The following is a 288,358-nucleotide window of genomic DNA, read 5'->3' as shown; positions in this document are numbered from 1 at the left end:
ACATACCTAAATGCAACTGTATCATGTCAGTTATCTAATCTGACACGGCAACATGTTAAAAGCAAGATGTTACGTAACGAATTTGTAACTGTAATTGCATTTATGGCCAATAGAACACACTTGTGTTTCAATTACCGATACCAATTTAATTGAAAATTATGTTTTCTTGTTCACAGGTCTCAAAAATGTCGAAGAGCAAAGAGTCGATGGAGATAGACAATTTTAAGTCAACGTAAGTTTCATAAATACATATTCTTAATATATCACATCACCACATCACATCATCAACTAGAGCCTCTTCGCGCATGGAGAAGGTTTGAGCATTAATCACCACGCTTGGTCAATGCGGGCTTGGCGATTTCAAACTTTGATATACTTAGAAATTATAAACACACACACCATCACCACTCATATTGGTACTAGTCGTTGGTAGGTTTCGAACCCCCGCCCTCATACATGAGAAGCGGGAATCTTAAACCTCTAGACCACCACGACTATATTACAATACTAGGTTAGACTATTCTTAAGCTAATACTAGAGCTATAAACACTGTCACTGTGTTTGTGCACAAAAAATATTTTAACCTTTGCAACATTTTTAAAGTATCATGACGGGATGCGGTTATTTCTCTTACTAAAATATTGTCGCAAACTGTTTACATTCCATTATAAAACATAATATTAAGCTGAAAATATTATATAGGAAACTCAAAATAAACATTGAAGGTAAGCCTTTGAAAGGACATAATTCCTTAAATCAAGAAAAAGGTAAATTTTGTCCCGAGGTCAACAATAAAAAGTTTGAATTCGAAATGATAATCTGGGGGCCTACTCTAATTCGACGAACGAACGGAAAGACTTACATTTATTATGATATATTTATTGCAAACTTTCGTGAACAAAAATTAACAAATGAAACGAAGATAAATAAATAGGTTTTGATATGAAATTAATTAAATAAATAAAACGTTATTTTAAGTAATTCTATTATTGAATCAATAAAACCTACGGCCGAAGATTAAACGAAACTTCGCATTCGAGAACCGGAGTAGGCTCCCTGTTTTTAACTCTAGGTAATTTTGTTATAATTTTCGTGAGACATACTAAATTAAGTCTTATATTATCAGCTTACTCACGTAACTGTTTTTAACTTACACACTCAAATATCACAGAGTTACTTTTAGGTCAAATCGAGGTTTTAAATTACGTAAACTTTTATAAATAGCGACCTAATGAGGATTTGATTAATTAAAATTCCTTAGACACTTTTTTTGCCTGAAAATTTCTCACGATAGCGAAAACAATGACTTGGAAAACTATGTGAACAAGATCTGTGACGTCATTGGATCATCTTTGTTCTATAAATATTTGTTTTTTTACTGTTTTTTTTTTTTTATAAAACATTGCTATACACTAATATGAGTAATACGTTAGAAAGGTACCTATGTCTGATTTTTTGTTTGCTTTAGTACATCGAGACTTCATTTCCAACCAGACATTCAAAAAGATATCAGACAGACAGTTGGGGCCTAGGGCTGATGCCGACCTGGCGCTGCGGACAGCCTACTGCGTTACTGGGGCTCTGGCTCGAAAAATAGGAGTAGGAACGCAGTGGTTTTTAGTCAATAAGAGTTTGACACTCCCTTTTACCTCATCCAAAGCGGGAGAAATCATTGGACGATTTTCTCTCCTCAAAAAGTAAAATTAATTGATATCTTCTATACTACGTAATTCAAAGCTCAGGCTTTAAGAGTAACTAATGAAAATACGTCTTCATATAACTCTATGTAATAGAATTTGTCATGTTATGCCTATACAAATAAAGTCCCTTTTCTGTTTACCAATCGGCACAGCACGGTTACATCTATAGCGCCTTAATTTGATACATTTCCATGGTCCCATATCCCATGGGTCTATTTGCGAAAAACCTTCAATTTATTAGTGAGCAAACAAACCAATGACGCATATCAACAATAGAAATTAAGTCCGCTGAGGTTTCCATTGATTTGTGATGACAAAAACCCGTTCCGTACCATTGGGCTTCACATTGGAGCTCCAAGGTCGTTGATGAAAGAGATATTTTATTTTATTTCTGGCTCTTTTATACTTTGTATAGGTTGGTGTATGCGTTTAATCATCATCTAGGTAGACTAGAATTATTATTAATCCACTTCCTATTCATACCTATCTAAGTATCATAATCGCAAAATATTTTTTTGACTATCGGCCATTTCTAGAATTGATGTATGACGATTATGACTATCGTTGGTCGAGTGCTCGCAACTGCTTGCTTGCTTGTACTACCGGACAAGGGATGTCGGGTTCGATTCCCGGGTCGGGCAAAGTAGTAATGGGTTCTTTTCGGTTTTTCGAAAATTTCTCAGTAGTCACACGGAGTGTAAAATTGTGTCCAGTATGTGGCAATAGGCTCATCCCCTATTACATACACCCAGTTTGGATGTACATTGATTATAATTGTATAAGTTATGTATATTTATAACACCGTCACATATTAGCTGAATATAAACTGTGTTAGAGGATTTGAATAAATAATAATTAATAATTTGTGGTTTTTTTTTCAGAGCGGACCTGACAAGTAATCCTGGCTTCCAATCCTCGCTTAGCATAGCATCGAAGAATGTCGATGAGAAACCTTACAACCCATTCGAGCATCGGACTGTGGAACATCCTAATTCGTAAGTATTTGTCTGAATAATATCTTTTAATCTAAATCTAGTTTATCTTTTAGTCACACTAGCTGTTCGCCTGCGGCTTGGCACACACTTTTTTAAGGGCTTAGAGGTAAATTTTCAAAAAAATATGTACTATCTTGTTAGTCACAGTTACTTCTAATTTTTAGCTTTCTATCTTGAAAATTGCGAAATGTATCATACACACCTCTTATTCAATCCTCTTTTTAGAAAAGTAAGGGGGTTAGAAAGATACCAAAAGTAGCCTATATGATCCAGCCCATCAACTAACTTCACTTAAAACTTGTCATAATGTCGCGTCTATTGTGACGTGATGAAAGGACAAACAAACAAACCCACTTTCCTATTTATAATATTAAAATGGTTTCTAAAGAATTTAAGACATCCTTTTTATCTCAGAACTAGATTAAATTTCTCAAAGGTATGTCAGAAATGCCAGAACCAATTTCTATGCCTCACTTTAGAATTTCCTCTGTAATAACTTTTAAATAAATTAATAAGATTCCTTCCTCACTCAAGAAAAACTTTAGGCTAACCCTCTAAAGTATTATTTAGAAACTTGAAAGTCTAGAATTGTTTTAACTTAAATGAAATCGGTAGGTTTTGTAGGCATACCTCTTATACTAACTCTTTATCAATAGTAAAATCTCACATATAAAAATGTTTTAAGTGCGGAAGAGCCATGCTTAGGCACGAATGGGCCGGCTCGACCGTAGTTATACCACGGCCTCACAGAAAACTGACGTGAAATAACGCTTGCGTTGTGTTTCGTAGTGTGAGTGAGGGTACCAAAGGCCCAATTACCCCCTTTCCAATCCTTCCAATCCCAGATTCCCTAAAAACCCTTACATTCCTAACACCCAAAAGACCGCTTTGGGTGTCTATGGGCCGCGGTGATTGCGTACCGTCAGCTTGTTTACCGGCTTATACAATAAAAAAAATGTGTAGTAATCATTCTAAAATACGCTACACTTTTAATACCAACACCAACATGAAAAATTACTGTTTCTAACCTTTGCACAAAACAATGAAAAAATAAAGCAGCTGAAACAATGTTTAATTATTTCAAAAAGTGCGGAAGTTAAGAAATAAAATATGCTAAAAACTGGAGATTAATGAAAACATTAGCTGCGAAAAATCTTCGCCAACGGTTTCGCTAATGGTAGAGATTATTCAAACGACAACATAACTTTTGTTCTTACCGAAAATACGAAAGGATGAGAAATGTAAACTCCTGGGCCCTTGTATAATGTGACTCGGTACATCAAATAACTTGGAGCATTAATCCTAATTTTCCTTGAGAATGTCACAAAAGTTTACATTTTTAGGGGACAGAGTGTAAAGTTCCCTAAGAAAAGGAGGATCCTTCGACCAGGTGAGGTAATCTTACTTATTAGCGAGCTTTCTGCCCAACTGTTGTTTGTTGGGATTTTCTATCCATGTTTATTCGCATATGTGATATAGGATTTTTGACTCTTGTGAAAACTCCAATACTCAATCATCTAGAAATATTACACTCAGATTGTTGACACTTAAAGACCATTATAAAGACATAAAGGGGTACCTATATATATGTATGTTCAAGTAGAACAAAACCCCACATTATCCCTTTAAGACATGTTTCAAAGGACTAAAAATTAAAATGACAATAAATATTTACAATAGTACATGTTACAATTCTCAAGAAAACCTTGACGTATGAGTATTGACCGTCCAATCTGCAAATAAAAGATGTTTACAGCCTCCATAATTAGCATGCAATTAGCTGTTTAAAAATATCTGACAGGCGTAGAAAAATAAACCTTATTGTTGGCAAAAAATAAGCCGATACGCAAATTATTGCCTACTTCGTGTACGTATGTGTGTATATTAGCCATTGTGTAATTTTTTTCTAATTAACTGGTTAGCAGTGCTCCGTATCCCGAATTAAAGTATATAAATACTAAAGCAAATACCAAGCAAAGTTGATGTACCGTAAATAGAAGAAAACCATTAGATACTGAATAGGTCGGGTCAACATATTTAATTATCACGCTAACATCTACGAGGATGGAGCGGTGAATCGTTATATTTCAAAAATCCTAAATTATTCCAGGCGTCATAATTTTACGCGGATGAAAGCTAAGTAAGCTAATAAGTAAAATGTGTGATGCGCCTCTTTTGAGACGCATACTGTACGTAGAAGCGTACGTGTTTAGACAAAATTCATAATATAATTTTGGTAAAAGATACAATACAAACATATGTAATTCTTGAGACAAAACACAATTGGCCCAACAACATCATAATAATATAGTTTTGGTTTAAGCAAACCTTACAATACAAACTTTTAATACTTAAAACAAAACGCAATTCGACATCAAAACAATGTTTTCTCAAAGTTTTATCGTAGCCGTTGTAACTGTAGGGACTATCTTTCGGAATGGCTGAACCGACTTTAAATGTTTGTGAAACTTTGTAGACAGGTACAATTTAATTTATTGAGAAACTAGTGTAATGAAGTGAACGTAAACACCTTGAACAATTTGTTTTTCTTTTTTTGAGGGGTCAAATCATCCTATGCCATCTCTCGCCTTGAATGAGGCAGAGGGAGAGTGAGACTCTTACTGACTAAAAACCATCTCGTTACACATTTGCCTATACCTTTGATAATAAAGGGCATGATGATATTCATGTCATGTTTATATTCCTAATATTCATTCAACTGAGGACTCGGAGTATTAAGAGTTCAATGTCTGTATAAGTCAAGTTCAAAGCCATTACAGAAACGGATGAATTATGAAAATAATAGATTTACTAGCGGCGTTGCCTCTGTGAATTTTAAGTAAAAGGTAGTCTGTGTCTTTTTCAATACATCTAACTTACATATATGTATACTTCTATTATATTTTAATATAAAAAGCATAAATGATACGTTAAGAGGAACAAACAAAATCACTTATTTAATACCTGATGATGAAATACATTTTTCTCTATTAAAAAAGGACGGTGTCATTAAACCACAAAAACAAATGTATCCCATAAAGACTGCAATTAGCCAGAAATGTAAATACAAAATGAAAAGTCACGTGCACAAACATATTTTTATTTTAGACACGTTTTTGTGATAATTCTTTCTTGTTTTACATTTTTTTATGTTAGCGGAAAAATGGGTAATCAATGTTTGTATAGGTACTTTGTTGCAAAAAGAAAACATAAGTAATAAATTATAATAGCGTGCATTTTACTCTCCAAAGGGCTAGCAGAGGTGCACCATATTAATAGTAAAAGCTACTTTTCGCTAAATTTTCATATAATAAAGCATAACCTTATTGCCAAAAATAAAGAAACTTACCCAGCATTACTCCAGTCTCTATGCTATAAAAGTGATTTTGAAAATTCATAACTACAAACTACAATTTAACATTCTGATAACATATTTATAAAGACCATTCTCCACGTGGAAAAGCAAAAATACTTCCTCAAACGTATCCAATATACTTAATCTATGTATATAATCTACATGTAGGTATACATACATACTTTTAGTTATTTTTAGGCTTCTGTACTGTAATTATTGTAACACAAGATAATAAGGATACTTTTAATATAGTAATTATGATTCAGAGAGCTTAGATCGAGTTTGCTTAACGTTAAACGAAAATGAAATGAGAGCGCGTTCGGTGCTCTGATTGGCCGGTACGAATTAACCAACCAATCAGAGCGCCGAACGCGTAATCCATTCATTTAACGTAAACAAGCTCGTACCAATTCCTCTTTCTAAATCATAATCATCATTATTTTATCCTAAATTTCTTATAATAATAGTGCCTACATTTAACATGACTTCCTTAAATTATATTAAGAGTACGGTCTTCATTAAGTCTTATTTCCTTATAATTAAAGCAAATCTCCGAAATAATTCACACCCACTTCTACCAAACTATAGCGTTTTATTATTCTGCTTACAACAAATTCTAACTCCAGAAATAAGCATTAACATAACACTAGTTGTGGCCTGCTACTTTGTCCGTGTAAAATAATGACTGACAGAATTAAATTCTTTAATATTTTTATTAAAATATTTTTAGTACATCAGCTATCTGCCAATAATTTTCCCGTCAAAATAGGTCCAGCCATATCAGAGATTAGTCGGAACAAACAAACAGACAGACAGACAAAAATGTGATTCGGGATATACCATTATTACAAATAGACACCAATTTTATGTATTAGTCTAGATCTAGATAATCTTGGTATTCCACAAGTATACTTAGGTACCTAATACAATTTAACGCGGTAATGCCATGTCTCAACACTAAAGAGGCGGTTTCAACCGAGTGATATCACGGCTTCACAGAAAACCTCAAAACAACGCTTTCATTGTTTCACTGAGTCAGGTTACCGGAGTATTTAATTAAATATTGTTAAACGCTTTTAATAAATAATAGAAATAAACGTTACCCCCCTTCCTAATCTTCTCAATCCCCAATTCCCCAAGAACACTTAAATTCACTTAACGCATTTAGCGTTTCGGGTGTCCATGAGCGACGGCGATTGCTTACCATCAAGTGATCAAAATGCTCGTTTACCGGCTTATACGGCTTATGCTTAAAAAAACGTCACTAAAGATAATTTTCTTTTCTTTTCAGAACAATCGGATCGATAGTACATCTACTGAAATGTTGCCTTGGATCCGGAATATTGGCGATGCCTGCTGCCTTCAAGAATTCAGGACTGATTGCTGGAACGATTGGGACATTGATCGCTGGCTTCGTATGTACACACACTGTCCATATTCTGGTGAGTACCTAGTCTTTTTTATGTTCTAATAGACCGATCACCTTATGAAACACGCCGGGTAAACGAGCAGACGTATCACCTAATGGTAAGCAATCGCCGCCGCCCATGGACACCCAAAACATTAGAGGCGTTACAGGTTTAAGTGTTGTTAGCGAATCGGGGATTGTTGGGAAGATTGGGAAGGGGGGTAATTCTTACCAAACAATAAAAAATAGTTTCTGAAATGTCAAACCTGTTGATTTATGTGTGATAAAATGGGTTAGATAAACTCAATTTTCCATTGGTTATTTATTTTTTAATCCATTCATGTTTTAATATACTTAGGTTACTTTGTAATCCCGATGGTTAGCTATTTCGTAATAATCGGGTTTTGCGTCAAATTGTGGTTTAATTTCTCAGTTGTTTAGGGAACAATATCTCGTTACAGTATTTGAATTATGTATGAAGAGGTTTGGATATTATCACACTGATATTATAAACTAGCTACTTCCGCGCGGTTTCACCCGCTCTGCTTGGCTCCTATTGGTCATAGCTTGTAGTTCTGGAGATTAGCGCGTTCAAACAAACAAACAATCAGATAAACCAACTCTTCAGCTTTATAATATTAGTGTAGATGTGTTTGTTTATTTGGATGTTTGTCCGTCAATCACGCTGAAACTGCTGAACGGATTTTGATGAAATTTGAATTTACAGACACGGTATGAGCTGACTTGGGTGTTAGAATACTTTTTATTCCACAGAAACGAGACCAAAGACACTGGCAGAAGCTAGTGAATAATATCTGTATATTATGAATGACCTCTACAAATGCTGTGGGTGTTAAAGATGCTAAGCTAAAATTAATGTGAAGGCTTTTGCCCCCAGTTAGGCTCATTTAATTATATTAAATAGTACCTTATCTTTTAAAAGTAAGCTTTAAATTGCTCCCTCTATATTTATCAAAATTTGATTAATAACTTAGGCTTATACGTGTAGAATGTCACTCAGAAATCTGACTTTATAATATTTAAAAAGTTTCGAACAAGTAATACCTAGATAAAACATATTTTTTATATGTTAAACGGTTTTATTCTATTTCGATCGAGCCTATCGTTTGATAATCATAATAGGTACATAGTTGTGATTTTACTGTTGTATGGTCATCAACACTAAGACTGCGTACCAAAAATCAGATAGATTTGTCGTCAGGAAGGGGGCGAAATTTGATTCAAACAAACAAATAAACACGTTTAATAACAAAAAAGAAGATAAAATCTAAATAAGATTTTGCCTGACCCAAGAATCGAACCTGAGACGTCAATCTCATCTATCATGCCAAAGATTATTCGACGCAGTCAACAAAAATTAATCTACCTCAAATCGTCAACCGTAAGCAGAATATTGAAGCAATTCCTCATAAATTTAATTATTCTCCGTTTTCTCTCAGTATAAACGAATTACTGTCTAGATGTCTAGACGCCTTAGTAACAAGCTATAAGCCACTAACTACCACTCTCAGTGTATAAGGACATTAAATTAAAATACTTGAATGAGATATTGCTCACTAAAGATGGTATTAAATTAATGTAATCTCTTTTGTAGTAAAACTGATTGCTTCCTCGGATTAGGTGTAAATGGATCTTATAAGCATGGGAATAAAGTTACACTATTTCATTTTAAGGGTGCTTTTTCAACAGAGATGTGCTATGTGGCTGTGCCACGACGATGTAAAACTATGTAACCGTTTCCACTGATACTAAGTTTTGTAGCTATGCGAGGAAGATGCGCAGCTCGAGTAGCCAATGTATCGATGGTAGGGAAGCCATCCATCATAGCACGCATTTTTACATATATAAAACATAGCTTAGTAGGTTAGCTGAATTCGTTTCCACCAGTACTATGCTATGTGTACCAATAAATATAATTGATCGATCGGAAGTTGTTTGTCCTTTCTGGACTTGAGAACTAAAACTAAGTCATTTTTTATGAACACGCCGTAAACAACCTGACGTATCACTTGATAGTAAACAATCGGCGCCGCCCATGTACACTTGAAACACCAGACGCGTTACAAGTTCTTTGCAGGCATTTTGGGAGTTAGGAAATTGAGGGTTGTTGGGGAATCGGGGATCGGGAAGGGAGGAATTGGGCCTCCGGTAACCTCACTCACACAACGCAAGCGTTGTTTCACGTCGGTTTTCGGAGAGGCCGTGGTCTCACTCTGGCCGTGGTATTTCAATCGTTAGTCCTTATTTTATACCCAGAAATTTATTTATTGCTAAGAACAGGGTAAACGTTCTAACTCATACGAACTTAAATGGCTTGTTAATAACATACGTCACTAACCACCTACGCAATGTTATGATAGTTGAAGGATAACATTCACCGTCAGATAGTAAGTTGTAACATATTATAATTATAGCCGAAATGTTATTAATTAAAGCATTACAGTTCAATGAGCCGTTTGCACTATATTTATTGTGTTTACTTGTAAATTTTATGACAAGACTGCTAGTATGTGATGTTTAACATTTTCAGTTGACGTGATGCTATTATCTCTAGTGTTAATTTACTTTTATTTTTAGAAATTAAATTTGTTTGTATAATATACTCATGTAATTAAGTGTATATACAAACATAATGTCATATTGTGTAATTTTATTTGTATGTGTATAGATAGGTTATAAGCGTTCAGAAAGTGGCACATTAAAATGTAGACAATATGCCGCTAGACCGCTAGATGGAAAATAGAGGACGTGGTTTGTATCGTACCGCGCTTCCCGTAAAATGTCAGGCATTATGTTAAAGGGAAATCCAGTTATGACATTTCTTATTTGTATTTGCTTCATGTGTGAGACCGAAGTGATAACACTTGTGTTTTATTTCAGGAGAAATTCATACATACTGTTGCACATTTCATGTTTTAGAAGAAGTCATAAAGAGTTGGTGTCACGTAAATTCTAATTTTGTTCTGTCTACCACAATTAATTATAACTATATTATTATGTTTCCAGGTAAGAACATCCCAAGAAGTCTGTGTAGATGCGAAGAAACCATCGCTTAGTTTTGCCGAAACCTGTGGAGCTGCATTTACATATGGACCAAAAAGATTACAATCTTGGGGCAATTTTATAAAGTAAGTTAATTTTTTAATACTTAAACTTCATATTCGTTACTTTTAAGGATTATTGATAGTGTATAAAACCTTATTATGTTCTAGCGAGCTCGTGTTTGCTACAAAGATAGAACAACATCTCATAAATTTACAGTAGCTATGTTCTAATCTGTGATGTGTTCTCCTTTGTATAGTCGGTGTCTTGTTTATAAATAAATAAATATAAAAAAGAATAACTGCTAGTGACTACATTCTCGCTTCTTCCTTTATGTGTGGCGTCCTGTATACACTCTGCACTTATCAACGAGCTCGAAACCTGTCTACAAATGCAAATAATAATTATTATTTATAATCATTATTTAACACTTTATATGGCGTTTCTGTGTCATAGTAAAATGGTCGAAGCATAAAATAGTGCTATTTGATAACTAACTAACCGAACCTTTGTGGATTACATACAAACAATTCACATTTTGGCCCGTATATAGAAAAGGACACAAAATCTTACCTTCAATCTAGGTACTGAACTTACTTTGAATTCAAATAGGTCTTATGTAAAACAAACTTTAGGAGATAAAATTCTTGGCTTACCTTAAGAGCTACAAAATGTTGAACGAGTATTTGTCTAGAAATGTAGCTTAATTAAATCAATATATACCTAAATATAAATGTTTAGAATATGTTCAGACATCTAGAATTTAACAAGATCTTGTCTGTAGCAGTGTTTCAAAGTTAGACGAAGATTCTAGAGCCTTTGAGAAGTAGTTAGCCTAAACCAATTATTATTATTGAACAGTCAAAGCTTACTGGTACTTATACAATATTAGGTTCTGCCAGCGATTTCGTTTCTATAGGCAATACAATTTACAGCGACTATACCGGTCACCTATGGAACTAAAATGTGCCATACAAAAAATTTACGTCATCGCTAGCGAATATCGACAAATACTATTGGTTCAAACTCATGGTAGAGGTGCTGATATCTTTAAACATTTTGATTAAGTAACATACATACTCACAAACAATATTTGTAAAATTAGTGTATCTAAATAACCTTCATTATGTCTACGCAATAGCTAGGTGAAGTGACAATATAGTAACCTATGGCTGCCACAGTATACTACCTATATAGCTAGTAGTAACTGATAGTATTCGACCAGGCGAGAATTCGATCGAGTCACTTTAAAAGGTCAATGAAGCTTACAGAATAGCTTAGCTGTTGTGTTGACGATCTTATGATCGGTTTTATTGGTACTAAAATGGATGTCAACCTAGAATCCTAACGTTCGGCGGTACTCATTAAAAATATTATACTTATACTTTATTGATGGTTATCGATAAAATATTTACTGAATGTTTCCTATATATTATCATGTAAGTGGCTTATTATTGTCTTTATGAGAATAAATGATTTAAACCTAAGATTTCAATATGTCAAAAACTATTGCACTAATGTACCTTATGGACCTGTATACGATTCGAAACGGTTCCATTGATTGACAAGCAATATGGTTGTTATAATCCCACACACCAATAAATAATAGCAAATTTTCTGCTGCGTATTCGTCCAATCGACAAAGGTTAGATCTAGGGTTAATACTCGTATATTTTTTTCCTATTCCATAAATAACAGTTAATATTCGAAACCAAATTTATATGAATAAGGAAATCGACAAGAGGACGTTGAGCTAAACCCCGTGTAAGGCAATAAAAGTTCAAAAACTATGTTTTCCGAGAATATTTATGAAATAAACGTGTGTATTTTGTTTTTCAGAGAACTGGTGGATTACTCGATGTGTATCACATATTTCAGCGTGTTATGCGTCTACGTGGTATTCATTGGATCTTCAATGAAAGAAGTAAGTTCAACAAACTCTATTTTATTATTAAAAACTCTCTTGTTATGTTTATCTTGCTTTGTAAACTGTTATGAAGTCATTTTAAACGTGGCAATTTGTTAATCAAAGGTGTTGAATCAAAATTGCCCCACGTCCTATAACAACGCGATATATTTTAAGAAAAAAGATTTTATAAAAAAGATTGTATAAAAAATATGACATGATTCCTTACTTCATTGTTTACGCTAAAAGAAACTGCTATGAAAGTAGTTCAGGCGCTTTCCTTCGTATGTATGCAAACATTTATTATAATAGCGCCTACAACTTTTATAATACCAATGCACAATAAACCAACAGATTGCTAAATTTAACACTACCTGAAACTGAAATCGGATTTTGTATTTTATTTCGATACCATAAAATCTAATTTTGAATTAATATAATTACTATACCTTATATAATACTTCAAAGAAACCAATCTGGGTTCTGTCAGTGTCACATCGTTCGATTGGATTACTTCATTAAATCGTCAAACAGATTTTTTTACATCGTAGCCAATTTATTTATCCGTGTATAGAACGAAAATTCTTTGGTCGTACAATCATGATCTAATTTAAAAGTAATTTATTTATGAATGAAGGTATCTTCATGCATTGCTCATTGAAGCATTTGAGATTTTCCATTTAATACAAGTAATGTCTAGACTACATATAGCATTTAGAATGGAAGTGACCGAATCCAAAAACAGCAAGCTGTGAAAAATGAGCCAGAAAGTCTCAGAAAATTATAGTATTGAATACATTTTAGTTTCTCTCCGTATTCCATGACAAGATTAATTTTTACTAGATTTATGGATTAGTTCTTTGGTTAGAGAGTATATTTTATGAAAAAATCGAATGTTACATTAATTTTTAGTTAAGTCACATTGTAGCGCGGGGATTAAAAAAGTAACACACGTAGTCTATGGTGTGACTACTCTGTGGTTGCAACGTCACGATGTCGCCCAATGAGAGCGCGTGAACGACCACCTCTCCCGACCGCCGCAACCTCGCGCGCCAGCGCAGCCATTGCGAGCGGTGAGAGAGAGAGCGCCCCGACCACCGACGCGTACGGACGTGTCGAGAAATCCTCCGCGGCTCTATATCACGCCATCATTGATTCTAGAACTCCTTTCGATTCGACGCCATTTTGTGAATCAAGTTTTGTATTAAGTTTTTGTCTCGTGTTCGGAACATTATGTAAAATTAGTAATAAAAGTGATTGACTGTAAAGTGCCGCTTTATTTACACCACCACTGAGTTTGGAAGTTGCCTATTAAACTGGCTCCCAACTTAGTCTGTTATTACACTGGCGCCCAACTAGTAGGCCGAACCGTTACGACCGTTACATAAGCGTGAAGATGCCGACAACGAGGAGAGGGGAAGCCCTCCGTCAACAACAGGGAGATGAAGGGAACGTCACTCTCACTGAAGAGGAGATCGTCGCCGAGCGCGGCCACGCGGACGTAGCCGCGAGCGCCGGCTCGAGGCCGACAGAACCTGCTCCCCATTTCACCCAAGAGTTTCTATCCACGCTGATCGAAACGATTACGCGTGCGCAGGTGGAGGCTAACAGAAGTCTCGTTAACACGCTGATGGGATCCGGCGGCGACTTCAGAGCTTCCACCCCAGTCGGGCCTCCTCCATTTTCCAACGCGACCGGCGGTGGTACCGCCGTCGCAGCGCCGCCGTGCAGCGAGGCTAACTTCGTGAAGTGCACGGCGAGATTCGACGGGACCTCCCCGGACGCTGAGGTCCTGGAAGCATTCCTGGACGCCGTCGAGATCTACAAGGAGTGCGCAGCAGTGAGCGACGAACACGCCCTGCGTGGGCTACCCATGCTCCTGGAGGGCGAAGCCGCCGTGTGGTGGCGCGGCGTAAAAGCGTCGGTGACAACATGGGCGGACGCGACCGCGCGCCTCCGTGCGACCTATGGCGTCGCGCAGCCCGCGCACCTCATCCTGCGCGAGATCTTCGCGAGGGAACAGCAGGAAGAACGTGCGGAGACATTTATATGTGAAGTGCGCGCGTTAATCGCTAGGTTGCCTTACACTCTAGATCAGACGTTGCAAACAGACATTTGTTACGGCTTATTACATAGACGCGTAGTGAAACGTGTGCCGCGAGATAGTGTTCGTGGGTTAGACGACCTATTATATAAGGCTAGGATCGCGGAGGATACCTACAAAGCGTCTAAAGTAAATTCCGAAAATGTGCGTAATAATAATTCGACCGAAATATCGGTGGCACTTACTACCGACCGTGTCCTCATGCAATCGAGTTCCGCGACCACGGGCGCGACTTCGTCTCGTTGCAACAACAGAATTAGACCGCGTTGTAGTTTTTGTAGGCTTTTTGGGCATGTTAGCGACGAGTGTCGTAATCGCGAGAAGGCTAATAGCAAAAATAATAACACAACGAAGGAGGTACGTTGTTATGGGTGTGGCAAGCAGGGAGTCGTGAGGTCGAAATGTGACATTTGCGCAAAGCCGACGTCGAAGTCCGAAGGCAAAACATCTTTTAACAATGTTGATGTAGATTTTTGTCCGTATAATTCCGACGTTGAGGATAACAATCTTGATATTGATTCATGTGTAAGCATTACGAGTGCATATCTAAGTACGCGCGACGATCACCCGATGGTGAACATTAGTATCGCGGGCCGTAGGGGCGTGGCCGTTGTAGATACCGGCGCCACGCATAGCATAGCGAGCCCGCTCTTACACCGAATATTAGTTAACTCGGGAGTTCGATTTACCGAAACGAGACGTTTCGTGCGCCTAGCCGACGGCACACAAGGATGGAGGAACTTGCTCTCAGCCGAGACTGATGTTATAATTGTAGGCCGTCGAGTAAGATGCCAGTTCCTAGTGTTGCCTGGTAGGAATGTTAGGACTCTGTTAGGTGTAGATTTCTTGACTCGGGCCGGCATGGTTATAGACGTCGCCCGACGTACATGGTCGTTCTCGGACAGGCCGGAACGACGTTATAATTTCGTTTACACCTTAGGTTCGAGCAATAGTGTCGACGCCGGCCTATTGCACACCGCTTCTGCCGATGACCCAGCACCGCGACCGCGTGAAGGTAAGTTTACCCCCGCGCGGCGGCGTACACCTAGTGCGTGCATCGTAGATCGTTCGCCGCGAGCCGCGCGCGATGTACCTGTGTCGAAGGGCGCTGCGCCTGTGGCTGCGCGTCGTCGTAATAAGGTGAGTGCACGTCGAAAAGGAGGGATCAAGGTCGATGCAGACAAGGCTGCGAGGGTCGCCAACCTGGCTGCACCGCGGGACGTCAAACAACTAGAGTGTTTCTTGCGCATGTCAGGTAAGTATCGACGCTTTATCAGAAATTATGCAGGAATCGCGAGACCCCTCACGAACCTTTTGAAGAAAACGAATGCCTGGCAATGGGGCATCGAACAACAGGAGGCATATGAGCGCATTAAGTCTCTGCTCGTTTCCGCTCCTATTCTCCGCCAGGCGGACGCGTCAAAGCCATATATCCTTTGCATTGATAGCAGCGCCTATTGTCTAGGGGCTGTTCTCATGCAGGGGGAGGGCCATGACGAACAGCCAGTTGAGTACGCAAGTCGACTCCTCACTAGTACCGAGAGGAACTACTCTACGACTGAGCGAGAGGCTCTCGCCGTCGTATGGGCACTCGGTAAGTTCCGCGGGTATGTGAAAACCGCGAAGGTCACTGTTAGGACTGACTACCAGCCCTTAGGGTGGCTGATGGGTCAGAGGTCACCTAGCGGTAGACTGGCCAGATGGGCCCCAATGTTGCGAGAGTTCGATCTCAGCATTGAGTACACACCCCGTCGCTCACAGGTAGTTGCAGGTACCATTTCGCGACCCGTAAGTGCAGGCGACCAGGACGAGTGTGAATTACGCATGATCAGTATCGATAGGCCAGAGAGAAGCAGCAGTGTTCGCAGCAGTCAGCCGATGGACCCCAGAGGTACGTATTCGTATTGAGGACATGGAGTCCGACGAACCCTCTAGGGGGAGACCCCGGTCTGACCGCTGATACGAGTACACCTTCTCTGACAATACTAGGCAGATTACTCTCTTATAGGTATGTAGGTTAGGTAAAGTTCTTAGCTCAACAACTCACGGTCCGGAGAGCGTACGGACTCGGGCGAACGTAGGGCAGTATCACGTTTCGCACCTCACGCCTTCCGCAGGCCAAGTAGAGATTCTCGTTCGCGACGAACGCGATTGTGGCAGATTGCGCTATTAATCTAGACTAGCCCAACAGTGAGGGCACTTTGTTAGGCTAGAGGGGGAGGATGTAGCGCGGGGATTAAAAAAGTAACACACGTAGTCTATGGTGTGACTACTCTGTGGTTGCAACGTCACGATGTCGCCCAATGAGAGCGCGTGAACGACCACCTCTCCCGACCGCCGCAACCTCGCGCGCCAGCGCAGCCATTGCGAGCGGTGAGAGAGAGAGCGCCCCGACCACCGACGCGTACGGACGTGTCGAGAAATCCTCCGCGGCTCTATATCACGCCATCATTGATTCTAGAACTTCTTTCGATTCGACGCCATTTTGTGAATCAAGTTTTGTATTAAGTTTTTGTCTCGTGTTCGGAACATTATGTAAAATTAGTAATAAAAGTGATTGACTGTAAAGTGCCGCTTTATTTACACCACCACTGAGTTTGGAAGTTGCCTATTAAACTGGCTCCCAACTAAGTGTCTATTACAACATTCATTTTAAGGCTTCCATATTTAAATTACACATAAATCATTGACCGTTAATTTCCATGGCTAGCTAAATAAATCAGATGCCAATGAAATGTTTAAAAAAAGAATTTCAAACAACCAGTAACAATAATGAATAATTATTATTACCAAATGTCAACAGCGCTATTACAAAACAAAAGCGCGCCTGTTTAGCGGGTTTCCTTTACGATTAAACTCATAATACAAACCGACTGTTCCATTAACTTCACTAATTTGTTAATTACTTGCCTTACAATTATATCAAAACTTGTACAAGTTTCCTTTATTCACTCGACAAACATTGTTCAACAAACCACCGTGTACAAATTTAAACCTTCCATCCCATAACTTAAAGTTTAAAATCAATAGCTCAAAGTCCACGTGTGAGTTAATAAGGAAAATTCAGAGTTATATGAAAGTGCTGTAAACCACAAGAATCCTGTTTAAATGCTGTCAAAAGTAAGAAAGTTTTGTGTTAATGGAATTTGAACTCTGGAAGATGGTGTTAAGGTCTTTATTTTATGGTGATAGGAGACAGAAGGGATTTAATATTTAATGTTTAAGTATGTGGTGTGGCACATATTAACACTAGGCTTTGAACTTCTAATTAATTGTAAACGTGGGTGTTGTTTTACATAATTATTGTACTGGATAAAATGATTGCGTTCCAATTCTTGCCACAACGTTAATCTCACGGAAATATTATTAGGGTTCAATTACCTATACGTCTCTTGGTTTCTTTATTCCGCAATATTTTTTTAAATAACTTGTGGTGACATGTGACCTGTCACAGATGACAGAAGTAGCACAGACGATCAACGAAAAAATTAACGGATTACGTAATAAATCCTACATCGCACATAATAATTATGAAGTTTACATGTGAATAAACATAGATAGAAAATTCTAACAAACAACAGTTGGGCAAAAGATTGAAGAGATTGCATAGTTGTCGTTAGAACCAAATACTCTTAAAATAAAAACAAAAATCTATGAAATATAATAGATAGGAAAATAAGTTGTGCTGAAGCCTATACTTGTCTAAACCTAAATGAATATACTTTAATAGCTTTATGGGGACTTGGGTGCTCTTGTAATAAATTGCCGAATATGCGAGGTTATTTAATTAACACAATGCTATTGAGTACCTTTCCTCCGCGTACAAGAGCATCTACCTAAAATGAAGACTAGAATAATTAACATAAATTATTTTGACAAAACCCATAAATAAACCTTTTAGTGAAAATAGCATCTAAATTGGTAGTAAAATGTGAAGATAAATTAATCATTTATACAAGCAATAAACAGGAGCGGGAGTGAATAGAAAATATATCTCCGTCTCACTTGCACTCGTGGCTCTGTAGTTTATGACGTCATTATTATTTATTATTGTGCATTCATTCTCACAAACCTGATTTAATGTTCGAATAGGTTAAAATCTTTTGTAGAAGTTCATACTATATTTATGTAGTTGAAACAATTTAATCAGAAAGCTGATTGTACTGCAATAAAAAATATTACTATTACGTTAGTTATCCGATCCGATAGGACCTTCAAACTTTAAAAAAGAGGATTCTTATTTAAAATTCAGAAACGCACCCGCGACTCCTTTTGTGTTACCATCAGCAACTTCCCATCAGAAGACACGTCAGATCATTTGCCACCTATTCCATAAAAACATCTCATAATATTTAATGAATAGTGTAAGTGTTAGGTATAGTACTTTCAACAAATTACAAATTAACGAAAAGGGTCAGGTTCAATCTACTTACACCCAAACTTTTAGCCTATCACAGTAAGATTTGAAAATAGGTAAAGAACCCATCAATTATTCGTTTTACCCACTTTAGAAAATAGAACACGTGACGACTGACTAGCAATTAAATAGGGTAGTTTTCTAATTTTTGTTCCTAACTTAAAACATTGTAGACGTAAAATCTTTTCATACAGAATTACATACTTTTGACAATATATTGAGTTGAAATATCGTGTGATATCACGAATTACTATATTTTATAGCATGCAGTGTCGTAATGAGCTCCTTTCTCCTAAAGTTAACTCCGTTTTATCTAAGTATTGTAACCTTTTAATTATGACAAAATAAAAAATACGTGTCTAATGTTTTTTAATTATCTAACTGACGGACTCATTACATTTTGAATTTTCATACCCCTTCAACTACCCTATTATTGTCTCTAATCTATAATCTTATTTCCAGATCCTAGACGTCTACATGCCTGAAAATCCGCTCTCAATACAAGCAGCCTGTGCCCTCACGTTAGTGCCATTAGTGATAATCTGCCAAATAAGGAACTTGAAGTACCTGGTGCCATTCTCTGCCCTCGCCAACTTTCTCATCTTGGTCGTGTTCGTGATCACCATCTACTACGTGTTCTTGGACCTCCCCTCACCTAAGGAGAGGGAAATGGTTGCTAGTATCACCCAGTGGCCTTTGTTTTTGAGGTAAGTTTTATATTATTTTGACTTTTTTGGTGTCTTGGCCAAGTTGAGCATCTATAATTACGTGTATGCTATTTTGATGATCTGATAAAAATATATAGGATACATTGGATGGTAGTTACTTCCTACTGGTCGATTTAAAGTCATTAGGTGAGGTCTGCAAATGAAGGGAGACATGAAAATCATAACATACATCCACAGCCACTGTTGACCAAAGGCCTCTTCTCGCACGGAGAAGGTTTGTGGATTCATCACTACGCTTGCTCAATGCGGGTTGGCGATTTCGAACTTATAATTAGAAATAAAATTATAAGTCCTGGTTTTCTAACGATGTTTTCTTTTACCGTTAGTCAGTGATGTCTAAATATCAACTCGGAAAAGGTTATATTGGTACTTTGCCGTTTGCCGCGGGCGTGTTAAGCATTCGGACCACGGCGATATTAATCATATTATGTAACATACAGGAGTCTTTATGTTCTCAATTGGATGTTTGCCATTATTACTACTTGGCATACTCCTTGCACCCGCTAGTTATTTTCACTGTACAACCCAAGGGTCAGACAGGCAGAAAATGCCAACGGCATTATATCCACCCCATGTATTTATGTACATGAAGCGTTTAAGTAAATAAAATCACTATAGTATTAGCAGTAGTCACGTTTCAATATCCATGATTATACGTATTGTATACAAGGCTTGTCAAAAGCCTCAAAGAACTTCAATTCCTGATTAGTTCCTATCCCGTAGCCCGCATCATTCGATTTGCTTTGACATCAAGGAAGTGGTTGATTGAATCTGCGGGTAACCTACCCTTGCTCCCCAAAAAACTTCCACCTACTTATTATAACTTTCAAACCCAAACGAGAAGCAATTTTATGTTGAAGAGATAAAGTTTATTATGTCTTGTCGTAGAAACTTTAACGAAGTTATATGACTGCGGTGTGTTGCGTTATGTGATGAATGTATGTACATTTGAATTGGTAATATCTATATTGCACTTTCCGGGTTCAATGAATTTAACACATGATATTTTTTTATTCCATTTTTAATACGTTGTCCCTGACTAGAATTCTCTCCTATGTTGTGGGTGCCTACAAACATACAAGTTCATATACACATGACCCCCAGACCGGGAACAACAATTTGAGGATCACACAAATAGTTGCTTCGTGCGGGCATCGAACCCGCTGCACGTTGCTCGGCAGCCAGTTGCTCGGCCACCGCACCAACCGTGCAGTCCATATCACAATAGAAAAGAAATCTCAAATATTATTTTAAAAGTCAAATTTTATTAGAGAGATCGTCGCCCATAAGTACAGTGTGATGAAAAATTCTACGAATAATGTCTGGTTCACGAACGAAACATTTCCTTGAATCCCCGTCTGTACATATAATAATAAAATTTTATATAAAAGACATCTTTAAAACCACGTACTAAGATATACATTACTTTGTGACCTGGTATTCCCTCTTACCTGTTTATTTTCATTCGTTTATCTAGAACTGTCGTCTTTTTAAATTCAGTAGGTACACGCAATGTTAGAATGTGGTGCATTTTGCTCTTAAAGAGTTTCCTTACATGTATAAACCAACCATTTCCTGAGAACAACACTTAAATACATTAAAAAAATATTTGGATTAAGTTCGTGTTGTTTACCTAAAGGATTGGGTTAAGTAACTATGGTTACTTCACTTACTGTGTAAGTGAATTTACTTAGGCTCTTGTCAACACTTTTTTTTTTACTTACTATTTACCTACAATATTGTATAAGTTTTGCTGAATGTAGATTTTATTAATGTGGAATATTGAATGTTCTTTTTGTTGAACACCATTTTTACCCGATAATCTCATAATCTTTGAGGCGTTTAGCACATAATATCTATACATATAATAAAATCGTAGAAAAGTGCTGTCTGTACATTGAAAATAAAAATAAAAAAAATAGCAGGGGTTATTGTTATGTCGATGTCGAACCCAAAAATGTAATTAACTTTTTTTTTGTCTGTTTGTCTGTTTGTCTGTTTGTCTGTTTGTCTGTTTGTCTGTTCGTCTGTGCGCGCTAATCTCAGAAACGGCTGATCCGAGTTGGATGCGGTTTTCACGAATATATTGTGGGATGCTTAAATTTACATTTAGTGTTTGTTTCATGTCAATCGGTTCATAAATAAAAAAGTTATGTCAAATTAAAGAATCACGTCGAACATTCTATGCTTATACCATTAATCTCCGCAACTATTTGACGGATTTGGTTGAAATTTGGTACAGATATAGTTTAGAACCTTAGAAATGACATAGATATATTTTTATTTCAAAAATCAAAAAATAAAAATAAGAAATAAATTATTTATAAATAATTCTATGTCGATCGTTACACGACTTCGGTTCATGTTATTGTTTTAATTCATCGAAAAAAAGTAAATAAATAGTAAAAAGGTATGAAAAAAATAATATCAATATAATAAAACATTTAGTATTGCTCTAACGGAGTATAGATAATTCTATGTCGATCGTTACACGACTTCGGTTCATGTTATTGTTTTAATTCATCGAAAAAAGTAAATAAATAGTAAAAAGGTATGAAAAAAATAATATCAATATAATTAAACTTTTAGTACAAAGAAAATGCCCGAACGGAGTATAAATAAATAATCCAAGTTGTCTTTATCCTCGATAGATGGCGTTGGGATCGAAATAGATCGCGCTATGGTTTCGTTACATTCATTTGGTTGGGTATCGGCCGAGCGCTTCGGTACTATCGTAGAAAAAGTGTATTATCAGTCGTATGATTATTTGTCTGTAGTGGTCCTGCTGTTTCGTATATTCTAAATTGGTTTCGTTGTATTTGTCAATTAATAAGTTTATTTGTTGGGTTTTCCTGGTTTTTTGGTTAAACTATTTAACGTAGGTTTAGTTTGATATCGATTATTAGTAGTTACTGTAGTTAGTTTTTTTAATAAAATTGTAAGTCTAATTTATAAATTAATTAGATTAGATTTAAGTCGTTTCTTTTAAATTATTTAGTTTAAGCTTGGTTATTATAGCATAGAGGATAGGTTGTAATATAGTTTCTTTTTTAATTGTTATAAATTCGTAATTCGTAGCTTTCTTTAGTTTTAAGTTAGTTTAAGTCCGTTTTTAAACTATATTTTCAATGCCCTAAGTGAGTATACATCTATTAAATTCAAACGCAGAGCTCATTATGTTGATTTTTGAAGAGTTCCCTGGAATATCTTCCACATCTCATTTTTGAAGAGATCCCGCGAGATCGGGAACTATGTGGTTAAAACCAAAAATTTGCCGGAAGTCACTATTCCACGCGAACGAAGTCGCGGGCAAAAGCTAGTTATATTACTATACTTAATTACTTATTTTTTCATTTCTGCAAATATTATCACAGATGACAGACATTAAATTTGTGTTTTATATTTTTGTAATTAATTGGATGTAGAATGTTCTGTGATGTTTAAGTTGAAAGTTATTTATAATTATATGTACATCTGGATAAATATTCAAGTAACTATACATCTCCATGCCAACTGATTAAAATATTGTAGGAATAATTATTTTGGATTATTGCTTCTCATGCATGAGAGTGCAGATTTGAAACCTATCAACGGCAAATACCAATGTGGCTTTTCCAAGTTATATGTACTTTCGATTAAGACACCACTGACAAAGCGGTGAAAGAAAACATCGTGAGGAAACCTGAGCTTATAATTTCTACTTTTAAGTTTAAAATGACCAACCCATATTGAGCAAGCGAGGTGACGAATGCTCAAACCTTTTCTATGTGAAAAGAGACTAATAAGCTATTGATGTGATTATGTACAACGAAAGGCAGATAGAAAGCCAAGTCACGCCTTTTATCCCCGAAGGGGTGGGCAGAGGTGTACATTACGGCAAACTGTATACACTACATATACTGTACACCAATAGAAAGCTAATCGTCTAAAATTAAACACCATGTAGTTGAACTCTAAACGAATCGAAGTGAACTCAGCTATTTTGATTGAGCACTCTATTATAAGTCATCACGTGATTCAAAAACTCCTTTGACAAATTGGCACGTAAGTAATTTTAGTAATTTGAAGGCACACACGTTTCTATACAATGTGATAGGCGTGGGACTTCTAACCCGTTAAGGCTGAGTACTACATCTAATTTTATCGACAAAAAAAATAATATGGGGGGTTGAACCCCTAATTGAAAATATAGGAAAATAGTGCTTTTTTCGGTAAGAATAATTCACAAATTATTTTTTTTCTCACCAAAACATTATCAAACATATGAAAAAAGTAATGAATTAGTTAGCCAAGGTTATTAGCTACCGTTTGTCGTCTTTTTTTTTGTTTCTACGACGCATACAACCTTTGATATTAAAAAAAAGTCAAAAAAATATTAAAATGGCCATAATTTTTAGGGGGAGGGGATTCGACCCCTTCGACCCAGGACTTTTGTCGTTAAAATTAGATGTAGTATTCAGCCTTAACGGGTTAGAAGTCTCGCCCCTATCACATTGTATAAAGTTTTTGGTCATGTGTTTGATTTAAAGTCAAGTTCATTTACAAACACGTGTTGCTATATGAACACATAACCTCTGCCCCTGTGTCATAACTGTTGTTACACATAATTTCATTTAGTGTAGTAAAAGTTTTGCTCGCTTAACTTTTCGACGAAGCAACTCAACTTAAAGCAATTTTAAGTTACGCGAGAGACCTATAACAGCAGTCTTGAACAGAATTGCAGGATCTAGTACATTTTTAAATCGCTACTTAGTATAAAAAACAAAGACGCTTGATTCAAGAAGATGGTTTATATGTATATTACGTGCATAATTGGTACTGATTATTCAGTATGTCAAATATAGAAACATTTCTATTAAACAAACCAAACACAATAACACTTTTGGCAATACAAAATACACTCTCGCTCCGTCCTATCAAAGTTTAGTTTTACATGACCGATCAAATCCCACAAATGAACATCAAGAAAACCAAAATTCTCTCACTCAAGATAGAAAGCGAAATTGGATTCGCCATGTGCCAGGATCCATTTCTTTTGTTTCCTCACTTAAATCCTCATGTTTTATGCAGTATACAGGATATTCTTAGCAAAACATTTCTAGGGCGAATTGCATCGTTCACTCGAATCCCAATTTCATCCTTATCTAGTTTAGAATACAGTGTAGTATGCTTTACTTAGTTGCAATATGTTTAGAGATCGTAGATGACAGATTAAAGACTAATGTCTACCATCTGTAAGCTCATCGTTTCTAAGCATTACATTGTAACAACAAAATTGTTAAACACAAAGTTTGTTAGTTTGTACAATAAGTTGAATGTAATTTCACATTGTTCGTCAATTGTGAATTATAATTATTACCAAGGCAAATTAAGGCGTTGGAGGTGGTTCTGTAATCAGTCTCTAAGTTTAGTCTCTATGAAGATCCAACTATACTGTTAAATACTAAGTACTTCAAAAATATACACCCAATCCAGGAAAATCAAACTAATATTATAAATTCGAAAGTTTGTTTGGACGTTTGTCCGTCAATCACGCTAAAACTGGTAAGCTGGTTTTGATGACACTTGGTATATAGACAAGGTATGAGTTGACATGGGGGTAATAGGGTACTATTTATCCCAAGGCAATGCTTGCGAAGCCACTGGGAGAAGCTGGTAAAATATTTAATTTTTAAGATATTTTCAGCTGACGCTGAACCCAAAAACCAAAATTACCTCGTACTTCAATTGAATTATCGTTCCTGAATAACAAAACTATCTTCATCTCTTTCCAGCACAGTGATATTCGCGATGGAAGGTATCGGTGTGGTGATGCCAGTTGAGAACGAGATGGCGAAACCCCAACAGTTCCTTGGCTGTCCTGGAGTACTGAACGTGGCCATGGTCATCGTCATATCTTTGTATGGCTTCGTCGGATTCTTTGGCTACCTTCAGTATGGAGACAACGTCAAGGGTTCCATCACCTTGAACCTTCCTGAAGACGACATGTAAGTACATTTTGAAATATTCCTTGAGTACCTACACCACTAGAGTAAACATGTTCTTTTGTTGTTACTACGCTACCTTTGAAATATTTTTTTAAACGTGCCACACGAGTATTTTATTTTGTGTCGTTTGTGTGTTTAGAAAGTTACAAGTTCACATACACATGACACTCAGACCCGAAAACACAAAGTATCAAACCACTTACCAAGAACAAGTAAGTTAACTAATTAAAAATAAACTCACTTTTACTATTCATATTCAAATCAATATCTAAACGGAACCATTAAATTACTCTAATAAAAAATCATTTTTAAGAAAGTCACAAAGAAATAAGAAACCACAAGATTCTTTTAACAAACTTTTTTGGAAATTTACTCAACCAGAAATCTTCCTGATTGCTTTTTGAATTGGACTGTGTATTATTAAGTGGTAAATTTTATCGTTTCTATAAAAAACCCGGATTTGTGATCAGGGAACTGTGACAGGATCCTTTATTGGGTGCGACTTGACTAAGTGTGGGTGTACTGTGTAATTAAAATGGCAGACATTATTATTTGTTTTGGTCCCTAAAATAGAACCAATTCTATGCCAAACAGGAGCTATAATTGTCAACCCATCTTTGAAACAAATACGGCATTTGTTTAAAAAAAGCCGTAACTTTTCCACACAAAATAGGGTTGTCAACATTTGTTTCCATTGAATGTTTACATTTGGGTTAAGCGTCGACTCCTCAATATTTAGAGACCCCCAAAGTGCCGTTTCAATTCTGCGATAGCTTTACACGTCGGTCCATAAATAAAACTTGTTTTTACTGTTTGTGTGTGTGCTTGAAAAACATTTAGGTATAGAATTTATTTGGCACGTATTTAATGGCTAAATAATAAACTACTTATTAAGTAACCGAGGTGATATTTAAAGTAAACGTCGAAAAATATTTAAAGTAAAGCTAACGTTGAAAAAAAAACGTTATTTTTATATTATAGTCGATACAATTTAAGAGGCCAACTCTGACACCATGTAGTGTGAGGTAAATAAGATCGATTGCTGTTTATGATAGATTTCTAAGTAATATCGAGTAAAAATAATAATAGTTTGTAATCACTGGATTAGAAAATTTATGTTAGCATCCAATTTTGTCTCGCAACCTCTTTGATGCCATCTTTCCATCTCAACTGCAGTCTACCAAACGGTCGTTTATGTTCCCACAGCCACTTCAACAGATGCTTGCACTACGAGTATTGTTTTCGGAATACATGTCAGTGTTCAGCTCGGCTGTTCGTTTGACTATGTCTGACATTTTGCTTTGTGGCCTCAACCATTTACAAGTCTAGTGATCAATTAAAGTTACTCCTACCTACCAACCAGCCTATCTTCCATTGCACTTTGAGTGACAGTTAGTCTCTTGCAACAAGTATACAAAATCGATTAATCACGCCTAGAATAAAACCAAATAGTTTAGGTACGACAGTGCTGTAGAGCTTGCAATCTTTATGTCTACGTTTATTATCGTTAATTATAATTTGCATTTAAAACTTAAAATGACAGTGCAAATTGTTCATTTATTAGAAGGCAATACTTAGCATACCGTTCCATTAATAAATAGTCATTCAAAGTTGTCAAAGTCAAGTAAATGAAGGATTTAATTGAATAATGTTTAAATTTAATTTATTTTCATACGAATTTTGGTTCATTTCGTTTTACATTATCTTCTTATTAATTCTGCTTCAGCTGATTAATTCGAAGTGATATTTGTAAAGCATTTAGCTTAAGTAGATATTTTTATTTACGTTTTTAGTGGAAAAGTAAATGTAATTCAATGATTTTTCAGAACTCTCATTAACTAAATGAAGTAGAAGGATGCTTTCAGGTCACCTAATTTACCTTTTTATTAATTTCTTAGAAAAAGACTGGTAAGAGTAGCACAAAAATCATTCGTACAGGTACATAAGTGTAAATATATAAAAGTACTATAAAAGTACTTTCATATAGTACTTACCGTAATCACAACAAACATTTTGTATCGTCACGCATTTTACCCCCGACGAGGGAGGGGAAGGTACACATTACGGCACGTAATGCCACTAACATATACTCCCACTTTCGGCCATTTGTGTTATGTTAGGGGGTGAGCCTAGTGCCATATACTGGGCACAATTCCAGACTCCGCACTACTACTAAGAAATTTCTGACAAGCCGAAAAAAGCCCAACAATACTTTTCGCGATCCGGGAATCGAACCCGACACTCCTTACCTGACAGTCATACTTGCGACCACGTTACCAACGAGGTAGTCACAACAAACACAGCTTACTTAATTGACTTTGTGTTGTTACTGAAAATATTCTTAAAAAATTGTCCTTGACTGAGTACAACACCTCTTGTTCAACAAAAGCACTTAAAGGCCACTCAACCATCAAGGTAGTGAAAAGAAAGCTAACACAAATCAAAAGAACCACTCCGGCTCATTTCAAACATCAATGGTAAGTTTTTTCATTGTTTGAGGAACAGAGTAAATAAAGTATTCTTTTTGTATTTTTCCGACTTTACATAAAATATTGGGTTTTAATTCTCTAAGGAATAGGTAAGAAGTTAACGTAAGCACTGGTCTGTGGATGACGAGCAAAAGTCGCCGTTCGACTAGAGCAAGAACCGAGAAGGAGTTGGAACGGGATGTTTTTTTTTGTCAGTAATAGCCACTCGCATGAAGCGCTTCGCTTCAAGCTTTCTTGTGCGAAGTGCTAGGGAGTGGAACTCCTTGCCGGAGTCTGTGTTTCCTGATGGGTATTACCTGGGTGTCTTCAAAGCCCGAGTGAATAGGTTGCTTATGGGCAGACGTACTCTATCGTAGGCCGCATTATCACTTACCATCAGGTGAAATAGCGGCCAAACGTCGACCCATTCAATGTAAAAAAAGTCTGCCATTTACCTTCTCGCCCACCCAGTGTCGGAGGAGTAATTTTTGGTGATTTTATTCAGTATCCCCCAGGCATGTTTTTAGCACACACGTAATGCCTGGCTTTTCGCCACAAAGCTAAGCCATCGGCAGTGCAGTTGCGATCGCATAAATTTTCATACTCGTGGCCTAGTTCGGTTTAATCTGTAGGAGACATATGAATCCCGTGAAATAAGAGGTTCACTGACAATACAGACTCAAAGTCATGACTATAAAGCTCAAAATGTAAAAAAGTCGAATAAAGAAAAGAGCGTATTCCTTTTTAAAAGGTCGGCAACGCATCATTGCCTCCTCTGGTGTTGCGGGTGTTCAAGAGCGGCGCTGATTGCTTGCCATCAGGTGACCCGTCTGTTCGTTTGCGGTTGTGTTGTTTCGTATTTCATAAAAAAAGACTTTAGGTAGCCTAATCTTATGATTAAAATTCACATCAGGTTACATTGTAACCGGCGCTCTGGCTTAAATTATGTCTTTTATTTACATAATATGTCACTAAGAGTTTGACAATCCCTCTCGCCTCACCCAAGACTAGAACAGTCATGATTCTCCCTCCCCTCCAAAATATATTATTAGATCAATGAATCGGAACCGAAACTCTATAAGCCCAACTGTATAGAAGAAATAAAACCTTTCTTTATGTATTTTTCTTACCTGTCCGTACAATGTAATTATATGGAAATTTCTGAGGTAGTAAGAAACTTTGTTATTACTTCTCTAAGGGAATAGAGCTCCTTGATTAAGAAGTTGTGGAGTGAATATTTTCCTGATTCCGTATCTTCCTGTGCTTTGTTTATTGAGGAACAGAATCTACTTGTAGTCTCTACAAATAATATATTATAATGTACTGGATGGTGTTATTTTACTTTCATGATAGCTATAAAATACGTGGATGGAGTGGTCAAACGCATAAAGATTTGATTTTGACTGCACGATTGGCGCGGTGGCTGGGCAACTGGCTGCTGTGCAACATGGTAGCGGGTTCGATTCCAGCACGGAGCAACTCTTTGCGTGATCCACAAATTGTTATTTCGGGTTTGGTTTGTCATGTGTATGTGAACTTGTATGTTTGTAAACGCAACCACGACACAGGAGAAAATCCTAGTGTTTTTTTTTTTTTTTTTGAGGGGGGAAAATCATCCAATGACTTCTCCCACCTTGGGCGAGGCGAGAGGGAGTGTCAGACTCTTACTGACTAAAAACCATCCCGTTCCTTCTCCTGCTTTTCGAGCCGGAGCCCCGGTAAACCCGCTAGGTAGTCCGCAGCTCCGGATCAGGCATCAGCCCTACTGGGCCCCATCTGTGGTGGTCTGATGGCTCTTTGAGGCGCGCGCGGGACGCGACGCGCCGCACGCACGGGTCTGGTTCTGTTCGGGCGATGAGCTACCCTTGCTCGCCGACCGCAGGCCCGCACTTACGGTGGCCGGAGATCGTCCCGCGATCCCCGACGCCCAGAGTGTCTCTCGCGACGGCAGGGGCGTGAGGAGGTTTATTCCCTCACGCGCCCCGCCTCCTCCTTAGCTAGCATGACTGCTTCGCAGAAGGAGGAGACGGCATCCCAGTCCCTCTCGCTCCGCACCATGGCTTGAACCAGTGCCGGGCGCGAGAGGTCGCCGTCGCCGACCACATCCCTGAGGACTTGGCGGTGCTCAGCCCACGCAGGGCACACCGCCACTGTATGTTCTACAGTGTCCTCCGGGCGGTCCTCGCAGTGATGACACCCGGGCGTTTCCTCCCGCCCAATAAGGAACAGGAACCTACCGAAACTGAGAAAATCCTAGTGTGGGGCAACGTTTTAAAAAAATAAATAAAATAAAAACCTGCTACCGCGCAACGTGTAGCAAGTTCGAGTAACTCTCTTATGTTACAATTGTTTTTGGAATAAATGAAAAAAGAAACCATAATTACTTAAAGTGCTTTACTTATTTTCATCTTAAAGAAAACGGACACAGAATTTTGCCAATCACGAAGTAATGGAAAACAATTCTGAGAATTTTAACAAAGAATCCATGATTTGTAAAAAATAATCAAATAAAAACGAAATTCGTAAAGGTATTACTGGAAAAACAATACTTAAGTAAAACATGGTAAACGCATTTTAGAGTAAAGAAAGATTTTAGCAAATTAATTCTTTGATTCTCAATGTGAATTCCACGAAATGCTATACTAACTTTTTCCTAAAAACACGAATGAGAAATAAAAACACCTAGTCATTAAATAACCATATTCAATCAATTGTTATTTGAATAATGTAGAAAATTTAAGTTTAACGAGATCGAAATACGAGCACATTCCGCAGTAATGGTTGGTTTATTCGTGCCGGCCAATCAGAGCGCCGAACGAGCTCTTGTTTCGTTTTCGTTCAACGTAAAGCAAACTCATACTAACTACTAAGGGTATACCGCCGAACGCGCTCCAATTTCGATCTCGTTAAACGTGAAACAAACTCATACTAAGCCTTCTGAAATGTACATAAACACATTACTGAAGGTTTTCAGATTCACAGCTTACGTGACTAAAAAATCGAATTAGAGATCTCTTACTGTACTGAATCGGTTTCTTTACGTGCAAGACAAGACAATAACTAAACCTATATTTAACATAGTAATGGGGATGATCACGGGGTATGAAAATAAAAATCTATTTAGTCCGTTAGTTAGGTAAAACGTTTTTTTAGACACGTATTTACCTATTTTGTCATATAATATAACTGGAGAGATATACAACGTGTAACAAAATACCCATATACATCAAGAAGGGCTGATGAATACAGGTTGAATAGAGTCTCTACACGAAGTTTCAGCTTAAAATACGATTAAAAAAAAATTGTACCAAATACTTAGTATCGCATGGTTCTTGATTTTAAATCATACAAACATGTCACAACACTACAGGGGTCACTCGCTAATATTACGGAACATTTCTTATGTCAATCTGATCGCCTAGTACCTAATTTTGAATCACGCGGCGGCGCGATTTGAAAAATTCATAACTTGGTACCATGAAAACATGAGTTTCAAAAACCCTTACCGTATCGTTTGTTATGATATCTAGAAGCCGTGCAATTGATATGTATAACCCCTTTTTGTTACACGTTGTATAAGTATATTTAGATAAAAGGAATCAAAGTTGTTTCTACCTACGAAACGTTCCTAGAAGTCACGTCACGTACGCGATACGTTAAGTCAATATATCTTCGAAAGTACTAAAGTTTAAAAATATTTTGATAAACCCACAAGACGGACATTAAACCAAAAATTCATCATCAACGCTATTGTATACTTTCATAATCACTGTTCCGTTTGAATGTTACGTAATTGTCCCAAAATATTTCCACGTATAAAAATATCTTTATTATATTAACACATGTTCGTAACATTATCAAATATTTACAAAAGTATTCCTATTTTATTTGTTTCCAAAAACACTATTGATATAAGAGATATTATTTATATCACCTACAAAATAAAGATAAAGATTATACCTTAGCAGTAAATACACGTTTTCTTGAAAAGATCAAGGATTTTCCTGTATCCTATTGTATTTCTTTTATTGTTTCATCAAAAAGTAATACCTAATAATAGGCTATTACACTAGGCAACACTCAAAATTTCCCGGGGAAAATTCATACCGTATTTTATTGATAATCATACACCTAATACCAGAAAAATAATAATTTATTTCAGTCACGTATAGGAATGGAGATTTTAACATTTTTGTAAAAAATCACTTTTTTTATTAGTTTTGGAGGGTAGCTCTAAATTCTTCTTAGTAACGATCACAATAATATTTTGTAGTGTCAGTATACATTGATTTCTTTCGCCATGTCTCGCTTTTGTGTTAATTTTCCGGATTTATTTTGTTTTATTTTCACCGAAGAGTAAAAAAACCCATAACACCGTTAAGTAATTACGAAGTGTTATCGTGCATATTTTGGTTTAGACGTTCGCAACCAAGATAAATATTGGGTGCCACACATGTGTTGCTTCTCATGCCACAAGAATTTGACAAACTGGTTTAATGGAAAACCAACTAAGATGCCTTTTGGTCAACCTATGATTTGGCGAGAACCTAAGGATCATGTAAGTGACTGTTATTTTTGTCTCACAGATGTCAAAGGATTTTCTAAGAAATCTAAGCACACAGTAAAGTACGCAGAGGTGTCTTCCGTAACAAAACCAATACCACATTCAGAAGATCTTCCAGTACCTAACCCACCAAGTCACGTTGAATCCTCAAGTAACACTTCTAGTTCTGATGATGAATGTGAAGACTTTCAAGTGACAAGTACATCTAAAGCACCACATTTGATCAGCCAATCTGAGCTTGACGATCTTTTTAGAGACTTAGACTTACCTAAGGAAAAATGGATTTGTTCAAGTCACGGAAATTTTTTTGGGAAATAAACGATCGCCTCAATATGAAAGCCTTATAAACCAATTGTTACATGCTTATAAACAACTGGGGTGCAATATGTCATTAAAAATACATTTTCTGCATTCGCACCTTAATTTTTTTAAAGAAAATCTAGGCGCAGTGAGTGATGAGCACGGTGAGCGCTTTCACCAAGAAATTGCCTCAATGGAAAAGCGTTATCAGGGAAAATGGACCACTGCAATGCTTGCAGACTACTGCTGGTTTTTAATTAGAGAGACACCAACCTCTTCTTATAACAGGCAGGCCAAAAGAACAAAAACTAGTTTATTTTTCAAGTCTAAATAATATTTTACTTTAAAATAATAACAAAAAATGGTTAAAACTAAAAATAAATTTCTCTTAAAAGCTATACGTGACTGAGATGTTTTATTTACTGTTCTAAGTTCTCTATACCATGGCCTTTCCGAATCACACAATCAGATCTCTGGGATTTTTTTTTTTATTTTTTTTGTTGCCTAGTGTTATTTTCCTTTACACATTAAAAATCTTTTTGATCTGTGTATGATTCGCTTTACTTTATTAGTATAACAAATAGGTTTAAGTTTAGCACCCACACCGCGTGAGTGAATTACTATTATTTCTAAGAAACCATTTCAATATCTACATAAATCATCCTTAAACGAATAAATACTTTGGTATTATAACTACTTAAGTAAATATATTATATTATTAAATCATGTTAACTAAACAATGATCACTAAAACATTTCCAACCGAAAAATACTTTAAATAAATTCTACTAGTGATTTTAGTGTATAATATTTTTAATGTTGTTATGATTGGTTACATAAATGACAGGATTTTTCATTGATAATTCAAAATCTAATACATTTTTGAAGTGTGTACGTACTTGTGTCTAGGCTAAGTCCTAGGTGACCGAGTTTTCTCATTAACTCAGATTCTTTCATCGAACCAGTTATACTCGTAGATACGATAACTGCACGGTTGTAACGTGTAACGGGTTGGATTTCCGCACGGGGAAACTCTTTGTGTGGTCCACAAATTGTTATTTCGGGTCTGGGAGTCATGTTTATGTGAACTTGTATGTTTGTAAACGCACTAACGACACAGAAGAAAATCCTAGTGTGGGAGTACGCTTAAAAAAATAATCAGCTTGAGCCATTTACGAATCAAAATTGTGCTAACGACACAGGAGAAAATCCTAGTGTGGGACAACGCCTTAAAAGTAGAACATCAGCTTGAGCCATTTATGAATCAAAATTGTGAAAAGCTGTATGTATGTAATGGTACAAAGAGTAAATTGTCCCAATGGGAGGCAGTATTTCATTGGATTATGAGATTATCGACTGGCAAAAACTGGTGTTCGGTAAACTCACATTTATTTTGGAAAATACACAAGCATAGCTTAATGTGCGTTGAATATTTACGTTTAAAAGCATACCATACGGGTTTTAAATCATTGAAATGTAAATGTGCAAACAGTTTTGATATGGAATACCGGTATCAACGAGATTTTTGTTAAAATTTCAAAAATCATGTTCAATACGTATTTTTTTACATACACACACAACGTCACGCCTTTCATCCCCGAAGGGGTAGGCAGAGGTGCACATTACTGCACGTAATGCCGGTATACAATGTACACCCATTTTTCAACATTTATATTATAATTCCCAATAGTGAGCCCATTGACATACATTGGGCACAATTCCAGACTCAATGCTACTACTGAGAATATTTAGAAAATTCGAAGTCCAGTAATACCTTGCTCGACCCGGGAATCGAATATAAGACCCCTTATCCGGCAGTCGTACTTGTGAACACTCGACCAACGAGGCAGTCTTTTAGCCAGGTTTTTTTTTTACATTTTGTGTTAAATATATTGACACAATACAAAATCCACAGGGTGCTCTAGCTTACAAAAGTAATAAAATGGTGCTCAGTGCACCAAGTATCGAACAATGTGCCAACTGCAATGTAGCTTCCTTGCGAAAATCCTCGGGAGTATTAAGCGGTACACAAGCTCATTTGCACTTTTGGCTCGTCGCCAAAACCTGACGACAGGATTATACAGAATTAAATTATATCCAGGATAGTTGAACAAGAAATTAATTTATAATCCTTGAGGTTTTATTTCGGTTTTGGTTAGTTATGAGAAGCTTTAATTAGCTTTTCTTTTTTTTAACATCTAGGATGTTAATTTTCTGTTAGTCAATATTATCTTAAACAAACTTAAGTAACCAGACTTCTTAGTATAGACTGCCTCGCTGACCGAGTGGTCGCTAGTGTAACTACCGGTCAAGGGGTCTTGGGTTCAATTTCCGAGTTGGTCAAATTTGAAGAAAATTTCTTGATAGTAGCAGGTAGTCTTGAATGGTTCTGGCTCATCTCACACGTGACTTATAAGACAAATGGTAAAAAGTAGGTGTACATTGAAAAGTGGTATTACGTGCCGTAATGTGCTTTGGCTATATACCTTAAAATGCGTGACGATATATTATAATACTCCTTAGTGTACATACAGTGCAATAGATTCTCCCTAGATACTCGCATATAAAACAAAAACATCAAACAAAAATCTATCATCAATGACAAAGACACAAAAAATCTCTCCATATGATGCACGAGTTTTTAGCAGCATTAGACTGTTTGTAGATGATATATAGACTAGACATTGGCAAGCACGACCCTTCTATAAAGAACGTTGTTTTTTTTAACTTTGATAAGTCTGCGTTTGGCCACCAACCCGCTTACTGCCAGGACGGTGAAGCGAAGATGTGGCCGAAGACGGACCACAGATTTTTAATTTTCTTTATTTAATTTTAATTAACTCTGTGACAAAAATTTACCGTTTCTCTTCTTTGCAGTACCGCTCAAGTAGCAAAAGGACTGATGGCGTTCGTGATCTTCCTGTCCTTTGCCCTGCAGTTCTACGTGCCCATGGAAATGATCACTAGAAAGAGGAAAGGCAAGGAGTCCAAGTATGAGAACTTGGTCCAGGTCGTCATCAGAACTGTGATGGTTACCATTTCAGGTGAGCTGACCAACCATTTTATACTTACAATTGTGCCATATACATATTCCTTGAACAACTTAGAAGAACTGGTGTACTTCACTACATAGTATAATACAACAGTCGCTTTTTCTGTCCATATTTCCATTTGTATGTTTAAATCTTTAAAAGTATGAAACGGATTTTATTGCGGTTTTTTAATAGATAAAAAGAAAGATTTATATGTAAAATACATACATAAATTAATAATATAATATTATTAACATTGCACCCATGTGAAGCTGGGGCGGGTCGCTAGTTATATATATATTGTTACAGTCACTTTTCATGAGTACTAAAACCTGTTAAAAAGCTTTGACTTGTAACTGAACGTAGGCATCGGTTATTAATTTTTTTCTGGGTCCGAGAGTTAAGCTCTGTACTTCAACAATTTATACCACTTAACTGATAAACCAAAAAAGGTGAAATCAAGGGAAATTAAAGTGCCTCACATTTCATTTCAGCTAACATAATTATTATTACCTTTGTAGCGATCCAGTTTTCAGTGAATCTGTGAATTAAATGCTCTCATTAATATGTCATTAAAATATGATATAAATACAAAGGCAGCAGATAATTCCACTTAATCTGACCAACAGACAATTTCGCATCATCGAAATCGAAAATGTGACCGACTTTTTCCCTAATCAAATAAAGCTTCTTTTGACCATCCAATTTGTAGGCCAATTAGTCGTCCGGTAGTATACTCGTGTGTGTCGCAATTATTTGGTTTCAGACCCAATTTGAAATTGCTGTCTACATCGCCTTTTTTAGTCCCTTCAGTGTTGTTTGTTTTAATGGGCCTTCCCTAATGGGAGAATTTTGTAATACTTTAATTAAAATTCAAGGTTACCAGGGTTGCTCTTAATAGTCACACTGAAAACTTAACTGTAATTTGTAAAACATATGATTCAAAGTAAAATACTCATAATAATGAACGTGTGTATTTCTAACAATAATAATTGTTTATTCTACTGACCCAATTAATTTCAAGGTCATCGTATCATTCGTAGTCAAATTAGTTAAATTTATCTCTAGTTTTACTAAGAACTGCGAAATTCTTTGATTTACCTTGTAAACACATATTAAGGTAATTCGTTTTTAGACAAATCATTTAAGAGGTATTTGAAATGTAATTTGAGATAGCAGAGAGGATCCTCCGGCTAGGCGAGGTGATCGTGTCTGGCGGGCTTTGTGTCGAACTGTTGTTCGTTGGGATGTCTCATCCCATATGGGACTTCATATGTGGGATGTAGGATTTATGACGTAATCCGTTGGTTTGTTCGTCGATGGTTTACTCGTATGTGCGACTTCTGTCATCTGTCACTCGTTATTCCATTCATCGGCACAGATGATATAGTACTTTTTGAGAATTAAGTTATTTGAAAAGTAATTTATATAAAATCTAGAATTAAAATTCAGGTGTCCCTTTATAAATAAATTATATCAAAGTTCTGGTTTTACTAAATAAATAATAATAATTGTAATCTGAATAAAAACTAAAAAAACAACGATTTTTCTAAATTCATTCTTTTCATTTAAAAAAAAAAAAGATTTTTTGTGTAAAACTAGATTCAAAACAAATGTGTGGCAGATGTCAGCTCATAATATTTATGCGAGATGAGAGATAACGTTTTAAAAACAAATGAAATACCTTTACCACCCGTGGATTTGCCCACCTTCATTAATCTTTGGAATATGTACGCAAACAAAAATATTGGAAGAGCAGTTGAAATGTAACGAAGTAACAGAAAAAACAAACAATCTCACTTTTGCATTTATTATTATAATTTGGGATTATAGCTATTCTAAATTAAGACTATGTCTGTGATGCACATAAATAAAACTGTATTTTATGGATTAAGCTCTGTATTCTTGGTTATAAACCTCTCAACTTAAGATTAAATATTAAATTGCCTTTAATACTTAAAGAGGTCTCAAAACTATTATACTACGAGTATGATATTATTTAGCGAACTATGTTTCACTAAAATACGTTTTTAATCTTCGATATTAATAAAAATTGCTTGCAGAATCATTTTTAAGAAATGATTGCATTGTAGATTAATGTTTTATGAAGATTAGAATGATACATTATTTTGAAGCAAATGGTTTATTAATAGATTTAGGTTGCCTTTTCACCAGGGGCGTGCTATGGTACGTTACTGTGGATGCGTTTGGCTTCCACAAATCATATTCATCGGTATACATAGCATAGCACTGGTGGAGACGGACTCAGCTAAGCTATGTTTTTCGGAAAGATGCATGCTATGCATGTGTGCTATGGATGGCTTCGCTACTATCAATACGTCGCATACTCAGGTGTTTAGTATCAGTGGAAACGGTCCTATGTGACCGTTTTCACAGCTTAGTTATCCTCCACATGTAGGTATATTAATTTTCAATTAGATATTTATTTGTGTATTCTCTCCATCCACAGTTGCCATCGCCGCAGCATTCCCCAACTTGGAGCTGGTCATCAGTTTCGTGGGAGCAGTCTTCTTCTCAACTCTCGGTCTTCTGATCCCAGCAGTAGTGGACACGGTCTACCGGTGGGAGAACCGTCTAGGTCGCTTCAATTATATCCTCTGGAAAAATACACTGATTGGAATAGTCTCTATTATAGCTCTTTTCTCTGGAGCTTATGTGTCTATTCAAGGGATGATTGAAGATTTCGGTGGCCATAGTCTTGAGCATGAAGCGTTTGAAAACGCGACTTTGACGTGATTCTATATAATGAGAATCGATGGTTGGTATGTGGAATGTATGTAGTCATACATTGTTGCCTAATTATGTACATATGTAGAAGTACAATCGATGGAAGATTCCATACGTATGTTAGTACATAATGGAATTTTGTTTAGTGTTTTAAATAACATATAAGTAGATGGTTGTGATTTCATACAAGTCAAGTTACCATGTTGTATTTAAAAAGTAAATTAAATTCTTAGTAAGCTATTTTAAGTAAAATATAAATTTGACTAATGTATAACTATAAAATTTCAATTTCAAAGAGATTGAAGATCATAAACTTAGCCTTTTGGAACCTCAAATTGGCTTAAGATTTAAATGAATGATAATTATATCTAGATTCTGTAATTCTAGCCATGAATTCATTTTAAATGTCTAAGATGCTTAATTGCTGGTTACTTAACTACATTTTAAAATAGTCTTAACAAGGTTCAGTGTATTATAAATATAAAATAACCTAAAAAAGAGAAAATTCATTTAAATTGCGACCCTTTTGATGTAAATTTCGTAAGCAAAGGTTTGTTTTTGTAATTTATTTTAAGTCATTTAGTATGATTTTAAAATATTAAGTACAAACAGTAATTAGTAGGATATGTTTATTTTTATTAAGTGGCATCTCTGGATGTTTTGAATTATTTGATAGTTCGATATTTAAAGTTGTTTCATATAACTTTGATATATGTATGATTTCGTATTCGTAATTGTGTAATACTTAATCTAAAAATTTTTAAATTTCTATGTAAAATTATTTTTATTAGTTTAATGTTCTAAACATTTGTTGGTTTAAAGGCTTAATTGAAAACAGTGCAAGTCATATTTTAAGTAACTAATGCAACACATTGATTAGACTTCACAATTTTTAGATATTTTTTTTGTGAACGCTGTGAGATGAGTCCATATAAGTTGACATGTTTTAGTACGTATAAAACAGTGAAACAGAGATCAACTTATAATGGTCATGTGTCTTGTAATAATAAATGTGTCGTAAACTACGTGGCATTAATAATTGTGTAGAGATCCTTAATCCACTATTAATAAAACTATAAGTACAATGTATTATTTAATCTAAATGTGCGTGGTTTCGATTCGAAAAAGTTAATCTTGAAGATTCATTCAAAATATTTTTATTGACTGCCTCGTTGGTCGAGTTTCCGCAAGTGCGATGGCCGGACAAGGGACTCGGGTTTGATTCCCGGGTCGGGCAAAGTATTACTGGGCTTTTTTCGGTTTTTCGAAAATTTCTCAGTAATAGCACGGAGTCTGGACTTGTGTCCAGTAGGTACATGGCAATAGGCTCACCCCCTATTACATGAGACTTATAACACAAATGGTGAAAAGTGGGTGTACATTGTACAGTGGCATTACACGCCGTAATGTGCACTTCTGCCGATCCCTTCGGGCATAAAAGGTGTGACGTTGCGTTGCGTTTCGTATTTTTGTTGTTATTGTTGTGATATCATTATAATTTAGTTGAAGCCTAGTATTTTATCATGTTTCCATATTTTAGACGACTTTTTAAATCTTATTTTCTTACTATACAGATTTTTTGCATGAGCTTGTACCTGCAATAACCTACAACAAATGGCGTTGTTTCAATAAATATTTTATTTATCGGCAAACTGTAATCTTTACATTTCGACACCAGCAATTTATACTACGCTAACTCGAAATTTGGAAAAAACTTTTTTTATGCCAAGTTGCTTAAAATGTGGGTTTACATACGTCATAAAAAAATTGAGAAGAAATATGCAAAAATAAGAAAGTTACAAATCTTATAAAACGCTAAGTAAAGGTACTTTTTGAAATCACTCGATTTATATTACGCCAACTATTACGTCAAAGTCCGTGCAACACTGCACTAACTCATAGTTAGCGTAGTTTAGTGCGTTCGTGTGTATACTTGTTCGTTTGTAAAATGAACGACTTAGCGACTTTTACATAGTAAATACTTGTGTTAACGTATTAATTAGTTTATTATTGGTACGTTGACTATTCTTTTTGTAAGTAAGTACATGTTCTTTATAAAAATATTGAAATATGCATCAGATGATTGATCATGCACTACGACCTCCCGTACTACACTACGCTAACATAAGTTAGACGTGTATAAGATGTAACATTTTTTTGATGAATTACGTTTATATACGGCTAACTTGCGCTAAATCAGAAAATAGAAATAAGTAAGGAAATATAAATATGAGATATTACAATGAATAAATTAAATATTAAGCATACCAAATTTCAAAAAAGTATCTTAATTAATCTAAAAGTTACCACGATTTTCCCTTTAAACGCCTCTACTGTAAAGTACGCTTTTTGAGTTAGCGCAGTATAAATTGCTGGTGTCGATTTCTAAACTCTACACAAGGTGACAGCCGATAAATAAGTATTTTCTCTATGTACAAAAATGCTATTCGTTTGTCTTGTCAAAGTCTCGCTAGTGTTTAAAGGTGAGAAAAACATTTTTGAGGCAGTACGAAGTTTGCCGGGTCGGCTAGTTAAAAAAAATAAATAGTATATTCAACTTGTTCATACATATAAATATAAGTCCTCATAAATATGTTGTTATAAATAAATATCTTAGTTTAGTAATAGTTCAGTACTAAGTGTAACACAATCGTCACAACTATTTCTTAATGTGTATATAAATACTTATAGTATAGAATAGTTAATAGTTATTTTAGTATATGTTATGTAGTAAATTAACTTATTAATATTGAAAAAGTCTTACTTACTGTAATGAAAATAAACTGCTTTAACTTGTAATATGTGTATTTTTTAATTATAACAGAAAATCGTGTTATTTACACTATTTGTAACTCAATAACGGCAAAAATCTATTTGATTGAAAATCAGGATACTTTGTATCCTAGGATGTTCCAAAAATTCTAGGGGAATAGGAAAAACGCTAGTTAATACACGAATCTGGTTCTACATAATTTATAAACGTATCCATGAGACAGATAATCCATTAGGATCCACAGCGAAAAGCAAAAAAAATATCTGTAATAGTGACTAATAATAGATCTTGTAATTATGATGTCATCGAACTTTAATATAATTATGAGTAAATCTAATATAGTTTACATTTTAATACCTACTTACATTTTTGTCTAAAGTCTACAAGAGACGATATATAAGTAAATAAAACAACTAAAAAGTAATAAACACAAATAATTAAAAAGTTTAAAATTAAAACAAAAGAAGAAGAAATTAATATTTATTTTGAGAAAATAATCAAAAGCGTTGTCTTTTAAGTGATAAAGGATTGCTTTATTTATGTTTTTATTAATTTACAGTTTCGCTTTGCTCAAGTATCTAGGTATAAACTTCGTAAATAAATAACAAAAAATAAACTAAATAAATAACTCATTCGTTTTACGAAATCCGAAAATAATTCTGTTTTTTTTTATTTTATGAGCTGTTAACGAGCTGGAGTCAACTAATGGGAAGCAATCGTCGCCGCCCATCGACGCTTGAAACACCAGAGGTGTTACAAGTGCGTTGCCGGCCTTTTGTGGGTCAGGAATTTGAGGGTTAATGGGGGATGGGGTGATTGGGCTTCCAGTAACCTCATTCATACAACGAAACACAACGCAAGCATTGTTTCACGTCGGCTTTTTGTGAGGCCGTGGTATCAATCCGGTCGAGCCATTCGTGCCGAAGAATGACTCTCCTACACTAAATGACATAAAATAAATTGAAAAACAGTACAGTATCTCAATAAGCATCTAGAATTCATCATCCAAAAGTTAAGACGAAGTCAAATTTCTCATTGACTATGAGACGTTTAAACGACCTAATCCTAAATTACTGCTTATTTTTATAACTGAAGCCGTTAGAATAATTCATTTTATCATAGTAATCCTTCAAGTATTTGTTGATAATCTAAATTGGAAAAGAACCCACCTGGTGATCCATTTAAGATCTGCCCACGCTAAACGCTGAGAATTTTCTCGGTATAAAGTATTGAACGAAGAATAGAATTAATTAGAACGTCCCACACAACTTGTCTTTATGTTAATCTTTCTATGAAATTTCCTCTTACCCTGTAAAATACTCATAAAACAGGAACAAAACATAGGAAGCCTAATGTTTCTAATTATAAACAACAATAAGAAATCTTTAATAATGTAGCTCTTCGGTGACCGAAGCTGCGGACTACCGAGCAGATTTAGCGGGGATCCGGTTCGAAAAGCGGGTGTAGGAACAGGGTGGTTTTTAGTCAGTAAGAGTCTGACACTCCCTCTTGCCTCCCACAAGGCGGAAGAAATCATTGGTGATTTTCCTCCCTTTAAAAAAGCTCGACCAGTTTCAAGCTACTCCGGAGTCTCAAAACAAAGAGCAGCATGCGCGACAACCGATGTGGCAAGATTTATTATTTTTTTCAGAATATTTTAAGCAAGGACATGTCTACCATTATTTATGTAGTAACCACAAGTGCTCACGTAATTTTAATATAAGTTTGAAAATTGCCATCTGGTGAATATGTAAATAGCTGGAAGTCGACAGTCAATTCCATATTTCCTTAAACTACTCGTATGATTTCTAGAGCAACTCGTATGATTTCTGGAGCAACTCCTACTAGAAACTCTGAACTGTGATATTAAATTCAAAAAGTTTGCGGTGCAGTGTGAAGCGACGACTATTCTCAAAAACTAACATTAGTTCCCACTCTCGCCTAGAAGTTTCTAGCTTTTGTACTTTATTAAACTACCTATTATGTTGGTTCAAACTTACTTCAAAAGTAACCATTTATGTTTATTCAAAAGTACACAGTTTTATCTAATTGTAGAGAATCTCTGTAACTGCGGTAGAAACATTTAACGATTACTTAAACTATTCCTTTGTAATGATTTTGTCCTGAAAACAACTGTTGAGGTCTGGGTTAAGTAACCATTAAACAACTCTAAGTACAGCAGTAAGTATCTAATTGAAAGAAAACGTTAATGATTTGAGTTTCACAAATGAAATCAGAATATCTATTGAACCTTAATCTGATAAAGAATTAACCACATTCGTTTTAGTAAGACTGTTTAATACCACATTGCATTCAAATCTCTTTTATATTTATATACGTAGATATTTAAAATAGAGTGCATATTTGCACATCGTCTTATTTACATATAAATCAAAGACCAAACGACTATACACGTCGTGGTTAGCATTCAAAATGGCCGTAGAATCAGAGCAGTGAAGCGTTTAGCAAGCAGCGTAGCATGTAATGAATTTGTTGAGTAGCATCAACACTCAACACTCATCGCAAGACCGAATGTGTATTGAATTTACTCAATATCTACTAGAGTTCAAACCTTTGAGGTTTTAAAGAAGGGTTTTCGATCTACTCGATCCTATATCATATCGGTATTGGACACAGATGATCGATATGTGATTTGTTCAAAATCTTTCCAGTAACCTCGCTGGTATTAGTCTGATACCTTTAGTGCGGAAACAGGAAAAATTTAGAAATATATGTTCAAACTATCCGGTGTCGCTCAATCCGATAGTGCTGTCATGTCAATCGATACGCTGTCGTACATGACATGTTGCATACATTTTACTTGGCCCGATATCGGATTGAACACTGCAAAAACATTCTAAAAAGCTATGCACTGTACAACCCAACCTTTAATAGTAATATTGGCCTTTTAAAAGGACAAATGAAACATCACTGTTGACTGATCTCCTTACGCCAGTGTGGGACAAACAAAGTCGGCTAACTGACTGGAATCTGTGTTGTTGGGACAAATATAGACTGCACGGTTGGTGCGGTGGCTGGGCAACTGGCTGCCGCGCAACGGGTAGCGTGTTCGATTCCCGCACGGAGCAACTCTTTGTGTGATCCACAAATTGTTGTTTCGGGTCTGGGTGTCATGTGTATGTGAACTTGTATGTTTCTAAACGCACCCACGACACAGGAGAAAATCCTAATGTGGGGCAACGTTTAAAAAAAAAGAAAAGAAAAGATAGAAAGAAATATGGGTTCAAAAGTTTGGGATAGTATCCATACTAGTAGAATAAAATGTAACCATGATGAGAGACAAATGGTGAAGGAAAACTTAGTGAGGAAACTAAAGCTTTAAAATCACTAACCCGCATTGAGTAAGCGTGGTGATTAATGCTCAAACATTCTCCGTGCGAGAAGAGGACTAATTATTCAGCAGAGGCCACGTTTTTATCAACATTGTAACAATTTCTCTAAAAAATACACTTAAAGAAGTCTATTTCTTTTAACTTACTGGTTTATCTCAGGTATTTTTTTATATGAATGGAATTTTTTACGCGTTTTAGAATATTTAAATGTCTTGTGTGTGTCATTATAGATACCTACTGACGCACGAGAAAGTTCTATTTTTTTTTAGAATCTGTTACTCATATTCTTGTGACGTCATAAAAAAAAATGTAATCAAATTAATATAATTTAAATTTATTTGTTGATATCTCACTATATCCAAAGCAAAATTCATAAAACAATCATTACCGTTTTTAAACTTAGGTGAAAAATGTAATACATTTTAGGAGCCAAAGGTATATTAAGTCAAAATACCTACTGGGTGACATTTATAGTATAGGAGACTAACAAGCATACAGATCACCTATCAGTGCCGCTCATACTGCCCATCCACATACAAAAGATACTCAAAAAAATCTATTAACGTGAAATTTTATAAGCAAGCTTGGACGAACTTTAGTTAGGCCTCAATTCATAAAGATTTATGACACAGTTAGATAGCCTGTTGCCGTAACAAGTGGAGAGCAGTGATAGTGGACCGTTTTCTTTCTCCTGATTCGAGAAAAAGGTTATTCGTATCTAAATTGAGATATAATTTATTACTTTCATAGTAAAAGTAAATTGATTCTATGTAGTAAAAAAAAAACACTTAAATATTAGATTTAAAAATATTTGTGAAGTATTTTCAATGTTAGACGTTTCTAATTTTATATTTCGATTGATTTATTTATAGTCTAGGTTTTATTTTGAATGAAAATATAAATATCTTTAAAAATTATTTACTTAGGTACCTATTTTCATGTATAGTATGTGTCACGATAAGACTTATCTTATCCGTGACTATCCTACATTAATTGAAATTAACTGTTTACTCACGGATTGCTCGTAAATCACACATAAGAGTCCCGTTGTTACTTGGAAACTGGTGGAACTTTTCTCAATTTATGTACCTTTGAGCTCATGACTTTTTGCTTAAAATGTTTATGATCTTAATAGGCCTTTTATAAAATAAAGCAAAATGACCTAAAATAGCGACCCAAAAAGCAAATCAATTATGTATTACATTTTTTAGTTAATCTTTTAATTAATAGATACCATGGGATTATTAAGTAATTATTATCAAATTAAATTGTCATAGGTTAATGATAATAAATACTTTTTGCTGTCGTGACTGCAATAAATCATCTTCGTGCTTCTTACAATTATTGGCTGACTTTGTTGGTTACCCATTTTTGTTAATTACTTTGTACTTAGGAATTAAAAAATATTTTACAGTACAAAGTAAGGTCTTTCGTGTTTAAAGTATTCATTACATTTAGCCCTATTTTACCATTTATTACTTGCACGCAAATGTAATTAAAATAGGCCAGTAAACAATTAAATTTTTATAGTCATTTCTCAATCTGATCTGAAAAATCTGGAAATACCCTTTTATAAGTATAGACATATTCACACCCAGACCTTGAAAAATATAATAATTGCTGGAGACCTAACTATGTACTTGGCCAACCACCAACACTTTTTTTTGTCGAGATTTTACTGTTGTCAATGTCAGTACAATACAATGTAAAAGAAGAATATTTTTTGATTTTTTAAAGGGCGTTTCGTTACATGGACATGTTCTGTTGGATGGACGAGTACAGGTGAATTTACCCTAGTGCACGTTTTTACGCTCATTACACTACAAATGGAGTAGTGAAGACCTTCTTGGTAAATTAATGAATAATGGTTTCATCTTGTATTCACGTCATCAATTACCTATTTGTTTTATATCAAGTCACCTGTCCATATTATTTAATTTATACAGTTTTCCGCTCCTATTATTATTTCTAGATAATTTTGGAACACATTATTTATTATTATTGTAATTTTTACTTGTTTGGTCAATGTGAATAAAATTAAGTAAACCATGACTTGAAAATTAACATATTTACACAAGTGTTGGGGTAAAGACAGCAAACCAATTATATTTGTATTGTATACAGTTTATTTTTGGTATTTTTCCTCTGTTAATAATTTATCAATTACTCATTACACACAGCTCTATCCGTCTACATCTCTGGAAATGAAAAATTTTTGGGAATTTCATAAATGGCATTGTCGATGGCAATTAAAAAAAGAGATTAAACAAAAACGTATATTTTTTCACATTTTAGCAAAGCTTTGGTATAAATAGAACAAATTATTGTAGTTGCTTTAATTGACCACTTAGATGATAACGTAGGCCTTGGAATAGGTACCTAAAAGCAGCCATTAAAATAATTTGTTACTTTTCACAGTTCATTATCATCATGATTGCATGTCCGGTCATTTCAAACGATTTCCGTCATTTGTTTATCTTCATCTAAGCGTTATAAATCTTGAGACTCTGCCACTGTGCGACGCATTGCATATATGGTTAGATCATCAGCTACTGTGTCATCTGCTAACCTGATGGTCACATCGCTATAGGGGAAGTATCGACTGGAGAATGTAACTTCACCCTCTCCACAGAACAGTTCTATAGAACTAGCGTCTACAAGAATCTGCCACTGCAGTTGTCGATCAGGTCTCCATTTTGTCCTCCGAACTCCATCTTCACCACCACGGTCAAGAGTAACTGTACCTCTCTTGTGATCATAACTTATTGAAACAGACGCATTATCAGATTCTATGAATATTGTAAAATCCTTCAATCGATTTGCTCTCACTCGTATATCAGCTGCTTTATTTTGCAATTTAGTCGTATAGCCACCATCAGCCTTACCATTATGTAACTGAGTACCACGTGCTAGGAACAGTTCTTTAATTGGCTTCTGGACGAGTCTATAATTTTGGGTCAGTGTTAAAACCCTCGGTACTGTCATTTGGCCAGTAAACCCATCGTCACGTTCAGGATAATTTTGCTCCCACATGTCAAACCACGCTATTACAATCCTACGTCTATATTCATCCAAAATTGTTTGGGTGGCATAAAAATCATGTCCATGATCCAATTCTCTGAACTCTGTCAAAGGCGTAAATAAATGGGACTCGTAATCAAATCTGCCAACAATATATCCAGTTTGATATAAGTTCCTATATTTATCCCCTTGAGATTTAATTCCTTGTGGTGAAAATAATAGAACGAATTTACCATCTAACTCGAAGAAATCAGGACATTCCCACATGTAACCTAACGATCCATCAGATTCATCTAAAACTGACACCTGTTTCCATGTTATTAAATCGGGCGACGAATAAAGTAAAACTCGTCCGAGGCTATTATTATTGAAAGAATTTCCCAGAACCATGTAAAAAGTATTACCGTGCTTCCACACTTTCGGGTCTCTGATATTCGGCTGGTGTTCTTCTCCCATGATGACAGGATTCCCTGCATATTTTGTCACATTTAATCCATCGGTGCTTGAAGCCAAAGCTTGTCTTTGTATGTGATCAGGAGTGTTTCCAGGGTGGTTAACATTCCCGGTGTATAGAAGGTACATTGTATTATTCTCAATTATAGCACTGCCTGAAAATACTCCACTTTTATCGTAAGGTTGGTCTGGATACATTGCAATGGGTAGATTCATCCAGTGAATTAGGTCAGGACTCACTGCATGTCCCCAATGTGCGATTCCGGGCTCTTGACTGGTGACAGGGTTGTATTGGTAAAACAGATGATAGTTTTCTCCAAATTTGCAGAATCCATTGGGATCGTTCATCCACCCATGAGGCGGATAGAGATGAAACCGTGGCACAAATCGATCATTGAGTTTCTCAGCGGAACTTCTATAAAATAGAAGTGTTAAAAGTAAAAACTTAATCACAACTAGTAACATTGTGTCTGTGTAGTGTAACAGACATATGCGCTGAGCGCTTCTCTCTGAATAGATCATTTCCGCTCGGCGTGATCATTTATATAAGGTTCAAGTAACAAGTAATGTCGTGTCGCATTCAGTTGTAGTATTGAATAAAATTATTCTTATCATTGTCACAGAAATTTTCAATGGAAGGTACAAATAAATTGCTCTGAAGATGTTGTTCTAGTAGATTGTTTACTATAGCATAGAACGTATTTATATTCAGATAATGATCAATGCATGCTTTGCTTAGAATAATAAATGCTTCAGATTCTCAGAAAACACTTCTTATGATTATAATGCTATGGATAATTATAGTAAGGTTAGATTTATGTTGCAAATATTGTGTGAGTGAGGTGAGAGGGAGTGTCAGACTCTTACTGACTAAAAACCACCCTGTTCCTTCTCCTGCTTTGAGTCAGAGCCCCAGTAACCTGTAACGTTTTCGTTCCGGATTGGGCATCAGCCCTAGAGGGCCGATCTGCTAGCTGTCCGCAGACCCGCACTTACGGTGGTCGGGAGATTGTAACGCGATCCCCGATGCCCGGAGTGTCTCCTGCGGCGGCTGGGGCATGAGGAGAATCGTTTTGTCACGCACTCCGATAGTTAGCCGGCTGGAGAGTGATTTGGGTGATTTGGGCAAACGTGCGTAATAGCGTAATAGCTTATGTAGTCATGTTATTCATAGCCTTACTCTTAAACTTACAAGCAGCGCACCAATTCCCGCCGTCAAACTGTCTTAACGGTTTGGTGGGTTTATGTATGTATATTTTTGTGTAAAACCAATAAAGGATTTTATTATTATTAAGTTTATTCGGCATCTATATAGAATTATCAAAACTGTTAATGAAAAGCGAGAAATATTTTGTATATACCTTGGTCTTGTCGGAAAAAGGAACGAGATGTTAAGATGCATATCAAATTCAAAGGAATAAAAAGAAACGTGGAAAGTAAGTATGAATGATAAAAATAACAGAAGGAGAATTAGTGTAGGACATATAATTTTGTTCAACGGCTATTCCTTAATTTACTTTTTCAAAAAGAGTTGGAAAAATAATGTGTATTATTGTGTTTCCTCGTGATTGTACCTGACCATAAAAATAGTGTAATAAATTATTGGTATATAATAATAATAATTTAAACGACAAATTGCAATAATAATGATGTCATGCAAAAATTAAGTTTGCAATCCCACATCTGTGTAATTGTTATCTCATGTTGAATTCATCATATTTTCAGGCTACACTTAAGTATAATATACTTAAGTGTAGCCTGAAAATTATAATATATAAGCCGGTAAGCGACCAGACGAATCATCTGATGGTAAGCAAATGGCGCCGTCTATGAATACCGAAAACACCAGAGGTGTTACTAGTGAGTTGCCAACCTAGCCCCTAAGCTGGGGGAATTTAACGTCATTTTGGTTTTGACCAACTTATAAGTGACCCCTAACAGTGAGTAAGGGGTTAGTTTATGTGGTAAGTAGATTTCAGTTAAAATATGCTTTAGAGAAACTCAGTACTTATTTGAAATTAGTCAACCAAAGAGGCAGTCCAACTTCTCAATTCATTCATCGAATTCAATTAATAGAAATCTGACCAATTCATCGAAAATTTTCTTGAATTGTGAGAGCAAAAGAAAACCTCGAGAACAAACGCTTCACGAAAAATTGCTATCAAACTTTCTTTAGGAGTTTGTCAACTTGATGTTTGATTTTATTATTTGTATTGTTTCTTAACTTTGTTTTTAAAACTTTTATATTAATACTTACCATAGAATCATTATATTCCTTGTTTGCTAAAGCTAGTTGGCGAAACACGAGATACAATTATAAAATTCGATGCAAGATGTTACTGAGACATTTGACTCGCGACATGTTTGACAATTCGAAATTTGAAAGGCAGTAACCAAAATTCCATGTTTCTGTATAATTTGTTAGTTTAATTTAAAAGAATAAATTTAAAGAGAATAAAATAGATTTTGTTATAGTGGTACTAATACTGCAACGCCTAAATACCTACTGAAATGCTACTCAATTTTCAGTTGTACTTAATATCATTTCGTAAAGTATCATGTGTCAATCTGTAAAGTTTTTGTAGTGTAGTAATTTTTCAAAAAACTGAGTAAATCCCACACCCCACTTTGCTCGACCCAGAAATTGAACCCGAGACTTCTTACCCGGCAGTCACACTTACGAATACGCGACCAACGAAGCCGTCTAAATTGGATAAGGTTAAAGTGTTTCTAAAAACAGAAAATTTCAGTATAAGCATAAAATCTGACATTGTGACTGGCGAGTTTCCCCATAAGCTTAACACAATATATATTTTTTGGGACTCGTAATGTTACTAGTAAAATATGTGTTTTATCTACTAAGTACCTTTACATGGATTAAAACGAAAAACATTATTTTATCAGAGCGTCAACGGAATGGTTTACATAGACAAACATTTAGTATACGGTACCTACATTGTTTGTACGACCTTTAAATTTAGACAAATAAACATAGACATGTTTAGTGATTGTTTGTTTAGATAATTACAGGTCGTTGCTCTTTGACAACAACTGTCTAGATAGTTTAGATGAAATTAGAAAGACGTAGACTAAAAAATCAATGGAGGAAATTCACCATAGTTTCGAGTTACGTAATATAAATTATTTACCAGTAAACAAATATTGTACTACATTATTAATAACAATAATTCTGGAACAAAATAATAAGCGAACAACGTTTAGCTTAATTCGTAAACAAAATATCTAGTTTTTTCATTGTGAGCTATATTAATCATCTTTTTTTTGGAACGTGACAGATTTCTACATGGGCTGTCCACGTCGTGGGGATAACAGGGTGGGGGGAGGTGACTCTGACCGGCTAAAACCACCGCGGTATTCTTCCTCTGCCCTTGGCCGTGACCGAGGTTGCCCTTGCGGATTCACGTCTATCTGAACAATGATTAATTTTTGTGTTTTGTAAAGAAGGACTCCAAATGCCATGAAGTAAGTTTCCAGAAGATATTTTTTTAGACTAAAAAATATGTAGGTATAAGTAATAGGTTCCACAAGGGAGCCAACATTGGATGGACACGTAATCAAAATTATTCCACAGGCTAGTCCTTCGGAGAATTTTACAGAAATACTTTAGACCAAACCTTAAAAAGGTTTTTGTGTTGTTATTTTGGGCTCCTTAAAATGCTACGCGTGTACTGTCAAAAAAAGTATTTGTTTTACTTTGAAAGACAGACTGATGTAAAAAAACATGTCAGTTGACAAGTTCTATTTAGGTACCTACCTACAAGAAAAAAGTAGATTTAAAAATATTTTTTCCAGAAATCGTTATTTTGACGTCATGTCCATATTATTCTTTCCTCAAAAGGAATTTGCACGGTTCTCATACATATGTTTTTTTCTTTTTCAAATACTGTTTTACTTTTAAAAAGGAAAAACTTCTGAGTTTGTTTCGGCATTTCTTCTCAGAGTCTGTTAAGAAATGCTGATCTCGTGTAGATTTTTAAAATAATTTGACGTGAAAAGAAATGTACTCTTTTGTAGCCTATTTCAAAAAAATCTATTAATTGTTTCCTCGTTTCAATTGTTTCATCTTAAAAAACTTGATAAATTATTAATTGTTCCTCGTGGATCTTTACGATATTTTTAGACTTATTACTTACTCAAACAAATTATAATTCTTACGCTGATATCAAAAGACAACATAGAAGAAAGATTAGGAAATCAAACACGAACACGTCATTATTATTACTTTATATTTGTCCTTTACAAAGTTAGCCTTAAATACTAAAACAATAAATAAAATAATAAATAAACTTATCTAAACTTAGCTACAATCTCACTCACAGCCGCATAGCAACCAGATACTAACACAATGATGTAAAATAACAACAGTAATGCGTTTTTCCACAAAATGTGCGAACATTTGCCAAGCCCACGCTCCCACTTGTGGACTGTCTCCACGACTACTGGGATCAGAAGTCCAAGGGTTGAAAAGAAGATGGCTCCTACGAGACCGATCAGGAGTTCCAAGTCTGGGACTGCGATTGCGAGGATCACTGAAACCAACCAAAATAAATTTTATACAGGTAAAACGAAAAGATAATTAAGTATATACGGTATGTATTTAAATTAATCACTCATCTTTGCAAACAAAGGGAATCGTTTCTTTTTTTCAAAAGGACTAGTCATGTTTGGTGGTTTCTGATAATCGAACCCAATGTACCTACGGCAAACTCAAATTACGCCCACTTCATCAAAATCACTTCATTTTTCTTTATACTTAATCTAGAAGCATTAGTAGAATGTGACTGTCTTGCTCTCTTTTAAAACTGGACAGTAGCATAATATGAGAAAATTAGTATAAATGAGAAAATTATTTGGTTACCTGTAAGAGTAACTCCTAAGGTCCTCAGTACTATTTGACTGATATTGTGATAGTCTTTCCTAATCCTGATCTTGATCCTCGTCCAAATGATGTCCATTGGCGCGTACATTTGCAGGCAATACGTGAAGAATACAGCAACGGCCACCAAAATCTTCGCTGTTAGTGCCAAACTGTGAACGAAAACAAATAAATATATATAACAAAGTTATAAAAACAGATAAACCTTTATTTGATTTATAACCGACTTCAAAAAAAGGAAGAGGTATTATAAAAGTAGTCGCTTATTTATGACCGAACTATTAAACCCTCCTGTGGCAAAAGAAAGATAGTACAAAATTACTTAAAAATCGACCTTTAGGTTACCGACGAGTAATAAAACTAATTTGTGGTGAACATTAAACTTTTATTACCTCTATCATTTTTATCCCTAACCCCTCTTTAGTTTCAAATCTTTTCCAAAATTTTCTACAAAAGTTTAAAAGTTATAAATCGCCCTGTGGGTTATATTTACCAGGGATTCTTGATCAAACTCAAACTGAGATCCTATTTTGGTCTCTAAGGGCTTTGGTACAAGAGCCAACGAGTCTTTAATTTTAGCTGAACTTTGCAAAATTTAAACCAAGTTCAAAGTGAATAGAATAAAGTGCAAATCAAATCTATTTAGTCTTGTTTTTCAATGTCTTTTGAGAGACTTAAATATTCACAATTGAATAAGCACTGTTAAGTTTTCTTAGAACAGTGCAGCCAAATATTAAATTTATGTTTAGCTCATACGTTGAATGAAATCTTATTTTAAGTATTAAATAGATTCAAACGTAAACAGTTTTAGACTTGGGTTTTGGTTCATAAAACTCATGTTTTTGTCGTTTATTTGGCAGTTTTGGCAAGATGCCAGCGATTATTCTTCATTTTTGAACTTATGAAGCGTTTAGAAAGTACTCTAAGCTACTTCATGAATAAGTATGTAATAGGATGCTTTTCCACAAGAGATGGGCTATGCTTTATTTTTTAAGTGGGGAAAAATCATCTAATATTTTCTCTCGCTAGAGCGACGCGAAGGGGAGTGTCAGACTCTTACTTACTAAACACCACCCTCTTCCTACTCCTGCTTTTGGAGTCGGAGCCCCGGTAAACCCGCTAGGTAGTCCACACCTCCGGATTAGATATGTGCTATGCTACGTTGCTGTAGATACGTTTGGATTTCACCAACCATATTCATTGGTACACAGCTTAGCACTGGTGGAAACGGACTAAGCTAACCTATGTTTTTTATATGGAAAGATGCGTGCTATGGATCGCTTCCCAGCTATCGATACATTGCACAGTTGAACTACGCATCTTCCTCGGACAGTTACATAGCTTAGTATCAGTGGAAACGGTCACATAGTTTTACAGCTTAGCTATTACATCTTCGTAGCATAGCTACTTAGGACATCTCTATTGGAAAAGCAACCTAAAGTAGGAGTGACTAACTCTAATTAAATTTGTATTAAGTCCTGACTAATTACTCTAATCTGACGATCCAATAAAAAAGTTGAATCATTTTCTTAATTTTATGGTTCCAGTTAATAAAAACGTGTCAATTTTGATATCTACGTATTTACTACATTTATAGGAAAAATTCCCAACATTTTTGTTGACAAACATCGTGGCAAATCTTATGAAAAATAATATAAAGAAGGAAACGTGGTATTTTATTCGTTTGTGCTGGCTTACGTGGAACGACAACAATATGTTGATTTCATGTGTGCACGGAAATTTTATTTCTTAGGTGAAGAATGAGAACTGACTTATGGAATCATTTGTAAGCATAATATTTGTGAATATATGAGTATTATGGAACTGTTGTGTTGTGGTATTAGTATTGTGCAAGTAATAAGGGTGATGATATGGATATGAAACTTAAAATCTATTTAATCCTTCAGTTGGGTAAAGAAAAAATATTAGTCACGTATTTTTATTTTGTCGTTTAAGAAAACAATACTTAGATAACATGAATCAAAGTTTAGGAGTGGGAGCTAAAACGTCATTTCTGCATATAAAACGTACCTAGAAGTGACATCACGTGATATTTCAAATCAATACATATACATAATATAGTCAAAAGTATTTATTTCCTTAAGAAAAAAATAATAAAAAAATCGAGTCTAATGTTTTAAAATGTACAATTACGTGTCTAATCTACTGTGGATACACAGAGGATGTGAACATAAACATCAATATTTTCGCCAAAGATAAATATTATAGCGATACATACAATGTAATATTATGCCCATAATAATTTTCTCAAAAGTATAGAAGCTTATGTGTTGATGTATAATATATTTACAAAAAATCTCCAGCTTTCGACATAATACACCTATAGAAGTGAAATTCTTTAGAAAAACCTCTCAAGGAAGAACATTAATATACAAGGAACCATTAACTTGTATTATGTTAACATTTTTATATTAAAATATTCATTTTTCTAAGCGTCGGTTCATATTTGAAGGAATATTGCGTCGCGTATTATAGGTCACTTAACGCCAGAGCAGAAGAATTATTCATACTCAACTGACTTGTTAATGTGTCCGATGATATATTGAAGTATATTATGTCAAATATGATCCGACCCTCAGTGATGACCTGGAGCTGCAGACTGCCTAGCGGGTTACCGGGGCTCCAGCTCGAAAAGCAGAATCAGCAGTAGGAACGGGGTGGTTTTTAGTCAGTAAGAGTCTGACACTCCCTCTCACCTCGCCCAAGGTGGGAGAAATTACTAGATGATTTTCTTCCTCAAAAAAATTAATTAATTCTCTTCAGTCTTGTAGCAAGTTTACCTTGTTTTATGTCATTTCCAAGACCTTAAATGGCTACAGGTATTTTACCACGAAATATGAAGACTTTAATAAATACTTATTATGAGAAAAGGAAAAAAATGGTGTAGAAAGATTAAACGTTGGAATGAAATTAAAATTGTAGTATATAGGTATAGTATGCAATTTTATTTGACTATGCTTTATTAAAAATGCTGTGACATTTTGTGGTTACAACTTTTGACTGCTACTTCAGTTGAGTGATTTTAAGTGTGTTCTTTTATTTCTAAAATTCGGTATAGGTAGGTAATATATATTTGAACCTATTACCTGTAGTAATGTATTACTATCTAATTTATCATCATCATCAAAATCCTATTTTAAGAAAATAACCCGAAAATAACCCAGTAATACTTTGCCCGACCCGGGAATCGAACCTGAGATCACTTGCCCGGCAGACGCACTTGCGACCACTTGGTCAACGAAGCAGTCTAACAGTAGTGAATAACCAGTAAATTATATTATAATTTATCCTTTAGGTGGCTTTAAAGGAACATTAGCAAATACAATGCTATAAGATTTTCAAGTAAAACAAGGAAATCAAACTCAAATACAAAACAACTTCTGGAAATGGCCAACGAACTTTTGCTTAACATTTACATTCACTCATTAATGTTTTCAAACAACAATATTTTATTAAAATCCCATTAAAAGTAGCCACGGCCATGTTACAATTTAATGCGTTAATAGTACAAATTAAATTCCTATTAACAAGATATTAACTTGAAGTTGGTTTGGTTAAATGGTTGCACGATTTATGTTTCTCTTAATTGAGTTCGTGATGTTTGTTGTATTAGTTTATTAACCGACTACAAAAAATAATAATAATAAGGTTCTCTATTTGACCTGTATGTTTGTACGCGATTATCTTGCGTTTAGTATTTTTTATGTATTATGTTATGTATATATGTGGTTTTGTATTTTTTAGACTTTAAGAGATGGTTTTAGGGATGTTCCTTGGCTTAAAAAATGGAGGCGGTAAAGAAAATTTAAAAAGTTTTTATTTTATTTACTATCGCCAACAAACTGTTGCACAGCTTAACGAGGTTCAGTAATTAGATAGATGTATGTATTTTCTATGAATACACGTTATAAAAAAAAAATCAATTAATTTCTTGATCTAATAAATAAATTAATAACTATTATTTTATTTTTGAACGTTTATTGATGTGATACAAAAGGAAGACATTTTAGATAATGAAACGAATTAAAGTTACTATACCCGTGACACAAGAACATTTTGAAATAATAATTTCTTTTGTAAGAATTTTTGTAAAACAAAAGAGCAGTTTTACAGGTCAAAATTATAATAAAAAAGCAATTTAGATGAGGTCGGAAATCTAGATTTTAATATAGGACAATATTAAAGGTCTTAATTCTTAGGGAAAAAACCACACAATAGGGTGGTATTCTAATTTCATTTTTAATGTCCATCTGGTAAATTATTTTAAAACATTACACCTGATATTTTAGTCTCTTACTTAAACAAATACTTTTGAAGACACATTGAAATGTCGTGGGACGTCACGATTTACTACATATGGCAATGTGATATAACCACCTCCCGCTCCTATGTACTCTATATTATCTAAGTATTGTTTACTTATATGACAAAATAAAAATGCATGTATAAATATTTCTATTTATCTAACTGACAGACTATTTATATTGTTAATAGACTAATTACATTTTTCATACCCCGTCTACTACCCTATTAGTGATACTGCCGCACTCAGAGACATTAAACGATTACTTAAACTACTTCTTAGTAATGATTTTGTATCAGACCCAATTTCTAAAGACTGGGTTAAGTTATCATTACATGACACTGAAAACGGTGGTTATTGTAATTTATAATATACGCAGTGTTAGCGCAATTTATTATATGTAATATACTTAAATTCGCTGATCGCTTACCCTCAGGTGACTCGTTCGCTCGTTTGCCTCATATTTCATAAAAAAAAAATATTACTCACATTTCACCCTCAGGTAAGTTTAAAGTGATGCTGCCAAGCACGCCATCGCCATACTTCATATAGCCGAATATTCCGACGACTCCATACAGAATGGCTACAAAGACCATTGTCACGTTCAACACGCTGGGACAACCCAGGAAATGTTGGGGTTTGGCCATCTCATTCTCCACTGGCATGACCACGTTGATACCTTCCATTGCAAATATGGCCGTACTGAAAAATAAAGTTAAAACAAAATAAATCTCTCTGATTCTCCCAAATCTCAATCGTCAAAAGGCTGGCATTATCATCAGATAATCCGTTATAATATGGAACAAAAAAATGCTACGTACAAAAAATAACCTGCTTGATTGTGAATGGTTCTTAGTATTAAATAGCTAAGCTTCAGGTCTGGGTGTTATGTGTATGTGAAATAGTATGCTTGTAAACGCACCCACGATACAGGAGAAAATCCTAGTGTGGAGCGAAAAAATAACACGAACACAAACACACAAACTCACAAACGTTCGCATTTATAATATTGGTAAGAGGTAAGAGGTATTATCCCACTCATGTATATACATGACCCAGTTTCATATTCCTTAACTGTTTTCAGCGACATTCATGAATATAAAGAACCTTCACTATTGTAGATTAGAGTACGAGTACTCTTCTAGAAATCCTAAATGTACGAGAATATATTTTGTAATGTAAGTCATACATATTCTGCTACGTACATACATATTTTGTATTTTTTATAGAACATTCGAGTACACGCACAATTTATTTCATACGCCATGATTCTCGATGTTTTTTTAAACTTATTTCTTTCTGTATCTTTGTCAGCCATACCATGAAATGTAGCCATAACATAAGGGGGCCTACTCTAATTCAACGAAAACCGAAGTTTCGGACGAAACTGCGCAGATTGTATAGTACGATTCTATTTATTACGAACTTTCGTGAACAAAAATGAACGAATGAAATGAAATCAAAAATACAGACAGACAAAAAATTTAAAAATATGTATATGCTGGTATATGTAGCGTATGTCTATTCTTTTGCACGAAGTATAAAGCGTTTATTTGAACATGACAAACAAAGACTAGTTTTATTTATTGGTCTCAAAGAAAGTACCTTGTTTCAGTTTCCGAAGCGAAACGTGTGTCAAAGACAGTTGTCAAATTCCATTTTGCAATCGGTACCTAAACGCTATACCCGACATCAAAGTTAATGAAAAGTTTAATAAAAACTAACGACGCTTCTATCCGAATACTTGTTTTCCGACTATTCAAAGTAAATAAACGAATATCGGATCTGTAGAAAACAGAATAGTATAAAGTTTGGCAATTATTCGGGATCGAAACTGCATCAAAATAGCCATACGGTACTTCGAAATTCATTGTTCCAGATAGTTCATATTTGTTTTAGCTCACTAGTGACATAGGAATAGCAAAAGTGAACCTTACTGTAAAGATATAAAGACGTTATTACAGAAACGTTGCAACTGCAAGCAAATATGATATTGAATTGTTAAAAGTTGAATATGTTTCCAATCAAATGTCTGTAAACGTTGTTTATTATTTACAGTGAACAATTGTATCAATATTAATTGTTTTATTTTCGATACTTTATGTGACTTTTTACTTTTTTGTTTTTATGTAATTACAAACAGTAACCCATTTTAACTTTGGCAAAGACTAAGGACTTATTTCACAATGTCTGTCTATAGACGCTATGTATCAGATAACTTTAATTTAAGTATGTAATTTTTTTACTGCAAAGTTGGCGCGGTGTTTGGGCTACTGTTTGCCGTGCAATGTGCCGTAGTTTTGATTCTCGCCCGGAACAACTCTTTGTGTGATCCACAGATTCTAGTTCCGGGTCTGGGTGTCATGTTTTTGTAAACGCACCCACGACACAGGAGAAAATTCTAACATGGGACAACGTTTAAAAGAAAAAAATATTTGTTTGCTCTATCTGTCACATAAAATTATCGGGTACATATATGTATAAAGGTGGTGAAACAAGCGCTAAGTAAATCTTTTTGTCAAGTACCCGCGCTATTGTTAGCCCAGACAGAATCGAAAAAAAAAACATAGAAAGTAAAATTTACCTTAAAAACAGCGGCCATTTTCCAAAGCTGGCGACCATGTCAATATTATCGAGGGGAGGTAGATCGGTAAAGGTGTAGTAGCAGGTAATGCCGAACGTGATTACAAGGCACACGTTGGCAAGCACGGAGAATGGAACCAGGAACTTTAAGTGACGGATCTGAGTGATCAGGATTAGAGGGAGGAGCAGGATCCCGCAGTAAACCTCGACGTCGTATTGCGTCGATGGTATAAAGTGGTCGAATATCTGAAACGAAAATGGTTGTGTTATTCATAATTTTGTCAATTTTATTAGTTTACTGCTTGGACGGTTGGTGCGGTGACTGATTAACGTGTAGCCTGTAGCGGGTTCGATTCCCGCACAGAGCTCTTTGTGTGATCCGCAAATTGTTTCGGGTCTGGGTATCAAGTGTATGTGAACTTGTATGTTTGTAAATGTATCCACGACACAGAAGAAAATCCTATCCTTTGTATTGAAAATATCTTGGCTTCGGTAAATTATATTATGAGACATCGTAATCTATAAACTTATTGACATATTAGAATGTTAAAGTGAATCATAGATAACTAAACAAAAAAACTAAACTTTTAAATTAATAATATTCACGTAGTGTTACAATTAGTATTGACTCTTCTAAGTCAGTCAACAAAAAAAAAAACAAATTTAAAAACAATCCATATTACTCTATCTCTTTCAACGTGACTTCTTTACTACAACGATACTGTTTATAAACTTTAAACGAAATAATTTCACTGAAATTCCATTAAAACTTCAAATACTTTCGAACAGTATTTTATTATTTGTTGGCAAACAGTATTGGAACTTAGCAAATAAATTTAGTTACATTTGCGTGAAGCAGTAATTAAAACATCGGCAAATAAATAGTAAGAGTGTTTGTATACTCACTCTACACAACGAGAATGAGTACAGGGAGGTGCAATTTTCAAAACAATGTACTAAATTCTGTTTCATTGCAACGTATCTAAAAACGATTTTATTAGTATTGAAACAGGATCAGAATTAAAGTAACAAAATTGAGTATCCATGTTTATTGTATGGTTTATATTTTACTTAGGCGAGAAATAGGAATAGGCTTTTTTTTTCTTTTAGGGCAGTAAAATATTCAAATGAATCCTTCCACCCAGGTGAAAGAGAATATGAGATTCTAACTGACTACCCGGAGCTACGGATAAATTAACGGGTTATTGTGGTTTCGACTCGAAGCAGGAGTAGGAACGGAGTGGTTTGTAGTCAGTAAGGATCTACACTTCGTCTCATCTCACCCAAAGCGGGAGAACAGATAGGATGATTTTCTTTCTTCAAAATAAAAAGACTCCGACTGACTAAGAGTCTAAAACTCCCTCTCACCTTGCCCTGGCAAGAGAAGACAATAGATAATTTTCCCACTTAAAAAAGCCTGATCGCATCTCCATATAACATCTCCTTTTTGTAACAATATAAATAAAGAATTTACATGTAAACCATTACTTATTTAGCAATTTAACTCGTCAGTATAATGTCCAGTAAAAAATATGTCAATAAGGATTATAGTCCCGCTGTGGCGTCGAATAATATTATTGGCAATAAACTTTATATTTACGAGCATTATCCACAGATAGCCACCAATACGCTCCGCGTTAATAAAATTATTTGATTGAAAACGATACAAAATGATTGTTATGTGTATTTGGTGTTTCAATAGTAACCAAAATTTTAAATGTCTAGAAGTAGAGTGAAATGTGTTAGTCACAATAATTATGAAAACTTTAATATAAATCATAATACGAGTGTGAGAGCCATGCTTCCGCACGAATGGGCTGGCCCGACCGGAGTGACCACAGCCTCACAGAAAACCGACGTGAAACAACGCTTGCGTTGTGTTTCGTTATGTGAGTGAGGTTACCGGACGCCCGAATATATATATTATATATTTTTATTTGACTGATTACGCTTTTTCCCCTTTTATTATCTCCTCTCTATCCTAACCAATTACCGATTCTCCAACAACCCTTAAATTCCTAACCTGCAAAAGACCGGCAACGCTTAACGCCTAGTGTATCGGGTGTCCATGAGTGGCGGTGATTGCGTCCCATCAGGTGATCCGTCAGCTCGTTTACTTAGTTCGTTAAATAAATGCCGCGCCAACAAAAAAAAATGGGTCGACTTTGACACGACCTCAAATAAAATAATTGGGAAAACTTCAAACGAATGAATTCTTCACATTTTAAGAGTCTACTCATTGTACCAGCAGTAATGAAAAGAATCAATTCGAATTGTTTCTTGTCTGTAAAGAATTTCATTTTCTAGTAAGACCCAGAAGTTTAGGTATTATCTATGATAGCATTGCCGAAAACAATACCTGATGTTTGCAGTATTTGGAGAAAAATAAGTAATTACTAAGAACTCATGAAACATTTTTTTTTTCATTTTCCAACACGATTTTGCTCTTAAATATAACCTAAACAAAGGAAAGTGTACTAGGATTTTTTTCAGTTTCGTTCGCAGAATGAACATGTTGATACATGTAGGCGTTTACAAAATTAGACTAGTTTATTTTTGTGTCTCATTTAAAAAAAAAAATAGGCGTCTTGTCGATTTTCAGGCCAAAAGCGTATAAATATCTTGTGCAAAACAATAAGTATACCTTTTTCGAAGCATCCTTAGGATAATGGAAAACACCTTGATAGAAATTTGTCCAATAATTGTGTAAATGTTTAATATCAGTTTGCTTGAAATTGTGTTTAGTATTTGGTAGGTAATTTTCGTCCCTTACAAAGGAACAAATAACAAAATTGGTGAACGAGGGATGTAAAGGACCCTTATCTTATGACCAAATAAATTACCAATTATATTTCAAAAATTGGGTACACGTTTTGTAAATTGTACAATATATTATTAAAATTAAACAATTAGGTAAAATATGACGTTGAAAAATAAAACATGAACAAAACTGTAGCGTAATAGGATTTAAGGCACACGTTAACGGCACGGCTCCATCGTAGGCATTTATTTGTCATTTAAATTTGAACACTAAACCTTATGTCGCATGATATATTTCATGCCGTCATTACAAAAAGGCTGTTAGCTCGCGGTCCACCCGTTGACAGCGCGCTTACAGTATTATTGTGTGGTTTCAAACGCAACAAACGCCGTGCCTCAGGCGTGCCGTATCCCTGCCATTACTGTTACCATATGGAATGACTCTAAAAACGTACCTACATAGATTTTAATATATAAATGTTAGTTTGTAGGTTGACGCGTTCAAATGAACATTGTTCAGCATTTATCTATTTGAACAATTTTTAACAAAGTAAATCTAGTCATTTATTTTGTATACAGTCAATTAAGCTTTGTGTTAGTTCTAGCTAAATGATCAACTACAAAATTGGTCAAACTTATGTAAATAGTCCCAGTGTGGCTTGAAATTAGTCGAGCATTCTCAAACATTGTCGTTCTACGTGGAGGAATAAGTGGCAGGTCTTTGTTCAGCAGTGGACATCTCTCGGCTGATGATGATGATGATTTTCGAACAGTTTACGTGGCCAGTAAGTAAATTTTCATAACTAAAGCTTTTTTTTGATGAAACTAGCAAGTAAAGTGTGTGTTCCTGATTATTTAAAAATTGATTGTCTGTTTTATCCATGATAATTAACAAATAAAGAAGACAAAAGAAACTTTGTAGACTTAGTTTCAGGTATAGTCCGTAGGCAATCTAGTTATCTGATTGTTTGAAAACAATTTTATCAAGCGATCCATGACAATAAATACCAGTTGTTTAAATTATTTAGAAAACTATACCTTCTTTATTATTATTATTATTTTCAGCCGTGATCGTCCCACTGCAGGGCAAAGGCCTCCCTACCCTCCTTCGACTCGTCTCTATGCAGAGCTTATACCTTCTTTACTTAATAAAATATATTATTAAGTGTAATCTTTAAAATACAGTAATGTAATGATTTATTCAATCCACAATTTAAGACTTATGAGTCTCAGAACAGAAATTTAGGTCTAATAAAGGTGAAATTCAACGGTCTAGGACACGATTTTTGAATACTAAACGTGAAAGCACAGTTCATGATTTTTAATGAAGTGCCTAAAATTCAAATACTTAAATTAAGAAACTTAATTTAAGGTGACCTAGTTGAAATTCTATGCATAATATTTTGTTTACTTTTTTTAATAGACTAGACAGAAAAGATTTTTCACAGAATTACAAACACACAACATGTGGGTTTGTAATTCTATGAAAAAGCAGACAGATGCCTAGCTCAGGGCTTTATATTTCATTTTTTTTATTTTCATTTTATATCATTATAACTCCAAACGTTTTTAGAGTGCCATTTAATATAATATTATTTTTTATTGACTCGCGAATCATCTTCTCCTCAGCAACAGATAGAAGTTAGGTAATAAGATTTTTTTATGGTATAAGCCGGTAAACGAACTGAACGGATCACCTGGTAGCAAGCAATCTGCGCCGCGTATGGACACCTGAAACCCCAGAGGTGTTACAAATGCGGTGCCTCTTGGGTATTAGGAATTTAAGGGTTGTTGAAAAATCGGCAATTGGAAAGCAGGGTAATTGGGCCTCCGGTAACCTCACTCATACAACGTAAGCGTTGTTTCACATCAGTTTTCTGTGTTGGTTAGCGATTTATGTTTATTATTATGGTTTTACTTACATCTTTGAGAGAAGACGCGATAAATATCACATACACACTCGTTCCTCCAAGACATACACCAGCCATCGCCGCATCGACGAAATGTCTGAAAAAAATAAATTAATTTCAATACACTGAAAGTTTGCAAAAGACTGTAGAAAAAAGAAATAGAGAAGTTGGTATTCATTGAATGCCTTGCTTTCTTTGATTTATAAGAGCAAGCACAACTACTAAATTAGTAGTCTTAAACTTCATTCAAATGAATTGTAAAACAAAAAAGAAGATTTGGATTCTGCTTTCAAGATTCTTTGCAATTCATTAGCTTTACTGCCTTAGTATGAGTTTGCTTTACATTTAAAGTAATTGAAACGACGCGCGTTCGGCGCTCAGATTGGCTGGCTCGAATAAGCTCGTACTAAGGGTACTTTTTTTATAAAGTCACGCCTTTAAACCCCGGAGGGGTAGCCAGAGATGCACATTATGGCACATAATACCAATGTACACCTACATTTCACAATTTTGTAAATCCCATGTAAGGTGATGAGCCTATTGCCATATATCGGGCCATATTTCCAGACTCCGTGCTACCACTAAGATTTTTTTCGAAAAACCGGAAAAAGCCTAGTAATTCTTCGCTTCGCCCGACCCGGGAATCGAACCCGACGATCCTTTGCCCGGCAGTCGCACTTGCAACCACTCAGCCAACGAGGCAGTCAAGGGTACTGAGGTAAGGTACTAAGGGTACTGTAAATTTCAATTTATGCTTGATAGCAGGTCTTTACATACAGTGGCGCCTAATAATGATTAGAAACTGCTTCAAACATTTTTCATGTCTCAACTAGTTTTAGGGTCGGCACAGAGAATTTAGATTTTGGGATTATTAAGATAGTTTCACTATTTTACTTCTAGCCTGCTATCCGATTCAGTTTTCCACAAACCACTAAGTGCGAAACCAAGTTCTTGGTCAAACATCTTACTAACTGTAATTAATGTTTTAGACGCACATACGTAAGTGTGAGGTTCACTATAATGTATTCAAGAATAATCTGTTCTCAACGAAATTAATACAAAACTTTTCTTCTTGAAACTTACAGTCTCTGGCCACATTATTAGACACATTCCTCAATCTATATATATAAAAATCAATTGCTATTCCTTTGTCTCGCTAAAACTCGAGAACGGCTGGACCGATTTGGCAAATTTTTGTCTTGAATTATTTGTAGAAGTCCAGGGAAGGTTTAAAAGGTGAGAAAATATCAAATAATTGACGGAAAAACCCTAAAAACTGCCCTTTCCTTTATCCCATACAAACGTTTTCTAACTAATACGTAGAGTCAATTTGAGCTTTATTGCTATTGGATAAAGTTCATTGTTGGATAAATGCTATTGGATACTAAAAAACAAATGCTATTGAATAAGTGTGCGTTGGAGACTTGGAGCACAGAATCCCTACTAATATTATAAATGCGAAAGTAACTCTGTCTGTCTGTAATTACGCTTTCAAGCCTAAACCAGTGAACCGATTTTGATGGAATTTAGTACTGAGATAGAATAGACCTTGATACTTTTTATTGCAAAAAAATAGCGGAGAATGGGTAAAAATAAGGGATAAATGGTCATATGGAAATTCGTCATTTTAAAAGCTGTAACAGTAAAACTTTGTATTTAGATACTTAATTAGGAACGAAAGAACATGGTCTACTTTTTATTGCAAAAAAATAGGAGAGAGTGGGTAAAAATAGGGGATGAATGGTCATATGGAAATTCGTCATTTTTAAAGCTGTAACAGTGAAATTTTGTATTTAGACACTTAATGAGGAGCGAAAGAACATAGGCTACTTTTTAATAAAAAGGGTAGAAGGCGTAGTATGTTTGATAGAGGAGATTAATGTTTGCTTGAAAATTCGTCATTTTCGTTAATACGTTGCCTGTGGCTTCACTCGCGTTCGATTCTTTATTTAAATACACATATACTTATTTAAATCGCCAATATCCCTACTACCATACTAATGTTATGAATGCGAAAGCAATATATAGGAAATTAAAGGATAATAATATAGATAACCTTGGCTACTTTTCATCATGATTATAAAATGATGAATCGGCGGTCGTGGTTTCTTTGGAATACAATATATCTTTAAAAATGCTAACAGTAACATATTCTCAAGTAATTCACATTTTAGATGACATACGGCAGCATTTTGACCACTAACACCACTACGCGGACGAAGTCGCGGGCAAAAGCTAGATTCGATAAATTTTCATTTGTACATGTCAAATATTTGTTGTTTCTAAATTCAAATTCTGTAAATAATGATTGACATTTATGCATAAACTATGAAAAGGGTGAATAAACAATTGTCTGTATTTTTTTTAATCTATTGAAAATGTTGAAAAGTGCATTAACACATTAAACGCCATGGGGGGCTGAAGTGACCGGCGCTAGCGGAGGATTTGCCTTCAACTGATTTTTGTTGGCAGTCAATGTATTAAGCATTAATAGAAATTCCTCAAATATTAATTATGCGTGCGTTCAGAAATAATGACAAATTATCAACAGTTACGCGTGTGTTCAGAAATTTATTTTGTGTAAATTAAAGTTTCTATTCACCTTTTCGAACAAACGATGCTCTTTCAATATAGTCTATTGGTGTGAATGACATTGACATTCGTATTGAGCGTTTTTTAAAATATGCAAAATTAAATGTATATTTTTCAATATTTCTGAAAGATTATCTTAATATTTCTTCGAGTTTTAAAGACTAAAAAGATTTTTATTTGCTAATAAGTGTTTGTTAATCAAGGTAAGTTTACATCTTCATTATTGATTTTTAGTAACTTTTGCTGACTACACAATACTACAATTTGGTATACACGGTTATGCAGAAAATGTATGAGAGCTTTTTATTTTCAGTTGGAATTTCGTTTTTAACAATGCTACCAACCAGACGTACAAGCTTAGGCCGCAGAACTCGAAATACGGCAAGTCAAAGAAATATAAGAGCAAATCAAACTGATGAGCATCGCGAAGCGCGAAATGAACTTAAACTGAATCGATATCAAGATAGAAATGTTGTGTTTAATCCCCACAAAGCTGCATTCAGTTATAATGTGGCAATTGATTACAGTTCAGAGCAAATTGTTGCTATTGGACTAATGAACATTGTGTGTCCACATTGGGATTGAAATTAAAAAATGAAGCCTCTGGATTATGTTGCGCCAGCGGCAAGTCAAATTGACGCCATTGGTACCGCCACCAGAGCCACTACATTCATTGGTTCATTTTTTGACTCATATCCAGCAGTACAATAATTGCTTTCAAATGATATCATTTGGGGCAACAAAAGTTATACGAGACAATTTTGTACCTACTTTTAGTACTTACCTACTTTAGTAAGTAAGTATAATGGCAAACATTTTTTTTTTAGTTTTAAAACCATGTAGCTGGTGCAAAATATGTCGAGTCAGTGATGTTTTTATTTTGTAAACAATAAGTCAAATACATAATAATAGTCTATAATCCGAAGACTTAATCAGCAACATTTTATAACATGTTGTATTTTAGTAAAGCCTAAAGCTGCCGTGGAAGGCTGTTTAATGTCGAGGTTAAAAGTAGTTTTAATTTGAAATGATGTAAAGTATTGTGGCAGTATTTTGCGAGCCACATGGTGGTACAATTTGCTATACAATTACCTGTATACATATTTATATTCTTGCAGATTCAGGGATTCAAATATATCATCTAACAGGTTCCTTATTGCCAGTGCCTGTTGAAGACTGTACATTTTTGCAAATATATTTTATGGACAATTCAGCAAGAGAAGTCGATCAGCGTTGCGCACACAACAACTTAGTAAAAAGATCCATTGTGATGAACAACTTCAAACATGTTTCCATCAACACAATTAATTAGTTGCATTATTCACAAATGCATTAGACCGCATGCCATCAGATAATCACAAAATTGACATCAGAGCCGATAAGGCGCCTGCAGGACAAAATGCTGGACATTTTAATGTACCAACAATTGATAAAGAGCGCGCGTGGTAAATACCACTGAGCTAAATAGCTCAATGTTTACTTAAAAATGCCAAGTTCTTCAATAACGATTTGTAAAAATATTAGTGAAATTATTGAATGCTATGGAATAATCACTATTATGAAAAAATTTTTTTTTTTTAAATTAGTAAAGTCCTTTTTAGGTATAGTGAGATCAGGAAATTATGGATTCACTTTTATATGAAGGATATTATAGATTCCAGTTCAAATTGAATAAGGACTCATACATAGCTCAGCTTACAAAATAAAGTAGAGCATCATTGCTACGCAAAAGCGGTACGAAGTTCGCTGGGTCAGCTAGTTTGTAATAAAATTATTACAAATTGAACAAAAAACAATATATTTAAACGAGTTTACTTTTACGTTTAATGAGTGTTATTATAATATATATTGACGACTTGTAGTGTAATTTTTTGGGCTTGCATTTATTTTTTAAATACAGAATTACAATGTTGGTGACATTATATTAAATACTTTATTTGAACGCTCTTATCTTAGGAAGTAGTTATGGGTTCCTAATAAAAAATATTTTTGTTGATGATTATCCATTTGTCAAGGAAAGTTACGAGATATAAACATCACGCTACGCCCATAACGAACCTTTAAACATCTAAATAATTACCTGATAAAAATTATAATTCTTACAATAAAATAGCCAGGGACTGTATTTACTGCTGTTAACATTTTATACTATTTGTTACCTGATATGTTTAGAGTAGGGCCTTAATTTCTTCGGTCCATGTTTGAATACTTCTTCACACGTGTCTGTGTAACTAAGTGATGGTACTCGGGCTTTCTTGCACACCTCACGTGATGTAGATACCTGTTATTATAATAATATAAATGTTTAATTTTTGATTGAAAATATAATTAAATATAAGTCTAGTGACTGGATTCGAAGATCTAAATACTATTGTCGATATAATTTAAGAGGTCATCTTTGACAACTGTCATGTAAAAAAAGCTGATTTGTACTTTGGTGGTAAGCTTCGAATCCTCATGCATAAGAAACTCATGCATAAGAAACGGTCTTAAACCCTCGGGCCACGAATATGCACACATCTACTCGTACTAACTTATTACATGCCTGCACTTTTGTTTATTAAAACAGTCAATCCATTAATTTAGAGGACAATAAAACAATGGAACAGTATGATATGTATCACAAATGCGTAGGTATTTATATTGACTGTATCATACGTTGATATTGTAATACTAGCTTCTGCTCGCGGCTTCGACCGCGTTCTCGTGGATTAATAGTATACTATCACCGAAGTCAGCTCATACCCTGTCTGTATACCAAATTTCGTCAAAATCTGAAAACCGGTTTAGTAGTTTTAGCGTGATTAACGAACAAACATACAAACAAAACCTTCACATTTATAATATTAATGTGACAAATGGAATTAACAAATGGATTGATACTCCAATAAAATTATCATCAAAAAATAGATGAATGCGTGGAGTAACGTCCATGTATTTATGTTATACTCAGTTTCAAAACGTCATTTCCATTCACCATGGACAGAATAAAAACATTTTTACTCTCAAAAAATGTTCTATATTTTCAATTAATATCGGGATTATACTTTAAATGCAGTTCTTCTAAATCAATTTGTATTTTGACAAAACTATATTGCGTATCACTGTGTGCTTTTGTTGTTGTCAGTTTTACCATAGAAGCGCTTAATGGTTTCGACACGATTGTTGATTCTCTTTACAATATATCTTTATTCATAGCATTCATATTGAATATATTTATATCTCTAATAACAGAAGAGTTACCAGTGATTAATTTTTCTAATTCTGTGTCGTATTTAGCAAAGAAAAATAGATCTTATGCATCACATGTTATGGTGTTAGTGTTTTTTATAGGATATGCTACAGCTTTATCGATTGGAGGTACAGAGGGATTGGAGATAATCCCTTATTCTATATGTTTATATCAGTCTATTGTATGTTATATAGGTCGATTAACCTTTATTTATGTTTCGGATAAATATAGGCTAGTAGCTAACATTTTGTCCAAATCTTTGGAAAATAATTTAAAAGATATGAGTATGAATGATCGAGAAAAAATGAGGCATGTAGAAGAATTTATTAACAATTTTATTATATTGACACGAGAGTTAAAATTGACTAAAAACTGTATGAGATTAAAGGTGAGTCGCACATCTAATTGTTATATTTTCATCGTATTATTAATTAGTGTGCAAGTTTGTTTGTTTTATTGTATGGATGTTTTTCCATCAATCACGCTGAAACTACTGAACGGATTTTGATGAAATTTATTTATTTTTGTATACAGACAGGGTATGGGCTGAATTAGGTGATAGTATACTTTTTATAAGAAGACAGGAACCCGAACGAGGCCACTGGCAAAAGCTAACGTAATAAATAAATGTTAGTTACCGTACTCTGCTGAAACGGCTTTACTGATTTTTAACATAAACATGTATTCAGTAGGTCTGAGAATCGGCTACTATCTATTTTCTAGAAATAATTTATAAGATAAGATAGCGTTTGCCGGGTCAGTTAGTGAAATATAAAAATTTTAAGAAATTCAGAAAATTATTTGATTTTCATTTTATCTGCGATTTTTGTTTCAGACAATGCTGGCTTTAGAATGTGATTGTTTGCGAACACTCGTTACGATATATGTCTTCAATACCGACTATGACATGGTAAGCTCCTTTATCTTTTTTATATAGGCTTTTAATTTTAAGACTTTTTGTTTTATTCTAAGGTTCAATTTCTTTTGTCTATGTTGCTACAAATTAGCTAAAAAGCATTTTGAAAAATTATTTGAAAAAGTAGCTCGCCGCCCGCCGGAAAATAAAAGTGATTAAAAAAGTAAATAATGTTCAATAAACAAGTTGCACAATTAAAACCTCTTACTATTATTCTAAGATCCACCAATAGGCTCACCCCATATTACATGGGACATATAACACTTATGGTGAGAAGTCAATGTACGTCACGTACATCAATATGAACCTCCGCCTAAACCTTTGGGGATTAAAGGATAATATGTCAATAAGAATTAAATTTTTCCTTATTGTTCATGATTTCAGTCTTCAGAAATTGTATTCAGTTGGATAGTAGAACTGCTAATGTTTATAGCGGCATCTTTATTGCCATCTGTCTTAATGGAACGAAACGCTAACGATCTAGATGACTTGAAAGCAGTTCTTTCAGAAGAACTACTTATTTGTGAAGGTATGTCCAAATAGAATTAAAATCCACAATATATATAAAACATTGTTTTAGCTATCATAATATTCCGGAGCTGCGGACTACCTAGCGGGTTTACCGGGGCTCCGGCTCGAAAAGCAGGAGAAGGAACGGGGTGGTTTTTAGTCAGTAAGAGTCTGACACTCCCTCTCGCCTCGCCCAAGGCGGGAGAAGTCATAGGATGATATTCCCCCTCAAAAAAAAAGAGCTATCATAATATTGAGGTATTTTACCTTTAAACTTTACACACATAAATAAACATCCTAAGAAAGTAAAACAATACAACAACAGCCTATAAGTGGCCACTGCTAAATAATAATACTGCACGGTTAACGTGGTGGCTGGGCAACTGGCTGCCGCGCAACGTGTAGCGGGTTCGGTTCCCGCACGGAGCAACTCTTTGTGTGATCCACAAATTATTGTTTCGGGGCTGGGTGTCATGTGCATGTGAAATTGTATGTCTATTAACGCACCCACGACACAGAAGAAAATCCTAACGTGGGGCAACGTTTTTTAATAAAAAGAAAATACTAAAGGCTTCTTCTCGCATGAAGACGGTTTCAGTATTAATCACCTCGCTTGTTCAATGCGAGTTGGTTAATTCAAACTTATAGTTATTCTTAGTTCCTCGTCAAATAGTTACGTGATAAAGCTGAAAAAGATAATAATTAATCAATGATCCTAGTTTGATGATTTTATAATATTTTCAGACAAACATCTTCGAGAAAAAATACACCATGTGCTACGATATATTGATGCCTGTTCAGCGACATATACGGTCTGGAATGGATTCCCTTTGAACATATCTCTAACGTTTAGTTTTATAGGTGTATGTGTTTTATATTTTATTGCTTTGTTGCAATTTACATTCTAATTTCATCTTAATTAAGAATGTATTTCAATTATATTTGTGTTACGATTGAAATAAACCAAATATGTCGAGTCATGTCATGTCTATTTTTTACACCGCACCCTATAAATGACTTAGCATTAAAACAATAATAATTTACCTGTTCATACCTATATACCTATAATAAAGTACAGTCGTATGGAAACTTCATGTAAGATAAATGATCAACATACTACAAATAAAATGATATTCAATCAACTGATTGGACTTTTCTCGTAGACTATTCTTGTTGTAGCTATTGTTGTGTCGCTTCTAATAACCTGCTGTACTAGTGTGATTATTAAAATCGTGTGTTACATATGCTGGAACACTTAAAATGCAATTACTGAAAGGAATCACAAAATTAAAATCTATTATTTCTCCTTTATACGGGCTTTATCCTTTACTGTGGTTAAGACTATTTTTTGGTTACTATTTCAAATTAAAAAAATCAGTTTTCATATGTTCAATGGCCAAACTCTACTGCATCGCAGGCTGCTTATTTGCTATAATATTTTATTACCAGATAGTAGTCCCTTTAAACTATGGCACGATAGGCACAATTTTTTACAACATGTTCATGGTTGTTGACATAATACTAAATGCAATATGTTCTCTAATATCTGAAGAAGATTATGTATTAGAATTCTCGTCTAATTTGGCAGCTAATTTACCTGGCTTCAAGCAAACTTATGCTTTACCGTACCTTATGATCTTTGCTGCTTGTACTTTAGAAACGATCAGTTTTGCGTGCACTGGCTATGGGACATACCTCGTATTCGACTACTATGCATTCGTCTACGAATTCCTGGCATGCTTTTACAGTCGATTAACTATTTTATATATAACAGATAACTATAGGAAAGCAGTACAATATATTTGCAAATCAGTACGAGACAAACTTGAAAATGAACATATAGATATAACTCAGAAAACGGAATACAGTAGTGATTTTGTTAAAGTTTTCATTATGTTGAGACAATATTTGGATTCAACGACGAAATTTATGAGAATGAAGGTACGTTTGTTTACGAAAATTAAAAACTCACAATATTCGCCGTACCAAAGTTACTCAAGGATTTTCACATATTCTTATAAATCATTGAACCTGCACACTGCACTCAAACGCCAAAACTGTGCTCATAAATCAACGCTTTTTGATAAGAATCCAGGCTGGTGAGAACGCTACTTAAATCTAACTCTAACATTTTGTTTGGTCATTTTACAATGATTTAGTTTTATTACATACCGACAAAGCTCTTAGAACTAGGAGCAGTAAATTTTTAAGAGCCTTTTTGTGTAGAAAATTTTTGTATTTTTTCTGAGTCTACTTGCTTCTGCCAGCTACAGAATAATTTTGGCTACTTTTATTTTAAAAACCGGAATTCTGTAGAAAGGCTCTGTTCTGTAGGATTATAATAAGCGGACGAAGTCGGGAGTAACAGCTTCTTGAAAATATGTTTTACTTTTTCAGATGATAATTTGTTATTCCTGTGATTTCATTAAAATTATAAGCATGATACACTATTTCAACAATGAATTAGAATTGGTAAGTACAGATTCTATATTAAAATTATAACAAAATATATTTTCTTGGCCGATCTTGAATTCAAATGTCTTGTATTTTTCAGTATCTTTCAGTCGTAATGCTTTGGTACTTGGAAATGACGCTGAATGTAATTATGATTTCGTTGCCAGTTACCAACGCTTTTAATGGAAATGGCTGCTAATTACCTGGATGATTTAAAAAGAATATTTGTGTGTGTAATGGTGTCGAATGAAGGTAACTAAAATAATTCAACATTGCGACTTTGAATTTTGGAAAAATGTATTCTAAAGTGAAGACTAGAAGAAGTAAATTCGTTTCTATTAGGCTTACCGAGGAAGCTTAGTAAACATAAGCGAATTTACTTACATTATTCCTGTACCTCTACCATGAGTTTGAAGCAATAGTATTTGTCGTATTTTTTTTTTTTGTATGGCATATTTTTGTTCCACACGTAACCGGTAGAGGTATAGTAAAATTTGACACACAAAAAATAAAATTACGTCGTCGCCAGTGACTTTCAATAATATTGCTTCAAACTCAAGGTAGACGTACTGGTAACTTCTAGCAAACCTAATCTAACTGAGACTTTTGCATTCGACATTGATTCTATTATTTAACTCTGGAAGCTATTTGACTTCATACAAGGTCTAGACCTTGCACTACTACTGAGGAGATCAATATTAAAAAACAAATAGCAAATAAGCTCCGATGATCAATTTCGAAGCCTTCGCTTGGCAGCCTTGCATATTTATTTTAAAACTAGCTTCTACCAGTGGCTTAAAAAGTGTAGTTATACCCTGTCTGCATACCAAATTTCATCAAATTCAGTTTAGTAGTTTCAGCGTGATTGGTGGACAAACATCCTAACAAACAAAACAATCTTTTACATTTATAATAATAGCTTCTGCCAGCGGCTTTGCACGCAGTCCCGTGGAATGAAAAGTACTATCACTCAAGTCAGCTCATACCTTGTCTATATACCAAATTTCATCAAAATCCATTCAGTTTTCATGTTTCAGCGTCATTGATGGACAAACAACCAAACAAACTATTACATTTTTATTAGTATGATTCAGGAGATGAATGTCAATTACCATAATAAGTTTGACTATTTTCTCTTACAGATGAAGGAATAGGAGACGTGATTGATGATGCATTAGATTATATTGACGCTTGTTCCACAAACTACGCAATTTGGAACGATTATCCTCTAAACATGAATTTAATATTGAGTTTCTTTGATTTATGTACCTCTTATTTGATCGCTCTCCTGCAATTTTTGTATTAGCAATTTAATTTAAAAGAACATGTAGATTTAAAAAATAAAAAAATCTTTAATTTATTTCTTCATTTCATTCGTATCTTGTGTGACGAGCTGACGATGATTAATGAAAAGTACGTATGTTTGGCACCAAATAAAGCATTGTAAAATACTTGTATTCATAAAAAAATCTAATCATGACTAATTAATCACCCAAGAATACTAAGTTTTAACTTTATTCGGCCCAAATTTTAGATTTATGATATCATACAAAGCCACATTACAATCGGTATAACCACGCTAAGGTTTTTAAGATGATTAACGCAGATAACACAATTCACAATAACAGTAAACTTGAAATAAATAAAATCGATATGCATAACGGACAACCCATTTACTTTTTTGGTGTGTCAAAGCCACAAAAAGACATCTGTCTGGAAAGAAGACACACGTAACTTTTAAACAGTACTTCATATATTTTCGGTGCTATAATGCAGTGTCTAAAAGGAATTTTAAATTCATTTTTCTCAATGCACACTATCCTCTGGCTAAACCTTGTTTTCGGATATTATTTAAAATTCACAAACTCTTTGTTTGTTAACATACTGGTAAAATTGTACTGTGTCTCATGTTGTGGGGTTATTATTGCATATACAATTTTAATTGATGATCCGACATTTGATACTTCATTCTCAGGAACTTTATATGATGCTGCTTTAGTAACAGAAATATTAGCAAACGTGTTACTTTCAATTATCAATGAAGAAAGAATCTTGAGGAAATTCTCATCGGATTTGACCTTGGAATTTTCCTCAATCAAACAACATTATTTTGTGGTTTATCTTACCATAGTTGTTTTGTGCCTTTTGAAGAGTTGCAGTATTTTTATGGTTGATATTGAAAAAGTTACTAGTCTCGATTTGTTCATGAATATTTTTACTTTCTGTGCCTTTTGCTGTGGACGTAGCACTTTCATCTGCGTGGCCGACTGTTATCTCAATATTGTCCATGTACTATGCAAGTCATTGAAGGAGCAACTTCAGAAAAATAATCTAAAGGACATTGAAAAAGTTAATTGTGTTAAGCATTTTTTGAGTTCGTATGTGAAATTATCAAATAATACATTTTCAACTATTACGGTTATTCGTTTGAAGGTATGTTTAATTTTATTATAACTTTCGTGACACATGCTAAATTAATTCTTATGTTACCGGCTTACTCACGTCATTGTTTGACGAGAAACTCGACAGTAGCAGCGCGACAGTTGCCGTGTCGTGTGTCGCAGAATGCTGCTCATGAATATGAGCCTCTAGCATGGCTTGAAACTAGTCGAGTTCCTAGCCAAACTGTTATGTGAGTAAGCGATAACATAATAATTAATTTAGTACGTTTCATTGTTTTATGAGTCTTTCAATAAGTAAATAGGTAAATACCTAATGTAATTAGTATGTGAGTCTACATTTACACTACTAACCAGATAATAGTATATTTAACCATGTAAAATATTAAAATTAATTCTCAATTCTCAGTGTTAACCTCAATATTGTTAGTTAGGTCAGAAAAATAAAAAAAATATCGAACAAACAGAATCAAAGCATTTAGTATTCTATTTTATGTTGCAGACGATAACCGCCTTTCTGAGTGAGTTCATAAAGTCCATATTCATTGTCTACTACTTCAACTCCTGCACTAGGGTTGTAAGTTTGTTTTATATTTGCATTTTTTCTCTAACTAAGCTTTGCTATGGGTATAATACAATCTATTCTATTGGAAAATTTGAACCATAACACCATAACTCGTCCAAACGAAAAATTGCCAATTTTTTTGAAAGTTCGGTAACATTCATACTTTTTCTTTTTAATCAATCAAAAAGAACACTAACTAATGTTCATGGTGGTAACAAGAACTGTTAATGGTTAAAATAATTTTAATTTCGGAGGTCGGTATTTTCTTCGTAAAAGTCGGTTATTTTTAGTGTAAAATGGATTTTTTTATATATCATATCATCTAATATAATGATCCCTAAATCTCAAAAAAAAAAATTAGAAAGTGTTTAAAAAAACAGGCTGTATACAAACGCAGCTTTGCTTTGTCTTGTGGTTTAATTAATTAAACATTTTAATTTCAGAATCTCGCATTCATAGCCCCTTGGATTTTTGAAATATTTTTGAGTTTGTTCAGTTTATTCATACCTCTAATTGTGATGGAAATAGCTGCTCTCTATATAGACGACGTAAAGAAGCAATTAAGCATCCAGTTGTTGACATATGAAGGTACTAATTCATTTTTTTACTTTTAAAAGTAACTTTGATTAGAAAGACTTCTCAAATTCGGTTTTATTAATGTCTGAATTTTAAGACTTTGAAATTCAATATAATGCAACATCACGCCTTTAATCCCTGAAGAAGTAGGCAGAAGTGCACATTACGGCATGTAACCACTTTTCACCATTTGTTTTGTAAGTCCCATGTAATAGGGGATGAGCTTATTACCATGTACTGGGCACAATTCCAAACTCCGTCCTACCCCTGAGAAATTTTAGAAAAAAATGGAAAAATGTCCAGTAATACTTTTCCTGAACCCGAGATTCTTTGTCCCGCAGTTGCACTTGCAACAACTCGACCAACGAGGCAGTCAAAATTAAACTTCAATATTAAATTTTCAGGAAACCTAAATTAATTATATTAACGTCTATATTAAAGGTGTGTTAGCCCCTTTAAAGGTGTGTTAACTTCCAACGTTTCTTTTTTTTTCAGACAACAATCTTCGTGACGCTCTACACGACGCCTTCGATTACATTGACAGTTCCTACTCCAGATTCACATTGTGGAACAATGGCCCTTTAAACCTCACCTTAGTTATAAGTTTTATTAATTTATGCACTTCTTATATCATAGCTTTACTTCAGTTCACTTACTAGACGGATCACCTGATGGTGAGCAATCTGCGCCTCTAATAGACAACCGAAACATCAGAGGTATTACAAGTACGTTGCCAGCCTTTTGGGGCTTAGCAATTTAAGATTTGAGGATTGAGGAGGGCGGTAATTGAGTCTCTGGTAACCTCAAACATACGACGAAACATAACTCAAGCGTTATTTCATGTCGGTTCTCTGTGAGGTCGTAGTAGCGGTCTGGTCGAGCCGGCCTTTTTGTGCAGAAACATGGCTATCCCACACTTTTTTTACTCTCCATATGTTTTTGTTTAGCGGAAAATCATGCATGCACTTGGAAAAGTGCCTGCCTTGGGCGAGGCGAAAGGGAAGGTCAGACTCTGACAGACTAAAAACCACCCTGTTCCTACTCCCGCTTTTAGATCCGGAGCTATTGTAACCCACTAGGCAGTCTGCACTCGCCTACACTTATTTAAGTAAGTTTGTTTGACAGGAATAATTAATACCAGAAGAAAATGTTTGTGTAAAATTCCTTTGCCTAAAATAACCTTTGTTGTTTTATAAAAAGAAACTTTAAAGTATGACTTTTTTACTCAGTTCTAATACAAAGCATGTCTAACTCATCTAGATTCATCTCAATGTTCGCTAGAAAACGTACTATTTTTAGCCTATTTATAAAAACAGTCAGGTAATAAACATATTTCTTTTTTTACTTTATTCCATTTATTGTTAATTACACAACAATCTTGGAGAGTAAACAGTAGCTTGGAAGAGTGACTCTGAGGTAAGTAAGTCACGTATCAGAAGTTTGAATCTCGTAAACTATACTCGTAGATTTAGATTCCCGGAAGGGTAGTGTTGTGCACACGTGCAAGACGAGATACGTGTTGTTTTCTAACCATTCATCCTTCTTCGAGCGAAGGGGAGAAATAAAAACTATTCACTCTATCTGATGCAATCGGGTAAATATAGTGTTTATAGTTTCATTCAAGTTTGTGTCAGATAGGTAATGCCTTGCATGTTGTTGTAAGTATTGAATAGTTGTCACGCGTTTTATTTCCGAAGGGGTAGACAGAGGTGCACATTGCGGTACGTAATGTCAATATACAATATACACCCACTTCTCACCATTTGTGTTATAAATTCCATGTAATAGGGGGTGAGCCTATTGCCTATAAATAGGCACAATCCCAGACTTTGTGCTACTACTGAGAAATTTATGACAAAAGACCAATAATAATGTAACTATTGAAATTCTCCCAAATACTGAGTACAATTCCATCCAAACTAAATTTATTGAATTTGATTAAAAATATTTCTCATACTTTGTTTAGTTTACTATTAAAAGCAATTTTAACAAAACTTACTAATATATGGACGCAGTGTGTCGCTATAACTCCAACCAGAACTGTGCCAATACATCCAGGTATGAGTCCAGTGTTCTTGAAGGCAGCAGGCATTGCAAGCAATCCTGAACCTAATGATGATTTCAGTAGGTGGAAAAATGCACCCAAAGTTCTGTGAACAAAATATACGTTTCGTTAATCATAATAATGAGTAAAGTCAAGGATACACTAAGGGACAAAATATAATGTCCGACGTCATGTATCGCCTATATGACAAGCGAATTTTCGCCTGATATGGCGAAATTCGCGATTCATGTCTGTATCATTGACGTATCGCGTGATGTTGCCAAGCATGTCGACCAAAGTCCGGTAATGTCGCTGACGACACATAGCGAAAGACATTTGTTCGCTAGTGTATCCTTGGCTTAAAGGAACATTGTAGTATTAAAATAGAGTAGGCAATAAAATTCTTGTTTTATAAACTTATCTTTAATAACGTTTAACAACGTTGACCGATGTTTAGCAATGGTTTTGCCTTTATAACTTTTTGTTTCAGCTAGTCAGTAACATTAAATTTTCAAAAAAAATAAGATAAAACAAAAATACGTTACATCCAGTCATTTTTAGGTTTTTGAGGTTTTATCACTGTAAGCTCTAATTATAGCTACTCGTACAGGATGAAATCCATTTTTGAACAAAAGATTTTTTCAAATGCAAAGACCAAAGTTCAATAAAAACGAAAAATACTAAAAACCGAAAATAGATAAAAGCGAATTATTTTTGTTACCGAACAGAAATACGAAATACAAAAGAGGTTTTAAACGTAAAAACGTTCATGAATAGAATAGATATTTACATGACGTTGCAAAATGCAATTTATTTATTTTTAAGTACCTATTCAAGAGTCAGAGCAGTGATTTACTGAAAAGCTGCTCATTACTTTATCTGAAAGTGATAGACGTTTTTAATTTATCTTACGTCTACACTTAACGGTGACTTTTTATCCTCTTTTAACCGACTTAAAAAAAGAGGTAATACCAGTGCATTACACGTGCTAAACTGGTACCATTTCATCGCATACTTAGGACATATTATATCATCACTACATAGTATAAAACAAAGTCGCTTTTTCTGTCATGTTGTATGTCCCTATGAACGCTTAATTTTTATCTTTAAAACTACGCAACGGATTTTGATGCGGTTTTTTTTAATAGATAGAGTAACTCATGAGGAAGGTTTTTATGTATAATACAGGTATAATATATCACCATTGCACCCATGCGAAGCTGGGGCGGGTCGCTAGTTGTGTATAAAATCCAAAAAATACATATTATTATTATCCAATGTTTTTATTAATTGTACCTACATGGCATTTTTTGTTTTCGATCTTTCTTTTTCTCTTTCTCTTTCTCATTCTCTTTCTCTTTCTCTTTCTCTTTCTCTTTCTCTTTCTCTTTCTCTTTCTCTTTCTCTTTCTCTTTCTCTTTCTCTTTCTCTTTCTCTTTCTCTTTCTCTTTCTCTTTCTCTTTCTCTTTCTCTTTCTCTTTCTCTTTTTCTTTCTCTTTCTCTTTCTCTTTCTCTTTCTCTTTCTCTTTCTCTTTCTCTTTCTCTTTCTCTTTCCCTTTCTCTTTCTCTTTCTCTTTCTCTTTCTCTTTCCCTTTCTCTTTCTCTTTCTCTTTCCCTTTCTCTTTCTCTTTCTCTTTCTCTTTCTCTTTCTCTTTCTCTTTCTCTTTCTCTTTCTCTTTCTCTTTCTCTTTCTCTTTCTCTTTCTCTTTCTCTTTCTCTTTCCCTTTCTCTTTCCCTTTCCCTTTCCCTTTCTCTTTCTCTTTCTCTTTCCCTTTCTCTTTCTCTTTCTCTTTCTCTTTCTCTTTCTCTTTCTCTCTCTCTCTTTTTATTTCCCATTTTCTTTCTTACCCAACTACAGCAAACTGCGATTTTCCTTTACAAATAAAACTATCAAACGTTTAACGTTTACTAAGTTTATATTATTTATACTTACGAAGTTGGATGAATGACATCCCGATGCTCGAGGGGATTGTAATCATCGTCCTTGTCATCCTCTTTTCTGTCAAGCGTGATTGTTGATTGTGTTATTGATTGGACATTCTCTGTGCTGCTCCGTACACTGTAATGAAAAAGAAATTATCTTTTAGAACATAGAAAAGTTCGTACGAAAACTATGTTTCACGGGGGTAAACAGAAACCACAGCACTCTTTCTGTGTTACTTCTATCCTGACGTACCCATTTATTTTCTTTAGTTTCCACCACATTTATTGTTTTTCATCTTTTTATGAATAACATAGCTTAGCTGAATCCGTTTCCACCAGTGCTAAGCAATGGTGGAAGCCAAACGCATCCATAGCAACGTAGCATAGCACATCTGTGGTGGAAAAGCAGCCTTAGGCAATGACCAAATAGATTTTACGTGCTTTAGTGTTCTATGATCATGTGTAAAGTGGGTGATAGACGTACGAACTTGAAGTACGCGGTTTTTAAGATCGCCAACTTACTCGGCTCGACGTTAGTGACACACGTGGGTCGTGAAACTTACGCACTTTGTATTGCGATGTCTTCGACAGAAGAAGCTCTGTGTTATTTAGGTATTATATCGTATTACATTTCAAAAACTAAAACCAATAGACAAAGGCGAAAAGTGTGGGTTAAGAACTGGCTTACAAAAAGAGAGCGTTTATCACATGTGAATTTAGTAAGAGAGTTAGAGAGTTACGTGACGAGAAGGAAGATTTTTAGAATTATTTAAGAATGCCTGAGCCTGTGTAAATAAATTAATAAACTAATTAATATATTTTTTTTTAATAATCTTTAATTATTTTTTATAAATAAGCGTCCGCGTTCACGGACTGGCGAAACAAATTGGCGGCTCGCGGCTCGCAGTGCTGCCACACGCACGAGCCATGACGAGCTACGAGCAAGATTTCAAACCGGTTGGATCGCCGACGAACTTACTCGGCGGTTTTAAAGTACGCGTACTTACAGTGACACACGAGCGAAAAAGGTCGTCGAGCCATAAGTACGCGAACTTACTCGCGTGTCTATCACCCCCTTAAAGGCAATAATAAATTATTAGACTTATTCGAAGCAAGACGTATTTGAATATACAACTATTATGGAGATATGACATGGTGACCGTGCCAGGGTCATTCACACGTTAAACCCTTTGTTATGTTGGTAATAATTACAGCCAACGGATCAACTAGACATTCTCCAACCACCCAAAATTAGTTTGTTACAATATTTGTAACTCGTGCCAGGTAGAACAAATCCAAGTAAAGATAAAATAACATTGTTTTTTTTTTTATTAAAACGTGTCAGGTAAACTTTTGACGTATTTCTGAGAACCTTATTTTATGTTTAGGTAAAAGAAAAATAAATTCAAATTCTAGATTAGATTTAAAGTGTTGGTAGAGTAAAACCTGTGATTATTCAAGCGTTCAAAGGATTCAGATCAAAATAAGGATTTACGTAATAACATTACTATAGTCCTACCCTTATCAAACTGAAAATAGGATATATGACAGCTTTTTCTAGAAATATACAAATGAAAACTAAAATAAAAATCGAGTACTGAATATTTTTTTTCTTCATCTGCCTATTTTTTTTTTATTTGGTTTGTAGTTGGCTAAATCTAACATTATTAGACACATAGATTTGACATCTAGACAACAAGATTTTTTGAATAAATGTTTCATTTTAGTATTTTTTTTTTCTGTTAATTGTTATTTGAGTTATACATAATTTATGTAATATCTTCAGATTGTGGTCTAGTAACTAACCTAACTCTTTTTCATCATATTTGCCTACTAACTACGTACTACTGATTGATCGGCTCGAATTAACCAACCAATTACTGCACGGTTGGCGCGGTGGCTGGGCAACTGGCTGCCGCGCAACGTGTAGCGGGTTCGATTCCCGCACGGAGCAACACTTTGTGTGATCCACAAATTGTTGTTTCGGGTCTGGATGTCATGTGTATGTGAACTTGTATGTTTGTAAACGCACCCAGGACACAGGAGAAAATCCTAGTGTGGGGCAACGTTTTTTTAAAAGAAAAAGAAAGAAATTAGAGCACCGTACGCGCTGTCAAACTGTAAAGCAAACTCGTGCTAAGGGCACTGTTCAGCTTCTTAGTACCTGGTTATTGGCTAATTTTCTCAGAAATAGCTACACACGAACAATATTAAATCTACTCTTACCTAGCTAACTAGCGAACGCTAGTTTCTACGAGTTTCTGTGAATGTTGGAATATTAAACAGTTTCTATAACAGATCAAATTTTATTCTACGAAGTTTCCGAGAACTTCACGTAATAGGTATTCGTATTTCTTTGATACTGCTCGAGCTTTCCTCAAAGGATTAGATTATGGTATATTTACTGTGCAGATTATATACTAGCTTTAAGTAGCTAAATAATTTTCATTGTTCGTTTTACATAAAATTACTAAGCTGACATCTTATAAATTCAATATTAATAACGGTTGCTTAACATCAGCCTATTGCTAAGGCCCAGTAGGGCTGATGCTCGATATGGGTTGCCGGGGCTCTGGCTCAAAGAGCAGGAGTAGGAACGGAGTGAAGTTTTAGTCGAAGACGGGAAAAACCATTAGATGATTTTCCCCCTTCAAAAAAGTCTAAATTGTGTTGATATAATTGAGTATATTATGAAATCATCATAATCATTAGTATTATCAGCGACTAGTTATTTCCTGCTGGACATCGGCCTCCCCCAGATACTTCCACTGGCTGGTTGCAAGTAGCCTATGATCTTTATCGGACCATATGCTTGCCAGTACGTGTACTCCATTCAAGAGCCTTTTTACTCGATCGAAAATCGGTTCTCCATTTTATATGTCTACCACATTTACTACCACTGAGCTAAAGGATAGCCTTAATAACAGATTATTCTAGACTTTGTAACAGTGTTGTTATCTAGATTCGTGCTCAAATCATTCATCTGTACATAAAGTCATGTTCATTCACGTCTAGTCATACAAGCTAACGGTCACAATGGCCGCGTCATTGACCGATTACGTGCAAACTGTTCACGCTAGCCTACTCTCGGCTCTTAGTGATCCATTAATTAGTCTGTTTTCAACAATTCTGTTGAGTTTCCTTGTTTAAATTGGATTAGATTTGTTGCTAAGCCGACTAAACGGAAATTAAAAAAAAAAACATATTTAAAAACACCGCTTAGGAATAATAAAACTTTTAAGTAGTGATAATATATTTTATACAGTATTATTAATATCAGTATCTATCTATTCATATTTTAACATCGAATTTCCTTGTGGTGGCTTCTAAACTGTTAATTTGGAAGTCTTGCGGAAAGCCTCATAACCGGAAAGTCATTGGGAGAAGTCTATTTTAATAGTAGGTATTTTGTAACTGATATGATACTGACAACGGTGATCACACTTTAACAATAACGCTCCAATCCGGCAATAAATTTATCATTTGACAATGCCAGATCCAGCCCCATTTAATTTCATTAATGTACAAGAAATGTGATCACTTTTAACCAGTTAATTTTGAAATCTTGTGAAAAGCCTGACAATCTGAAAGAAACCTGAAGTCTGAAAAAAGATGCAAGCGCGCGGCTTGACCGCTGACAGCGAGCTTACAGCATTTTCGTATAGTCTCAAAAAAACAACCGTGCCGTGTCGGTTACGCTTGTGTGTGCGATAACTCATATACGTCCTTTTGCTATCAAAATAAAGGTCCGAGGTAATAAACGTTTCCCAAATAAACAGTATCGCTTGTTTCTAGGAAAATACGTATCTCCCATATTCCTATTGATCAATCAGTCAATCACACCGGCACATGTGTTTAGATAAATACGTTACCGTATCAAGTCCGTTTTTCCCCGAAGGGGATTCCTATACACAATATATCATGGATCTACGCAGCAATATTACATTGAAATGTGATAGATTTATTAGGTTTTTTCCGAAGAAATTACCTTTTTTCATAAAACGTACCAACTTACCTCATTTGTTTAAATGTGATAAGAACAAAACTGTTACCGTTGAACAAATTATTTAATGTTTTGTCACTACATAGTCATTATTACAGCGACTACTCATGCATAGTTGTAGTTACAGTTGACCATTATTTTTTTCATAGATAATTGCACTTTAAATCTTGAGGAAATAAAGGACGTAATCCTATGTCAGTAAGAATCCATAATCATAAAACAAATATCATTAGAATTTATTTTTTTCAGTATTCAATTACAGCTTCATTGAAATGAGGTTGATTGTAAAAAACTTGTATCTCTAGTCTTACCTAAACTGTACAAGAACATGCATTGAAGGTGACTGAAATTCAGTCAGTACAGTCACACATAACTGTCCGTGTCCGTGTGATACGTAATTTTTTGCTTTGAAAACAATACGAAAATGCTGTAAGAGCGCTGTCAGCATACGGACCACGCGCTTACAGTCTTTTAAATTGACATTATGAAATATATCCTTTAAGTACACGCGTTGTTTAGGATAACGTAACGTCACGCGTGGGGTCCAGAAGTATCCCCAATATAAATTCACATATATTTTCCGATATTTTAAATATTTATTAAAATTTGTTTTAGATTATAATAAAAGACATTATAATATTTATTAAAAGTATTTATTAAACATAAAACAATCAATCTTTAGGGAGTAAGGAATATTTTTATCAAATTAACAGTCTTTTAGATATAATTTTCAGGCACATGTTTAATGTAATACAATTTAACAAAAGAGTGAACTTCAGACCAACTTAACTAAATTATTCTAATCAAATATGAATCAAAAACAAGTAATTAGAAGAAAAAATAACAATAAACATTATAGAAAAAAAAATTGCATGTCTTGAAATGTACTAATCTAAACTAACATTAAAAATCATACTTCGGGTTGGCATAGTAAACGATAGGTAATTGCTGTTGAATGTGGCTTGCAAAATATATTTTTTGCAAGACTTACATACAATATTGTTTTTTTATCTTTATATCTGACGCTGAATTATGTTCGGTATGTATAGATTCACGGTCACTTATATCACCCACCTCTTCCAAAATATTCTCTTGAGGCGTGTCTCCTATGCCTTCACTTTCCGAGTCACTAAAATCGTGTATGATTTGATAAATTTAATATTTAGTTAGTCGGCGACTCATTATTCGTTTTTTTCAACACCAATTCTGAAAAGCAAACAAATAAAAAATAACTAAGGTGAAAAAAGTAACTACGTTAAATCACGGGTGGGGTCTGCAGGTATCCCCACGTAAGCAAAAATGTAACTTACCTTAGCAAAAGAGCGACGTACGTCCACTCGCCGATAGGTTTCGCATCGCACTGAGATTAGCCGGAAACGCGCGATCGTAATTAGACAATTTCAAAAAATATCGTTAAAATACAGCGCGTGGGGTCTGCTCAGACCCCGCCCGTGACGTTAAAGGATATCATACGACATACGATTGGATGTTCAAAATGACAACTTTATTGCTAGGTTGGAGCGGTGTCTTTAAAGGGTGATATGTTCTTTATAATGTATTAGTTTTATAATAGGCTTTAAAGGGGTTTTTTATAATAGATTTAGGTGCATAACAATTATTATATTTTATTTCTCAATTTTAATGCTTTATTTAACTAACATATGGATTTGTTTACAAACCAACAAAAAGTCTGTTGTTGACTCTGTAACTGAAATTACTAGAACATATTATACAGTTCATTTTTTATTACGATACTATTTACCATTTTAAATTATCTGTTTCAGTCACATACGAAAATGAATTATCATCTAAATATTCTATAAATAGTACCAACGTATAAATAAATAGTTCAAATAGTACTTTAAATATAAATAGTTCTTTTATCTTTACAACGTCACGTCACGGTATACAATAAAATTTCATTATGTATTGTTTGTACAAAATGTAGGTTTTTGTGCACAAGTATGCAAATACACGTAGTTAGATAACTAAAGATAAAAATACATAAATATTTGATTTATTCCACGTTGTTGTAGAAATTAATTTTTATGTCATGTACCCACACACGTCTACATAAGCTATGCCAACCATTATAAACTGACCGTCGAAAGAGTGGAAAGGTCATATAAAGCGTGACCATGATAAACTGGTTTTGTATAGTTTTATGTGTAGCCGTTACAATGCAAACAAACGTTTAACTGGCAAAATATACAAATGGAATAATTTGAATATATTTTTAGTTTGTTTTTTTTTTCTAATGTTGGGAAATATTTGACAAAACTTGCTCAGACTACTTACAATTTACCATTCGTCGGGGATAGTGCAAAACCGCGAATCTACCATAGGTAAAGGCCGCGTATAAAGGTTTTCAGATAACTTGGCAAGATTTTGTTATCATTTTTTTTTGAAATTACTTTATTAACTAAAAATACGCGGACGCGGACGTTCAATAGTCAGCGCAACATCGCCGCGTCTGCGCACGATGCTTGTGAGGATCAATCCCTGTGCAATTGGCGGAACTTTCTTATTATAAAAAAAAATTGCCATGTTACGTACCGAAGACTATATCTGCATTTGGTCTAATTTGACAGCGGCAGTTCCAAACTCTTAAAAATCGTTATTTTGAGGGCAAATGGCTTTATTTTACAAATATAGTAAAAACATAGTATGTTTCCTTTGTATTTTTATCATAGAGTCACGTCAGCGAGAATGGTGCCAATCGGGATGTTACGTGGAAATTGAAAATTGGCTACATATGTCAGATACGCGGAATTATCCAATGCTAGTTACGCAGATTTGCACCATCCCCAACGCATGGCTAAAAATATTCTGGTTTTCAGTAAGCCAGGAATTCTTTATAATCTACATACAAATGTACGTATACAAAGGTTATATTCACAGGTTGTAATTCTATACAATACGTAGAATTGAGAAAAACAAATCTACTAAATAGCGATAACATAATCTACGGTATTATAATGCGTTAGATAAAAAGATACTATGTTGAGAGTATGACAGTGCATTTATGAGTGCGGTTTATATCATATCAGCTATAACTTCACGTCCATATTTATGTTGGAATTAAATCATAAAGTATGTATAACAAAGACAAATCCATACAACCAGATCAATCTACTACAAATTGAATTTTTTGTCATTGGATTTCCGACTTTATACCAAAACAATAAAATTTAAAATCCAAAACGGGAACTAAGTACAATTTGCATTTGTCGCCTACCATGACTTATCATCTTCCGTCATTTAGCTTATAAACACAACCGTGCTATGTTTGTGATAATATAAGACAAGTATAAGTACATTATGTCTTGCAGTGCAGACAATTACGTTATTATGATACGAAGGCCGAGGTTTTATATATACAAGTCTCAGATTATATACGACCAACGTCAATGACTTGAGAATATTTTGTAAATCTTTAGTGTAAAATACGGGTAAGATTGGTATTGGTAATGACGACATCAAATTGTTGAGCTATTGTTTATGTATTTTGAGATGTAAGTTAGTGATATTTAAGCTGTTATTAACCCACGAGCATGCATAAAAAGGATGACTATTGAGAAGTGAAAGAATTATATAAGATTCGTACCAATAGACGTTGCCTTGTTTTTGCCTACCTCTATGGGAGATAGGCGTGGTTATGTATGTATGTATTAGGTACGAGCATTATTCTTCAAAAATAGCAGGTTTATAAAGCAGTTCCTACATAGGAACAACAACACTCTCACGATACCTCTAGTGTTTAAAATGTAGCTGCGGACTGCCAATCGGGTTTATCGGGGCTCCGGCTCAATAAACAGTAGTAGGGACGGGGTGGTTTTTATTCAGTAACAGTCTGACACTCCCTCTCACCTCGACAAGGCGGGAGAAGACATTGGGCAATTTTCCCCCATAAAAAACTGCTATTTCATTACTTTATTATTTACAAAATAGGGTTACCCTATTTAACGATTTCAAAAATATGACACTACAGCACGTACAAACGAAAATCAGGAGTTCGTACTATGATTGAAAATTTAAAATCCAGAAACTCAACAATATGACTTTCGAATTGAATCACTCCACTGTTGGTATCACATCTTCGACTTTCCAACGAATTGAATAAGAAAATGTTATTTGAGGAATAGATCTTTTGAATATTTTCTGTTATTTATCGGATTTGTTTCTTGTACGAAATTTTAAATTTTAGTATTTTAATATTTGAATAATCTCATAGTTAAAAATAAAACTATTAAATTCGATACTATTGCACTGCACTTAATAGTTTCTAAGCAACTGGCTTGAAATCAAAGTATTCAGGTACCGTATTCAAATTTCTCTTGTAACTTTGTTTATGTGATCCAAAAACCATGGTTGGTTGTACAGTGGAGGACATATCCATCTGGTCATTTTAACCACCACCCCACTTGATTTGTCAATTCAAGGTCATCGGGCGGGGTTAGAATGTGGATCTCATCAGGTGCAAGCAAATTAACTTAGTGATCGGTCAGCCGCATGTGACCACCATTGTACCTATTGCCAATGTAAATAAAAAACAATATGACGACGTTTAAGAATATCTAACAGTATTTTGCTCTATAGGTATATTTATTTTGTTCCAATATTCGAGATTTCAATAAAATAATGTTGCCACGTTTATTCTTATAGCTATAATAATCTGGTTGCTATGGAGACGACTAATATTATGACCTAGAACTGTGAATCGCTGGCCAATATAACATTAATGTTGCTTATTACCCTGAGGCCCCGATGTCAGAGCAATAAAACTCAAATATAAGTGCTTCTTTGAAAGAATGAATTGCTTTAGAGAAATCATATACATATTACATACATAATCTTAGGCCCTTCTCCCATGGGAGGCGGACGCCATTGCTACGAATCTTACTTACCTCTGTCTTCATTAATAGTCATCAGTGTTTTCATAGCGAAAGCATGTAAGTGATAAAAATTCAACATCACGTTTTTTAAATCCTAGCAGAGAATAGATAATATTCCGCTGCGGATTACCGGGGCTCCTGCTCGAAAAGCAGGAGCAAGAACGGGGTGGTTGTTAGTCAGTAAGAGTCTAATACTCCCTCTCCCCTCGCCCAAGGCGGAAGAAGTCATTGAATGATTTCCCCTCAAAAAACAGAGATAATAATTATAGTATTTTGTTCGTGTAATAATAATAATGTCCGGGACCCTGTGGTCCCGTGATATGTAAAGAACAAACAAAATAATAACATAAGATTCGCTTTATAGTAGAACTATTATGAATCATACATAATATTATTATCCATCATAATATTTTTTCTAAAGTTCAAAATCGAGATCCCTTGCTCGCCAATCGTGATTACGGTTACATATTTACAATAATTCAAGGAGCACTACTAGCTGAAGTAAACACACACATAAGCAGATCTGTACATATCGTTGTAGATAAAAACGAAAAAAAAAATCTTAATAATCCGTTTACAAAAAATAAACCAAGTATTAATTAGTAACCTTGTCTTATGTCTAAAAATTTTTTTTGCTCAAGACCGCATCTAAAACCGGTTCAGCCAAATGCGAGATCGCGTACAAACATTCGTACAGGTCAAACTAAGAAACTCCTTTTTTGAATTCGATTAAATAAGTAACAATTTTTGTTTTTTTCCTCGTATACTAGTATGGATAGACAGAAATTTGCTGCATTTTTTTATTTATTCTGTGTTCAATCATCGTATCATTCACGGTCACAGATCTGACACCAATCTATCCGAGTCCGGAGTTGATCAAATATCTCTAGCACAGTAAGGGTTCACTTACTTTGCACTTATTTTCAAATTAATTTACACAATGAGTATTATGTCAAAGATGCTTCTGTCAGCGACTTCGTACGCATAAATAGGCAATTCCCGTTTTTCCCGATCCCGTCGGAATTTAGGGAAATAATCTCTTAATACTCCCCTACACTCCTTAATAAACATACATGTCAAGTTTCAGCTTTCTAGGTCCAGTAGTTTCTGATGCGGAGCTGCGGACTACCTAGCGGTTTTACCGGGGCTCGAACAGGTATGGGGTGGTTTTTAGTCAGTAAGAGACTTTCTTCCTCTCGCCTCGCCCAAGGTGATTTTCCCCCAAAAAAAGGGTCCAGTAGTTTTGACTGTGCGTTGTCTGTCTGTCAGGCAGTCATGTACCTATACAGAATGATTTTGGTCACGTAGTTAGTTATGTAAACAGAAAATGAACAAAAACCACACAAAAAAAATACAACCAAAAACACAGTGGAAAATTCTATTATTATTTTAATGAATAGCGTGGCATAATTTTTGGCCTTCACAACTACTTAAAAATAACCGGTTAATAAGTACACAATGTTTTTTTCCACAAGACGCCTCTTTTGGATCCGAAGGGTATTTACAACTGGTTTTTAAGGCCTCGGCCTCGAATTTTGCGGGCAGCGGGGCGGCGGCGGCGGCGGCGCGGGAGCGGGGCGGCGGCGGCGGACCCGTTCTCGAAACTAGCGGGCAGATCGCGCGGCACTACAGCGGTGTAGTGTTGTGTTCGTGGTTGTGTTGTCGAGATATTTGTTTTTATTAGCGAACGAAATCTTTTTGATTCAAATTTATTCCTAACGCTCGATTTACTGTGGGCAAAAGAAGAAGACCTACTATAGGGCAAGGAAAATAAATGGCGAGTTTTATCGAAATTATGAAGAACAGAGACAAAATCCCGACAAATTCTACGACTACACTAGAATGAGTGTAGAAACTTTTGACTATATTCTTGAAACTATCAAGAGTGATTTCAGTTTTTGCTTTAGTCTTCAATATTCAGTTCGTTTTTTATTTCTTCCCATAATTGGTTAATTTTTCTTCTATTTTTATGGTTCACATCTTTGCTGTTCCGTATGGGTGTCCTCTCAAAGATTGCCGAAATCATTTGCTCTTGCACGTCCGAGGACATTTTGATACGTCACAAAAAAAATGTAGGTACACAACACTATACTACAATGCAGACGCGCAACGCGGGCGGTCACCGCTTGACTGGAGTGCACCGCTCGTTGCCCGCTCCCGCGCCGCTCCGCCGCCGCTGTGTTCGAAAACCGGTCCATTTGATTATACGCATAAGATCCTGCCGCTGCCGCGCCGCCGCCGCCGCCGCCCCGCTGCCCGCAAAATTCGAGGCCGAGGCCTAAGTGATTAAAATGTCAAGACGTTGTTTTTTGGTTTTTGCTGGTATTATGCTTATTCAAAGATGGTAACTCTTACATGTCTCTTGAAGTAAGGCGGTAGAAATCGTATACAGAATTTAGGGCTTTTTTAATTTTTAATTTTATACAATTGGTTAAATGTGATTATTTGGAATTTGTTTAGAAATGTTTTTCTTTAGTCTTACTGCCGTAATCAGTCATTTAATGATTACTTAAACTGTTGCTCAGCAAAGATTTTGCACAAACTTCAAAACATTCGCATTTATAATATTATTATAAGTACATTATATAGTAAGATATAAACTGGAACGTATAAATTAATTAACATAAGATGGTACTTGGTGATGGTGGTACAATTTCCTAGTATTAAATTTTCCTTGTTTATAAACATTTATGATTTTATTGTAATTTTCCGAGATTTTCTAATGCAGACGTCAGTCTTATGAACTCATCTCTGTGATTCAGGTCACGATTCTTCGTCATAGCTAAAGTGCACTCACACTTTGCTTTAATGCACCTCTGAGAGAGTAAGGCAAAAAGAAACGGTAAAAAACTTTAATATTATTTTTCTAGTTTCTGGTAAATGAGTATGCACTATAAATAGACACAAAACTTTTATATATTTTAAGGGGGGAAAATCATCTAACGACTTCTCACACCTTTGACGAGGCGAGAGACAGTGTGAAACTCTCAATGACTAAAAAGTAAAAACCACCCGCTAGGTGGTCCGCAGCTTCGGATCAGAACGTCACATCAGTACGAGGTATTACAATTCTTTTTTTTTGTGATTATCCCGTATTATAACATATATGTTATTAGTACCTTACATAATATACAAACACATTAATAAAAAAAAAAACAAACTTTTCGATCACACCAGAACCAAACCCTCGACCTCAAACAAAACTAGTTCCACTTATGACCCCTGCGCAAAGCAGACAATTATAATAATAGTTATTGATCATCATATCCATACATACTCGCCATCATGAGTTACGTGATCGTTCTAGAGTATCTAGAGCAATTTATACCAAATGAGAATAATTTGCAACAATCAATTTTCTATAGACAATCAGAACTATTAAGGAGTCAATAGTTTATGATGCTCTAATAATAGTAGCGGTCGCCTAATGGTTGAATGGTTGAGTCTGATCTCACGTTTCTCTTTATTTCGGTTGAAGGAAAAAGTAGCATAAATAGAAAGACACAATAATTTAATAAAAATGCAGCATACATACATTTTTGCATTTCTAATTCTGTCTGACATTTAAAATATGACTGGATTTATAATATAAGCGTGTCGAAGTTATAAATATTACGAGTAGGCAGAGATGCACATTACAGCGTTCTACTGTGCAATGTACACCCACCTTTTACCATTTGTGATAATTAAGTCCCATGTAAGAGGAGGTGAGCCTATTGCCATATACTGAGAAATTTTCGAAAAACCGAGAAAAGCCCAATAATACCATACCGTACCACAATTTGCCAGTTGTATCTGCAGTAAATAATCCTTAACTGGCATCTGTCCAGTCTAATTTGTTAATAATTAATTTTACTTTCATAATTTTTCGTTTAAAGCTCAACTTTATATTAACAACTCCTGGGTAGTGTTCGCTAAATTATTTTTGCTTCCCACATTACAAAGATAATCTGTTAACATTAATTTTAAGTCCAAAAATAAAACCAACCTAAGAGGTTGAGGACATGAGTGATACAGGCGATGCATAATATACACAGTATATTATGTATCACGTTATTTCTTAAAGGATTAGTCAGAGGTATTAAAGTTGTTTACTTTGAACCAGTTTTCTTATTTGCATCCATTGACTACTGATGATACTTACTTTATTTAATATCACCTCATTTTTTAAAATCCCTGTTATAGTTCTTGTTCCTAATGATAATTGCCCATCGATTATTATAATGTTGCCATAATTTACTGTCAAAAAGTGGCTAAAAATAGGCACATCTTTAAATTCGAAGTATGTCAGTCAGTTTATGTTATTTGGTCAGTAAAGATTGTTTCTAAAAATACAACGTAATTGTTGTCAATTATAATTTAAATCTGTAGATTGTACGTAGAACTAAAGGCTGATGGAACAGAGAAGTTCGACAATATAGGCATGTGACAGTAGGAAAAAATACATCGTAACTTGTGGGTCGTTCTGCGCTGTCCTTAAACGACTTAATAAAGGTAAACTGGATTCAAGTTGATTCCAATCTGATGATTTGGAAGTTATTAGAAGTGAAGTAGGTATAATAATAACCATTTGTTTTTAGGGTAATTTTCATAAGTGTTAAGTATTATTTTAAAAGTCGCTCTACTTTATTGCCAATTACCATGTTAACTATTAGGTTAACTATTTAATTTGACTTGTTTTATATTCTAAGTAGTGCATCTATTAGTAGGTTTGAAGGAACGTGACAGTCATTTATGGGAAATTACTGACAGTCTGCAGATGAGTATATTATTTAGATTTTGTACAGTGTACCAAAAAAATCATGTGCTATTTTTCATTTCAAAATCGAATAATATCTTAACAGAGACTAGATTGATGATTGATTTATTTTTTCTATACCTATATTTAAGTATACTATACGTATATCGTAGAATTTCTTCTCCGTCCAGTAGTCAAATCCGCAACATATAACTAAGCAGTACATTACTGAGCCACGGCGCCAACTGTGCACTCAAAATGTCATTGACACACAATTACCACGGGAGTCACGTTTAGCACAGAAATGAAGTATTTTATATAATAGCTCTTTAATGATTGCTGATGATGATTGTAATAATGATTTTTTGGGTTCAGTGTCCAAAAAATGCAGAAATTCTAGTTTATACATAAAATTTGTATTTGTGATGTTTGCGATTCTAAAATATATAAAAAGTACTTATCCCACAAGTGTTGTATGAGCAGACTAAGGGACTACACATTTAAGATGGATTGGCTACTTAACTTGAACCTATAAAACGAGGATTTCTAAGCTGTAGAGATGGTTGATGGAGATTGGTTCAAATAATGTTTTTATTTTATTAGCATTATAAGTACTTGAACAATGTCTTTTTCACTATAGTTCGTAGATTTGTTAGGTATGTGAAGTTTATTTAATCTGCAAATTAATTAACCTAAAATGTTATTCGTTAAACATATTAACGAGGCATGCATTTAAAGATACATTATCAAATTGCATCCTCACTTTGGTCACGCGATATTTTTGAAATTAAACGAAACACTTCATATACAAACCTGTAACTCACGTGTTGTATTCAATTTATTTCGTAGATAACACAAAATCTTACAACAAAGTAAATGACATATACGATAGGTTTTTATTATTGTCATTATAATTTGTAGGGCGACGATATTGACAGTGTTAATAGCCCTAGATTAAGGTTTTATAGTCTTCAAATAAACAAAGTCGTGTACAATTGTGGAAAAGTCTGTTTATTTATAGATATGAGTATATACCGTTAGCCAAATTAAAAGTACCCTTAGCCGACGAGCATGCATTTCAAGAATGATGACTGTTGTTGAAGCGAAAGAGATGTCTCTTCTTACATAGAAAAGATTGGAAGCAATTGGAAGATTCGTTCCATTGTCTCTGCCTACCCCCATAGGAGACAGGCATGTGGTTATGTATGTTGTTAGCCGAAAGAAACAACACTACTCTTCCCAGAGATGTCCTAGAATCTGCTATACAACAAAATAACTGACAGAAATTGAGCAGAAGCTTTTTCTGATAATTCTTAACCTGAACCTTTGAAACTGCAGTCTCCAAACCACTAGACAAAATGGCAAATTATGAAAAACCTGTTTGTATAGATGAGGTCCGTAACTCAAAAGTGTGTTGCTAACGATATTATAATTACAAACAGAGGTAAAGATATTGTATTATCTTTTATTTTCTGGAGGAATAAGTCAAGGATTTTTCCGATTATGTTGTATATAACAGCCTTATTGAGATAGCTATTGACCGACCGCTATTGAATTAGGATTCATAGTTCAATAAATCGATCTTTGCTAGTTTACGTTTTAGAGTAACAAATTTTTGTTCAGCAACTCTTATATACATATTAGAAGAAAAAAACACAAAAATATTTGTTTAACAACAATGGCTTAAAAGCGTTACACTGAAGTAGTTTTATGACGAATTAACTATTATGTGAATTGTCACACTGAATCGTTTTGGAACATAATTTATTTAATATTATGAATATCCCGGATGTTTATAATAGAGTTATTTAGTATACAAACATTGAACATTTTGAATTTTAAACAAAATTACAACAATCAACGGTTTTGTACCTATATTTGTAGAGATATTTATACGTACAATATAACAAAATATTGCCTGAAAATGTATCATTAAAATGCGCAATTAAATACTAGCTTTACCGTTACAAATCACGTCCTTAAACAGTATCGATAAAACAGTTTTAAAACCACAATACATAAACAAACATTAATAGTTAGTAAAACAACAATAATCTTAATGGCAATATCACTAGAATTTACCTTGCATTTTCCATATTCATGTTTAAAACACAACACGAAATAAACTTTATTGTCACTGTATTAGAGTTTATAAGTTATAACACTTGTTCACATTTTCACACGCGTGCACGTTCGAGTGGTGATGCCGTTATCTTGAGAATAGTGGTTCGTTTCATTGCTGTAGTCTTGTAGTGGGGAGACAGGTAGACGTCTACTATTAAATTGATTGATCAATGCCTCGTCTGAGTATTTATTAAGCGACAGCCGCCATTGATGCACAGTTATGGCAATATGTATTGACGCACAATTATGGGATTTTTGCATCGTTATGTACTTAGTTTACATTTTTATGGTGTAGGTCGCAAATTAAGTATCTAAATAGATCTCCTGGTGGCATACTATCGGCGATATTTGCAACATCAGAAAACATAATTAAATGCGTGCGCGCCTTTGCCGCGGGTTTGCAAATCTGGGGATTAGGCATAGGAAATGGCAGATGGGGGACGATTGTTGTTATTTTATACAAATGATTAACATTTGGTCTTGTTACAAAAGAACATAATCAAGTATAGTCCACATAAACATAGGTAAGGTGAGTTTTTGTATGTAAGTTGAATTAATCAGAGAAAACTATGGTTAATTTGAACGTAGAGTGACTGACATCATGTTTTGCGCACTGCAATTCTTAGTTTGATCCTTAACTTAATCTGATTTTGGGTCTATATTTCTGTGTGACTGTGTTTCTTGGTGAAAGTATTCACGACACAAGAGAAACTCGTCAGGTGAACCTTTTATATTCGAACCGGTAGTTCTTTCAAGGGAAATAAAATTGTGGCGACACATAACATATATGACAGTTGACAGAAGTCACACATATATCGACGACTATATCAACGGATGACGTCATAAATCTTAAATCGCACATAAGCAGTTTACTATTGCATTGTATGAATGTAGTATAAATGCTAGGGAAAATGTACGATCTATTTTTTATTCTGAGTATTTCCTTTTTAAAGCAACGTATGCCTATCGTCATTGCTTCACTCTTTAATGTAAATAACTATTTCCTAGTAAAGCAGGAAATTGATTAGGGCTCGGTCTAATTAGTGTAACGGATGATGTCACTTTGCAAATGCAACTAGTAACAAAAAACATTACAAACGTCAGCAGTGCTGTTATTTCCAATAGGAAAAAAATCAAGTAGAGCTAAATGATAACTACCTATAATCCGCTAATTATGTTATGAGGCTTAATCAAATGGGAAACTGACCTAATTACAGTCAAACCTTGTTATGTGAGACATAAAGGGACCGGCAAATTGGTATCACTTATAGAGGTATTCCACTAACCCATTGCCCAGATAACCAGATATAAATAAATACTTGTCTTCATTTACAGAGGGTTCCAAAAATAGAGGTAAGAATACAGGTCGTTTCAGATAAGGATTGCGAGGTGCGATTCTTAAATAAAACAATGTTATGTGTACATTATGTGTGTATGAATGAGAATAAGTAAGTCAACAAACAATATGATGTTATCTCAGATACTGACGTTTATGCATTTAAAATTCACTTGCTGTCTCAGTTATAGAGGTAACTATTATAATAAATCAAAAGATCGAATCCCAGATAATTAGAGACTTATAGGATTTTTTTCTAATAGAGGTAATACAGTGCCAATGGCTTCGTAATAATGGAATAATGGGACCTCGTATGAGTTTCAGTTGTGGCGTTTTGTCACTTGTGAAGGGCCCACTTAATCAAGTTTCACTTTATTATTATATGTTTAGTACCTATATAAGTGCCACCAAACACATAAATTTAATAAAACAAGTCTCACAGCTAAATTGTTCTACACGTCTACTGTGAAAAAAATATGAAGTTAATTACTTTCTTTAATCGGAACTTAAAAAAAATACCTCGAAATCTGAGTGAATACAAAAATGTCTTAAGTTTAAAACGAACAATAAACCACATATTATTATAAGTAATACAGACAAAACCACTGAAAAAAACTAGTTGATCTATACAGGAAGAACTAATGGGTTTTTTATTTGGTGAAACGATTACATCACGGTTGTACGTGCCGCAAACGAATCTGAGGGTTTAGTGACCTTAAACCCTTATCCTAAACTATCTACTCTCTACTTTCGTGCGGTTTTACCCGCTCTGCTCGGCTCCTATTGACCATTGCATGATGTATTAACCTATAAATGGACTATATTACTACCGTACTAACATTTATCGTCTTCCTGGATAATTGGACTATCTAACATAAACAGAATTAATCAATTGGAATCAATAGTTCTGGAGATCAGCGCGTTCAACAAGCGGAATGCTGTTCATGAATATGAAACTCTAGTATAGCTTGAAACTAATCAAGTTTCTCGCCAAACAATTACGTGAGTAAGCCGATAACATAATAATTAATTTAGTATATCCCTCGAAAGTTATAATAAAATTAGATGAAGAGGGACTCTCTGTGGCTCGATACTAATAGATGTTATTTTTATTCTATAAAGCTGTAGTTTTAGTTAATCCAATAAGTCTTACGATAGTTATTTTAAAAACAAACAAACAAATTCTTTAGTTTTATATATTGATACAATCCTTAAATGCCCTTAAACAATGACAAGAGTTTTTCTAATGTGTTCAGTTGTTTGCCTTTGCGACGATAAGGACCAAACTGTAGCCATTTTGGAAAAGTCACGTAGTTCTCGCTCTAAAGGTGTCTGCTTGATAGATGATGTTATAAAGATACGCCTGAGAGTTTATTTGAAGAAAATATAAAGTTACTTAACAACATTTTTTTTTGTTGTGGCAAGCGGTTGGAAGTTAATGTTGATGTTCGTTTTGATTTTTATCGTTTATTTCGTTTGGTGTTGTGAAGACTACCTCGTTGATTGAGGGGTGAGCCAGTGTGACTGCTAGACGAGAGGTCTTGAGCTCGATTCCCGGGTTGGGCAGTAGTAGTACAGAGTCCGGAATTGTGCTCAGTATATGGCAATAGGCTGACACCTTATTGCATGGGACTTATAGCACAAATGGTGAGAAGTGGGTGTAGATTGTATAGCGGTATGCGTGCCGAAATGTGCACTACTTTGGGGATAAAAGGCGTTGCATTTTGTGAAGATTTTTCTTATTAACAATGCGCTGCGGCTTGATGTATGAAATAAGCATTATATTTTGATGTCACTTTATGTTAGTATTAAAAAAATACAATTATATTTAGAACCGGATAGGAAATTATATTTAGGACCGGTAGTCGGATAGGAAATGCCGGCCTCATCTAGTTATTTAAGAGATTGACGTGTAAAAGTGTTATTTTATAACCTATCTGCAAAATAAATATCATTTATCATTTATTTATTTATCATTTAACCTAAAAAATCAATACATATTTGGGCTCTTTCTTTCCAACGAAAAAAAATAATACGCATCGATAGAAATACCTTTTGTAGCAATAGTTAACACAGCGTAAAAGTTGTAGGATCTAAGATGTGGAAGTTATACTTTCTAAAGGTGCTAAAACCGCAAAATAATAGTTTTAGAAAAGGCCCAAAAAGAATGATCTCCTTTCTCTTGGTTTTCTTACTTTCACTGATTAGTAATTAGTTTTTAATCAAATATACTATCCACAGGTCAATCAAGTAAAGATATAACCTGATGCGTATCAATATAGGGGGTTTTTAAACGAGCAATATTTTACACTATTGCTCTTCAATTTGCAACTAATAAGTGTTCGACATAATTATGAACATTGACCATACCAAAGTACCAATAATGGGCTGGAATAGAATAAACTGTAATATTGCACGATAACGTTAGTAATATTGCGGGCCACAGTATAATTATATCAAAGGAGAATATACCCTTTTAAAACTAAAATAAACCCAGGACATATTCGGCACTTCAAAAAACGAATCTCAAATTCCTGTTTAAAATTTGCAATACTTTGATGCCAATATAATTTTTAACTAAAGGCACAGAAGGTCTAATTTACCGTACGGGCTCGCACAGTTTAAATTTTACTAGCAGGACAATTTCACTGCATAAATATTGAAATATAATTATACGAAGTCTGACTGTTCAGTCCATTAGAAATACGAGCTGTATAAATATCCTAGAAGCTAGATACTAAAATGAACTTTAATTTACTGTATTTAAATAACATTTTATTATTTTTATTATAAATTTCGTGAGACATACTAAATTAATTATTATGTTATTGGCTTATTCATGAATATCATGCCTCTAGCATGGCTTTAAACTAGTCGAGTTACTCATCAAATAGTTACGTGACTCAGCCGATAACATAATAATTAATTAAACATTTTATTCATTGTAAAATAGATTTTTTTTTTGTTACTTTATCATTGTTACCTAGTTTTATTTTGGAAAGTACATTGTACAGTAAATGTATCTCCTCTTTGTACTTGCTTCGTAGGTGCACCCAATTTGTCAGCAATTACCAACGTTGTTAAATGTCATTTTTTGTGAGTAAAAACCTGAGATCGACACTTCGCAAACATGTTTACAACCTTAAAATACAGAGAGAGTAAACATAATTACACTTGTAAATATTCTAGGTCATCGAACTCAGATTAGAGATTAGCATAAAATGTGTAGCATCAGTGACAGTTGGTTAGAGTTTGAATTTTTAATTTTAATAACTTAACAGATGTTCCATTTCTAATACTGTGATTAGAAATGAAAAAGCGTATTTGTTTATTTTTCTCACACATCATACTGTCTAGACATAGTTATGAAATGTTTTTTAGAGACTAGTTTTTTCAGACTGCAGTGACGGCGCGATGGCTGTAGCGGGATCGATTTCCGCACGGAGCAACTATTTCTCTGATCCATAAATTTTTGTTTCGGGTCTGGGTGTGTGTGTATGTGAACTTGTGGATTTTATAAACGGAACCACGATACAGGGGAAAATACAGTGCGAGGCAAGGCTTTAAAAAATATAAAAAAAAATAATGAAATCATCAAACCACTTCGCCTACCCTGAGTGGTACGTAAGAAGCTGTATGGAATACCTGAATGAAACTAAATAAGAGTCTCTTATTGAGTAAAAACCACCCCATTCCAGCTCCTTCTCCGAATCGAGGTCTCGATAGTTAGGATGTTGAAAAGTAAATACGATATCTTTATATCCTTTTTGCGAAGTCGTGTGCCGAAAATTAATTTAATATAGGTACATAGTTCAATGGCCGTTATGTCTATTATATTATAGAGTGGAACTGCTTTCATTTGCACAGTATAAGTTTACATAAAGTGTCTGTTTTAATAACATTCTCCACGAGGTTTATAGTAAAACTTCAATATTTGATCGTTCCTCTTATTACCGACATACGAACATCAGTTTGTAATAACATTCGAGGTTATTGCTCGACATCTGACATGTGCTAGTACTAGCGACTCAGCCTGTAGATTATTTCAATTGATTTTGGACTTTATTACAAAATGTAGAAGTATAAGATGCCTTGCTGAAATAGTAATCAAGCAAGAGTGTCATTTACCTTGTGCTTGTGTTGTTTTCGTTGTGTAAGTGAGGTTACCACCCTTTCAAGTCTTCCCAATTTCCCCAACAAACCTTAACTCCTAACCCAAAAGGTCGTAAACGCACGTGTAACACCTCTGGCGTTTCACATGGACGACGGTGGTTGCTTACCACCCGGTGATACGTCTGCTCCTTTACTGACTGATACCATAAAAAATACAATATCATAAAAAAGAATTATTTCGCCTTCGTCTCGAATTGAGGTTCCAAATCTACACTTGGTAGTGTGATTAGATTAGAGCTGAAAATATAGAGGGTTTTGCTCCTGATCCTCCAATAACTGGTCGTTCTCTTAGAAAAATCCTAGACCCTTCTACAATCCTATTCAGTGCTTAATTAGCCCTACTAATGTAATTTAAAATTAGTTTTGTTCATTTAATGCAAATGAAAATTAGGTTATTATCAATCTCAATTAAATAAACATCGTAATTTGACAGTAAAGTACGAGTACTATTATACATTTTAAAAAACCCCTGAGACCTTTCTAATTATGAAACCTAATTAACGAGAATGAAATTAAGGTTTTATCTCAGATACTTTTAAAACTATCGAAATTTTCTTTCAGTCTTTTCAATATTTATTTCTAAAAAGTATTCTATAACATCTTCTACTTGAAGGCATTTAATGATTACTTAAACTATTCCTTAGTAATAATTTTGTTCCGAAAACAATTGCTGAGGACTGGGTTAACAAACCATTAAATGACTCAGTAGAGGAGTAATATTTTTAAATCGATTTCAATCACAGCAGCCAATCTTAATTATTGAAATAGTGTACTGCGCAAAAAGTATTACAGTGCACAAATTACTATTTGTATATGTATATCTATACATATAATAAAATCGTAGAAAAGTGCTGTCTGTACATTGAAAATAAAAATAAAAAAAATAGCAGGGGTTATTGTTATGTTGATGTCGAACCCAAAAATGTAATTAACTTTTTTTTTGTCTGTTTGTCTGTTTGTCTGTTTGTCTGTTTGTCTGTTTGTCTGTTTGTCTGTTTGTCTGTTTGTCTGTTTGTCTGTTTGTCTGTTTGTCTGTTTGTCTGTTTGTCTGTTTGTCTGTTTGTCTGTTTGTCTGTTTGTCTGTTTGTCTGTTTGTCTGTTTGTCTGTTTGTCTGTTTGTCTGTTTGTCTGTTTGTCTGTTTGTCTGTTTGTCTGTTTGTCTGTTTGTCTGTTCGTCTGTGCGCGCTAATCTCAGAAACGGCTGATCCAAGTTGGATGCGGTTTTCACGAATATATTGTGGGATGCTTAAATTTACATTTAGTGTTTGTTTCATGTCAATCGGTTCATAAATAAAAAAGTTATGTCAAATTAAAGAATCACGTCGAACATTCTATGCTTATACCATTAATCTCCGCAACTATTTGACGGATTTGGTTGAAATTTGGTACAGATATAGTTTCGAACCTTAGAAAGGACATAGATATATTTTTATTTCAAAAATCAAAAAATAAAAATAAGAAATAAATTATTTATAAATAATTCTATGTCGATCGTTACACGACTTCGGTTCATGTTATTGTTTTAATTTATCGAAAAAAAGTAAATAAATAGTAAAAAGGTATGAAAAAAATAATATCAATATAATAAAACATTTAGTACAAAGAAAATGCTCTAACGGAGTATAGATAATTCTATGTCGATCGTTACACGACTTCGGTTCATGTTATTGTTTTAATTCATCGAAAAAAAGTAAATAAATAGTAAAAAGGTATGAAAAAAATAATATCAATATAATTAAACTTTTAGTACAAAGAAAATGCCCGAACGGAGTATAAATAAATAATCCAAGTTGTCTTTATCCTCGATAGATCAAAATAGATCGCGCTATGGTTTCGTTACATTCATTTGGTTGGGTATCGACCGAGCGCTTCGGTACTATCGTAGAAAAAGTGTATTATCAGTCGTATGATTATTTGTCTGTAGTGGTCCTGCTGTTTCGTATATTCTAAATTGGTTTCGTTGTATTTGTCAATTAATAAGTTTATTTGTTGGGTTTTCCTGGTTTTTTGGTTAAATTATTTAACGTAGGTTTAGTTTGATATCGATTATTAGTAGTTCCTGTAGTTAGTTTTTTTAATAAAATTGTAAGTCTAATTCATTAATTAATTAGATAGATTAGATTTAAGTCGTTTCTTTTAAAGTATTTAGTTTAAGCTTGGTTATTATAGCATAGAGGATAGGTTGTAATATAGTTTCTTTTTTAATTGTTATAAATTCGTAATTCGAAGCTTTCTTTAGTTTTAAGTTAGTTTAAGTCCGTTTTTAAACAATTTTTTCAATGCCCTAAGTGAGTATACATCTATTAAATTCAAACGCAGAGCTCATTATGTTGATTTTTGAAGAGTTCCCTGGAATATCTTCTACATCTCATTTTTGAAGAGATCCCGCGAGATCGGGAACTATGTGGTTAAAACCAAAAATTTGCCGGAAGTCACTATTCCACGCGAACGAAGTCGCGGGCAATACATATAATAAAATCGTAGAAAAGTGCTGTCTGTACATTGAAAATAAAAATAAAAAAAATAGCAGGGGTTATTGTTATGTCGATGTCGAACCCAAAAATGTAATTAACTTTTTTTTTGTCTGTTTGTCTGTTTGTCTGTTTATCTATTTGTCTGTTTGTCTGTTTGTCTGTGTGTCTATGCGCGCTAATCTCAGAAACGGCTGATCCGAGTTGGATGCGGTTTTCACGAATATATTGTGGAATGCCTCAATTTACATTTAATGTTTGTTTCATGTCAATCGGTTCATAAATAAAAAAGTTATGTCAAATTAAAGAATCACGTCGAACACTATTCTATGCTTATACCATTAATCTCCGCCACTATTTGACGGATTTGGTTGAAATTTGGTACAGATATAGCTTAGAACCTTAGAAAGGACATAGGATAGTTTTATTTCAAAAATCAAAAATTAAAAATAGAAATAGATCGCGCTATGGTTTCGTTACATTCATTTGGTTGGGTATCGGCCGAGCGCTTCGGTACTATCGTAGAAAAAGTGTATTATCAGTCGTATGATTATTTGTCTGTAGTGGTCCTGCTGTTTCGTATATTCTAAATTGGTTTCGTTGTATTTGTCAATTAATAAGTTTATTTGTTGGGTTTTCCTGGTTTTTTGGTTAAACTATTTAACGTAGGTTTAGTTTGATATCGATTATTAGTAGTTACTGTAGTTAGTTTTTTTAATAAAATTGTAAGTCTAATTTATAAATTAATTAGATTAGATTTAAGTCGTTTCTTTTAAATTATTTAGTTTAAGCTTGGTTATTATAGCATAGAGGATAGGTTGTAATATAATTTCTTTTTTAAATGTTATAAATTCGTAATTCGTAGCTTTCTTTAGTTTTAAGTTAGTTTTCATCTTAAGTTCGAAGTTCGGAAATCGGATATTTCTTTAGTTTAAGTCCGTTTTTAAACAATTTTTTCAATGCCCTAAGTGAGTATACATCTATTAAATTCAAACGCAGAGCTCATTATGTTGATTTTTGAAGAGTTCCCTGGAATATCTTCTACATCTCATTTTTGAAGAGATTCCGCGAGATTGGGAACTATGTGGTTAAAATCAAAAATTTGCCGGAAGTCAATATTCCACGCGAACGAAGTCACGGGCAAAAGCTAGTTATACATATAAAATACAAATGTATATATTGTAGGTTTCTGCAGTAGTCTACAATGGCTTCAAATAAGAAAAAAACCTTTTTTGCAGTCAAAATTTAATTAATTTATTATAAACATGTAAAGATTTCACTCATATAAACTTTGAAATTAAAATCCTTTTACTTTTAATGAATCCCTAATTAAATTAAAATTCTTTTGCACTACTATTTATAGAAGTTTATATTTGTCTTCGCTTTTGACGCAACTCTTTCATTAGAGTACATTTTAAAAAAGATATTTTAGTTTATGACTAATATACATACATACTAATAAAACATACTATTTTTACGTTGTGGAGGTTTAAGTCGCCCGCTTCTCATGCATGGTTTAAAACCTACCAACGGCAACGTATCAATATAACTTTCTGAATTATATGTACTTAAGATTATTTAGACATTACAGAATATCGGTGAAGGAAAACATCGTGAGGAAACCTGGGACTTATAATTTTGAAATTTCCAGCGCATATTGAGTATAAGCGTGGTGATTACTGCTCGAACCTTCTCAGTGTGAGATGAGGCCTTTGGTGAGCAGTGGTCACTTGTGAGCTGTTGATGATGAAATGTTAAACAAAGTTTTTATGATTATATATTATTCTCTCTGTACAATAACCAAGAACACAAAGTCAAGATCGTATAACCACAAAGTGACCTTTTACAAACAATGACAAACAAAAATAGAACGTAACTCATCACAGGCCTTTATTTAATTAAAATAGTGTCCAAACTGTATTATAGCAATAGCGTAGGTGATACATAGATTAATCATTGTAAAAACCATATTTATATCGATACTGAACAATCTAAACACAGTATATTTAAAAGGACGATGCTCCAAAAAGGTTAAACAATCTTCCATCAATTCACGCATGTCGTCGTCTGTGAAAAAAATAAAAAATAACAAATCAAAATTTAAGTGTAGGAGAGCCATGCTTCGACACGAATGGGCTGGCTCGACCAAAGTGATACCACGGCCTCACAGAAAATTGACGTGAAACGGCGCTTGCGTTATGTGAAGTTATCGGAGGTCCAATTACCCCCCTTCCCAATACCCGATTGCCCAGCAACGGCGGCGGCGGCGCTGATTGCTTACCGTCAGGTGACCCGTCCGCTCGTTTGCGTGAGAGAAGAGACAAAAAAAAAATACTATATTACAGCTAGTTTATTATAGTCAAGAGACAGACGCTTTGTAATCAAAATCCAATTTTTCTGTCAACGCTATGTTTTCTAAAGCAATTTCATTTCGTCAATATTTAAGTTATTTTGATTAATGAAAGTACCTATGAGTAAAAACAGTCTATACACATTACTAAATTGGAATCAGATATATATCAATTTTAATATTGAATTTATATTTGCTGGCGTAGTCAAACAAAATGTTTCATACAAAAATAGATTTTTGCTAACGATCAAAAATATTATTTTTAACAAACTCAGTACCTAACTGCTCAGAGGCTAGAATTGGGATTAAAAAAAAAATAACTCTTGTAAAATATGTGCTAACATTACCCTTAGAGAATTAAGCTAAGTGATTTTAAGTTGCTCATAGCTCAAAAATACTTAGTATATGTTTTTATAATACTATAATAACTTACTTTTACAAACCAGCATATGTTTGCTCAGTAGAAACTTCATAGAATATATCTCACGATTGATGATCTCAGAAAATATCGCGGGGACACACATAATTATGAGTTCTGTGATAATCTGTTGCATTGAGATTCTTATAATCTGAAAATAAATATGACAGATGTTGAGTATCAAGTTGCAATGGCAAATTGACAAGGTTTTCACAGTTTTCCGTGGATCAATTTTCTTGATATTTTCGACGCGGTTTCGTCACGTTTTTGTTTATAATGTTGGGAACAGAAACAAAATGAAAGAATTTCACTTGCACGGAAGACATAGACACTGCGTTGCACCGCATCGCGTCTAATTCGCATGTCACCGCACTGCTTCGGGTTCGCTTTTAGATTGCTCACGCAGAATGTCGCGTAAACGTTACAAAGTTCGAAAGTATCTTAAAAGTAGATATTGCAATGTTTTCTTTATTCTCACTGTCATCATGTAAACGATATTTATCGTTTACTATGGCTGTTATAATTATTTTGAGACCCACCGGTTTAGGATATTCCGAAATGATGTCATGAATACTTGCAACCAGCCCTGGTATGAATGTCAAAACTGTCACCAACACCTAGACAAAGTAAATTAGAATTAATGTGTACGGTGGTTAAAGTTCAAAATAAAAAGTTCATATAACTGTTTTTCCAATAAATGAAATAAAATTAATAATAAATAAATAATACAAACCATAATTTTCATCGGCAAATTTTTCTGTAGAACCTCAAATATTTTCTTGTAAATAAACATACAATTCTTGATTTCATTTCTTATATTTTTATCACTACGCCCTGCGTATACTTGCGATAACATATATTCTAGGCGTTTCTTCAAATTTCTCACTCTATACCAGACTGATTCGAAGATTATGACTCTTGTGAAATGAATAATTACAATCATGTAAAAATAACAAGGTACGAGCACCATTCCTATTGAAAAACTATTTGAATAGTTGATGGCATTCCAGATTATTACTATAAATTCGCTTGTTAGAGAAAATAAGAGAATAATGCGTGAGATAGGAATATCTGTGTCAGGCCTTACACCCAATTGGGGATCTATTTCAGAGAGACTGGTCAAAAGAGATTGATATTTTTCTGCGTTAGTGGTTAAAGAAATAATTGCACTGATCCAGTACTTTGCAATATTTGAGAATACTTTTATTTGCAATGATATCGATATGGTAAACCTGCATACAATTGTTGTAACCAATAATGTTGACAGTATAAGACAAATAACACAATATGTACTCGCAATAAATCGTATGAAAATATTAGAATTAACTTTGAAGTAAAATCCACCTAATAGACGAATAAATAGAATAGTTTTTACTGAGATTATGACTTTGAGTGATTTGTAAATCGATTGAATTGGTTTTAATGCCATTTTAGCGATGTGTTGCTTTGTTGAAATGCTAGTGAATACTGGTGATTAATGGGGAACTTGTTTTTCATTTGTTTAAAACGAATGACCACTCTGATAATCTTAATGTCTTCAATGTATTAATTGTGTTTTATTTTTGAAACTGGTTAAAAAAAGGATGATGACTGAGTATGAAAATTGAAAATCTATTTAGTCCGTCAGTTAAGTAATGAAAAAATATTAGACACGTACTTTTATTTTTTCATATAATATAGGTAACTTAGATAAACCGAATCAAAGTTTAAAAGTGGAACCAAATACGTAATTTCTACGTATAAAACGAACCTATAAGTGACGTCACGTGATTTTAAATCAATATATCGCTTAATGTATTTGTTTCCATAAGAAAATAAAAATTAGTCATCTATCTACCCTATTATTATTTTTTACATTTTATCATGCCATAATGAGCATTTTATTATTTAACGTTGTAGTGTGGCGCATGAATTGGAAAATAATAATAGCTTTCCTGCACATTAAATTCTTCCTATAGGTAATTAATTAGACCAAATCGAATTTCTAGGTGAATGTACCACATCACCAAAATTTCAATCTCGTGCTTCAAAAACCGCACAAATTCATTAGTCCTGCACCGGTCTAAAATATGACCTCGGGGCAAAATCATAATTTCATAGAATGGAATTTGTGTTTTCATTTCATTTGTACACGGAGGTACTTACACAGATACTACCTATGTAATTACCAATATATGGAAAGCTGTAGTTCCAGTTGATTGGTCTAATTGAAACTGACCGTTAGGATTGGTAATCGAAAGAATAGATTTGTTTTATCACAGAAATCGGACGTGAAACAACGTTTGAGTTGTGTGAGTGAGGTTACCGGAGGCCCAGTTACCCCCCTTCCCTTTCTTCTCAATCCCCGATTCCCCGTCAATCTCGTAACGCTAACGCACTTGTAACACCTCTTGTGTTTCGGATGTCCATGGGCGGTGGCGTATGCTTACGTAGGTGCAGACAGTCGCTTACCGACTTATACCATAAAAAAAATGTTCATCACGTTGTAAATCGCTATCACCGAGACCACACCGTTCGTACTCCGTTTCTTTAGCCACCATCTCATTTCAACATCAGTTGTCCTCATTATATTATGAGAATTAATTTAGACATTTTCTAGTTTATTTTTGCTCAAGTGTGACTAATATCTGTAATGGGTTTGGAAATAATAAACAGTAAGTTATAGGCTTCTTAACAAACCCCAACAAATGCCTGCTTTGCCTTGATTTGTAGATTACACAGAGTTGTTTTGAGCGGGAATCATACGTGATACATTGCACGGCAGCCTGCCTAGCCACCGCGCCAATCGTGCAGTCAAAAAGTATGTAAGTTATACGTGGTTGGACCTTTTTTAATAAAGCTAAGAGCTAGTTTAATAAAAAAATCAGAAAGTATTCATAATATTTTTATTACAAAATTCACATTATGAAAGATCAACATCGAATTCGTAATCATTACAATGGTGAATATAATTTTAATACATATTAATTTATTTATTTAAAGTTTGAGAAGAATATTTCTGATAAATGTATGATCAATATTTTTTTCATTTAAATCCAATCCTTCTTGTGATGTACATTTTATTCATTTCTTTAACATGCATCAGTCAGCAGGAATTTCACATACAGTTTTGCTTAGCCCAATAACATAAGCAAGCTGTCATAGGATGGCTGAAATTTTGAAATTGGGCAATAGGACTGTTTTTTTACATATTATTATTTATAAGTTAGTAATAATATATATTTCACGAGTTACTTTTTTACGGGTGCTACAAAAACAGTTTTATGAGCGAATACTTTATCACAAATTCCTAATAATACTACACTATATTTTACTTTTTTTTTTCAGTTAATACAAATTATAATAACTATATTCAGTTAATACTTATCACACCTTTTATATAGATTTCCATTTTCTTTTCATTTCATTCTAATCTACAAAACCCCTGTTTCATTTAAAATGAAATGTTTCATTTAATCGTTTTCTTTTTGGACCCGCCTCTCAAGCACCACTTTGCGGGTTAAAAACTTGATATTAACGAGGCCAGTTTTATTTTATTTACAAAATATGCGTTAAGTATATTATAGTAAATTCCATTTTCAATGATACATATTTTAGGACACTATAAAATGTAATAAACCACGATTCGCGGCAACAAGTAGTTATAATAAAAAGCATCGTATTAACAGAAACCTAGAGAAATAAGGGTGATTTTACGATTACACAATTTTCGTTACAAAAATACAATTTTTTAATTGAGATTAATTTATTAAACAATAAAAATTTTGTAACGACTTTTTATTTATATTTTTAATCCCAAAATATATATAAACATTTATTATAATATTAGTCAAATTCTGAAAATTTTGTGAATTGGAACAGCGTAGATGATTATATTATAATTATCTAGTAGTTTTTTATCAGTTTAATAAAATGGCAAGCGTACATATAATTATATTGCCTTAAAATGTAATGACTATTTTTGAGCAGTTGTGTAAAGTTAATTATTACACAAACACCACATAACATACATTTCTTTTCTCATCTACGTGAACACATTCAATAAGAACACATCTAGAGCTGTAAGGGACTAAGTGTTACAAACTTTGCAAAATCGACCTTAATGTTATGTGTCAATAATTCGTCTTTTGCATAACGTGACAAGGAAATCACTGCTTATTTCACTTTCAGTAAAAAGCAAGCTCATTATATATAATTATTATATTTACACAGAATTAAAATACAATTTACACACTTTTAAATTTACACAACTTTTTTCTTCCAGAAAATGTAACTTAGATCATTTATTTACAAATTGATATTTACATAATATTTTACAGTATAATTTAATTTAAATATTCGCGTAATTTTGTAATATTAATCACAACGTACTTTAAATAAAGCTTGCGTTACACTGAGAAATTACAAAGTGATTTACAATTGATACTCTCTTATTAACGGGACCGCATTGAAATCGCAAACATTTAGAAGAAAAAACGATCAAGGACAATAATTATTTTGAAACTAATACATCAGGAACTCGAAAACGAATATAGTCTAAATCCAAAACTTCTCAGTTCTTAAGAAAAGAAGTTTTATTGCGCCATAAAAGAAATATATTGCGTTCCCGCTATGCTAATAGTAGTACCGTTGCAATTGCACTGTGTGCACTCAGCCTTACGCTCTCAATAGGTTCACGATAGAACATCGAAGATTTATGTATGAATCGTATAAGCAATAACAATAAATACTGATGACATACAAACGGCATCGATAACCATTTCTCAATATACATTAAACACACGAGTACTTCAAATCTGAGCAAAAATATGTGATTTATTTCTTTAAAAGATAGATGTAATTTAAAAATATCTCGTTGTTCATAATAAGCTTATTTAACCACTATTTAATATTTCAGTCATATATTCACAATCACTTTAGTGTTTAGAACACAGCACTGCAGTTTTAAAAGGTCATCAAACACTGTCTTTCACAGTCTAAAACGTACCATATCCAATGGACCTAAAGCGCACGTTCGCATATCACTGATACTGTGACGCAGTCCTTTACTCATAAAGTGGCTGAGTTGGTCCATTGGACTTTGACAGTCCCGTTCTCGCCCAAGTGATGCGATACAGGAACTGGCTTCCTTCTTCTCCTGTTTCGATGACCTGCGAAAAGAAAATGTGACCTTAATGCGTTGTTTTGAGAGTCCAAATTCTATTAATCTTTACAAAGATCTTTTTAACACTTCTCAAATGATATTTTTAGACAATACATTTTAAGATCGAACACTAAACGAATTGTGCATGTGAACTTGTATGTTTGTAAACGCACCCACGACACAGGAGAAAATCCTAATCTGGGGCAACGTTTAAAAAAAAAATCTCAATTCATGTGTCTAGGGTAAGAATACTTCTATCAATCCGATTACCGACATTTAAACACAGTGATAATGTGGAAAATTTTCTATAAATCTGCTAAGAAAATACTCAAATGTTTATTAACATTTTCGAATGTTTTTGTTACAAGCTTAGCAGACTAAATCAAATATGGAGTTATTTTAGGACATATGAGCTATTACCATTTTGTTTTGCAGACACAAGAGTAGAAGGCTTTTAAACCATTAATTTGTTCATTTTTACACAAATAATCTTATTGAACAATTATTTATTCATAACAATTAATTATGCTTCCACGATACAAAAGAAGAACATTGCAATTTTCTGTTCAAGCAAAATGTTTTAGTAGAAAAGCAAAAAGTAATTGCTAGAAAAATATAGAGGACATTTTAAAACAGGGTTTTGTTTACCACATTACTTACGTGTCCTCTAATTGAATGAAAACATGAGAAATATGGAACAGTGTAAAACTGTTTTAATTTAACATTTTCAGTGTCCACAAACACAATAAAGGAGAGAGAAACAGTAATTCTTCTATAATAACGGAAGAATCTATACATATAATAAAATCGTAGAAAAGTGCTGTCTGTACATTGAAAATAAAAATAAAAAAAATAGCAGGGGTTATTGTTATGTCGATGTCGAACCCAAAAATGTAATTAACTTTTTTTTTGTCTGTTTGTCTGTTTGTCTGTTTGTCTGTTTGTCTGTTCGTCTGTGCGCGCTAATCTCAGAAACGGCTGATCCGAGTTGGATGCGGTTTTCACGAATATATTGTGGGATGCTTAAATTTACATTTAGTGTTTGTTTCATGTCAATCGGTTCATAAATAAAAAAGTTATGTCAAATTAAAGAATCACGTCGAACATTCTATGCTTATACCATTAATCTCCGCAACTATTTGACGGATTTGGTTGAAATTTGGTACAGATATAGTTTAGAACCTTAGAAAGGACATAGATATATTTTTATTTCAAAAATCAAAAAATAAAATAAAAATAAAATAAAAATAAAATAAAAATAAAATAAAAATAAAATAAAAATAAAATAAAAATAAAATAAAAATAAAATAAAAATAAAATAAAAATAAAATAAAAATAAAATAAAAATAAAATAAAAATAAAATAAAAATAAAATAAAAATAATATAAAATAAAAATAAAATAAAAAAAAAATAAAATAAAATAAAAATAAAAAAAAAAAATAAATTTATTCCGGACATACAGCGCCATCTATTGTTCAATTTCGTACTTATAGTACGGAATTGAACAATGTCGGGCTGTTCCTATACTCCGTAGATAGATGGCGTTGATCGCGCAATGGTGTAATTACAATTGTTCAGTTCATGTTATTGTTTTAATTCATTGGAAATTTGTTTTTACAAAATAGTAAAAAGCAATGAAAAATATAACATAATACAACTTTTAGTACAAAGAAAACGCTCTAACGGAGTATAGATAATTCTATGTCGATCGTTACACGACTTCGGTTCATGTTATTGTTTTAATTCATCGAAAAAAGTTAACAAATAGTAAAAAGGTATGAAAAAAATTATATCAATATAATTAAACTTTTAGTACAAAGAAAATGCCCGAACGGAGTATAAATAAATAATCCAAGTTGTCTTTATCCTCGATAGATGGCGTTGGGATCGAAATAGATTGCGCTATGGTTTTGTTACAATTATTTGGTTGGGTATCGGCCGAGCGCTTCGGTACTATTGTAGAAAATGTGTATTATCAGTCGTATGATTATTTGTCTGTAGTGGTCCTGCTGTTTCGTATATTCTAAATTGGTTTCGTTGTATTTGTCAATTAATAAGTTTATTTGTTGGGTTTTCCTGGTTTTCTGGTTAAACTTTTTAACGTAGGTTTAGTTTGATATCGATTATTAGTAGTTACTGTAGTTAGTTTTTTTAATAAAATTGTAAGTCTAATTTATAAATTAATTAGATTAGATTTAAGTCGTTTCTTTTAAATTATTTAGTTTAAGCTTGGTTATTATAGCATAAAGGATAGGTTCTAATATAATTTCTTTTTTAATTGTTATAAATTCGTAATTCGTAGCTTTCTTTAGTTTTCAGTTAGTTTTCATCTTAAGTTCGGAAAGATTATAATATTTCTTTAGTTAAAGTCCGTTTTTAAACTATTTTTTCAATGCCCTAAGTGAGTATACATCTATTAAAATCAAACGCAGAGCTCATTATGTTGATTTTTGAAGAGTTCCCTGGAATATCTTCCACATCTCATTTTTGAAAAGATCCCGCGAGATCGGGAACTCATCATCATCATCATCATCATCAGCCTATAGCTATGGGAACTGTGTGGTTAAAACCAAAAATTTGCCGGAAGTCACTATTCCACGCGAACGAAGTCGCGGGCAAAAGCTAGTATATTAATATAAATGCAATTACAATTTCTATCGTTCATTAAAATATTATTTGTTTAAAACTACTAGCGAATGAATAGTATTAAAACATGCTGAGATTTTATTATAACTCTCGTTAGACATACAAAATTAATTATTATGTCATCGGCATACTAACGTAACTGTTTGACGAGGAACTCGACTAATTTCAAGACATGCTAGAGGCTCATATGCTGCGGTACGATTGTCCCGCTGCTACCCAGTAACAGCGCCACAGTCGCCGCGTCGTGTGTCGTAAAATGCTGCCCATGAATTTGAGCCTCTAGCACGGCTCGAAGCTAGCCGAGTTCCTCGTCAAACAATTACGTGAGTAAGCCGATAAAATGATAATTGACATACAGAGAGTATAAGACTTCAAATGGAAGCATAATTATCTGTAAACTTCCACAAGTCTTTCTTTGACTTTTATAAAGCGTTTGAACTATTGCAGTGTTAAAAAAAAAATCTCATTCAGTAGTGGACAAAGGTGAAAGCTATTGTGTGACTGCGAAAAAGTCATTTTTTTAGTGTCCAATGAAGTGAAATTCTATATTTACACTAGGACAGCTCCTATGTTCTTTGCCATTTACATGTTAGTAGACCCATCCGCCTGATGCCTTCAATTCAATGACTCAAATTTTAAAAGTACTAAAAATATATTTTATTAGGCATCCTGTATGTCAGACGTATTTTGATCCCGTCATTATTTAAAGTCATCATAAGAGTCATGAATACTCCCATACTTGGCATCAAGCAGATAGTAATTAGATCACCAAAACACTAGAACTGCTCCTGTCGACTTGTCGTAGTTTTATGAAATACCTGAGTCAAACCTACCTTTGACATTAACACTTTCGAAAGTCTAAAAACTAATTATTCTCTGAGTTTGTTTCGGCATTTCTTTTCAGAGTAATCCGATACGAAATGTCGGCCTCATCTAGTTATTTAAGAGATTGACGTGTAAAAGAGTTACAATGTAACGTATTTGCAAAATAAATATAATTAATGTTAATTGTGACTTGTTTACCTGAGTGATGGGTCGCGCGACCACCGGCGCGGGTAGCGCGGGGTGCACGCCGCTTCCCAAAGCAGTGCTGTGTGAGCCGCTGCTAAACACAATCCTCACCTTCCAGTCCATCCAGCTCTGCAACAAAATATTCTTGTTATTGAAGTTGTATCACCTACCTGAACCAAAGAAACTTGTTGTGGTTCAGTCCAATGTATCGATTTCGGCATAAATTAACTCTAAAGCTAGTGTGAACCGCATATTGCTATTCCGAGTCCAGGTCTTTGTGTTCCAGAGTTGCGGACTGCCTAGAGGGTTGCCGGGGCTCCAGCTCGAAATGCAGGCGTAGGATGGGGGTGGTTTTTAATCATTAAGATTCTGACACTTCATCTCGCTTCACCCAAGGCGGGAGAAGTCATTGGATGATTCCCCGGCCCCTCAAAAAATGTCATGTTTCATGTGTATGATGGGTGTCAAGTGTATGTAACATTGTATGTTTGTAAATAAAACCCACAACGTAGGAGAAAATGCTAGTGTGACCCAACGGTTTTTATATCAAAGCAGAGAAAATAATTAGTCTGATTTGCACGTGTTCAAGTCCCTTGAACAATGATGATAGACAGGTAAAATAGCACATTTTCTGTTCCTGCATTTAACTATGTAGAGATGTAATCAAAGTCACACGATTATATTGTATGTTGGAGTGAGTTTACCTATGTATGTTCTAAGTGCGCTCGGAAATGGGCACCGAGCAAACGAGAAAAGCCCTGTACACTGTAATTAGTCTCCGAAATTCTGAATTTCAGCGCAATTGCACGGAGTTTAGAAAGAAGAGAGGGTAGTTTAAAGCAATATAGATGTTCTGTTATATGTGGTTCATGAAATAATCCTGCATTTAATGCGTTTATTTGACAATCACTAGGGGCCTTTTTAGTTTGACAAAACGATGATCGTGACATAAAAATAAAAATGAGTCAAAGTCAAAGTCAAAGCATTTATTTCAATTAATCCTAAATAAGGCACTTTTGAAACGTCAAATTGAATTGTCCGTCAGTCTGTCAGTGAAGCTAGGCGCTCGTTCTAAAGTGTAGCTTCGAATGGAGAAGAACGAGCAAGAAACTCCATCGTTACTCTTTTAAAAAAAGGTTTTTTACAATATCTCTGATACACTATTTATCTATACCATACGTCAAAACTAACGGGACAATAAAACCAATTTGTAAAATAAAATAACGGGTTATTTCAAACATAGTGCCCACATATGTACACTTACAATTTTGAAATAATGCTTCTATACAAATAAAAATAATATATAATTTAATCTTTCAAATCAAAAAATAACTGCTTGATGCCACAGGATCCCTAGACTGCATTGGAATAAATTAATACTTTAAGTTAACGTGTAACTAGTGAGCGTATTTGAGCATTGTCTAGTGTGAGCGAGTGCCCAGTGGAGCTGGACCAACATGCTGCCACACATTTTTATCTTCAATATAATCTGACAGTTTATAATAATATGCCTGTTTACACAGTTCACGCTTTATACAAGATTTAAATTTTTTCTCGTTCAGATTCAGTATGGTAGTTGGTAGTTTATTATAACATTTAACACAAAAACCCATGAAGGATTTCTGCACTTTGGACAATCGGAATTGCGGTATAGCCAACTTATTTTTACCTCTCGTATTAAAATTGCGTCTGTCGCTTCTTTTTTCAAACAACTGTTGATTTTTTCTTACGTACATAATATTTTCGTAAATGAATTGAGAAGGCACTTTAAGAATATTTATAGTTTTAAACAGTTCTCTCAAAGATTCGCGACGGAGCAAGTTATATATTGCTCGAATAGCTTGCTTTTGCAAAATAAAAATTGATTCTACATCCACGGTACGACCCCACAGCAAAATGCCGTAAGACATTATGCTGTGAAAATAGCTAAAATAAACAAGACGAGTCTCTTTTGACACACGTAAAATTAATTACACTAAGTTCAATTTAAAAAAAAAATGGAATTCTGCTACGACAATAGAGAGAATTCATATTGTAACAAAATATGGATGTTAAAGTTAAAATCAAATACTTTTTTTTTTTTAAATACAAGTACCACCTGATCGAAATCAAAAATGTTCGTTAAAACTTTTTATATTACCTACACAATGCAATATGGGCTCTAGTTTTCTAATAAAAACTCGAGCTTGATAATTCAAGGGACATTCACACGCAATCATAACTTGTCAAAAACTGAAATATAAAAAAGTTAAAACAAAATATTTCATATCGTATAATAAACCAACTCGTACCACAATCGAAGCATACAATCGATAAATCTGTTTATAGCTAGAATAATATAACTAACATTTTTTTGAAGCCGATTAAAACCGACTTCAAAAAAATTGAGGTTCTCAGTTTGAACTGTATATGTTTGTGCGCGATGTTCGCTGCGGTTTTCAGCAAAGTATTTTTCAAGCTTAGGAAAAGGTTTAAGGGATATTACTTGACTTAAATAATAGAGGTGGTAAAGAAAATTTAAAGCCGTTCTTTTTTTAATGTTTTAAGACAGATAGTTTGTGTTTGTGTGTATCTAACTCAATCACCTCAAAGCGATTAAAGATTTGGAAAGATTATGGTATACAATAATAGTGCATAAACGGATTTTTATCCGACGGGATCGCGGGTAAAGTTGCTGACAGAAGCTAATGTGTAATAAAAATAGCTGAAAAAAAAAACAAAAAAAAAACACTATAATAAAAAGTATTTTGTCCATAAATTTCAATTTGTTAGTAACCTTTTCTTTTTTATCACAATGTTGTTGTTTTCATTATTACTACATTGTAATAAATCATAATGTTAGTCTCAAACAATAAGTAATGAAATAAACTTTAAACTCACTTTGAAATTCTAATATACCTTATTTGAAATTCCGTGCTGTTACAAACTTTAATTTTAAATTAAAAAAAGTTAAATTGTTGCCAAAACTGTTGAGGTGCATCTCAGCCATGAATTAATTCTGATTAAACTTTTCTCCAATTTTTATGAAATTGCTACTAAAATGTAAATGTTCTATGTTTGTTATAGGCATTTAATGTGATTACTAGCTGATGACCACTGCTTGGCTCTTGTAGATTATGAACTTTATAGGAAAGTCATATAAAATATAAAAGTCCTTGAGAAAAGTGGTACAGTCATTGCAATCATTAAGCAGAACAAACAGACCGACAGACAGACAAAAGGTATAAAATATTATTTTGGTGTACATCTATATCAGTGGTTATTTCAATATTACAAACAGACACTCCAATTTTATCTATAACTCTAGATAGGCCCATAAATATTCCTCAAAATATACAACTGAATATCGCAACAAAAGCAATGAACAATATTTGACAACCAATAGACATAATGTGAATTCTGATACGAATACAGATAGAATATTTCTTTTATATTTTTCATTAAAAATCAAGGAGTTCGGCTGCTCATTATTATATGTTTTCGACATGCAAACACATAACGACCGTCTGCATCGGTTCTTTGACTTTTGTTTTATATATTTTTTACTTCTTATCACAAACAATATTCATTGAAAGTTCGATTGAGAATAAAATTTGCGATGTCCTTAGTGATTGCCTTTTTTGAGAATATTGAGAAGCTACTTCAATCCGACTGCACGGTTGGCGTGCACACAATGTGCAGCCAGTTCGATTACCGCACGGAGCAACTCTTTGTGTAATCCACAAATTGTTGTTTCGGGTCTAGGTGCCATTTTTATGTGAACTTGTATGTTTGTAAACGCACCCACGACACAGGAACAAATCTTAGTGTGGGAAAAGCGTAAAAATATGAAATTTAAAATCCATTCAGTATGTTATCATAGATATATAACATACTGAATGGATGAACACCTCGTTCTCTAAAACTAGACGGTCTTAATTAAGTATAATATATGCTTTATATCAGTATCTCCAAGTTAAATGAATACGGTTGCCCTTTCAGAATTTATTTATCAATTCTTGGCTACGTTTGGTGTCAAAGCTTAATGATTTTGACAACTCATAGAATTATTCATAGCCTGAATTACTTATGAACTATTCATGACTTGCTATGTGTTCATGTGACGTAGAAAATATAGCTAGCAACATGAACTTAATGAACGTTATTAAATGTAATACACGTGTGTCAAACTTAATACACGTGTGTCGTTTTTCGACTTAGCTAAGGCATTTTATATGACAAAGCATCAGTACCGCTTTAATTGAACTTTTGACAATTGAAAGTATTTCTGCTGTATTATATGTATAAAGATACAAAACTATTTTTTATTTATTATTAATATGTTTAAGACGGTTTTATACCAATGCCTATTATAAAATTATAATATTGGAAGAAAAAGAATAGCAGAAAATTGACATCACAATAAAATAATAGACTACATAATAAAAATGTGATGATTTTAATGGTATGCCGCAAGGAACTGCACTGGGACCATCACTTTTTTTGAACTACGTTTTTTTACTACTTGCTGTATACACAACCTAATAAGTAAAGAATAAAACTTTTAATTTTCTTGACTTAACTTCGTCTGTTTCTATAAAAATATTCCGCATGTTATGTACAGGAAAAGCGACATTTTCTTCGATGCAGCTAAGTTATGTGAACATACAGACACTGGCAAGTTTTAAAACTTCATATAAGAAACTTTAAAAGTATCTGCCGCAGCTTCAATGGGAGGTAGTGTAGGAAGATCACAATCTATATCTACACATATAATAAAATCGTAGAAAAGTGCTGTCTGTACATTGAAAATAAAAATAAAAAAAATAGCAGGGGTTATTGTTATGTCGATGTCGAACCCAAAAATGAAATTAACTTTTTTTTTGTCTGTTTGTCTGTTTGTCTATGCGCGCTAATCTCAGAAACGGCTGATCCGAGTTGGATGCGGTTTTCACGAATATATTGTCGTATGCTTCAATTTACAATTAGTGTTTGTTTCATGTCAATCGGTTCATAAATAAAAAAGTTATGTCAAATTAAAGAATCACGTCGAACACTATTCTATGCTTATACCATTAATCTCCGCAACTATTTGACGGATTTGGTTGAAATTTGGTTTTGGTTGGTATCGGCCGAGCGCTTCGGTACTATCGTAGAAAAAGTGTATTATCAGTCGTATGATTATTTGTCTGTAGTGGTCCTGCTGTTTCGTATATTCTAAATAAATTGGTTTCGTTGTATTTGTCAATTAATAAGTTTATTTGTTGGGTTTCCTGGTTTTCTGGTTAAATTATTTAACGTAGGTTTAGTTTGATAGCGATTATTAGTAGTTACTGTAGTTAGTTTTTTTAATAAAATTGTAAGTCTAATTTATTAATTAATTAGATAGATTAGATTTAAGTCGTTTCTTTTAAATTCTTTAGTTTAAGCTTGGTTATTATAGCATAGAGGATAGGTTGTAATATAATTTCTTATTTAATTGTTATAAATTCGTAATTCGTAGCTTTCTTTAGTTTTAAGTTATTTTTCATCTTAAGTTCGGAAAGATTATAATATTCTTTAGTTTAAGTCCGTTTTTAAACTATTTTTTCAAGGCCCTAAGTGAGTATACATCTATTAAATTTAAACGCATAGCTCATTATGTTGATTTTTGAAGAGTTCCCTGGAATATCTTCTACATCTCATTTTTGAAGAGATTCCGCGAGATCGGGAACTATGTGGTTAAAACCAAAAATTTGCCGGAAGTCACTATTCCACGCGAACGAAGTCGCGGGCAAAAGCTAGTAGTAAATATAAATTATTGTTTATAAGTTTCTTTTTCATACAAAAAATCTACGTAATATTTTGTCATGAAAAACTATTTCTTTGACTGTCTCTGTCGCTTCGTCTATGTCATTGATTTCGTTTTTGTGAACCGCTTTATGCAGAGCAGAGCCAATATTTATTAAACTTCTTTATGTTCTCAAATTGAATTAACTGATCCGGTGTACGAAATTTCTTCACTATTGTAATCTCGCCTTTTGAACCTTCCCTGGATTTCTACAAACAATTCAAGATCAAAATTAGCTAAATCGTTAGAGTCGTTCCTAAGTTTAAGCGAGACTAACGAACAGCAATTGACTTTACTATAATATAGATAAGTACTTTGTAAGTTTCTGCATAAAATTCCATGTTACGGAAAAACTAAGGAAATTTACTCGAGGAAACAGGAACTAATACTCAAGCCATATTGTAAGTGATCCAATCGCAGCTGATAGCTGAAAATGTAAGAAAGATCCAATTATACTCTACCCAACTATCAGATAGAACTCGAGATATCATTGCTCAGCAGTTTCATCTTAGACCACTCGACAATTAATGAGTTGCTGGTATTATTACATACATTATTTTGACTTTTCGCCTGATGTTAATTATGATAAATTACTTATTTAGCTCTGGAATTCAGCAAATTTGTAATTTATCTTCATCTGTGCTTACGGTGAGAGCGTTGGATATTTTCACTCGTAATTTTAATGGTTTCTTCGTGATTAATGTTATTATATACGTAAATTAATACGATATTTACATACTGTATGTAATTATTTTAATAATTACAGAGTTTAAATAAAGTAGAAAAAAAGCAAAGAACGAATTCAGATTTTTCAAGTTCTACCGTCGATTTCCTTACATGAAAGTTTGATACGGTGGTCAGTGTGTGGTGCGTGCGCTTCGAGTAATTTAGTTGTAAGAGCGATAAAACACACTTGAAAAAAAAACATGGTTAATATGGCTTAAGTCCTATGACATTAACCAACTCAAATTTTATTATTTAGTCATCTCCTATCCTAACACCAATTAACATGACTGAGTGTGCTACAAATCTCTATTTCCATCATTCTGGTACAACAAAAGCGTGATTGTTGACACCATAATTAAGACAAACAATACATCAGATCGTATCAAAATATCATTAAGCACCCACACTGAAAATAAATGTAGCTCTAGCCACTCAATTAAACAATGCCTCCTTTTTGTACCCTTGTTTACAAAACAGGTGTCGAGCCTTTACAACAAATTGTAGGCGTTTTTCAATGTCCACATTGACATAATGATTTAAAACGATACCTTTTATCACTATTCAAGGTTTTAATCAGTGGGATTGCTACTTTTTCAGATCTTAAATGGACCGTGGGGGTTTTCGTTTGTTTAATACTATAAAAGAAATCAAATTGCTAACTTTATAAATTGAAATAATAATGTTTTTTTTCTAAAAGTAATAAAATAGACATTACGACTCTTACTCCTATTTTTTACAAAATAAAAAATGTTATGTACATATGAGAAGTGAATGATAACTTTTTATATAGTTAAACTCCAATGACAAAAGGTTTTTTAGACTTTTTATGAAGAAAAATTTTTCATCTGGGCAGTGAAAATTTATTTGCTTTGCGCTATATTCTTTTTTAACATACGTGATTAATTTTCCAGTCCAAAGTCCACTTTCACAAAGTTATATCAATATTTTTTGTGTTTAATTAAAAAAGACAGATTATTTATTTGCATTCAAAATTACGAGTATGTACTAGACTGTATTGAAAATGAACCAATAAAATAACATGATCGAATAAGCCAATAGAATCATAATAAATATGTCGAGTAGTCATTTTATAACATGAAACAAAATTATAAATGATTTTGTGTTGTGTATTGTGGTATTGGAAAATTAGTACCGTACACAATGTTTGATATTTAAAATATTTTGTACTAATTGGCAATTATGTTTTTAGGTTTTACAAGCCAATGAAATTATTTTTATTCGTTAACTAGCTTAGAGTAACTATAAATCAATAGTTTATTAGTTGAGTTTTTAAAATCTTTTTTAAGGAAATTATCCAATGGCTTCTCCCGCCGTAGGTGAAAGGGAGTGTGTCAGACTTTCTGATTAAAAAGCACCCCGTTCCTACTACTGCTCTTCGAACCGGAGCCCCGATAACCCGTTAGATGGCCCACAGTTCCGGGTTGGGCATCAGCCCAAATCGGCAGCATCTTTGGCGGTCTAATGGCTCTTTGAGCTTGTGTCTCATTCTGGCTGGTCGGCTAGCTACACAATGTGTAGTACACATGCTAGCTGTCCGCAGTCATACATATTTCTTTTTTATAGGGTTGAACTTTTTCTGGTCCTCCTTTAGCGCCTTTATATTCTGCTTGAAAACTGTTTCTACGATTATTTTACTAAATGACTTCTATTAGTCACAACAACTCAGTAGCATTTATTCAAATGCACATACGGATGAACTCCATTCAACCAACTATGTGTTTTACCTTTGTAATCAGTTTGGTTCAAATTAACATTAATTGAGACTATCATACAAAATTGTGCATTTAGCCAACAGTAAAATTGGACTGAACCTGTATTAATTAAGAACTATTCAATGCAAAGGTATTGATTCAGCACGGGGGTTAGGGATTGAAACGTGATACGATTTATTCATCTATCATTCCGTTTGAATTGCGAATTCATACGTTGATGTCATCGGCATGTTTAGCAATAGGTAAAGGAACTTTCGTCGGAGTTTATATGAATTTATAATATAAGATTAATGAATGAATTAATCATGTATTTTAGGATGGGATTCAGAGTTCTATCAAAACAATATTTCCTCTAAATACATTATGTTTTTGAGTCTATGTATGTAAAAATGTACACGTAGAAATATGAAAGCAAATAGTTATCCGAAAAGGCATTAAATATTATTAAGAAAAAGGTCTCCAGTGTCTAATTTATTTCAGCACAGCAATTTGTTTTAAATGGTGCCTTCTTCATTGCTTTTCATTTGACTTAAAAAAGTACCCAAAGCGGTCGAATTCTATTTCAGATATTGTACGAGGTGAAGCTAATAAAATAAAACAACTGAATTTGAATTATGAGATATGTGCCTAAAGTAACAAATAAATAATTAAAAGTGACTCAAGGGAATATACAACAGACCAGCAAAATAATTTCATTACTAAATTCAAGACAATTTATTCGTATTTCGTAGTCGCACAGGAATTCATTGTGACAGTGACAGCTTTTCTTTTTACAGAATAATACAAAACATTCACACAGGTACAATGGTGGTCACATACGCCTGACCACCAAAAGTTAATGTTTGCTTGCATCTGATGTGATTCGCTCCCTAGTCCCGCCCCATGACGTGGACGGTGCCGGCGCTGGCGCAAGTAGTCGAACAACATCAAACGCACCACTGATTAAAAGATTACACGTGTTGCATCATTAAGTTGTGAAGTAGAATAGAAAAGCGATACTTTTCTATTTGATGAAACATTTATGGGGAATAGCTTGATGTTCTTGCTGGGTTCAACTAGTAAAATTTTAAAATGATCAGGCAGATCTGGCCTCTACTGTACATACATACATACATACATTGACATTTACTACCAAAGGTTACTTCACCAGTACCGTACTGGAAAAGTTTCGCTAGCAAAACTAAACAATGCCTCCTCATGCCTTGTGTGGACAAACCCTAATCGACAGTAGTTCACAAAACAACGAGGTAAATATCCATTTTAATATGTAAAACCCTCCCTTTGTACAACGAACAGAGAAATTTTCTGCTCTAAATAAATCCGGAACAAAAATTTCTATACAGCTAAAAAAATTTGACGAACAAAAAATGTTTGAAACTTTTAGTGTGGTTTTGCAGGCAGTGCAAATTGAGTATGGCACCGTAAAAGAAACATAAATAGCATCAAAAAGGCCTACCCTTTTTGATAAATATATACCTAACACTAGATTCTACTAGTGCTTTGCCCGCGTTCCCGTGGGATAAAAAGTGGCTTATGTATTATTTTAAACCGTAATCTAACCTTGTTCCAAATTTCATCTCATCCCTTCAGCCGCTTTAAAGTGAAGGATTAACACAAACCAACAAACTTTCATATCAATAATGTTATGTAGATATGATATTCCCCCATGAAAAAAAAAAGAGGATAAACAGTAGCGCATTTTTTCAAACTAAAACTTCAGTACAAAAAGTGTACTTTATGCTATGTTTTACTCAAAGTATGCTGTGATATCCTAAATAATCCTTAAACGTTCTGCATTCGCAGTATCTATTGCGAGTTATCTAATGTAACAACAATTGGATGTTCATTTAAATTCAATAAACAAATAGTTAGAGTTAACAGTTGATCCCATCGGAAACACATTTCTGGGAAAATTTGTATCGGATTAGCAAAATAGTACGCGGACGCGTATTCGGATCAACGACTAGGACGAGGTGACATGACATCACATTTGATCGAATATTAGTCCGCCTACGCAAACTGGATATTTGCTAACGTAAAGGTGATTAAAATTGTACATAATTATAGAACTATATTTTTCAGAATGATATTAAATTAATCTTTTACTTACCATAAAATTTGCAAAAAAATTAACAGTTACATACTTTTTCCTATCATTACATCTTATTAAAGTGCATGAAAATGTATTCTACATATAGTAAGGTTTGGGTTCATAATTTTTTCTAAAATAAAAGTAGCTGTAATTAGTATATGCCTAAAAAGTCTCATCAAAATCGGTCCAACCATTTTAGAGATTAGCCAGAACAATAAGACAGACAGACAAAGATTGTAAAAAAAAATGTTTTGGGACAAGTATGAATCGTATGTATATTCATACGCATTGAGATAAAAGTAGTTAATTTAACATTAATACATACACTCCAATTTTATTAATTAGTCTGGACTAAATGAACAAAGTCCAATTCATTAAGTTAAAACATGCCAAGCACTGCCTACACAGGTCTTAAGTTGGCTCTCCGAATTCAATGTGTACTCACTTGAATAAGTAAGTACGGAAGTACGGATGGAAAACAAAAGGGACAAAAACTAAATGCTCACTTTGTACATACATTAGTATGTTACTTATCTACATGTACAAGGGTGTAATTAAATAATGTAGCGACTGGTAACTGGTGGGTTGAGAACAATGGAAGTTTTGTAGCCAAACATTTTTGTTGTACTTTTCATTTCGTATGTTAAGTGAAATGTCGTTACGTATTTAGGACATGCTGTATGTATGTGTTTGTGAGCAACAACTTATATAATATTTCAATATCTTTTATCGATATTGAGATATCATAAGTATAGTATGTATCTATTGAGATAAACTTTTTTTTTGTAGAGTAAGATCATCTAATGACTTCTTTCGCATTGGGTGAGGCGAGAAGGAGTGTCAGACTCCTACTGACTAAAAAAACCACGCTTTTCAAGCCGGAGCCTCGGTAAACCGGCTAGGTAGTCCGCCGCTTCAGAAACTCAGATAAGCCTACCGTCCCATATGTGATACAGTCCAAATAAAAAATATTCATATACCCACTAAAGTGTTTAATGTTATTATTTGTGTTAAATACTAATAAAAAATAGTTTCAGGCTTATCGAGGTTAAATTTGCAATTCAAATTTGAGGATTAAAACTGTTACATACATATTTTTATTTTTAAGCCTTTCATGACGCCTCAGATTAGAAGTAAATAAATATAAAAACAACATCTATTTTAGTATTATTTTGACAAATGAAACACCTGAAGCTATAAGAATAATGGATTCTGTGTAGGTGTCAATTCATTTGAATTACTTTACTTATAATAAAATTGTTTGTCATTGAAAACTGAAGATAGTATCCACAAAAATGTAAATAACAACATACCTATAAATAAACAGCGTATTCACGTAAAGTACTGGTAAATTTCCAAGTTATATGTACTTTTCAAGATTATTTAGACACCACTGAGAAATCATGAAAGAAAACATTATGAGGAAAGATAAGGAAATTGAAATTAGAAAGCCAACCCGCATTGAACAAGGCCTTTGTTCAGCAGTGGACGTCTCTCGGCTGATGATGATGATGATGATGATTGAACAAGCGTGGTCATTAATGGTCAATATCTTCTGCATGCGAGAAGAGGCCTTTGCTCAACAGTGCCTACTTATAGGCTATAGATGTACGTATATATTGATGATATAAATACCTGTGCGTCCAGTGTGGCTGCCCCTGATCACGCAAGCAGTAGCATCCTGGCTCGAGCTGACTGGAGGAGGTGTCGCCTGCTTACATTCCGACTTCTCAGAGAAACAGGCCCTGAAACATTCATGAGCATTAACGCATGGCTGGCTATAAAAACCTATGGACCGGCAAGAACAGTAAATGGGTTGATCACATGATCACGGTTGAATAGGGAAGCGACCATGATTGAAATTGTGGCTTATTCTGATTGTAATAGAGCTTTTTGTTGAGTCTCCATTTTCTAGATTATAATCAAATGACTAGACGTTCTTCAATTTAATACGTATATCTTCTCAGTATTAGAGTACCTTCTAAGAGATTTTATTAATTTTCACATAAATGAAATTCTAGTCGGAATCCTTATAAGAAATTAATTTTGTAAAATGAAACCCTTGTAGCTAATACGTAATTATTTATTGATTAAATTGTTAACCAACACTGGGAGTGCTGTTGAGTAGACAAAAATAAACCATATAACTTTCTTAATGCAGGAATTCATTCCTAGATTTAACTTTTGCAAATAAGGATCAAATTGCAAATTGAATCTCATCGAAAGTGTACATAAAGCTAAAGTCAACTTATAACTAGCTTAGCACTATTCCGTCTACTGTCGTGATCTCCACTTTGAATCCTTATGTAATCTGGGTAGTATTAATAGAACAATCTATAGCTAAACTCTGTTAAAACTAACTACTTAGGAAAGTTGCTCTTACTGCTTAGAATATAAAGACAGTTTTAGTATGACTAACACCGATTTTGTCATAATAATGAATTGTAAACAATTCCTAGATGTCAGATTTCTACTGATATTAATTTTGTTATTGAATTATTCATGTAGACTTATCTAGACAAGTGTTCTCTCAAGCACTTTGTTATTAAGCAGCCAAGTGCCTAAACACGAGCTATTGAGTCCAAACAATTATGTCACTAAAATATGTACTTGTTCAGAATACAAAATACAGAACATATTTTCTAGAACCTATGTTCTAGAAAATGTTATATGAAATCCCTAAGTAGCGAATCCCAGTCCTACCTCATGCACATTTCCTTTCCATTTTAAGCGAAATTGGCACAAAAAGACGGTTATATCCGAGAGCAAAATTGTTTAGACACGAGCAAAGAAAGATGTTGTAACAACACCTGCTTCTTGAATATTGAAACGGTTCTACATAATTCAATTTTACGGTGAAAATTGTGAATTGAATTTCGAAAAATGTGGAAATCTCAAATTAATGGAGGTGGTACGTTTCTCTTAAAGATTGTAATTTTGATCAAGATATCTTTTCCATCGGTATAAATAAGTTTTATAGAATGGAAAAGGCAGAATCTACGCTATTACTGACAATTTAGACACGAGGAAAGACAATAGTTTGTAAGAGCCGAGGATCCTGTGACCTTGAGCAGAATAATCGCTTTCGAGGCCACTAAACAATGATCGTAATTGGTATATTTGGTACTTAATATAAGCAACAAAAGAAAATGGTTTTACCGGTCATAATTAAAATGATACTATACTTAGCAAGTAATCCTGATTCATGAAGTCATTTTAATAAAATAAATTAGATATAGACCTTTTTTGAGGGGAGTAAATCTTGCGATGACTTTTTTATATTTGATGGGTCGACTTTTGGCCGCTATCTCGCCTGGTAGTAAGTGATAACTTTTCTCGCTTCGGGCGAGGCGAGAGAGTGTGTCAAACTCTTACTGACTAAAACTCACCAGGTTTCTAATCAAGCTAGGTAGTCCACAGCTTCGGACATTATACACCTTACGTTAAACTTTCATCTAAAAGTAGACGCAGATAATATATTTGGTCAGGTTTCCATAACCTGACCAAATAAGATTGAATCTATTCCAGAAATAGGATCCTATGTCATGTGTCATACGAGAAAAAATAGAAGACAGTTAACATAGACCGTGTCTGAATTATTTACAGAAAGGCCCAAAAAACTTTATCCAGCCCGGCCAGGCAATAAAACAAAATTGGCTTTGGGGAGTTACGATATACCTACTTAGCACCTGAGCCGAGTTTACCGTCTCTCGTCAAAATACTTTTATCCAGATAAAAAATAAAACGACTGAAATAAAGACGAACAATCATTTAACATAATAAATTATAAAATGTTTTACATGCTTTAAAGATAAAAGTTTGAGTAGCTCTGGATTTCCCGATAGATTTAAAATACGATGTATTTTCGTATAAATGTTCTGATAGTTGAATGATCCGATGATAGAAATGTAATGCAATTTTTTCCTTTACAATCATAAAACCAAACTTCGAATTGTCATTACATTGGTTTCTAAAATCATGACAGTTATACAAGTATTATGGCGTCATAAATATTCTTCGGTATTTATAAAGGCAAACTGTGACACATAGCAGAAAGAATTATAATTATTGTGCAGTTCTAAAAGACTGCCTGCAGATTGCGTCCTTAGCAGTGACTGACAGGGCGACTGAGCTAGAAAAATACTATCACGATTCCTATTACTGTGAAATTGAAAGCTTTAGAAAAGTAAATGCGTAAAGAGAGTTCTCAAGGGAGAAATATAAGCCGTCACATAATATTTGCACGAGAAGTTGGTCCTTGCGGACGTATAAAATAGGTACTCGCATAGGTTTTTTTGCCTAGTATGTTCTGTATGAATTTAATTTGCTTTTCATGAGATTATACAACTAGGGATAGGCACACAGATTTTTTTGCGTATGCTCTACTGGAATACAATTGTGTTTTTGTTTTCTTTATTTATTCAGATTTCCAATTACTTTTTGCTATCGAACCGTGAGGGTTATTGGGGTTCCAGCTTCAAGCAAGAGTTGGAATGGGACAGTGGTTTAGTCAGTAAGAGTATCACACTTAACTATTTTGTAACTTTCTCTCTCTCTCTCTCTCTCTCTCTCGTCTCACCGAGTGTGAATAAAAGTCACTTTTTGGTTTAGGAAAGTTGGAAATAGAAAAATCTAATTGGTAGTTTAGACATGACAAAAAGACTCGCCCACCATGATGTCAAACGACTTTATAGCAAAAAGGCCATGTCTGTTCTTGGACGATAATTGGATTTTCGTTTTATTCTCTGCCAAAATAAAATAATGGTTATACGAAAATAATTTTCTATTTTTACCAACTTATAATATAGGAAGTGCCTCTCTCTATTTATTATTCTCATTTTTTTATTCAAAAACTCCACGTGGAGATTTTACTGGCAATCTAACTAATGCTTAGGAATGAGTCTAAAGTCTAAGGCACAGTAACATCATTGAATCTTTTTTTTGGAGGGGGGGGGGGATATCACACTATGATTTCTCCCGCCTTGGGCGAAGCGAGAGGCAGTGTCAGATTCTTACTGACTAAAAACCACCCCGTTCCTACTCCTGCTTTTTAGCAGGAGCCCCGATAAACCCACTAGATACTCCGCAGCTCCTAAACATCATTGAGTCTAGAATAGCATCTTGTTACGTAGAACTTAGTCTAGCTCCTTGTAATAATTAAACTAATTGCATTATATGAAGCTATGAAGAGGTACCTTGAGGTGTATGTGCATACTCGCTTTGACGATATACTCTTGATATGATACGTAATATAATATTAAATAGACTGTTGATAAATAGCTGTATTTTGAAGCAAGATTCAAAGCACAAATTAAGGTTATATACATGAGACTTCATCGAGTAAGGAGGATTGATGATGCAACGTGCCAATAGTCTGATGCAAAGGGTTGAAAATTGAACAAATTGGCGTGATATTAGAGTGTTCTATTTCTATCAGTGGACAGACGGGCTCTTGAAACATCAACACCCACAGTCAAATTGCTAAACCGGATTTGTGGGAGATTGTTTTAGATAGACGTTGTATCTCTATTTCAATGATTAATAAATAAAAAAAATACGAATACGTCATTGAGCGAGTGGACGTAAGTACCACAGTTTATCAAATAACTTGGTCTCATTTTTGAAGGCTCAAAATATACTCGCTTACCTTTAAGTGTACGGTACATTATTGTGCCTGTGTTTCTCTACCCATTCTTTCGTGTAGTGAAAATATGGTACATTTGAAATAATTAGTGCATGTTTTATCAACTAAAAATCACGGTTTACCCACGTAAATGAATAGAGAAAATCTCTACTAGTTTCGAGTCACATAGGGACTCTTCATCAAGAGCAATGTGCTCTTTCGAAACTAATAGAGCTTTTCTCCAGTAATTTACTTTATTAAACCGTGATTTTAACTAAAACTATGATCAAAATATTTATTGGAGAAATGGCTTTTTGAATCCAATTTGTGGTTTGTGATTTGTTCAGTCAATATAACATATTATACTCAATCAATTTCATACATGGCTTAGTGGTCATGTGATCGAATAGATACTATTTCAGTTAGCAATTTTGTAATCCGTTTACGTGTTATTTGGCTATCAGCCGTGTGATCTCTGTATGTGGCCTAAATAAATCTAGATTAAAGTCAGTTAGTTATGTTTGAAGTAAATCAATACGTAAATGGAAATTGATAGGTCGCAAAGGCTTGACCGGTTTGACTTTCATTTTCTTTTGTACGTAATTGGGTTCTTAGTTATTTGTAGACATAATACTGAGCTAAGTATACAGTAATAGGGTTATGTATAAAAATAGAATACTAAGTTTCTACTAAACATACAATCTGAAAATGTCAAGACTGTCAGTCAATACATAATTTTGTGACATAGATATGTCATTATTTTGGTACAATTTTTAGTATGTTAAGTTAAAAATAGTAGAATTATAAATATAAATCGCTGTCAAAAATTCATCTACTGCTGAATCAATATGACTGTAATTTACTAATGAAATAAAAAGAAAATCATTTTCCCTGTGTCTAACTTAAAGTGATTTATGAAGATAAATGGTTGTATACTCAAAGATATTTATAAAGGTAAGTAGCCATAGAAGACTGTAACTTGTAACCATTTATAAAGGGTCTGATTTTAATTAAGAACCCTCATGAATCATGGAACCCCTGCCGACAACCTAGTGGAGCATACGGTGAGAAATAGGCGTCAAGAATATTTATTAGTATGGAACTAAGGACAACCATCGCGTCGCTTAATCCCCAAAGGAATAAACAGAGATGTACATTTACAATGGATCAACCGCTTTTACCAGGTACAATATTTGTAACTGGCGAAAATACCCCTTTAGGAAATAAAGTGTAGGAGAGCCATACTTCGGCACGAAGGAGTGCAGCTCGACCGGAGTGATACCAAGACCTCACAGGAAACCGACGTAAAATTCCTAACCCCCAAAAGGTCGGCAACGCACTTGTAACGCCTCTCGTTTTTCGGGTGTCCATGGACGGCGGCGGCGGAAATCACCAGCTGGCTGATTTGTATGATCGTTTACCAGTTTATACCATAAAAATACCATATTCTGCAAAGCCTAATAATATACAAAACTAATAAAACATTTAGATAATTCACAGAGACTCTCGGAGTCACCGAAACTTTAGAAGTTTGAAGCCGATCTAGATTTCACAGTTGTCTAAACTAATCAACAACGTCTGGACAGTTCGTTTGTTTAAATTTTCACTAGTAGAAAATAGATGCATTAAGATCTAGGAATAAACAGATAGAAATGCATCACAATTACTTGAATATGCATAGATCAAACCGCACGAAATTGGATTAAGTTGGCTTCTAGCAACTGGGAAATTGGTAATGTTGTCAATCGTCTAAAAGGTAAAGGCATTTTAACCCTTTTCCTGACGTCGGATCTATCTGATATTTAGTACACACTCTTAATCTTGATGACCGTACAAAATAAGTTGAAGCCGTTCGACATAAAAAAAAATATATTATTAAGAGTACCAAAGTTTATTTAAAGGTTTCTATACTTAATAAACTGAGCAATCAGGCGTTTATTACCAATAAACGATTAATCACGATCACGTTCTGTCACTAAAATTAATCATGGATTAGGTTAGATAACAATTTCCGACTGTACAAACAATTCAAGGTTAGCTCTTAGTCTCTCAGTCTTATTAGGTTTTGGTTACGTCATCGTCTAATTATTCCCATCGCATCTTATTGCCTGGCAGGCACACATATAATAAATACCACCACCCACTTATTTGTCAATACGATATATAGGGAAACCTAGTGTGAGGTTCAGGATACAACACAACAGACTGCTATCTTTTTTTCTGATATAAAACTTTATTTTTATTCTTCCATATATATTTGCAAAATCACTAAAAAAAAATATATTAAAAATAGAAAAAGAAAATTAGGAGTAGTGCGTTGCCTTTAGGGGTTAGGCATTAAAGGGTACTAATTGGGTCTATGGTAACCTAACTTACTCAACGTAAGCATTGTTACACGTCGGGTTTCTGTGAGGCCGTGGTTTTACTCTGAACGAGCCGGCCTGTTTGGGCCGACGCATGGCTCTCCCACACTTAAAACGTATACGTTATACGTATAATGAAAATAATGAATGGGACCGTACCCAGATACATCACTTCATGGAACAAATAGAGAGTACCTTGTTTTCTTGACTGTAACATTATTACACACTGCATCCTAGCTTTATCGAGGTTCGAGTGTTATTAAATTAAGGTTGCCTGACTTCCTGATTTCCTTTTAATGTAGGTATTACGTAGTGATCGTTTATTGGATTCGTATCGATTTTCTCTTATGTCGTAGGTGCATTTTTAAACAATTTCCTATTTATATATAAAATAAAATGAAAAATAAAATGGAAAATGAAATGAAAAATGAAACGAAAAATGAAATGGAAAATTAAATGGAAAATGAAAAAAAAACGAAATGAAAGATGAAATGAAAAACGAAATGAAAAATGAAATGAAAAATGAAACGAAAAATGAAATGAAAAAAGTAATCATTTATGGAACACACAAAGAATGTCAAACCGGCTACCATGGAACGTGTAGGTTTTATTCCCGCACGGTAACTCCGGACAAGTTGCCTAGCCACCACACCACTAGTGCAGTCAAAATCTTTCATTTTCAAGTAGTGCTACTATTTTTAGTATGACTGCTTCGTTGGTCGGGTGGTCGCAAGTGCGACTGCCGGACAAGGGTTCTCGGGTTCGATTTCCGGGTCGGGCAAAGTATTACTGGGTTTTTTTCAGCTTTACGAAAATTTCTCAGTAGTAGCACGGAGCCTGGAATTCTGCCCAGTATATGGCCATAGGCTCACTCCCTATTACATGGGACTCACAACAACAGACGTATAGCGGCATCACGTTCCGTAATGTGCATCTCTGCCTACCCTTTCGGGGATAAAAGGTGTGATGTTGTTGTATAATGTGTTAGATAGTATAATTATTTAAACTTACCCAAATATCCGAAAGGACTTGATGAGGCTGATGAAGGCCTGCTTAAACTTCCTATTCATGAAGCAGTATGTGATGGGATTGCAGCATGAAGAGCAATAGGCCAGGAGTTGCAGGGAGACCACGCCTTTAGGTCCTATGTACTGGTACAGCTCATCTGGGTAGAACAAGTAGATCTGCAAAGAAAGGTGAGGTTTCGTAACTTGGTTCTCTTGAATATAAAAACTAAAGGTAAATAATGTTCTTAAGAAAATGTACTAGGTGTAGAAAAAAATATACTTCTTAAATATTTGATGTTATAATGGATCTAAATATTTCGTTTTCTTATTTTATTGTAGTAAATTCTTTTTTGTACATCCGATGATATAATGGATCCAGATATCTCTTTTTATTATTTTACTAGTTTTTTATACCTGTCTCCATTTTTAATCTTATTTATTTAGTCCCATTAGTATAAGAACACTAAAATGATCTGATTATTGTAAGTCTAAAAATAAAAGGGCCTAGCTTCACTGACGGACAGACTGACGGACAATTCAATTTGACGTTTCAAAAGTGCCTAATATAGTATTAATTAAAATAAACGATTTGAGTTTGAAAAGGCCTGATCTTTAGTTCTCATACACATGCCACAAAAGCCAAAACCATTTTCGGTAAAGTGTTTCGGAAACAAGATGAAACTTATATTTAAATAGGCACAGAGTACAGGAAGGGTCGAGAGTCGAGACCCATTGTTCCATGAAGATAAAAAGATAATCCGGACGAACTTGGTGTAGGTATTACAAAGCGTCCGTACTCCACAAAGTAACGAGAAACCATTTTGCAAGTTGGTTTAGACATTATTCTGTTGAACATTAGTCTGTGTTAGTATATCTGTGACGGTTTTTGTTACTTACTCTTCGAACCAAAGTCTGGTGGCTTGGTACAAGAGTGTTTTACGTTTTACAAGAACGAAACGTTACCGCGTTCGGCGTTCTGATTGGCCTGCTCCAATGAACCAACCGATGAGAGCTCCGTACTCTTCATATGAGTTTGCTTTACGTTTAAAGTAATCGAGGCGAGAGCGCATTTGGCACTCTGATTGTCCGGTGCGAATAAACTCACCAATCAGAGCACCGAACGCGCTGTCATTTAATCGTACTGAATGCGTATAATTCGCTTTTTTCTTGTCATTAAACAAAAAGATTTTAAACGTAGTTTCGATTTCAGAGCGATTTATCTGCGAATTTCGTAGATAATAATACCGTTACGAAACAAATTCAAACAGCTATTTAACAATAGATTGTTGTTTCCGTCAAGGAAGCACGTGTCAGAAATAAATAATAAAAGAAATATCCTGTTTACCAAAAGAAATATAAATTAGACGACAAGGCGATATTATCCTTGACGATAAATCTTCACAGAAGAGTCCATAATAATTGAGACTAATGGTTATTTCGTAAAATAAACAAATTTTAGTTTTAGTAAACACGTTAACGTTATTGTAAATAATCTTAAATCCTTTTATTATTATAACTTTCTTGACATGTGTCAAGACACTAATATAATTACATGTATTATGTTATCGTCTTACTCACGTAACTGTTTGACGGGCAACTCGACTAGTTTCAAAGCCATGCTAGCGGCTCATATTTATGAGCAATATTCCGCGACACACGACGCAGCGACTGTCACGCTGCTACTGTAGCCGTACCAGAAACAGTGCGACAGCAATCTTAAATCCGTTTAATTTTCCGCTACTTTTAACATACAAAGCTTCCCACAAAATAAGATTTTTATCTCGTATGTATTGTGGAACTCATGGACCAAACATTTGCTTCTTTCACACACAAACATACACTTGCTTAGATCACATAATTACTTACATATTGTGGACTCTAGCGCATTGTCCTACAACCAGTAGCTAATAAGGTAGCATTATTCTCATACAAGATTCATATTCCCGGGTCGGGCAAAGTATTACTGGGCTTTTTTCAGATTTTCGAAATGTTCTCAATAGTAGCACAGAGTCTGGAAATGTGCCCGGTATATGGCAATAGGCTCACGACCTTTACATGGGACTTACAACATAAATTGTGAAAAGTGTATGTTAATTGTACAGTGGCATTACGTGCCATAATGTGCACCTCTGCCTACCCCTTCGGGGATTAAAGGCGTGACATTGTATATCTTATATATAAAATTCTCGTGTCACAAAGTTAGTCTCCAAACTCCTCCGAAACGGCTCGACCGATTCCTCTGAAATTTGGTAAGCATATTGAGTAGGTCTGAGAATCGGCTAACATCTATTTTTCACACCCCTAAATAATAAGGGTGGTCCACCCCTCAAATTTTTTTTTTCATTTTTTCGACAAAATTTTTTTTATTTATTTTTTTATGATACGATATTCAAAAATACATACAACCCTAAGTTTTTGCCCTTCTATCACCAACCCCTATTTTTTATTAATCATTTTAGTAATTTAATTAATTTTTAAAATTTTCCGCGCTTTTACTCTGGATACTCATTGGCCAGACTATATCGGTGTAACTACCCAGTGAACAACGCGGAGTGGGGATGAGACCGAAGCCGGTCTCCTGTTTCTCTCACTCCCTCCACAGTTGTCGGCCATCATTAATGTTTATGTGTGTTTATGCATCAAACTTAGTAGTGACGTTTACTGTCAGTGTATCTCTCATTATTAATTATAAATAATACTAATAATAACTCTCTTAAATCTATATATATAAAAATCAATTGCTGTTCCTTTGTCTCGCTAAAACTCGAGAACGGCTGAACGGATTTATCTTATCTTGGTCTTGAATTATTCGTGGAGGTCTAGGGAAGGTTTAAAAGGTGAGAAAATATCAAATAATTGACGGAAAAGCCCTAAAAACAGCCCTTTTCTTTATCCCATACAAACGTTTTCTAACTAATACGTAGAGTCAATTTGAGCTTTATTGCTATTGGATAAAGTTCATTGTTGGATAAATGCTATTGGATACTAAAAAACAAATGCTATTGAATAAGTGTGCGTTGGAGACTTGGAGCACAGAATCCCTACTAATATTATAAATGCGAAAGTAACTCTGTCTGTCTGTAATTACGCTTACAAGCCTAAACCAGTGAACCGATTTTGATGGAATTTAGTACTGAGATAGAATAGACCTTGATACTTTTTAAGCAAAAAAATAGCGGAGAATGGGTAAAAATAAGGGATAAATGGTGATATGGAAATTCGTCATTTTAAAAGCCGTAACAGTAAAACTTTGTATTTAGATACTTAATGAGGAACGAAAGAACATGGTCTACTTTTTATTGCAAAAAAATAGGGGAGAGTGGGTAAAAATAGGAGATGAATGGTCATATGGAAATTCGTCATTTTTAAAGCTGTAACAGTGAAATTTTGTATTTAGACACTTAATGAGGAGCGAAAGAACATAGGCTACTTTTTAATAAAAAGGGTAGAAGGCGTAGTATGTTTGATAGAGGAGATTAATGTATGCTTGAAAATTCGTCATTTTTGTTAATACGTTGCCTGTGGCTTCACTCGCGTTCGATCCTTATTTAAATACACATATAATTATTTAAATCGCCAATATCCCTACTACAAAGAAATATAAGAGCAAATCAAACTGATGAGCATCGCGAAGCGCGAAATGAACTTGAACTGAATCGATATCAAGATAGAAATGTTCTGTTTAATCCCCACAAAGCTGCATTCAGTTATAATGTGGCAATTGATTAGAGCAAAGTTCAGAGCAAATTGTTGCTATTGGACTAATGAACATTTTGTGTCCACATTGGGGTTGAAATTAAAAAATGAAGCCTCTGGATTGTGTTGAGCCAGCGGCCAAGTCAAATTGACGCCATTGGTACCGCCACCAGAGCCACTACATTCATTGGTTCATTTTTTGACTCATATCCAGCAGTACAATAATTGCTTTCAAATGACATCATTTGGGGCAACAAAAGTTATACGAGACAATTTTTTGCCTACTTTTAGCAAGTAAGTATAATCCCACCCAAAACATAAATGTGAAAGGATGCCAAGTTCGATAATATTGGAATGCTTCGCCTATAAAAGAAGTGAGATCTAAATAAGTACCAAGTTCCATACACAGACCTCAGTTAAAAATGATATAACAAGTTGGCAAGTTTTCACACACTTTGTTATAAACCTACTAAACGCAATGAGTCAAGTATATAATTTTCTATTAAAACTTGCCAAGTTATATCATTTTTAACTGAGGTCTGTGTATGGAACTTGGTACTTATTTAGATCTCACTTCTTTTATAGGCGAAGCATTCCAATATTATCGAACTTGGCATCCTTTCACATTTATGTTTTGGGTGGGATTTCATTTATTTTTGTAAGGTTTATTTTCTTTTTTTCTTATTTTACTTTACTTTGACTAAATACAAACCTTCGTAACGAATTTTAGGTCGGTACGACCATTGGAAGATATAATATAAATTTTTTGTTTTAGTTCCTTAGGGGTATGAATTTACACCTTCATTATTTTTAAAACCGACTCACACTTGGCCATTTTCAGATTTTTTCCTTTACCTTGACCTAAAGACCTACCTCCATGCCAAATTTCAAGTCAATACGACCATTGGAAGTGGTCTAGGTTTTTGATGAGTGAGTCAGTCAGTGAGTGTATAGTAAAAATAGCGATTTTCTGACGTCAATATCTCAAGACCTACAATAGGTACATTAATGAAATTTTGTATTTTAGATAAGTAAGTAGATCTCGACAGATACTAGAAATTTCATATGCGTAGATAAAATAGATTTTGAGTTATAGGTGGGTCGAACTTGGCCCGAAATGGTTCGTGTAATATAACCCACGGCCGGTGTGTCGGTTTTTTTGCTCGAACTTGGCGGACACACTGCCGTGTGTCTAGATGGCAAACGTTTTTTTTTAGTTTTAAAACCATGTAGCTGGTGCAAAATATGTCGAGTCAGTGATGTGTTTATTTTGTAAACAATAAATCAAATACATAATAATAGTCTATAATCCGAAGACTTAATCAGCAACATTTATAACATGTTGTATTTTGTAGTGGCATGAGCAAGATGTTCTTGGTAAAGCCTACTACCTAAAGCTGCCGTGGAAGGCTGTTTAATGTCGAGGTTAAAAGTAGTTTTAATTTGAAATGATGTAAAGTATTGTGGCAGTATTTTGCGAGCCACATGGTGGTACAATTTGTATACATATTTATATTCTTGCAGATTCAGGGATTCAAATATATCATCAAACAGGTTCCTTATTGCCAGTGCCTGTTGAAGACTATACATTTTTGCAAATATATTTTATGGACAATTCAGCAAGAGAAGTCGATCAGCGTTGCGCACACAACAACTCAGTAAAGAGATCCATTGTGATGAACAACTTCAAACATTTTTCCTTCAACACAATGAATTAGTTGCATTAGACCGATGCATTAGACATTCACAAATGCATTAGACCGCATGCCATCAGATAATCACAAAATTGTCATCAGAGCCGATAAGGCGCCTGCAGGACAGTGAAATGATTGAATCCTATGAAATAAACACTATTATGAAAATATATTTTGTTTTTTTCCTTTTCAGGTATAGTGAGATCAGGAAATTATGGATTCATTTTTATATGGAGGATATTTATAGATTCCAATTCAAATTGAATAGGGACTCATACATAACTCAGCTATACAAAATAAAGTAGAGCATCATTGCTACGCGAAAGCGGTACGAAGTTCGCTGGGTCAGCTAGTATTATATATTCTCATACACACGTGAAAAAATTCTGACCAAAAATATGGAACATGTAGCAGGAAAATTTACTCTCAAATACGTATTCAACGTCTCATTAAAAGTTTGAGCAACTGGAAGTGGACTTTGACAAAACGAGGACACAAGATCGGTAAAGAAAGAAAATCCAATGGATCTTTTTCCTTGATTCTTCAGCAATTTGTTTGTAGCTTCCAGACTAAGAATATTTTCAATTTAATTCAGTTTAAATCAAGTCGTAATTGGAATTGTAGGAAGAAATGAAAATGTTCCTTTGGATTCTGTTACAATGAATCCATTTGAAAGACTTATTTAAAATGTAGGCCATTGTACAAATAAAAACTGGGACCAAATTGTTACGAACAGATATATTCAATGCAGACTTTTAACTGCTCCCTGTGGCTTCTTTAGCGTGGATTACGGATTTTGTGATTAATCAAAATTGCTTAAGTTACTCTTTAGTACATCAGCTACTGCTACTATTGGCAGGTGCCAATATAGGTCTCGTCAAAATCGGTCCAGCCATTTCAGAGACTAGCCAGAATAAACAGACAGACAGACAAAAATAGTAAAAAAAAATTATTTTGGTTTATGTTTCGTATTCATGTTCATGCGTGTAGTAAAAGTATCATTAACTGTTTTAAATTCATTCTTTGTAAATTAAGTGTTACAGTTAAGAGCAACCCATAGCTTGCAAATGAAGTACGCGATAAAAAAAACTAATCTTTAATAACAAATACTTGGCAATTGTAATCGAAACTCTTCAAGCAAGACCCAAAATCATAGATTAAAATTTTCCACCAACTCATGGTAATCGAAAATCACTTAACGACTTGCATTACTCCTACACGAAATAATTCAATCACAAATTCTTAGTAAAGCGTCTGAACTAAATTTGCGATAGTAATCTGGACAAGTATTGATTCGTAATGTCCAGTGCTTGGCTAATGTCAAACATTCTGGTGTTTAATGACTGTTGCCCTTTCATATTTGAACATCGGTACTTTATATAAATTGAAAGGGCTTAGGGCTCGTCCCAATATTTAGAACGCTATTCAGATTTTATTGCTAAGCAATAATGGACTATTCGTGTTAAAATGTTACTTTTTCTTGTAGATAAAGTTATAAATATAGTAAAATTTAATTTTATTATTGGTTTTTTTCATTATTTTGATTTTTTACCACTATCTCATCTGGCAGCTTTAGGCGATACGATGAAACATATATCTCTCTATGCATTTGTCCACCATACTCAGAGTTATTTAATGATTAAATTAATAGATACTTAATACAGTTCTTAGCAATCGTTTTCGATACAAAATCTAGGACTACTAAGGATCTACTAAGGAATAGTAATCATTAAATGTCTCTAAATGCGGCAAGCAGCTTGCCGCAGTAAGTTTGTGGCGGTAAGCAACTGATCACTTCTAATTTATCGATACCCAGATGGCACTTTCAATAGAGATTTCCTCTAATAGCTGTACGTGAACAAAAATTCTCTTGAGACCTTGGAGTGCTGCTCTCAACAAATCGTTGTGTGAGTGAGGTTGCCAGAGGGCCAATTAACCCCTCCCCCCTCCCAATCTTCCCTGATTTCCCATCAACTCTTTAATTCCTTACGGGGGTAAGGAATTAAAGTAAAGGCCGGCAATGCACTTGTAACGCTTCTAGTGCTTCGGGTGTCCATGGGTGGCGGCGATTGCTTACCATCAGGTGATCCGTTGACTCGTTTACCGACTTATGCCATAATAAAAAGAAATTATTTTTCTTTTTTTAGCATTGTCATAGCATAAGTCTGCGTTTGACCACCAACCTAGAAAGTTATAAACTGTTCTGAAAGCCTGAAAGCATTTAAACCTAAAATGTAAAGTTAACGATAACGTTACATAGTATTCAAAATGACATTATACACTTAATTCCTTTTCTTATTTAGGTGCTTAATAACAATTTTTATAACCCATCAAAAGCCATTTATTATGGACAATTTAAAAACCAATGATTTTTTACTGGCGTTTTATATTAACGGTCGTTTATCGCCATTCTTGCTTGAAGTTAGATTTCATACAAGAGTGAATGATATTATTGTAATCATTTGTATTGAATTTTGTGCAATAGTTTCAACCACAGTAAGACTAAGAGTTATGTATCTGTATACCTTCATTGATCGTTTAAATCAAATAAAAAATCAAAGTAAAACATTTGAAAGAGATCGTACCAAATGTTTCGTAAAGTTAACAACGTTTAGTAAGATTTTATTATAACTTTCGTGGGACATATCAAATTAATTGTTAGTGGCAGCGAGACAGTCACTGCGTCGTGGGTCGCGTAATGTTCCTGAATATGAGCTACTAGCATAGCTTGAAGCTAGTGGAGTTCCTCCTCAAACAGTTACGTGAGTAACGCTTAGTAAGTAATAAAATTTGGATAGGAGAAGTCGAAATAATGGTATTTAAACTGAACAACAAGAAACTCTTTGATGCTCAGTTTCTCAACACTTTGGAGATAATATTAAAAGGACAAGATTCATACATTTACACAGAAAACTTTAGTAATGTATCAAATATTGCAAAACTTCACCAAACATTTAACATTGAAATTCTTTAGAAATTCTTAATAAAAACTAAAACAACACGTTTTTTATAGACATTGTTTGTTAATTCAATTAAAAGTTTTTTTAAGTAAATGCGAAGTTTTCATGCAGATTTATTATGATAAAGATGATAGGTAGTGAAGAAGTTGTGGTAGTTATATAATTTATTTATTTTATTTTTTTTATGAAACGAGCAGACGTATCACCTGATGGTAAGCTATCGCCGCCGCAAATGGACACTTGAAACACCAGAGGCGTTGCTGGCATTTTGGGGGTTAGGAATTTAAGGGTTGTTGTTCGGGAATCGGGGATTGGGAAGATTGGGAAGGGGGGAATTGGGCCTCCGGTAACCTCACTCACACAACGAAAAAGAACGCAAGCGTTGTTTCACGTCGGTTTTCTGTGAGGCCGTGGTATCACTCCGGTCGAGCCGGTCCATTCGTGCCGAAGTATGGCTTTCCCACATTTAAAATTTACGGTTTCGAATGTCAGTGATTGTTTCATAGGTTTGTACAAGACGCTTTCTCATTAATATTAACTGTCTGTAATTACAATTTAATGTAGAACGAGACTAAAGTTATTTCTAACTTGGTTATGAAGCCAAATTGTGTCACAAATAAAATTTGTATCAGTAATAGGGCCGCCATACACTAACTGCTTACAGGTGCTTTTTCACCAGAGATGTCTGCATATACTATGTTGCTGTGGATGCGTCTTATGGATGCGTGCTATTGATGTGTACTATGAATGGCTTTCCTACTATCAATACATTGCATACTCAAGCGGCGCAGCTTGCTCGCACAGCAATATAGTAGTGAACACGGTCACATAATTTTACAGCTTAACTATTACAACTTCGTCTCTCTCGGAAAAGCACTCTAAAGCAGTCAGGATCGACTGCTTCAAGCTACGACTGCAAAGTGAAATTCTACGTACACGGACTGCTCGAGCAGTTATCAATAACAGCTTCAAGCTGTTGACTCTAACTGCAAGAGCGGTCCGGGTTTGTTAATCACTGGGTAACTGCTAGAGCAGTCCTTGTATGACTGCTCTTAAATAAATGTAATAAGAAGGGTGAATAAATGTTGGCAAAGTGTTTTAATTTCTATTCATGTCTTTTCTGTATCTATTCACCCTTTGAATTCTATTCACTTCCTGTATGACGCTCGACGCTCTTTTACTAAATTATTCACGTAAATATTTAGAGAATAGCTCTACTATTTTCGAGTAACAAAAGGACTCAAAATTATTAGCAGCGTGCGCAAATGTGGTGAAGTCGCGCAGCCTTTTTATCATCAAGGGTTGAATGTATATAATTGTTTTCAAATAATAGAACAATATGAAGCACTCAAGTACCTGTTAAACAAGCTTGCACTTGACATAATTATAATTTCACTTTATTCAGTTCACGAAATTAAATTGAAAATTAGTTCTTGACAACCCTTGCTTTTGGCAGCAAAGTTCTCGGCATCTAATAATGTTCCACGACCGGAACAATATTAATAAACTTGTGCTAATATTAATTGACAAGTAGGTTATTAATGCAATGTGGAATATTTTTCATTACATATCATTTTTAACCTAACTTAGCTTTGATTGGACTGCTTTATTGGTGATAGTGAAAATGATAGCTTCGATTTTCGCCTTAAGTAAATTAATAAAAAAAATATGCAACGACACGCTTTTTATCCCCGAAAGGGTAGGCAAAGGTGCACTTGCACATTACGATTCATATCACCACTGAACAATTTGTGTTATAAGTTCCATGTAATAGGGGGTGAGGGTGGGGTATAATGGGCATTGTTCATAATTAATAAAATTTCGTAATTGAAAAACCATTTCGAGGAATAGACTTACTAATCATTATGGACTAATTAAAAATTTAAAATATTTATTATTTATTGATATTTCGTTAAAATACGGTTGACCTTACTTGTCCTTAAAATTGCGTCATAAAAGGAGGTATACATTAGGATCGTTGCCTCATGTTTCAAAAATTAAAAAGTTTTGAATCAAACCGACAACTGTCAAGTATAAATGTCATGTCAGTTTGTTTCGGTTTTGTTTACAAAAAATACAAAGTTTCAAATTCCAAGTTTTTTCTGCATAAAGTGAAAATGGAATACAGAAAGTGCTTGGTTCCAAGTTGCAGCAGTAATTGTAAAAATAGTCCAAACAAAATCTTCGTTCGCAATAGGGAAGACTTACGATAGAAGTGGTGTCGAGAAGCTGGTGCGAAATATTACAAAGTTTATACTATGTATTGTCGCGAAGATCATTTTAATGTAAGTATCACAGAAGTAATATACTCCTCTGATATTGTCAGTCCCATTATTGTCCATATCATATGTTAAATTACGTTTTATCACATGTTTTATTGTTTACAGCTTATATTAAGGTTATTATTATTGACAGTTCTATTCAGACAGCTATTATTGACAGTTGTACTTTTTTAATGCAACCGCACTATGGCACAGATACTATCGTTCTGTCCATAAGATGACGTCACCCATATCAAAAAGTGGAAAATCTTAAAAAAATATTTTTGAAGTGGTTTCTGATCCTTTTATCAAAATATTCAAATTAGTTTCTTTAAATGGTCTATATTATCAAAAAATTCAATAAAAACACAAGGTAATTTTTTTTGAACAATGCCCATTGCAGACCATGACTGACAAATTGTGGAAAAACCGAAAAAGCCCAGTATTACTTTGCCCGATCCAGAATCGAACCTGAAACCCCTTGCCCAGCAGTCAGAGTACACCACTAACGAGGCAGACACAGTAAAGTAAAAAAATGGAATCATAATATCAATCAAAATCAAATAAAATAAGAATTCGCAGTACAAAAGAAAATTCCGCATAATGTCCAGATTATTTCTATTAAATAGATTTGCAAAAAAATGAAAATAAATCAACCTAGCATTATTTATTGAAGTAAACGTCCAACATAATATTTAAGCATAACATTTCATTGTCTTATAAAAACTCACAATATATTAAACTTCAATAAAAAAACTAATTTCAACTTTGTAGCTATCGCTATAAAACTTAAGGTCACATAGCAAAATCACCGTTCTGTTCAGAAGGAACAGTAAATCACGGTCACGTAGGCACCAAAGGACCAAAGTACAACATAATGGTCCGTCATAAACATAGAGAATGGACTGGACATTCCGTACGTAACTATCAAAGCGGTTCAAAAGGAACACTAAGATACAAAAGACGGTGGTTTTGTTGTTTGGGGCTAATTCTGTCTAGAATTCTTTTATAGCTTTGAGGATAAAAGTACACATTTTTGTGAAAATGAAGTGAATGTCTTAATCGTAAAGGGTGAATGGTCTAAGACCGCCTATATGTATAGTGGTTGCAAGTGCGACTGTGTCGGGCAAAGTATTACTGGGTTTTTTTCGGTTCTTCATAAATTTCTCAGTACGTGCTACTACTGTATAGTATACGTATAGTTTTTAAGCATAGTAATGTAATATTTATTGCATAGTATATAGTGCATAGTGACACTGGCCTTTTTTCGGTTTTTCAAAAAAATTCTCAGTAATAGCATGGAGTCTGGAATTGTGCCCAGTATATGACAAAAGGCCCCTATTACATGGGATTTATAACACAGATGGTGAAAAGTGAGCGTTCATTGTATAGCGGCATTACGTGTCGTAATGTGCACCTCGGCCTATCGCTTTGGTAATAAAAGGGGTGACGTTGCAAAAATGACTGGTCTTAATCGTAAAGAGTGCGTGGCCTACATCGACGAAGGAACTAATGATAGGTATTATTTGAGAATTTGTTTAGTAAATTTTCGTTACAATAGGTACAGTTACCATTTGACGTACCTGTCATTTAATGATTACTTAAACTATTCCTGAGTAACGATTTTGTTCCGAAAACAATTATTTAACAAAAACACTTAAGTAACCATTAAATGACTCTGAGTACGTCGGTAAGATCCACAATACAGTATTTGGGTCTATCTCCAAAACGGTATAATTAATCTGGCGCTTTTCAGATATATTTAATGGTAATTATATATCTCATTGAAAATAATGATATTTACCATGGACGTTAAGTTCTAATGATATCAGTTTAAAAACTATTACTCACAAATTATTTACTACTTTACGTAACACTCTATGAAAGTGGTAAATGTTGCTACTAGCATTTTAAAAAGCAATAACATTTCGTTTAATACTCTCGTAGTTCCTTCTTATTTGCGATGCGGGCGAAGCGACGAGAAACAGCCTTCTTTATGCAAGCAGTTAATGGAATTGAAGAGACAAGTAATATTGTTTACTCGTAATAGCCACTTGCTTTGGTTTTAACCAGACTGAAGGACGGGTATTCTTTTTGATAGTGGTTGCATGTATCTAAACCTATCGAGGAAAGGCTTTTTTTAGTACATATGTAAAAGAAAATAATAGAGAACAAGAAACATAATTTTGTTAAAATTTTTGTGAGACATAATAAATTAATTATTATGTTATCGGCTTACTCGTGTAATTGTTTGACGAGGTAAGGAAAGAAAGAAAGAAAAATCATTTATTCGGCACCGGGCACGATGCACCAAAACAAAATAGAAGAAAAAAAAATGGTAAAATTAATACATTTAAAAAACACAAAAAAAATGCACTACTTAATTATATAGAAAAAAAAAACACATACAACACACAACAGATAAAAGAAAAAAAAAAAAAAAAACAAGGTGGCAACGTGCCCAAGCCAAAAGGGTTGCCACCTCAGTATGAGCTGGGCACCGAAAGTACCCAGCACTGATTTTCAGTTGGCACAGGTACTCGACTAGACACACGATGCGGTGGCTGTCGCGCTATTAGGGTACTGCTACAGTACTGCCACAGTCTAGCTCTGACATGGCTTGAAATTAGTCGAGTTCCTCGGCAAACAGGTATGAAGTTATGAGTAAGCCGATAATATAATAATTAATTTAGTAAGTATGTCTCACGAAAGTTGTAATAAAATTATGTTTCTTGTTCTTTATTCTTTTCTTTCTAATACATAATATTATTTACTTACAGTCGTTCAAAGGTTTATTACATTGTATGAGTTCCTAGATCTGTCGGGGATTAGAGGACGTCATGCTTTGTATGTGTACGCATATTTCTAGTAGATTCGACGAAATTATTCCAAGTAAAATATGTAAACAAGGTGTAATAAAAAAGAATTACATTTGTATGCTATATTTTTATTTCCTTTGAAGTCCTATCAAAAAATATTCGGTACGAATGAAATCAAACGGAATATTTCGTTTAAGTACTGACATAAAAACTCTTCTAAATATAGGTAAGAAAATGTAATTCGATATTTGCTAGAAATCTATAAATAGAGTACCTATTGTAACTCCTGGAATTTTATTGTTGAGTTAAAATGTTTATAATGGGCTTTCTTTTCTGTCTGGTTTTTACCACCTTGTCAACAACAAGCTTTCCTTTCTATTTTTTCCAGTGACTACCTTCAATATTATAGTTAGTTTTTGTCTCATAATTGTGTGCCTTTTCGAAGATTTAGTGTTTGCCTATACACTTAGTTAAATGGTCTATGACAGTACTGTTGATATCTTCAGAAGAATAAAGGTGTGACTTTATATTTCAGGCATAGTGAGTCCAAGCTATTTAGAGCTGCGGACTATGTAATGGGTTTGCCGGGGTTCCGGCTCAAAGCAGAATTAGGAACGGAGTAGTTTTTAGTGAGTAAGAGTCTAACACTTTCTTTCGCTTTATCCAAGTTGGGAGAAGTTATTAAATGATGTACCATTAAATTTAAAACAAGTTATAGTTCAAGTTATGTCATAACTCTAAGCCCAAACATTTTAACGACTAACTAAATTGTAATAGATAGGTACTATCAAAGGTTAGAGGTGATGACAACCTCTTAACATTCAACTTATGACGCAAAGGGAAGGATCAATACTTCTTTAATTGATATATAATAATTTTAATTAAAACTACATATACGAGTATACCATCAACACGTGTACACGTGTAGGAACACGTGGTGATTTTAATTATTAAAATAACTGGAATCATACTTTGAAGCTTTTCAAGGAAAAGTGGATTATGTTAGCTGGGTTCACAAGTTAATTTATGTTAATATCAGTGATAATCTTTCGTATAGTACGACAACCACTTTGCTTGGATTTCTGGAATTACTCACGCTTGGCGAAATTATTAACCTTTGTTCTACGTAGTATCTTATACATTTCACTTAACATTCTGTGAAGTAGCTTCTAGCTATTATCTTACTAGTTATAACTGCTTGTTTAAGGATTGATTAACATTTACATACATGACATCAAAAACAGCCTGTAAAGGTAAGCGTCAACAAGCCCGTATCGTACGCATCGTTCGCATTCCGTATGACGTCTTCAGTACACTTCGCACGTAGGCAATGTTGATGATGCGGTGCGTGCGATGCGGATCAGTGGCGCGTACCTTAAGTGGCTAATACTGCTTAAAGGCGTCTTTTAGCACTGAGAATGTTTGGGCATTAATCACCACGCTAGATCAATGCGGGTTGGCGATTTCAAATTTATAATTAGAAATTATAAGCCCAGGTTTCCTCACGATGTTTTCCTTAACCGTTAGTGATTTACATTATTTTGCCATAATCTTCAAGATCGGCAGGCGGGTTGGAGATCGCAATTTAAACATCAATTAAAAGTAACAACAGTAGTTAAAGCAATTGGAGGACGTGGGTCGCACCCATGATTACTGAAGTTGCGGATGGTCGGTTCGTGTAGACAAACGTGCATATTTAACAATAAGTTAGTATCAGATATTCCTGATAAATGTAATTAGTTTTCTAGGACCATCGTAACAATAATCATTAAAATTCAATTATTTTTCTATTTATATCTCGACCGTCGTAACTTGACTCAGTTAGTAAGTTTTTTTGGGTTTTTATTGATAGTCTTGATTTTTTTTATTAGTAATGTACCTAGTATTGGTAATGGATTATTTTCATTTCTAGCCCATTTGAGGGCATAAACCTATAGTTCTTTCAAAGGTTAAATCTTTGGTCTTTGAACTTTAAATGTTTATGTTAGGTTTTTGTCTGCCTCGTTGGTCGAGTGGTCGCAGGTGCGACTGCCGGGCAAGGGGTCTCAGGTTCAATTTCCGAGCAGTAAAAAATATAGCTGGACATTTTTTCGTTTTTTTTAAATTTCTCAGTCGTATCACAGCCTGGAATTGTGTCTAGTAATTATTGCTATAGGTTCACCCGCTATTACATGGGACTTATGACATGAGTGTACATTGTACAGTTGCATTACGTGCCGCAATGTGCACCTCTGCCTAATCCCTTGGGGGTAAATAGGTGTGATGATACGATATCTATGTTTTTATACTACCTATTTACTTCTTACCTTACTTTACCCTACTTTACTTAAAGCTTTACCCGAATAATAATTAATATACCGACACCTCATTGGCTAAATGACTGACTGCTTCTTAAGTCTAGTTAGCATGACGTTGGCAGAAGGCGTTCAATAGGAACACGGAGTCTAGAATAGTGATCGAAGTATAGCATTAGGTGTTACATGGAACTAACATTAACCTAGAACCAGAATCTAGTAACATCTGAAAGTCTGATAGACATTCATTCAGCCAAACATTTCAGTAATCCATCACTGAGATTAAAATTCGGTAGGTAGTTGATTTGTAAATGCTAGCCTAAATAAATGGCTAACCAAAAATTGCAGTTTTCTGATAGTTTCGAACTAATGGAAATTGGACTGAAACTGAAGGATACCCACACCCACATTCACACCCACACACACACCCACACCCGCACCCGCACCCGCACCCGCACCATACAGTTACTCTACCCCTTTACGTCCCTTTTCGCGTCATCGGGTCTCAAGTTAACGTTGTGCAATTACAGCTAGATCTGTTGCACAGCGCTGCATCCCGCGCCTAATTGCCGGAAGGTAATTTCATGGTAATTTCGACCATACATTTGCAACGTAAGGTTGCGGGTAACTTAACATTCGACAAACTTATATTTGCGTTTGGTACAGTAGTCGTGTCTACGGATCGAGCCGCAAAATTAAGTTTGTTTAATAGTGTATACACTTTTTCGGGATAAAAACTATCCGGTGTTATGTCCAGAATAATAAAGAATAATTTTACCAAGATTCATCGTAATTGGACCGGTAGTTTTTGCGTGATGCGTGAACATACAGACAGATAGATAACAATGACAGAGCCCCTATTTGTTTTTTCAATAGATAGAATTAGCGCTTCTAAAATTTATATGTATAGAATAGACTATTATATCTCAATAAGTAGGTATTATTTATTAACATTTTTCGCTTTAGTATCTTCCTAGTAGCACTCCTAAATTTTTTTTTTACATTTTCACTGTACACATTTAACACTTCTACAGTTTGGTTACGGTATATGTTTAGAATATTATTATATCTCAATAAGTAGGTATTATGATAATCTTGAAACCTCATTTCGTCGTTTTTATACATCAGTAGGTTCTCACTAGAGGGTGAAATATCAACCGTATTTATCAGACCAAAAATATTTACATACAAGTCTCAGTAACACTACTTGATATTCGATCCAAGAACATTATTGATACAGATGAAATGTCTAGAATAAAGCGTAACCTACATAATGTAAGACTATTTTCTATTTCAAATAAGAATCTATTTCAATTGTACCAGACGACACGTGCGTTGAAACAGAAAATTCCAAGAAATCCATATATCAACTCTTCCAAAATTCATTTTGATAAACAACACAGTGGTACTCAATCTTTTATAGTAAGCCCTAAGCCTAAAACAAAGTCGCGAGAGACACTCCGGGCATCGGCGATCGCACGACGGCTCTCCGGCTATGGTCCGCGCGTGCCTCAAAGAGCCATCAGACCACCACAGATGAGGCCCAGTAGGGCTATTGCCTGATCTGGAGCTGCGGACTATTTATTGGGTTACTGAGACTCCGGTACGAAAAGCAGGAGTAGGAACAGGGTAGTTTTTAGTTAGTAAGAGTCTGATACTCCCTCTCGCCTTGTCCGAGGCGGAAGAACACATAGGATGATATCTGTAATTAATTAAAACTACAATCATCAAACACGACGCAACAGGCGACAGCGTACACTTTGAGAATCTGTGACCCAACCTAATTTATGTGTGTGTTGACTATCAACTCTAAGATAACATCAGACATATTGTATCTTCTTCTTAAGCTTAGATCTTAGACCTTCATAAAATGGTGGCCAAGTCTAGATTAATGTGTGGGAAGAAGAAACATGTTCCAAGGTTAAATTGATTCTTTTAACATTATATGTTAAGTCGAAGTAAACGTGTTTACCAAGTCCCTTTTTTTACGACCTACATTAAACAGACATTTCAGCGTGTCGCCCTTCTGCGAACATTAGCTGATTAAATTATTTTTGAAGTGACTTATGCCGGTTTATTACTAAGGAATACTACGGGAATAATGGGGGTCATTTTTTATTTACTTATCCAGTTATTATGTAAACAGGCGGTTAAAGGACCCATAAAATGTAAAAAAAAATCTGTTCCCACGATGTAGCACGAATAGTCTCTGCTCGTACTTAGATACGTAAATAGTTATTTACATCACAGTATAAAATAAATATATGTGCCTTTTGATCTTTAGTAAACTCAATTACTTATATCAAATTGTAGACTTCTATACTTCCAATCAGTTTCAGTTAGTATTCTTAGATATAATAATTGTATTCCAAACTCAAAACAGTATTCTAAATATAAGCACCAAGTCAACCAATAGCAGACAAACTCAGTATTATTAGACTGATTTGCTTATTGATGTCTAAGTCAATAGAAATTTTGAATCTATTCATAACTCACAGACATACGTACGTAAGATTAATTCGTATTAGTTCTACAGATGGTATTTGACTACCTGAATATAGTAACAGAAACAATAGAATGTCAGCTACTTGCGTCGTACGACACACGGCTGCACGTTGAGGTATAAAATCCAGTATATCATGGTATTACTTTGTATGAGATTTCGGCACATACAACGGTCACCTTATACTGGTTTTGTATGGCTTCATGCGTAGTCTTTGTGTGAAGTCCCACTCAATGCTTGGTATAGATCTTTGTAACTGGGTGGCATTGTCTGACTAACTTTTGTTCTATTAAACCTGACTTGCTACTGTTGAATTACCGTTTTGAGGCTAGCATTGGGGTTCTATGTATGTATTAATCGCCAACCAAGCGTGGTGATTAATGTTCAAACCTTCTCCGTGCGAGAAGGAGCTTTTGGTCAGCAGTGGCCACTTATAGGCTACTGATTTGTGATGTGATCCTTACTAAAATTGTAATTCAATGCTCTTTCAACTATATTTTATTTGGCTTTATAAATATTTACTTCTTATCGTTTATTTATACCTATATAAAAAAAAGTTTTTCATTAAATTATTTTAATTTTATTCGTCTTCATTTAATTTTATTCATTTCTGAAATTGTTAAAAGCAGGAATTGATAAATATGGAATTTAATTCTGGATGGTTGATTAAATGTAATATAGCAATTTATACCTGTTCGTCTGTTGATTATAAAACAATATTGACTGCTCGTTCTCATATAAAAACGGTATCCAATTGTATGCTAGTAATTGGGTCTCAATTTTCTGGTAAATATTTTTGGCGTTGATTGTGGAAATGTTAAAATACTATTTTATGAATCTTCAGTTTCGTTTAACACAATACATTGTGGGAATACAAAGAGTTGCTGTCTGACTGAAATAATCAAATAATAACAACAACGGTAAATTAACTTTCCAGTAACACGATTTTTTATGGTATAAGCCGGTACACGAATAGACGGATCACCTGATGGTAAGCAATCGCCTCTGTTCACCGTCACCCGAAGCACCAGAGACGTTAGAAGTGCGTTGCTGGTCATGTGAGGGTTAGGAATTTAAGAGGTGTTTGGGAATCAGGGGTTTGAAAAATTAGGGAAGATGGTAATTAGGTCTCCGGTAACCTCACTTACACAACGAAATACAACGCAAGCGTTGTTTCACGCCGATTTTCTGTGAGGCCGAGGTATCACTCTGGTCAAGCCGGCCTATTCGTGCCTGCAAGCATGACTCTCCCACACTTAAAACCGATAACCGATAGAAATAAAAAAACATGTGTATTTTAAAAAGAAAGATATTTTGCCTTACCGTATTAATGACGTGTAGTGGTGTCCAGCATACGAAGAACTCCAGAATTATGACGAACAGCATCCGTATCACCTGGAAACAAGATCTGGTATTAATGCTCATTAGCTGCAGTTATGTTAATAGAAGGATATGAATTGTAGGACGAAACATTTTTTCTTGTTACAATTTTTTTAAATAAATGTAGCCAAAGTGACTCCTTAGCATATTAACTACCTATTTTTTCAATTGTTCAGTCTTTCTAATTCAAATCCGATTTCTATACTAACGAAGGTCTTTCCTATCCAGTAATAATGACATCCAAGCATTAATATAACGTGTTTTTTATAAGAAGTAGGTGTGATTGAAATTATCAATTCCAAGGAACAGAAAACCGTGAAGTGCAATTTCACCAATTGCAGTATCCAATTGTAACATTTGAGACAATATACTAGAAACTCCCTAAAGCGTTCGGTTAAGATTGGATTCGATTTCTAATAAACACGGTTAAAGCAGATAGAGAAATCCTGTTAAGACACTTCATCGGTATAGAAATGGTGAAATAGAACTAACTCAGAAAAATCCCGCAGATAAGTATTTCCATTAAAGTTTTGGTAGCAGTATTAAAAATTCCATGTATTAGATTTACCATATAACTAGTAGATTACGTCCGTTACATATAATTATTATACTGTCCGAGATACTAGAACTAATTCTCTCAGAAATCGTCTTTTTAAAACTAGACAATTACCTATACTATTTTCTATTCCCTATTCCATTAAATTCTTTGTTAACATCAAATTACTAGAAGCATCGAAGGCTGGCCGTCGTCTCCATTGAAATTCGCACTCAATACGAACTTGATAAAGCAATCATACTTCGATTCAGCTTTATAAGGGAATACCGCATCTATTAGCCCATTATGCAGTCAAAGCGGGCTTACCATAGTAGGTTAATCAGTCTAAGAATGTTTCCATTAGTAACCACTTATTTAGTCGCAATTATTCACTTTACTAGGTATTCTTTGCCTTTAGAATTACCTACTTTAGATATTTTCAAATCATAGGTCTTGAGTCAAAGTTTAATATGCTTTGTTGATTAAACTTTATACCCCTATTTTGGGGGAAGAAAATCATCGAAACGACTTCTCTCTCCTTGGATGAAGTGAGAGGGATTGTCAACGTGTTATTGTCCATAAAAGTACCAAGTAAATTTTGATGAGGTTTGGATCAGGTAGTAAAGATTTTGAAGACAGTTATTACTTATGTAAATGGGAAGTCAGGAAGGAAGCGATAGTGTATTTTCAAATCAAGGTCATCTATCTTTTTTCTTTTATTGGAAACCTTTATTTCTGATGGTAAGATTTTACTACCCTTTAGCCAAAAGTAAGGTACGGAGTTATGGAATACGAAATGAATTTTGTGTAGCAACTTTATTGTTATGACAAACAACGAGACACAGTTTGAGTTGTAGGCGTACGCAATTAAGGTGAATGTGAAGCTAGGGAAGCCGGCATTAATCATACAAAGCCGTATCGACGTCATAGTTAGGCACGATCGATGTCTATTGCTTGATGTATTGATGGCAGTTCATAATCTATTTCTAGTCTCCAGAAATATGATTGGTTATTTAAATTCAACCAGTAGGTAAAATTTCGATAGCAATTCATTACATGACATTAATTGTTTAAGAAATCTAATTATTTCATACCCAAAGTCACGTTAAGAATCATCTACTTTGACCTTTTTTATGGTGTAAGGCGGTAAACGAGCAATTGGGGATTCAGAAGATTGAGAAAGTGGTTTCTGTGGCTCTCCCACATTGAATCTTGAGAGGTCATTCTTAATTTTCCTATTACCATGAGATTAGTCACTAATCTTACGACCATTTGTACTATTAGTCCAATTCTAATAACTTCTTCCACGAATAAAGCCTGAAGTTATGATTCAAGATAAAATAAGCCGGTCTCTCCAAATCATTGCTTTTATTTAGTCTTTCTTTCTAACCCCACTATCATCATCTTCATATTTTATTCTATAAGTGGCCACTACTAACCAAAGGCCTATTCTCAGTGGAGAAAATTTGAGCATTTATCACCACGCTTGTTCAATACGGGTTCCAACTCGATTTTAATGTAGGCAACTCACAGTCTCCCAACTACATAACAAAGATCTTCGATAAACCCATCAATGACCGAGTTCAATTTGTCAACGTCATTTTGTAGGAAGATCATTATTCACCTAATACCACTACCAACAAACTGTATCGTTCCTACTTATAAATAGACACAATCAACCTCAATCAAGCCAATCCTACACACAGACTGCCTGTTAGTAAGTTACTATTGCAACTGAGTCCATTTTTAATGTTTCAATTTCAAAATCAATTTTCTGTGGATATTATTTTCTTGCTATTTATTTTTGGTTTGTGGTAGCAAAGAAAACTGTCAAGTAATAAGTATCGGTTAAAATTCTATAAAAGTAAAAGTAATGTTAGGTTTTTTTTTTAATTTTCAGTGGAACGCTGTCTGCAACTGAGCGATGAGACTGTCTTTGTAGCTGAGTAAAACAATAGATACACTTCTCCTTTGATGGAACTTAGAATATGATGTCTTTCCATCATGTTCTAAGTTCCATGACTATGCCGTTACGAATTTTCTTTTGTAAGGTATTATCTAACGTGCATTTATTGGTATGATATCAATTTCTCCACAATAATATAATTACAGTTGTGTTCTAAAAATAGCGTTCATAGCATCATGAATTTTGATTTTACCTTTTAAATTAAATATCCAATTGGAATTTTGAAATGAAAGTTGTATTATGCAGTTTATTATTCCATATCCAATTTACACTCAAATGATAAAATAGTTTGTACGGAAGGCTTAGTACTAGTTCGTTTTACGTTTAACGTCATAGAAACTGATTGGTCTGCTCCAATGAACTAACCAATCAGAACGCCTAGCGCAGTAACGTTTCGTTCCCTTGAACGTAAAATAAACCTGTACTAAGACCTTAGTTTTGTTTTGTATCCAAATTTTAAGACTATTTCATATTGCAATCAATGTAATAACTGTCAACCCTCATAATATTTTTACTCAAAAAGGAACGTTTTATTATGTAGACGAAACATGGGTCTAATCTCCCTCCCATTTTTAATGAATGTATAATTAACCAGTTTTAATTATTAAAAAAAATACTTTACATACCCAGGCCAAAATATTAAAGAACGAACATTCTTTTTCATAAAGCTAGCTTTGATGAAAGAAAGAAATTAAAACATGTATAAGGGAAATTTTAACTTTTTGCTCAGACTAGATGGCACTTCTGTCGATTAGAGTCGTGCCGTATTCGTACTCAGAGACATTTAATGATTACTTAAACTATTCCTTTAGTGACGATTTTGTTCCAAAAACAATTGCTAAGGACTGGGTTAAGTAACCATCAAAGTGTAAACCCTAACAAAAATATTACTTCATCAACTAACATTTCAGCATTTCAACTAGCTGTTTTTATTTGACTTACGTGTTTTATAATGAAATACTTAATAAAATACTTACTTTCCTTTTCGCTTCTATACTCTTGTCAATGTGTGTTGATCTGACAACGTGTCTGAACTCCAAATCAACGGTGTGCATACAATAGGACTGAGTGCTATTGTTGTCCACGTCCAACCTTGCCTCCGAATCGTCCTGTCAACAAAATATGAGCCAATTAAAATAACTGGAGGTCCCAAAATTCTATGTTATTATGGGAATAAAACCTTTTGCCGAGAATCATGCTCGTGTGTGTCATGAACGGCGTAGAGATAATATTATATGAGGAAGTAATAGCTCATCATATGAGATAATTGCGATTGCATGTGTTCACAAGTGCAGATAATTACTTCGGTACTGCCACGTCAAATCCAATTTTCAAGACGCTTTGTGCATCCAAGTTTGAATTACAGTGATGGCTCCATATTATTAACTTGTGATATTCTATAATTATTTGAGTATAATCATGTTGATCTATAGATTTCAGAATGAATCTACTCATTCTATGAATCTTGATTTATAGAATGAGTAGAAAAGATTCAATTGCTATTTAACATGACTAAAACTTCTGATGAATAAAGGTTAAGGTGATTTAAGCAACTTTAATGTCGATAGCTTAGCTCTTTGTATTTTAAGTATCTGTCTGTTGGGTTTATTGTTTATTAATGTTAGGATTTCGCTGGTCCATTTATTTTTTATGATAAAAGCCAGTAAACGAGTACACGAATCAGATTATTGATGGTAAGCAATCGCCGCCGCTTATAGACACCCAAAACACCAGAGGCGTTTCAAGTACGTTGCCGGCCTTTTGGGAGTTAGGAATTTAAGGGTTTTTGGGGAATTTTGGCGTTGGGTGACGTCACTCACGCAACAAAACGCAAATCAACCGTTGTTTCACGTCAGTTTTCTGTGAGGCCATAGTATTACTCCAGTAGATCTGGCCCAGTAGTACCAAAGCATGGCTCTCCCACACTTATAGAGATTTTGATGTTTGAGAGAGATTTATTCATTCACTTACTTAAAGATTCTTTGAGATTTATAATGAATAGGAGTTTGTTGCTATACACTTTGGCTCATTTCCAAGTGCTGGTAAGACTTTTGAGGCCAAAGTCAAATGAATGATACAAAATACTTAAACGAAAAATACTTTTATTTATGACGGTAAGCAGTCTTAACTTTTTTGTGTGAAAGAGATTATCTTAAAGTCAATTAACAATAAAAATTATCAGCGCTATCCATAGAACTCGACGAAACTTGGTCAGCAGTATCATAATTGAAATTAGTTTTAAATTATTTTTCGAAAAAATTACATTCACACTTAAAAAATACTTGAAAATTATTAAAAGGCGACGGTTACATTTCAAAATTACTAGGTTGGAGTGTAGCTTTTATCAAATTATCTCTGAATTTACATCGTACAGCGATACGTGCCTAAATTGTTTCACACAGTTTATGCGTACTAACCCCGATTCATCCATTTGCGGTCTAATTACGTGTAAATTGACAAATTTACTCAATTTGCATTGAGGAATCTTCACATGTATGTACAGGCATAATAGAAAATTATGCAAATCTCTGGTGGAAGTATTACCTCTGTACCTTAGTACGAGTTTGCTTTACATTTTAAGAAACGAGAGTTCGTTCGGCGCTCTGATTGGCCAGCTCGAAAAAATCAACCAATCAGAACGCCGAACACCTTTTCATTTCGATACGAAACTCATACTAAGGGTACCCGATCTTCCCTTGAGTATCGTATAAGCTAATTAAGAAGTATAGAGAGCGGATATGAATGGGACAGTCGGTAGAGGGTGCCCTAGACGGACATATTTCGACCAGATTGGCGATATATTAAAGAAGGGCCAAATTAAAAGTACCCTTAACCGACGAACACAGTTGATAAAGTGAAAGAAGTACGGAAGAATCGTAGCAAAAAGCATTCCGTTGTCTCCGCCTACCCCCATGGGAGATAGGCATATATGTATGTACATATGTATGTATAAGATATAACACACTCAGCATAGTCTAGGCAGCAACGCTCTCTGATCAACTGTACTCTTAGTACAAGTTTGATTTATGTTTAAAGTAATCAAAATAAGAGAGTATTTGGTGCTCTAATTGGTTGGTTTATTCGAGCCAGCCAAGGGTTACTGATCTTGCCAAGCGAAGGGATCATACCTAATAGCAGTCATGGGTAAAAGTTAGAATTGCAGTTTAACTCAAGTTTACAAGTAACAAAACTGTTAGTCTATAATTTGTAATCGTAACTTGAGAGAGAGAAATAGTGGATACACTATATAACAAGAACATTACATTCGGGACTTATTACACAATTAGTGAAAAGTGGCATCAAGTGCCGTTATGTGCAGATGCAAGCGAGCAAAGCAAATAGCAAGAATAAACTAAGTGTTCAAGCTTTATACACTCGGGACGGATAAGTCAAGTTGTGTAAACACTGATACCATTAAATTACACGTGGAAGTTGCACAAAGCACTAAGTTTGAACCTGTTCCTGCAATTTTGGCACTACTGCCGTAGACGGTGAACTAAGGTAATAGCTTAAACTTGAACTGTTGTTTACAAAGATACACAAATAAGAACTTATCTGTATAGTTTTGAAAAGTAATACTGATCATATTGGATAAACTGTTCCGCAGTTTTATTTCATCCGATGGTCTAGTTTTTTCTTTCAGTATAGCAAATTGTTTATTGTGACATTATAATATTACTTTAATTGCCTTTACATAATTAGATAGTTATATAAAGCCAATTAAAATTTTATATATTTTATTTTATAATTGTAGTTTATACCACACAGGTACATTACGCCTGTATCTATAAATCTAAACTCTAATAAAGTGATGACTTGAAACATAAGTTGCATAAACCTAGTTCAACCACATCGTTACAAATATTAGTAATAGGTCTCTTTTTCTGTATAAATAATGAAATATTTATTGCATAGCTAAAAGACAATTATATAAAAGTATTACTGGGCTTTTTTCTCAATTTTAAAAATTTCTCAGTAGTAGCATGGAATCTGGAAATGTGAACATGGGACTTACAACATAAATTGTGAAAAGTGGGTGTACATTGTATAGCGGAATTACGTGCCGTAATGCGCATCGCTGCCAACTTCTTCGGGGATAAAAGGCGTGACGATATAATAAATAATAATTTATTCTATTCTTATTCTATTCTATCCGGCTTTGTAGATACGTCTGACAATGAGACTTGTCATGAACTTATTAATTAGGCCGTGTTTTTATCTCTGCTTCAAAAGATGATCTTCTATATTTGATGAATCATTATTTGCCTATCAATAATGAAATTTCACAAACAAATAGCGTTGAATTTTGAACCTTAATTCTACAATCCTGAATCACATTTGCATCAAACCACTGACAGCGTCAAAACATGATAATTAATGGTCTTGCTGAATTTGCTGTTATACGCTGTATTTTAGAAGGTGTACGCTTAAATGTTTGATTAATATTCTAATGATGCGTCAAATCGTAATTGGTGTATGAGTTCATAAGCCTCTGTGTTACAAAATATGTTGGGGATGATATTCCGTACATTGACCTTTTTAATTTGTAGCTGTAAACAAACCCTTTAACCTTTGTCTTCTAATTAAAATCATCAATCAATTGTAAACGACATATGAGAGGATTCAAGCGTGGAGCAACGTATCCAAAAAAAAGCAAGCAAAAAAAAAATATAAAGCCTCTGACATACTTCTAACTATCTTAAAAATCAAAATGCACAGATTTGATTAAGTCATCAATGTAGTGTCAGTGTCGTAGGTGGAACAATTTTATTCAAAAAGGAGTAAACTGGACTGAATTGTAATGTTCTACAGAAAAGGTTTGAACTTACAGCTTAAACGAAAGACTAAATAATATTCATAAACAGATATTGCAGGGATAATGATAAACATAAAGATTCTCTATCTCATCTTACCTTCGGAAGCTTCTTCGTATACCACTTTTTACAGCAAATTTCTGCTGAGTTGCTCTTTATCATTGGTGTTGAAGGTATCAGGTGATTGCTCTTGCAACTGGTTACTGTGGACAAAACAAATATGTTTAGAAACAGAACTTCGTAGAAATTGGCGTAAAAAGAACACACTTCATTGAAAGTTATTTCTAAAAAGATCTTGAAGACTTCTAGTATCTCAAAGTCAAAGTTAAAGCTAAATTCAAAGTCAAAGTCAAAGTCAATGCATATATTTCAATTAAACCTTAATTAGGCACTTTTGAAACGTAAAATTGAATGGTCCGTCAGTCTGTCCATCAGTGAAGCTAGAAGCTTTCTATCTATCGTTAGATATGTATAATGTACTGTATTTGAATACCAAAGTTTTAAATATTCACTGTAAGCTAAATTGAATGTAAGATAGATCCGGTATGACCTTCGATCAAAGGTAATCAATCATTAAACAACAGTTTGCAACCCTACCTAAATTAATCTATAACAACAGACCAGTTTAATTTGACCCGATAACTACTATGGTCGTATAGTTTCGCAGTTCTAACTATAAAAGCTTTTCCATGTACATTGTACCTGCTTTGTGCGAAACGCCTAACTTAGGTCGACCATACAATGCAAACTAACCATGTACGAACGCAACCGAGTGATTGTAAAATTACAAGTACTGATACAAGAAACTAATGGTACAGGTAATTATTATTTGGAAATATAATAGAGATGATGATGGTGTATGAAAATTCAAAATCTATTTAGACCGTCACAAAAATATAAGACACGTATTTTGACGGACATGAATATTTAAAATTAGTCATTTACTTCATTTTTATTTTCATCAAAGTACATAATACAATAAATGTCATGTTCCTATTTATTTAACAAAGTACATAGTGTAATTTTTAGAATGTTATTTGCTTTTATGGATATAATTATATGTAAATGTCCTATATCGGTCATAACTACGTTAGCCACAAATAGCACAAGATATGCACTGCTGAACACAAATATCCCTAATGATTAACAGATGGTTGAATACAAGATTACATCATAAAATAACCAAACCGTATTGCTACAAACTGGGCTTAATAATTCTCTATCTATTTTGATGTCATTTGCCTAATTAGCTAAACCATTGCTATTTTTTTATTCAAACACAACAATTTTAATTCAAACACATAATTAAAAACAACAAGATCACCAATCATTTTTACACATGCCACACTAATTATTGAATTTGTATTTCTGATTTGTTTCATATTTTAACGTGTTTAATTTCGGAATAAAAATGGTTATGGTAATTAGGCAATTAACAACAAACTGGAGCATGACTGAGCTAATTTCTGGACAAGTGAAAATGTGTTTTTTACTGCTAATTCCAAACTTAAAGGTCTTAAACAAACTTCAAAAAAGAAGGCTTTCTGTTTGTATGTATTTATGTTTATGCGCGTTTATCTCACGATTGGCTGAACCGATTTTTATGCGGTTTTCAGAAAAGTGTTTGTTACACTTAGGATCAGATTTTAATATTTGTATATTTATTTATTAAGCCTTACCAACTAAGATACATACAAACTATCTTAAAAATATGGAACAACAGTTAGTGTATTAATATATTAACCGACTGCAAAAAAAAAATAGGTTGAAGTCGGTATTTATTAAGCGTAATATTCTGAAAACTACTAACACTATTCGCACTCGATCAACTAAACAAGTCTTTACATACTTTTTTCATTTCATTAGTTTATGATATACCAAGGTTATCCACTTGATCGAAAAGTGAGTCGAATAACATATTTCGTGACCATGCTCCCATAGGGGTTGGGAAACACAATGGGACGTCAAATGTCACGGTTCTGACATAAAGGACATTGTTATGGATATAATAAAAATATATTGAATGGGTTATATACCGACATAATAAAGGCGGAAATGCGTAAATTTTTCGCGTATCGTGCCATATTTCCATTTGTGCGTGAAGTGACATAGGAGTTTCTGAATTTCATATTGGAACTTAGAAAATTACTTATGAGTGAATTGAAATGTTTGGTACTTTTTTTAGGTATGTTTAATTCGTACGTTTGACCACAATATCGTCTGGTGGTAAGCGATGATGTAGCTGACGATGGACCACGTCTACTGGGGCGAAAGGGAGTGTCAGACTCTTACTGACTAAAAGCCACCCCGTTCCTACTCCTGCTTTTCGAGCCGGAGCTCCAGTAATGACCTGAAGGTTTAAGACGCTCGCTCCTAATGCATGGGAGTGCGGTTTCGAAACCTACCAACGATGGAATAAGTCTACCTCTATATATGAGAGACACCTTTCATATATTAACAACAAATTCCATTGCACAAACAACTTTATTATGGAAATTACGTATTTTCATCAGTTGTCGAATAAAATGGTCAATATTTGTTACCAAAATTAGCCTGTTGCCATTTCAATACAGCGTACATATTCATACTAAACTAATCGGAGTTATTGCATAATTATTGTGTTATTATTTTAATTAATTGGTTTAAGGGTCAATTGATATCTTCATTTATGATCTGTTAATCAGCTTACATTTTGCTAATCCGAAATAATTATTTTAGGGAACAGAGAGTAAAGTTCCCTAAGCAAAGGAGGATCCTCCGGCCAGGCGAGGTGATCAGCCTGGCGGGCTTTCTGCCCTACTGTTGTTCGTTGGGATTTTCTATCCGTGTTAATTCGCATGTAAACTTCGTATGTGCGATGCAGGATATTTATGACGTCATCCGTTGATTTGCTCGTCGATAGTCTATGTGCGACTACTGTCATCTGTCACTTGTCACTTGTCAATGCGTCGCCACATCACTCCCCCCCAAGACCGGAGGTCGATCCTGTTGAGACGGCTGTCGATGCTTGAGATGAGCGGTGCCAGAGCCAGTGTAGAATGTCCCTAGTTCCAGTGAGTCGGAACTGTGCCGCTGAATGCCCAGTGAGTCGGGTGAGCGGTGCAGGGTGATACTCCAGTGAGTCGGAGTAGTGAAGCTCGCAGTGTCCCACGGTGAGTCGGGGAATAATGCTGCGAGGGTAGGTGCGTAGTGGCTGGCGTCTGCGTTGACGGGAGGAAGACGTCCTCAGACCGTGTGCAGAAAGTGCTGTGCCTAGACGCTGATGAGGCCGTAGGGAAGAACCAGGCTGCATATCTTCGATGTAGCGTGTGGTGGTCCCTGATGAGGCCGAGGATGCTGGTTGGCTGCGACTTGATTACCGCTCAACGGTGAAGTGATGGGTGAGGGAGATGGCGATAAGGATGACGGTGCTGATCTGCTCCGTGAAGGTTGGTTTCAATCACGTCGGGGTCACCACTTTAGGGAACAGAGAGTAAAGTTCCCTAAGCAAAGGAGGATCCTCCGGCCAGGCGAGGTGATCAGCCTGGCGGGCTTTCTGCCCTACTGTTGTTCGTTGGGATTTTCTATCCGTGTTAATTCGCATGTAAACTTCGTATGTGCGATGCAGGATATTTATGACGTCATCCGTTGATTTGCTCGTCGATAGTCTATGTGCGACTACTGTCATCTGTCACTTGTCACTTGTCAATGCGTCGCCACATTATTGCAATGCTGTCGTGCTTATTATATTAATGCCAGCTTATTATTTTAGTGTGGATTTACTAAATTATGTAATCATTGAATACACGGAACTGGTATTGCGTTTAACGCGTAATGAGTCTTTAAACATAGGCATTCTGCAATGGACTTCTGAGAATATTTTGATGTATTCTGCAGAGATATATTTTAAATGTGGGAGAGCCATGCTTCGAAATGAATGGATAGATTCGACCGAAGTGATACCACAGCCTCAGAAAACCTACGTAAAACAACGCTTGCGTTGTGTTTTGTAGTGTGAGTGAGGTTACCAGAGGCTTATTTACTCCTTCAAAATCTTCCCAATCCCCGATTCCTCAACAACCCTTAAACCTCTGGTGTTTCAAGTGTCCATAGGCGGCGGTGATTGCTTACCATCTGGTGATCCATCTGCTTGTTTATAAAAACGAGAGAGAAAATCTGCCAAAACTTTTAAATAAACAGTTTACATTAAGACGATTGAAAAGCGCTCTTAAGGTTTGAATACCTGAAGTGAAAAGTGTTGTGAAAACCTTTTTCAAATAGAAGCCACTTTCGCTTGACACAAAGTACAACTATTAGTAGTTGACGTTAAATAAACATATTTATATTTCACACAATAGTGCACTTAAAGTGATTCCTTAACATAATACACGTGCCACAACAGTATTTATTTACCTTTACCGAAACCATTTGGATGCAAAATAATATTTGTTATTGTAAAAGGAATTCTAATATTAGCGCAGTAAGTAAACGATTCGTTTGTGAACAAAATTAAATGTAAAAAGGATACACAATCATTTCTTACAACTTATAAAGAAAGGTACATATGGAATTAGAATCTTTAAACAAAAGTATTATTCTTGTGGCAAAACACCTCTACTCTGCTCTAGTGTAACCACAGAAAAACAGAGTGTAATAGAAATCCATAAAGTAAGGTAGGTAACCATTTTTCGTCGGACTTACCCTAAGCTTGCGAAACGGTAATGCGTACAAATAAAATGTGTGAAATTGCACGTTGTAACCACCCACGACCCAGTAGAAAATCCTAGTGTGAGGCAACGTTAGAATTAGCAAAAAGAAAAGAAAAAAAAAACATAATTTTGTAAGACCTTTTAATGGTATAAGCCGGTAAACGAGCATACGAATCACCTGATGGTAAGTAATCGCCACCGCTCATGGACACCCAAAACACCAGAGGCGTTACAAGTACATTACCGGCCTTTTGGTGGTTAGGAATTTAAGAGTTTTTGGAGAATCTGGGATGAGAATGATCGGGATGGAGGGTAATTGGACCTCCGGTAACCTCATTCACACAAGGAAATATAACGCAAACGTTGTTTCACGTCGGTTTTCTGTGAGGCCGTAGTTATACCATTCGTGTCGAAGCATTGCTCTCCCACACTCAAAACTACTTCGTAAGACTACTTTTGTTATTATTTTCTAGTATTTATTAGTAACCGCACTGAATATCATCTACCTACAAACGACAAAACATAGGTACAACTCCTCACACTGTTCACTTGTTGGGAGACAAGACAAGCAAAAACTGTTTGGACAGTCGGCTACATACGAACATGAGGGTTTATTCATACCTGCACAAAATACAACTGTAGTAAACCTGTTGTGTTTGCTGTTGCAAATATAGGTAGGCTATGTGGAATCACTACGTGTTAACTTGTTAATATTAGTAGAATTATTTAAACAGTTTCTAACACCGGTGTTCTACAGAATATAAACTGAAAAGCCTAATAAATCACAGTGATAAAGGTTTTGCGAGGCTAGGAAAAAAACATAAAAGACAGTACAGTAGCACCAATCATTGACTACTAAAAACTATAAATGTCATTTGACTACATCATTGACATATTGTAAAAGACAAATTTCACATGTGCCTATAGGACGCCCATAACAAGTTATAACAGTACATAGACAGACAAACATCAGAGTTGACCTCTTAGATTGTGCCGATTATAATTTATCAAAATGTTCCAAAACCTCTAAAAACTTTTTTTTTAAACTTTAACAATCCTAGACTATTATAGAATACACGACATTTTAGGTCTAAATAAACGAAGTATATTACTATGTTATTCTTACACATCTTTCTTCCCTAAATAATATCGGTAAAGCAAACACGATAAGCATTCAGTGATATATTACATTACCGCACGCTTGTAAATTCAAGGACAACACGAGGGTAATATTGAGGCTTTCTCCCACACGCAAGTTTCCTTCATTTCATACGCGTACCGAAAATATGTAAGCATATACTCGCATTCTTATGAATTGTGATCTAAATAAAGTTCTTGGAATAAACGAGGCATAAGTATATTGCTATTCGAAAGTTATTACAATGGTAACCACAAGTACGGTGGCAAATTTCATTTTGTAAGGATATGAGTACTCATACCTACTCGGAAAAATATTGTGACATTATTTCGGGGTTGATATTTTATGAGTTTGAAAGTATTTTCCAGATGCGGGCTTTTTACCCGTAAAAGACGTAAAAGTATAAAAATACTGTTGAATTTAAACTTGAAAATTAATTTAGTGCTTTATCATGATTCTAATTTTGGTTTCAGACTTGGAAAAAACATTATTCCTTTTGTGTGTTGAGTTCAAAATTCTCGCAGTTGCGTTTGTTTATTAGCTAGTAGATGAAAAAAACAATATTTAAAGTTAAACTTGCTTAAAATAACTGGAAGAAATATAATATTATCATCTAAAACGAATATGTTTTATACAGCAATCAAAGTAAATTCTAAAATGATGTGTCCGCAGTTGATAAATACCGCTTCGCTCGCGCGGTATTCGCAAACAGTTCGCGTACAGCCCGCGAACTCCTCATGATCCGTACGAATGTGGCATTTTTACATCGATTTCCTAGATGTGGACTTGCTCATAAGAGTCTGTCTAAGTATGTAAACTTAATATTATAAAGCTGAAGAGTTTGTTTGTTTGAACTCGCTAATCTCCGGAACTACTGGTCCGATTTGAATTATTATTTTTGTGTTGGGTAGTGCATTGATCGAGGAAGGCTATAGGCCACAACATATCACGCTATGACCAATAGGAGCCAAGCAGAGCGGGTGAAACCGCGCGGAAATAGCTAGTCAATTATAAGCACCATAAGATAGAAATTGCCTAGCATCTATGGTACAAATCTCGTTATACTCGAAACCAATATGGCGGTGTGATTGCATTAGGTAGTTGGCAGCTACTCGGTACAGCTGAGTACAAACGGAGTGAAATTGATTATCGTATACAAGAACGTTAAGGCATTGTGTTTGTAGATAATAACTTCTTTTTTGTTTTGTGTATTGAAATTTTATTATTTTGCTCAATGACTTAGTTGGATATATGAGATTTTATGATCACAGGCATATCATTTTGGGTTTGATGCCTAGAACAGCAGATTAGTTTACATTTAAATTAATTTAGTGGCACTCGTCCTCACTTTTTTTTAAGAGGAGAATATCATTCAATAACTTCTCCCGCCTTGAGCGAGGCGAGAGGGAGAGTCAGACTTTTAATGACTAAAAACCACTCCGTTCGTACTCCTGCTTTTCGAACCGGAGCCCCGGTAAACCCGTTACGTAGTACGCAGCTCTGAACTCGTCCTCACTTACCTTTATATTTTGTATGGCATTAGTACGATATAGGTTCACCATGATCGAACAGAGGGCTCGTACAAATTGGGTAAATAAACAACCAATCCTTTCAGCAAATAACCATTGTTTGAAATCGTTAACTATACATATTATCACATGTAAACAATTTACTCAACAAAATAGGTTTCCTAGTACCAATATGAATTACAAATTAGTAGTAGCTAGACTGAAATTTTCCCAGTCAGCTCATATAATAGACCATGAAAAGCCTATAATATTATAATAAGCTAATTTTATAGTAAAGAGGGTCAGCCAAATGGGAATTTAGAACTGTCTGGCAAATAATTATGTTTTATGTTTTTGGGTCTGACCTGTCTACATTCCTGACTTCTGGCTTTGTCTTAGTCCTAGGCTGAAATAATAGAATTTCTAGTTATTATATTCAATAATGGAATTTCTACTCTATATAATATATTATCTAAACAATATTTTACGGTCATATATCTTGTATGGATAAGCTTCCATCATACCCGGTGAATATACTTTGACAATTTTATTTTTATTTGGGTTTCTTTAATGAGATCGAGGGCATAGAGACTTGTTTTTAACCGTCCCGGATATTTTTTTTTCTTTTCGTTTATTTTTCGTGCTATCATTTTTCCTTTGAGTCAAGGAGTAATAGCATTGGTGGCTTGGACACACTAGTCTTACAATATAATTGGAACATTATGACTTAATATTTTCTTTATATCTTGACTATCTAAACTAATAAGATGAGTGTGACGATAGAGTGTCTTTTTGTAATATTGAAATAACAGCTTTTTACTACATGCATATGAATATATAATACATAATCGTTTTTTACACGTTTTGTACTTTTGTCTGTCGGTTTATTCCGGCTGAATTTGATGGGACTTTTATTGGCAGCTACCTGCCATCATACTAAAGAGTAACTTAGACTACTTTTATTTAAGAAAAAAAATAAAGGTATTTAGTAATTATTCGACGCCGACAAAGTCGAAGTTAGTAAAGAATTAAAAGCATTGGTTTATGAATGAAATATGATTGACAATTTAATTTAAAAGGGAATAATTCCTAGTATTAATATACTAGAAGTTTTAATTTACTTCTAAAGAGCTTAAAGTATTATGCCAACAAAATAGGCAATTGGTATTCTCATTACTCATAGTACCTCGGACATAATTCCTAGAAGCTGGTTACTACTTAATAAACTATTTAATGGAATCGTTCTGAGACGGACCAAATAATATACTACGAAATAGTACCAATTTATTTCGTGTTATGAAATTGCGGAGGAAAATTTCTACTATAAGCTGGGTACTTGGCATCTATAAAGTGATACTCAGAATCATAAATGTGAATATTAAACATGTAATTGGTTACCTATTTCTCGTGATTGAGGGTTGGACTACCAACGTAGATTTAGTTTTGAATGTGAATTGTGGCTGCTTAATAGTAGCATATTCCTTGAAATATAAATATTCAGACAGATATTGCAATCGACCTGCGCAAGCGATCTAGACGCGAAAGCGATGCGGTGCGGCGCGGTGCTAAAACAAGAAACTGTTAAAATGTATTAACGTGACCTATGTGACCAACCGCACGTGGGATGCGGTGAGGGCGGTGCAGCGCGAACTTGATATTTTCGCGCGAACAGAACGTGAATCTATTTGTTTATAATATCGAAAACAGAAACATTGTAATGTAGTAATGTTTGTCGCGTTATATGCGTGTCATCGCAACGCTTCGCGTTCGCTTCTAGATCGTTCATGCAAGACGTCGCATTATTGCTATTAGGTATTATACCACTACTAAAATACAAACCTAACAAACACTAAAGTTAAATAAATACTCAGACAAACATGAATATATAAATGCCAGTATTTATATCTTCATGTTTATACCCAATGAATCGTAAATGACACAATGACTTTTCATTCCGACATTTTCTCAAATTGCATCCGTGAGGTCGTACCGTCGGTTCGGAATGGCTTTGTAAAGCAAGTCTTCTTCTTCCTCATTTCGTTCGTTAAAAAAAGGCTATTCATGTCATTTCATACAAAGTATTCTAACAACGTCAACCTCACTCAAAACCCATGATGTTGACAATTTTCTGTTGATAAATCTTTTTAGGAAACTTTTCATAATGGACGGTTTTTAAAGTATCCTTTGTAATTTAATGGTTGGTTCCTGCATGACATTTTAATGATGTTTTGTAAACAAAATTTTGGATATTTTCAAAGTTTGCCGATTTATTATTGGATAGCTACTTTTTGTCAGTTTAGAATTTTAAGTTAAAGGAGGAGGCGTAAGTGCTACTGGAGTTCGTAAAAATGCTTCTACTAAAATCCTGCAAAAATACTGTAGTAGCAGCGTGATAGTCGTCGTGTCGTGTGTCGAAAAATGCAGCTCATGAAAATAAGCTTCTATCTTGGCTTGGAACTAGTGGAATATTAACGTAACTCTTCGACTTGTTTCGGTTTATTCACGTGAATAAGCCAATGTTTTGTTGATAGTTGATTTGCGAATAAAACATACCTCCATTACATACCAGCTACACAATTACATAGGTATAAAGACCGATATATTCGTTTCTTCATTAAATTAATTTTGTAGTACACCACAGTCCACGAATTCCATTTCTAAACTTCGATTTTCTTCCTTATTTATTAGTAAATACAGCTCAATACACATTGACTATTCTTCTAAAAAAACCATATGAATAGTTCTGTTATTTATACTTCTTGGTTCGACAGAACTCATTGGACTGAACTTATTGCAACGCCACCGAAGCGCCCACATCGAACATCGTAATGTGAATTCCTACTACGGTTTTTACATTTTATTTTTACAAAAATGTTTCCTATTTCCTTGTGTTAGTGGGTTGTAGAACATATGCATTCACCAACTTTCGACAACGCGACGTTCGAATGAACTGATAGGTTTTTTACCCTACCGATTGAAAAGCTCCACGTGCGTTTCAAATTCAGTTTTAGGACAGTCAAATCATCTGTCAGTGTAATTGTAATAATACGGCGATTGAAGCCACAGGCAAAATCTACTTTAATTTAGATAATATTGACTATACTTGATGACATAAAGCCTACTGTATGTATTAATGGCTTATACGCAGCTGTGATGTAGATTATTTACTGAAAATAATTATAGTGTACATTTCAATTAACAATTCGTATTTGCATTTGCAGTGATTTAACAATATTGTTTAGTATGTTTTATAAGTTACAGAAATATAATAATTATTATTATAATTATGAATGTGTGTCAAATAATACGAAAATGAGATGGATCAAGGGATATATTTATATCAGTTAAAAAAAGTTTATCGAACTGTCGAATGTGACCAAGACATTTAGGAAATATGTTTTACAAACTCATCAATGAACGAAAAATAAAGATAACGTGGTTGTCTACTTGTTTAAAAAAATACTTACCACAATTTTCAAAGATTAAAAAAACCCGTCTACAACCTCATTTTGAAATGTTTAATCTAAAATCAGTTTTTAAGTGAAACAAATACTTAGTTTCTGAAAAGCACAAGCACATCAAAATCGGGCCAGTCAAACTGAGAATATTCTTCTACGAATAAATTTTCAACCACGTCGATTTTTCCTGAAAAACGTCATTTTCCCTGTAGCTCTCTACAAAACAAATCCAAAAAAATCTAGAGGCTTTTTGTATGAAAGGTTCGGCTTTTTCGAACATGAGTAATACTAGAAATGTTCGTTTTTGTAGCGTGTATACTGCATGTGCTACGTTGGGTAAAAGCAATTTTCCATACTATTTAGTACTCGTATCAAAGAACTTTGAGCTAATCCACAGGTCGCCTGCGGGACCTGAACATAAAAACTACATCTATAGTACCTACCTCACATACATTGCATACAACTTAAGAAAATTTAGATTTCGCTATTTAAGCTTGAAGCACCTTGAAGACTTTGTTTTGAATAGTTAAACTTATGAGAATGGTAACGCACTAGTGACTTCTCTGGTTTTGCGGATGTCCATGGGCGGCACGGATTGCTTACCATCAGGTTACAAACCTGCTCGTTTGCCCCCTATTCCATAAAAAAAATGACCACCAGATGGCAGTAACGTCGAAAATGGAAATAAAAATTAATACTTACAATGTCTTTGCCACTTGAAGTTATGCTGTATCTCATGGCGCATTCCTCTCCATAGTTTGGTGACGATCAAGGAGTAAGCAAACGACATGATGAAGATTGGTATCAGGAGGAGACCAGCGTCCAGTCCAAGATTGAAGGCCCGTTCTAATTCTAGACTTGTCCACACTTCTCTGCATTTGAAGGCTGAAACAAGAAAAAAAAGGTTATGATGGTAAAATTGAAAATGCAGTTCAGAACTTTGTATAGACAGATGAATATTTATAATATTCACCACAGCCCTAAATAGAAAGGCAACAAGACATATAGACTGCACACAGTTTTGCTAATAAATCTGTAAAAAAAATTCCTAAACCCTATTTAACCATTCATATTAAATTTTTACACTAATAAGACCTTCAAACCTTTAGGAAAAGAGCGTATTCCTTTTTAAAAGGCCGGTAGCACACCTGTGGCTCCTTTGGTCCCTGATCCGTCTGCTCATTTGCCCCCAATTCCATAAAAAATCCAATCATTTTGAACCCCAATATGTACCAGGAAACACATTTATACCACTCAACACCACCTACAGATTACATAAAATAAAACAACAGAAACGTTTAACCTATTGCTTCTGACAGCTTCATACAGTTTCACGGAATTTTTTCGCAAAATACTGACATTTCATTTCCACTGTATTGGCAGTTACGGGCTCTTTCTTGTAAGTTCGGGTCAGTAGGTCAGCTGACAACGCTTGTTGACTTTGATATAATGTCGTATTGACCTATTGGTTACAGTCAGCTTTAAGTTAGGTTCCTAGCGTTCAAATCGTTGGAGTAGAAAAAGGTTTATAAGATAAAATATATTTTAAAGGACTCACTCATCTGTCGACCTTTTTACACTTTGTACCCTTTGAAACGAGCACTTAGCTTCACTGACAAACAAACTGACGGACCATTCAATTTAACGTTTCAAAAGTGCCTAATTTAGGATTTATTGAAATAAATGCTTTGTCTTCCTTTTTATGAATTCCAACTATTTGCCATCAATTTACATAATATGTAGTAGGTGATTCACAATACTTATTACACAACAACAAGTTATAATGCTATATCTGTAACTAAGAAGCACGTAACGTCACATCACACATCAGCAGCCTATACGTAGCCACTGCTTACCAAAAGTCTCTTCTCACACGGAGAAGGCTTGAGCATTAATCACCACGATGGCTTAAAACGGGTTGGCGAAATCAAACTTATAATCAGAAATTATAAGCCCAGGTTTCCTCGCGATGTTTCCCTTTACCGTTTGTCAGTGGTGTCTAAATAATTTTAGAAAGTACATAGACCTCTGAAATAGTCGCAGTGGTACTTGCCGTTGGTAGGTTTCAAACCTTCGCTCTCATGCATGAGAAGCGGGCGTCTTAAATCTCCGGGCCACCGTAGGCCACCAAGTAACACATATGTAAGTAAAAATCTCAATAACTTTAATATGAACTAACACATGAAACGTTTGACTTTTCATTTTACTTCCTTATACTGTCATCAAACGACAAAGAAAAAAGAACATCATGTCGGTATTAACTCTTCCATCATTTTTAAAAGCTGCCCTAGAGACAGTCAAAGATATTTTCTTTACTTTTTTTAGTTCAAAGGACGTCAAAAAATGTAATACATTTGATTTTCTTCGAACAAAGGCTTGTAGATAACAGTTTAGTGAATCGTTCATGTGTGTTAAGATATAGGTATTATTATATTTATTTGTATTTGTTCGTATTGCTCGGTTAGGGTGGTGGATGGGTAACCGGCTGCCGCCCACTATGTAACAAGTTCGATTCGCGCCGGAAACAATTCTTTGTGTGATCCATAAATTGTGGTTACCTGTCTGGTTGTCATGTGTATGTGAACTTATATGTTTGTAGACGCACCCACGACAGAGGAGAAAATTCTAATTTAGCGTAACATTTATAAATATTTCAATGCGAGTCCCCTTTCGTACATTTTATTTAATATTCCTTTTCTGTTGATCATTAAAGCGGAAAATTGAATGTCAAAGTACAATTTAAATATTACGTAGAGGTCGTATTGGTGTATTTGAATCGAGACTCAGCAATCAAAGGATCCTTACTCTCGTTATTTTACCCACAAACACGCAAATTGTGAAACGCCATAATATTATTTTGCATTGGTTATATATTCGTAAATTGTATGAATACCAGATTCAGCGCTGTTATTAAAATAAATAGGTACATAAATCTTAGAAAACTTAAAAAAATACTTTAGTAATATTTTTTTCTCCATCTGGATATCTAACACTTCAGATTTGTGACTAATAAACCAACACTAACTGAGTATCTAACTTCACTTCGTATTTGTGACTCCTAAACCATCAGACATTAACAAATTCAACGCTTGTACCTATATGCCGCTTAATAACACATGTACGGTAGCGAATTAATTTGCGAAACAAACTCACAGAAATAAAACCACTCCCGGCACGGCCATTTTTATGGCATAAACAAAATACCACAAACCGCTTCCAGCGGACATCGCTACGTAAGTTTTCGGTATCATGAAAAATATGCAGTCATGTGTGGAGGCGTGTGAATCATATCAGCAACATTTCAGGTGCTTTTTTGTTAGCTGCGGCACAAAAAATACGGAAACAAAAAATACAATACAGAGTTGGATCGAATATATTGTTACTGCCTAGCTACCTACTGTTTGTAGTTAGCATATTTGTATAAAATTTGTTTTATTTAGAGAGGTTTTGTTTAGGTTTTAGTTTACTGTATGCGGGTATGCGACTATTCGTTTATTCTACACTAGCTGTGGCCGCTTCGTACTGTTAGGCCGGGCCTTAGAGAAGGCTTTTAAAAAAAATATTTTATCTTAAATTAGAAGGATTTAATGGGATAGATATTTACAAAGTTGGATTTAGGAGATGTGATTAGTTCTATAGTGACGATGAGATGTGATTAGTTCTATATAGTGGGGACCTAGCGACAGTTACTAATCTTAATGGGGTAATACATGGAAATATTGCTTATCTCTATACTTGATACCGTAAAAAATACCGGGAAGGGCGGATGCGCGCTTGTAATGTTTTATTTAGGTTTAGGTAACATAATAGTGCGCGTGGTAGCGTTTTTCCGCGTAAACCTCGATCCTACGGGACCTCTGGGATAAAAACCAATTTTTTGCTCCACAACCTCCTCTTATACAAAAGTTGAATATTAATTCAACTTTTGCCTTTTTTTGTGAGGGGTGAAAATCATCCAATGACTTCTCCCGCCCTGGGCGAGGCAGCAGTGGGAGTGTCAGACTCTTACTGACTAAAAACCACACCGTTCCTACTCCTGCTTGTGGACCCGGAGCCGCGGTAAACCCACTAGGTAGTCCGCAGCTCCGGATCAGTGAATTAATGCCTATGTTACCAATGGCAAATTTATATGAAAAAAAAATCCAATATAAGAGAAAATAAAAATACATACCTAAATAAAACTATTTTAATTAAATTTCGAGCAGCGGCCATCTTGAATTTACAATATAGCAGCACCATCGGTTTTACCCCCCTCGAAAACCACGTAAGCGACACCCGTAGTTACGGATTATCCGAGATTCAGTACTAAAAGTTCTACTTCATACACACAAATAATATTCTCATGTCATCCATCCTTACCTAACTATTATAGTCCTGCTTAAAGAGATTCTTGACCTTTTCCTATATATGACTTTTTTTGCAAATTAACATCAGAAATACCTTCAGGCTTCTTTTTATACAGCGAGTCAGCGACAAAAACCAGCTGCCTTCTGGTAAAAAATTCTTACGGTATGTAATGTTCTATTTTTGTTCTATCTCAATACAAATTCAAGATAGTAAAAGATTTTAATCCATATTTAGATTATCCTTATCCATATATAACATATACTCACTAACGTAATAATCTATAATATAAAAATAAGTCGTGTTTTCCTTCCTAACGCTATAACTCCAGAACGCACGAACCGATTTCAACGGTTTTGCATTCATTGGAAAGGTTCTATGAGGTTTATAGCAAAAAAAAAAACAGGAAAAAAAAACAAGAGAAAAGCCCATCTGGTGGCGAAACGGTTGGCTAGTATTAATTAAATAGATTTAGTATATCTGTAATGGCAAAGGAAACATTTGATAAATAAATAAATAAATAAATAAAAAACAAGATTGACGATGCATATCTTTTTTTAACGTTGATAAGTCTGCCTTTGGCCGCCAACCCACATATAATGCATTGTGGGAGTTTTATAAACCTAGTTGGAGCTACGCTCTATTTTTGTATAACTTTTCAACAACATTGTCCTTCGTAGAGTTTGTTGTGTTAAAGTTTAATTTTGTTTATTTCTGTCACGGGAGTGCCATGTTCAAGATAAAAGTTTAAGAACATATTGCTGACCTTATATATTACTTTATAAACATTACCACTTGGGTTTTTCCCAGAAGATAAAACTGCATAGGTACGTTAAGACAGTAAAAATGGAAAATTAATTTGCTTGCGGAAAAACAGTGCGGTTTTATACTTTTGGTATTATTTTTGCAATTAATATCGTATGTAAAACATGCAAAATATTACACCTTTTAAATACACCACAAAAGATACCTACATGTATCCTTTTTTCATTAACGCCCACTTTATCATTCATAGTTCAGAGGACTTAGTACGAGTTTGCATTACGTTAAACGAAAACAAAACGAGAGCGTGTTAGGCACTCTGATTGGTTACTTTCTTCGCACCGGCCAATCAGTGCGCCGAACGCGTTCTCGTTTCAATTACTTTAACGTAAAGCAAATTCGTACTAAGGGTACTGTTATGTCATGGATTGATACCACGGCCTCGCAGAACACGGGCATAAAACAACAACTGCGTTGATGTAATCGTCGCTCTTCTAATGTGTCAAGTGTCCACGGGCGATGTCGATCGCTTACTATCAGGTGATCCATCTACTCGTTCGCTACGCTATACCATAAATATGTATTTAGAAAAAGAAATTAAGAAATAGGTTATCTTTTTACCGGTTTGCAAGAAATATGAATCGACGAGAAATACTTTTTAATATTCGTATTCTTTGCAATATTAACTTGAAGTTGTTTGAGCAAACTTTTTGTTAACGTTAACAAGTTGAAACACATCAAACTCGTGACCTTGAACTGTCTAAAGTAATGTCAAGAAGTTATGAAACGAAGGAAAATGCTTTATACTGCAATTTTATTATTACGGTAAAATTATAAATTAAGATATATTTTCTTGTGCAAATCAGATACTTTTGAAATAAAAAGAAACAGGAATGAAACCAAAATAATATTTTTATTAAGGCATATGTATTTTTAAAGACGTCTCTGAGTAATCAAAAAGGCAAATAATACTTCTCCCAATAAAGGAATAATAATATATATTTGAATAGTTGCTGTTGCAACAAAAAGATCAATAGGATGACAAAATAAAATCTGTTCACAAAAATTTCTTCAACTTTGACAAGGTAGATCAAAGGACGCTTACTCTTGTCTAATTACTAATCTCAATGTCAATGCAATTTCAATCCAATAAAATCTCAATAATTATTATTCAATGCAATGACAAAACTATACAACCCCAATATCCACACAATACGGATGAAATGGGCGCTAGTATTGCAATTTAAGAGTACGAAATTTCACAATATCAATGTAGATCGATCGGAAATGGATTCAGGAGTTAGCCCCTGGTATTGAAAAGAGGTTTCTTAATAAAGTCTTTTTTAAATACAAGACAAGTTTCCACTGCTGTTACGAAGAGCAGCTATTGAATTCTTGCAATACATTTTGTATCGGATCCGATTTAAAGGTTTCTTTTATAGGAGAAAAATCTAAAGCAAGAAAGAAAGTTTGTCTAGTACAAACAAAGTATTGAGAATTGAAGTCTTAAAGTGGCTACTGACTTTGTAAGTAGTAGTATCAAGCACTCGAGAACTTGAGCAAAGAAAAGAACAAAGCTTGAAGTTTTATTTTTTAAGTAATTATTTCTTAGGAATAAACTATTTAATTGTTATATGAGTGACGAGCTGCCGTTTGACGTGGAGGACTAAGAGGGGGGTTTTATATAAGGGTATGTCTTTCGGCTGATAATGGTGATGATGATGTTCACAAGTGCTACAACCAAGCAAAGAGTCTTGATTTACATAACATAACCAGCTAAGGGTCGGTTAAACAATTATTGGGGTTACTAAGTAGTATGGTTTGAAAAAGTTTAGTACATATTATATGACAATGGGCTCACTAAATTGCGAATGAACCTGTGACCAAAAACATTTAACAATGTTCTTTTTTGCGCTACCTTATAGTAGCACACGGTACTGAGTCTTCAGCAAAAAGTTTATATACCGTATGTGTGTGAGTCACACCTTAACAAGTCACCTAGAACTAATTCTAAACTGACATAACATTTCCAACAGCAAAAACAACATCATAAGACCACCACGACGTACTACATAGTATACTGTCTTCTATGCCCCAAAAACAAACGAGAACTATGTTCATCCCGAAATTGCCGTACAATAAACCAGTTTAGTACAAATACTGCGTCGTTGTGTCTTCGTTACACAAAACAAAAGGATTTTGGGTCAACCCTTCATACTTCGCCTTTACTATATCCATAAGTAAAACTGTCAGGGATTTGATACGCAGCACGAAATTAGGCTAAAATGAATCATATCACAGAGGTATTTGGGTCGTTTTCACATTACGTCACTGCTGTTTTCTTTCTTATTATCTTAGATTCTTTTTGCTTTTGTTTACAAACCTTTGGAATCCGATTACTGGAGATACCGGTACAGTTGACGTGTTTTCGTAATGCTGACTATATGTGAGAAATGTTAAACAGAAGTTTCTATTGAATTACGATTTTGTTTACAGATTGCTAGTCTAGGTGATTTCTTGTGGAAAAACCTAATTATAATATCAGCCTTCGAAATATTCTCATTAGGCGTCGAAACTCGTCGTAATAATTCACTTCGAGTAAATTATTGGATATTACGTAAAAACAATGAAACCGTTTTCAAAAGTTTAAGTGCGAAACTAATTTTTTTAAGTCGTGTTATATACCTAAAACCTTCTTCTAAACGAAAAATGCTATACTGAAAACCGCATCAAGATCAGTTCAGCCAAACACGAGATAATTACGCACAAACATACATTCATACGAATAAACAAACAACAGTTGATTAAAACACCTTCATCTTTGGTTAAGACCAACCAGTCTTAACTACAATTTCTAGACAACCGAGTGCTAAGTTACGTAATGTACTAATGGATCTAAATTATGTTCTATATAAGCCGCAAGCTCGCATTGGAGCCTAATATAGTACTATTGTGGTTTCACACACAAATGAGATTTCAATTCACTGAGTTTTAAACTAAAACATGCTGTAGAATCGAATAATCCAATTAAACACGTTATTACTTCGTTAGTTAGTTATTTCACTGACGACGTAATAGGTCATGTTTGTTAATTAATAAAATAAATACGTCAGGCTTTTTATCCCTGAAGGAGTGGGCAGAGTTGCACATTATGGCACGTAATGCCACTGTACAATATACACCCACTTGCCACTGTTTGTGTTATAAGTCCCATGTCCATATAACATGAGCTGATTGGCACATACTGGGCACACTTCCAACCTCCATGGTACTAATAATAAATTCGAAAAACTGAAAAAATATTGCCTGATGTGGGAATCGAACCCGAGACCCCTTGCCACTGTTTGTGTTATAAGTCCCATGTCCATATAACATGAGCTGATTGTCACATACTGGGCACACTTCCAACCTCCATGGTACTAATAATAAATTCGAAAAACTGAAAAAATATTGCCTGATGTGGGAATCGAACCCGAGACCCCTTGCCCGACAGTCATACTTGAGCCCACTCGGCCAACGAGGTAGTTAGCGTTAGTTCATTCTAATACCTAAAATAACAGTCTGTTATACCGTACGCTTCATGCGTATAAAAAAATTTTTTTTTAATCAGTTCCAGGGCCTACATAGTTGAAACTTTGTAAGATGGTGTATTTCGGTAACCGCTATTCGAATTTTGAATAAAAATTTATAAATTTAAAAAGTAAAGGGGTGCACTCCATACATGGAACTGATTCAAAAAAAATTTTTTTTCAGCTTACATATCCGTGATGGGTGTCTATGGATAGGTCTTTAAAAAAGACATTAAGGTTTCTAAAACCACTTTTCGTCAAAATCAATCGTTTGAAAGTTAGACCCTTCCAAAGTGGAAAAATGTGTGTGGGGACACACGAATCTATCTTAGAAACGGTAATACTTATAGAAAAACTTATAAGGACCATTTTGTAGAGAATTTTGAGATCTACAAATTTGGTCTGAGGTATTTTTTTGAAAAAACTTACAGTTTTTGAGAAAAACTCAAAAAACCTAAAATGTTGAACTTTGACCTCGAATAACTTTTGAAGCACATATGGGATCGATGGGGACTTTTAAATTTTTAATCTTTATAGTAAAATAAAGGTCTGTACCAAAATTCAGCTCTGTCGGAATTTTTGTTATTTCAATATCGTATAATGACCGGACTAATACCATATATGTATTTTTTACAAACTAAATACTTTAGTCACTTGATCTGAAAGACTAATAAAAATTATTTCTAGGCATCAAACTCGTCTCCTAATGGCTGTAAAGTCCAATCAATTAATCTCCCAAGTGACTATGATTAGGATAATTATTTAGTCGAATATTAGTCCTCGCCCAATATCGTATTCTGCATTCTAATGTACTATGTTGTACGAAGACGGATCATAACATCATTATTACCTATGCAAAAAACTTCAAACGGTAGTGGAATAGAAGAGTTAATATTTACATTCCACATATCGGACATTCAAGTAAAAAGAATCAGTGGGTTATTCTGGACATTCACATAAAAATAAATTTGTATGCACAAGCACAGCTCTGTACAGTTCACTAGAATATAGCCCAGTTTTACATTGAAAGGGTTTACTATGCCTAATCTTGGAGTTTAACTGGCTAGTTGAAGATAGCAGTAGAATTGAGGTTTATCAGAGAGCATTATCTAAAGTGTGGGATAGCCATGCTTCGGTACGAATGGACCAGCACAACCAGAGTGATACCACGGCCTCATAGAAAATCGACGTGAAACAACGCTTGCTTTGTGTAAGTGAGGTTACCGGAGGCTCAATTACCCACCTTCCCAATCATTCCAATCCCCGATTCCTCAACAACCATACAATACACTACAATACAATTGTATTGTAACGCTTGTGGTGTTTTGGGTGTGCGAAACGGGCGGTGGCGATTGCTTACCACAAAGATCCGTCTGCTCGTTTACTGACTATGACCATAAAAAATTGCATTTATCCGTAGTCGTCAGACGGAAAGGACTAAGGCTGATGATTGTTGCATGGTCTTTATTGGATGTGTAATGACTTAGTCGGCTCATAAGATAGCCGACAGAAAAGTGAAGGTTGTTACAAATCTATTATACATACTCTTTATATAATTACCACTAAACATCCTCTCACTTCACCCTGGCAGGAAAGGTATTCAATAATTTTCATCCCTCCAAAAAAATAAAACTAAACTCATTTTTGTATTCTGTTTTTTTTTTTTTGTTTTTTATTAAACTACAATTTGCTAATTATTCATGTGCAAACAAAAATTTCATTTTGTTCAATCCGTTCATTGAGTGTTTTAGTATTGCATAACGAATATTATATCAGTAGGATTTGAACGAGTGCTTTTAATTTATTAAAAATGTATGTTCAATTATCTATTCTGTGTACGAAGTTTTGTTTGATGTTTTATTTCAATTCTTGTTTATTTTGTGTTAAAATATACACAATACAAATATCACAACTTGTTTTTATGGTATAAAACGGATGATGCAGATGGATGTACTGATGGTAAGCAATCGCCGCCGCCCATGGACAACTGAAACACCAGAGGCGTTACAAGTGCGTTGCTTTTATGAGGTTAGAAATTTAAGGGTTGTTGGGGAATTCGGGATTGGTAAGATTTGGAAGGGGGGATTGAAATTGGGTCTCCAGTAACCTCCCAAACAACAAAATACAACGAAAGTTGTTTCACATCGATTTTCTGTGAGGCCCTGGTATCACTCCGGTCGAACCTGTCCATTCGTGCCAAAGCATGTGTCTCTCACACTTATGCTATGGCTACTTAACCCAGTCCTTAGCAATTATTTTCTGAACAAAATCGTTACTACGGAATAGTTTAAGTAATGATTAAGTGTCACTGAGTACGGCAGATAAATCTTTAAATAAAAAATTATATTACACAAACATAACTTCAATTTCTTTAAGAAATATTCAAGTTATTTGTAACATTTTATTTGTGGCTGCAAATCGAAAGCAATTCTAACTTCAATAAGAAAAAAAAAGAACTTGTTATTCAACTTCAGCGAGATCAATTACTCCAAAGCCGGATTCCGTCAACCTTGAAATATTTAATCCTCAATTCTTTACATTTCTTAAGAAAAGTAACTGAGAAATTAATTAATAAAAATGTCCTTTTTAGGTCTTAACCTTTCCCAAATGGTAATTAATTGCTTTTAGGTTTTTTCTGTATATAAAACCTAATTTATTCAGAATATAAGTTAGGTCTATTGTACTTTTTATAAAACCAGATTTAAATATTATAACCTTGGATTATAACTTGCTTGAATTGCTGAAATAGTAAAGTGAAAGAGAGCTTAGTATAAGTTCCAATATTTTGTAGAAAAACTGAGGAAAGCGTGGAAAGTGAAATTGTTATTCAAGTCTTTGACTGCCAATATAAAACTGTTGAAGGCAAATCCTCCGCTAACGTCGGTCACCAGTGACCACCACGGCGTTCAATGTGTTCAATAAATGGTTGATGATATTGTATAATGGTACATTTCCACTAAAAACGTGCTATGCTACGTTGCTCCGGATGAGTTTGGCTTTCACCAATCATATTCGTTGGTACACAGTACAAATAGCGTAGCACTGGTGGGAATGGACTCAGCTTACATAAGTTTCCTATACGTTGCGTAGCTACATAATACATTTCTGAGTGAAAGCACCCTTTTTTTTTTTTGAGGGGGGAAAATCATCCAATGACTTCTCCCGCCTTGGGTGAGGCGGGAGGGAGTGTCAGACTCTTACTGACTAAAAACCACCCCGTTCCTTCTCCTGCTTTGAGCCGGAGCCCCGGTAACCTTGTGTGAAAGCACCCTGAGCCCCAATTATAAACTGCTACAAGGATATATTTCTAGTTTATGTATACACGTATATGTACATATTTGGAAGGAAAATATCATTAGTTAGGTATCTTGCGCTACGTACGTAATATGTAGAGCGAGGACGCAAATATCTAGCACGTAATGAAATAAGGACTCGTTCATTTTGTGAACTGCTTTAAAGGTCGCATAGTTAATAAAATTTATGTATCAATACATTATTACATACATTTAAGTTCTCTGAGGAAATCAATCTGTCTAGTACAAAGAGCTATTTATTATTCACAATTTTTAAATCTCAATACATATTTTGTTTAATTTGGAATCATAAGCGTGTTTTTAAGTATGGGAGGGCCATGCTTCGCCATGTATTGATTGGCTCGACGGAAGCGATACCACGGCCCAACGGAAAACCGACGTGAACCAACGCTTGCATTGTATTTCGTTGTGTAAGTGAGATTACCGGAGAGGTCCAAAATAAATAACCCCCTTCCTAATCCCCGATTCCCCAACAACCCTTAAATTCCTAACTGTCAAAAGGCCGGTAAAGCACTTGTAACGCCTCTAGTATTTCAGGTGTCCATAGATGGCGGCGATTGCTTACTATCAGATGATCCATCTGCTCGTTCACCGGCTTATACCATAAAAAACATGACAACCATTGCGGTACCACTATCACAAAATTGCGGTACATATTCATCAAATAAATCTAACTATCTTTTATGAAAACAGTTTAGTACACTACAAAATACGAGCTCTTTGACAAATTTAAACTGCAAAAAGCACTTAAGTGGTTCTGTATTAAAACAGGCACAAAGTTCCAAGTTCGTAGTTAGACTCCCATTAATCAACCGTTGAGGTTAAGCTGCACTCGTTGCGGTTATTCAAAGAACGGGTAATAATACTTGACATCTCTAAATTCTGTGGCTGGAGTAAGGGACCGCCTTCGCGTCGGCGTAAAAGGGGTTAAGTTTTACGTCACAGCTGTCCTCTTCGGTCTAATGAATTATTTTGTAACTAACGATCAAGGAAGGGTGTTTAGTGGAGAATATTTTTACACTTTTGTTGGTGAAGTTATTAAGTAGGTAATTGTGAAATAAGAACGGTGAAATTTTATTGTGTATTATCTATACTAATATTATAAAGCTGAAGAATTTGTTTGTTTGAACGCGCTAATCTCCGAAACTACTGGTCAGATTTGAATAATTCTTTTGTGTGGAATAGTGCATTTATCCAGGAAGGTTATAGCCTTCAAATACTTAATCCTCGTGATGTTTTATAGCCTATATATAGCTTTAAAACTTTTATAGCCTATAGGCTACAAAACATCACACTATGACCAATAGCAGCCAAGCAGAGCCGGTGAAACCGCGCAGAAGTAGCTAGTGTATTATATAGGTACTTGAATATAGTAATTAGGTTGTTAAGCCATATGTTGTTAGACGGTTTACCCACTGAAGATGCGTCCCGCCATGGTGCGCGGATCGACAGATCGTTCTTACTTAGCGGTGCACTTTGCTACCCCGCGCGGTAACGCAGATCACGACGACCTCGCGCTAAATAAACTCATATGTTCATTGTCAAATGGTCAAGTGAACCACTTTTTATCCCTCGGGAGTGCTGGTGAAGCCGTTAGCGGAAGCTAGTTGACAAATCTTTTTTTAGTAGAGCTACATATTTTTCCCAGAGGCTCTCCTACCTTTTTTATAGTACACGCCAAGTAAGAGTAAACGTGCAGACCTGATGATAAGCAATCGCCGCCGCACATGGACACTTGAAACACCAGAGGCTTTACAAGTGCGTTGCCGGCATTTAGCGGGTAAGGATTTTAAAGGTTATTGGGGAATTGGGGATTGGGAAAGGGGGAATCGGCATGGTACGTGCTCAATAAAACGGTGAGGCCGTGGTATCACTCCGGTCGAGCCGGCCCATTCGTGCCGAAGAATGGCTCTCCCACACTTGCACCTACCACCTACTTTTATTATTATTAAATAACCTTTAAACCTAGTATTAAAATGCTATAAGGAAAATGCTCCAAGAAAATAAATAAGTAATGCTATAAATATCACTAAAGCCTCCCTACATAGGAATGTGAGCTCAGAAATCGGTGACACATAAAATTTTTACGACACAGGTACACGCACCGTGAATAAAATATCATAGGCTCAATTCCTTAAAAGCCACGTAGAAATATTCGGTCTCACAGTACATTCATAATACAAAATATTTCGCATAATATTGTAGGCTATTTAAAGAATTTAGTCCAATCTTTCATTCACATACGAGTCTTCATTCATACGAATCATTGTTAAAATTCCTAACATTTAAAGTAATATTCCATGTAGTGCCGTTTATAGAAACGAATGGTACTACTCTATTTATAGTATTACATTGTTCTCATGTAATTGAATTAACAAAACAATGTGAACAAAAATTGTCTTGTGGATCTAATTAAAAAAGAGTAACCTATGGAGTTTTTTACTTTCCAGCGAATAGCTTCTTCAACAAGCAAACGGCTTTATTTTTTAGGATTTACAGTAGATACAACCATGAAAACACCGGAACATAGAAATCCGGCGCGTCCCAGGGACATGAATAACTGTCTTGGATCCCGCAACGAAATAAATCAGAAGAAATAATTAGAGCAGAAAAGAAAAGTAAACGTTAGTTTCCACTTCCCTAGGTGAAATTTAATGAAGGAGACAGAATGCCTGAAGCCAAGGTTGCACAACTGGGAGAAGCCCAGTCATCAAGCATCACGGAAATCTAAATTAAAAGTAAATGGGTCCTATGTGTGAACTATTATGTCTGTCGTACTATATGACAAATATAAGAAAGCAGCCAACTAGTATGTAAACTCAAGTTGGTAAATGAACCGATCAAGCACAACTATGTACGAGTAACAAAGCGACCTTGACATTAAATCGCGTGTTCCCAAACATCCTTCCAAAAGCATTACAACAAAGGAAATGGGCAGTACTAAATCATAATGATTGACGAAGGAAATTATGAATTTAATTATTCACAGTGACTTGCCTCAGAATTTCCCGATCGGGTAATTTGTTGTTTCGCTTCTTAAATGCGAGAGAGTATTTGGTAACAATCGCGTGGCATTTTGGCTTGTAAGGCAGCATATTTTACTATCGGTAGGCAACGGTTGTTACACGACATTTCAGAATAATCTTAGGAGGTAAGTTATTCAAATATTCCAAGATTATTTAAAGGTATCGCTGTTGAGAATGTTTGTGAAAATCTTGAGGAAATGGCTTAAAATGTAGATTATGAGCGTGATTTACATTGTAGATAGACTTATGTCACTCTGTCTAAAACTCGTGGGATTTTCTTATCAGAAAGCCTAGTCTACAGCACATCATTATTGTTAACTCGTTATCCGTGAGAGCGTATACATCTGTGCTTGTACATCCATAAAAATCTCACGAGAATCTCGAAAAATCTTGTTATGGTGCTCTTTTAGATTTCCCTAGGTATTGCATCCAATAACATCGGATTTCTACGTCTAATACGTTTGACTGCACGCGTCTAACAGTCATGCAAATACTTATCGCGTATGAAGTTATATTTAGACAAAAACTAGTAACCAAATAAAATGATTTTCAAATACTTTAAGCGTATTCCATGATCGTATAAATTATTAACAATCTTTCAACACAATAATTATGTATGTACTAATTGGAAAGCAACGGAACATAGAACTTAGTTAATCAAGCATTAATACATATTTAATTAAAACTAACATATCTATCTATACCATATATTATGAAAGTCTAACATATCTACCTATACCATATATTATGAAAGTGATATTTACCAACATATAAAACTGAATAGTTTTTTTGTTTGAACACGCTAACCTTTAGAATTACTGATTCAATTCCAGAAATTATTTTTGTATTGGACAGTCCATTAATTGAAGAAGGCTGTAAGCTTTAAAAGATCACGCTACGACCGGAGCGGGTGAAAACACGTGGAAGTATCTAGTTATTAATAAAGCCTTGTTCGTACTGCCCTAGTGATTTTGTCGTCTCAATAGCTTGTCTCAAAATTGAAGCGAGAAAGAGCTACCAAATACTCACTATTCGACTAACATAGTGCGAGCAGGGCATAACACTAATGGCCAAATAAATAAAGTACATAATTAATGTTCAATCAAGTCTTACTAGTACATACTTAACTACTAATTAATAAGATATTTTCTGTTTCTAATTAGATAGAAATCAATAAAAATTTGCTCAAGTAAGTATTTCAACCATTTCAGTGGAATGAGCTGTTGACAATTTATTTGGGACATGTTAAGAAGTTGAATGCTTGAAAGGGTGATGAAGATTCGACTTAAATTATTGAGAAAATCAACAATAAAGAACAATATATACAGTATTGAGAAAAACAGCAATTATACAAGAATAAATTTTTGTATATTTGCTGTTTTTCTCAATACTGTTATTATGTTTATGTGAATTATTATGTTATCGGCTTACGCACGTAACGGTTTGACGAGGAACTCGACTAGTTTCAAGCCATACTAGAGGCTCATATACATGAGCAGCATTCCGCGACATACGACTCGGCGATTGACGCGCTGCTACTGATGATGAGCCTCTAGCATGGCTTGAAACTAGTCGAGTTTCTCGTCAAACCGTAAAGTGAGTAATCCGATAACATAAAATTAATTTAGTATGTTTATGTGTTAAAGGGTGTATTTATTTTTTCAAAGTAATTGCGACCTTCACCTTTAAAGTATGTTAACATAATTAAACAATTTTATTTTAAGAATAATTTTCTTTTCATTTTATAATTGAATTTTGTAGTGAGACGATGCATTAGCAAATTAAAAAGTTAACTTAATTCTAATTCAATTTAGCTGAAGAGCTAGCGTGTCAAGTGTTGTGACACATTTTCTTCTTGTTCATACAAAATTAAATTGAGTACAGCGGTTACATTGTCAGCTTCGTTTTAGGTTCAACGACAGAATTACATTTTGTATTTAACCATGAATGTTGTACTTGGATGAGATTTATGGTGACATGTGTTTAAGGGTTATGGTAAGATCCGAAGCTGCGGACTACTAGTCAGTAAGAGTCTGACACTCCCTCTCGCCTCGCCCAAGGTGGAAGAAGTCATTGGATGATTTTCTCCCCTCAAAAAAAAGAGGTTATGGTAATTGTTTGTAATAGATTTGTGAGTTTACTGTAGACGCTATGTGGCTTTTTTTGAGGGGGGTAAATCGTCCTAGTGAGAGTTAATGACTTTTCTTGTGGTGAGGCTAAATGGAGTGTCAGGGTCTTGCTGATAAAAACCACTCCGTTCCTACTCCTGTTCTCCGCCCCGATAATAATAATAAAAAAATAACCACCTGATTAAAGTATGTAGAGTTAAATAACATCATCATCATCATCATCACCATCAGCCGAAAAACGTCTACTGTTGAACAATGGCCTAGTAAAAATAACAAAAAGACAGATGTTTTTTATATTCAACTGTAATCAAAGACCACCAAATTGAGCAGTTTCTTCTAGAAAAAGTAACTATTATAATGAAGTAGAGCTTAATATTATAAGGCTTACGTTTTGGATATAAAAAAATGTTTAACATATATTCGTTGAAAGACCTTTTCAGCGTGAAAGTAAATAAAATAGGCCTCAAAGGATTCAGATGAGACATCATCAACTTTTTTAGATCCCTAATCTGGGCAAAATCCTACAAAAAGGCTTTAGGTTTTAGGTCTCATTTCCAATGAAATAAGGAATTGCGAGATGAAAAAATGAGCTTAGTTTAAAACAAGTACCTTTTAAAGACCTGTGTAGGTGCGTGATTTTTCTGTTTTAGCTGTTACCTAGAATCCAGGTCTGAAATTTACATTTAAATTTTATTACATCTAAGTTTTTCGATTTTATGTAAACATTTTCATATTTAAAATTATTGTGAAATTCGAAGGTTGTCTGAAAGAAATTTCTTTGTGTGTTAGGTTTTTTTTTAAGTCAGGAAAGTCATCCAATGACTTCTCCCGCCTTGGGCGAGGCGAGAGGCAGTGTCAGACTCTTACTGACTAAGAACCGATTTTGATGCGGTTTTCAATATTGTATTTTTCAGACTTAAGAAAAGATTTTAGGTAAAAAACCTGACTCAAAAAATTAAGGATTCCACTTTAACACGTGTTTTACTGTCATTAAAGTCGGTTTTTAAACGTAGTTCTATAATTGATTGTGGAAAAAGTAATAATTTACTTTATATTGTGTTAGTACTACATAACGAGGATTAAGTCCAAAAAAAAATAAAGACTAGAAGATAAAAAACAATGCAAGACCTCACTCAAATCTTATTATGTGGGAAAACACGACACAAGAATAATTTGGAAGTACTAAATGACGTGGCATGTTGATGACGTCAACAAGAGAGTAATTTATTAACTTTCAAATTGGCTTGAGTTTGTCTTTCCTAGTAATTAAAGACGCATTTCATACGCTCCGACATGAAAGTGTATATGTGTGTGTGTGTGCAGCTAATTAAAGCTGACGGATGCTTTTAGCTGACAGCGACTTTTAGCTAACTTTTAGCTGATGATATTTGGAACATAAGATGGGTATAAAGTTACTTTTCTACTAACCAGTTTCATTGGAGCTTGATGGCTACAATGAGTCCACAAATAAAATAGTTATCACCAAAAAATATGGAATATCCTGATCATCAGACATAGTGGCAGGTTCAGAAGGAGATGGCGGGACGAACTTGAGACCTACGAAAAGGATTGGCAGCAGAAAGCTCTGCACAGAAAGGAGTGGAAGGAGGGTAGGGAAGCCTATAGTGGGATGACTAGAGCTAAAATAAAAAAAAAACCTAAAATTACAAGAAACGTATCAAGAACATTTCGAAACACCGTTCGTAAAATTAATTCAATCACTTACCACATTCCCCTCTTAAATATCAAGTTAAACAACTTCAAAATTAATTTATAATAAACATGAAGTCTTCTTCTCTTGTACCAAAATTGCCTTCAGTAAAGGAAATTAATTTCAAATTGGCTTGCACTCGTGTGTAACAGCACTTGTAATGAAATTAACAGAATTTATTGCCCTACTTTCGTAACGAAGAATTTTGGACATAAATTCAAATCTGACAAAACAATTTTATTATTCTTTGAATTATGTTATGGTATTTACAAAATGAAGGGGTGCTTTTCCACCAGAGATGTGCTTTGTAGCTATGCTGCGAGGATGTAATAGGTAAGCTGTGAAAATATGTGACCGCTTCTACTGATACTAAGTTATATAGACGTGCGAGTAAGATATGCTATGAAGATACTCCGCAATAAAGTAGCTTTGCGAGGATGATGCACAGTAAGCTCCTCCCTGTACCTTTATTTTATTTTATTAGTAGAGTACATAGCACACATCCATAACACACATATTTCCATATAAAAAACGTATCTTAGTTGAACCCGTTTCCACTCGTGCTAAGCTACGTGTACCAATGAATATGATTAGTGGAAGCCAAACGAATCCACAACCACGTAACATAGGACGTCTCTGATAGAAAAGCACCGTACTGCAATTATTAAATTTAACATCTACTTAAAAAAACACCAGATATTGTTAGTACCTTTAACAACAAAAAAAGGAGATTCTTCAAGAATTCGTCTTAAAAAATTGCGACAGTTATTTTTGTAACCTGTAGAGACAAGACAACGATACTATAAATATCCCACGCCTAAAAATTCAAAAAAAATATGACACCTTTTCTGAGCTACGCGTAAGAAAAGGTATCAGTCAGAAATTGATATATCATAATCATAATCATTTATTTAATTCAGACCAAAATAAAAATACTAAAGTCAGATATATAAAATAAAAATACTAAAGTCTTAAATCCCTTGGAGGTGCGAGGAAATCTATATTTCAAGTCAGCACAATCATAACATACGATCGTTTGTAACATTTATTTTGACATTCACTGGGGAATTCAAATCTTTTGAAAGTTTCTCTGTGATATTGAATCATGGACTATTGCAAGATATACATATATTTTGTATATATAACATGCATGTGTGAGACGTTACTTTTTTAAATGGTCATTAGTTATTTAAATAAAATGGCCTTGCCCATACTCATGATTGACGTGGGTACGTTTATAAACACCTAATTTCACATTCATATCACATCCAGACTCGTGATAACAATTTATGGATCACACAAAAAAATGATTCGTACGGCAACTGAACTTGTAACATATTGCACAACAGCCAGTTGCCCAGCTACTGCGCTAACCGTACAAGTTTTAGGAGTTATATTATTATAACAATGTTTTTTACTAGATTGAGAGTCACTTAAAAGACAGCTCTGAACGCAACTTTAGTTATTAAAAGTAGTGGTGGGTGTGATAGCCCTTTATTTTAAAAGGGTGTCCTAAGGGGTTTTGTGGACATTTAATATTTAGATTTATAGTTTAGCATTAAAGCTAAAAACAACTTGATACACAAAAACATATGGATTTAAATCTTACTACAAGCCGTAGGTATGTTTATGTAATTATCTTCTTAGTAAAACAAAAACATTGAATAAATTAATAATAAATCCCCTTTTTCGTAGTCAAGGTCAAACTTTTTGTTATGAATGGACATGGACACCCGAAACACCTGAGGCATTACAAGTGCGTTGCCGGCCTTTTGTAGGTTAGGAATTTAAGGGTTGTTGGGGAATCGGGGATTGTTAAGATTAGGATGAGGGGTAATTTAGCCTCCGGTAACTTCATTCATACAATGAAAAAATGCATGCTTTGTTTCATGTCGATTTTCTGTGAGGCTCTTATAATTAACATATTTATAAAATACCTATAATAAAACACATGTTGTTGTATGCAAAAAAGCTATTTTAATCATCAAAAGTTATTTAGCTTTGTTCCTTTTTGTAAACATGGTTGTTTTCCCTGGGGCTTGATCGTAATTAATCTTATTAGTATAATAATGTTCAAATTCATTGCGTTTTTCGGAGAAATTTTGTCGTGGGTCGCACGTAGACATAAAAGGAAACATGTTGTTTGTGTTTCTGATGATATAATGTAAATTACAATGAAAAACACGATTAACTTTGTGTTTGTTATTTATTCATCGTGTGTTACGTGCTCTGCCTATACCAAAACCATTAAATAGCATCATGGTAGCTATTGAAGAAAAATTTGCACATTTATGGAATATTGCAACACCCAGTGAGCTGATTTGACGCCGTATCTCGCCAACTCGTGACTAACTTCCACAGTACGGTACTGATTTTGCATCAAAACTTACATAAAAAATAATTTGGACTGTAATGTGTATAAATATTTTTTTTAATAACAGACAGCCCGCCAAGAGCGGTAGCCTCGCTTGGTCGGAGGATCCTCCTTTTCATATGGAACTTTACACTCTGTTCCCTAAAACTCCAATATCATAACAAGAAGCCAATAAAACAAACAACACTAAAACTATACATGAACAGTAGACAGAAGGTTTTGCCTGCAATTTAATAGCGATCGATAACGCAGACAACTTTGCTAGAACGTAAAATATTAACCAACACCTGTTGGTTAATATTTAGTATGGTACCTACCATACTGAACTTTTCACTGCCATTTTCAATGGACTCTGAACAAGGAAATGGACTGTGTTGACAGGTATCGCCTCGGGCATAAGGCTGACGTGCGAAGGGATTGGAAAACGCTGTGAAATGGCGAATGTTACATATCACGTTTTAATTACATTTTCACGTTGGATTTTTAACAGTATAATGCGGAAATTAGACACTATTATTGAGGTTTCGTTGTCAGCGTGGTCAATGAAAATTGGTGCTTTTAAATTTCTGATTTAGGAAATTGGACCTTATTTGATACGACAGAAGGGTATAGTTGAGTTAAGATAGTAAACAGTTCCTAAGCAATACGTATGTACAGTTTAATCCTAATTATTTACATACATTACGTAACATTGCTATCTTACTACTATTATGAATGTGAAAGTTTTGTTTGTGTGTATAAGACAGGGACAAAAAATGGTTTGGAATAACAGATGGGTTCATTCTTATCCCATAATAGTACGGCAGAAGCCGCTGGCAGAAGCTAGTGACTTATATTTGAAATTGTACTAATTTCCATGCGCTATTGTATTATCTTCAATTCAAATTTCAAAAGATATACAAGTCCATTAAAATTTTGCAGACAAGCTGTTTGAAACTCACATAATAGCATACAATAAAAACGATAAACTTGCAAAAGACTACATTTATTTCAATTTAAAAAATCAATAGCAGTGAATCGAAAGAGAATCAGTCACGCAGTCACATGGATAGAAATACATTCGGCAATTGGTTTTATTACGCAGAACATACTATCACGATTGTCGCCAGTAACGCTTTTCAGCAGTTTTATTTTAACTGTACGATTTTTTTCGTTTTTTAAATAAACGTTGCCCTACACTATTATTTTCTTCTGTGTCGTGGGTGCGTTTACAAACATACAAGTACACATACACATGACACGCAGACCGAAATAACAGTTTATGGAACACTCAAAGAGTTGCGGTGCAGGAATCGACCCCGCGTGTTGCGGTAGCCAGTTGCTCAGGCATCGCGCCAACCATGCAGTCAAAATAATCTAATCGATATAATTATTTGTGTAATTCGGGATTGCTATCTATATGATAATTATGTGACATACAGAAGCGGTAATAATACATTATGAGTCGGCGCTGATCGCTTACCATCAGGTGACATGTTCGCTCGTTTACCTCCTATTCCATAAAAAAAAATCCCCACGCTTGTGAAAAATATGGAATTTAATCTATAGAAGAATAAGACTGATCGTTAGAATTAAACTTTGTTTTCCAAAACACAGGTACATATGTAATTACACAATTTGTTATATTAATAGTTAGTCTTTAGTAAAATTCATGTCATTCAAGAACTTTTTCAATTAAGGTCATTAGTCTTTGCTAAAAGACCATAATTACTTTGTCCCATTATAACTCTAATCGATAGAAACTCCTTCATTCACATAAATGTGTATAATTATAATTTTACAAAGAGTTAAAGTCTAAATGTCGAAGTTCAATAGTGAAATTTATTTAAATACACACACAATTTTCGTCAATTTTCTAAATGAAAAACGTTAGCCTTTACGCTAATTAGGACTATTTCTTTGATACATGAGAAATGGAAAGGCAGAAATCATGTTTATAATTAACCTTCAAACATAGAAAGGAATATAATGATATTTTGGTATTCTACCATTATTTTTAACTATTTAAACTGACATTTATTTATATGGCTTCAGTCGTGTTGTAGAGGTAATTCGACTACTTTTAAGCCATGCTTTTTTTTAAGGAAGGAAAATCATCCAATTACTTCGCCCACCTTGGACGCAGCGAAACGGAGTGTCAGATTCTTACTGACAAAAAACCACCGCTCTTACTCCTGCTTTTCGAGCCGGAGCCCCAGTAAACCCACAACTCCGGATCAGGCATCAGCACTACTGGGTCCCATCTGTAGTGGTTTGATGGCTTTCAGTGGCTCACATTCATGAGTAGCATCGCACTGCTACTATTTGTACTGCCGCTGCTGCTACACCAGCAGCGTGATGGTCGCCGCGTCGTGTGTCGCGGAATGCTATTCATGAATATGAGCCTCTAGCATGACTTCAAACTAACCGAGTTCCTCGTCAAATAATTACGTGAGTAAGACGATAACATAATAATTACTGATCATTAATAAAGACAAAAGGTTACTAAACTTTATCTAACGAGAATCATGTATCTATTGTGGCTGTTATAACAAAAGTATTTGATCCTAATGTTCCAAACATTATTCTTGTTGTGACTAACGAGAACTTGTTCGTGTACACACAAGATAATTAAGTTATAAGTAGGATTATGTATTAACAAGGATTAAGTAATTACTAAGTAATGGTTTGTTATAAATTATACCTAACGAAGTTTAATCTCTTCATAATACAGTCGACAACGAACTTCGTATGTTATCTAAGATAATGTTTAATTTTTATTATGTTTGTGTGGTTAACGAACTTGAGATTTTTACTTTATTCTCTAGTAAAGTTGAGAAAACTACTAAGTACTTCTTCTTCTTTACCTCATAGTCTTTAAAAATCGACTGCACGGTTGGCGCGGTAGCAGGGCAACCGGCTGCCGCGCAACGTATGGCGAGTTCAATTCCCGTACGCAGCAACTCTTTGTGTGAACTACAAATTGTTGTTTCAGATCTGGATGTCATGTGTATGTGAACTTTCCCACGATACAGAAGAAAATCCTAATGTTGCCCCTCACTAAGGAGTAGCTTAGGCTACTTTGTTTTAGAAAATGATGTCTCAAAGTCTTTAATCAACGCGACAGACGTTGCGGGCATCAACAAGTTTTGCATAAGAATCTAGTATTTAAATACTCAAATTCAGTCACCTGCTTTAACCTCGAGAAGTATGTATGTACACAAACGTCATGTTTTCCCACTTTTATTAATTTCCCTCAAACACAAATGTAGAAAGCAAATGCTTAATTGAGAACAAGTTTGAGTCTTTGCTATAGAGTTCATTTTCGCTTGAATATCTTTCAAAATTCACACAGGCAAAATGCATATGAGAAAACTGAGGTAACAACTCGGTGAACATGTGGATTTTAGGTTAAATGAAACTCGTTGAAAACGAACTCTCTTAAAACTAAAGTATGTTGCACTTGTGCGGTTTCCTAAAACGAACTCACGATTGAGAACATCTAAAATTTGTTTCATTTTGCACATTAACAAGGACTTTTGAACTATTCTGAGGGTTTAGTACAAGTTTGTTTTACGTATGACGAAATTGAAACGTTACCACGTTTAGCCCCCTGATTGGTTGGTTGATTGAAGCAGACCAATCGGAGCGCTGAATAAACGTGTCAATCACGTTAAACGTATAACAAACTCGTAGGTACTAGGCTCTCTGAAACTTAAAGAGATTATAACGTTGTGTAGAACAGTCTAAAATTGCTTTTATTATTACTAAAATAACCATTAGGTATATAAGGTAATTGTAAATGTGTACAATTTTGTTTCAGATAAGAAAATACTAAAAGTTAAGACTATGCTAGATTGATGTTTGTTAAAATTAATCTACAGGCCCGCATCGTACAATCAAAAGGATTAATTTTTCAGACTGCGTCCACTGTATCGGCAGCGTTCGGATTACCGCGCGGGTATCAGCAATCGGATTGCCGATGCCAGTTTCTCTCAGATTTTTGGCATCGGCATTCCGTATGACGTCATCAGTACGTACGATGCGGATCAGTGGACGCAGTTGTATGAGTTTCTTTACAAGATAAACTAAAATTCGTTGCGTGCGATGTGTCTGATTCGTACGATGTGGGCCTATGGACGCTTACCTTTAACAACATCAATCAAGAATAGTTTTATTACAAATTCTGTGATGACTTTCCTAAACCACAACCGTTAGCAACTTAGTAGCAAGTTCAAGGTCAAACATTTCAAGTTAATGTTTTCTTAGTTAGGTACTAAACATTATTTAGAGTTACTGCTGTGATAAAATACTACTCTTACTACATATTACTTAAAGTCGTTTTTGCTACGTCAAGTACATTTTAGTACGAAAGAGCAAAATACAGATTGTTCACAAAAGTTTAAGAACTTTGCCTTAATGTAGTCATAACAATTTTCATGAATGACACGTACTATGGTGATTCAACCACAACAACGTGACGTCTTTTATCCCCGAAGGGGTAGGCAGAGGTGTACAATACGGCACGTAATGCTGCTATACAATGTACACCCACTTTTTACCATTTATGTTCTAATAATAATAAAGAAAATTTCAAAATAAACTTACCATTGCCCCTCATAGGCTGAAGATCAGAGACGATCAGGATTGGTGAGTTCAGAACGATGGACAAGATCCAGACCATAGCAATCATTTTGTAGGCGTGGCACTGAGTCTGCCATTTTCTAGACTTCAGAGGTCGACAGATGGCGAAGTATCTCTCCAAAGATATCGCGACTAACGTCCACACGTCCACTGACACAGACACAGCTGAAAAAGAAGATTTATGGTCAAGTACTTAAGGATTAAATTGCACTGTAACTTAAGGATTAAATGCTGACATTATTTTTTTTTTTCGCAGTGAATCTGCAATTCTATTACAACCTTTCAATCGTCAAAGTCAAAGTCAAAGCATTTATTTCAATTAATCCTAAATTAGGCACTTTTGAAACGTCAAATTAAATTGTCCGTCAGTCTGTCTGTCAGTGAAGCTAGGCGCTCGTTCCAAAGTGTTGCTTCGAATGGAGAAGAACGAGCAAGAAACTCCATATCGTATATAAAAAGGGTAATTTTGCGATTCTATTTTGTGGAATAGGGATGATGATAGGATATCAGAATGAAAAATCTATTTCGTCCGTCAGATACGTAATGAAAAAATATTAGACACGTATTTTATATTTTATCTATACATATACATATAATAAAATCGTAGAAAAGTGCTGTCTGTACATTGAAAATAAAAATAAAAAAAATAGCAGGGGTTATTGTTATGTCGATGTCGAACCCAAAAATGTAATTAACTTTTTTTGTCTGTTTGTCTGTTTGTCTGTGTGTCTATGCGCGCTAATCTTAGAAACGGCTGATCCGAGTTGGATGCGGTTTTCACGAATATATTATGGTATGCTTCAATTTACATTTAGTGTTTGTTTCATGTCAATCGGTTCATAAATAAAAAAGTTATGTCAAATTAAAGAATCACGTCGAACACTATTCTATGCTTATACCATTAATCTCCGCAACTATTTGACGGATTTGGTTGAAATTTGGTACAGATATAGTTTAGAACCTTAGAAAGGACAACAAAGGACGAGTATAAATAAATAATCCAAGTTGTCTTTATCCTCGATAGATGGCGTTGGGGTCGAAATAGATTGCGCTATGGTTTCGTTACATTCATTTGGTTGGGTATCGGCCGAGCGCTTCGATACTATCGTAGAAGAAGTGTATTATCAGTCGTATGATTGTTTGTCTGTAGTGGTCCTGCTGTTTCGTATATTCTAAATTGGTTTCGTTGTATTTGTCAATTAAAAAGTTTATTTGTTGAGTTTTCCTGGTTTTCTGGTTAAATTATTTAACGTAGGTTTAGTTTGATATCGATTATTAGTAGTTACTGTAGTTAGTTTTTTTAATAAAATTGTAAGTCTAATTTATTAATTAATTAGATAGATTAGATTTAAGTCGTTTCTTTTAAATTATTTAGTTTAAGCTTGGTTATTATAGCATAGAGGATAGGTTGTAATATAATTTCTTTTTTAATTGTTATAAATTCGTAATTCGTAGCTTTCTTTAGTTTTAAGTTAGTTTTCATCTTAAGTTCGGAAAGATTATAATATTTCTTTAGTTTAAGTCCGTTTTTAAACTATTTTTTTCAATGCCCTAAGTGAGTATACATCTATTAAATTCAAACGCAGAGCTCATTATGTTGATTTTTGAAGAGTTCCCTGGAATATCTTCCACATCTCATTTTTGAAGAGATCCCGCGAGATCGGGAACTATTAATTAAAACCAAAAATTTGCCGGAAGTCACTATTCCACACGAACGAAGTCGCGGGCAAAAGCTAGTTATATAATATAACAATAGTTAGATAAAACGAATCAAAGTTTAGGAGTGAAAGCAAGCACGTAATTTTTATATATAAAACTAGTAAACCTAGCGAACTCCGTTTCGCCATCAATAGTTTGCCCGTTTTTCTGCTTTTCTCTTAAAGTTTTCCCAAATTTTCTTTCCAACGAATGCAAAACTGTGGAAATCGGTTCGTGCGTTCTAGAGTTTTAGCGTCAGGAATGAAAACCCGACTTATTTTTATATAATATTATAGACGTACCTAAAATGACGTCACGCAATATTTCAATTCGATGTAACTTTGAAAGTATTTGTTCTACAAGATAGACGTAAAAATAAAAATAAGTCATCTACACGACTGTCTTCACATTTTTGATATTCAATTTTGTCCACGACATACTAGTATAGAAATTATTACCGCTGCTAATTAATGATTTCGTTTATAACATTAAACCGCTCGTGTAAGTTTTCAATAAAACAGGATTACCATTGAAATGCTGCGAAGCGTATCTTTATGATGGATATGTGTATATAATATATGGTAATTAATGCTTATTTAACGTATTTACTGGGTTATAAATGAAAATTACAAGCCTTCAGATTTGATATGAGGGTGAGTCCAAACAAATCAAAAACCAAAAACACAATTCATTTGCATCCATTTGTGGACTTGAATAATAACTCTATATGAAATCTAAAATGAGAGGAAACATTTTGCCAAATGTTTGGTTAAAACAATAACACTAATTCCATTTAATATTGTTCTTACACATTTGAACTAATTGGGACTTAACGTCATTGAGTGGCAAATACCCCTTATTTGTAGTTATGTAGGGTAGCAAAGGATTAAAAGTTGTTGAATTACGTTAAATTAAAACTTTAATACAAATTCGGGTTAAGGGACGCATCAACCTACAGGATTATGGTAATTCCTATGTACCAATTATATATTTTAGACTTAGTTTAGCTAATTCATTAAAGGTGTGTAAACAGAAGTTACCTGTCAATTAAGTTAGTTTTGTTTGGTTAGCTATTTTATTAATAGATACTATTTAAGAAAACGAGATTGTTAAAATTTAGATATTGGTCATTTTATTTGTGACCTTTAAACAAACGAAACAAACTAATTATTGTCATACCTTTTTACCCCGGAGGGGTTGGCAGAGGTGCACAATATGGCAAATAATGCCTCTGTACAGTTTACACCCAATTTTCACTATTTCTATTATAAATCCCATGTAATATGATCATGATCCTACTCAGCTAATATTTTATGTAAAAAAATATACTTCACCACTCTTGAAAAATATAATCAAAGTAACTAGAAGTAACATTTAAAAAATAAAAATACTCACCTTGTAGAAACGGGATAAGTTTGCACATGAGAGCTCCGAATAAGAACCGCCTGTATATTTGGCCGACTAGTGTGAAAGGTAGGCAGAATACACCCAGCAAGAAGTCTGATATTGCCTGAAACAAAGAAAGAAAAAATATCATTATGAGCCTTTATTACTCTTGCACGCCTGACCACTGGGAGATTAGCGCCATGTTTGAGGAAACATCTGTTGCATAACAAATAGGGATAATGACGGGGTATGAAAATTAAAGATATAATTAGTCCGTCAGTGATGTATTGAAAAAATATTAGACACATATTTTTTTTTATTTTGTCATATGAGATAACAATAACAATAGTGTGTGGCGGGTAACGTTTAAAAAAACCAGTATCCTTAGTACCAGTTTGCTTTACGCGTTCGCTTCCGCGTTCGGCGTTCTGATTGGTCGGCTAAAATAAACCAACAAATCAGAAGGCCGAACGTTTCGATTACTTTAAACGTGAAGCAAACTCGTACTAAGGGTAAAGGCAACCAACGACTTCAAAAGAAAAAAAAACTATAGTTTATCATATTACTTACTTAGTAAGATATCGTATTTACTCCCTCAGTAAAATTAGACATTTCGTTAACACCATTTCACGAAATTGCAAAAGTAATATTACACTTTACCTAAAACAGGCTTAGGCAAAACTCATAAGGACACTAATCATATTAGGTCTACCTACCTAACTAATATAGGTAATAGACTTATTCGTCAACAGAGGGCGTAGGCGACGGTAAGTCGAACAAATAGGCGACGGTAATAAAAAAGGCCAAATTAATTTAACCTTTAGTTAAAGAGTGTATCTTAGAACGTTATTTAATACCCCTAAGATACACGTCACAAAACTGAATAATGGAACTATAAAAAAGAAACTAGTACCGCGATTTTCGTTTTGGGAGGCACTTTACAAGGAACAAAATATTTAGAGTGTTCCATGATCACAGGCTTTGTTATTGGTGCCTGTGAAGGTACTTATACATATATGGTAAAACTGTCATGGCGGTCCAGAGGATTAAGACGCTTCTCATGCACGAGGGTGCGAAACCTACCAACGCCAATTACCAATATGACTTTTTCCAAGTTATATGTATTTTCTAAGATTGACAGACACCACTGACAAACGGCGAAGAAAAACATCGTGAGGAAACCAGGTCTTATAGTTTGTAATTATAAGTTTGAAATTGCCAACCCACTTTGAGCAAGCGTGGTGATTAATACTCAAACTTTCTCTGTGGGAGAAGAAGCCTTTGGTCAGCAGTGGCCAATTATAACCTGGTGTGTTGTTGGTAAAACCATTATTTATGTGAGTGTTATTTATTGTCTTAGAATTAAAGAAACATTTTAAGAAGTTTTAGAAATAATTCAACAAATATACAAATAAATATCTTAGAAATATAGGTACACAAGTCATCATAATATTCATACATCACTAGGTACCATTTCAAAAATTGAAATCTGTTTTATTTAACATCTATTTTAAGAACAAACTTTCAATAAATCAAAGACAAAATTTCTATTTAATGTCAGACACATTGATCCTGAAACAATACACGCTTCATCGCGAACTCGAAAAATAGGCATAAAATACAAAAGCAATCATTTTATGGGTCATAAAACACAAGTTTCTGAATCTATTTTGGAGCCTAGATAGGTCACATAAAATGTTATATTGCCTACAATCCATTGAGCCGCTAGATAGCTCTTAAATCTAAATTACTAGAGTAGAAATTCCTGTGTCAAAAATAGATTATTAAAAATAAAATAACTAAACATAATGGTCTACTCACGTAAATATACTGAGAAAAGCAGCGTGCGTGGACGTGGCAATGTTGCGCACGCTGCTCGTGTTGAAGAGACCCTTTGTGACTCGAAACTAGTAGAGCTTTTCTCAATATATTTACTATTATTAGTAAACCGCTATTTTTAGTTTAGATTAAGTAAGTCTACAATAGTTATTACCAAAATAATTTATGCTACATGTCGTTTATTTTTCTATGCTCCATCTATGGTACTTTTTACCAATTACCATATACGGAGCCAGTTTCCGTTATTATTTAACAGACATATTATAAAATCAATTATTATACCAAATCCGGGAACCGAATCAATTAAAAACACTCAGGTACTTACACCCTTCAGGAAACACAGACTCTGGCAAAGAATTCCACTTCAGTAGTTCACATAAGTAAGCTTGAAACAAGGCGCTTCGTGCGAGTTGATGGGAGATCTACCATAAAGCGGTGGTGTTTCGCCGATTGTTTTATGACACGATGTTGGAAATGCATAGAAGATATCAAGTTGTGCAATTATCCCACACACTCACCGAAATGTCAAAAAACCGTGTTTGTTCATGTGTTCGGCTTTGAAGTCGGTTCATGTTACAAAGTTAAGCCCAAGTTAATATAACTACAACAGCTTGCACAAACTTACAAATAACATAACTGGCTAATATTGAGTATATCTTAACTTAACCTAACCCAATTCCGTTGAGCAATAACAACCAACAAGTTATGGATTACCTAAGAGTACCTATGTTGTAAAGTGCAGCTTAGGTTGTCCAGGAGATCTAGATTTAATGCCTAGGTTGTACGACGGTCTTAAATAGTCAAAGGCTAGTGTCTCCAGTTTCTATGTGGAACATTCGCTTTAACTTTGTATCTCTCTTTGAATAGATTGTTAATCTTAAGATCTTGTTAAGACGTCTCAGTTGCTAATACGGTTGCTCCTTAAGATAGCTCAGGTTCTTTTTAAATGTATTTCATTTCATTGCATTAGTATAAGGTGTAATTCAAGGTAGTAAGGTAATCAACTTTATATTATATCGATTTTTTTTTAAGAGAGAGAACGGGTGAGAAAACTTTAGGAGAAGAAGAGAAGCATACAAACGTCCTATCCTTAAGTCGCTTTCTTAAAAAAAATAACTTCCGCATTCAGATACATTTAATGACTACTTAAACTATTCCTTAGTAACGATTCTGTATCGAAAATAATTGCTAAGGAATGGGTTAAGTAACCATTAAATGACTCTGAGTACGGTGGTAAGACCTCAACTTTAATAGACCTCAAACTTTTTCCACAATCTCTACCGATTAATACTTGAATCTCATAATAACTGATTGAGTAAGTATTATAAATTGATTCAACTTTAAATGGCTATCGAAATCACTCAAATCGATTTAAACAAAATAAGTAACCTACAGCGCAGATTTATCATTTAAATTAAACGATTGTGAGTCCAAAGTTCATTGGAACGTGTAAATTAAAGTTTTGTTTGTCCATCTGGCTATCGACAGCCTTGTCTATTCAAAATGTTACCAAGTTTCTCTGTCAGAAATAATTGTATTCAATCTTTGACTATAGCCCTTAAATAATAGAACTCATAATACAATTGACGAAAGTAAATAGGTATTGCGAAGGCAAATGTTTCACTCTAAATGTTTTTAGGTAATGAATTCACGGGTTACAACTGAAAAAGTTTCAAAAACAATGTCGCCAGCTCCGATTCACTTTCAAGGTCATCATTGTTTTGTACATGTTGTAAACGGAATGCTCTCAAAAGCCGCAAACAGGTGATGGTAAAATACGAGATTTATTTTCAACAAATTAAGGATTCAATGTTTATTTTATGTTGTGATAATCTCAGTAGATTAACCAGTGTAAAGGATGATGTTGCATGAATAACATGAAAACAAAAACGATAAAAATAAAAAAGAGATAGTGGTGTTTTTCGGGAGCGTTACGTTTACAACAACCTGTATTATTATACCTATATATCTTATAGTTATCGTAAGTATTTGGTAACCGCACTTGATGCACACTGTTATTGTGTCCAGGTATTTGTATTGTAAATATTCGCTTGTATTGACCAATGTGCTTCCGAGATCATGTTATGCCACTGGTCCGGTTGTCTTAACAACACACACAATAACCGTTTCAGTAAACTATTGGTTAAATTGTAAACAATCAATAAAGCACGCTGATGAATTAGGGGGTGCGTTCAAAATATGCATAGAATTATGATAATATACTAGTTCCTGCCAGTGGTTTCGCCTGCGTCTTTCCTGTAGGATAAAACGTATCCTATCACTCAAGTCAGCTCTTTACCTTTCTGTATACCAAATTTTATCAAAATCTGTTCTGTAGTTTTAACGTGGTTGGCGGAAAAACATCTGAACAAATAAACTTTACCAATTATAATACTAATGTGGTGTCCAGTATTTACTATTTCATTTTAAAAGCTTAATTATTAAGAAATATACACAACACAGACAGACTTCTGTTAAAACAAAACAAATCTGTAAACATTTTAAATAACAAATCTATTGCACGTGATGGAATGCCTAGCTTTTTTCCAACTGAAGGTGAGACGAGTAATTTGTGGATAGAGGTTAATGAACTAATTACATGTAATTGTTAAACATTTGTTTTAGAAAAAATGGCTTCTAGCTTCGAGTTGAGTGATTTTAGATCGTGTAACCGCTTTGAAAGGATCTCGTTAACTTTATTGAAGTATTTAAACTTAATCAGGCATTTAACAGTGCAATTGTTTTAAGAGTTCAACCAGAGAATTGGTCTATAAAGGTACAATGAGATAATTGAAGCAAATTAATTAGTTGTTGGTGATGAGATTTAGTATAGAGACTTCTTATTACTAAATACTAAAATAGACATTGTGCTGACTTCACTGAAATAGTTATGTACAATTGTTTATTCCTACTTCTTTTACACTTTTTTGTCACCTTTTCTGTAGTCGATACATAGTTACTTATAGATTTTGTTATTGGGAGTAATAGAAATCACAAAACCAATATTGGGCGTCAGCACTCTTTTAAAAATAAACCGTTGCCCCATTCTAAAATTTTCTCATTTGTCATGGGTGCGTTTACAAACGTACAAGTTCACATACACATGACACTCAGACATGAAACAACAATTTGTGAATCACATAAAGACTTGTTCCGTGCGGGAATCGAACCTGTTACACGTTGCACGACAGCCAGTTACCCAGCCACCGCACCAACCGTGCAGTCATCATTAAAATAGGATATCACATAGGTCATCAGTTAATTTTATTCATAGCAAAAGTACAATTTACTTTAAATCACATATACAATTCTCTGGAATTTCTTAATTAAAAATATAAATATAAAACGTACACTCGTACGTAAATTGTAAAGCACATTCGGATTGATTACGCCTTTCGTTTCGAAAGGTCATTTCAATTTATATACTGAATACTATCAAATGAAGCCACAAGGTGGTTCTGAAAATAGTATACCTGAGGAAAATGGATTAAATATCGAGGGATCTATGAAAGACTTTCTTACCTTGATTACGAACAAGATTATTTAAGTCACGCATATTGAGAAGAATAATTATTTTCTTTTTATATTTATATAATTTTACATTTATTTATTTTTCTTATTGAGTCCGTGAGACACTGCAGTGTGCCAGCCTGAAATCCAGCTTTAGGCTCACAATGTTGGAATGGAGGTTCTTTTACCATGGGTATGCGTAATTAAATGGAACACTTATGGTTCGCGAGGTCCACTAAAAAAAATATAAGATATTTTTAAATTATCTGCCACGACTTTAAATCCCACAACTTCTTTATGTTCTCAAATTAAATTAACTCGTTCGGGATACGAAATTTCTTCAGTAATCTTGAAACACCCATTAATCTGATACTTACTTAAAAGTAAATGCAGATACTTTTAAAGCTTCTTATACATACAACAACAAATTATTAGAAAAATACAAAACTTAAATATAATTTCCGTTTAGCGTTCAGCGTAGTTTAAATTAAATGAACCGAAATTTTTAAATCAAAGTATAAAACTAAAAGATGTTCGTTTTTAAATCTGCTTGAAGTCTACTGAAGTGAAAATACCAATGAATTGAGAGTAAACTAAAATAGTTTTTGTAGTAGATTGTAATAGAGACCGATTTCATTTAAATCTACAGAATTGTTCACAAATAGAGTATATGGTACGATAGAAATATTAATAAAATCAGACCCAATTTGAAAGGTTTCTATTAGAATTTATTTTTCGTGATTTTTTATTTATACATTACTAGACGCGACCCGCCCCAGCTGCAATGGTGATAATATCACTATCACTACATAGTATAAAACAAAGTCGCTTTTTCTGTCATGTGTCATGTTGTATGTCCCTATGAACGCTTAAATCTTTAAAACTACGCAACGGATTTTGATGCGGTTTTTTTTAATAGATAGAGTAACTCATGAGGAAGGTTTTTATGTATAATATCATCCATTAAATAGTGGACAAATACTGTTATTTTTGAGGTTTCTAATGTGATGTCGCAAATAATTAATTTTTTTCCGCTTACATTGCAAACGCAGGCTGAACCCTACGAGATTTATCAAAATAATAATGTACTAAGTATTATACACAATGAAAAGGTCTACAGAAAACTCCGCGATGGTATATGTCTATCTCTTATGGATATCCCACAATAACATTTTTTTGTCATTTACTTTTTACGACAAATAATGACTAATATTCGAAGCGATTTTAACCAATACAGCATTAATCCTTATCCAATTAAATACCTTAAATACATTGTTGATTTAATATAGATCTATTTGGCCTTTTAAAGCATCTGATTTAAATCAATATTTTTGAAGATGTACAGATTTAAAAATTGCGGAACGTAGCGTTTACGGCGACGCGGCGCGGCGGCAGCGTGCCTTTAAACCCGTGCAAAGCCGGAGCGGGCCGCTATGTTTTTTTATAAACAACGTTCACAGTTTTTCTGTAGCGTATTTAGTATATCAGCATTGCACCCGTGCGAAGCCGGGGCGGGTCGCTAGTATTATAATAATTATATTATACATATAAACCGTTTTCTTAAATCATTATATCTATTTAAAAAAAGCGCATCAAAATCCGTTGCGTAGTTTTAAAGATTTAAGCATACAAAGGGACATAGGGACAGAAAAAGCGACTTTGTTGTTACTATATAGTCATTTAAAACCTAGATTTTCCATTTCAATGTGAAATAGCCAATCATGGCAATTGGGACGTTGACTTTATATGTAAAAGGTAGCTAATGACCTACCAAATCCCTGAATAAATGGTCGTTGCACCAACCAACCTCTATAACACAACTTTCAGAATTATATTTCAAATATATTAAACCTAGCACTTTTTTCAAAGTCAAAGTCAAAGTCAAAGTCAAAGTCAAAGTCAAAATTATTTATTTCAATTAGACCAGGAAGGCACTTTTGAACGTCAAAGCAAATATAATAATATTAATAATGTCAGTCTGTCGGTCAGTCCTCTAGTGAAGCTATTTGCTCGTTCCAAAGTGTAGATTCCTATGGAGAAGAACGAGCAAGAAACTCCATAGGTTACTCTTTTCCAATCAGTTTCACAATACAATTCATGGTTACATTGTTTCGATTGCTTCAACTATGTGAGAACAATGTAAAACTAATATTTAGTCAAAGTGATAGAAAAAGAAAATAACCCTGAGGACAATAATCTTAATGCAGTCTGGAGCTGACCAGTCCCAGTTGACAGCGCCCGTTCACGAACATGACACGTACACCAGCACCGCCCAACTCAACCATGTTGCAGGGAATCGAGCGATCCAATGCCCGTGCCACCGCCAATGAGACCTTTGAGTGAGCATGACAACTCCAAGCTGACACAAGTGCATTCTACTAGTCTAATACAGTTTTAGCTAATTACAGGGCTCTCACATTTACAATGATTGTATCTAATTTAACAGAACAAATTGAAATAACATGGTTTTATTATTACATTATTGGAATTACTTTATTTTTTCGTTACCCTGTGGAGCTGGACCAGCCTGCCTCCAAGCATTTTTATCCTCTATATAATCATTCAATTTGTAGTATGCTAATCTACACATCGTTTTTTTAATACATAATTTAAATTGTCTTTCATTTAGATGTTTTATTTCCTCTGGAATTTTGTTATAACATTTAACACCGAATCCCATGAACGACTTACTTATTTTTGACAATCTAAAGAATGGCTGGCTCAATCTATCCTTATGTCTAGTTTCATAATTGTGTCTGTCAGACACTTTGTCAAACAAGTTTAGATTTTTCCTAACATACATAATGTTTTCATAGATAAATTGACATGGAACGGTCATAATATTGATCTCCTTAAACTTTTCCCTGAGAGATTCGCGACGACCAAGATTGTAGATAGCTCTGACGGCGCGCTTTTGTAAAATAAAAATAGACTCAATGTCAGCAGCCTGTCCCCACAGTAAAATGCCGTACGACATGATGCTATGGAAGTAACTGAAGTACACTAGTCTTGCCGTGTCTATGTCGGTTAACTGTCGGATTTTCCAGACAGCATAAGCTGCAGAGCTTAATCGTCCCGCTAGAGATGTAATGTGAGGACCCCATTGCAATTTTTCGTCTACGGTGATTCCCAGGAAAGTAGTCTCTTTTACAAATTCTAATTTTTCACGATTCAATAATATGTCACATTTATTACTTTTAACATTTGGCAAAACAAATCTAATACATTTTGTCTTTTTATCGTTTAAGACTAAGTTATTGACTGTAAACCAATTCTGAACCTTCATTAGAGCATCATTTACGTCGTCATAATTATTTGTTCGTCTGTTTATTTTAAAAACTAGTGATGTGTCATCAGCAAATAATACCATTTGAGGTTCATTTTTGAATAAATGGGGCAAGTCATTTATATATGCCAAAAATAGGAATGGACCTAGTATTGATCCCTGAGGTACACCCATAGATACGCTAGCCCCATGTGAGTTTACTTTGTTTATTTGAACTTTAAGTTGCCTATCCTGAAGGTATGACTTTAATAGATTTAGCGATACCCCTCGAATGCCGTAGTGTTCTAGCTTCAGCAACAAAGTCCCATGCTCAACACAGTCAAATGCCTTCGAAAGGTCACAAAATATTCCGATAGCGTCCTGAGCTTCTTCCCACGAGGCGAAAATCCGTTTAATCAGAGCTACCCCCGCGTCAGTAGTAGAGCGTCCTTTGGTAAACCCGTATTGTTGATCATGAAAGATAGAATTCATGTTAAAGTGACGCAGCATCTGAGTAAGTATCAGTTTTTCAAATACTTTACTGAGTACTGGTAAAATAGAGACCGGCCTATAGTTATTGGGTTCTGCACTATCACCGGATTTAAATAATGGAACTACTTTACTATGTTTCATTAAATTTGGAAAAACTCCTTGATCTACACTTTTGTTAAAAATTAAAGCTAGATGAGGCGCTATAGTCTCTATAAAAGACCTACATATCCTAACCGACATTCCCCAGAGATCTTCAGTCGACTTAACTTTAATATCTTTGAATGCTTTGATGACTGCTTGTGGGTTTGTGTATTGAAATCGGAAATCAGAAGTGCATTCTTTAACATTACTTTTAAGAAGCTCGATAGAAAGAGATGGAGACGATTTCAATGCTTCCGTAGTTTTTAGCGGAATATTCTTAAAGAAACTTTCGAATTCCTGAGCAACTTTTAAATTTGTACTGATGCGTCCGTTTTCAGTATTTAAATTAAATTCAACATTACGTGGTTTATTTCTACCTGTCTCGTTATTAATTATATTCCAGGTAGTTTTTATTTTGTTTTCCGCGGTCTTAATTTTACTGCTAATATGAAGTGCTTTAGCATGCTTACAAACCGATTTAAATATTTTTGAGTACCTGGAGACATGACTGTGGAAAGCCTCACTAATATTAAATGGTTTCATGCCGTAAAGTTCAAACAACTTTTCCCTACTTATACGAATACCTGGTGTAGCCCAGTCACAAAAAACAAACTTACATTGAATGTGTTTACGTTTTAAAGGGAACAATTTATCATACTGTGTTTTAATAATGGATAATAAGTTGTCATAAATCTCACTCGGGTATTCACTAGCATGTATTTGGTTGCCTAATTCATTTTTTAAGTTGTGATTTAATAACTCAATTTTTTTATTTGTGAATTGTCTGAACATAATTTCCCTATTTTGTACAGTCGTGACAGTGTTAAAGTTGACTGTCAGCCCACTGTGATCAGATGGTAATCTATTTACAATGTCCTTATGTAGATAATCACAGTTGCAAAAAATATTATCTATACATGTCGCCGAGGTGGATGTTACTCGGGTGGGCTCTAGGAAAATATTAGACAAATCAAATGACTTAAAGAGACTCAACAAATTAGTACAATTATTGTTCTTTTCCAGGAGATCAACATTAAAATCGCCACATACTATAACATGTTTACTACTGGAACATGTTTTCTGTAGTACATCTTCCATTACTGAATTGAAAATACTAAGATTCTGCAAAATAGGAGGCCTATAAACACACACTACAATATGCCTATCCAGCTCAACACAGGACAACTCTATTGTGTGCTCTACTGATAGTAATGTAATATCTTGTCTTTCTTTATATTTCACTGACTCTTTCACTAAGATCAAGCTACCACCATGTATCATTGATTGACGGCAAAAAAAGTTGCCAACACAATAGTTTTTAAAATTAATAGATTCTGCTTGATAACTTTTCAGCCAATGTTCAGTTATACAAACAATATCATACTTAAATTTTTCTAAAAACAATTCAATTTCTAGAGTTTTTGATGAAAAGCCCTGCATATTTTGATAAAACAATTGTAACAAATTATCTTGTGTATTCTTTTTATGTACTATTTTCTTAGATTTAGATTTAATTAAACTGCCAGAAGATACCTTTCCAATGCATGTAACATTCATAGAATTTAATTTGATATCTTCTGTTGTCTTAGAATTTAGTTTAAAATATTATCAGGAGTGCCACCCACATTTGCCATCAAATGATGAGTCTCCTTCGTACTATTATATATACTACTTATCTCTATATTATTAGATTGTCTTTATAATATAGATTTGTCACTTAAATTATCTAAAACTAAATTAATATTATTTGCTAGCAATCTAGCAAGTAATACTTTACATTTCCTAGGAATATGAATATATTCCTTTGTCAAATTAAATCCACTAACAAATTTGTTAGTGTCGAAAAACAATAATTTGTCCTTATGACAACATGTCAATGTGAACATTAAATTATTCAGGTAATGAATATTTTTGTTTTGTGTATCTGACAAAGTGTCAGAATATGGGAAGGCACATATTACCCTCATTCCTATATCTAAATTCAATAAGGTTTCGATGCCATCCAATACATCCCGCTTTTTAACCCCAGTACTATCACCCATCAATAACACTATAGGCTGATTTTGTGTGATACATTGTTGTTTTATTTTTTGTATCATCTGTGAAAATTTGATGTCATTATAACAGTAATTGGTCATACTATAATTATAATTGAGGCAATTTGAAATAAGAGACCCAATACCCGCTCCTATTGAGTCAGTGAATACACAAGCATTCTTATCAGTACCTGGCCGGGTAACCATATGTGGAACAGATGTATTATGTTCCAGCTCAGGAGGCAGGGTGTGGGTACAACTACAAGAAAGGTTATTTGCCAGTGATTCATATCTCTCAGCACTATAAGTTACTAAGTCTACTAGTTTACCCGCCTCAATCATGTGTTTATTAATTTCTGATTGAGCGGATTCATATTTTTCAAACATCTGATTTAGGAACATTTCTCTCTGTAGTAATTCTTGTCTGAGAGCTTGAATATCTAAGTCATATATAGTTTTACTTTGTTCTAATTCATTATGACAAGATTTTATCTCACTAATTAGTTGTACTTTTTGTTTTCTTAAAGTTAGATTTAATTTAGATAGATTTTGCCTCTTTTTAAGTTTTTTAATAGTTTTGTTTAATTTAATATATTTTTTAATTTTATTGTGGCTGTTAAGCATGGGGCACGCGGTCGGCACCGTAATGGCATCATCACCCGTTAAGTCTATTACAATGGCTGGCTCACATGCGTCACCAGACCCACTCCCGACTAACTCCTCATATAAACTTTGAGTGTTGTCTGTCACTACTGACTGTTTAACTGCCTCTAATGAACGTATTGAGTTGTAGGCTTCTCTTAATTCATGCTCTAGTTGTGAAATGCGTGTTAAGGCATGTTCATGAGTGTCGGTGCACTGCTGGAAGGTAGTAACCTTTTGAATCAATAAATCATGTTGTTGTAGTAGGTCTGTGTGACACATATGAAGTTCAGCCAATTCCGATTTAAGTTTAGTGTTTTTATTAATAATTTTTGTAACTTCCACTTCACTGTCGTCACGTTCCTGTAACAGCTGACTACAAAGGTGCTTGGATGACTCCAGCTCCTTAAGTGCTGCTCTCAGTTTGCCCTCGGTTTCCTTTCCTCTGGTCATCATACTGAATATGGATGAGATACTGAAAGTAAAAGAAAAAGAACAGCAAAAAGATAGGGAAAATGACTTGAAATAATGGAAATTATGGAAATTAGTGGATCTATCTACAAGATCTTATAAGAAGAACTGGAGAAAAAGTAGATTGAAAGCTTTAATTTAAATTTTTAGACAAGTATGATGAATATTAATTTATAATTTAATAATGTAGGTAGTGGGTAGGTACTAAGGAACTATATTTAAATTTTAGTTATTTAAACTTGAGCTAGGTATAAATAAGCCCTAACAACATTAATAACACTACTAGTAGTGCTATTACCTAATTTCACACTTAAGTAACAAACTTAGTTAAGTTTTTGTAATATTTCTTTGTTACTGGTGAAAGTTCTTATCGTCGTGTTTATAACTTTTCACGCAAACTGAGGACAGTTATGTATAATTTAAATTAATATTACGGTGGTTTTTATATTATTATGTAATGATTATCGCTAATACTCCCCTGGTTTTATGTTTTAAATTGAATATTTGTTTCGTCCGTTGGCCGTTGACAGCTCGCAGGAACTTTTCGATTTTGTGGTTGTAGTTTCGTCAATTTCACAAAGATAACACTGCCACTAGTACTTATATACGTAAATTCACATATTATTATGTATTTAAAGTTACAATAATACTTAAAACTAATTTTAAAATTAAATTTAATCGCGGTGTTAATTTTTGACAACCGGCTACCAGTGTTGCCAGTGTTGACTCTATGATATAAGCCCGTAAACGAGTAGACGGATTATCTGGTAAGCAATCGCCGCCACCCATGGACACCCAAAACATCAGAGGCGTTACAATTGCGTTGTTATCATTTTGGGGGTTAGAAAGTTTAGGGTTGGGGAATCGGGGATTAGAAAAAATTGTGAAGGTGGGTAATTGCGCCAAGCGTAAAGTAATATTGCCCAATACCTAAGTACGACTGCATAGAACCCATGCTTTAACTAGCTAAAAGATGCATTTAATAAAAATACTGTCTACCCTTCACTACATAAACGGCTTGTTAATAAATTAAAGTTACTAATTAATTAACTCACAAGAAAACAAACATCTGTCTGGCCACAGCTGCGCCTAAATTACTCAAAATATATTTTTACTAACGAAAAACAATTTAGAATATTGAACGGTAATCTTTCTAGATGAAATTTCAAATTTTACAAATGCCTAATTGCTTGAATAATTTCGGGTAATCGATTTCACTGATATTAGGTTGATAATGAAAAATCGTGTGGGCGAGCCATGCTTCGGCTCCAATAAGCCGACTCGACCTGAGTGATAGAAAACCGACGTGAAGACGAAGAAAAAAAGAAAAGACAAACAAACAAACACACACCATTCCTATTTACAATATTCTACGTAAGATATGGATATGATTATGTAGGTAAACCTTAAAAATTCTAAATCGAAGGAATTAAATACGCGTAATGATTTTCTCATGTAACTATTATTACAAAATATCTCTATATACAACAAAACATCTACCTCACATTACTTAAAAATACACAACGTTTATAAAGATATTATCTTAGAGACAATACCTGCTAGTATTATAGCTACCTTTGTCATTCACTTTTTCATGCCAAGCCACAGTAATTGTTGGTATTTTTCATTTTCGGTACAACACTAAAGATAGCGTAAATATGGCTCCGGTAAAATGGTATTGTTGTCATAAAAATGTCATGATTAAAGTCAGCGTGGCATTTGTAAAGTAAGGCAGGTATATTTTTGAAATTATGACATGGTGTTACATGTGGTATATCACACACACACACACACACACACACACACACATAGGACCCACTTAGTTTTAAGTCTAAATCACACGGTGCTTGACAACTGGGCTTCTCTCAGTTGTGCAGTCTCTTTTGTGCCTTTAGGCTTAAGTCATTCTGTCTCCTATGTTAAATTCGCCGATGGAAATAGAAACTACCGTTTTTCTTTTTCTCTAATATCTTCTGATTTATATCTTTGGATCTCATCCAAAACAGTTATTCATGTCCCTGGGACGCACCGGATTTCACTGTACCGGGGTTTTTTAATGGTTGTATCTACTGCGTCTATTCCTATTCCTGGGAGGTTGTAGCGGGCCTGACTCAACAAAATGCCGGTAATATGGTACTTACCGCTATCAGTTTTAGTAAGTATTCATTATGAATAATAGTTCATACTACTACTGTCTTTCCACCAATAGCTTCTCACGCACTTTTACGTGAAAAATTGCCCCCGATTTCAAAAAAGAAATGATAAAATAAATGAGTGGCATAGGCAGACTTTGTGTCTCTTTTTAATTCCCCATTCTCCTTAAACGAGTAGTGTAAGTGTAAATGAAACTTTTCCGCAACTTTCAAGATGGAAATCTAAAAATTGGTATGTTTACAATAAAAAGATCTTGCGTCATTTGTTTTTTTTTTAGAAATCTCCACCCCTTTTAATTGCACGTGCGAAGCCGCGGGCGGAAAGATTGTAGAATAAATAATACAAACGGAATATTTTAAAGTACCTACTACATTAAAATAATAAACACAGAACACCCACGCGCTTTGTATAAAATTATCCCTTCATTAATAGAATTTATGCTTAGCATTTAATAATGTTTTTATAGAATAATAGAAATGATAATTGAACCAGATAAAACTATTAATTTATCTATCTATTAGTTACACAACTGCATTATATCGTTACGTCTGTCCCTTATAGGGGTAGGCAGAGAGAATAGAACGTCTAATGGAACGATTTCATACCTCATTCGTTTTAATTACGTCCATTAATCACGTCATTCTCGTCTATTGATAAGATGGTATCGATTGACGACTTTGACTAAAAACGGGTATCTTTTTCAATAAAAGGTCAATGAACCTACGTATTTGCGACAATGATCGAAGAACCGATAAACATTGGGGTAGACGTATTCTTGAATAAAGATTGCCTCTAGGCAATTGTAGTTGTAAAGCGTCGTCCAGTTACTTAGAGTGACGATATCCTCAAAATGCTTGGTGATGGTTGGATAAGAAGAGCTGAAGATTGAGCTGTGTGACCGTATAGCTATATGCCAAAGAACTATGTATGAGGCCTATGTCCAGCAGAGAACATAAGCGAATGCCTTGATAAGCACATGCCTAAAGTGTACTACGACCTAGGACCAGTTCAGTTCTGGTATTCTACTGGCCCCTTAAAGTGACTCGCGGATGAACAAGCCACCATATACACAATAACTAGAAGTCGGTTAAAAATACAATAAAAAGCGCAACACAGGGTATTTACCAACATAAAAATATTACATTAAAATTAAAAACAGTTAAATAAAAAAAAATACTCATACTTAGATCATTGCTAGTAATAAACATGAAGATGCTGTATAAATATTCTACCTCTCGATGCAGATTAAATATTTTAACATTTTTGGAACAAAGCACACTGCACGTGGAACCAAAAGTTCCCCACATTCCACAGCACAGCATATTTCGCAAGATTGTAAAGTTGTGAACAGAAAATAGACAGAATTTTTCAACAGTGCATAACAAGGATGTTACAGGTGTAAAAATATTCCGGATTTTCCGTTAGTATTGAAAATCTTCGGTGATAAACATTTTTGTAGATTTTAAGCAAAATACAGAGTGAGAGATTTTGTAATGGTTACTTAACCCAATCAAGCAATAATTTTCGATACAAAATCATTACTAAAGATTAGTTTAATTAATCATTAAAAATGTCTCTGAGTATAACAATTAGACTCAGACCCGAATTTGTTGCAAAATGTTGCATTGTTATGTAACTCCATCTTAGTGGCTTTTTTTTGTTTAAGCTACGACATGACTAAGCTATAGAGCGAATACTACAAGATAACAAATGTTACCTACAATGTTTACTTAACTAATTTTATTTTTAATATAACTACAACATGATGTACGTAAAGTTATAAATTGGATTTCAGTTTTTTTTTAATCTTTCACCACGGCCTTATTAACACAATTGAATCTTCAAATTCAATAATAGTCTTTCTAAATCTGGCTCAATAGAAAGCGTGTCACACAAAAAGATTTCTTATCATCTACAAACAAACGTTCATTTCAGATTAATGACATTTAAAGCCACAAAGTTTACAGTACTCCTCAAGTAGTTGTGTACTTGCACTAAATTAAAAAAGTTTGTCGTTGCACGTCTCTCAAATGCGTATTTACACTGTACTAGCTTCTGTCAGCTACTTCGCTCGCATTCTCGTAGGATAAAAGTAGTATACTATTTATTAGTCTAGATCATAATCTATTCCTATTCCAAGTTCCATCCCGATCCTTTCAGCCATTTTGACGTGATTGATTAAAAGACAGACACACAAATACAGAAAGTCACAAACTATCGCATTTATAATATATAATAGATAAATATGAACTATCAACCTTTAGAACATTTTTTTTTTTTAATTTACATTTAAACTCATTGTTTGTTCCTTGCACCCACCGTATACTTCTTTCTACATCATCCAAAGGTCAGACTGGAAGATATTGCCAATGGCATTAACTGTCATACTCAGAGAAATTTAATAATTACTTAAACTATTCTTTCATAACGATTTTGTTCTGAAAACAATTACTAAGAACTGGATTAAGTAACCATTAAATGACTCTGAGTACGGCGGTAAATCTGCCTCATGTACGATTGTGCATAATATAATAAAAAAATATACATGCCTTTCAATATAGTCTAACTGAAATCTGACAAAATTTTATAAAGATTTTGAGCTCGGATTTTCACAATCTGTCCATAAAAATGCTAAAGACTCAAATAACTGAATAAAAGCCTCAATGATGAATAGTTTTCACAATTTTACTCCGACACATTTTGATTTATCTTTTTTAGAACTCGTCATAGGATTTAACTCAAAAAAATCTGAACTGATTTCAACGAAAAACGGCGCAAATCTTTTTTTTTCTAAATAACGTAGCAACTCGTGTAAAATAAAAATCGTAAATCTTTTGATCTGTTAAAGAATGCATTTTATGAAAGTGTAAAATTGAATTCACCTGGAATGATTTTGCAAAAAATATATTTTATAGAGATTTAAGTTTCAAAACGTATTCACTCAATTTTACCATAGATTTCTATTATGTGTCTACCTATTGTATAGTGTGATGAATTCAATGGTTCAAGTATAAAATTATAAGTGACTGAGTTAAGACTTGCTTGATTGTCCAAGCACCTTCGTGGATTTGTTTAAATGACTGCACGGTTGGGACGCAACATGTAGCGTGTTTGATTCCGGCACGATAACTCTTTGTTCACACAAAGACTTATTGCGTAGGCACAATTTGTGGATCACTCCACAAATTAGGACTACGCAATAAGTGTCGTTTCGGGTGTGGGTGTGATGTGTATGTGAACTTTTATATTTGTAAACTTACCCACGACACAGAAGAAAATTCTAGAGTGGGACAACGATCTAATAAAAGAAAAACACTGCTATTTTATGGATTACAATTATCAATAATACGGGGTGTATTATGTTAAATCTTGTCTTGTAAATTTAACTGTCCTACTAATATTATAAATGTGAACGTTTGTTTGTTTGTCCGCCAATCACGCTGAAGCTACTGAACCGATTTTGATGAAATTTGGTATGCAGAAATAGTATCAGCTGACTCGAGTGATAGGATACCTTTAATTGCATGGGAACGCGGACAAAGCCGCTAGCAGACTCTAGCCAATAATATTCCCTAACAATATTACCGTAGCAACAACACTAGGCTCATTAAAAATTTAACGCTCATTTTAACCCTATTTACTCTGATTTCTTCAACAAACCATATTATTCGTTCATGCTTCCTTTTTGACCGACCTTACCCCGGATAACCGCAGGGTCAGTTACCCCTATAACCCTCGGTTGTTGGTATTACACATCATACTAAACATATTGTCGGCCACTGTGGGCGCGCGTTACGTAAATGATAAATGATGTTTATTTTTGCAAATTGGTTCCTACATAACACTTTTACGTGTCCATCTCTAAAATTACTAGATGAGGCTTTAGCTTAATGCTTTTGTAAATGCGTATATTTAGTATCTCGTTCACACCTAACTGATTATACGCTACATGGTGCGTTGTCACTGACTCTCGGTGGTCAATTATTGTTTATCGGTGGCTGTCTCCGAGGTGGGCTATTGACTTAGTTGCGGAACGTAACAACGTATTAGGTACATTGCCTATTCCTATGTTTACATAATACGTTCATATTATGTAGCATTGGCTGCTATAGCGTGTCGTCAACTTAATGAGCACGCGTACGGCAAACTTTTTTTTTATGGAATAGGAGGCAAACGAGCAAACAATTCACCTGATGGTAAGCGATCAGCGCCGCCCACGGACACTCGCAACACCAGAGGAGTCCAGGTTCACACTGGTGCAAACAGTGAGTATAATGACAGTCGGATGCGCAAAATACGTTTGGTGTGATAAATCTAATCGGTTTAAAAGTATCATTCATTTATACGAGCACTTCCTTTTTGACCGACCTTGCCCGGATAACCGCAGGGTCAGTTACCCCTATCTCTCGTGGTTTTTTGGGTATTAGTCCTAATATTCGTAATTTATTCTCTATATTAAAAGTACTTCTGCACTAGAGACAACTGCTGAAAAGTTGGTATGACTTTAAAATATAATATTTTCTTAGCATACTTATTTTATTTAAAAAATCATATTTAATATTATTTTTTTGGTTCTTCTTCGATTTTGTCTTCTTAAGCTTCCAGAAATATGCTAAAAAAGTCTGGTATTACTTTTGATTTTGAGGAAATATTCATCTATCCAATTTCGAACCTTATTTATATATCGTTATTAGGATAATTGCAGCAGTTTCAGCTATTTACACGTGTCTGTGATCACGAAGACCTTAATTACAGGCCCAGTTTTATAACTACAGGGAAATTATTCCAGTGTTGTTTCAAAGACTGACTTTTGAATAAATTTTTTGGACCACAATATATTTAGGTGGAATTTTACAGTAGTCATATTATATTTACTAACACAAGTAAAATGAAGATAGCGTAGTAATTTTATTAATTGACTCATATTGAATCCAATATAAGGTATTTTTAAAAAAACTTCTCAAATGGCGAAATGAAATTAGAAAATAAGTAATTTAAAATCCAGGATTCTTTACTATAATATTCTAAATAATTATAGTAAGGTAGCTATAAACTTTAAATATGTTTTCTTCCCTTTTAACATTGAAATGTGAACAAAAGTGAAGTGAGTGTACTAAGTCATAAAGTACTGTGGAAAATTATAACACAGTGAAATACAACGCTGAATTTTGCTCGCCACAAAAAAAATAGCTGCACCAGGCATTTACTGCAATGTTACAGAGTAACTGCATAGCACACTCGTCTCGAATATTACACTTTTATCTCATGTACAAAAAGAGGATAAAATAACATCAACCCCTTATATACCCGAAATAGTAAAACAACCCATAATAACAATAATAAAAGAAAATATTTACACACACAACGTCACGCCTTTTATCTCCGAAGGGGTAGGCAGAGGTGCACATTACGGTACGTAATGCCGCTATACAATGTACATCCACTTTTCACCATTTGTGTTATAAATCCCATATAGGGGGTGAGCCTATTGCCATATACTGGACACAATTCCAGACTCCGTGCTACAGCCGAAAAAAAATCGAATACCGAAAAAAGCCCAGTAATACTTTGTCTTAGTCCCAGGAATCGAACCCGAGACCCTTGTTCGGCAGTCGCACTTGCAAACACTCTACCAACGAGGCAGGCAAAAGAGGCAGCAATTTAAATAGAAAATAAATACTAAATCTTACTGATTAATGGAATAATGGATGAAAAATTGTAAGAAAATTATATACCTTATTAAAGCAAAAGACTGTTTATAAAAAGAGTACACTAATGAATGAGATTTAAAGTTAACTTTTCATTGAACACAGAAAGTGAGCGTAACTAATTGGAAAATCAGCAATTGACCAGTTCAAACGTATTTCTAGGTACTCAATTAGAACAGTTAGGTACTCTGCGAGACTGTGATTGTATCGCTATTCTTAAAATAGCAAATTCTTAGAAAACGTAGTATTGGTACAATTACTCTGAGTAAAATGTTCAATCAAAGTAGAAATAAATGCTGTAGCAATTAAACTAGAGTTTTATTTTTTATTTCCATTCACTACAATTTATTTTACCTCACAATTTTCAACACTGCCTCGTTAGTTGAGTGGTTGCAAGTATGACTGCTGGACAAGGGGTCTCGGGTTCAATTCTCGCGTTGGGTAAACTATAGCTGGGTGTTTTTCGGTATACGGCAATAGGCTCACCCCATATTTTATGTGGCTTATAACAGAAATAGTGAAAAGTTGGTGTACATTATACAGTGGCGTTACGTGTCGTTATGTGCACCTCTGCCTATCCCTTCAGAGATAAAAAGCGTAACGATATTTATTTATATTTTTACATTGTAATTATTATGTACATGTCTGCCCAACCCCTTCAAGGAATAATACGATGATATAACGATATTATATTTCACGTCATGTGGAAAAATATTGACTGACAACGTCTCAAAGTCAGTCAGTGAACCAAGTCTTCACTTCACTTCGTAAATTAAAGACTAGGGACTTGCCACAAAATGTTAAAACCCTGTCATAAAATTTCGAAAGTGCTTCTATAAGTAATATTAAAAGCCCCTATATTACTACCAAGCCAAAGTCTATACAATTTTAATGGAAGAGTACGGTACACTTAAAAGTGGTTTATAACTAAGAAGCTTAAAGACTATTCTCGTAGCTCGAATTGCTACGCCGTAGTACATGGCGTAGCAAGAGTTGTAGCTAAATATAGGTGCTACGCAAGCATAGGCATAGCAAAATAAAAAAAGTGCCTGTATAGAAATTAAAACTAAACGAAGTAGTGCTTTATATGGTAATATTAATAATATAGATTTAGGCGCATTATAACTAAAACAATATCTAGAAAAAAATATTATCAAATGCTTAGTAGGTACGACATACATATATGACGCCTTGAACATTGGGCCTACTAATTCAAGGACTATTTAGTAACTAAGTGGTGTGATATCCGAAAAGCATCTGAAAATCATTTTGTTTAAATCTCAGACTGGAGAAAAGTCATTATTTTTATGAATGAATGTTAAATTTTAATTTATTTCCGAGTTCATTTATACCGAAGCATTAAATAACTGTTTTAATTACGAATACATTGATGATAATGTTTGTTAATAACTTTATACAGACCTGGCAGTATAGTTGACGAATTAATTGAAACGGAGAATCGATTGCCATTCAATGAAAAGAGATGCAGATATTATATAAATAATCCTTCAATGCCGGTTTCGATTACGACCGTTTCTTGACTACTGGAATCTATCATGGGCTCTCATGTGGCTGGCAAATCCACCTTTGTTAATATTATAATTTATGCAATTAAGTACGGTACCGCTAAAACAGTTTATTTTTTGTGTATATATCATGTATCAAATTATATTATAATCATTTATTTGTAAGATACTGTTTCAGAGTAAAAATTATTACTGTCTTTAATACTTCTGATGGCATAGTAGTAGTAGTAGTAGTTTTAGTTTTTACGAGACTGAAACGAGAATGCGTCTGGGGCACTGATTGGTTCGTTAATTCGAGCCGACCAATCAGAGCGCAAACTCGTACGGTACTAAAAGTACATCTCACGTCGACTTCATTCTAAAATATTCTACTACCACTCCATACCTCACTGTCCTACAAACTACACAACGTCGAACAACCTACAATGGACGTTAATTGAAACACAGTAAGGTTAAAAATGCATTCTCGTTAGTCCGGAACCAGCAAAGAGCTTGTTCGGAGCAATATCCGTATTTATCAATTTCACAACGACGTTGACCGCATATCGGCTTCCTATGTCACGATCGACGCGACCGACACGATCGATGTTTGGTTTTGTAGGTAACCTATGTTAAACTGTGGTCACGTTTAATAGAACGTGTTTATACTTAGTTTCAATAACCTATGTGTAGTTATTTGGCTACTAAGAAGCTCGTTATTGTCGGCTAAAATTAGTAATTAGTAACTGATCTTAGTCTATAACCTCTATCAAAGGTCTTGACTGAAAAGTCAGAGATATTGGACTAAAATTAGTATCATGATTAAAATATCAAAGTAGATCATTCTTTTTGAGCGTTATTTGAAAGTGTCGACCAACGAAAAAATGGTACGTATCGATACAACTAGCCATTTGGAGCAATAGTTAATATCGCTCAAAAGTTGTAGACTCCAAGATGTAGAAGTTATAACAATTCTAAGATTTATAATTTATATACATTTATTGCTTACTAAAGGTGCTAGGAAACGTCCTTATAACTTTTTTTTTTAGCTTGCCGGTACTTTCAGAAATGGTCCAAAAATAGGCGTAATGATCTGAATGAATGAAAGAATTTCTATATTATCTTGAAAAAAAAATATACAGAAGTTGCTGAAACTGATCGTTAGGGATATAAAATATTATTATTGTTCAAATGTAAATCGCTGAAATACTATTTTGTTTACTACATCCTTGTAAACTAATAGAGTAGTTATATTACAGGTCTGTAATTATGTACTCGTATTTTGTTTCAAATCCTAGTACAATTTTCCGAAGGTATAACGTATCATTAACTTATAATGAAGTAATGATAGGTTAGACCTATTATGGAATATTCCAGCAATTATAGTATACTGTTAGTGCTATTACTACACACAATTTTTTTAATGATTTTTTTAACCTTTATACGATTAGTAAGTTATACTTTTGTTATAATTAGCGTGAGACATATTAAATTAACTAAAATGTTTACGTGAGAAAACCGTAAACGACCAAAGGACAAAAGGGACTCTGGTAGCGACGTCGAACAGTCTACTTCGCCGCGTCTGCGCACGCTGCTCATGATGAAGAGTCCCTGTGATTCGAAACTAGTAAAACGTTTTCTCCAAATATTAACATGAGTCAGTTAGTGTTCAACTAATAAAATTATTGGTAAAAAGTGGATGTTGTTTATCTCTGCTTTGACTTTCCAGAATAAAAGGCGTTGTTTTTTTATACAAACTAAACTATTAATAAGAAAAATAATATGAATAATACTCACCAAATTCAACAGATATACATTTGTGATGGTTCTCATCCTTCTGTTGCTAGCTAATGTTGCTATAACAAGACAATTCCCTGATATAGACAGCATGAAGATCAGAATGTAAGGTGGTAGAATAAACCGCCACTCGTACGCGTTGCTAGCAACCTTGCTCGCAACAATACTTGTGTTACGGACTGCAACAAACGTTGCAATAGTTGAAGTCTCCCTCATACGAAGAAGTGAAGAGTTCAGGATTGGGCTCATTTCCTCCATTTTGAGTACCTGAAAATAAATAAAAAATATCAAAAACCATACATAAGTAACCTCACGCCTGTCGCCCAATGCAGACAATGGAACGCCAAATGTTTTTTTTTTGGATCACGCCGGTAAACGACCACACGTAACACCTGATGGTAAGCAATCGCCACCGCCCATGGACACTTGAAACACCAGAGGCGTTACTAGTGCATTGCCAGTCTTTTGGGGATTAAATACTTGTACCATCCTACACCACTAAACCTGGAATAATGGTTTGGATCTCATAAAGAACTATCGTTCCGTGTGAGAACTAGCTCTACAGCTGTTGCCTTTATATTTAACTAAGCTCATATATAATACAGAATACTTAATGAAACTATCGATTTTGAAATCGAGAAGCATAACATCTCGGATATTGGATCGTAAAACTCGTTTCACAACCCCAACAGGACGATACAAGCTGTAGCAATAAACAATATGGTTCGATAAACAGTACCCTTAGTACGAATTTGCTTCACATTGAACGAAAACGAAACGAGAGCGCGTTCGGTGCTCTGATTGGCCGGTACGAATGAACTAACCAATCATCATTACGGTACAGTTGGTGTGGTGGCTGGGCAAATGACTGCCGCGCTACGTGTCGCGGGTTTCATTTTTCATTTTGTGTGGTCCACAAATTGTTTTTCCGGGCCTGGGTGTGATGTGTGTGTTTTTGAAATTGTATGATTGTATACGCACCTACGACACAGGAGAATGAACACAGTGTGACGCAACGTTTAAAAAAATATAGCCTCTTATTTAGATCTCGTTAAACGTAAAACAAACTCGTAATAAGCCAGTTCAGTACGTAAGACTGTTGCACTTTAAAACAACAAATGAGTACCCACTGAAGCTTGCTAAGAACATAAATCTTTGATGCTAGTAGCAATTTCTCAAAGTAACTTCTCACGTTACCAATAATTTTCAAGAGAAACTTTTTAAATTATAACTTTGATCATTACTGTAACATAATGCTGTGATATGCAATCAAACTTTTAGTATTTATTATGACTTTTGTTTTATTATAAAATTTAACTACATTTGAAATTTTGTTTGTTTAATGCATTAATTTGATCAACAGCGTGTCTATTGCTCATATGTGCGTGTTGAACGTTTGTATTTGTGGTACGATTATATGGAATGGGAATATTTATTTAACTCGTTTTGTTTTATTGGACAAATACAAAATGTCAATGTTTTATTATTACTATTTTTATTGTCAAGGTAACTTTTTATATTTCACATCTTTAGCTTTATTAATAGCAATAACTTTGTAAATATAATTCTGGTGTTTGAATAAAACAATATCCAAATCGAATTTGTAGTCTCGGAGATTAGCGCGTTCAAAGAAATAAACTCTTCAGCTTTATATTATTAGTATAAATTATAATACAACTAAAACTATCTGAAAAAAATATAAGACAAAAAAAAAGGGAACAGAAATAAAGAATAGTGGGAGACAGAGAGACACACAGAGATAGAGAGAGAGAGAGAAAGAGAGAGAGATAGAGAAATAAAAAAGGGAACAAAATCTTTAATGGTTATATTCATCTTTAATAGTGTTTAGAGATATTTATAGGCAGGATGGTAAAAATGGTGCTCTATTTTCAGTGACAAAATTGCTTTCAGCCCCACCGTAATTACGTTACGAGTAGTTTATTCTTGGATAAAAATGCTAGGACCTATACAGATTTTTTAGTTGACCAAAGTTTTATCGTTAGTGACACTATAAAAAAGGTAGGCTTTGATATAATTTACCAAATACCAGTGTCAATTTAATTTACTTGTTCACTCGTTCCTCTAGCATTTAAAATACGACTATTTATTGCGACAGAAAACTCACAGTAGTGTTTACATAGTATAGTCAGTTTGAATACTACTGAGTATTGAAAAGTTCAGTACTAAACAAAAATTATTAGTTTTATTAAACACATTTTATCCAAACTCCTAAACGTCCGTACTCACATACTTACTCGATAGTTTTACTCGAAGTCAAGTAAAAATCAACTTAAAGCTCGAAACGTAAGTAAATTCCTTCGAACCTACTCGAAGGGAGCCGTCGATCCTTTACCGATGCTATAAATGAACCGACATCCTTTGACAAAAAGAATTTGGTGCATTAAACTGTGCGCTTAACTCTATATACCAATGCTAAAGTTCGATCGAGTAATATAGTATGTGCTACGGACTAGAAATTTTCGAAAGACAAGCATTGACCTATTCTTTTAAAAAGATCTTTTAAAAACTAAAATTGATCTCCAAAAACTTTAACTCTTTACTGCAGCGCGTCGGGAATGTTTTCGTAAGCCCGTACCGATGAGTTCTATGCGATAATACGCAAAAAAACAGCGTCGTTGTTGAGGTGAGTGAGAGACAGTCACAACAGCATCCTGAGAACCATAGCAGAGAGCTTCACCTCTCCGATAGTTAAAAAAATTGTGAGTGGGTTAATTGTTACTAACAATAAGGCAATAAGATTTTATTTTTACTAACACTCTATGGATTTTTATGTCTGAAATAAACACATATTTAATTTAAGGCTCAGACATTGAAATTGTGAATCTGATGCTGAAGTAAGTTGAATGCAGTACCGACTACTTGTCTCGAGTAACTTTAAATCACAACGATGCTGCTACGGTATATGAGAATGCATTGTTTATTTGTTTTCACACGCTGCGGTGGCGTCGTAACTTATATGACACTTCCTATTGCCTTCCTTGAGAAAGAAAGCAATAAACTCTGTGTTTGAACAAGAACAAATGTTTAGTTTTGTTAAGTAGTTATTTATACGGCAACGAAGATTAGATTGAATTAGAAAACTTTTTATTGTATACCATAAAAAAACCAAGGACATTCAAAAATTGATAGTACAATGGCGGTCTTATCACTACAAACCGATCTCTTACAAACAACCTATGTTTTTTTTATGTTTATTTACATTTGTTCTCCACGGACTCTTGGTCCGTGCCCTTGTCATACAATTTGTTTTTCTTTTTACAATAAATCTTATCAATATGGTATCTACCTTACACACTACAATTAACCACAACTATTAAATTATTACTACAAAAATACTTACGATTAACATATTTGTTTTTTTTTTTATTTAACTAAATAAAATTTACCGGCGGCTCTGCCAAGTCAGTCCACCAGCGCGCTGGGAGAGCCGACCTGCCCCAGCAGAAGGCACTCGTTCACGAGTATGACGTGTGTGTCAGCAATTGGTCCGGTCAACCATTTTGTTGGGAACGGAACAACCCAACACACAGCGCCACCGACTGTAGGACATTTATGTGTGCATGACGCCTCAACCCCTGTCGGGTGGGCTGACTTCAACAGAGCTTACAGAAGTCAAAGAGTTACCAATTATATAATTATGTATATAGGAGTTATGTTCTTATTTACGTTTTCCGTATACACATTACCTCCCGCTATATAAATTTTTATTTTAGTCCGAGGAACATTTCTCACCCAAAAGCGCCCCCACAACTGCCGCGTCTCTGTGTTTGATGGCCATTTTCAGGTTGTAGTCCATAATCCCATGGTCGTTCTCTTCAGCAGCCCTTCTGATCAATTTACTTATCGCGTCATCACAGTTGTCCGTGTAGTAGATGCAACTATGTGTGTGACGCGAAATTGCAACTACTGCATGTGGTACGCTATCATGAGTTTTCTGCCTCTTTGTTGCTGTGTTCACAACTACCACCTTCGCGGACGAAAGCCCCTGAGCCTCGTGTATAGTGAGGATGCGTGATCCCTCGCCCGACCCGTATCCCTGGTTCTTAAGGAATTCCTTTTCTGCCTGGGTGAGTACCAGGTATAAGGTGTCGGGGAGTGATTTTGGGATCATCGCTCCCGAGAATCTTTTTGTCTCGAGGGATCTCACGCCCGACCTGGACGAGTATATGCCACTGTAAACTGTGTTGAGAGCATAGGCCACGTCCATCGGATTCCTGTGGGTACACAGCAACTCCTGACTTATGGGTGTGATATGTGTAGGGCGGCCGTAGTGGAGAGGGAAGAGGTTGTCACGATCAATGAACGGGAGCTGATTTATGTCACCAATTAGCAGGACCTCCTTGGCTAAAGTTATTCGGGCGGCCATCACCACGGCTCCAAAGTGGTTCATAAGAGCCTCGTCTACAATTAGTCGAGTGCAGCTCTCTCGCCCCTTCAAGCCGTTTACTAAGATGGACGCCATTGTCCGAACCCTAGATTTGACTAGTAGTCCCCCAAATCGGCAAGATAGTTTGCCTCTGAGGTCATTTGCTGCTTCAGTTGTTGTGGTGACAATAAAATCTTTGTCCGCATCAAATTGATCTACTATCCAAGTCGTTTTAAAACGACGAAACAACCTATGTTAGGATAAGCAATAAGGAAAAACATAGAAGATATTAGTTGAACATTTTTTCCTCTAAAATTATTGTCATTTTTACATCTATCAAGACATATGTTGCTGTAATATAACTATTTTTACACATATTTTAACACATAGCATCTCAATCTACTGAAATTGTCTACCTCTAGTGTGAAATTATATTTTTACCACATAAAAATAAAATTCAAAATGATTTATTCGTTTAACACGATCGGATTTACCACGTTCAACAGATACAATTTCATAGTCGACACCGAAAATTGCAATTTTAGCCGAAATATTTAGCTTTTGAATTTCACCGCAGGTACGTGATATTTCACCAAATTTAATTTGTGGTTGTAGTTATTCATAGTAACAAGGATTATGAAAATTGACGTATGGTATATTTATTGGTAAAAAACATGCATAATTTTACAGCCTACGCCAATACATTATACAGATATTAAAGTGATATAAAATACTTCACATTATGTAAAATTATTGTACTTTTTTGTCATATAGGTATAGGTATACTATATGACTAAAAAGTACAATAATTTTAATTACTTAAAACTGATTTATCAGCCATCCATCTTCTCACAAAATCTTAAACAATAAAGCAAGCATACATAATTTTACAGCTTAAGCCAATACATTATACAGTAAAAGTGATATAAAATACCTCACATTCTGTAATTATCTATTTAAAAAAAAAATACAATAATTTCAAATACTTTAAAACTAATTCAACAGCAATCCATCTTCTCACAAAATCTCTATCCTCACGACATACATCCTTCCATCTCGCTGCGAATAAATCACGCTCTGGTGCGGACGTCAGGAGAGCATTGATCATCGTTAATGCACAAACAAGTGGAGGATTTATATTGTATATATGGAATTTCTTGCTCGTTCTTCTCCGTAGGAATCTACACTTTGGAACGAGGAAATAGTTTCACTAGAAGTCTGACCGATAGACGGACGTTATTAATATTATTATATTTGCTTTGACGTTCAAAAGTGCCTACCTGGTCTATTTGAAATAAATAATTTTGACTTTGACTTAACTTTATATACATTCGGCTAGATATAGATATACGACCGCCAAAAATTACTAGGTTTAAGTTTTGGATATATCTCTAGTAATTTTTACTGAATGTCCTTACGTGACTCAAGATAAACAAAAGTCATAGTTCTTTTTTCGAGTAATATGTACCTACTTTGTTTGCGAATAGAAAATACGTGACACAGTTTTAGTGAAAAAGGATACATATTTATACTAGTCAACAAGATAAAAATAAAATAATATTTCTCCCCAATTTCCTTTGTTGTTATGTATAAGTACCGTACCTATGTAGTCTTGTGTAGATGTTTTGTAAACAGTAGTTTAGTGTCAATGATTGATTATATTTCAATTTTGGTATTTTCCCAAGATTAAGATCTGTACCTAGAGATTAAGCAATTCATTAAAAAATACTATTCACAATATTCAATCAAACACGCTTCTGATAAATATAATAAGGTGTAACAATACACATTGTAAGACCTAAAATGCTTATTCAAAAATAAAAGATGCATTTTGTATACAAATGGGAGTTACTCGTTAACAAAAGAGAAATAAATAAAAAATACCCTTTTATATTTAAATACTTTACACACACATACATATTATACAAAATGACAAATGATACTCATGCAAAAAAAATTTTTTCAAGAATATTTTTCGAAATCGAGTACCTTTTATAAAAGATTCGTATATTTCCAAGGTTAATCCATACTAGCATTAGCTGTGATATATTATAATGAACGGTTGCTTAAGGCAGCTGGTCCAACGTCGGACAAAGACGACATAAATCTACAATTACATAAACCCAACCCACTTAAGTGCTGTGACACAATTAGCTTAAGTAAGATGTTGGTAGTATTCCTTCGATATTCAAATAAAGATGTTTTTTTTTTATTGCCGTTTCCCATGGACTCCCTAAAAACCAGAATCGTTACAAGTGAGTTCACCGGGACTCTGGCGCGAAAAGCAGGAGTTGGAACTGGGTAGTTTTTAGTCAGTAAGAGACACTTCCTCTCGTCTCATCCAAGGCGGGAGAAGACATTGGATGATTTTCCCTACTCAAAAAAAAAAACGTTATATGGTAAATTTTTCGCAATTTGTGTTATGGGGCCGATTTAATAAAAAATGACCTTGTCATATTACACTGGACACAACTCCAAACTTCTTCAACGACGAAACGAGAATACGTAAGTGGGCTTGGGAACCCAAAGGTTCGACAGTCGTTCTTACAAACTTTTGTAAAAAGAACTTGAATGACAAATATGTCTCATGTCTAATTCCAGGGTAGGGCCAAATATCGTGAAAATATTCTGTATTAAAATGAGCATGAAATTTAAAAATGTATTTAGTCCGTTAGTTAGGTAATGAAAAAGTATTAGACACGTATTTTTTTATTTTGTCATATAACAATACTTTGATAAAACGAATCAATATTTAGGAGTAGGAGCAAATACGTCATTTCAACGTATAAAAATTTAATGTACCTAGTATCGATCACATCGATATCTATCCGTAAAATAATAAGAGGATTCTAACATTTTAAAATAATCTACAAGATGGACATTAAAATAAAATAAATTAGTCATCTTAACCCTATTCATTAAGCATTAGGTTCGCCCCTTACGTCATGGAACTAATAATACTTAGTATAACATACGTATAACTGTTGAAAAGTGGATCTTGCATGAAATTTCGTCTCTGTCTCTGTCTTTTCATAATCGGTATTGTTTTCTTCGTGTAGGTACGAGTACTCTCATACACTTGAATGTTTTAATATCTGACTTTCTACAACTCTAATGATCAAAGTTCACGGGTGAAACAAACTGTACTTTTATGAGGATCAAAGTCATACGACTTTACTAAGTGCCCTTATCGTAAGAACACGAGAACTTGAAGAGAAAGTAAATGCTTTGTAATACTTTTTATACTGTTGCTAATATCACAAAAGTTGTATCTTTATATAACAATTTTTGTCTCTCTATCTTATCCTTTCTCAGGCATTGCCTTAGGAAATAGAGCCATGTCGACGTTTTTCATCTTTTTTAGTATTCAAAATCACTTATAGTGAAACTCGCTCGCTCACTCACTTACTTATTAGTTAAACATTAACATCTAAAACTTTTAGTTTTCTTTTATTTCTTAAGTTTTTTAGTTTAATTTAGAATTGGTTTACAATAAAAAAATAAATAAAACAAAAACAAAAAAAAACAACAAGGAAAGTACCCAAAAGGCTGACATCATTCCCATTTAATGGTTATAGATTTTGTGTTTTTGCAATAGGTAATTTCTAGTTAATTATTTAGCCTAATTAGTTATTATATCATTAATTATCATATTGTTTGTCTAATAGTTGCAAACAAAACCTAAAACTAATTACAAATTTCAACAAAATATAGATTATATTAGTGATCAAACACATAGGTATTTAAAAATATAAGCTAAAGTTTTAGATATAAAATTTAAATATACCTAAATAGCTGACCCGGCAAACTTCGTACCGCCTCAAATATTTTGTTCTCACCTTTCAAACCTTCTCTCTGGACTTCCACAAATAACTCAAGACCAAAATTAGCTAAATCGGTCCAGCCGTTCTCTAGTTTTAGCTAGACTAACGAATAGCTAATTGATTTTTATATAGAGAGATTATATAATGTTTGTTATTAGTAGTAATAAGTATTAGATAATTATTTGGTTATTAGACAAATTGCTATGCTCTAACAGGGCCATGTACTGTACTGTAGTAGCAGATATGCATCTTTGTATATGTTACGGTAAGAGTGAATAATTGAAAATTATTAATAATTATGTACTATTATTAATAATTACCGAAACTCGAGGTTAAAGTGATAAATTAATCACATTTGTCGGTTACTATTAATAATTTTACCCAAGTAGTGATAAATGTAATAAGTGGCTAAGATGTTATTTTTATTTCAATTTAAACGGCAATATATTGTACTTGCACAACAAATATTTGTTGAATTGTATGATAGTTCTTTTAAATTTTTTATTTGTTGAATTTATAGGTGCTACAGAAGATTTACAGGCAAACCAAATATGATTGTCGATGATTGCTTCTAGGATTCGTGTTGATTTTGTTATTGAAAAAAAATATTTTTGTTATAATTTTATGTACTACGAAAGACTTTCTTGCATAAGTTTGATGGTAGATTTAGTTTTTAAGGAATGTTATTGTTAATTTTGTGATAAATGTACCTTTTTTGGCGAGGCGAGAAGGAGTGTCAGTCTCTTACTGACTAAAACTACGTAGTTGGTAGGTAAACCCCGGTAAAACTGCCTACTCCGGTTCTCGAATCCGAAGTTTCGTTTAATCTTCGGCCGTAGATTTTATTGATTTACTTACTAATAGGAATACTTGAAATTACGTTTTAGTTCAAAACTTGTTTATTTATCTTCATTTCATTCGTTTATTTTTGTTCACGAAAATTCTCAATAAATAAAATTGTAGTATGCAATCTGCGAAGTTTCGGATGAAACTTCGTTTTTCGTTGAATTAGAGTAGGCCCCCTGGCATCAGCCCTACTGGGCCCCATCTTGGTCAAAAAACAATGGGTTTATATTTATTTTATTACTTTCAGCAATATGTATCGTGAATTATTAATAATCACTACAAAAAGTAATAAATTTCGACCGATTATTCACATTTACCAAATTATGTGATTATTATTAATAATTTTGTAAAATTATTAATAATTTTCAATTAATCAGATTTACCGTAACATATATACCTATATGAATAAATATTGTAGACGCCACTATCGCCCACAAACTACTCTACAGTTTGACGATTTTTGATTTAAAAGGTAAAATTAACATTTATTATGAAAAAATAATATCAAAAAAAGAATTCTTTGAAATATAGATACTATTATACCGAGACTCAATACTTTAAAATCTACATAATTTGAACTACATAACGAGTGAAGAGTAGGAGTGATTCTTCGAAGGGATAATTGAACACCTGGTCTTACTCCTTCGAAGAATTACAGGTGGGATTATCCACTCAATATACGTAAACAAAAACAGTTAAACATTATTCTACGAACCAATATTGTTAGTTATTATACGTAACAGATACGTGATGCATATTATGAGGGAATAATACCTTTGGCCTGTGTCATTATAAAATCGATATAAACGTTCTTGAAGGACAAATACAAAGTCAGTGGATTAATTGCAATTATACCTATATAGGTACAGTTTCTTTGAAATCAATACGTTTTATACACACAAGTGTATAATCCACATATCATAAAGATATGATTTATTTGTTTGGTTAAATAGGAGAAAAAATCTCTTTTGAATTAAAGTCATACAGATTGTCACGTAGTGCGTTAGACTTGTTTTAATTAATTTGGATTTTTTATGGGATACGGCGGAATGAGCGGATTGCCTGATGGTAAGCCATAGATGTTGCATGGACACCCGCAACATCTATGGCTTATGTATTTGGGGATGAGTTGATTGCCATATACTGGGCACAATTCCAGAATCCATGCTACTACTGAGACATTTTTGAAAAACCGAAAATAGCCCAGTATTTCTGTGAAAAGTGACCTTGGACCTTCTTCACTCTGACCCGGGAATCGAATCTGAGACCTCTTGCCCGTCAGACCGCAAATGTTGTCTCTCTCTCATTCTGAAGTCTAATCGTAGAAATTCTACAAAAACTTTCTCAGACGACGTCAAGGAGAAAATGTTTCCGAAAGCTAAAATGTTTTATGTAGCTTCCTTTGGGAGTGTATGTGAGTAGGATTTCCCAAAACTCTCAAGGAAACAGGACTTTCCGTCTGTATGATGTCAAGGTCCATAAACTACCACTGTTCCAAATTTCATCCCGATCTCTTCAGCCATTTTGACGTGATTGAGTAACAAACATACACACAAACTCACAAACATTTGCCATTTTTTTCCCGCCTGTTAGACCTGCCCTTTTTTTTTATGGGACATGCCGGTAATCGAGCAGACGTATTACCTGATGGTAAGCAATTGCCGCCGCCCATGGACACTTGAAACACCAGAGGCTTTACAAGTGCGTTACCGGCTTTTTGGGAGTTAGGAATTTAAGGGTTGTTGTTCGGGAATGGGGATGGGGAAGATTGGGAAGGGGGGAATTGGGCCTCCAGTAACCTCACTCACACAACGAAACACAACGCAAGCGTTGTTTCAGGTCGGTTTACTGTGAGGCCGTGGTATTACTCCGGTCGAGCCGGCCCATTCGTGCCGAAGCATGGCTCTCCCACACTTTTACAAATAATTTAAGATCAAAATTAGCCAAATCGGTCCAGCGGTTCCCGAGTTTTAGCGAGACTAACGAACAGCAATTGATTTTTATATATAGAGATTATTATAAGCAAGATTTTAACATTTTCACACAGAATCTACAAAGCTGAACCCTATATTCTATATTTTAATTAACAACACAAACCTTTTTTAGAACGACAGCTCCTAAGCTTTTCAACGCCGGCAGCATGACGCCTGATTTAAATAAGGTTGTGATTTTTTTTTATTAACTTCAGCCATGTCGGGACAAAGTCAACACCATCTTACTCTAGCTATTTTTTCTTGAGCTGCGGACTACCCAGCGGGCTTACCGGGGCTCCAGCTCAAAAAGCAGGAAAAGGAAAGGGTGGTTTTTAGTCAGTAAGAGTCTGACACTCCCTCTCGCCTCGCCCAAGGCGGGAGAAGTCATTGGATGATTTCCACACTAAAAAAAAAGAATAGCTAATTTGTCTTAGTGTTGTTTCAAAATATGACTATTTGATTCAAAATTTCATTCAAGCTACTAATGGTTGCTGTTGAAGGTAGAGTGTTGGTTAAAAGACTAATTATGCTACGTACACTACCGACAAACAGTTTCGGAAGCACTTCTTTTACTGTTAATTATTATAGAAATAACATGAATTATGGTATTATTTAATTAAGAATAGAGAGAAAAATGTTTTAGTTTTGGACACCATGATTATTTATATTACAATAAAATTATTTAAATTAATATTTTATAGTATTTCGACACCAATAAATATAGTTTTAATATTTTAAATTAAAAATGACTGCTGCTTCCAAACTCTTTGTCAGTAATGTACATATATGAGAATTAACATGCTGTGTTCGTTCACCAAACAGCCGCAGCCGTTCTGAGTGCAAACCATTTGTTTATCCAACATTCAACCACATTTTTTTCAGAAAATTTTTAGTCTAAACAATTATTTGAACTGTATAATGAATTGCTTACATTTTTCGGTTTTAGTATACACTTTTCACATAAAAGAAAATAGGTATTGTTCGTGTGTTTGTGTTTTGTAATACTTATTTGGACCATGAATTTTTAACAGCACACAGTTTTGCACTGAATAACGGGAAAGGTTAGTAAACATATTTTTCCTGACCTTTTTTCTGTGTTCTTGCATTCAATCAAAGTGACTAACATCTACTTCAACTTTTGTAATTAAATTATATTGTTTAGTGTATAGTATATAGTAAAAAAAAACTGAAGTATATATATGTATAATGGTGCGTCCATATCCGTTACTCGCGAGCATCTCGCAAACCACACGTGGGCCGTATTTAACCTTGTTTTCGCCAGGTTTGGACGCACTATAATTCTTCAGTATCGTCAACTTTAAAGACAAACAAATAACTGCCTATAGTGCCTATTCTAAATAAATATTCTGGAACATGTGTCATTTATTACAAATGAAAATAAATTTCCTTTACATTAAAGTTGTAACTAACTTAACAAACAATGAATATTTTTTCATATTTAATAAAATGTAAGGTAGCTTGCATTCATATATCTGGATTGTAATGAAATATATGAATATACTAAAGCGAACATTTACCTAATGCACTGTGATATTAGTTCTATAAAATATTGTAATAAGGTTCCACGTATTATACAAGAAAATACAAGCAAGCAAAAATACAGAAATAAGATCTAGGAGTACATAGAATATTGTTGGAAGAATAGGTATTTAAAGTCACCTAAATGTACGTTTAAAAAAAAAAAAACAAAAATAAAAGTAAAAAAAGAGTCGACCGGTACCAGGTGATAAGGGCTCCAGATACAAAATCCTTCTCACAATGTGTGCCGTTTCCAGAAGAACTGTCTTCTGTATCAGGCCCTTAATCCATCCGCCTGACACCACCCTCCTAAGATAGGTGTCGAGGCTTTTAGGAATTAGCCCATTGGCCGATACAATTATCGGCACAATGATAGCCGAATCCACATTCCACATGTCGACATGTCGTGAGCCAAGTGAACATATTTTATTTGTTTATCTTTCTTAGCTTTCACGAGGCCCTCGTCATGGGGGATGGCCAAAGCTATTATTATCATGCCATATATTTATTAATGTGTACTATGTACCTACACATGAACGCATTAAATGGTTTGAGTTTGACTTTCCTTCTTTTTTCTTATATATGTAGTAAATAACTCCTTCAAAAAGTATCGGAAGTGAGTCAGCTGCCAAAAAACTAAAGTGCAGTTTTAAAACTGTTAGAGAATTGTGAAATCTAGTCTCTTGAACTTTTATTTTAATTTAAAATACGATCCGTATAAAGGAAAAGTTCTGTGAGGAAACTTCGCTTCTCTTGGTTCTTATAAGAGCTCTTTATATAAAAATTATGATAGGTTAGTTATTGCTAGAGCTGAAGATAACGTTCTTTGTAATATTTTTTGCCTGATACTGATTTTCAGTACTTTCTACATTGAAAACGTTTTCTTTTAAATAAAAGGAACCGCCTTCAAAAGTTTTGTGAACAAGTGAACATTTTTTTATATATTTAAACCATTTACTGAATCAGAAAAATACTATACTGAAAACTGCATCGAAATTGGTTGAGCCAATACCAAGATAATCGTGTAAAACATACATACGTACAGATCAAACTGAGAACCTCTTTTTTTAAGTCGGTTATAAATAGCGTAAAAATAATAATTTGAGTAGGAACAGGCTGGTATTTAGTCAGTAAAGATCTGATACTCCCTCTCCCCCCGCCCAAGGCGGGAAAATCACTAGATGATTTTGCCCCACCAAAAAAAAAACATAAAAATCTATGTAAGCACGACGATGCAGTGTCTTAGTCTAGTTTCCCGTGTATGTTATTGTATTGAACTGTAGGTAGTAGTATTACTGTATTCATTAAATACCACAACCTACTAACTATCTACTACCTAAATTTATGACGATTCCTCCTTATAAACAGAGATAACACATACTTAGTAAATAGATGGGCGAAATAACAACAAATAATTAGTAACTACGAGTATATGCACGAGCGTTTATTGCAATTAATTCCAAAATCCACTGAACCATGTATCTACGCATACAATCAGGTCTGAGAAGATTCCACGAATTCCAATCATTATCTAAGCATAATTGCATCTGTTTCCAGGAACGGATGACTAAAGTAGGTGAACATGTTTACCTACATCAGTGTGCAATATCCAGAGTTCGGAGTAGGCAGATTTATTTTTGGTTCTTGTATCATTAATTAATATCCTGAAATGATATTCCTGAAATTAATTGTGGTACTACGACTAAAGCGTAAGAGTGGGAGAACCATGCTTCGACACGAATGGGCCGGCTCGACCGGACTCACTGATACCGACGTGAAACAACGCTTGCGTTGTGTGAGTGAGGTTACCGGAGACCCAATTTCCCCCTTTCCCAATTTTCCCGATCCCCGATTCCCCAACAATCCTTAAATTCCTAACCCCCAAAAGGACGGCAACGCACTTGTAACGCCTCTGGTGTTTCAAGTATCCATGGGGGGGGCATTATTCCATAAAAAAAACATTGCCCCTCACTAATATCTAATACAACACAACTTTGTTTTAGAAATTGTAAGAAATTCAAATTCAAATTCAAATTGTTTATTCGTGATTCACAGGTTACATAAAGGTCTTAGGTAAAAAGTGCTCATGCCGTGTTCCGCCACACAGGGCATTCAAATTATATAGTAATAGTAGAATAAAGTAAATTTTATGAAAGTATTTTGATCTTGGTCTTTGGATGTGTAGCGAGTTTATTTATTTGGATTCTCTTTTGTTGATCTCTTACGTCAATAAATCGTCAGAGATAGTCGCTTAAGGTACGAATCCGAGAAATCTGAAAGTTTTCAAGTAGCATTAATGTCTTCGCTTGCTCAATGCGGGTTGACAATTTCAGACGTAGGTATAATATATTTTCCTCACCATGTTTTCCTTCATCCATTGTCCGTGGTGTCTAAATAGTCATAGAAAGTACACATTACTCGGAAAAAATCACATTGGTACTTTGCCGTTGGTAAGTGTCAAACCCGCAATGCATGAGGTCTTAAACCTCTAGTACACCACGATAGTACAAAAAACACTATAAATTAAATTCTGTCCACCTCAAATACTAACAAATGAAGGTCCAAAAGTACACGAAAACAACCTTTTCATGTTCCACTTTTGACGGCCATATTTTTGGCAATAGAAAAAGTTGAACAATAAATTTCAAGGTCAAACAAAAAGCTACCGTATTTCAATGGCAAAATTAAGTCGTTTTTCAATCAAATGTTGAATAAAACGGAGTGGGTTGAGTTCAGGTATTATGTATTAACTGAAAATAAGGAAGCCTTCAGTATTTTGGTACAAGGGCTTGAGAAAGTTAGGCTAACTCGATTCGAGCTTAATCAAATTTGTATATAAAGCGTAGAAAGTTCTCTGAGAATTATTTATTGCTTTCATATTATAGCGTGTTTAAGGATTAAGGGTAGTTAGCAAATAGTTGAATAGGTTTAAATCACGCTATTTACCTATGCCAAAAAGGATAAGTAGAGGTATGGAGGTGAAAACTATTTTACTCCTAACTCTGATTTATTATTGTTATAGCTTATGACAAAAACGTAAGTTAAAAGGAACTTATTGCAATGCACTGGTCATAATTTCATATTTTGTAGATCTAATCTATTAACAATTTGTAAACAAAGTTCGTTCGTTGAAAATAAATCTTAATTACAATAACTTCAAGACTCAAAATAGCAGATTCAATGTAGAGAAAATGTTCTAACATTTTATAACTCACGTTAAGCCCTGTCTTATACTGCTCAAGTAAGGTTACCGACCCTATTTTTACGTGACCGCAGTCTTTACATTCCATTACTGTTTGACTATTCTTATTTTATACTTACCGAGCTGAAGACAAGCGTTTGTGACACTCTGACAAGTGACAAGTGACAGATGACAGAAGTCGCACATAGACTATCGACGAGCAAATCAACGGATGACGTCATAAATATCCTGCATCGCACATATGAAGTTTACATGCGAATTAACATGAATAGAAAATCAGAAAGCCCGCCAGGTATAATCACCATGATCACCTCGCCTGGTCGGAGGATCCTCCTTTTCTTAGGGAACTTTACTCTCTGTTCCCTAAACGTTAGTTACTCAAAAATAATCAGATAACACTCCATTTTTCATAATTACCAGTCAATTAGAGAAAAATGGTTGGGACATTTTTTTATTTCCCATAATATTCTTGTTTAAGCCAAAAAGATATGTTAAACATCAAAAACACACATTATTCAATTCCAATTATTGCTTGTGGATAACCGCAACTGCTCATTTATCTGAATTTTAATATTCCTACACGTATTATCGAAATGAAAGCGAGGTTTTTGTTATTCATATTACAAAGATAATGATACAGGCGCTGTGTCTACTGAATCAATTTATACGGGAACCCCGGGCCACGTGCCAAAGCAAAAAATATAAAAAAATCCAATTTTTTATTTCATTTCAGAAATTTCAAAAACCCAAATAATCAATTCTTATTTTTGTATTATGTAAGGCATGCGTTCAAAAGTGGCAGCAAATTTAGAAGAAATAATGTCATCATAAGGGCCAAACATGGCTCGCTGTTATAGCATCGGTAAGTTCTCCCTTTAAGGCTCTTAAAAAAAATCCCCTCAAAAAGAAAAAACCAAGCCACGCTATGCCAAGAATAGAAAGAAAAATATCTTTTTTTTATTAACTTCATTCTACGACCACTATTATTATAAGTCTAAGTTGATAATAATTAATATTGTACTCACTTGTTCACAAAATTAAGTCGAGTTTTCAACAATTAATATTATTAATCCCATTACAATTTAATAATCATGTCTGATGCAAACACTTGGCTCTATTTAATTCCAAACTTTGTATTATTTCGGAGAATTCTCAAATTGAAATACTCAATGAAAGTTTTGGTCTGTGTAACTTTGAGCGAAAACTTTTTATAGCAGCATAAATTGATCAACAACAATATTGAACCTTAATGTCTATAACTCAAAGATCAATCACCGTTACATCACATTACATTAAAGCTAAATGCAAAAATGATGCCACACATCTCCACACATGAATGGCCACATATTAACGTAAATCACAAACCATGCAATTCTAGTTCATAAAGCGTGAGTAATACGGATTAAAGTTGACTGTAATACGTGCAACCACGAACGTGAAACCGCTAGAAAACTATTTTAAAAATATCAGCTAAAGTAATTTAGTTGCAAGCACGCTTATGATTAAGGAGGATGTTTATGGTAATGGAATTACTAGAGATAACGCGCTTTTATTAGAAGCAAGATAAGATTTTTAACTAAATACTGCGAACAAGGATTTTCTCGGTACAATGAAAGTAAACTAACCGATAAATATTAACGAGCATTTTAATAGGTCGAGATTGTAGCACATTACATTAAATTAAGCTTTATGTTATCGGCTTTCTCACGTAACTGTTTAACGAGGAACTCGACTAGTTTCACTACGATGTGTATCGCAGCATGCTATTCTAGAATGTGAACCTCTAGCATGACTTGAGAGTAGTCGTGTCGATAACATAATAAACAATTTGGTATTGATAAGTTTAATCTTTATTATTTTTGCACACAAAACTACAAATGTAAAAAGGTTATAAAAGTGATAATATAAAATTATTTTGTCAGTAAAAAGAAATGCAAACAGTTTTAATGAAGTAAAAATCTTAATTGCATCTTGCTAGTTGTGTAATTGAATTTTTTTATGGTATAAACCGGTAAAAGAGCAGACGAATCACCTGATGGTAAGCAATCGCCGCCGCCCATGGACATCCGAAACACCAGAAGCATTACAAGTGCCATACCGGCCGTTTGGGGGTTAGGAATTTAAAGGTTGTTGGGGAATCGTGGATTGAGAAGATGGGGAAAGGGGGTAATTGGGCCTCTGGTCACCTCACTCACACAATGAAACACAACGCAAGCGTTGTTTCACAGCCGTTTTATGTGAAGCCGTGGTATCACTCCGGTCGAGCCGATTTCTCTCACACTTGATTGCAAATATGATTTACAAAAAATTAAAAGTTAAATATTGAGCTCAATGACAGCTCATATAACGATGTGGTAACGATGAACAAATGATATAAATGTGCACAGAAGCTTTTTGTTCTATTTTTATATTATTAATTGGTTCATTTGAGGTAACGTTAATTAACACTCTGTTGTTATTGCTGATACATTTTATACCAAATTGTGAACAATAGTGTGGGTTACATATTTACTGCAGTTATTTTATGTTAGATATTTCACGTAACATTTTAATATGTAACTGTGGTTTGTTCCTAATAAATAAATAAGTAATAACATGCTAAATATACCTTAATTGGCAAACCATCCAACTCAAAATTTTGTAAAAATATATGATAGAGTTTAAAGTGTCTCCTGAAAAATTTGCTCATAAGGAGTTAACTGGTTCATGAATTAAGGTATCGTAATATAGAAAGCAAATAGTTAATTTAAAAAATCGTAATCGCAAATATTTCATAAACTAAAACCCTTAAACTCTGAAAACCAAAAAAGTTACTATTATTCATTATACTTACTGTTTGTCTCTACCCAATGATAAATTTTCATATCTCTGATAGTTTTTCACTCATCCTTTTTTTAAAGTTGGTTAAAAAAATCATAAAGAATCACTGGTAACATTAAACGCTTTAGATTAAATAACAAATTACCTACTAACACATACGTTTAATCATTTCAGTCTTTTAGCACATTCCTAGTATAGCCTCCAGTAATCGCTCTGAATAAATTGAATATTTAAATTATTTCTGCTGGCATTTTCTCAGTAGGAATGGGGTCGGCACTGAGTTTCAGATTCCGCTAACCAGCATTTTACAAATTGAACTGACAATTTTGCTTTAAACCGCCAGTAACATACACTGTTTTAACTGGTATTAATTAATTCATAAATAATTTATTTCTTACAAGTTTGAATACACTTTGAAGTGGAAAAAATGAAAAATAATTGTTCATAAAGTAAACTCGATGCTTTAATTATTCATGTTGCGGACTGCAATGTTCAAGCGCAACTGACAGTTAAAAAAAATACAATAGTATATTTCAGGTTCGCTCTGGTAAAAGTATTTTAAATTTTCTGGAATTACACTCATGGCTATTTTTATCAAACATTGTTTTTACTAAGAATTGCTTAGCGTGTGGGACTACCTAACCTATACTTTTATTTGTATGGTTAGATGTCACTTAAAAGTTGATGAAAAACAAATTGTTTTTTAATGTCACTTTTCTCTGACTGCACGTGGCGCGTGACACGATGACGCGGTGGCTCGGCAACCGGCTGTCGCACTACGTGTAGCAGGTTCGCTTCCCGCACAGAACAGCTTTAAGTGCGATCCAAAGATTGTTGTTTCGGGTCTGAGTGTCATGTCATACAAACTTATATGTTTGTAAACGTAATGATACCTTATTACATTAAGAAAAAAGAAATAGGTTCCTATTTTTGAAATTGAATTATGACTACATGCGTCTATTTTTACAGAGTTTCGACGAATCAATCATGTATTTTTCAGTGGTGTCGGACTGGATTACAGAAGTTTTAAATAGCTTTTCATCCAAAATGTCACCTATAAATAACTTTCTAGAAAACGAACGAACGATTTTTCTTTTTTTTTTTTTGATGAAGTTAAATTATCCTCTTTTGGACTAGGTGAGAGAGAGAGTGTCAGACTCTTACTGATTAAAACCCACCCGGTTCCTACTCCTGCTTTTCGAGCCGAAGCCTCGGTAACCTGCTAGGCAGTCCGCAACTCCGGGTAACTAAACTTATTTAGACTAGGTTCTCTTTAACATTTTTATACTGTTAGTCTAGCTAGTGTAACAGAATTTGTGACCTACATACCTGTAACTATGGATAGGTATGTCACCGGAAGACGAGAACCGTAAGTAGGAAACAAAGTTAAATAACAATAAATAAACAAAGTTGGTTGATAAATAATTAATTAATTAGTAAGGCTAGCATTAAATTGTTGGGTCAAGGGCCTGTTGCAGAAAGCAGTACTTCTGGACACGGGGAGTATTGTCCGGAAATTCCTCTTTCTTGAGCCCTGACTGACCGTAGCTTTTATTTCTCCGGTTGTTGGTGGGCTACTGCTTTTTCTATATTTTAAATGTATTTTTTATAAATAAATAGGTATTAGAAATGTAATTATTAAGCATCAGAAATAGATAAAAATAAATAAAAAGTGTTTACTGTAACAAAACATTTTGATGCACATGCATTACATCTAAACTAGCATATAAACTTTCGTAGGATTCTAAACGAAGTATAAAAAACCTAGTATTATTTTACGACCACATTTTAGCGAAGGAGATCACTACGGCTCCATACATTTTTAGGCCATTTCTTAAAGTGCTGCCCAACGCAAGTAAATTGTAAGTATCGTTAGGATTAGCCATTTGGAGCAATAGTAGTAATATGGCACTAAAGCTGTAGGATCCAAGATGTAGAATTGTAGAATTGTAGAAGTAGATGTAGAATTCATCATTTTCATACATTCATTGCTTTCTGTGCTAGGTAGCGCAAAGTAATGATCGATTGTGGAACGTGTCGATACCTGCACGGAACAACTCTTTGTGTGATTCACAGATTGTTGTTTCGGGTCTGGGTGTCATGTGTATGTGAACTTGCATGTTTGTAAACGCACCCACGACACAGGAGAATATCCTAGTGTGAGGCAACGTTCAAAAAAACTTAGCAAAAGTTACAACCCCATAACTAAACGGAATTTATCTTTTTCAGCATCAATTTCAATTTCCTGAATACTTACATCCTAACTGGGGTGAAGTCCTTTAAGTTTAAGATCTGGTTCATCTCGACACCAGCAATTTATACTGCGCTAACTCAAAAAGCGTACTTTACAGTAGAGGCGTTTAAAGGGAAAAACGTGATAACTTTTACATTAATTAAGATACTTTTTTGAAATTTGGTATGCTTAATATTTAATTTATTCATTGTAATATCTCATATTTATATTTTCTTAATTATTTCTATTTTTTGATTTAGCGCAAGTTAGCCGTATATAAACGTAATTCATCAAAAAAAAATACATCTTATACACGTCTAACTTATGTTAGCGTAGTGTAGTACGGGACGTCGTAGTGCATGATCAATCATCTGATGCATATTTCAATATTTTATAAAGAACATGTACTTACTTATAAAAATAATAGTCAACGTACCATTAATAAACTAATTTATACGTTAACACATAAGTATTTACTATGTAAAAGTCGCTAAGTCGTTCATTTTACAAACGAACAGGTATACACACGAACGCACTAAACTACGCTAACTATGAGTTAGTGCAGTGTTGCACGGACTTTGACCAAAGTGATCCCCGCGCACACTCCGCTAATAATAGTTGGCGTAATATAAATCGAGTGATTTCAAAAAGTACCTTTACTTAGCGTTTTATAAGATTTGTAACTTTCTTATTTTTGCATATTTCTTCTCAATTTTTTTATGACGTATGTAAACACACATTTTAAGCAACTTGGCATAAAAAAAGTTTTTTCCTAATTTCGAGTTAGCGTAGTATAAATTGCTGGTGTCGATCTGAAAGTGTCTTGAAGCCATTCCTACAAACACACTCGGTAGTAATATGACGTTTCTATTAAGACCTGCTGTCTAAGCTTTCAGACTTCTCGGATTCACACCTAAAGCGAGTATCTCTGCCGTTTTATTGACGATAGAAACCATCAAAAGAAACTCACTACACATCCAAAGACCAAGATCAAAATGCTTTCTTACAAATTCTAAAACAAAATTCTGTTTTATTGAATACTAATTATATTAAACACAAAACAATGTAAAATCTTCATATTTTTAATAAAATTGTATCTTTTGGCCACTCACTCAGTTCAAGTACAAGCAAAATGAAATGATCAAAGCGAAGACACAGTTACAACTAACGCCATCTCTTAACAATACATTGAACTAAACGATGTTATAGTTTCAGTAAGCTCATTTTCATCCACTAATAGTAACTACGTAGGTCTTATGGAACTTTTGAGTATACAAAAAATAGTTTGTTTGGGAAAGTTGTTTGTAATCATAAGTGCAATCACGTGTTTAAATATCGTTCACTAATTACCAGTCACCCTATATGGAGCATAACGAGATAGTAACTACAAGTCTTATTTAACGTCAATATTACAATATCGATTACAATACATAGGAATTATAATAATAGAATTTTAATTACCAGATACCAGCATATAAAACTCCCTAGACAATCTAAATTTTTCAATGAAAACTGAACTTTAATAAAAGCGTAATAAAGTCTCTTCTACTAAGTTTTTTTCTACTGCAATAAGGAACCTATAGTCATGGAGCCGACGATTGCAAATAAGGATGTACTCGAACTAATATGCAGCACTATGCTACTGCCTGCTATATCTGGTCGTTATTGAAGGAATGTTAATATACCGATTTGCATAGTAAGCTGTACAGAACCTAATCGAATATAGTACCATATTAACCTAATCGAATATTGCCAGGCAACGCAATATGCGCATTATTAATGAAAGAAAATGACTGCCTCATTTGTATAGTGGCCGCAAATGCGACTGCCGGGCAGTCTCGGGTTCGGCTTCCTGGGTCGGGTAAAATATTACTAGATGTTTTTCTGTTTTTCTAAATTATATCAGTTGTAACACGGTTTTTGGAATTAATCAGGAAATCAGGGCCCAGGAATTGTGGCAATAGACTCACCCTCTATTACATGGAACTATAAGTTCACAGCACAGATGGTGGAAAGTGGGTGTACAGTGGCATTACTGCCATAATGTGCTTCCTTAACCGAAGGGGTCTTCGAAGATAAAAGCGTGACGATATAAAATAAATAAATCGATAGAGATCATGACGGGATATGAAAATTAAAAATCTATTTAGTCGGTCAGTTAAGTAATGAAAAAATATTAGACACGTTTTTTTTAATTTGTCATATTACAAAACAATATTTGGACAGTTCTAAATACCTCATTATAAAACCAAACTGCTAACACAAACAATACCCTCCAATACATTGAAAGAGTGACGGACAAACATTTATCCTAAAAGCTCCAATTTTTGCGGCACAAAACATTTAGGTGTTGAAAGGTGACCTGCGGACCTATATTTTTGTGTAATTCCCTTTGTGACAGAGACAGAGATAGATCGAGAGGCAGCAATGTCCTACGTGAGTTATGTAGTACTTTTCATTACATTGTATTGTGTCTGAAACTGAAAGGAAACGTATTCCTTTATAGTATTGTTGAATGATTATATCGACCTTTTACGAGAAAGATGGTAGTGGACTAAGTGTACCTCTTTTTGAGGGGGAAAAATCATCCAATGACTTTTCTCGCCTTGGGCGAGGCAAGAGCTGTCAGACTTTTACTGACTAAAAACCACGCCATTCCTACTCCTGATCTTCGCCCCGGTAACCCGCTAGGCAGTCAGTACCTTATAATAATTTCTAATGTTATTAAAGTACATTTTAGCATAGTTTGTAAATTTTATTTTTTAGTGTTCTTCTTTTTTTCCCCTTTTGAATTATTCTGCACGCACTACCCATTCCCAGATCATATGATATATTCCATCCAAAGGTTGTCTGGAAGAAATCGCCGTGTGTGATAAGACCGCCCATTGTACTTTAACTACAATGTAAATGTGTTTTATGTATGTGTGCAATAAAGTATAAATAAATAAATAAATAAAAATAATGTATATTTTAACTAAAAATCACAAATTTGTGGAAATTAGCTCTACTAGTTTCACAGAGTAGGCTGTACGACGTCACCACGTCTGCACACATTGATGAAGATTCCCTCTGTGACTCGAAAACTAGTAGAGCTTTTCTCGCTTAATTTACGTCAGCAAACGTTACGTGATTTTTAGTTTATTTTGTATGTCTTACGATAGTTATTATAAAAATGTATATTTTGGTTTTATGTTTCATTAAATGGTAGACAACTTACAACCGAAGCTGTTAATTTTTAAAATGTAATTTTTACTCTCTTTAAGGAAGTAATGTAGCTACGAGGGGATACATAAGAAGTGATTTATCGGCATGGTAACAGTCACTAGGAAACAGTGATAAACGGGATGTTTATGGGCGTTCAAGGTCACAGACCAAATCTGTTAAACCTATTACAATACTTAGAGTGTACTCATTGGAAATCTTCTTACCATTGTGTCTTAAATGAAAATAACGGTTAAGTATTTTTGGCTGTGTTCCCTTACAGGGTAGATGACTAATTTTAATTTTAATGTTCGTCTGGTAAATTATTTCGAAATAGATGCGTATTTTTTTTTTTTATTTTCATACAGCAACATATAATTTTGAAGATATTATATTGATTAAAAATATCGTGTGACATCACTTCTAGGTACGTTTTATACGTGAAACTGATGGATTTGCTCCTATTCCTAAACTTTGATTCGTTTTATCTGAGTATTGTTAACTTTTTTAACAAAAATTTTCATTACCTGACCATCCGTCCGTACCTGAGTCCGTCAGTTAGACGGACAAAATAGATTTTTAATTTTCATACCCCGTCATCACCCCTTATTGCACATGCAACCTCAAAAACTACATGTATGACGTTTTTTAATAAAATAGATTTTTAATTTTCATAAATTCAATCAATTTCTTCCTCCAATTTTTTTTTTCTTTTATATAGGAAAACACGGACTTCTCTCATCCTTGGATGAGGCGGGTAGGAGTGTTAGATTCTTACTGACTTGAAACCACCCCGTTCCTACTCCTGCTTCGAGCAGGAGCCCCGGTAACTCTAAGTCGCCCGCAGCTCCGGGACTCACTTAACGCCTAAGTTATGCAACAGTAGCTGCTGACTGATCTTAGTTTAAACGAATTTGATTTTTCCATAGTTTCATGTTAAGACATTAATAAGTTCTTAGGTAAGTGCCATGGAAAGACAAAGTTCCTAACTTATGTTTTTATTAATTATGTGTAATATGTAAGTACTAAACGTAAAAGGGTTTGTTAAATAGTGAATGTGTACCTAAGACATTCAGTTATTTTCACTAAACTATTTTTTTTACTTGTTTTTTTTTTAATTTGAAATATCATAATATTTTTTAGAAAAATTATTTAATATAAATAATATTTTCTCTTCGTTAAATATTAAAACTGAGCCAATTCGATGGTTTTTTTGTAATAAATAAATTTAAATTATAAATTTATAAAATAAAAAATATCTCACATCTAAATAAAAATTACCTAAATAATATAATTACAAAAAATAACTTACTTTTGAAAACCAATCCCAAGTTCAGAGCACTACTTTAAAATGTTTAAAAGTTTTTAAATCCATGACTCACTTTAAAAACACATTTTAACACAAAACACTGCACACACAAACATTGTAAGTGGTCACACACAACATAGTTAGCACACAACACACTGAAAATATTTTTTTTGTTCACACAAATATTTTTATCGGAGTTTCGTAAACTTTTAGGAAAGGGACGCGAGTGTTCACCGCGACAGTTTCCGAAAAACTGAAGTGCTGTATCAAAGTGTGGGAATTTTAGCACGCATGCGCGAGTGTTAGGGTATATGCAATGTTTTCAAATGTTTTGTATATTACCTTAGGTAAGGAAAACAGGTGATTTACATGATATAATATATTTTAGTAGTTATTTGATTTCAAATCGCTCCGAGTCTTATACAGTGGTTGTTTCGCTCGGATGGAACTTCACTGAATAAACTTTTGTTATATAGGAATTTACTATATATACGGAGCTGTAAAAGTATCTGCCGCGGCTTTAATGGGAGGTTGCGTTGTGTTTGAAGATTACAATTGTAAATATTAATTCATGAGTTTTTTATTTACAACTAAATCAACGTAGGAGAGAAATGTAAAAAGTAAATACTTGTTTTAAAAGAGCTATCTCTTTCACTGTCCCTGTCGCTTACTCAACAAAAATAATTGCTATCAATTATTTTCATCGACCAACCGGCGCATCGTGAACCAAATTGTGCAGAGTAGAGTCAATATTTATTTAATTTCTTTATGTTCTCAAATTGAATTAATTGGTTCGGAGTACGAAATTTCTTCATTATTCTAATCTACAAACACTACCTACCATTAAAACCGTGGCAGATCATTTTAGAACATCTTATAAGTATATTATTATATGGAAAATTGCTTGATATTTCGTTATAGAATTAAAAAAAAATACTAACTTAATTATTATGTTATCGGATTACTCACGTAACTGTTTGATGAAGAACTCGAGTAGTTTCAAGCCGTGCTAGAGGCTCATATTTATGAGCAGCATTCCAGGACACACGACAATCGCCGCGTCATGTAATGATAACATAATAATTAATTTAGAAAACAACTACGTATAGTAATATGTGTAAATAATTTAATACAAAATTATTAAATTCTCTTTGTTTTCAAATAGATTTTCGGACATTGTACATAGATCCCTATATATTTTGAGTGACAGTTTCACATTTTGAGGTCTCACTGGGAAAAGCTCTGGGTTTGTTCTGGCAAAATTAATGGCTATGCGGGTTGGCAAAACGGTTTGTTTGATTTATATTGTTTGGCTTCCTTTGTCATGTTTATTTAGGAAATATTAGGAGATACAGTTTTGGAATTGGATCACTTAATAAAAAAACAATCCAAAACTTTACTCTGCGAAGGGGTAAACAGAGGTGCACATTATGGCACGTAATGACGCAGTTCACTAACTTTTCACAATTTTTGTTATAAGTCCCATGTAATAGTCGCCTATTGGTATGTATCGGGAGCATTTCCAGATTCCGTGATGAAACTGGGCACAATTCCGGACTCCATGCTACTACTAAGAAATTTTCGAAAAACCGAAACAAGCCCAGTGATACTTTGACCGATCTAAGAATTGAAACCGATACCTTGCCCTACAATCTTTCGACTTGCGACCACTCGACCAACGAGGCAGTCTTTTCATTATGTACGAGATAAACTATATTTTCATATTTACATAATAGCACCAACATAATAGCTTCCAAAGCAGTAGGTAGAGGCTGTCGAGGCATATAATATGACATGTTATAAAATAACCATGCATGTTTTAATGGGTACAATTGCTAGTCCGTGATATTATTGACAATAGTATAGAAATTATATTAAAAAAATAATATTACCTATAGTACAGTAGCTTATCGGTGAAAATTCATATAAAACGGTTATATCGTTTTATTTTCAATAGCGGTGACGTGTCACGGCTTCTACATAAACGGTCTAACAATATGCGACTCTATTGAAAAATTCCCGAGGGCTTTCAACGTTATAGTTTGTGCCGATAAAATTATTCCTACGTTGGAGTTGAACGTAGTTTAAGTTTATAAACGTGTTTTTCATATTATGGTCTTTTTATCGGTTTAGTAAATAAAAAGAACATTAGTAGTCTATTATTTAGATTGTTATTCTTTCTAAGACTGCCACGTTGGTCGTGTGATCGCAAGTGCGACTGCAGGACAAGGGGGCTCGGGTTCCAATCCTGGGTCGGGAAAAGTGTTACTGGGCTTTTTTGGTTTTCCGATAATTTGTCAGTTCTCACTTCAGTAGCAGCATGGAGTCGGAAATTGTGCCCAGTTTATCGCAATAGGCTCACCCTCTGGTACATGGGACTTATAAAAGAAACGCTGAAAGGTGAGTATTTATTGTATAACGGCATTACGTCTCGTAATGTGCACCTCTGCCTACCCCTTCAGGGATAAAAAAGCGTGACGTGAGTTGTTGTATTTTTCCTAATATTGGTATCTAATGATTGACTACGCCATATTTATTTATTTATTTACTCTTCATGCACATTAATGTGTACATAGGTGGGCTTAATGCCGTAGGCATTTTCTACCAGCCAAACCTTTAGGTGGTGCAATGAAAAATCAGTGGTAGGTGCATTGAGCAAGTAAGTACGGAAAAGCTCAGATGGAAAAAAATAGAATATACTTACTTATACAAATATATACCAATATATATTTAAATAACATGGAAAAATAATAAACCTACATAATAACATTACATATACTATTTACATATACTTAATATATACATACTACCTATATCATGATGAAGACTCTGACAACCTCTTCAGAAGAAGCTCCCGAACTCTCTGCTTGAACGTCAAGCGAGTAGACAGCATCCTGACATCGGTGGGGAGCGCGTTCCACAGCAAGATAGATTGGATCAAAAAAGAAGAATGAAGGAATTTAGTGTGGTGTGTAGGACATTGAAGGAGACGGTTATTGGAAGAGCGTAGATATTTGCTGTGGTTGGCGCAAGTGTATTGAAAGAGAGAGGAAAGATAGCTAGGCGAAGAAGCTGAGTTGAGGAAGGAGAAAAGTGTGGTAAGCGCCCTTTGCTCCCTGCGCTGGCGTATGGGCAGCCACTTTAATTGCATCCGATGTGCAGAAACGTGATCATATTTACGCAGGTTGAAAACGAATCGAATGCAGTTATTCAGAAGTCGATCGAGTTTATTGAGGAGATCTGCATTCAGGTCGTAATAACAAACATCCGCATAATCTATAATAGGGAACAATAAGGCCTGCACTAACATTGACTTGGTGGTAGACGGAAGCAAGTTCTTAACGCGATAAAGAGACCGCAGTGATCCGGTGACCTTTTTGCACACATTTGTGACTTGTGCCTGCCAGTTCAAATTGCTGTCAATGACTAAGCCGAGATCTTTGACGTCACCACTGAACGGCACGATCGCACCGTCGAAGACAACAGGCGGTAGGGATGTATTGTCAACCTTTCCCAGAGACCGAGAGCTTCCGATGATGATCGCCTGGCATTTGTTGGGGTTCACCGCGATCCCAAACCGTGCCGACCAGCTGCTGATGGCAGACAAGTCAGCATTAATTTTAGTGATGGCGCTCGGTAAGTCGTCAAAGCCGGCCTGACAGTAAACCTGCAAGTCGTCGGCATACAGATGGTACGAACACTGAAGTTCTGAGGTGATTAGATTAATAAATATGGAAAATAAGAGAGGTGAAAGTATGCCGCCTTGAGGAACGCCAGCTTTTAATTCGCGCCAATTTGATGTTGAGTCACCGTGTTTGACCGACTGCTGACGCTCCTGAAGATAAGAAGAAAACCATTCCAGTGACTCGCCAGAGACCGTAAGGTGGGATAGGATAGCTAAAAGGATGTCGTGACTGACCATATTGAAGGCATTCGAGAAGTCAACCAAAACCAGGACTGTGGCTCTGGTATTCTCGAAGCCGGTTCTAATATCGCCAGTCACTTTAAGGAGGGCGGAAGTAGTGCTGTGGCCTGGTCTGAAGCCAGATTGTAATGGACTAATTAGTCCATTTCTGTATATGAAACTCGAAATTTGTTTATGTACGCAGGCCTCGAGCACCTTGGACAGGAAAGGAAGTATGGATATTGGTCGGAATTGGGAAGGAAGAGTGGGAGTAGAGACCTTTGGTAGCGGACGGACAAAAGCTCTACGCCAAAGGGACGGGAAAGTTCCGGAATAAAGGGAGAAGTTAATAACATGGGTTATAGCAGGTAGGAGGTGATCTAATACAGTGACAATCATGTGGCGAGAAATGTTGTCACAACCTACCGCTTTGGATTTTATTGAAAGGATAATCCTTCCAACCTCTGACAAATCAACTGGAACGAAGCAGAAGGGGTTTTTGATGTTGGGACGCGTCAGACCCTCGATATATGTTATTGTGTTTTGTTTTACTAGACGATCCATAATAGGTACTGTGGTGAAATGGTCGTTGAGATCGTCTAGGCAAACTGGACAGGGAAGGTCTGAATGTTGCGTTTTGCCGATACCTAGAGTTCCGAGGAATTTCCAGATATCGGCAGAAGAAGAAGAGGAGATATTTTCGAGAACGTGGCGGCGTTTGGCGTTGCGTACCATCTGATTACACCTATTCCTCGCAAGCTTGAATGCCGCCCAGTTTTCATCAGTGCGATCCCTCCTATGTTTTCGGAACGCCCGGTCTCTGCGACGCATAGCCATCCTTATCCCACGCGTCATCCAAGGCGCAGGTGGCCGCTTAACCCTTATCCTCCTGAAGGGAGCATGGCGATCATATAGGCTGACTACATTGGTATTAAAAATCGCCAACTTGTCATCGACTGTAGTAGCCGCCAACAGAGGCTCCCAATCAATCAGCGACGCGTCTTCCTGCAATCTTGCTCCGTCCATCCGCGCAAAACAACGCCTATACAGAACCCTAGGCTTCACCTTGGGTGGCTTAAGGATATAGGATAGGAAAATCATGTCATGGCGAGAAAAACCAGGGGCGTCATGTTGACCATGACAGGATACAAAGGACGGATTGGAGGTGAGGATAAGGTCAAGCCAGGAATCATCACCAGCAGTATTGTGGTGGGTGGGATTCAGAGGTAATACATGAAGGTTTGACGACTCCACAATTTGAAGGAGTTTGCGGGAACGGGATTCATGGGAGAGGAGATTGGTATTAAAGTCACCCATGATTATGTGATGCATGTACTCAGACCCCAGGGATTCTAAAACTGATTCGAATTCAGTGAAATAATCAAGAGAAGGGGGGCAGTAAACAACACCTAGTAAGGTTTTCCCCCCCTGGCTGCAAACCTCAAGAAAGAGATACTCCGCAGGGCAATTGGGAGGAGAAGTGAGGAGCACTTTGTAAGAGCATTCGCTGCGGAGGTATATTGCAACCCCACCCCCTCTCCTGACAGTTCGGTCATTCCGTATAAGAATATAACCAGGAAGGGGGTAGGAGGTAGAAGGTAATTGAGGTTTGAGCCAAGTTTCCGATATCAGGATAGCGTGGACGTTGCTATTGCTGAACACTTCATAGAGTTCACTGTGATGGCTGGGAATGCTTTGCGCATTTAAATGGCAAACATTCAACAACCGGTTAGGACTACGGGCAAATTGGTTAGCCACAAAGTCGCCCAGAGTGTCACCCAATGAGTGGAAGCTGCTGTCATCAGAGAATTCATTAGCCGATATAAAAGAATCGTCTTCTATCATCTATGTAAATACAATAAATAAATATAAACTAAGAAAAAATAAAATAAATTATACAAGAAGTTTAAATAGAAATTCTTAAAATAAATATGGATAAATAACATAAAATTAAATAATGCACACACTAAACACTCACCAATTGAAACACTGCACCACCCGCCAGCTAACATCAATGAACAACACAATAAAAAAAGAAACAAAATAATAACAAGCAAAATCACATGAACTGCAAAAACTAAAAGCAACAAAGCAATAAACAAAAAATAAAGATCAATAATTATATCTTGGGCGGTGTAACAAAACGCACAGAACAAAGAACGGTAGTGTCAAATTGTCAATTGACTTTGACAGAATGCGTTGACATAAAAATAAAAACAAATAAGTGAATACCTCCCATGTGTAAAATAAGTAAATAATTTAGATTAAAAAAAAAAACGCTAAAAGTATATATAATTGTATAGTAGATAAGTACTCAAGACATTTATAGAATTTAATTTAAAAGTGTTGTGAGAAGAAAACATAGTAGAAGGTATCATGATAAAATTTAAGTGAACAATTATAAGACCACCGTCTTTGGCCACACCAGGACCCAACCGCCAACAAGAGGGTAATAATTATTTGAAAGCTCAAGAACAAAGAAATAAAATTAAATAGATACAGAAATTTGGAATAATTTGTTAGAGGAAAGGACACACAAGTAAGTAATTTACGAGCTACTAGGTGTAATGTATAATGGAACAGTTGTGTCCTAGACCTACTTTACTTAGTTACTTTTGTACCTTTCAGATTTCCCCCTGCTGACTCTGCAGGCCGCTTGCCAACTGAAGGAGACTTGCCCTGAGTCCTCGGGTACTTGGACAACAGAGGATCCAACCCGTCCATGGATGTCACCTTATGCCTGCTGCCATCTGGAGCCCTGATGTGGATGACACTATTGTTGGTCCAGCATGCCCTCATGCCGAAGTGTTGCCGTGCCCTCTCGAACACACTCTGTCTTGTCCTCGTTAGGAACTCCTTTATGACTATATTGGAGCCCCTCAAGCCAGCCTTCGCCTTCCACACTGTCATTTTATCGGCAGTGCTGGCAAACCTAACCAGAACTGGCCGGTGGTGGTCTGCGTTGGGCTGCCCCAGTCTATGACTGACCTTGATGGAAGACGCAGTGAGGTTGAGGCCGAGTTTGGAGTTGCATACACCAAGAGTGACGGCAGCACAGTCCTCACCGGCTACCTCAGGTACACCCTGGATGATTAGGGCTTTGCGTCGGCTCCTCGTATTGATTTCATCGAGCTCCCGAGAGTGCTCACTGACCTGGAGCCGCAACATCTTCAACATTTCGAAGACTAGTTCCCGAAACGTCCGGAAGTCCTCCGCTACCCTCGCAATTGTGTCCTTGGATGTGCCTGCAGTTTGGATTTGCACCTGAACCTCTTGGAACTTCCTGCCGATGCGCTCCTCCCAGGAATCCAGTATGGACACTATGGATTTGCTTTCCAGTGACATTGTGATGATGATGACTTAGTGACGATTTTAATAAATAAAGTGATTGATGTGCTGGCAGGTGGTGTGCCCAATTCGTTTTATTTAAGCAGTTTAGTGCACTATAGCTACTTAAACCAATCTAATCTCAATAGGTAAGTAAAACTTATTATATTTAATATTATTAAATATTATTAAACTACCAGATTAATTTTATCAACACAAGGGATGTGTGTTCACTTGCAACACCTACACGCGAATCTCTCCTATCCTTCCATATTTATCCCAAAGAAGTAAGCATGAGAGATGTCTTTTATGTACGTTTTTAATCCTTTCAAAGGGGATTGTCGTTACGGGTGTTGATTGCTTGAAGGGAAATGCAGAAATTCAAATCAAGCCGGTAAACGAGCAGACGGATCATCTGATGGTAATCAATCGCTGCCACCCATGTACGCCCAAAATATCATAACCATTACAAGTGCGTTGTCGGCTTTATCGGGGGTTAAAAATGTAAGGGTTGTTGGGGAATCGGAGATTGGGAATATTGGGGGGTAATGGGGCCTCCGGTAACCTCATTTACATAACTAAACCCAACGCATGCGTTGTTTCACGTTGGTTTTCCATCACTCCAGTCCAACCGGCCCATTCGTACCGAAGCATGGCTCTCCCACACTTCAAATTGATACAAAAACTTTACGAATCGGTATCTTCATTTGTAAACAGTGCAGTTTATCCTTTTATTTCACCCAAGTCTTTTAAGGCCAGTTCAAAAGTAAAGTAATAGTATGAATAAATATATAAGAGAATACAGAGATTTCAGTTATCCAGAATATTCCTTGGTAAAAAGTCTAAAACATTACAAAGGTTATGCTAACAACAACACGTGTAAAAATGTATTCTTAGAACTTATATTCTGACTTGAGATCCGTCAAAATCCTGAATAAATTGATATAAATGTGATTTTATTCAATAAATACCAAATTATTCATGAATATGCACTGGGGAGTTTTCCGGTAAATCGAAGAACCGGGAAATAGCAAATTTCCATTCAGCAGTCGAAGTAATCAAATTTGAAATCTTGCAAACGGGAGTCGATAGTGCTAGTAGTAGGAATTAATTTTCTTTACATCAATTCAAGTATGGTAGGAATAAAATACTTATAAATTTATTTAAGTGTGAGAGAGCCATTATTCAGATATAAATACATTCATAGTCATATAGATATACACTTATTTTCTGCTTTCAAATAAATAGAATTTCGAATAAAAATATTGATTTTCCATTTAAGGCCTACTGTCCACGTAACCGCACGGCGTACGTACATACGCCTTCGTCAAGTGACGAATGCAATACGATTGGAAGACGAATGTTTGTACCTTACGTAGAAACAATCAAAACTGCGTCCAAGTTTGGCAGTAACGTCGCGTGAACTGCAGGTCATGCTACGTTCATCCATCAGTTGATGTTAGCGTGCGTACGGCCAGCAGTCACGTGAATGTGGCTTAATTGACTTTAATGCACAAGGAATATTTAATAAGAAGTATAATTAATTTAGACTGCCTCTCTGCCTCTTTGGCCGAGTGGTTGAAGTGCGACTGCCGGACAAGGGGTTTCGCGTTCGATTCCCGGGTCGGGCGAAGGCGGGTTTTCGAAAATTTCTCAGTGGGTAGCACGGAGTCTGGAAATGTGACCATATGGCAATAGGCTCACAACCTATTTATTACATGGGACTTACAATATAGACTGAAATGTGGATGTGCATTGGCATTATGTGCCATAATGCGTACCTCTGCCTACCCCTTCGGGGATTAAAGGTGTGACGTTATAAAAAAAAAATCTTAATTTAAGTTCTATAATCATCATTTAATTCAACATAAAAACTTTTCTTTTTCAAATTAATACAGAAATTGCAATATAGCTATGATATAACACATACATAATTTAAGGAAGCTAAACATTAAAGTATTGTTCATAGGAAACCCGTTCCATAGAGCATATTTAAATGAATAGAGGTCGATGTATTTCAAAGTCCCGTAAATGATAACGCGCATTTGTTTGTCTGTAAGTTAATGAGGTTAAAATGGATTAAAAACATAATTATATTTATTAACAAATAATAAAGATATTGTTTTCTTAAAAAATCCTAAAAAAAATTATCCTTTAGAATAAATATATGTACCCATGGTTCGGCACGAATGTAAAACAACGTTTGGGTTATATTTCGTTGTGTGAGTGAGATTATTGGAGGCTCAATTACCCAATCTTCTCAATCTCTGATTCCCCAACAACCCTTAAATTGCTAACCCCAAACCGCATTTGTAATGCCTCTAGTGTTTCGAGTGTCCACGGGCGGCGGCGATTGCTTACCATCAGGTGACCCATCTGCCAATTTATCAGCTTACATCATAAAATATGCTTAGTAGCAGTTCAGAGGCATTCCCTTTTTACTACTTAAAATATAATTTAACCTAATTGTAACTTAGAATTACCTTTATTTAATAACAACTGCTCTACTAAAATCTCTTTAATTTCATCCAGATTTTTTGAAGCCAAATCCATAAAATATATCGGTATGAATAAATAAAAGAGATATACCACACTTTCTACGATCCAAAGTACCATGGCTCTCAAGGTCTAAAATGTGAATCAACACAAAAATATATATCTCATATTAAATTTGGTTAAGGTTAGGAGTGAATTTACAACCACTTTTTTATTTTCAAAAAAATAATATGAACAATAAAACATACTTACCAATACGTTTGAAATATTGATATAGAAAATGTCAAAAGTTACTTTGGCGAATTCGTAACATAAAGTAATGATTATCTGAAACAAACGAATAAAGATGTAATCATGTCATAGTCTCATGTCAAATAAACAATAAATTCTAAACACACACACACACACACAACGTCACGCCTTTTATCCCCGAAGGGGTAGGCAGAGGTGCACATTACGGCACGTAATGCCGCTATACAATGTACACCCACTTTTCACCATTTGTGTTATAAGTCCCATGTAATAGGGGGTGAGCCTATTGCCATATAATGCCATATAATTTGCCATATAATGCCATATAATTCTAAACTGTACCAAATATTATATAGGTAGATAATAATCACACACACAAAAGGCATTTTTTTATGGAATACTAGCGACCCGCCCCAGCTTCGCATGGGTGCAATGGTGATATATTATACCTGTATTATACATAAAAACCTTCCTCATGAGTTACTCTATCTATTAAAAAAAACCGCATCAAAATCCGTTGCGTAGTTTTAAAGATTTAAGCGTTCATAGGGACATACAACATGACAGAAAAAGCGACTTTGTTTTATACTATGTAGTGAAGGGCAAACGAGCAGACGGAGTTCCGCGCCGCCCATTACCAAAAAGTAAGAACTTTTTAAGTTGGTAGCCTGATCGAGCATCAGTAAGATCTTGGATTTACCCTGTTATTTATACTAATATTATAAAGCTGAAGAGTCTGTTTGATTGTTTGTTTGTTTGAACGCGCTAATCTCCGGAACTACAGGTCCGATTTGAATAATTCTTTTTATGTTGGATAGTACATTTATCGTGGAAGGCTATAGGCTATAAAACATCATGCTATGACCAATAGAAGCCGAGCAGAGCGGGTGAAAGTGCGCGGAAGAAGCTAGTACCTTATATAAACCAAAAGTTACCTGCAATCTTAATAAGTTAATCGTTGCATCTAAATTATGTGTTAGTTTTATCATCCCAACTGCAAAATCTTTGACATATTTACGATTTTTCACATCAGTTATATCCCGTGACTGTAAATTCTCTTTTAAGGAATTACACAATTGTTCTACAGCTCTTAAATAACTTTCGGTTACCAAAATTGTAGTCAGACGAATGAGGTACGATGACATCAACTCAAAAATAAGTATATAATTATTATTCAACAAAAAATATTCATAATTAGCCAGAGTGCCGAAAATCCTCCATATAATCGCAAATGCAATTATGTAATTTGTTACACGAAAATGCACTTTATTTGTAGTAGGAGAAGAATCTAAAGATAAACTTGAAATAAACTTTACGATGTGTTTTTCTTCGGTAACCAATGATATAAAGACAATGGTAATTTTCTCTGAAATTGTTAAAGTATTGTAGATTACTCCAATAAAATTATTTGTATTCTTGTAGTAGTTGAGTCGGATGGCTACATTAACACTAGTCATGATGCAACAGGCAATACAATATAGTTTTAAAAGTGTACACAACATGGCAGATTTACTGCATTTAAAGTAACACCCAAATACTAATCGTAATATAAGTATTCTTCTTAAAGACTGATTCTTAAAGGGGACTGATTCTTCGTTTCCACGTGTCGTTATCATTTTGGAAATTGTTGAGGAAAAATACAGTATGATATATTTTTCTAAATATCGTCGAAATGAAACTGATGTTTAATAAAACTTGGTATGGCATTATCTATTTGAATGGATATCATAGTAATGAAATTGATGTATTTTATTTATAGAAGCTTATCTAGCTTTTTTAATAATGATAGGACGTCCTGTAATCTACAATCTTTTAAAATTTAAAAACTATGTCATAGTTTTTAAATATGAACGCATTGAATGCTATTTCAAGGACATATCATGTGTTATTTTTTTTTTTGTAATCATTCATTTATTTCTCACACTTGTTTGTTATATTTTTAAATATTAAATTAAAAAGAAAAAAATAAAACATTTAAAAATATAAAAAGCAGTAGCCCACCAGTAACGGGATAAATCCAAGCTACCGGTGGTCAGGGATCAAGAGAGAGGAATTTCCGGACAATACGCCCTGTGTCCAGAAGTACTGCCTTCTGCATCAGGCTCTTGATCCAACCATCTAACGTTAGCCTACTCAGGTGTTGGTCGAGGCTTTTGGCTATAAGGCCATTGGCAGATACGACTATCGGCACAATGATTGCTGAATCTACATCCCACATGTCGACAACCTCATGAGCTAAATCAAGATATTTACTGGCTTTATCTTTTTCAGCTTTCACAAGATTCTCGACATGTGGGATTGTTATATCAATTATCATTGTGCGACGGCTTGGTCGATCTATCACCACAATGTCAGGTTTGTTAGCAACAATTGTCCTATCTGTGATGATAGTTCGATCCCAATACAGTGTGACATCTCCATTTTCAAGAACTGGGTCAGGCAGATACTTATAATACGGCACTTCAGATTCAACAAGTTTGTATTTTAAAGCAAGTTGTTGATGAATAATCCTGGCTACAAGATTGTGTCTGTGCAAGTACTCTCCGTTAGCTAAATGAGAACAACCCGAAATTATATGTCGAATGGATTCCCCTGGGCGATGACATGCCCGACAAATGTCAGCCGTTCCATCCTTTATAATATACTTTCGGTAGTTGTTCGTCAACATAACTTCGTCCATAATTGCACAGACAAAACCTTCCGTTATTTTTTTAACTATTTACATTATTATTTTTACGGGCGTTATTAGGCTAGATGATTTTTTTTTTGTTTTATTGTCCGTCTTGTAGATTAATTTAAAATGCTAGCCACGTAGTTTTAATTTTCTTTCGGAAATAAATACTTTCGAAGATATATTGATTTGATATATCACATGACGTCACTTCTAGGTACGTTTTGTACATAGAAATGACGTATTTGCTCTATGACTCCTGACTCTTAAACTATGCTATCTTACAAAATAAAAAAAATACGTGTCTAATATTGTTTCATTACAAGATGTCGTCCATCATTAGACAGACTAATTTGATATTAAATTTTCGTACCCCGTCATTTTTTTTATTTATTAATAAAGGTTTGCCAACAGCTTCTATATATTATAAAGAATATTAAGTGCAATAAATACATATCAGTTTTTGAATTATACAGTCGCCAATTATAGGTTAACCAACATTTAATATCATCATCCCTATTGTAAAATATTATTAAATTCAGTGATCCTACTAATCCGTAAATTGCAAAATGAATACAATCAAATTGTTAATTTATTTATTGATTTTAATTAATCACCATACAACATAAATTGTGAAATGTGGGTGTACATTGGCGTTATGTGCCATAGTGTGCACCTCTGCCTACCCCTTCGGGGATTAAAGGCGTGACGTTATAAAAAATAAAATAAAACAAATAATAATCATAAACTAGTATAATATTTGTAACGTAGCTATGACATAATTAATTAATACATTAAGAAAGCTAAAAATTAGGTTCACATTTGTTGGGAATCCATTCCACACGGTGTTTGTCAAACAACTTGCTTCTTCCAAAAAAATATAAAGATACATATTAAAAAAAAAACTTTACAAAAACAATCTATATATTTATATTTTAACACTTTTTTCATTATATAAAGTTGTTGAGTTTGTTTGTTTGAACTTGCTAATCTCTGGAATTATTGATTCGATTTTAATAAAAATCTTTTTGTGTTGGATTGCCCATTTATTAAGGAAGTTTAAAGGCTATAAAACGTCATGGTAAGACTAATAGGGGCCGAGCAGAGCGAGTGAAACCGCGCGGTAGTAGCTTTTCACATAGTAAAATAAACTTTTCACATGGTATTTTTATTTATTATATTTTAATTTATTTAAATTAAACACACATTAGATGATTAGTCGTGATTAGCCATAACCATAGATATATGTAGGTATATACAGATAGTAGGGTAGGAGCCCCTTTTCTAAATATTTTAACTTAGGACCACTTAACCAAGAAGGAAAGAACAAGTAACCAAACATAAAGATATACTGGTCAAACCTTTACTAGTCACTAGTTGGACTGCTAACAGTTGTTTCAAGTCATCCAGATCGGTTGCAGCTAACTCCATGAAAATGTCTCGTATAAACAAATCGGTGAGAGAAATAACAATCTCTGATATCCAAGGGGTCAAAGAGCGTAATTGCTGTAATAAAAAAAAAACAAGAATAACTACTCATGTCTGCGCGCAAGTTAAGCAATAATTATTCTTAGTTAAATTAGACTGCACCGGCTTACTCGCATATTTTCGTAGGTGTTCGATCAGTTTAAAATCATGTGCGGGACTTATAATCTTTAAGTGTGGGAGAGCCATGCGTTGACACGAATGGGCCGGCTCGATCGGAGTGATACCACGGCCTCACCGAAAACCGTGAGTGAGGTTACCGGAGGCTCAATCCCAATCCCCGATTCTCCAACAACCCTTATTGCCAAAAGGTCGGCAACGCACTTGTGACGCCTTTGGTGTTTCAAGTGTCTATGGGCAGCGGTGATTGCTTACCATCAGGTGATAATATGTGTGATAGATTACCAGCAGGTTCCATAAAAAAACAACAGTCTTTTTACATTGGCAACTATTGAATTATCAGACAAGCTCCCATGAATAGTTACGAGATTAGGTCAGGCGTGTATTTCAATTGTTCCAATAACATATTATACTATAGACAAAAAAAAAACGTTTTTTTAAATAACGTTGAATAAACTCGACCATATTCTACTAAGGTAGGTAATGTCTAAAAATTGTATTATATTATATTTTTATACTTACTGTATAAGGCAGAGTAAAATTTAAAAAAATTACCATTGCCATTACTTTACAGAATTCACAGCTATAGGATAGTATTACCTGAAACAAAAAACAACCTACATAGAAAGAAAGGAAAGAAAGAAAAAGTTTTTCTTTTATAATTATTTTTAATTTTTTAAAAGAAACGTTGCCCCACATTAGGATTTTCTCCTGTGTCGTGGGTGCATTTACAAACATACAATTTTACATGAACATGACACCCAGACCCGAAACAACAATTTGAGGATCACACAAAGAGTTGCTTCTTGCGGGAATCGAACCCGCTACCCGTTGCACGGCAGCCAGTTGCCCAGCCACCGCGTCAACCGTGCAGTCGTAGCAGTCGTGCAGTTTAAAAGGTAACACGGCGCAAAATGGCCCGTACTCAGCTAAAATGCCGTGACCCGAGCGCGATAACTCGAGTCGCGGCGCTGATTTTCAGTACTGGCCTGACGTTATAATATAAAGATAAAGATAGATAAAGTATTCATTGACAGTGTATGCAGTGTAGGTTACATTCTTGATGTAAAGATTTGTTCGGATATTTTCATCGAGTGTGGGAGAGCCATGCTTCGGTACGAATAGGTTAGTTCGACCAGATAAATAATACCTTAAACAATATCGTTAAATGGCTGATTTCAAATAATTTAAAAATTAATTTAACTAAAACAAAATTAATGACGTTTAGAAATAGAGTTGATATCTTAAAAGAAATGGACGTAAGTTACGAAGACACAAAAATTGAACAAGTAAATGTAACAAGATTCTTGGGAGTAGACATCGATTCTCAGTTAAATTGGAAACCACACGTAGAAATGTTATGCAAAAAATTAAATCAATATTCGTACGCAATCTACATGTTGTCAAAAACTGTTAATACACCCACACTTCTTACAGCCTATCATGGGTATGTTACCCCTCTTTTGATGTATGGTGTTATGTTCTGGGGCAACTCTGTAGATAAAGAAATTGTATTCAGAGCACAAAATGCGCTAGAGCGATGTTTAGGATGCCGCAAACAGAAAGCTGTAGACCAATATTCCCTAAAATTAATGTTTTAACATTGCCCTGTTTATACATATTGGATCTGATTATGTTTGTCAGAAATAACAGCAACTTTTTTGTCAAACTAAAAAGCAAAAGGTACCAATTTAAGATAAGTTTTACTTCTACCAGAACTGGCCTTTTGAATAATAGTGTGTTTTGTATGATTCCTAGAGTGTACAACCATTTACCTAACTCCTTACTCAAAATAACAAATAATAATATTTTTAAAATCAAATTAAGAAAATACTTATTGACAAATCATATTATTCAGTAAAAGAGTTTCTTGATGATAAATTGTAGGACTGTAGTGACAAAAAAAAATTTCAATTGACTATTTCTGCTCTTTTGACATATTATATATTTTTTCGATTAGGATTAAGATTAATAACTAAATAATGAATGTTACTATTGTAGGTAAGTTTGACATTTCTTGAAATTGTATTGATTAGTATATTCTTGTTTTCGTGTTATAGTTGCAGATACTGTATACCGTTATTTGTTTATACCTAATTTACATTTAAATTTGCATGGCATGAGCCTGATTATGGTGTTTTATAATTTGTTTTTTGAAATTCTTGTTGGAATGATTTAAATTTGAAACAATACATTTGATATAAGCATCATTTGACATATTATGTAATCATTCTAATAATTTCCTGATTATTATGATTTACTGACATCATTAAAATTAATATTGTACCCTACTATTGTACGCCCAATGGGCAGGACACAGCTGAACTCAAAAAATTATGATACCAACTGTATTATGTACCTACCTGTGATCTACAATGAATAAATGAATTTGAATTTGAGATACCATGGCCTCACAGTGACAACAACGGTTATCGGAGACCCAATTGCCCCCCTTCCCGATTGGCCAACAACATAAATTCCTAACCCTTAAAAGTCCGGCAAGTGGTTGCGTCTGATATTTCGGATGTTCATGGGCGGCATAGATTGCTTAACATCAGCTGATCCGTTTGCTCGTTTACCGACTTATAAAATAAAAACAATTCTTTTTCTTTAGGCATCTTTTCATTTCCTCCATGTTGAACGACAACTCGCCACTTACATCTACTGTCTCATTGAAATAATATTGAAATTAAGTTTTATAAAAAGCTGTACTTACTTTGACTGATTGAATCAACCTTGTATCTTCAAAATTGTTTGTCAGTTGTGTAAAATCAATAATGAACTGTTTGACATGTTTACTTTTCTCAATTTCCTCTAAATTCTCTTCATTCATCTTCTGTTTTAACGACTTGCAAAGGTTTCGTACAAGATTTTGATAATTTTCGGCCAAATAAATAATTGTAAGTCGAGTATTATAACACCCTATTAGGCGATGAGCGAACATAATATTTGTTAGTAGCACATTACCATCCATTGAAGATAGGATGGCGAAATTAGGTAATTTAATTAACAATGAACCAAATAACACAAAGTAAGTCACACGACAATACTCTTCTTTAAATACTGAAGAAGGATTAGAATTAAATTTAGAAGCGAATGACGTAACAAAACGTTCTTCTGTGACCAGAGAAATTACTACATTTGTAATCACTTCTATTACTGCAAAAATATCGTATAACGTTGCGATGTAGTCGATTAGATAGTTTTTTACTGATCTCAATTCATAAAAGTGAATATGCATAAATAAACAGAGAAGAATACAATATAATTTCGTAAGTCTACACACGAGGACAGAATTACTACATTTGAAGTAGAAGCCAAAACATAATCTGTACCATAGTATTCCACGCAGTGAAAAATTGCAAGAAGCCATATCAAATTGTTTTTGATATTCCGTATATAAAAATGGAAAATGTCACTCGACCGGCTTATGGATACAAAGAGTTGAAACAAAGTAATCACAATGCACTTTGTAGTATTGATTTTTTACATACATTGTGTATAGTGAAAGGCTGTCATTATAGTGATCACTACGCAGTACATCTATTTTTGTGTTCAATACAAAATATGAATAGTGTAATGGTTATAATTGCAGCAGTCGTACGACTGCTGCAAATGAGATATGCTGGGCGAACTTATTCAAAATTCTCAATATCACAGTCTTATAAAGACTGCAACTTTATTTCGATACGGCGATCCTTACTGATAACGACGACTTTGCTCGCGTTTGTCAGGTTTTGTAACTAATAAAAGTCGCCTAAGTTACTCGTTAGTACATCAGCTACCTGCCAATTAAAGTCCCATCGAAATCAGTCTAGTCATTTCCGAGATTAGCCAGAACAAACAGACAGCCAGATAGACAAAAAAAAATATTTCGGTGTATGTATCGAGTATGTGTAGGTATTCATATGCATGTAGTAAAAAGCGGCTATTTCAATATTACAAACAGACACTCCAATTTATATATACACGTAGAATACTTTTTTATTCAGAAAGGTGAAGTTGTTAGCATAATCTTATATACATACATAACCTTACGCCTATATCCCATGGGAGGTAGGCAGAGACAATGGAATGACTAACATGAACTAGTGTATAATAGCAACCTAAAATAAAACTGAAGCTGAAAAGCTGCATCATTCTAGTGTATCGAATAAGCTGGGAGGCATGATTGAGAGCAAACAATTTTCAGGGGTATAAATATTCAGAACGAATGAAAAAATATCCAGGTACAGTTTCTGAAAATGGGTGTAATGTATATGATATTTCTGATTTCAATATGAACGAATGTATAAAATATTATCTTCGTAGAAAACTCTATTTAAAATATAAATACGCTATTGACGCTTCAACGAAAACTGACAATTTAGTGAGGTTGGTGTAAAATTTTCAATTATTTGCACAAAAGTCAACAGAAGTCCGTTACAGTCTTTTTTTAAGGTGGAAGTCATCTTATGACTTATCCCTCCTAGGGTGAGGCGAGAAGGAGTGTCAGACTCTTACTGACTAAAAACCACCCCGTTCCTACTCCTGCTGTTTGACCCAATGTCCGGGTAAACCCACGAGGTACTCTGCATTTGAGAATGTAATATTCTACATATTTTAAACTTATAATCTCTAGCCTTGCACTCATATTTCATAGGAAAGGAGTCATTACCTCGACATTAGGTCACAATTATTGATTACGAATGCTTTACAAAGTAAGAAAATGTCTCCTATTGTAGCTAATACAAAGTATCACAAAATTGTAACAAACACGCTATTATAAATTTTCGACATTTGTGCTATAGAGTTAGCTTTCATTTTGCAACATTGTATTTCATTTGAACATATAAAAAAACATTCAAATGTATAACACCGCGTGTTACTTCGCATCCAGTAGACTACGGGATCCCTCTACATAAGAGGATTTACCATAATCTCCACGTTTGGCAAGCTGGTTGAAATTTATAAGGTCTGTTTGATATAATGATGTATTATCCCTTATTCGGTATTTACCATGAAGCAAATACATAGAGGAGATGCCATAACTGGATTTCCCTTTAACATAATGTGTGACACTTTACGGGAAGCGCGCGACGATAGACACAAACCATCCCCCTCTCTATGTATTTTCCAACATGCAGTCCCACACTACAAACACGTTGCCAATTGTCCACATGTGGCCACTTTCTGAGTGCTTATAACCTATTTAGACCATGCTACTTATAATATCATTATGATGGTCCATTAGTTTTGTCACAGTGCATAATCACATTATGTCATCCCCTCTTTGTACTTGCTTCATGGTACTTACAAAATGTAGGAGTGATTATTAATTACTTATTATTTTCTGCCCTCAACCCACGGTCAATCTACCCACTAGCTTCCCCAAATAGAATTTTATTTCTTCCTATTTTAAACAATCTCATCATACAAAACGTTCTTCGGATTACAAAGCAATTTTCCAATTTGCGTTATCGAGTTCTACGGGTAGCAACATATTATATGTATTATTATTTAGATTACCTAAAGGGTAAAAATGATAAGCAAAATTCATTCATGTCAGAAGTAAATAATTGGGTAATAATTTGGTGCTACATCCAAAAATATAAAAGCTTTGAAAGTTTACATTATGAAATGTAGCAATTAAATACTCATAAATTTTCATCAATCGTAATTTCTGTAAGCCAGTGCAACCACAATATCGTCCAAATGAAGGAAAATTTCAATTTTACACGTGTCGCAAATAATTTCATCCCGCTGGATATTTTCACAAAACTATTTTGATGTAAAAGCGTTACATATAAAAGTTAAAATTTTTCATCAATCATTTAAAAATTTTAACAAACGAACGATACATGTAGCGCCACCTACGTTTCGATGCCAGAATTACCACAAAGTTCAAACTTCTGTTTAATAATTTAGCAGGATTCCTGATAAATAGTATTAATGTTAAAGGGAAAGGTCCTATTCTCGCTCTTTATAGATATTCTAGGAAGTCTAGAATATTGATGAATTAGGTACATTTCCATTAACATACATAATAGTGTCGTTACGGTGTAATAACAAAGTTGTATTACATCTGGTACTCTTGTATTCAAGTATTCAAGTATTCAAGTATTTATTGCATCCATAATGTACATAGGTGTTAGAAATACAGTATTTAGTCACAATTATGGACCCTGTCGGGCACAGCAAAATATAAAAAATATAAAATTTGTAGGAGAGAGGAAGGGCTTTTAGTGTTAATTTAATATCATATTAAAATTAATTAAATAAGTATTTGGTAATTTCAATTTCAATATTCTAGTGTATATGTGTTTAGTAGTTTATTAGAATATATATTTGGTCTTCTTTATTATATTTTTATTAATTATAATTAATAATTATACTTGTTCGCTTCCATTCGTATTTATTTATGTATGTTCTATATTATATTTTTATATATATTATATATTTGTGTATATGTTATATTTATTGTTAATTTTTAGTATTTATTTTTAGTATATTTATCATACAATGTTTTATAATTAGTTTTATGGTAACTCGTTTTGTATAGTATTTTAGTAATATTTAGTCTTATTTAGTGTTGACTAGTTATTATATTATAAGTAATTTATTATTTAGGTTAGACTAGGCTTACCCAGCCAAGTTAGTGTTACAAGTAGGTAGTCTTATTTATTTATCCTGCAGGAATTCATCTATGGTGTAATAGCTTTTTTTAATTAAGAGTTGTTTCAATTTTCTTATAAATACACTAGTTTTTTCTATTTCTCTTAATTCTTCTGGTAAATTGTTATAAATTTTTATGGACATAGCATATGGACTAGATGCATGCATCTTTAAGTTGGAACGTGGCAAATTCAATTTATTTTTGTGTCGAAGCGAGTGATTTGTGTGCATGTCTCCTCTTTTTTTGTAAGAGTCTGGATACTTGCGGACTAGCTTGCATAATTCTAAAATATATATGTTTACTAAAGTGAGAATTTTATGTCTTGTGAAATGAGGTTTGCAACTATCAGTTTGTTCTATGTTTGTTATAATACGAATTAATTTTTTCTGTAAAATAAATAGAGACTGAGCATCCGTACTGTTTCCCCACAGAATGATACCGTACGTGAACCAAGCGTGGGCATACGCATAATACATTGTTAGTGCAGTTTTTAAATCAGTAGTCTTTTTAATTTCATATAGGGCGTACGAAAACTTGGAAATTTTAGATTTTAGTTTAAGTATGTGTGATTTCCAATTTATATTCGTGTCTATTGTTAATCCTAAAAGTGTGAATTCGTTAACTGTTTCTAGTTCTACCTGATTGTATTGGAAATTTATGTGTATTTGGGTTTTTTGACGAGGGTGAAAAGTTATTAATTTAGTCTTTGTAAAGTTTATTTCGAGATTGTGTTGTGTCATCCAGTTTGTAATGTTATCGAAAATGGTATTGAGCTTTTCATTGATGTGGTTGTTCGATCGGCATGAGGTGAGGATTGAGACATCGTCAGCAAATAGGACACATGGTCCTTCTATAGTTTTAGGGAGGTCGTTAATATAAATTAGGAAAAGCAGGCATCCTATAACGCTTCCCTGGGGAATTGAAGCTTGTATCGGTTTAATTTTCGATCGAATGAGCTGTATTTCCCTAGTGGTACTATTGTAGTATTCTACCTCAACTAATTGCTCTCTACTTTTCAAGTAAGACACGAACCAGTCATGAGCCTTTCCGCGCACTCCTATTCCGTGCAACTTGTGCAACAGTATATCAAACTGCACCCTGTCGTAGGCTTTGGTCATATCCAGTAATATTCCTACTGCATAGTGTTTATTATTGATGACGTTTAGAGCCTCTTGGATGTACTTATATACCGCTAAGCTCGTTGATCTATTTTGGCGGAAACCGTTTTGGCAATCATTAAAAATGTTGTATTTTTCACAGAATGAATATACTCGGTTGCACATTGCTTTTTCAAAGATTTTGGAGGCGGTTGGCAGAAGCGCGATCGGTCTGTAATTGTTAGGGTCTGTTTTTGCGTTCTTTTTATGTATGTTGTACAGCCCACGTAGGCTTTAGTCTAGAACGTGCCAATCCAATATGTTATTCCGAGAAAAGTTTTAGTCATAATAATAGTGTGTACTTTATTACGTACAAAGGGACAGATCCGCCTGATCATTTTAAAATGTTATTACTTGAACCCAGCAAAAACGTTAAATGGCTTAAATGTCTTATCTAATAGAAAAGTGGTACCATCGCAGCTTAGTGACGCAAGACGTGTAATCCCTTAGTCAGTGATGTGTTTGCTATTGTTCAGCTTTCTGCACCAGCACCGCACCGCCCATCACCTCGGTATTTGCGTTCGATTTAATTTTTATTAAATTTTCTTTAGTTCAAAAACCCTACTAGCACTTTGCTCGACCCCGAAATAAAACTCGCCACCCGTTGCATGTCCACTTGATCAACAACGCTTTTTTACTTTTACTTGTGAAGATTATAATGAATAAAGAATGAATTAGTATAGTTATCTAATCTTCATGATTAAAATATGACATTTATAATTACAACTTTACTGTGCAGATAATAGGGTCCAAGCGTAACGATCAGTAATCCGACACTCATCCTCAATAGTGCCATTCAAAGGTATTAGGAACTAGATCGTTTACATAGTCAACAGTGGAAAAGCTATTATTAAATCTTTGTTCTAACGATCAAGGGATGGAGGGACGACCTCGATAGCTGTGGCTTTATGTGTAAGTAAAGATTGTCATGGCTGACCTAAGACTAAAATAGATTTTAGTCGACAGAGTTGCTTGCGGCCCGATAAATAATAAAGAACTTTGAGATCGAGATCTTGTTAGACACAATAAAAGTTATACTTTTATAATAACTGTCGTGAGACGTACTAAATTAAGTAGAGATCACGGTTTGAAGAAAAGCTCTACTTACTAGTTTTGAGTCACAGAGGGAGTGTTCATCATAGTAGAGATTCTTCATTTCTCCATCAATTCACGTGTGTAAACCGTGATTTTTATTAAAAGGTATACCATAAATATAATCATGTTTGCAAACGAAATATATGGAATGGTAATTTGAAATAGCCAGAAGCCCAATGATTAAGGATTATTGTACCTACAAGAATTAGAAAAGAGGGGGTAATCAAAGTTACATATTTATTTGCAATATAATGTCCACTTTTCACTAGTTATGTCACAATAGAGGTTGAATCTACGAATACTGCCGTCTTCTTCTAGACAGTCCTGCTTTGTCGGTCTCTGTTATTATCACACTAATATTATAAGTTTGTTTGTTTGGTCGTTTGTCCTAACATCCAACCTTGTTCCGTACTTACTTTAAATACAAAATCGTTTGGCAAAATTCATGACCTAAATATATCACTCAATAAATAATCCTAACTATTTTCGATCAATTGGATACCGTTGTATTTTGTTCTGGTATTTTGGGCGTAGTTTGATTAAAATTGTTAGTTGTTACTTTAAACATATCACTGTTTAATTTAGACTTTATTTGACACAGTTCTTTATTAATTGTTGAAAATAAGTTTTTAAATAGGTCAATAGAGGAGGCCTATAGTTAGCAATTGACTGTTGATGTACTTGTACAATGGTGGACACATGCGCCTAACCACCACTAAGTTACTTTTTGCTTGCACCTGATGAGATCTGCTTTCTAATCCCGCCTTATGACTTTGATATGGCGAATGAAGTCGGGGCGCCGGCACAGTTAGATGAATAACATCAAACACACCACTGACTAAGGGAACACGTATTGCGTCACTAAGCTGCGACATTGTTGCTTTTTTTTATTAGATGAGACATTTATGAGTTATGGCTTAATGTTTTGCCGGGTTCAAGTAATAAAATTAAAATGATCAAGCGGATCTGTCTTTTACTGTACATACTACGTAGTGTTATGCAGGGAAACAATATATGAACTTTTCTAATTTTCCTTGAAGTTTTAAACATGATTGTAGTCTTTAAATTTTATATAATTCTAAAATATTTTAGGTTCCTGTAACAATAAACGCTGAAACTATGTGGGCTTTGCTTCACATATTTAGTTATCGTTATTAGAAAAACATGTATTTCTACTGGGAACATAAATTAAAGAAATCAGGTGTTAATTCTGTTTTTGAAGTCGATTTTTAAACGCAGGTTAATACTATATGTAATTCAGTAAACAAATATAAACTTCTGTACTGTAATAGAGAAGACTAAAAAAAATGTAATTTAATTTCTGCGACGCGCCTTTTATAGAAGAGGTTTTGAGTAAAAAGCCATCCAAGGCAGTCTGAACTAAATTGGTATTTCCTAGAATTTAGACCGCGGCTGCTCTCAATAATTGCATAGGCAACCAAGGCTGTAGGCTTTATGTATATTAAAGTCATAGCTACTTACTTAATATATTTAGGTGAAGTTGTTTTTATTTAAACACGCTAATCTCTGGAACTACTGATTCGAATGGAATAATTATTTTTGGGTTGGATAGTGTTCTTTTACCGAGAAAGGTTATAGTTTATAAAACATCACGTCACGATAAATAGGAACCGAGCAGAGCGGGTGAAACGGCCAAAGTAGCTATTGAGAAATAAAACAAAACAGAGAATGTTTTAATTTGAACAGTGCAGAAGTATAACTTTTTTTTTTTGTTAAAACTATGAACATTGTCTTGTATCAAAAATATCTTAATACGGTTTTAAGTTGACCTAAAGCCAGAATTAGACAAGGATTTGTCATGTTGTAGAGCAAATTTATTATCCTACTAAGCTTCCAGTGAGTGCAATAAAATTAGAAAAGTTGTATGACAAAGAAAACTTATTAAAACTTAATAATCTTTTATCCTCTTGTAGAATCCGTGTTAAAAGTAGATTCTATATTGATGAAACACATTATATAATAAGAAAATATAGTATATAAGATTACTGAATATTGTGTATACCTGACTAGAACTGTTCCAGGTAATATTTGAGATAAGTATGTAGATAAAAGAATAAAGTACACCTACGTCCCACAACCTTTTTTGTTATTGTATAAGCCGGTAAACGAGTAGACGTATTATCTGATGATGAGTGAGGCAAGTGTGTTGCCGGCTTGTTGGGAGTTAGGAATGTAAGGGTTGAGAACATTGGGAAGGGGACAAATAGGCCTCCAGTAATCTCATTCACACAATGTAAGCGTAGTTTCACGACGGTTTTCTGTGAGGCCGTGGGTGGTATTACTCCGATCGAGCCGGCCCATTTGTGTCGAAGCATAACTCTCCCATACTTAATGCTACGTTTTGTTTTAAGTGATATTATCAAAGAGTCGCTAAAACTAGGCTTGTAAATGAGAATATGAAAAAAAATCTTAAGCATAATTGATGGCAGTTGAGTTTTTTATTTCAAACTAGCGACCCACCCCAGCTTCGCATGGGTGCAATGGTGATATATTATACCTGTATTATACATAAAAACCTTCCTCATGAGTTACTCTATCTATTAAAAAAAACCGCATCAAAATCCGTTGCGTAGTTTTAAAGATTTAAGCGTTCATAGGGACATACAACATGACAGAAAAAGCGACTTTGTTTTATACTATGTAGTGATATACGGTTACAAAATAAAATAACAAAGAATCCAATATCTTTAAACTTTTTTAACCATTCGAATAAAATTAAGTATGATATTGATGTCTTGAAAAACATCATTAATCGTTCTTCGAAATTGGACTTTATAACTTAAAACATAATGAACAAATTAACTTAGTGTCACATAAATACAAGGCACGTTACTTCAATAATTTCTTCGAAAGAAAAAATAGGCTACGCTAAGTATAAGAAATGAATAATGGACTTTCCTTTTCTTACTAAGAAAAAGTTACTAATGCTTTTTGATACCTGTCTTCTTGAAACCTCCTTGACATATTGAAACACAATTTCTAGGCTAAAATGTTGCTCAAGTAATATAAAAATTTTATTTGCACGACATTTCGTGTGACACGTGGTTTATGAAACATTTTGGGCACTCGACCAGTTTTAATACTACGGTGTACGTGTGGAATCGTCTACTCAAATATACAATGTAAAAAGATATGGACAACCTTGTAAGCTTGGTCCTCGTTGTCAAGTCCTGGTGTAAATCAAGAGAAAGTATGTAATATTTTGGCTTCAAAATTATACCAACTTCACGCCTTTTACTTCTGAAGGGGTGGGCAGGTGTGCAGCTGCACATTACGGCACTCAATGCCACTGTACATCCATTTTTTACCGTTTGTCTTATAAGTCCCTTAATAGGGGGTCAGTTTATTGCCATATACTGGGCATAACTCCAAAGTCCGTACTACTACTGAGAAATTTTCGAAAAAAAATGGTCGAAATTAAAGTTTTTCTCTGCATCACTCAACCATCACTATACTTTACTCTTTCCCGAAGGTGTCTTTCGTCGTCTCGGAATTATTGAGGACTAGTTGATTAGATGTGACTGTTTGACAGATACAGGACAATTAGCACTCTGAGACACCGAAACTTGAAGATTAGTACAATCCCGCGTATGTATAGAAGTCCAGCAATGGATTGTCACGGGATGCTGATTTGGGTTAAATGGTACGAATACCTGCAGCATTCCGTATGACTGACTATATACAATATCATCCATACTAATACTATAAATGGGAAAGTGTGTTTGTTTGTTTGTCCTTTCTTCATGTGGCAACGGAGCGAGTTTATGATGTTATGATTTATTGTGTAAAGTTAATTGGAGAGCGACATAGGCTTGTTGTCTCTTTCTAAGCCCGCAACTTCACTAAAATTATGAAGTGGAAGCTTCTGACTTGCACGTGTGGGAAGCTAGTGCAGAATTAACTTAAATAAACAAAGCACGTAGTCAACATTGGTGTCAACTGCCAGCAAATTAAGTTTTAGTTGTAGTCTGTTCTACAACTAAAACTAATTAGTTGATATCTGAAAGTAAGTCGTAGTACCTTAGGCATTTGTTTGAGTTTACGTTAATTTAATATAAGTAAAAAAAATATTATATAAAACTCTTAGGAGATACTTACATAAAATTAATTTTATTTATTTTATATTTACGGGCTAGGTAGTGTCAAGCCACGCCAAGGACTCATAGTCTCGAGAGAAATGATAAGAAAAACAACATAAGATGTTTCCAAAAGGTTTTATAGCTTTTAGTTTGAATACAGTTGGCATACGATTTATTGTATAAATAATATTTTTTACTGTGAGTAAACACATTTGTACCTTTCGTCGGCAATTTCTAGATAAATTATTTAATTTTACAAGCCATTGTTTCAAATTACAACACCTCATAACTGTGATTTACTGTAAATATTCTTGCATTTAGTGTTTTTTTTAATTTTAAAGTAACATTTGTAAGTAAAGCGAGAGCCAAATAAAATTGTAAAAACTTGTAATGGAACAAGTTTTGCATTTACATATTTTTACCTAGTAACGTAAAGTCTTCCAAAAAATAAAGATGATAAAAATTATATTTTTAGGAAAGCAACTTTAATTCAATTTGTTTAACGTTCAAAATTAAGTCAACAATAATTCTTGTTATAATTTCCATTGTTATCTTAGGATGTATAATGATAATGAATAGAAAATGGTTCGGTCAGTTTTAATACAAAAACTCTAACAAAGCTACGATGTAAGTAGCACATAAGTTAAGTGAAGATAGAATTAAATTCGCATTCATAGGGAAGCCATTCCATAGCGTGTGTTTAGAGGAATGGGCATCAATGCACTGCAAGGCATCGTGTATGGTAATGCGTAGTTGTTTGTCTGAAAATATATAAAAAAAAAAAAAAAAACATAAGATCTTACTTGAAAAGAACTTTAAAAGAACACATATCGACTAGATTGGCCATACATTAAAGACTGGGTCAACTTAAAAGTACCCTTTATCGATGAGCATGTAAAAAAAGACTGATGACTGTTGTTGAAGCGAAAAAAGTTATATGAGAATCGTAACAATTGGCGTTATTGTATCTGTCTTCTTCCATTGGAGACAGGCGTGAAGTTACATATGTATGTTGACGTATGAATCTTGGATCGTTAGTTAATTGCTTTACGGCAATTAAACTAAAGCCTATATGGACAAAAACTCAACGCTAATGCTAGGTTAAATCCATAATCTTCTAATAAGTCTTCGATATCGACTTTCTCCAAAATTCTTGGATCAAGTTACAAGCGATGACTATGCTGATACTAATTCAGTGTCAAATCAAGGGAGTAACAAAAAAAACAGAAATCATATTGTACGAAATTACCTTTGTTCCCCAACAACTGTTTCAACAAAACGACCTTGATGTCATCAAAATGATTAGAAGCCAATTCCATAAAAAGCAATGGTACATAGGATGTTGTCATAGACAATATGTGTTCTATAACCCACGATAAACTACGAGGAGTATTCTGAAAGACATAAATAACATTTAAGGGTTACGCAGAGTCGAACTGACTTTTTTTTGACTGCACGGCTGGCGCGGTGGCTGGGGAACTGGCTGCCGTGACTCCAATTTATATATACACGTAGGATACATTTTATTCAGAAAGGTGAAGTCGTTAGCATAATCTTACATACATACATAACCTCAAGCCTGGGTCCCCTGGGGGGGGGGGTAGGTAGAGACAATGGAACGCCTAGCATAAACTAGTGTATAATAGCAACCTAAAATAAAACTGAAGCTGAAAAGCTGCATCATTCTAGTGTATCGAATAAGCTGGGAGGCATGATTGAGAGCAAACAATTTTCAGGGGTATAAATATTCAGAACGAATGTGCTGAAATATCCAGGTACCGAACAGTTTCTGAAAACGGATGTAATGTATATGATGTTTCTGATTTCAATATGAACGAATGAATAAAATATTATCTTCGTAGAAAACTCAATTTAAAATATAAATACGCTATTGACGCTTCAACGAAAACTGACAATTTAGTGAGGTTGGTATAAAATTTTCAATTATTTGCACAAAAGTCAACAGAAGTCCGTTACAGTCTTTTTTAAGGTGGAAGTCATCTTATGACTTATCCCTCCTAGGGTGAGGCGAGAAGGAGTGTCAGACTCTTACTGACTAAAAACCACCCCGTTCCTACTCCTGCTGTTTGACCCAATGTCCGGGTAAACCCACGAGGTACTCTGCATTTGAGAATGTAATATTCTACATATTTTAAACTTATAATCTCTAGCCTTGCACTCATATTTCATAGGAAAGGAGTCATTACCTCGACATTAGGTCACAGTTATTGATTACGAATGCTTTACAAAGTAAGAAAATGTCTCCTATTATATCTAATACAAAGTATCACAAAATTGTTACAAACGCGCTATTATAAGTTTTCGACAGAGTCACCTTTGTTTTGCAACATTGTATTTTACTTGAACATATAAAAAAACATTTAAATGTATAACACCGCGTGTTACTTCGTATCCAGTGGACTACAGGATCCCTCTACATAAGAGGATTTACCATAATCTCCACGTTTGGCAAACTGGTTGAAATTTATAAGGTCTGTTTGATATAATGATGTATTATCCCTTTTTCGGTATTTACCATGAAGCAAATACATAGAGATCCCATAACTGGGTTTCCCTTTAACATAATGTGTGACACTTTACGGGAAGCGCGCGACGATAGACACAAACCATCCCCCTCTCTATGTATTTTCCAACATGCGGTCCCATACTACGAACACGTTGCAAATTGTCTATATGTGGCCACTTTCTGAGCACTTATAACCTATTTAGACCATGTCACTTATAACGTAATTGGGCAGGACCTCTTTGTTTTGTCACAGCGCACAATCACATTATGTCATCCCCTCTTTGTACTTGCTTCATAGTACTTACAAAATGTAGGAGTGATTATTAATTACTTATTATTTTCTGCCCTCAACCCACGGTCAATCTACCCACTAGCTTCCCCAAATAGAATTTTATTTCTTTCTATTTTAAACAATCTCATCATACAAAACGTTCTTCGGATTACAAAGCAATTTTCCAAATTGCGTTGTCGAGTTCTACGGGTAGCAACATAATATATGTATTTTAGATTACCTAAAGAGTAAAAACGATAAGCAAAATACATAGACATTTATGTCAGAATTAAATAATTGGGTAATAATTTGGTGCTACATCCAAAAATATAAAAGCTTTGAAAGTTTACATTATGAAATGTAGCAATTACCTACTTAAATACTCATGAATTTTCATCAATCGTAATTTGTGTAAGCCAGTGCAACTACAATATCGTCCAAATGAAGGAAAATTTCAATTTTACAGGTGTAGCAAATAATTTCATCCCGCTGGATATTTTCACAAAACTATTTTGATGTAAAAGCGTTACATATAAAAGTTAAAATTTTTCATCAATCATTTAAAAATTTTAACAAACGAACGATACATGTAGCGCCACCTACGTTTCGATGCCAGAATTACCACAAAGTTCAAACTTCTGTTTAATAATTTAGCAGGATTCCTGATAAATAGTATTAATGTTAAAGGGAAAGGTCCTATTCTCGCTCTTTATAGATATTCTAGGAAGTCTAGAATATTGATGAATTAGGTACATTTCCATTAACATACATAATAGTGTCGTTACGGTGTAATAACAAAGTTGTATTACATCTGGTACTCTTGTATTCAAGTATTCAAGTATTCAAGTATTTATTGCATCCATAATGTACATAGGTGTTAGAAATACAGTATTTAGTCACAATTATGGACCCTGTCGGGCACAGCAAAATATAAAAAATATAAAATTTGTAGGAGAGAGGAAGGGCTTTTAGTGTTAATTTAATATCATATTAAAATTAATTAAATAAGTATTTGGTAATTTCAATTTCAATATTCTAGTGTATATGTGTTTAGTAGTTTATTAGAATATATATTTGGTCTTCTTTATTATATTTTTATTAATTATAATTAATAATTATACTTGTTCGCTTCCATTCGTATTTATTTATGTATGTTCTATATTATATTTTTATATATATTATATATTTGTGTATATGTTATATTTATTGTTAATTTTTAGTATTTATTTTTAGTATATTTATCATACAATGTTTTATAATTAGTTTTATGGTAACTCGTTTTGTATAGTATTTTAGTAATATTTAGTCTTATTTAGTGTTGACTAGTTATTATATTATAAGTAATTTATTATTTAGGTTAGACTAGGCTTACCCAGCCAAGTTAGTGTTACAAGTAGGTAGTCTTATTTATTTATCCTGCAGGAATTCATCTATGGTGTAATAGCTTTTTTTAATTAAGAGTTGTTTCAATTTTCTTATAAATACACTAGTTTTTTCTATTTCTCTTAATTCTTCTGGTAAATTGTTATAAATTTTTATGGACATAGCATATGGACTAGATGCATGCATCTTTAAGTTGGAACGTGGCAAATTCAATTTATTTTTGTGTCGAAGCGAGTGATTTGTGTGCATGTCTCCTCTTTTTTTGTAAGAGTCTGGATACTTGCGGACTAGCTTGCATAATTCTAAAATATATATGTTTACTAAAGTGAGAATTTTATGTCTTGTGAAATGAGGTTTGCAACTATCAGTTTGTTCTATGTTTGTTATAATACGAATTAATTTTTTCTGTAAAATAAATAGAGACTGAGCATCCGTACTGTTTCCCCACAGAATGATACCGTACGTGAACCAAGCGTGGGCATACGCATAATACATTGTTAGTGCAGTTTTTAAATCAGTAGTCTTTTTAATTTCATATAGGGCGTACGAAAACTTGGAAATTTTAGATTTTAGTTTAAGTATGTGTGATTTCCAATTTATATTCGTGTCTATTGTTAATCCTAAAAGTGTGAATTCGTTAACTGTTTCTAGTTCTACCTGATTGTATTGGAAATTTATGTGTATTTGGGTTTTTTGACGAGGGTGAAAAGTTATTAATTTAGTCTTTGTAAAGTTTATTTCGAGATTGTGTTGTGTCATCCAGTTTGTAATGTTATCGAAAATGGTATTGAGCTTTTCATTGATGTGGTTGTTCGATCGGCATGAGGTGAGGATTGAGACATCGTCAGCAAATAGGACACATGGTCCTTCTATAGTTTTAGGGAGGTCGTTAATATAAATTAGGAAAAGCAGGCATCCTATAACGCTTCCCTGGGGAATTGAAGCTTGTATCGGTTTAATTTTCGATCGAATGAGCTGTATTTCCCTAGTGGTACTATTGTAGTATTCTACCTCAACTAATTGCTCTCTACTTTTCAAGTAAGACACGAACCAGTCATGAGCCTTTCCGCGCACTCCTATTCCGTGCAACTTGTGCAACAGTATATCAAACTGCACCCTGTCGTAGGCTTTGGTCATATCCAGTAATATTCCTACTGCATAGTGTTTATTATTGATGACGTTTAGAGCCTCTTGGATGTACTTATATACCGCTAAGCTCGTTGATCTATTTTGGCGGAAACCGTTTTGGCAATCATTAAAAATGTTGTATTTTTCACAGAATGAATATACTCGGTTGCACATTGCTTTTTCAAAGATTTTGGAGGCGGTTGGCAGAAGCGCGATCGGTCTGTAATTGTTAGGGTCTGTTTTTGCGTTCTTTTTATGTATGTTGTACAGCCCACGTAGGCTTTAGTCTAGAACGTGCCAATCCAATATGTTATTCTGAGAAAAGTTTTAGTCATAATAATAATGTGTACTTTATTACGTACAAAGGAGGACAGATCCGCCTGATCATTTTAAAATTTTATTACTTGAACCCAGCAAATACGTTAAATGGCTTAAATGTGTTATCTAATAGAAAAGTGGTAACATCGCAGCTTAGTGACGCAAGACGTGTAATCCCTTAGTCAGTGATGTGTTTGTTATTGTTCAGCTTTCTGCGCCAGCACCGCACCGCCCAGCACCCCGTTAATTGCGTTCGATTTATTTTTTATTAAATTTTCTTTAGTTCAAAAGCCCTAATAGCACTTTGCCCGACCCCGAAACTGAACTCGCCACCAGTTGCATGTCCACTTGATCAACAAGGCTTTTTTACCTTTACTTGTGAAGATTATAATAAAAGAAGAATGAATTAGAATAATTATCTAATCTTTATGAGCAAAATCTGACATTTATAATTACAACGTTACTGTGCAGAAAATAGAGTCCAAGCGTAACGACCAGTAATCCGACACTCATCCTCAATAGTGCCATTCAAAAGTATTAAGGAACTAGATCGTTTACATAGTCAACAGTGGAAAAGCTATTATTAAATCTTTGTTCTAACGATCAAGGGATGGAGGGACGACCTCGATAGCTGTGGCTTTATGTGTAAGTAAAGATTGTCATGGCTGACCTAAGACTAAAATAGAATTTAGTGGACAGAGTTACTTGCGGCCCGATGAATAATAAAGAACTTCGAGATCGAGATCTTGTTAGAAACAATAAAAGTTTTACTTTTATAATAACTGTCGTGAGCCGTACTAAATTAAGTAGAGATCACCAGTGTGAAGAAAAGCTCTACTTACTAGTTTCGAATCACAGAGGGACTCTTTATCATAGTAGAGATTCCTCATTTCTCCATCAATTCACGTGTGTAAACCGTGATTTTTATTAAAAGGTATACCATAAATATAATCATGTTTGCAAACGAAATATATGGAATGGTAATTTGAAATAGCCAGAAGCCCAATGATTAAGGATTATTGTACCTACAAGAATTAGAAAAGAGGGGGTAATCAAAGTTACATATTTATTTGCAATATAATGTCCACTTTTCACTAGTTATGTCACAATAGAGGTTGAATCTACGAATACTGCCGTCTTCTTCTAGACAGTCCTGCTTTGTCGGTCTCTGTTATTATCACACTAATATTATAAGTTTGTTTGTTTGGTCGTTTGTCCTAACATCCAACCTTGTTCCGTACTTACTTTAAATACAAAATCGTTTGGCAAAATTCATGACCTAAATATATCACTCAATAAATAATCCTAACTATTTTCGATCAATTGGATACCGTTGTATTTTGTTCTGGTATTTTGGGCGTAGTTTGATTAAAATTGTTAGTTGTTACTTTAAACATATCACTGTTTAATTTAGACTTTATTTGACACAGTTCTTTATTAATTGTTGAAAATAAGTTTTTAAATAGGTCAATAGAGGAGGCCTATAGTTAGCAATTGACTGTTGATGTACTTGTACAATGGTGGACACATGCGCCTAACCACCACTAAGTTACTTTTTGCTTGCACCTGATGAGATCTGCTTTCTAATCCCGCCTTATGACTTTGATATGGCGAATGAAGTCGGGGCGCCGGCACAGTTAGATGAATAACATCAAACACACCACTGACTAAGGGAACACGTATTGCGTCACTAAGCTGCGACATTGTTGCTTTTTTTTATTAGATGAGACATTTATGAGTTATGGCTTAATGTTTTGCCGGGTTCAAGTAATAAAATTAAAATGATCAAGCGGATCTGTCTTTTACTGTACATACTACGTAGTGTTATGCAGGGAAACAATATATGAACTTTTCTAATTTTCCTTGAAGTTTTAAACATGATTGTAGTCTTTAAATTTTATATAATTCTAAAATATTTTAGGTTCCTGTAACAATAAACGCTGAAACTATGTGGGCTTTGCTTCACATATTTAGTTATCGTTATTAGAAAAACATGTATTTCTACTGGGAACATAAATTAAAGAAATCAGGTGTTAATTCTGTTTTTGAAGTCGATTTTTAAACGCAGGTTAATACTATATGTAATTCAGTAAACAAATATAAACTTCTGTACTGTAATAGAGAAGACTAAAAAAAATGTAATTTAATTTCTGCGACGCGCCTTTTATAGAAGAGGTTTTGAGTAAAAAGCCATCCAAGGCAGTCTGAACTAAATTGGTATTTCCTAGAATTTAGACCGCGGCTGCTCTCAATAATTGCATAGGCAACCAAGGCTGTAGGCTTTATGTATATTAAAGTCATAGCTACTTACTTAATATATTTAGGTGAAGTTGTTTTTATTTAAACACGCTAATCTCTGGAACTACTGATTCGAATGGAATAATTATTTTTGGGTTGGATAGTGTTCTTTTACCGAGAAAGGTTATAGTTTATAAAACATCACGTCACGATAAATAGGAACCGAGCAGAGCGGGTGAAACGGCCAAAGTAGCTATTGAGAAATAAAACAAAACAAAGAATGTGTCAATTTGAACAGTGCAAAAATATAACTTCTTTTTTTGTTAAAACTATGAACAATGTATAAAAATATCTTAATGCGGTTTTAAGTTGACCTAAAGCCAGAATTAGACAAGGATTTGTCATGTTGTACAGCAAATTTATTATCCTACTAAGCTTCCAGTGAGTGCAATAAAATTAGAAAAGTTTAATGACAAAGAAAACTTATTAAAACTTAATAATCTTTTATCCTCTTGTAGAATCCATGTTAAAAGTAGATTCTACATTGATGAAACGCATTATATAATAACAAAATATAGTATATAAGGTTACTGAATATTGTATATCCCTGACTACAACTGTTCCAGGTAATATTTGAGAAAATGTAGATAAAAGAATAAGGTACACCTACGTTTCACAACCTTTTTTGTTATTGTATAAGCCGGTAAACGAGCAGACGTATCACCTGATGATGAGCGAAACAAGTGCGTTGCCGGCATTTTGGGGGTTAGTAATGTAAGGGTTGGGAAGGGGAGAAATGGGCCTCCAGTAACCTCATTCACACAATGTAAGCGTAGTTTCACGACGGTTTTCTGTGAGGCCGTAGGTGGTATTACTCCGATCGAGCCGGCCCATTTGTGTCGAAGCATAACTCTCCCATACTTAATGCTACGTTTTGTTTTAAGTGATATTATCAAAGAGTCGCTA

At 34.4% G+C, this 288,358-nt stretch overlaps 7 protein-coding genes and 2 long non-coding RNA genes across 9 annotated transcripts in view; 4 read left to right on the top strand and 5 right to left on the bottom strand.

Annotated features, from left to right (window-relative positions):
* LOC118263531 (proton-coupled amino acid transporter-like protein pathetic) overlaps positions 1-41,573 on the top strand; it is a 66,385-nt gene extending 24,812 nt beyond the window's left edge. Inside the window, exons 2-10 of the mRNA XM_035575574.2 lie at positions 177-232; positions 2,582-2,695; positions 7,342-7,492; positions 10,486-10,607; positions 12,361-12,445; positions 19,411-19,655; positions 25,451-25,663; positions 35,872-36,038; positions 38,497-41,573. Of these exons, the coding sequence (XP_035431467.1) occupies positions 186-232; positions 2,582-2,695; positions 7,342-7,492; positions 10,486-10,607; positions 12,361-12,445; positions 19,411-19,655; positions 25,451-25,663; positions 35,872-36,038; positions 38,497-38,783 (1,431 nt within the window). The 5' untranslated portion in view covers positions 177-185 and the 3' untranslated portion in view covers positions 38,784-41,573. The remainder of the gene's footprint in view (positions 1-176; positions 233-2,581; positions 2,696-7,341; positions 7,493-10,485; positions 10,608-12,360; positions 12,446-19,410; positions 19,656-25,450; positions 25,664-35,871; positions 36,039-38,496) is intronic.
* On the top strand, positions 13,352-17,907 carry LOC126912609 (uncharacterized). The gene has a single exon (XM_050705567.1). The coding sequence runs from the start codon at positions 13,824-13,826 to the stop codon at positions 16,437-16,439; it is 2,616 nt and encodes an 871-aa protein (XP_050561524.1). The 5' UTR covers positions 13,352-13,823; the 3' UTR covers positions 16,440-17,907.
* Positions 41,574-47,162: 5,589 nt separating the features above from the next.
* LOC118263783 (sucrose-6-phosphate hydrolase-like) lies at positions 47,163-48,903 on the bottom strand. The gene has a single exon (XM_035575953.2). The coding sequence runs from the start codon at positions 48,894-48,896 to the stop codon at positions 47,391-47,393; it is 1,506 nt and encodes a 501-aa protein (XP_035431846.2). The 5' UTR covers positions 48,897-48,903; the 3' UTR covers positions 47,163-47,390.
* A 3,701-nt stretch (positions 48,904-52,604) lies between these two features.
* On the bottom strand, positions 52,605-97,966 carry LOC118263474 (proton-coupled amino acid transporter-like protein CG1139). Its single transcript, XM_050705594.1, has 9 exons — positions 97,778-97,966; positions 82,070-82,195; positions 80,092-80,242; positions 69,600-69,721; positions 64,861-64,945; positions 60,180-60,424; positions 58,085-58,297; positions 53,254-53,423; positions 52,605-52,924 (listed from the first exon to the last, which is right to left on the bottom strand). Exons 1-9 carry the CDS (start codon positions 97,795-97,797, stop codon positions 52,683-52,685), a joined length of 1,374 nt encoding a protein of 457 aa, XP_050561551.1. The 5' UTR covers positions 97,798-97,966; the 3' UTR covers positions 52,605-52,682.
* On the top strand, positions 69,801-73,078 carry LOC126912610 (uncharacterized). The gene is made up of 3 exons (XM_050705598.1): positions 69,801-71,582; positions 71,973-72,117; positions 72,843-73,078. Exons 1-3 carry the CDS (start codon positions 71,511-71,513, stop codon positions 73,004-73,006), a joined length of 381 nt encoding a protein of 126 aa, XP_050561555.1. The 5' UTR covers positions 69,801-71,510; the 3' UTR covers positions 73,007-73,078.
* LOC126912614 (uncharacterized) lies at positions 86,694-87,631 on the bottom strand. Its single transcript, XR_007707311.1, has 2 exons — positions 87,373-87,631; positions 86,694-87,268 (listed from the first exon to the last, which is right to left on the bottom strand). It is a non-coding gene; the product is annotated as an uncharacterized LOC126912614 (long non-coding RNA).
* Positions 97,967-107,693: 9,727 nt separating the features above from the next.
* Positions 107,694-109,510, bottom strand: LOC126912632 (uncharacterized). The gene is made up of 4 exons (XM_050705645.1): positions 109,412-109,510; positions 109,107-109,184; positions 108,583-108,718; positions 107,694-107,866 (listed from the first exon to the last, which is right to left on the bottom strand). The coding sequence occupies exons 1-4, from the start codon at positions 109,508-109,510 to the stop codon at positions 107,694-107,696; spliced, it is 486 nt and encodes a 161-aa protein (XP_050561602.1).
* A 1,928-nt stretch (positions 109,511-111,438) lies between these two features.
* Positions 111,439-252,560, bottom strand: LOC118263891 (gastrin/cholecystokinin type B receptor). The gene is made up of 12 exons (XM_050705593.1): positions 252,269-252,560; positions 226,932-227,198; positions 203,381-203,495; positions 200,252-200,452; positions 175,138-175,320; positions 163,743-163,846; positions 159,807-159,938; positions 156,272-156,343; positions 136,726-136,898; positions 129,364-129,473; positions 117,381-117,497; positions 111,439-113,717 (listed from the first exon to the last, which is right to left on the bottom strand). Exons 2-11 carry the CDS (start codon positions 227,187-227,189, stop codon positions 117,463-117,465), a joined length of 1,383 nt encoding a protein of 460 aa, XP_050561550.1. The 5' UTR covers positions 227,190-227,198; positions 252,269-252,560; the 3' UTR covers positions 111,439-113,717; positions 117,381-117,462.
* On the top strand, positions 139,539-142,281 carry LOC126912612 (uncharacterized). Its single transcript, XR_007707309.1, has 2 exons — positions 139,539-140,711; positions 141,942-142,281. It is a non-coding gene; the product is annotated as an uncharacterized LOC126912612 (long non-coding RNA).
* Positions 252,561-288,358: the final 35,798 nt, after the last annotated feature.

This window comes from Spodoptera frugiperda, chromosome 27, assembly GCF_023101765.2.
Source record: "Spodoptera frugiperda isolate SF20-4 chromosome 27, AGI-APGP_CSIRO_Sfru_2.0, whole genome shotgun sequence".
Classification (NCBI taxonomy): Eukaryota; Metazoa; Arthropoda; class Insecta; order Lepidoptera; family Noctuidae; genus Spodoptera; species Spodoptera frugiperda.
The sequence above is the reverse complement of the archived record's forward strand: the minus strand, read 5'-3'. Positions and strand labels throughout refer to the sequence as shown.

Excerpts from the sequence above, each read along its gene's own strand:
- LOC126912609 (XM_050705567.1), top strand. The coding sequence starts at position 13,824 with ATGCCGACAACGAGGAGAGGGGAAGCCCTCCGTCAACAACAGGGAGAT.
- LOC118263783 (XM_035575953.2), bottom strand. The coding sequence starts at position 48,896 with ATGATCTATTCAGAGAGAAGCGCTCAGCGCATATGTCTGTTACACTAC.
- LOC126912610 (XM_050705598.1), top strand. The coding sequence starts at position 71,511 with ATGCTGGCTTTAGAATGTGATTGTTTGCGAACACTCGTTACGATATAT. Across the intron at positions 71,583-71,972 it reads TCAATACCGACTATGACATG|TCTTCAGAAATTGTATTCAG; the intron begins GTAAGCTCCTTT and ends TCATGATTTCAG. Across the intron at positions 72,118-72,842 it reads AGAACTACTTATTTGTGAAG|ACAAACATCTTCGAGAAAAA; the intron begins GTATGTCCAAAT and ends TAATATTTTCAG.
- LOC118263474 (XM_050705594.1), bottom strand. The coding sequence starts at position 97,797 with ATGAATATGGAAAATGCAAG. Across the intron at positions 64,946-69,599 it reads CCCTACTCTAAACATATCAG|ACATTTCGTCGATGCGGCGA; the intron begins GTAACAAATAGT and ends TATTTTTTTCAG. Across the intron at positions 53,424-58,084 it reads AACTTACCTGAGGGTGAAAT|TTTGGCACTAACAGCGAAGA; the intron begins GTGAGTAATATT and ends TTTCGTTCACAG.
- LOC126912632 (XM_050705645.1), bottom strand. The coding sequence starts at position 109,510 with ATGATTGTAATTATTCATTTCACAAGAGTCATAATCTTCGAATCAGTC. Across the intron at positions 108,719-109,106 it reads TTTCGGAATATCCTAAACCG|ATTATAAGAATCTCAATGCA; the intron begins GTGGGTCTCAAA and ends ATTTATTTTCAG. Across the intron at positions 107,867-108,582 it reads ACATATGCTGGTTTGTAAAA|ACGACGACATGCGTGAATTG; the intron begins GTAAGTTATTAT and ends TTTTTTTCACAG.
- LOC118263891 (XM_050705593.1), bottom strand. The coding sequence starts at position 227,189 with ATGGAGGAAATGAGCCCAATCCTGAACTCTTCACTTCTTCGTATGAGG. Across the intron at positions 175,321-200,251 it reads TCAGCCTATGAGGGGCAATG|CCTTCAAATGCAGAGAAGTG; the intron begins GTAAGTTTATTT and ends TTCTTGTTTCAG. Across the intron at positions 156,344-159,806 it reads GTATAGAAGCGAAAAGGAAA|GTGATACGGATGCTGTTCGT; the intron begins GTAAGTATTTTA and ends TCTTGTTTCCAG.